Genomic DNA, 250387 nt, shown 5'->3' on the forward strand with positions numbered 1-250387 from the left:
CCACAAATTAACAAATGTCCTCTGTTGCTGTTTAAATTGGAAGTGACACGATAGAAAAGATAAATACAGTTTTAAGAGTTACGATAATGTTTTGTGTTGTTTATATTTTCCAGTGTCTGTAAATAATTTATAATAGTACTACGCTGTATGCAGATCCTGTGTAGTAAAAACTACTTTACAAATCGTCTTGATAATGATTAAACTTGTGAAGGATATTGTAATTAAAGACGCCTTCATCCATGCAGTTCTTTGATGGTCATGGCTTTTATACACTGATGTGATAGAAGTCACTGGATACCTACTAAGATCGTGTCGCACCTACTTTCACAGCATACTACAGCAACTCAACGTCGTATTTGTTCAACAAGTTGTTGGAAGCCCCCGATAGAAATAGTGAGCCCTACTGCCTCTATAGCTGTCCATAATTGCGAAAGTGTTGCCGGAGCAGGATTCTGTGTACGAACTGACCTCTCTATTATGTCGCATAAATGTTACATGGGATTCATGTCGGGCAATCTGGGTGGCCAAATCATTCGCTCAAATGGTCCTGAATGTTTTTTAAACCAATCGCGAACATTTGCGGCCCGGTGGAATTTTCATGTAGCTGAACATAAATATTTACAGTCAATGATCGGTTCAGTTACATCAGAGGACCCACTCCATTCCGTGTGAACACAGCCCACACCATTACGGAGCCAGCATCAGCTTGCACAGCGCCTTGTTGACAAACTGAGCCCATGCTTTCGTGGGGTCTGCGCCACACTCCAACCCGATCATCATCTCTTACCAACTGAAATCGGACTCATCTGATCAGGCCACGGTTTTCCAGTCGTCTAGAGTCCAAACGATACGGTCGTAAGCCCAGGAGAGGCGCTACAGGCGATGTCGTGCTGTTAACAAAGGCACTCGCGCCTGTTGTCTTCTGCTGTAGCGCATTAACGCCAAATTTCGCCCCACTGTCCTAAGGGATACGTTCGTCATACGTCCCACATTGATTTCCGCGGTTGTTTCATGTAGTGTTGCTTGTCTGTTATCACTCACAACACTATGCAAATGCAGCTGCACTCAGTCGTTAAGTGAAACCCGTTGGCCACTGCGTTGTATGTGGTGAGAGGTAATAGCTGAAATTTGGTACACACTGCACTCTCTTGACGCTGCCGCCCGGTGTCGCCGAGCGGTTCTAGGCGCTACAGTCTGGAACCGCTCGACCGCTACGCTCGCAGGTTCGAATCCTGCTTCGGCCATGGATGTGTGTGATATCCTTAGGTTAGTTAGGTTCAAATAGTTCTAAGTTCTAGGGGACTGATGACCTCAGATGACAAGTCCCACAGTGCTCAGAGCCATTTGAACCATTTGAACTCTTGACGCTGTGGGTCCTGAATATTGAATTTCCTAACGACTTCCGAAATGTAATGTCCCACGCGTCTAGCTCCAACTACTAATCTACGTTCAAAGTCTATTGATTCTCATCGTGTGGCCATGATCATCTCGGAAATCTTTTCACATGGATCACCTGAGCACAAATGATAGCTCCGCCAATCAGTATCACCTAATTGTATACAGCGGGTGTCTCTCCTGAGAGTCGTCAGTCGCGTTTTCTCTGCTGTTTCGGCAGATATTTAGAATTTCGATTTTGTCAGGCCAAACAGATGCTGCTTATCACGTATTTCAAGCTACGCCCAACGTCAACAGAATGCATCAGTTTGATTCAAACAAAATGATTTTACACTACTGGCCATTAAAATTGCTACACCACGAAGATGACATGCTACAGACGCGAAATTTAACCGACAAGAAGAAGATGCTGTGATATGCAAATGATTAGCTTTTCAGAGCATTCACGCAAGGTTGGCGCCGGTGGCGACACCTACAACGTGCTGACATGATGAAAGTTTCCAACAGATTTCTCATACACAAACAGCAGTGGACGGCGTTGCCTGGTGAAACGTTGTTGTGATGCCTCGTGTAATGAGGAGAAATGCGTACCATCACGTTTCCGACTTTGATAAGGTCGGATTGTAGCCGATCGCGATAGCGGTTTATCATATCGCGACATTGCTGCTCGCGTTGGTCGAGATCCAATGACTGTTAGCAGAATTTGGAATCAGTGGGTTCAGGAGGGTAATACGGAACACCGTGCTGGATCCCAACGGCCTCGTATCACTAGCAGTCGAGATGGCAGGCATCTTATCCGCATGGCTGTAACGGACCGTGCAGCAACGTCTCGATCCCTGAGTCAACAGATGGGGACGTTTGCAGGACAACAACCGAACTGCACGAACAGTTCGACGATGTTTGGACCAGCATGGACTATCAGCTCGGAGACCATGGCTGCGGTTACCCTTGAAGCTGCATCACAGACAGGAGCGGCTAAGATGGTGTACTCAACGACAAACCTGGGTGGACGAGTGGCAAAACGTCATAATTTCGGATGAATCCAGGTTCTGTTTACAGCATCATGAGGGTCACATCCGCGTTTGGCGACATCGCAGTGAACACACATTGGAAGCGTGTATTTGTCATCGGCATACTGGCGTATCACCCGGCGTGATGGTATGGGGTGCCATTGGTTGCACGTCTCGGTCACCTCTTGTTCGCATTGATGGCACTTTGAACGGTGGACGTTACATTTCAGATGTGTTACGACCCGTGGCTCTACCCTTCATTCGATCCCTGCGCGAAACCCTACATTTCAGCAGGATAATGCACGACCGCATGTTGTAGGTCCTGTACGGGCCTTTCTGGATACAGAAAATGTTCGGCTGATGCCCTGGCCAGCACATTCTCCAGATCTCTCACCAATTGAAAACGTCTGGTCAATGGTGGCCGAGCAACTGGCTCGTCACAATACGCCAGTCACTAGTCTTGATGAACTGTGGTATCGTGTTGAAGCTGCATGGGAAGCTGTACCTGTACACGCCATTCAAGCTCTGTTTGACTCAATACCCAGGTGTATCAAGCCCGTTATTATGGCCAGAGGTGGTTGTTCTGGGTACTGATTTCTCAGGATCTATGCACCCAAATTGCGTGAAAATGTAATTACATGTCAGTTCTAGTATAATATATTTCTCCAATGAATACCCGTTTATCATCTGCATTTCTTCTTGGTGTAGCAATTTTAATGGCCAGTAGTGTACTCGCCCATTCGATAGTGTGCTACCAGGTTAGTCTAGTGCCATTTTATTTTATCGATATGTATTAACAGGACCGGTAAAACACCACGAATAGCCGGTACTCCAGTAGCGACTGAGCATCACGCTTCTCCATGGCGACAGAAGTCTGCGCGAGTCAGAGCGGTGCCATCGCTGCAGGACTACTCGTTATTCCTCTTGTTTTACTGTCCCTATTAATGTACATCCGCAAAACGAATATCGCACTAGACTAATTTGGGCCCGCTCAGTCGAATGGGCACGTAAAGTTCCGCTTTGAAAATCATGTTGTTTGTAACGGAAACAAACCGACCTTTTCCGTTGTCTCTGGTCGTCGCATGGTGAGCATTATTTCTTCGGGCTGACTTCACTTACGCGGTGTAAAAACAAAATTGCAAATATCCCCCGATACACCAGAGAAAATGTGCCTGGCGACTCTTAGGAGGTACACCCTATATACACTGACAGGAAAACACACAACGCAACACCAAACCAAATAAATAAATTAAAAATGGTAGGCATGGTTCAACATCTGAAACGTCCGCCCCCGGTAGCTGAGTGGTCAGCGCGACAGACTGTCAATCCTAAGGGCCCGGGTTCGATTCCCGGCTGGGTCGAAGATTTTCTCTGCTCAGGGACTGGGTGTTGTGTTGTCCTAACCATCATCATTTCATCCCCATCGACGCGAAAGTCGCCGAAGTGGCGTCAAATCGAAAGACTTGCACCAGGTGAACGGTCTACCCGACGGGAGGCCCTCGTCACACGACATTTCATTTCAACATCTGAAACATGATGTCTATTCAGATTTCGTGCCAGTCATATAAGAGTAGCACCACTGCTGTTGTTATTGTCTTCAGTCCAGAAACTGGTTTGATGCAGCTCTCCATGCTGCCATATCCTGTGCAAGCTACATCTCCGAGTAACTATTGAAACCTACATCCTTCTGAATCTGCTCAATGTATTCATCCCTTAGTCTCCCTCTACGATTTTTACCCTCCTCACTCCCGTACAATAATGAATCTGTGATCCCTTGATGCCTCAGGAAGTGTCCTTCCAAGCGATCCCTTCTTCTAGTCAAGTTGCGCCACAAATTCCTCTTCTCCCCCATTCTATTCAGTACCTCCTCATTAGTGATCTACCCATCTGATCTTCAGCATTCTCCTGTAGCACCACATTTCGAAAGCTTCTATTCTCTTCTTGGGTAAACTATTTATCGTCCATGTTTCACGTCCATATATGGTTAAACTCCATACAAATACTTTCAGAAACGGTCTTCCTGACAAATCTATACTCTATGTTGACAAATTTCTCTTCTTCAGAAAAGCTTTCCTTGCCATTGCCTCTCTACTTCGACCGTCATCACTTATTTTGCTCCCCAAATGGCAAAACTCCGATACTAGTTTAAGTGTCTCATTTCCTAATCTAATTCCCTCAGCATCACCTGATTTAATACTACTACATTCCATTATCCTCGTTTTGTTTTTGTTGATGTTCACCTCATATCCTCCTTTCAAGACACTGTCCATTCCGTTCAGCTGTTTTTCCCAGTCCTTTGCTGTCTCTGACAGATTTACATTGTCATCGGCAAACCCCCAAGGTTACTCTTTCTTCTCCATAGATTGTAATTCCTACTCCGAATTTTGCTTTTGTTTCCTTCACTGCTTGCTCAATATACAAATTGAACAATATCGGGCAGAGGCTACAACCCTGTCTCACTCCCTTCCCAACCACTGCTTCTCTTTCATACCCCTCGACTCTTATAACTGCCATCTGGTTTCTGTTCAAATTATAAATAGCCTTTCGCTCTCTGTATTTAACCCCTCTCACCTTCAGAATATGAAAGAGAGTATTCCAGTCAGCATTGTCAAAAGGTTTCTTTAAGTCTACAAATGCTAGAATAGTAGGTGTGGCTTTCCTTAATCTTTCTTCTAAGATAAGTCGTAGGGTCAGTATTGCCTCAAGTGTTCCAACATTTCTACAGAATCCAAACTGATCTGCCCCGAGGTCGGCTTCTACCAGTTTTTCCATTCGCTTCTACCAGTTTGTCCATTCGTCTGTACAGAATTCGTGTCAATATTTTGCAGCTGTGACTTATTAAACTGATTGTACGGTAATTTTCACACCTGTCAACACCTACTTTCTTGGGGATTGGAAACATTATATTCTTCTTGAAGTCTGAGGGTATTTCGCCTCTCATACATCTTGCTCACCAGATGGTAGAGTTTTGTCAGGGCTGGCTCTCCCAAGGCCGTCAGTAATTCTAATAAAATGTTGTCTAATCCTGTGGCGTTGTTTCGACTGAGCTCTTTCAGTGCTCTGTCAAATTCTTCACGCAGTATCATATCTCCCATTTCATCTTCACCTACATCCTCTTCCATTTCCACAATATTGCCCTCATGTACACCGCCCCTGTTTAGACCCTCTATATACTCCTTCCACCTTTCCGTTTTTCATTCTTTGCTTAGAACCGGTTTCCCATATGAGTTCTTGATATTCATACACGTAGTCCTCTTTTCTCCAAAGTCTCTTTGATTTCCCTGTAGGCAGTATCTATCTCACCCCTAGTGATATATGGCTCTACATCCTTACATTTGTCCTCTAGCCATCCCTGCTTAGCCATTTTCCACTTCCTGTCGATCTCGTTTTTGAGACGTTTGTATTCCTTTGCACCTACTTCATTTAATGCGTGTTTATATTTTCTCCTTTCATCAATTAAATTCCATCTCTCTTCTGTTACCCAAGGTTTTGTACCAGCCCTCGTATTTTTACCTACTTGATCCTCTGCTGCCTTCACTATTTCATCTCTCAAAGCTACCCAGTCTTCTTCTATTGTATTTCTTTCTTCCGTTCTCGTCAATCGTTCCCTAACGCTCTCTCTGGAATTCTCTACGATCTCTGGTTCTTTCAGTTTATCCATGTCTCATCTCCTTAAAATTTCACCTTTTTGCAGTTTCTTCTGTTTTAATCTACAGCTCATAACCAATAAATTGTGGTCAGAGTCCACATCTGCCCCTGGATATGTCTTACAATTTAAAACATGGTTCTTAAATCTCTGTCTAACCATTACGTAATGTATCTGAAATCTTCCAGTGTCCTTAGGCCTCTTTCATGATTCTTAAACCAAGTATAAGCTATCATTAAGTTGTGCTCTGTGCAGAATTCTACCAGGTGGCTTCCTCTTTCATTCCTTACCCCAATTCCATATTCACCCACTACGTTTCCTTCTCTTCCTTTTCCTACTATCGAATTCCAGTCCCCCATGACAAATTTATTTTATCGCATCATAGATTTCTTCAATCTCTTCATCATCTGTGGAGCTAGTTGGAATATAAACTTGTACTAGTGTGGTAGGCATGGGCTTCGTATCTATTTTGGCCACAATAATACGTTCACTATGCTATTCGTAGTAACTTACCCGCGCTCCTATTTTTTTATTCATTATTAAACTTACTCCTGCATTACCCTATTCGATTTTGTATTTATAACCCTGTTTTCACCTGACCAAAAATCTTGTTCCTCCTGCCACTAAACATCAGTAATTCCCACTATATCTAACTTTAACCTATCCATTTCCTTTTTTTACATTTTCTAACCTACTTGCCCGATTAAGGGATCTGACATTCCATGCTCCGATCCGTAGAACGCCAGTTTTGATTCTCCTCGCCACTATGATGACGCAAATCAGGTTGTTTTAAATATACGCTGTAACGGTCGTGAGTGTTGTTTACCTTTCAGATTGGACGTGGTGAGTTGATGTTAGTCAGAATGCCTTTAAGGTGGCAAAGACGCCATTAGTAGACGAGGTCGTGTAATAGAGCTACGAAAAGCTGGATTTTCCTTCATCGATATTGCACAAAGGCTTGGCAGGAATCTAGCCACTGTACATGATTGCTGGCAGCAGTGTTCTCAGGAATGTATGGTCTCAAGAAGGCCGGGCTCCAGACGGCCACGTGGCACTACCGAGAGCGAAGACCGTTGTGTGCGGTGTATGAGTGTTGCGCATCTGCATCAGCAATTTGGGCATCAGTTGGCACTATAGTGACGCTACGACCTGTTACAAATCGGTTACTTGAAGGACAGCTCCGAGCCAGATGCCCTGCAGCGTGCTTTCCACTGACACAAAACCACCAGCATATACGACTTCAGTGGTGTCCAGCGAGAGCGGAGGTATGTTGTTTTCTGATGAAAGCTGGTGCTGCCTCGGTGCCAGTGATGGCCGTGTGTTGGGTAGAAAGAGGCCAGTTGAGAGAGTGCGACCAACCTATCTGTGAGCTATAGCCTGAGGTGCGACTTCGTATGCCGGCAGGAGCACTAACGTGGTTATCCCACGCACCCTGATTGTAAATTTGTGTGTCAGTCTGGAAATTTGACTTCTGTGTTGCCATTCATAAACAAATTCCAGGGTGTCTTTTCCAACAGGATAACGCTCGCCCATACACCGGTGCTGCTTTTCAGAGTCTCGACATGTTGCCTTCATCCTGACCCACAACTTCTTCGCCCGCATCTCGTGGTCGTGCGGTAGCGTTCTCGCTTCCCACGCCCGGGTTCCCGGGTTCGATTCCCGGCGGGGTCAGGGATTTTCTCTGCCTCGTGATGGCTGGGTGTTGTGTGCTGTCCTTAGGTTAGTTAGGTTTAAGTAGTTCTAAGTTCTAGGGGACTTATGACCACAGCAGTTGAGTCCCATAGTGCTCAGAGCCATTTGAACCATTTGAACCACAACTTCTTCACTTTTGAAGGCCAGACATACCAACAATTAAAGGGAACAGCCATGGGTACCAGGATGGCCCCCTCGTACGCCAACCTATTCATGGGTCGCTTAGAGGAAGCCTTCTTGGTTACCCAGGTCTGCCAACCCAAAGTTTGGTACAGATTTATTGATGACATCTTCATGATCTGGACTCACAGTGAAGAAGAACTCCAGAATTTCCTCTCCAACCTCAACTCCTTTGCTTCCATCAGATTCACCTGGTCCTACTCCAAATCCCATGCCACTTTCCTTGACGTTGACCTCCACCTGTCCAATGGCCAACTTCACACGTCCGTCCACATCAAACCCACCAACAAGCAACAGTACCTCCATTATGACAGCTGCCACCCATTCCACATCAAACGGTCCCTTCCCTACAGCCTAGGTCTTCGTGGCAAACGAATCTGCTCCAGTCCGGAATCCCTGAAACATTACACCAACAACCTGACGACAGCTTTCGCATCCCGCAACTACCCTCCCGGCCTGGTACAGAAGCAAATAACCAGAGCCACTTCCTCATCCCCTCAAACCCAGAATCCCCCACAGAAGAACCACAAAAGTGCCCCACTTGTGACAGGATACTTTCCGGGACTGGACCAGACTCTGAATGTGGCTCTCCAGCAGGGATACGACTTCCTCAAATCCTGCCCTGATATGAGATCCATCCTTCATGAAATCCTCCCCACTCCGCCAAGAGTGTCTTTCCGCCGTCCACCTAACCTTCGTAACCTGTTAGTTCATCCCTATGAAATCCCCAAACCACCTTCCCTACCCTCTGGCTCCTATCCTTGTAACCGCCCCCGGTGCAAAACCTGTCCCATGCACCCTCCCACCACCACCTACTCCAGTCCTGTAACCCGGAAGGTGTACACGATCAAAGGCAGAGCCACGTGTGAAAGCACCCACGTGATTTACCAACTGACCTGCCTACACTGTGATGCATTCTATGTGGGAATGACCAGCAACAAACTGTCCATTCGCATGAATGGACACAGGCAGACAGTGTTTGTTGGTAATGAGGATCACCCTGTGGCTAAACATGCCTTGGTGCACAGCCAGCACATCTTGGCACAGTGTTACACCGTCCAGGTTATCTGGATACTTCCCACCAACACCAACCTATCCGAACTCCGGAGATGGGAACTTGCCCTTCAGTATATCCTCTCTTCTCGTTATCCGCCAGGCCTCAATCTCCGCTAATTTCAAGTTGCCGCCACTCATACCTCACCTGTCTTTCAACAACTTCTTTGCCTCTACTCTTCCACCTCGACTGACATCTCTGCCCAAACTCTTTGTCTTTAAATATGTCTGCTTGTGTCTGTATGTGTGGATGGATATGTGTGTGTGTGCGAGTGTATACCTGTCCTTTTTTTCCCCCTAAGGTAAGTCTTTCCGCTCCCGGGATTGGAATGACTCCTTATCCTCTCCCTTAAAACCCACATCCTTTCGTCTTTCCCTCTCCTTCCCCTCTTTCCTGATGAGGCAACAGTTTGTTGCGAAAGCTTGAATTTTGTGTGTATATTTGTGTTTGTTTGTGTGTCTATCGACCTGCCAGCGCTTTTGTTTGGTAAGTCTCATCATCTTTCTTTTTAGATATATTTTTCCACGTGGAATGTTTCCCTCTGTTATATTCATATCATAATTTGAACCCAACAATGACGTTTATTATTGTCACTGTTACATTTCGAAGTCTTTTCTGTCGTCTTATTTCCTCCTTCTGTTTTTGCCAGTAGTTTCCCTTTGTATTCACCTTCTCTTTTTTACCGTACTCCACTATACAATTTTATCCCGCCGATATATACTCAACAATACGTAATAATACGTAACCCACTTCCAAAAAAAACAATACGTAATAATACGTAACCCACTTCCAAAAAAAAAAAAAAATAAATAAATAAATAAATAATTTTCTTCCGCTACTGCTAAAATCCACCGTTTCGAGTTCACAAACATTTCCTTTCAGCTATTAAACAACCTTTTCGGCTAGTTTTAATAACTTTTGCTTTATTTCGATTTCCGTTTTTTCACATCACCGATCATTTTTAGCCGCTTCCCACAGGTTTTAACGTCATTTTTCTCCACCAGACAATTGTTAGCCTCATTTCCATAATCTGCCACCACCATACCACTACTTTTAATACATCCTCACGTAGTTTTTTCGAAATTTTCCCGAATTTCTCCACCCTTTAACGTGTTTTGGCGGCAACACAACCACCTAACTTTTATGCACACCGTTATCTACCTACACCATTTCACCACAGGATCAACATAACCCAGCTCCAACCAACCCCTTTTCGCCTCTTTTCACACCAGATCTCCATTTGCTTTCTACTTCACCCTTATCTCTCCCCACATATTTTTATATTCATTTTCATTTCAGCCTCATGTTACACTTTCGACCTTCTAGTACCATGTCACCCGCACAACACCCCCACAACGACCCCATTAAGTTTTATTTACATTCCCTCCGCAGACATGCCTTCGCCCTAGCCAGATTACGCTCCCATATTCTATTTTCTCAGGCTTGTCTCACATTTGGCATTACCCCCAAAGGCCTCACACTTAAAGTTCCCATCTCTGGCTGCAACCCTTCCTTCCATCAGTCCCTATACCAGTTCCAAACTGAACAATCCATTGCCCTCACCCACCTAATCCTTCACCTACACATCAACTCAGCCAATGAACACACCCGTCAACTCCTATCCTTAATAAAAGTCCTTAATCTTTCCTCTCCCACAGCCACACCGGCTGTTCAGAGCATCCTCCTACAGGCCAACCGTAAATTAGAACAGCATGCCACCCTCCACCTCAAAAAACTATCCAATCTCCTGGTTTCCCACCTCCGGAAAGGCAACTCACTCACCCTTCACAACCTTTCCAGCAAACCTCAACCTCCTCTCATTGCACACAAACCCAGTCTCTCCCATCTACTCAATCTCCCACTTCCAGCTCCACTCCCTCCAAAACCTCAAAATTCCTTTCAACACAATCTGGAACCACAACACCCTAATTCAGTAGTTAACCTTTCCTCCAAACCTCTCTCCCAATCCGAAACCTCTGTTCTATCCAAAGGCCTCACCTTCAGCCCCACTCCCAGATTCAACCAAACGGCCCTCGTCAAAGATTTACTGTCCTACACCCGTACTCTCTGCTGGAAATATCACTTTGCCACGAAGAAAAATGATCCTAATCCTACTCCTAATGTTCCAACTCCCCAAGACACCATCCAAATTGAACCCTGCCTGGAACAGTTCCGTCCTCCGTCACAGCGGGACCCACCTCCTCTTCCTCAAAATCACCCTCTCCAAACCTTCCAGGAATTTCTGACTTCCAGCCTTGCATCTCAATCCTTCTTAAAAAACCTTAATCCTACACCCAACATCACCACTGCTGAAGCCCAGGCTATCCGTGATCTGAAGGCTGACCGATCCATCGTCATTCTTCCGGCGGACAAGGGTTCCACGACCGTGGTACTTGATCGTCGGGAGTATGTGGCTGAGGGACTGCGTCAGCTTTCAGACAACACCACATACAAAGTTTGCCAAGGTAACCCCATTCCCGATGTCCAGGCGGAGCTTCAAGGAATCCTCAGAACCTTAGGCCCCCTGCAAAACCTTTCACCTGACTCCATCAACCTCCTGACCCCACCGACACCCCGCACCCCAACCTTCTACCTTCTTCCAAAAATCCACAAACCCAATCATCCCGGCCGCCCCATTGTAGCTGGTTACCAAGCCCCCACAGAACGTATCTCTGCCTACGTAGATCAACACCTTCAACCCATTACATGCAGTCTCCCATCCTTCATCAAAGACACCAACCACTTCCTTGAACGCCTGGAATCCTTACCCAATCTGTTACCCCCGGAAACCATCCTTGTTACCATTGATGCCACTTCCTTATACACAAATATTCCGCACGTCCAGGGCCTCGCTGCGATGGAGCATTTCCTTTCACGCCGATCACCTGCCACCCTACCTAAAACCTCTTTCCTCATTACCTTAGCCAGCTTCATCCTGACCCACAACTTCTTCACTTTTGAAGGCCAGACATACCAACAATTAAAGGGAACAGCCATGGGTACCAGGATGGCCCCCTCGTACGCCAACCTATTCATGGGTCGCTTAGAGGAAGCCTTCTTGGTTACCCAGGTCTGCCAACCCAAAGTTTGGTACAGATTTATTGATGACATCTTCATGATCTGGACTCACAGTGAAGAAGAACTCCAGAATTTCCTCTCCAACCTCAACTCCTTTGCTTCCATCAGATTCACCTGGTCCTACTCCAAATCCCATGCCACTTTCCTTGACGTTGACCTCCACCTGTCCAATGGCCAACTTCACACGTCCGTCCACATCAAACCCACCAACAAGCAACAGTACCTCCATTATGACAGCTGCCACCCATTCCACATCAAACGGTCCCGTCCCTACAGCCTAGGTCTTCGTGGCAAACGAATCTGCTCCAGTCCGGAATCCCTGAAACATTACACCAACAACCTGACGACAGCTTTCGCATCCCGCAACTACCCTCCCGGCCTGGTACAGAAGCAAATAACCAGAGCCACTTCCTCATCCCCTCAAACCCAGAATCCCCCACAGAAGAACCACAAAAGTGCCCCACTTGTGACAGGATACTTTCCGGGACTGGACCAGACTCTGAATGTGGCTCTCCAGCAGGGATACGACTTCCTCAAATCCTGCCCTGATATGAGATCCATCCTTCATGAAATCCTCCCCACTCCGCCAAGAGTGTCTTTCCGCCGTCCACCTAACCTTCGTAACCTGTTAGTTCATCCCTATGAAATCCCCAAACCACCTTCCCTACCCTCTGGCTCCTATCCTTGTAACCGCCCCCGGTGCAAAACCTGTCCCATGCACCCTCCCACCACCACCTACTCCAGTCCTGTAACCCGGAAGGTGTACACGATCAAAGGCAGAGCCACGTGTGAAAGCACCCACGTGATTTACCAACTGACCTGCCTACACTGTGATGCATTCTATGTGGGAATGACCAGCAACAAACTGTCCATTCGCATGAATGGACACAGGCAGACAGTGTTTGTTGGTAATGAGGATCACCCTGTGGCTAAACATGCCTTGGTGCACAGCCAGCACATCTTGGCACAGTGTTACACCGTCCAGGTTATCTGGATACTTCCCACCAACACCAACCTATCCGAACTCCGGAGATGGGAACTTGCCCTTCAGTATATCCTCTCTTCTCGTTATCCGCCAGGCCTCAATCTCCGCTAATTTCAAGTTGCCGCCACTCATACCTCACCTGTCTTTCAACAACTTCTTTGCCTCTACTCTTCCACCTCGACTGACATCTCTGCCCAAACTCTTTGTCTTTAAATATGTCTGCTTGTGTCTGTATGTGTGGATGGATATGTGTGTGTGTGCGAGTGTATACCTGTCCTTTTTTTCCCCCTAAGGTAAGTCTTTCCGCTCCCGGGATTGGAATGACTCCTTATCCTCTCCCTTAAAACCCACATCCTTTCGTCTTTCCCTCTCCTTCCCCTCTTTCCTGATGAGGCAACAGTTTGTTGCGAAAGCTTGAATTTTGTGTGTATATTTGTGTTTGTTTGTGTGTCTATCGACCTGCAGCGCTTTTGTTTGGTAAGTCTCATCATCTTTCTTTTTAGATATATTTTTCCACGTGGAATGTTTCCCTCTGTTATATTCATATCATAATTTGAACCCAACAATGACGTTTATTATTGTCACTGTTACATTTCGAAGTCTTTTCTGTCGTCTTATTTCCTCCTTCTGTTTTTGCCAGTAGTTTCCCTTTGTATTCACCTTCTCTTTTTTACCGTACTCCACTATACAATTTTATCCCGCCGATATATACTCAACAATACGTAATAATACGTAACCCACTTCCAAAAAAAACAATACGTAATAATACGTAACCCACTTCCAAAAAAAAAAAAAAAAAAAATAAATAAATAAATAATTTTCTTCCGCTACTGCTAAAATCCACCGTTTCGAGTTCACAAACATTTCCTTTCAGCTATTAAACAACCTTTTCGGCTAGTTTTAATAACTTTTGCTTTATTTCGATTTCCGTTTTTTCACATCACCGATCATTTTTAGCCGCTTCCCACAGGTTTTAACGTCATTTTTCTCCACCAGACAATTGTTAGCCTCATTTCCATAATCTGCCACCACCATACCACTACTTTTAATACATCCTCACGTAGTTTTTTCGAAATTTTCCCGAATTTCTCCACCCTTTAACGTGTTTTGGCGGCAACACAACCACCTAACTTTTATGCACACCGTTATCTACCTACACCATTTCACCACAGGATCAACATAACCCAGCTCCAACCAACCCCTTTTCGCCTCTTTTCACACCAGATCTCCATTTGCTTTCTACTTCACCCTTATCTCTCCCCACATATTTTTATATTCATTTTCATTTCAGCCTCATGTTACACTTTCGACCTTCTAGTACCATGTCACCCGCACAACACCCCCACAACGACCCCATTAAGTTTTATTTACATTCCCTCCGCAGACATGCCTTCGCCCTAGCCAGATTACGCTCCCATATTCTATTTTCTCAGGCTTGTCTCACATTTGGCATTACCCCCAAAGGCCTCACACTTAAAGTTCCCATCTCTGGCTGCAACCCTTCCTTCCATCAGTCCCTATACCAGTTCCAAACTGAACAATCCATTGCCCTCACCCACCTAATCCTTCACCTACACATCAACTCAGCCAATGAACACACCCGTCAACTCCTATCCTTAATAAAAGTCCTTAATCTTTCCTCTCCCACAGCCACACCGGCTGTTCAGAGCATCCTCCTACAGGCCAACCGTAAATTAGAACAGCATGCCACCCTCCACCTCAAAAAACTATCCAATCTCCTGGTTTCCCACCTCCGGAAAGGCAACTCACTCACCCTTCACAACCTTTCCAGCAAACCTCAACCTCCTCTCATTGCACACAAACCCAGTCTCTCCCATCTACTCAATCTCCCACTTCCAGCTCCACTCCCTCCAAAACCTCAAAATTCCTTTCAACACAATCTGGAACCACAACACCCTAATTCAGTAGTTAACCTTTCCTCCAAACCTCTCTCCCAATCCGAAACCTCTGTTCTATCCAAAGGCCTCACCTTCAGCCCCACTCCCAGATTCAACCAAACGGCCCTCGTCAAAGATTTACTGTCCTACACCCGTACTCTCTGCTGGAAATATCACTTTGCCACGAAGAAAAATGATCCTAATCCTACTCCTAATGTTCCAACTCCCCAAGACACCATCCAAATTGAACCCTGCCTGGAACAGTTCCGTCCTCCGTCACAGCGGGACCCACCTCCTCTTCCTCAAAATCACCCTCTCCAAACCTTCCAGGAATTTCTGACTTCCAGCCTTGCATCTCAATCCTTCTTAAAAAACCTTAATCCTACACCCAACATCACCACTGCTGAAGCCCAGGCTATCCGTGATCTGAAGGCTGACCGATCCATCGTCATTCTTCCGGCGGACAAGGGTTCCACGACCGTGGTACTTGATCGTCGGGAGTATGTGGCTGAGGGACTGCGTCAGCTTTCAGACAACACCACATACAAAGTTTGCCAAGGTAACCCCATTCCCGATGTCCAGGCGGAGCTTCAAGGAATCCTCAGAACCTTAGGCCCCCTGCAAAACCTTTCACCTGACTCCATCAACCTCCTGACCCCACCGACACCCCGCACCCCAACCTTCTACCTTCTTCCAAAAATCCACAAACCCAATCATCCCGGCCGCCCCATTGTAGCTGGTTACCAAGCCCCCACAGAACGTATCTCTGCCTACGTAGATCAACACCTTCAACCCATTACATGCAGTCTCCCATCCTTCATCAAAGACACCAACCACTTCCTTGAACGCCTGGAATCCTTACCCAATCTGTTACCCCCGGAAACCATCCTTGTTACCATTGATGCCACTTCCTTATACACAAATATTCCGCACGTCCAGGGCCTCGCTGCGATGGAGCATTTCCTTTCACGCCGATCACCTGCCACCCTACCTAAAACCTCTTTCCTCATTACCTTAGCCAGCTTCATCCTGACCCACAACTTCTTCACTTTTGAAGGCCAGACATACCAACAATTAAAGGGAACAGCCATGGGTACCAGGATGGCCCCCTCGTACGCCAACCTATTCATGGGTCGCTTAGAGGAAGCCTTCTTGGTTACCCAGGTCTGCCAACCCAAAGTTTGGTACAGATTTATTGATGACATCTTCATGATCTGGACTCACAGTGAAGAAGAACTCCAGAATTTCCTCTCCAACCTCAACTCCTTTGCTTCCATCAGATTCACCTGGTCCTACTCCAAATCCCATGCCACTTTCCTTGACGTTGACCTCCACCTGTCCAATGGCCAACTTCACACGTCCGTCCACATCAAACCCACCAACAAGCAACAGTACCTCCATTATGACAGCTGCCACCCATTCCACATCAAACGGTCCCGTCCCTACAGCCTAGGTCTTCGTGGCAAACGAATCTGCTCCAGTCCGGAATCCCTGAAACATTACACCAACAACCTGACGACAGCTTTCGCATCCCGCAACTACCCTCCCGGCCTGGTACAGAAGCAAATAACCAGAGCCACTTCCTCATCCCCTCAAACCCAGAATCCCCCACAGAAGAACCACAAAAGTGCCCCACTTGTGACAGGATACTTTCCGGGACTGGACCAGACTCTGAATGTGGCTCTCCAGCAGGGATACGACTTCCTCAAATCCTGCCCTGATATGAGATCCATCCTTCATGAAATCCTCCCCACTCCGCCAAGAGTGTCTTTCCGCCGTCCACCTAACCTTCGTAACCTGTTAGTTCATCCCTATGAAATCCCCAAACCACCTTCCCTACCCTCTGGCTCCTATCCTTGTAACCGCCCCCGGTGCAAAACCTGTCCCATGCACCCTCCCACCACCACCTACTCCAGTCCTGTAACCCGGAAGGTGTACACGATCAAAGGCAGAGCCACGTGTGAAAGCACCCACGTGATTTACCAACTGACCTGCCTACACTGTGATGCATTCTATGTGGGAATGACCAGCAACAAACTGTCCATTCGCATGAATGGACACAGGCAGACAGTGTTTGTTGGTAATGAGGATCACCCTGTGGCTAAACATGCCTTGGTGCACAGCCAGCACATCTTGGCACAGTGTTACACCGTCCGGGTTATCTGGATACTTCCCACCAACACCAACCTATCCGAACTCCGGAGATGGGAACTTGCCCTTCAGTATATCCTCTCTTCTCGTTATCCGCCAGGCCTCAATCTCCGCTAATTTCAAGTTGCCGCCACTCATACCTCACCTGTCTTTCAACAACTTCTTTGCCTCTACTCTTCCACCTCGACTGACATCTCTGCCCAAACTCTTTGTCTTTAAATATGTCTGCTTGTGTCTGTATGTGTGGATGGATATGTGTGTGTGTGCGAGTGTATACCTGTCCTTTTTTCCCCCTAAGGTAAGTCTTTCCGCTCCCGGGATTGGAATGACTCCTTATCCTCTCCCTTAAAACCCACATCCTTTCGTCTTTCCCTCTCCTTCCCCTCTTTCCTGATGAGGCAACAGTTTGTTGCGAAAGCTTGAATTTTGTGTGTATATTTGTGTTTGTTTGTGTGTCTATCGACCTGCCAGCGCTTTTGTTTGGTAAGTCTCATCATCTTTCTTTTTAGATATATTTTTCCACGTGGAATGTTTCCCTCTGTTATATTCATATCATAATTTGAACCCAACAATGACGTTTATTATTGTCACTGTTACATTTCGAAGTCTTTTCTGTCGTCTTATTTCCTCCTTCTGTTTTTGCCAGTAGTTTCCCTTTGTATTCACCTTCTCTTTTTTACCGTACTCCACTATACAATTTTATCCCGCCGATATATACTCAACAATACGTAATAATACGTAACCCACTTCCAAAAAAAAACAATACGTAATAATACGTAACCCACTTCCAAAAAAAAAAAAAAAAAAAAAAAATTTTCTTCCGCTACTGCTAAAATCCACCGTTTCGAGTTCACAAACATTTCCTTTCAGCTATTAAACAACCTTTTCGGCTAGTTTTAATAACTTTTGCTTTATTTCGATTTCCGTTTTTTCACATCACCAATCATTTTTAGCCGCTTCCCACAGGTTTTAACGTCATTTTTCTCCACCAGACAATTGTTAGCCTCATTTCCATAATCTGCCACCACCATACCACTACTTTTAATACATCCTCACGTAGTTTTTTCGAAATTTTCCCGAATTTCTCCACCCTTTAACGTGTTTTGGCGGCAACACAACCACCTAACTTTTATGCACACCGTTATCTACCTACACCATTTCACCACAGGATCAACATAACCCAGCTCCAACCAACCCCTTTTCGCCTCTTTTCACACCAGATCTCCATTTGCTTTCTACTTCACCCTTATCTCTCCCCACATATTTTTATATTCATTTTCATTTCAGCCTCATGTTACACTTTCGACCTTCTAGTACCATGTCACCCGCACAACACCCCCACAACGACCCCATTAAGTTTTATTTACATTCCCTCCGCAGACATGCCTTCGCCCTAGCCAGATTACGCTCCCATATTCTATTTTCTCAGGCTTGTCTCACATTTGGCATTACCCCCAAAGGCCTCACACTTAAAGTTCCCATCTCTGGCTGCAACCCTTCCTTCCATCAGTCCCTATACCAGTTCCAAACTGAACAATCCATTGCCCTCACCCACCTAATCCTTCACCTACACATCAACTCAGCCAATGAACACACCCGTCAACTCCTATCCTTAATAAAAGTCCTTAATCTTTCCTCTCCCACAGCCACACCGGCTGTTCAGAGCATCCTCCTACAGGCCAACCGTAAATTAGAACAGCATGCCACCCTCCACCTCAAAAAACTATCCAATCTCCTGGTTTCCCACCTCCGGAAAGGCAACTCACTCACCCTTCACAACCTTTCCAGCAAACCTCAACCTCCTCTCATTGCACACAAACCCAGTCTCTCCCATCTACTCAATCTCCCACTTCCAGCTCCACTCCCTCCAAAACCTCAAAATTCCTTTCAACACAATCTGGAACCACAACACCCTAATTCAGTAGTTAACCTTTCCTCCAAACCTCTCTCCCAATCCGAAACCTCTGTTCTATCCAAAGGCCTCACCTTCAGCCCCACTCCCAGATTCAACCAAACAGCCCTCGTCAAAGATTTACTGTCCTACACCCGTACTCTCTGCTGGAAATATCACTTTGCCACGAAGAAAAATGATCCTAATCCTACTCCTACTGTTCCAACTCCCCAAGACACCATCCAAATTGAACCCTGCCTGGAACAGTTCCGTCCTCCGTCACAGCGGGACCCACCTCCTCTTCCTCAAAATCACCCTCTCCAAACCTTCCAGGAATTTCTGACTTCCAGCCTTGCATCTCAATCCTTCTTAAAAAACCTTAATCCTACACCCAACATCACCACTGCTGAAGCCCAGGCTATCCGTGATCTGAAGGCTGACCGATCCATCGTCATTCTTCCGGCGGACAAGGGTTCCACGACCGTGGTACTTGATCGTCGGGAGTATGTGGCTGAGGGACTGCGTCAGCTTTCAGACAACACCACATACAAAGTTTGCCAAGGTAACCCCATTCCCGATGTCCAGGCGGAGCTTCAAGGAATCCTCAGAACCTTAGGCCCCCTGCAAAACCTTTCACCTGACTCCATCAACCTCCTGACCCCACCGACACCCCGCACCCCAACCTTCTACCTTCTTCCAAAAATCCACAAACCCAATCATCCCGGCCGCCCCATTGTAGCTGGTTACCAAGCCCCCACAGAACGTATCTCTGCCTACGTAGATCAACACCTTCAACCCATTACATGCAGTCTCCCATCCTTCATCAAAGACACCAACCACTTCCTTGAACGCCTGGAATCCTTACCCAATCTGTTACCCCCGGAAACCATCCTTGTTACCATTGATGCCACTTCCTTATACACAAATATTCCGCACGTCCAGGGCCTCGCTGCGATGGAGCATTTCCTTTCACGCCGATCACCTGCCACCCTACCTAAAACCTCTTTCCTCATTACCTTAGCCAGCTTCATCCTGACCCACAACTTCTTCACTTTTGAAGGCCAGACATACCAACAATTAAAGGGAACAGCCATGGGTACCAGGATGGCCCCCTCGTACGCCAACCTATTCATGGGTCGCTTAGAGGAAGCCTTCTTGGTTACCCAGGTCTGCCAACCCAAAGTTTGGTACAGATTTATTGATGACATCTTCATGATCTGGACTCACAGTGAAGAAGAACTCCAGAATTTCCTCTCCAACCTCAACTCCTTTGCTTCCATCAGATTCACCTGGTCCTACTCCAAATCCCATGCCACTTTCCTTGACGTTGACCTCCACCTGTCCAATGGCCAACTTCACACGTCCGTCCACATCAAACCCACCAACAAGCAACAGTACCTCCATTATGACAGCTGCCACCCATTCCACATCAAACGGTCCCTTCCCTACAGCCTAGGTCTTCGTGGCAAACGAATCTGCTCCAGTCCGGAATCCCTGAAACATTACACCAACAACCTGACGACAGCTTTCGCATCCCGCAACTACCCTCCCGGCCTGGTACAGAAGCAAATAACCAGAGCCACTTCCTCATCCCCTCAAACCCAGAATCCCCCACAGAAGAACCACAAAAGTGCCCCACTTGTGACAGGATACTTTCCGGGACTGGACCAGACTCTGAATGTGGCTCTCCAGCAGGGATACGACTTCCTCAAATCCTGCCCTGATATGAGATCCATCCTTCATGAAATCCTCCCCACTCCGCCAAGAGTGTCTTTCCGCCGTCCACCTAACCTTCGTAACCTGTTAGTTCATCCCTATGAAATCCCCAAACCACCTTCCCTACCCTCTGGCTCCTATCCTTGTAACCGCCCCCGGTGCAAAACCTGTCCCATGCACCCTCCCACCACCACCTACTCCAGTCCTGTAACCCGGAAGGTGTACACGATCAAAGGCAGAGCCACGTGTGAAAGCACCCACGTGATTTACCAACTGACCTGCCTACACTGTGATGCATTCTATGTGGGAATGACCAGCAACAAACTGTCCATTCGCATGAATGGACACAGGCAGACAGTGTTTGTTGGTAATGAGGATCACCCTGTGGCTAAACATGCCTTGGTGCACAGCCAGCACATCTTGGCACAGTGTTACACCGTCCGGGTTATCTGGATACTTCCCACCAACACCAACCTATCCGAACTCCGGAGATGGGAACTTGCCCTTCAGTATATCCTCTCTTCTCGTTATCCGCCAGGCCTCAATCTCCGCTAATTTCAAGTTGCCGCCACTCATACCTCACCTGTCTTTCAACAACTTCTTTGCCTCTACTCTTCCACCTCGACTGACATCTCTGCCCAAACTCTTTGTCTTTAAATATGTCTGCTTGTGTCTGTATGTGTGGATGGATATGTGTGTGTGTGCGAGTGTATACCTGTCCTTTTTTCCCCCTAAGGTAAGTCTTTCCGCTCCCGGGATTGGAATGACTCCTTATCCTCTCCCTTAAAACCCACATCCTTTCGTCTTTCCCTCTCCTTCCCCTCTTTCCTGATGAGGCAACAGTTTGTTGCGAAAGCTTGAATTTTGTGTGTATATTTGTGTTTGTTTGTGTGTCTATCGACCTGCCAGCGCTTTTGTTTGGTAAGTCTCATCATCTTTCTTTTTATATATATAATGTGTGTGTGAAACTCAAACTTACATACTGACAAAAACTGACGCAACCAGAAGGTGTGGAAATAATGAAATGGTACTTCGAAAATTTAGAGGCTATGTCTTATTATTTTAGTAATTACAAATCGAGTTACATTTGCAAATAACTTGGCAATATGAGTCCACTCACTGATCTGACGTTGCACCTCCTGTAGCCTGGATGCATGCACTAACTCCCTTGGGAAGGGTGTCACAAAGTGACCGTGTCCCCTCCTGAGAAAAACTCTTTTTTCAGCTGGTCCTTGATGTACTGGATACTGGCTGTGGGATGGAGCTGACGTCTGAGCTGGTCCCACACATCTTCTATCGATAACAAATCTGGGGATCTTACTGGTCACAGGAGTACCCCCCCCCCCTCCACACACACACAACACAGAGATATATCCATATTATGGGCCAGCTCAGTCCTGTTGAAAAATGATAGCACAATATTGTCGTGTGAGAGCTAACACATTAGCGCACAAGATGTCCATTACATACCATTGTGCCATCAGAGATTCATGAGTTACAGAAAGTCGTGACCTCAGTCAATCGCTCCCCATACCATGACACCAAGAGTAACACCATTGTGCCTCTCCAAAACACAGGAAAAATTGAACCTCTGCCCAGACTGCCGCCATACTCACTGACGACGGTCATCCGGACTAGTGCAGAACCGAGATTCATCACTGTACACAATGCGATGCCACTCATCAGCAGACCGACCAATAGGGAGGCTTGGAGGTGGTCAAGTGGGGGTGGAACCGCGGCCAGCTGCCGGGAGTGGACACACCGTCCGCTCTCTTCTGCTGGCAGCTTCCAACCAGTCAGACGCCATTTGCCTTTCCGTAAGTAAACACCATGCCGGCAAGCTCTTGATTTGAATACGGAAGCATTGTGTACAACACTGTATCACATCCACTACCAGATGAGTCAGCAAGAGAAGAGAATCACATAAAATATTTAATTCCACAAAAAAAAAAGAAAGAAATTAATGGGACAGCTGTGGGACTACAGGCTTTTGGACAGGGTAAAGTAAAACTACGACAATACCAGTAAAAGCACCGTTCCAAAACAAATATTAACCCCAAAAATAAAGCATACAAAATTTTCAGCAATTTAAACCAACAACAGCAAAACAACTGATATTGTAAATTTCTCCTGAACCTAATAGCTCAACTGAAAGCGGCAATACCAGTAATTGTCCCTCAAAAACCAGTACTGCTAATTTCACCTGACGTACACACATAAAAAAAAAAATTTGTATCACCTAGGTTCCGAGAGTTCCGTAACCTGTACAGAAAATTGGAAGAGAGATCAACATAGACATCACTTCTGCCCTTTTTACTGATCATGAAAACCACACATTTCATGTTGTACCACCATACAGCGAGACCTTCAGAGGTGGTGGTCCCGATTGCTGTACACACCGGTACCTCTAATACCCAGCAGCACGTCCTCTTGCATTGATGCATGCCTGTATTCATCATGGTATACTATCCACAAGTTTATCAAGGCACTGTTGGTCCAGATTGTCCCACTCATCAACGACGATTTGGCGTATATCTCTCAGTGTGATTGGTGGGTCACGACGTACATAAACAGCCATTTTCAATCTATCCCAGGCATGTTCGATATGGGTAATGTCTGTAGAACGTGCTGGCCACTCTAGTCGCGAGATGTAATTAACCTGAAGTAAGTCTTTCACAAGCTGTGTACAATGGGGGCGCGAATTGTCCTTCATAAAGACGAATGCCTCCCCGATATGCTGCTAACATGGTTGCACTATCGATTGGAGGATGGCATTCATGTATCGTACAGCTGTTATGGCGCCTTCCATGACCACCAGCGGCATATGTCGGCCCCACATAATGCCACCCCAAAACAGCAGGGAACCTCCATCTTGCTGCACTTGCTGGACAGTGTGTCTAAAGTTTTCACCTGACCAGGTTGCCTTCAAATACGTCTCCGACGATTGTCTGTCTGAAGGCATATACGACACGCATCGGTGAAGAGAACGTGATTCCAATCCTGAGCAGTCCATTCAGCAGGTTGTTCGGCCCATCTGTACCATGCTGCATGGTGTCATGATTGCAAAGGTGGACCTCGCCATGAACGTCGGGAGTGAAGTTGCACATCATGCAGCCTATTGCACACAGTTTGAGTCGTAACACGACGTCCTGTGGCTGCACGAAAAGCATTAATCAACATGGTGGCATTGCTCTCAGGGTTCCTCCTAGCCATAATCCGTAGGTAGCGATTATCCACTGCAGTAGTGGCCCTTGGGCAGCCTGAGCGAGGCATGTCATCGACAGTTTCTGTCTCTCTGTATATCCACCATGCTTTGGTTCACTTCGAGATGCCTCGACACTTCCCGACTGATCGACTGTCAGACGCCCTCCATCTAATAGGCGCGGCTCATGCATGGTTGTTTACATCTTTGGGCGGATTTAGTGACATCTCTGAACAGTCAAAGGGACTGTGTCTGTCAACGTCTATCTTCAAGAGTTCTGGGAACCAGGGTGATGCAAAACTTTTTTTGATGTGTGTATGCAACTTGAATGAAGACTGTGATACTGAATATCATAGCAGTCTTATCATCAAATTGTTATCCAAACCTTCACTTACCCTAGGTGGGTAAAATGCAGCCCGCATTACAACAAAACGAAACTCACCCCACAGCTAATATCAGAAACGCAGCATAACCAACGATGGTAAACAAATATTAACTATCAATCACAATCCAACACAGTTACCAAGCACTAACTATAAACACTCGGAAATTCACAAAAACTTGAGGCAATGGGTTGTGAGCAGGTGTTGGGCAGGGTCGGATAAGGATAATGTGTATGATCAGTGGGTAGCAGAATACCATGGGAGGGGTGCGAAGGTTAGTGGGTAGGACTTTTCTCATTTTAGGGTACGATGAGAGGTAGTCGAAACCTTTTCGGAAAATGTTGTTCAGTTGCTCCAGTCCTGGGTAGTACTTCGTCATGAGGGGAATGCTCCTTTGTGCCCAGATGGTGGGACTTCAGGAGGTAGTGTGTTAGTAGAGAGATATGGCATCGGAGATCTATTTTTGTGCTAGGTTGAGAGGATAATTATGGCTATGAAGGCCTCAGTTAATACCTTGGTATATTTTGAGGGGGTCTACTCTTCACTGCAGATGTGATAGCCATGGGTAGCTAGGCTGCATGAGAGGTACTTCTTGGTATGGAACGGGTGGCAGCTGTCGAAGTGGAGGTATTGCTGATGGTTTGTAGGTCTGATATGGACACAGATACTGATGTAGTTGTCTTTGAGGTGGAGGTCAGCATCGACGAAGGTGGCTTGTTGGGTTGAGGAGAACCAGGTGAAGTAAATGGATGAGAAGGTGTGTAAGTTCTGGAGGAATTTGGGTAGGGGGTACTCATCCTCAATTCGGGTCACAAAGACGTCATCAATGAATCTGAATCAAGTAAGGGGTTTGGAGTTATGGGTGGTTAGAAAGGATTCCTCTAGATGGTCCATCAATAGGTTAGCATTGATGGTGCCATGCTGGTGTCCACAGCCATGCCCCCAAAGGAGAAGTAATTGTGGGTAAGGATATAGTTGGTCATGGTGACTATGGTGAAGATGGTATATTTGGAATTCGTTGGGTGTTGGGAATTCGTTGGGTGTTGGGAATTCATTGGGTGTTGGGAATTCATTGGGTGTTGGGAATTCATTGGGTGTAATTTGATGGTAAGGCCATTTGGGTGGATTCCATGAGCCAAGTGACAACTCAAGAACAGTATGTGGAACTGGGTTTTGGCTAGAGATACTGAAACTTTTCTATATTGTTGGTGTAGCATCTCGCGTCCCACATTACTCCCGGTGGTATCATTAATCCTAGACCTTCAAATTGATCCTTCTTCCTGTGTCAGTCTCGCATATTTTCATGTATTATTTTCCATACCTTCCTATGCCACATGAACTTTTATCTCACCCTACCAACCCCTCCCACCTCCGACTCTTTCTCTTCTGTATTCCAGTTCGCAAATACTAACTTCATCTAATCTGCAATCGTCTTCCCCACTTGTCCTTCCACAGACCTGCAACCCACTTTATAATCTTTTCATTCATTTTTTCTTCGATTTCATAATGTCTTCAATTTGGTTTCAGTTGGTTTCTGCCTTTCACTAATGGCCAATCCCTCATATTCCATCGTTTCCCCATAAGTCACCTGATTCAACCTTTTCGTGATTTTTCCCATTTGTTTTGATGTATTTTTGCGTTCTTTGTGATGTATTTCCATGTTACTTACTTTTTTTTACACGTTTTTCTCCTCCACCATGAATCCTTGCTCCTTTCAAAAACAATATTGGTACTATCCACTAGATGCATTGTGGAGGCCTGCTTGGCACATTTAGCATGGAATACTTGATCTCAGTGTAGTGCCTGTATTCCGTTAATGTTTCATAATGTCAAAGTAAAACGTGTGTGTGTGTGTGTGTGTGTGTGTGTGTGTGTGTGTGTCTCAATGGAAGAATGGATCTACACTGAATTGGATATAAAATAATGTACTTTCAACTGATTTGCAATTTTGATGGTCTGGGCTTAGAAATGTTTTGATAAACACATATAATGGAAATATTTTATTGAATGTGCAAACATCACAGACAATTATTTACTGACAATAAACTAGCTTATGAGCCTGAAGCCAAGAAATTTAGCTCCACCAAATTGAGCCTTATAATGCATACATTAGGGATTTTATTACTTTCCAAAAAATAATATTGTATACATTTTGTACTGACAAAGCCTAAGATACATCTGTTACAATTGTTGTTCATTATGTACAAATGGTATTGGTGACATTGGAGACCATTTCTACCAATATATGCAAGAAAGCAAAGAATGAAACAGACATTAAATTATACATATACCTCAATTAATTAGATGACAAAGAATGTGAACTTGGTATAATAATTAAGAAGAATTTAATCTCTGATAATGGACAAGGCAGGAGGGTATTCCTTTAAGAGAAATGAAATAAATACAGGCAAGCTACATTACATACTTCAAGAAATTAAACACAGAAGCAAACTTATAAATAACAGTTCATTTTCATATTTATGCTTGATAATGTGAGTAAATAAAAATCTACATGAAAAATCTCTAAGTACTTTGGTTTCTTTGCTTTAATTGTGTATATCATTACATATAAATACTCCAAAACATAAAAAATTACTGCTAAGCCATCTGCACTCAATGTCATGTGTGTTTGTTTGCTACCTGAATTTGTAATTGAGCTGTTTACTTCAGAAACCCACAAAGTGCACTTTGTGAAACTTTTGCGAAACCACAGAAAACATTCTATTGTTGACAACAAGACACTGTTTGCCTTCAAAAAATTTGGAGACAATACTTATTTGACTTCAAAAAATTTGGAGTCAATACTGACTGAGTAGATACTCCTTATAACTAAAGTATAGTAATTATTTATTAATTTTAAAAATATAATTACTTCAGTTAACGGGTTTCTGCAGGGTTTCTGCAATATAGCAATTGTCTTCCTGAAAAATAAAATGTTTTGAATGCTAAATGACTAACTTTGGCGTTGTGTTCCGTTTTGAAATGGAAAAAAATGAAAAGTTATTAACAATCCTTAGAGGTTTCAGCACAGATAAAATGTCAAAACACAATTTGACACTTTTTCACACAGAATATAAATTTATATGTTTAAAATACTACTAATTTTTTAAACATGCAAGTAACTCACAGTAACCATGGTAATCACAAGTGATGCTGGTATTAGTGTCCTATGAAAGGCAACAGGACTTTTATACCCTTGTAAAGAACTGCATTGTTTATTTCAAAGACCCATCAACTGAAGTTTTTCACAAAATGGTGTTTGAATGGAATGGACATCTCTCCACAAACTCTTTGCCTTTACATATGTCTGCTTGTGTCTCTATATGTGCGGACGGATATGTGTGTGTGTGTGTGCGCGAACTAGTGTATACCTGTCCCTTTTGCCCCCAAGGTAAGTCTTTCTGCTCCCGGGATTGGAATGAGTCCTTACCCTCTCCCTTAAAACCCACATCCTTTCATCTTTCCCTCTCCTTCCCTCTTTCCTGATGAAGCAACTGTGGGTTGCGAAAGCTTGAAATTTGTGTGTGTGTTTGTGTTTGTTATTACCTCTATCAAGGTACCAACACTTTCATTGGTAAGTTACAGAATCTTTGTTATTAGATATATTTTTCCCACGTGGTATGTTTCCCTCCAAACGAGAAAGCGCTGGTTGATAGAAACAATAAGAAACACACAAACACACGCACAAATTTCAAGCTTTCACAACCCAAGGTTGCTTCATCAGGAAAGAGGGAAGGAGAGGGAAAGACGAAAAGATGTGGGTTTTAAGTGGGGTTTAAGGCTTCTATGTGGGAATGACCTGCCTACACTATGAAGCCTACACTGTGAAGCACTGAAGCATCTGCATATAATGGTGGTAATGATGAATAACTTTCTTTATCAAACTTTAGCTAGAAGGCACTAAAAGCTCAGCAATTAAGGATATATTTTGAGAAGCAAATAAAAAAATTCCCCTAATCCAGACAAATGATTGCTAAAAAATATGTACTTGCATATGTAAAGACTCAAAAACGTTAAACGGAATGTAGACCTTGGGCTGCAAATGGCTTGTCTAACACATCCTTCATGAAATCCTCCCCACTCCACCAAGAGTGTCTTTCCACCGTCCACCTAACCTTCGTAACCTCTTGGTTCATCCCTATGAAATCCCCAAACCAACTTCCCTACCCTCTGGCTCCTACCCTTGTAACCGCCCCTGGTGTAAGACCTGTCCCATGCACCCTCCCATCACCACCTACTCCAGTCCTGTAACCCAGAAAGTGTACACGATGAAAGGCAGAGCCACGTGTGAAAGCACCCACATGATTTACCAACTGACATGCCTACACAGTGAAGCCTTCTATGTGGGAATGACCAGCAACAAACTGTTCATTCGCATGAACGGACACAGGCAGACAGTGTTTGTTGGTAATGAGGATCACCCTGTGGCTAACATGCTTGGTGCACGGCCAGCACATCTTGGCACAGTGTTACACTGTCCGGGTTATCTGGATACTTCCCACTGACACCAGCCTATCAGAACTCCAGAGATGGGAACTTTCCCTCAGTATATTCTCTCTTCCCATTACCCACCATGCCTCAACCTCCGCTAATTTCAAGTTGCCGCCGCTCGTACCTCACCTGTCATTCAACATCTTTGCCTCTGTACTTCTGCCTCGACTGACATCTCTGCCCAACCTCTTTGCATTTACATATGTCTGCCTCTATATATATATATATATATATATATATATATATATATATATATATATATATATATATATATATATATATATATATAAGATGATGTGACTTACCGAACGAAAGCGCTGGCAGGTCGATAGACACACAAACACACACACAAAATTCAAGCTTTCGCAACAAACTGTTGCCTCATCAGGAAAGAGGGAAGGAGAGGGAAAGACGAAAGGATGTGGGTTTTAGGGGAGAGGGTAAGGAGTCATTCCAATCCCGGGAGCGGAAAGACTTACCTTAGGGGGGGAAAAAGGACGGGTATACACTCGCGCACACACACACACATATCCATCCACACATATACAGATACAAGCAGACATCTCACAAGCTTATATATATATATATATATATATATGTGTGTGTGTGTGTGTGTGTGTGTGTGTGTGTGTGTGTGTGTGTGTGTGTGTGTGTGTACGAGCGTATACCTGATACCTGTCCTTTTTTCCCCCTAAGGTAAGTCTTCCCGCTCCCGTGATTGGAATGACTCCTTACCCTCTCCCTTAAAACCCACATCCTTTCGTCTTTCCCTCTCCTTCCCTCTTTCCTGATGAAGCAACCTTGGGTTGTGAAAGCTTGAAATTTGTGTGTGTGTTTATGTGTTTTTTATTGTCTCTATCAACATACCAACACTTTCATTTGGTAAGTTGCAGTATCTTTGTTTTTATATATATATTTTTCTCACGTGGAATGTTTCCCTGTATTTATAAATCAGTATTAAGGATTTGTTATAAAATTACAAACAATGTAATGAAGAATACATGAGTGGCAAATTTACATACTGCCTAGAATGAACATGTATTCACACAATGTCGTGTACATGGAAGTGGAGTCAATACAAGGAGGTTACTTTGTGCCAGGAAGGACTCAAAAAGGGAAGTGTCCAATCATCTCAGAGTGAGACAAAGCGATGTTGTTCGGACATGGAGGAGATATAGAGAGAGGAACTGTTGATGACATGCCTCACTCTGGCTGCCCAAGGGCTACTACTGAAGTGGATGACCACTACCTACAGATTGTGGCTCGGAGGAAACCTGACAGCAATGCCACCATGTTGAATAATGCTTTTCATGCAGCCACAGGACGCCATGTTACAACTCAAACTGTGCACAATAGGCTGCATGATGCACAACTTTACTCCTGACGTCCATGGTGAGGTCCATCTTTGCAACCATGACACCATGTAGTGCGGTACAGATAGGCCCAATAACATGCCAAATGGACTGCTCAGGATTGGCCTAACGTCCTCTTCACCGATGAATGTCGCATATGCCTTCAACCAGACAATCGTCGGAGATGTGTTTGGAGGCAACCTGGTCTCACTGAATGTTCCCCGCTGTTTGGAGGTGGCATTATGTGGGGTGCCATAATGGCTGTATGATACATGAATGCCATCCACCAACTGATAGTGCAACCATATCGGCAACATATTGCTGAGGAATTCATCTTCATGGATGACAATTCGAGCCCCAATTGTGCACATCTTGTGAATGACTTCCTTCAGGATAACGACATCACTCAACCGGAGTGGCCAGCATGTTCTCCAGATATGAACCATATCGAACATGCTTGGGATAGATTGAAAAGGGCTGCTTATGGATGACATGACCCACCAACCACTCTGAGGGATCTACGCCAAATCACTGTTAAGGAGTGGGACTATCTGGATTGACAGTGCCTCGATGAACTTGTGGATAGTATACCACGATGAATACAGGCATGCATAAATGCAAGAGGACGTGCTACTGAGGATTAGAGGTACCAGTGTGTACAGTAATCTGGACCACCACCTCTGAAGGTCTCGCTGTATGGTGGTACAATATGCAATGTGTGGTTTTCATGAACAATAAAAAGGGCGGAAATGATGTTTATGTTGACCTCTATTCCAATTTTCTGTTCAGGTTCCGGAACTCTCGGAATCAAGGTGATGCAAAACTGTGTGTGTGTGTGTGTGTGTGTGTGTGTGTGTGTTTTTTTGTTTTTTTTTCATGATCACCTCATATATTGGCAGTTTGGAATCGAGTTTGGGTTCTTGGCTCTCAAACTGTAGGATCTGCATCAGTTTATCACAATTTCATAATGAGTCAAAGTTTTGCGCTAATATTTCACAGTTCTTTTTTTCGGTTTGTCTCCATTGTTCAACCTGTACTGTCTCTGGAAGCATAAGCTTGGTGGTCTATATATATAAAGTATTAACACCTTGTGAAGCCATTTCCACATTTGTTTTTATCAAGGTATTTCTGCAAATAAAAAAATTAATTGTTGTAGTATATTTTTATATGCAAAGGGTCCAATGCTCTGTATGAAAGATAAATTTAGAAGTAAGATATTATAAAATGTTGTTACAAAGACATTTCATTGGTGTTATGAGGAAAAGGACAAGTTTCTAACAAAGTACATTAATTCTGCCCTGTGATCTGAAGTATTTTGCTATATTTTGTTTATAAACCCTTCAAATAACTGTATATAGACTAAGATGTTTTCTTTTGATCATAGGGCATTACCAATCAATGATATTTCACTTATTACAGACATTTATAAATGTGCATGCTCACGTTTTCGCAACGTAAAGACTGTTGCATAAAATTTTGGGCCTGCAGCCGCATAAATGCAACTTCTTCTTCTTCTTCTTCTTCTTCTTCTTCTTCTTCTTCTTCTTCTTATAATATTTTGGCTGTATACTGTCCAGCCATCTTCAGAATGAGCTGAGGTGATTAACACTCCAGCACTTGCTCCATCCTTTTAAACTCGAGGACCGAACCACTGCGTATGTAGCCAAAGATACACAAGGTGCCAGAGATGTTGATAGGTGGCAAAGAGGTGCAACATATGCATGGAAATTAAACCTATGGCTGCACGGTCGATCCACATGGTGACATCATCATGGAGAGCTGCTCCGTTGTGACTTCTTTGTGATTTAATTACAGAAATTGCCGGATTCCATGATTTGTACAAGCTGAAGCCACTATCTCTATTAATTAAATTCATTGCCAACTTCTTTCACTTCTTTCACTAATGAGTCCCAGAAAGGTAAAGTCGAGGCTAATATTTCGACGTTGTATGCCATAGAGCACCCAGTGTCAATATAGTGCTCCGCCACCCCAGATTTATTAAATTGTAAGAGACGGGTGTACCTGCAGTGCTCTATGCATCTCTCCTGGACTGTATGTGTCTTCTGTCTGATGTATGCACAGAGCACCACAGGTACACCCGTCCCTTACAACCTGATAAATCTGCGATGGCGGGGAAGCATATTGACAATGGGCACTACGGTGTACGATAATGTCGAAATTTTATCCTTGACTTCATCTTTCTGGGGCTCAGTAGTGATAGAAGAAACTGAAATTCGGTTGGCAATGAATTTAATTAATAAAGATAGTGGCTTCAGCTTGGACAAATCACGGAATCTGGCAATTTCTGTAATTATATCACAAAGACGTCACGACAGTGCAGCTCTCCGTGACACATCGGTATCACTGTGTGGATCAAATGCACAGCCATAGATTTAATTTCCATGCACGTGTTACACCTCTTTGCCACCTATCAATGTCTCTGGCACCTTGTGTATCTTCAGCCACATATGCATTGGTTCCGTTCTCGAGTTTAAAAGAATGGAGCAAGTGCTGGAGCATTAGTCACCTGGGCTCACTCTGAAGATGGCTGGACAGTAACCAGCTGAAATATTAGAAGAAGAAGGTCAATTTATGTGGCAGCACACCTGAAATTTTATGGAACAGATTTATAAATATTGGTATACACACATTCTCATGAAATACAGTTCTACTGTCATGCTAAAATGATGAAATCACTGTTATCCGCACCATCCTTTTGCTTATCCCATAAATGTTATATAATATTTGGTAATAATTTGAGAGTGACATAACAGGTAAAATGTCAGACTTTGAAATTGTTTTTGAAAATTTGTGAGAAAGAACACAGAAAAATGAAATTTTTTTCTTAACCTCATTTGAATGAAGTGGTGATGCTAAGGAAGTCAAAATGCTGTACATCACATAATGAAGAACCATTTAATATTAATTTGTTATACTACAAAACCTGTAGGAATAACCAGTTTTATTATTTTGCATACAAATTTTTCTCACTTTTCATACTTTCAAAATATTTGGAGTGCTTTTTTAATAAAACTGGTTATAGTGAGATAAATGCACTACCTGATCTTGGATCATATGAAGTCCACGATACCACAGTGAAGACGTAAAAAGCAAAAACCCCCTACTACAAAGCTAAGCAAAAATGTTTGAATGGCAATGTTTACAAATACTAATATATTTATGATGATGATTATGGACTTCTGAAAATATATAGAATATTAATTGTATGTTACTTATGAAATGTATGTCCCAACAATTATTTTGCATAAACAGATCAATATATGACAGTAATTTCTTTGCTACATGTTGTTAGAGGAAGGACTTTGTTCTTTTGGGCAGTTGGTTGTACAAGTCAGAAGTGCGAGGGTGGAGAATGAGTTGTGTGTGTTTTATTAATTTGTATGGTAAGTGAAATGACTGAAAATACATTTGTAATTCTGCAGAAAGTCTACCACATTTCACGTTGTTATTGAAGTAGTAACACAATGATCCTCTAGACAACTGTATAAAGATGAACCACAGAAAGGAAGAGAACAATGAGCCATAAACATACAACAATGAAGAGCAACAAGAAAGATGAGTATTTTTATTTTTAATAGAACTGATTATTTAAATTTGACTGTCCCTGGCACTCACTTCAGTGTGTCACTATCTCAGTGTGGCGAGTGCTGTGAAAATGTGACCAGCTGCCCAAATTACTAACTTAGTTCAAATATCACTAAGTTAAACATTGAGCAACAACAGGGTGGGGACAGTCAGAAGAAGACAAACAAGTACACGCTTGTGATGAGAATTTTCAAGGTGAAGGAGGGCTGCCATCATGCTAGTGCAACCCTGCAATGTCTGTTTTTATCATGAGGTAAGGAAATTGATCAAAAGGCTTCAAAACTGCTCTTATCTCATCGAGAAGGGGGGCAAAAGGTCCCGAGAAGGCTGCATTAAATCTGTTTCACTGTACACACCAGCTATTCTCATCAATTAAAGTGAAATAACATGTTATGAGTGGGTTGCTGCCAAAGTGAAGACACCAGACCTTTTATGAATATAAATGAAGTTTGTTTTTCTGTAGAAAGTTTAAAATAACTACGTAATTGTAAAAATGTGGCTTTTATAAGATGACAAGGTGATGAGAAAATTATTGCTTCCTCTGTTTTTATGATGAATATCATCTCAGCATGTGTAACTCATCAACTCTAAAATATTAAAAACATCTCATTTTATGTCTGCCCTATAATCCCTGCCTGGAAATTTATTTCCAATCCTAGCCTTTTCTTTTCATGCCTTTTACAAAAATATTAACAAATACAATACACTGAACATTATTTTTGTTTATTTCAAACAATGGAAAATCCAGGATGTGAGAATCTTTTTGTTGTGCCTATCTGCGACTCAGCCCCTCTGCTATATGGTGAGTAGCAACTTTCCTTCTCATAGTATTACTTCGGTTTATTTTGCATGAAATTAACAGAAAAATTATAATTTAGTATATGCAGGGCTGTGCCCCTGTATATTCAGACACCACACCCACGGATGTGCTTCGTGGGTGAGGGATAGCGCCTGTTTTACCTCGGGAGAGTGACTGTCAACAGAAGATACACAGGGCTATTTATTGCCAAGCCTCCTGTGGCCATCACAGTGTCTAGGGCACAAATCATGCAGATACATGGTGTACAGGTTGTGGCAAACAGCGTTGTATCCATGCAGTCATGTGACTCCGAACCTGTGTTCCTCCGCTACAGGTACTTAGGTCACTGCTCAGCCCTTTATGGCAAGTTGCACTCTGGGTTCCAGACTGACTGCCAGTCACCCTCAGATCTACTCTTTGGAGCATAATGCCTGCCGCTGCTGCTACCCGTCAGAGAGTACCATCTCATGCCACCACTGGGATCAGCAGCCGCTGGACATCTGTCAGCCACTCCCACACCTGGAGCTGCATCTTGATAGCTCATGAGCTCACAGCCTAGTGGCAAAGTGGCGCTGACCATCAACTGAACCTCCTGATTCATCACCAATTCTGACAGTTGTGGACTTCCTCATAGTGGGCAACCACCCCACACCATCAAGATGGACTTTTCAGTTATATTCAAGTGTGGACTTTCATTCTCTGAAGCTTTACCGAGTTTGGTTTAAGGTTAACAAACAAAGAGTATTATACCAACATGCGAAATCAGTCACTGTCAATCACACCACTCAGCTGACATTATAACAAACAATAAAAAGGGAATGTCTGCAAAGGGTCTCAAAACCAACACTTTGATTACTATACTGTACTTTTTCCACTATCCCAACCACTGTCTGGAAACTACTCTAAGGTAAGTGGTTCATGCCTCCCGCCTCACCTGACCTACATCAAAAATACCATTTCCTCCCAATGCTTGGCCATCTGGAACTCCCACTTCTCTCACTTTCCTTTATGTCCATACCCTGCATGTGCCACAAATCTGGATGAAAACAAGATGACGTGTAGGCACAAAGCCACCTGAATAAGGATGCACTTTGTTGGTACGTAAATTGATTTCTATAAGAAATCAAGATGACTTTAGATAATCATATTATTGTCTCCATATTTTGGATTTCAATATTTGGTTCATCAGCTCAGATATATCAGCTGGAACAGTAATCCTATAGACCAAATCATTGGGTTCCCCATCTAGGTAGCCACAGAGAAATGTGTGCTATGTAGGTGTGTTGGTGAGCTGCTGGGGTTGGCACATGCCTACCAGCTGTATTTTTAGCTCCTGAGTGAGCCCTTTCACCTTTTGAATAGCATATTTGCATTTGCTGTACAGTCCTTGCAAGCATCTGTTTCTTCAAGTTACTAGCAATGAAGTTGTTACTGAGGAATTAATTTGAGTGGATGCAAAGGTGAATAATTTTGATGCCTGTTCTTTGAATATTAATGAATATAAGCCTACTCAAAGTGAATCATATGCTAATGTTGTTGTTGTTGTCGTCATTGTGGGGGTTGTGATGCATAAGATAATGAGTAGAATATTGATAATGTACCTGTACCCATGCATGTATGTAGTGGTGATAATGATGTAAATGATGAATTAGTTAAAGAAATGAGAGTTGATAATGGTAATGGAAGTACTGTTAATTAAATTTGCCCTGAGGGAGAAGCAAAACCATGTTTTTATGGGAGTGACTGGGTGGAGAAAAAGAAAGCAGATGATAACATCATTGACTGGGTGTCATATGCAAAGATCCATAATATGTTAATTCCTGAGGAATGAGAGAAGCAAAAAAATTTATAAAAGATAGAAACATTGAGGACTTAAATGGTCAGCAGACGTTGATGGGATATTTAACGATTTATTTAAGGGAGCTAGAGAAATTGAGCACGGGAGTGTTTATAAAGATGTGTATGTTATGGAAAGGAGTAGCATGGAGAAGACTGATGCAAATTTGTTGGAAGAAACTGAGTTAAATAGGATGATGGGAAATAAGAGACTTATGCATTCTGTTCACATCTGACAGAAAACTGCAGAAGGGAGAACTGATCTCTAAGTACCCACTGCCATACAAAATGAGGTGGCTTGCAGAGTATGGATGTATATGTACATGTAGACTGTGCTGCCATCTGCAGCACGTTTGTGAGACATGATTATTGTAATGGACTCTGTGAATAAAGCTGGATGTGCTGAAATTATCATGTTTGAATTTATTTAAACAGAAGTAACAACATTTTTGTCCCAAAATCTGGGAGTATATGAAGAATAACTGCCACAACAGGTTAAAGAGACTTCTGTGTCAACAGTGAACATTTTGAGTTACTTAAATCTCTAAACACAATCGCTGTGGCACCATGTTCAGCTTAAGTATGTAAGTCACAGCGTTGATATATTGCACTTACATGGAAATTACTGATTAATTGTTTTTGTTTATGGTGTTATGTGGTACATGCATGTTAGTGGCGATATATTATATCACAGAACAAATGGGACTCCTGATACTATTAAAAGCAGTGCCATCTGTTAGTAAACAGTGAACATTCCTAAGAGGTTCAAATGGTGAATATCGGACAACAAAACCAACATCAATCACTTGTTATGTGAGTGACAAGGATAGATGCACCCCCATGGGAGTAACAAAAACCACAAGCCATGGTGGACATAGCCATGATTCTCCTGACACTGGGATGCAAACGAAGAACTCTAAACTCAAATGCAAAGTATTTCATGAGCAAGATAAACACGTTTGTCGTTTCGCCACCAGCAGTGGAAACTGGATACTGTTCAGCACCACCTGCGGGAAATCCTAGAAGTGCTGAACACACTCAATGACTCAATACAGATTTGCTTGATGACACTGAAAATGAGACTGACACAGAAGTTTGCAAAGACTATACAGACAAATGCAAATATTCTACTTAAAAGGCAAAAGGGCTTTTACAAGCAGCTCCTTCAGCGGATAAAAATAAACCTCGGCAGTTCACCAACACTCTATGTAGGCAACAATTTGCCTACCACGAAATTGCATCCGTACTCAGGTGAAACAGAGGCATGGCTTCAGTTCTGAGAGCAGCTCACAACTTCCACAGACTAAAATCTGATGGTATCCATCGTGATCAAGCACATATTCCTTCATGGATATCTTTATGGAGAGCCCAACGAGTTGGTCAATGGGATTGTCATTACAGGTGGCACACATGAGCTAACATAGCACATTTTGAAATCCAAATATGGTGATAAGAAAAGATTATCGAAAGTCACTTACACTGAGATCCATAAGTTGATCTTAGCACTATGAGTACTAGGAGAAGATGTGGAGCCATATGGGAGAGTGCTCACTCCCAAACTGCTACGTTCATTCCCAGAAGAAATTTGCAGACACTGGCTTATCCACACGTAATGGCAAAAGATCCATTACCCATACACAAAGACAAAAGATCCAAGAATAAAATCTTATATACCTTATGGAGTTCATAAGTGAAGAGGTGGAGGGCACCATCACTGTACCCAAGTCAGCTACCTTAAATGTGAAGGATAAAATGAACAGTGACAAGAAGAAGAAGAAATTACACAGTTCAGATAAATTTTGCATGTACAGTGAAGAACGGAGTATTGGGTCCAAGACTGCTGAAAGGTTGTAAGCTTACAGGCTGTAACAAATATCATGAGAACATGAATTTCTGCTTCCTATGCCTTAGATGTCACCACAACAAAAATCAGTGACTCAAACAGGGAAAGGAATCCTGTGCAAAATTTAAGGGTTAGCATCACTCTTCCATATGAGATAACTATCTCAAAGCAGTGAACAAGATTGATAAGACAACTTCCAACTTCACATACTTGCAAATTGCTCATGCGAGTATCAGAGGACCAACTAGGAGTAGTAAAATGACACGTGCCATCCCAGACATATGGAATCAGATGAGTTTTATCAACCATTCACTGGTCAAATCTCTTCAACTCAGTGTCACTGGAACCCAAACTCTGGAGATAACAACAAAAGAGACATCTTACACTTCATCCCTTTCAAAGAGGAAGGTTCATTTTGATGTGATGGGATACTCCACCAGTGCCTGCTTATCAGCCACAGCTTTCAAAAGCAGCAGTAAATTCACATATCAACAGCTAATACCACAAGATTTATGAGACATGGTTCTGAGGGATGGTACATGTCTGACAGATCCAAGAGGAAACACTGAAGGTTTTCCTACTGAAGTGCTGCTCAGAGCTGGTAACTATTGGAAATTTGTGCCTTTGAAACAGTCAGTTAAAGTATCGCCTTCATTGGTTCTTCTTCCCACAATCTTCAAGTATGTTGTTAGTTATAAACGCAACTGGTACTGCAGTTAACCAGGCAAACATCAACTTCTTGAAGGTAGCTTCAATGAGATGCCTGATGAGTCAGTACACTGCTTTTGAGACTTTGAGACAATTGGCATAATAGTGCATCAAGTGCAAGCACTGACACCCATGCAAAACCCTGTGTCGCAAGAGTTCTGAAAGTCATACAATATGGAGAATGGCTGCAGAGTTGTATGCCTGCTTCAGTAGAAGGACATGCTTTTCTCTGGGAACTGCCAATCTGTTGAAGCATGGCTTCACTTCCTACAAAATAAGTTGCAGGTGGAAGTTGCACAGAAAAACTATACTACAGGAAACATATTTTACCTGCCACACCATACAGTGAGGAAACACACCAGTGGAAGTGTCAAATATAGGCTCATATTTGACGTGCCATCACATGAACGAATTCCATCTTTGATTGAGACCTAGAAACAGAACCACATTTAATGCCAGACATCCTTGCAATCTTGCTGCGATCCCACAAATTTCAGTGGTACTAATGTGCGACGTGGGCCAAGCCTTGGAAGAAGAGAACAGAGATCTCTTTGGGTTCTTACAGTAATGTTTCTAACAAACTAAGAATGATACCTGTACCACCAAGAATGAAGCCTGAAACACCATGACTGATGTATCACTCCAAATACTTATCCTCTGGACTTTTGCAAAGTCTGTTTCTTTTGTCAGCAGCCATTAGAGAGCTAACAGCACTAAATAATGATTAACATCCGTTAGTGTCATTACTCACAGATATTTCTACATTCAAGGGCAATTTTGTAATTCGTGTGACAGATGGTGATGAGACAAACTGTTTACCACAAGCTGACAGCATTGTTTCTGAAAATAAGCCTTCCACTTTCTAAAGGGGCGACCAGTTCACAAGGCCTGAAGGTAATACGGCAGCCCAAGACACTGGAACCAAGCCTGCAACACAAATCTTGGGTATCAACTGGAATAGATGAAGATGAAATTGGAGATACGATACTGCGTGAAGAGTTTGACAGAGCACTGAAAGACCTTAGTCAAAACAAGGCCCCGGAAGTAGACAACATTCGATTAGAACTACTGATAGACTTGAGAGAGCTAGCCATGACTAAACTCTACCTTCTGGTGAGCAAGATGTATTAGACAGGCAACATACCCTTAGACTTCAAGAAGAATATAATAATTCCAGTCCCAAAAAAAGCAAGTGTCAACAGGTGTGAAAATTATTGAACTATCAGCTTCATAAGTCACGGCTGCAAAATACTAACACAAATTCTTTACAGACGAATGGAAAAACTGGTAGAAGCCAATCTCTGGGACGGACAGTTTGGATTCCATAGACATGCTGGAACGTGTGAGGCAATACTAACCCTATGACTTGTCATAGAAGATAGATTAAGGAAAGACAAACCTACATTTCTAGCATTTGTAGACTTAGAGAAAGTTTTTGACAATGTTGACTGTTGACTGCAATACCCTCTTTCAAATTCTGAAGGTGGCAGGGATAAAATACAGGGAGCAAAAGGCTATTTACAATTTGTACAGAAACCAGATGGCAGTTATAAGAGTCGAGGGGCATGAAGAGAAGCAGTGGTTGGAAAGGGAGTGAGACAGGGTTGTTGCGTATCTCCAATGTTATTCAATCTGTATATTGAGCAAGCAATAAAGGAAACAAAAGAAAATTTGGAGTAGGAATTAAAATCCATGGACAAGAAATAAAAGCTTTGAGATTTGCTGACAACATTGTAATTTCTGTCAGAGACAGCAAAAGACCTGGAAGAACAGCTGAACGGAATGGGCAGTGTCTTGAAAGGAGGATATAAGATGTTGTGGATTGGCAGGAGAGTCAACACAGTGTTAATAGAGGAAGCCGAAAGGCACGCGTTTTAGCTCACGCAGGCTGGCGTGAGGCCTGGAACAGGACAAGGAAATTAGAATTTAGAACAAACGGACGTAGCTGGTGGAATACTTAACTTTAATCCATTAATGGTGAACGTCGCTCTTGACGGTACATTATTTACAATATCAATAGTAACTGGTAATGGTGCCTTGCTAGGTCGTAGCAAATGACGTAGCTGAAGACTATGCTAACTATCGTCTCGGCAAATGAAAGAGAATTTTTTCAGTGAACCACCGCTAGCAAAGTCGGTTTTACAACTGGGACAAGTGCTAGGAAGTGTCTCTAGACCTGAGATGTGGCGGCGCTCGGTCTGCAATCACTGATAGTGGCGACACGCGGGTCCGACGTATACTAATGGACCACAGCCGATTTAAAGGCTACCACCTAGCAAGTGTGGTGTCTGGTGGTGACACCACATTCCTCCCCCGCAAATCGGCGGACGGTTGTGGGATAAGGCTTCCGCCCGCCGTGGGGAGGACCCCATGTTGACGTATGCGACGAGGTGGGGAGCCTAACAACAGGCGAGGCTGTGCCACCCGCACCCTGCCATTCGGACCGCGGGGAGCTAGGAAACGCTGGAAAACCTGCTCCAGGGTGCACGCCAACATGCGGTGTACGCGCCCGCAGAGAGACAGGAGGGGCCGAAGGGTCGACCTCCATCAGGTCGGGGCACCCGACGGGCAAAGACGCCATATGGTCCGGAGTGGGCAAGAGTTCCATGTCGGAGGACAACTGGTCACGGTAAGCGATTGGCGACGCGTGACCCAGGGAGGCACCTGGCAGCTGCAGTGAAGTGTCCACTGCAGGCGTCGCCAGTGGGAGAACAGGCGGCGGTGGTGGTGCGTCGCCATGGGGCAAAATTGAAGGCAGCGTCGGTAACACCTGGGGCTGGGGCAAGCCAGTAGATGGGTCCCCAGGGCACTGACCGGACGGCACCATCGCTGAAAGCAGACGGCGAGCGGCAGATCCCATGAGACGACAGAGGCGCAGCTGGTTGAGATGCCAGCGCACCTCACCAGAGGCCCCCAAAACCAGATACATAGTGCGTCCGAGGCAGCGAAGAATGCGCCCTGCGAGCCAACGCCGTGAACCTCGGTAGTGATGACAGAAGACAACGTCACCTGGGGCAAAAGCAGGTGTCTGCCGCTGCACAGGAACCTGATGCAGCGGATGTATCAAAGACATCAAGGTTCGATGATGACGACCATGGAGCAACTCAGCTGGCGAGCGACCATCTCGGGGCTGAGAGCGATACGAGGACAAAAAGAGCAATAACGCGTCCTCCCGAGAATGCGACTCTTTTAACTTCAACATCTGTGACTTGAAAGTTCTGACCAATCGTTCAGCGGCACCGTTTGACTGTGGAGAAAACGGCGCAGACGTCAGATGTTGAATACCATTGGCCTTGCAGAGTGACTGAAATTCTGCGGACATGAATTGTGGGCCATTGTCGGAAACAATAGTCTTTGGAAGACCTTCAATGCAAAAGATAGCAGATAACGCTTGGATGGTGGCAGATGACGTCGTGGAAGACATCTGTACAACAAAAGGAAAATTCCAGAATGGACCAGCAAAATCGATGTGTAAACGTTGCCAAGGGGAAGTGGCTTTTGGCCATGCAAAGAATTTCCACAGTGGGGCTGATCGTTGTTCGGTGCACACCATGCAAGAAGAGCACATATTCGTAATTGCGGCATTGATTCTGAACCAAGTACAGTGCTGACGAGCAAGTTGTTTCGTTCTCACTATACCCCAATGTCCTTGGTGGAGAAGCTGTAAGATAGAGGACTGTAACGAACGTGGGACCACGACCCTGTACTGATCATTATCAGAACGCAACAGCAAAACACCATGTCGAACAAAAAGTCTCCCCTTGTGAGCAAAAAATCGGCGAACCAACGGATCCCCGATCCGTGACTTTGACAAGGGCCATTGCGTAGCAACAAAACGCAGAACGGTAGCAAGGACAGGGTCGGCAGCTGTGGCTGTAGCTACACGACAAAAATAAATTGTAAAGGATTCGACCACATCATCGGTTGCCGAATCAATGAACATGCAAGCAAGTTCGGAGGAATCGAATGCTCTATCCTCAGCAACAGGCAAACGGGACAACGCATCAGTGTTTCCGTGCTTAGCAGTGGACCGATACAAGATATCGTAGCGGTACTGCGAGAGGAAAATAGACCAGCGAATGAATTTCTGCACTGTACGTGGAGGTACAGGCTTGTTCGGATGAAAAAGCGATGTCAAAGGTTTGTGGTCTGTGATGATGGTAAAGTGACGACCATACAACAAATCATGAAACTTTGTAACACCAAATACGAGAGCCAATGCTTCTTTCTCGATCTGTGAATAATTTCTTTGGGCAGACGAGAGCAATTTGGACGCAAAGGCAATAGGGCGATCGTGCAATCCATCATTGTGCGCAAGCACAGCACTGATCCCGAAATCCGATGCATCCACCATCAACAAAAGGGGCTTCTGGGCATTGAATGGCGTAAGGCAAGTATTGGAAAGCAACGCCGATTTCAACTGGCGAAAGACGCGTTCGCATTCCGTCGTCCAGACGAACGGAACACCTTTACGGCATAAGCGATGAAGCGGAGCTGAAATGGAAGAGGCGTGTGGGATATATTTATGATAATAGTTGATTTTTCCCAGCTCACTCTGTAGCTGCTTCAAATTCTGTGGCGAAGGCAAGTCTTGTATGGCACGGAGGTGCTCAGGACTGCGATGTATGCCTTGGGCATTGAGTACATGTCCTAGGTAGGGCAAGTCACGAGCAAAAAATACACATTTGTCCTTCCGCAAGAGAAGACCATTTTGTCGCAAGACCTGAAATAATGTTCTGAGATTGGCTAAATGTTCTTCTTCCGTCTTTCCGGAGATCACAATATCGTCCAGATAGTTTGCTGCAGTAGGGACCGACGCACAAACAGTTTGTAGATATTGCTGAAACAATGCAGGGGTGGATGCACACCCGAATGGCAGTCGTTTGAATCGATACAAACCAAGATGCGTGTTAACCACCAAAACGCGCTGGGAGTCTTCGTCCACTGGTATTTGCAAGTACGCATCGGCTAGGTCCAACTTCGAAAAATATTTACCTGGGCACAGTTTGTCAAAAAGATCTTCCGGGCGGGGTAAAGGAAAAGTTGCAATCACTAGTTGTGGATTCACTGTTGTCTTGAAGTCCATACAAAGTCTCAATTTTCCGGAAGGTTTTGGCAAAATTACTAAGGGTAATGTCCAGAGAGAAGCCTGCACACGTTCAATTACACCTTGTGATTCCAAATCGTGTAATGTTTTTGCGACCTCATCACGCAATGCGTGGGGAACATTGCGCACTCTGAAAAATTTTGGTTGCGCGTTTACTTTCATTTCCAAATGTCCTTTATACACTCCTGGAAATGGAAAAAAGAACACATTGACACCGGTGTGTCAGACCCACCATACTTGCTCCGGACACTGCGAGAGGGCTGTACAAGCAATGATCACACGCACGGCACAGCGGACACACCAGGAACCGCGGTGTTGGCCGTCGAATGGCGCTAGCTGCGCAGCATTTGTGCACCGCCGCCGTCAGTATCAGCCAGTTTACCGTGGCATACGGAGCTCCATCGCAGTCTTTAACACTGGTAGCATGCCGCGACAGCGCGGACGTGAACCGTATGTGCAGTTGACGGACTTTGAGCGAGGGCGTATAGTGGGCATGCGGGAGGCCGGGTGGACGTACCGCCGAATTGCTCAACACGTGGGGGCGTGAGGTCTCCACAGTACATCGATGTTGTCGCCAGTGGTCGGCGGAAGGTGAACGTGCCCGTCGACCTGGGACCGGACCGCAGCGACGCACGGATGCACGCCAAGACCGTAGGATTCTACGCAGTGCCGTAGGGGACCGCACCGCCACTTCCCAGCAAATTAGGGACACTGTTGCTCCTGGGGTATCGGCGAGGACCATTCGCAACTGTCTCCATGAAGCTGGGCTACGGTCCCGCACACCGTTAGGCCGTCTTCCGCTCACGCCCCAACATCGTGCAGCCCACCTCCAGTGGTGTCGCGACAGGCGTGAATGGAGGGACGAATGGAGACGTGTCGTCTTCAGCGATGAGAGTCGCTGCTGCCTTGGTGCCAATGATGGTCGTATGCGTGTTTGGCGCCGTGCAGGTGAGCGCCACAATCAGGACTGCATACGACCGAGGCACACAGGGCCAACACCCGGCATCATGGTGTGGGGAGCGATCTCCTACACTGGCCGTACACCACTGGTGATCGTCGAGGGGACACTGAATAGTGCACGGTACATCCAAACCATCATCGAACCCATCGTTCTACCATTCCTAGACCGGCAAGGGAACTTGCTGTTCCAACAGGACAATGCACGTCCGCATGTATCCCGTGCCACCCAACGTGCTCTAGAATGTGTAAGTCAACTACCCTGGCCAGCAAGATCTCCGGATCTGTCCCCCATTGAGCATGTTTGGGACTGGATGAAGCGTCGTCTCACGCGGTCTGCACGTCCAGCACGAACGCTGGTCCAACTGAGGCGCCAGGTGGAAATGGCATGGCAAGCCGTTCCACAGGACTACATCCAGCATCTCTACGATCGTCTCCATGGGAGAATAGCAGCCTGCATTGCTGCGAAAGGTGGATATACACTGTACTAGTGCCGACATTGTGCATGCTCTGTTGCCTGTGTCTATGTGCCTGTGGTTCTGTCAGTGTGATCATGTGATGTATCTGACCCCAGGAATGTGTCAATAAAGTTTCCCCTTCCTGGGACAATGAATTCACGGTGTTCTTATTTCAATTTCCAGGAGTGTAGTTCTTAGCACAACCAGGGCCCGGTGCAAAAATGTCTGCAAATTCTTTACATAGACGAGAAACACTGTCTGAAGGCACAGTCTGGTTCACTGATAGGACCCGATTCACTATAGACACGTTAAACAACTGAAATAAATCGAAACCAAACAAGTTCACTGCAGAAGAAGAACGAAGGACGTAAAATGACACAAGTTTTGTTTGTCCATTGTATGTTGCAAGAAGGCTGCACTGTCCTAACACAGGGATATCTTGACCGGAATAGCTAGTTAACTTAACATTTGCGGCACGCAACGGAGGTGTGCCCAGCTGTTTGTACGTGTCTTGATTGATCAGTGAAACTGCAGCTCCAGTATTGAGCTGGAATGGTATCACTTTGCCGTTATTGTCCAAGTCCACAAAAAGTTTATTGTCCTGCTGACGACAAGAGCGACTGTCTTGTGCAACGTGAACTGACACTGGTACAAAATCACTTGCGACTTGACGGGAGTTCCGGCGATGTCGACACACACTATTTGTGGGACGAACACAGTCACTGTTAGAGAGAGTGGCACTGGGCGGAGTGGAATGAACTACATGAATTTCCATGGGCAGTTTCACGAGCCTGAGTATCCTTGGTTCGAATTCGGCGCGAAGCAAAGGGCCTGGAATGGTTGTGAGTGTCCGATATGAGCTTTTTCTGGCAAACACTCTGAACATGTCCTTTTTTATTACAGAAAAAGCAAATAGCCTGGCGTGACGGGCAATTCTCACGCGAATGTCTAGTAGCACACCGCGGGCATGATTTTAGCACTGCATTTGGTTGCCTGCGCGGCACACGTTGCTGAGAGCCTGGCAGCAGCTGCGCAGCCGGGCGCAAGGGCTGTTTACTGTTTCGTGCAGCTCGCCCAGCGGGCCGGTTAACCTGACACACGGCTGGTGAAGTTTCAAATGATTCCTGAGCAAAGTCAAGTGTGTCCTGCCCATCCAATATGTCCATCACTTGTTGAAGGGGGGGGGTTGACTAGTTTCAAAATCTGTTCCCTTATACGAACATCAGAAACGTTCTGTGCAATTGCATCACGTACCATAGTATCTGAATAAGGGAGTTACATTGACACTCAAAAGCACAATCCCTAGTAAGGCCTTGCAAGGTTGCAACCCACTCCCGATTAGTCTGACCTGCCGTACATTTTGTATGAAAAAAGGTATACCTTTTCGCAACTACATTGACTGATTCTTTGAAATATGCATCTAATGCAGACAAAATTTCGTCATAGGACAGAGTTGCTATGTCGCGTTGGGGAAATAATTTGACTATCACACGGTACGTGGTCACCCCTACGGAGGACAACAAAAAAGGCTGCCGCTCGTTACCTTGAATTCTGTAGGCAGCGAGATGGAACCCAAATTGGCGTGACCACTCCGTCCAGCTTTCCAGTGCAGCATCGAAAGGTCGAAAAGTTGGTGCAACTGCGTGTTGTGGCTGCGTTAGCGGTGGAGCGGCGGCTGCCGCATTGTTTTGCATTGCACGTTGACCCTGGACGAGCTGTCCAAGGACATCCAGTAAGCCCTGCGTCTGCTGATTCCGTAAGCGATAAAATTCGGACAGTACATCTGGAGATTGTGGCGAAGACATTACACAAGTAAATCAGGGCAATATCGATAAGAACGCGGATTGGCCTCGTCGCCAATGTTGTGGGTTGGCAGGAGAGCCAACACCGTGTTAATAGAGGAAGCCGAAAGGCACGCGTTTTAGCTCACGCAGGCTGGCGTGAGGTCTGGAACAGGACAAGGAAATTAGAATTTAGAAAAAACGGACGTAGCTGGTGGAATACTTAACTTTAATCCATTAATGGTGAACGTCGCTCTTGACGGTACATTATTTACAATATCAATAGTAACTGGTAATGGCGCCTTGCTAGGTCGTAGCAAATGACGTAGCTGAAGGCTATGCTATCGTCTCGGCAAATGAAAGTGTATTTTGTCAATGAACCATCGTTAGAAAAGTCAGTTGTACAACTGGGACGAGTGCTAGGAAGTGTCTCTAGACCTGCCGTGTGGCGGCGCTCGGTCTGCAATCACTGATAGTGGCGACACGCAGGTCCGACTTATACTAACGGCCTGCGGCCGATTTAAATGCTACCACCTAGCAAATGTGGTGTCTGCCGGTGACACCACATAAGATGAACATCAACACAAGCAAAATGAAGATAGTGTAATGTAGTCTAATTAAATCAGTTGATGCTGAGGGGAATTAGATTAGGAAATGAGACACTTAAAGTAGTAGACGAGTTTTGCTATTTGGGGAGCAAAATAACTGAAGACAATCTAAGTAGGGAGGATATAATATGTAGACTGGTTATGGCAAGGGAAGTTTTTCTGAAGAAGAGAAATTTGTTAACATCGAGTATAGATTTAAGTGTCAGGAAGCCTTTTCTGAACGTATTCGTATGGAGTGTAGCCATGTATGGAAGTTAATCACGGACGATAAGTAGTGTAGACAAGAAGAGAATAGAAAATTTCAAAATGTGGTGCTACAGAAGAGTAATGAAGATTAGATGGTTAGATCATGTAACTAATGAGGAGGTACTGAATAGAAATGGGGAGAAGATGAATTTGTAGCACAACTTGACTAGAAGAAGGGATCGCTTGGTAGAACACATTCCGAGGCATCAAGGGATCATAAATTTAGCATTGGAGGGAATTGCAGAGGGTAAAAATCATAGAGGGAGACCAAGTCATGAATACAGTAAACAGATTCAGAAGGATGTAGGCTGAAGTAGTTACTCTGAGATGAAGAAGCTAGCACAGGATAGAGTAGCATGGAGAGCTGCATCAAACCAGTCTGTGGACTGAAGACGACAACAACAAAGACAACAACAACAACAACAACAACAACAACAACATCAGCAGCAGCAACAACTGTAGATGATGATCTCCACTGACTACCAAAAGAAAGTGAAGTCCTGACTGACAAACTGGCTAATAAGAGAGATGTTCTTAGAGTAGCAGCTCAGTTTTAGAATCCTCTTAGAAGGTTTGTTCAGCAACAATCCCATTGGGTGTAAACAGACTAAGAAATATGGCTGAGGGTATTGTGTGAGAGGAATTTTTGCCCGCAGACCTTGCATGTAGCTTTGCACTCTTGGATTTCAAAACTTTTACCACTTGTCATCATTGCAGATTCCCAGGTGGAATGGTATGACAGGCACAAGCACGTCTTCAGGTGTGTGTGTGTGTGTGTGTGTGTGTGTGTGTGTGTGTGTGTGTGTGTGTGTGTTTTGCAATGCATCTGAAAGAGCTTGTGATGCCGCTTTTTATAAACGGATCATTACAGAAATTGGTTACACAGCGCTTATTGTTTGCGGCAAGAACAGACTGGCATCTATCAAGAAGGTGACTGAACTAGGTTGGAATTACTTGCTACACTGGTCGGCTAACGACTCCTTTGCTACTTTTGTCAGGAAACAGGGTTTGATACCGACAGAGATACTTTATGGAGTGACTCAAAGAATCATCTTAGAGTTGGTAAGAAATGATTCAAACAAATGGATAACTTTCATTTGCAGTCAGGAGACAGAAATACTGAGCTACAGTGCAACCAGTCACTGGAGGCACTGTCCTCTGAGTCAAAATCCTGCAGTTCACCCCACACAGGCTCGAAGCAAACCATCTAGTGAAACTTGACATCTGGTGGCATCATCCATCATGGCTCTCAGAAGACAAGCAGTCATGGCCAATGGACATCTCAGCTCCTCCTAAATTAACACCATAAGTCAAACATGAACATATGTCACTCTGATCACACTCACTGAACCATTATTCAACAACGCAAAGTTGAGTTCATACAGGTGAAAAAATATATAACTGCCTCTCTATTCCAATTTATTGATATTACAAAGGACAAGATTAGAAGTACTGGCAGTTTGAGTGCTCTGGAATTACGAAATGCCTGTATATATTGGATCAGAGGAGTTTGAGGGCAACTACTTACTGCCAAACTATCTTCATTGCATAAGGGGGAAACAGTTACCAAAAGCACCAAAGACTGTTCGATACAGCCCTTTCCTGTCTGATGGTGTGATTTGGCTTGGTAGCCTGCAATGTGGTGACATGTGCAACTCACAGAAACATCCCATCATCCTGGACAGTCCCATCATTTTGCAGAACTTCCGATCAAACATACCCATATAAGACTGCATCATCTCAGCACATGCATTGTGTTAGGAGAACTGTGTGAAAAATTTTGAATTTTACAAGGTCGACAATACAGGGTGGTCCATTGATCGTGACCAGGCCAAATATCTCACGAAAAAACGAAAAAAATACAAAGAACGAAACGTCTAGCTTAAAGGGGGAAACCAGGTGGCGCTATGGTTGGCCCGCTAGATGGTGCTGCCGTAGGTCAAACGATATCAACTACGTTTTTTTTTTTTTTTTTTTTTTAATAGGAACCCCCATTTTTTATTACATATTCGTTTAGTACGTAAAGAAATACGAATGTTATAGTTGGACCACTTTTTCCGCTTTGTGATTGATGGCACTGTAAGAGTCACAAACATATGGCTCTCAATTTTTGACAAACAGCTGGTAACAGGTCACGTTTTTAAATTAAAATAAAATGCAGAACGTAGGTACATTTGAACATTTTATTTCAGTTGTTCCAACGTGATACATGTACCTTTGGGAACTTATCATTTCTGAGAATGCATGCTGTTACAGCGTGATTACCTGTAAATACCACATTAATGCAATAAATGCTCAAAATGATGTCCATCAACCTCAATGCATTTGGCAATATGTGTAATGACATTCCTCTCAACAGCGAGTAGTTCGCCTTCTGTAATGTTCGCACATGCATTGACAATGCACTGATGCATGTTGTCAGGTGTTGGTGGTGGATTACGATAGCAAATATCCTTCAACTTTCCCCACAGGAAGAAATCCAGGGACGTCAGATTCGGTGAACGTGCGGGCCATGGTATGGTGCTTCAACGACCAATCGACCTGTCATGAAGTATGTTATTCAATACCACATCAGCCGCACGCGAGCTATGTGGAGGACATCCATCACGTTGGAAGTACATCAACATTCTGTCATGCAGTGAAACATCCTGTAGTAACATCGGTAGAACATTACGTAGGAAATCAGCATACATTGCACCATTTAGATTGTCATTGATAAAATGGGGTCCAATTATCCTCCTTCCCTTAATGCCGCCCCATACATTAACCCACCAAGGTCGCTGATGTTCCACTTGTCTCAGCCATTGTGGATTTTCCATTGCCCAATAGTGCATATTATGCCGGTTTACGTTACCGCTGTTGATGAATGACACTTCGTCGCTAAATAGAATGCGTGCAAGAAATCTGTCATCGTCCCGTGATTTCTCTTGTGCCCAGTGGCAGAACTGTACATGACATTCAAAGTTGTCGCCATACAATTCCTGGTGCATAGAAATATGGTACAGGTGTAATCGATGTTGATGTAGCATTCTCAACACCGACGTTTTTGAGATTCCCGATTGTCGCACAATTTGTCTGCTATTGATGAGCGAATTAGCCACGACAGCAGCTAAAACACCTACTTGGGCATCATCATTTTTTGCAGGTCGTGGTTGATGTTTCACATGTGGGTGAACACTTCCTGTTTCTTTAAATAACTTAACTATCTGGCGAATGGTCCAGACACTTGGATAATGTCATCCAGGATACCGAGCAGCATACATAGCACACGTCCGTTGGGCTTTTTGATCACAATAACACGTATCGACCTTTTCTGCAATTGGTAAATGGTTCATTTTAACACGGGTAATGTATCACGAAGCAAATACCGACCACACTGACGGAATGTTATGTGATACCATGTACTTATATGTTTGTGACTATTACAGTGCCATCTATCACAAAGCAAAAAAAAGTGGTCCAACTAAAACATCCATATTTCTTTACGTACTACACGAATATGTAATAAAAAATGGGGGTTCCTATTTTAAAAAATGCAGTTGATATCCATTTGACCTATGGCAGCGCCATCTAGCGGGCCAACCATCTGGTTTCCCCCTTCAAGCTAGACAAGTTTTGTTCTTTATTGTTTTTTCGTTTGATGCTTATTTCGTGAGATATTTGGCCCGGTCACTATCAATGGACCACACTGTATATTAGTAGAGTTTCTGACTCCTGATTACTCTGTTTGATAACACACATTCTCCAATACGAAATAGAGGCACCACTACCACTGGACAGAGTTCAACCAACAAGAACCTTCACAGTAAGAGGCAGTGATTTTATTGGACTACTGAATGTTAAAATTGGATACCAAACCAAGAAGCCCTACATGGTGCTATTGAACAAAGCACATGCAATTTATTTTGAGCTTGTCACTGATACATCCACTGATAAGATTTCTAACAGCCACGCAAAATTTTGCAGAGCACAGAAGCCTACCACTTAGTGTTTATTTCAAACAATCTCTAACATTCCATGCAGCAAACACAGACCTGTCAGATCTCTTCAAAACAATCCAGCACACTGAAATGCAGTACTACTGTGCCTCCACGTTATCATCTGGAAGTACATAGCACCTAAGGCAGCTCGGTGAAGTGTCTAGTAAGAACATATGATAGATTCCATCAACTGTTACTGTGGGAAGGTGCTCAGTCACTCCCAGGAGGATGAAGAGAGCCTACAGAGCATTTTGATAAAAATAGAAGCAGCAATAAATTCAAGACCACACTCATGGTGAGAATGATACTGCACTGATGCCAGCCTACTTCCTAGACGGTGGCAAACTGGTAGCTATTCAATGAGGACCAGAACCAATAACTAAGATGGATCTTGCAGAGAAGTTCCAACTAAGCCAGAAGATCACAGAGGACATTTGTCAAAGATGGAAAAAAATACCTCCTGCTACTAAAAAGCTACCACAAGATGAAGGGATATCCCTAAAGAAGAAAAACCAATGATAAAGTTGTGCTACAGGAGGAGGATATCGAACCACGACATTTATGGGAGAGAGCAATGCTGGAAGAGGTGTGGGGTGGTAGGGACAACAAAGTAAGATGCATCATTCTCTGGCATGTGGAGGGAACGAAAATCTGTTGACTGGTCCAGCTGTTCATCCCTCCCTCCCCCCCCCCCTCCTCCTCTTGAAATAGACTAGGGCGGGAAAGATGTTGGAAAGTAACATATTTACACCATCTCCTAGCATCTTATATGAACCTGTAGACATGCTGCCCTCTGCAGTACATGTGTACGATGTGGTAACTGAAATGGATACAGTGAACATGGCTGTGTGTACTGAAATTATTGTGTTTGAATTCCACTGAATAACAGTAATTGGAAACAGAGGGTACATATTGTAAAAATTCAGCCTATTGTTACCGTGGAAGTGGAAAACCTTGCACTTTTTGAATCTGGTTCTAGTTTGTCAGCTGTACCCTTATTCCTGTAAATTAATATTTAGAGTTACTTATTTCACTGCACTAGATCTAATAGGTTAAGGGCCAAAATGTATTCAGAATAGGCATTCTGATATACAGAAAACAAAGTTGTCAGAATACTCCTGAGAAAGAATATGTATAAACATTATTAGAATGAACCGGTTGTGCAGGAGTTTCGTTAATTGAATATTGTCCTTACTATAAAATTACTGCAGCACAAATGCCACAGATAGAATCATCCGTAGGTTATAACAACTATGCTACATGGAAATTTGCTATGGAAGCATATTTACACTCTAATGATCATGGGACATAATGGATGGCATGCTGCAGTCCAACAAGCAAAATTACACAAATAAGGACCTCAAGGCAAGATTGAAGTTAATATTACTGTTTAATTCAGTACACTACACTGGGATGACAAAAGCCATCAGATAGTGACACACACATATACAGATTGTGGTAGTATTGCATACACAACGTATAAAAGGCCAGTGAATTGGTGGAGCTGTCATTTTTACTAAGGTGAGTCATGTGAAAATGTTTTCAGTGAGATTATGGCCACATGCCTGGATTATAGTTAGGGAATTCAATATTCCAAGATCCACAGTGTCAAGATGGAATACCGAATTTCAGGCATTAACTGTCACCATGGGCAATGCAGTAGCCGATGACCTTCAGTTAATGACAGAGCAGCAGCATTTACGGACAGCTGTCAGTGTTAACAGACAAGCAACATTGCATGAAACAACAACAGACACCTATGTGGAAACATATCCATTAGGACAGTGCAACAAAATTTGGCAGTAATGGGCTAGGGCAGCAGACAACTGAAATGAGTGCCTTTGCTTACAGCACGACAGTACTCTGCAAGATTTCGTATGGCACAGAAAGCTTTAGTACCTAAACAGAAAAAATGTCATTATTGATGCATATGGTAACAGTAAAGGCAGACTGCAAGGAATGCTTTGAAATCTGTACACCAGGGAAACAGATCAGACTAGCCTTTACGTCTAGTAAAAGCAGAACAATGGAAGTCTTGCAGATAATGCATACAAATGTTGCAGACCAATAGTGTGTCAGTGTATGGAACAACACTAATGTTTTCTTACATTTGTAGATGACTAATCAACATACAGACCTTTGTGTTTTTTTTTTTTTTTTTTTTTTTTTTTTTTTTTTGGGGGGGGTTAAGTGAGTGATACATCTGAGGACTTCCTGGTATTGAAAGAGAAATGGTGAAGAATACTTCCCAGTATTGAAAGAAAATGGTAAAGAACACTAAAACTGTCAGATCTGATAATGCGACAGAGTATAAAATCAAAAATTCAAGAAACTTTGAAGGAAATGGGAATCAGATAAAAAAACAGCCATCTGGTACAGCAAGCGAGCAAATACAACTATTGTTGAAAAAGCAAGAAGTATTTTAACCGATGTGGGCAGTGGTGGATTTACTAGCAGGCTGAGTAGGATGGAGCCTAGGGTGACACATTTTAGAAGTGGAAAATTTGGGGCAAAATTTTTTTTTTATGTTTTACAAAAAGTAAAAAGATTCATATTTATATACCTAAATGTTATTAGGTCCACACAAACAATTCAACATGTCATATGTTTCACCAATTAGATAAATGTTTCTATAATTTGTGTAATCACATTTGGTTGCAGTGTGGGAACAAGTGACAAGATCTTTCGCTAAGTGTGTGTGGCTGAATTGACTGCACAAGCATGTCGCAGCCACCACGGGAGCTGAAGTGGGGTCGTGCTGCTGTAAGCATATGCCGTGTGGTGGCAACAAGTTTGAGTGAGACAGATATAGTGTGGCGATACTTCAAAAACAAAAAAGCCACCTTGATTTATTGCATCCTGTAATTTCTAATACAACTGGCCACAATTACTTGACAATTTGCACAGTGGATGCTGGAAACACCCTTACCCTCACATTAAAGATGTTGAGAGGAGAAGAGTGGTAAGGGAAGCAGGGTCTGATGCTTGCAACAGTGCTAGCACTATTATCCTTAACAATGTTTACAGTACCATTTCAAGTCTATGATCGGCTTAACAGTGGTAGCACTTCAAGGCAAATTAATGTCTTTCAATCGCTGCCAAATTTCTCTGCTTGTGCTTTTGGGACCACACAATATGTATGAATATTTCTGTGACACATATTTCTGGTTGTGTGCTGTAACTTTTCAAAGTGTTTTGTAGATTGTATGAATAATTTCATAACATAACATCACCAGAGCATACAAATTTATTGTAGGCAACTAATCATAATGTATTACAATAAATCATCCGTAACTAATCAGTAACACACAATTTACCTTGATAAATAGCTGCTTCAGAAGCTACCCAAAGAAACTGATTTTTTTGTTATATCATACTTAAATAAATTTCTTGTACTTATGTTAGGTAATGATCCAATGACTGAAATCTGAACAAAGGATACTGCTAATTACATACGAGAAATAAAACTTCCAAAGTAATCTTTTATATTTCAGTTCTTGGCTAAAAAATGTTATAATGAGTGATTCGAGAAAATGACTTTGTGGAGCGGAGTGTAAAAAGAAGGCAAAAAAGGAAAAAGAGGAACAAGAAGATATTATATGTAAAACAATAAAAACCAACAGTTTTTTTAAAAGAGGAAGTAGTGTTGAAAGACCAGGAACTTCAATAACATGCACTGCCACTATACAATCTGGAAAAGATTAAACTGATATGAACTCTGTAGCCCAATAACAAGTCACCTGTTAAACAATCTATTTTTGAATAAATGGATATTTATGCTTTTGATGAAGAGGTGGTAGAGGACTCATCAGTAAGTGTAACAACTGAAGATGCGTCTCAGAATCAGATGTTAAGTAATGACCAAGCGCAAACAATTCTTAGTTTTGAAGTTGGAAGAGAGATTGATGGCTGACTCGACAATTTACTGCATGGCCAAACTGATGAAGAAATTACTTATTGGAAAATTGTTCAGAAGATGGTTGTTGGCATAGTGAAGCGACTCTGTTCAATAGACCTTGTTTTCAGAGGAGGCAGGTGTACCAGTTTCTTTGGATCTTCAGTGCACTTCTGTAGGCTATTGTGAAGATTCAAAGGATTACCAACTCAAGAATCCTATGAATAAAAAGATACTGAAGTAGAGACATATTATTCCTTCAGAATTATAAAAATGAAATAAAAAAGTGTCATCAAGAAAGTACAACCACTTTATTAGTTTTGCCAAATTTAAGAAGGCACAACAGGTGTTTAACACACAAATCCTGATTGTGCAGCACCAAAATACAAAGCATGACTAGTAGTCAAGAGATATTCAGAAATGAAGGGACTGACCACAGAGAAACATTTGTGCCAGTTGTAAAATATGCATACCTGAGCAGTAAAAGAAGCTTTATCAAACATAATTTAAGTAGCATGGTAGATCAGGACTAATAAGTGAGATAGAGACTAATGTCAGTATGGAACCTATTTGGATTTTCTGTGACAACATTGGAGCTATAAACTTAGCCAAAAATGACACTACTAGTGCCAGAAACATACACAACAATATAAAGCACCATTTTATATGAGATCACGTAAGGTAAGGAAAACTAATGGAGACTACTTACACACAGAAGAGATTTTGGCTGATCTACTACACAATTTAGTTTTTCTTATTCCTGCAAATTAGTATTCATAGTTACTTGTTACTTATTTCACTATGCTACTTCCAACAGAAATAAAGATTAATGAAAAGTGTTTTGCTATTATTTGAGACGGATGTCTTACAGGAGTGTGCGTGTAACATTTCTGCAAAGAACAGAATTCAATAATTCGATGCTGTCTGGGTCAGGAAAAAGATTAAATTTAAAGAGGAATTAACAGGAGCTGAAATGATGGCACACCTACAAAGAGATCGCGATGTTATGGGCGTTAGGATAGTATATAAATGTGTTTTATTATATGATTTACATTGTTGGAATTGAGAGAAATGTCAGAGTTTCACCTAAATGAGGCCGAAGAACAGAGAGTAACTTGAATATGGTTTGCATTAAGAATGTGTGTATATCTATATCATGAACGGAAAAAAATTTGGAGAATTGGGGGTGGGGGGTGTTCCATTACTAATGTGTACGTGTGGTAAAATGTATCAAAATGATACTAATGAGCTAGTGTGGCAAGAGGAATGGTGAGATTTGTCGTGTAAGATTTAATAATGATTTGGTCTTTAGTTAAGAGGAGTATACTGTTGAATTACAGGCATCCAGCTCAATATGAAAATCTAATATAATGTGATTTTCTCAATTCAGAGTTGTGATTAGTTCTGGGATTAAAGTAAATTTTGTTGTTCATTTATTGGGGCTCAGCCAGGAATGAATTAATTTATTTGTTTAATGTTAATGTATGCAGTATCCTAAGCACGGTGGAATGCAAGTTACTAATTATTACAATTCAGATGCAGTAGGTTAAAGTATTTATATTTGGGATGTTCTGGGAATTTGTAGTTTATTTAAATTTAGAAGTTGCCTTCTGTCTTGTCTTGATGAATCTCTTGAGAACTAACTACAATGGACACATGGTGACCAGGGAAGGGTTGAAATAGCCTGATCACTGAGTGGTCATGGATGTCACTCATTGGGATTGCTTATTTGAGTATTTGATAAGATTGGTTTGGGTGACAAGAGCTTGCACAAAATGCCGATGGCTGTACATACAGGCGAATGGATCACAATCCGAATGGATCACAATCACCACACAAATTCAGTGAAGTGTTGCATTTAAGCTCTTGTGGAATGACTAATCTAAATTTTTTTCTTGAAGAGTGAAATGCTGTCAGTTAAAACAAGCCTCGTGGGCAGGTATAAAATTCAAATTTATTTGTTTGTTTGTTTATTGTACTTTGAAACATTTTTATACAGGACATACAATGGTGATGCACAAACATACAATCAATATTAGACAATTTATAGCATGATGTGATGGTTTGATGACATGAGGTAATGTGATGAGAATGTACAAACATAATTTTACACCATTACATATTATTTTAGTTCCATTTCTTTCTAACACATATACAAAACACGTGCCTGGTTGGCATAATTAAAGTAGAGCGTACAATTTGCTTATTTTTATATGGTAAACATAAAACTATTTTACACATCTTTTACATTAAGGTTTACTTCTTGTACAAAATTCATTCCTGCAAATGATTTCATACTTCTTTTTACAACTATGGGTCAAAAATTCAGACCCTGTGAAAAAGCAATGATCAAGCAGAAAGGTTTTAAGAGTCTTATTAAGCAAAGGCAGAGACTTCCTGTTCCTTATCTCTGGTGGCAGGCTGTTGTATAGTTGGATGCCTTGGTTAAATGGTGAGTTTTTGAAGGTGGAGGTATGCATATTTTGAACATAGAGTTTTGTTATTTGCTTTGTACCTTGATCATGAACATTCGCATTTTTGATGAAGTTAGTAATATTACTTTTTACAAACTTACACATTTCTAATATGTAGAGACTGCCAAGAGGAAGAATGAATGAAATTTTGAGGAGAGATTTGCAGCTGTCAGTTGGCTCTGCCCTGTTCATTACTATCACTGCTATCTTCTGGATGAGGAGAACATATTTGATATCTGTGGAGTCTCCCCAGAATATGATACCATACTTCATTACACTGTGAAATTGTACATAGTAAGCAGTGTGGGCAGTCTCAGCACTCGTGCAATATGTAAGGACATGTAAGGCGTAGCACACTTCGTTCACCTAACTATTTATTTTGCTGATGTGTTTCCCACTAAGTTGTCCTGGATCCAAGGACCTAAGAAGTCCTGCTTTTGATGTGGGGGATATTATGAGGCCATATAGTTCCATGTCGGGCATAAATTTCTTGATTCTCAGGTAGAAGTTTAGGAAGCTGGTTTTCTTTGTATTGACTATCAGATTATTTCTGTCAAACCAACTGCCCAGCTCATCTGCACTTTTAGATATGGCCTCTTGCACCTCATGGTCATTTCTACAGGGAGGATACTGGTGTCATCTGCAAAGAGTGTATTAGTAGTGGCACTGATGTTCAACTGTAAGTTGTTCATGTAAAGAAGGAACAGAATTGGTCCAAGTTTTGAACCTTTGAGCACAACTTGTCAATGCTGGCATAGAGTAGTAAGTTTCAATATGTCCACGACCATTGTGTGTTACTGCTACTTTTTGATTCCTGTTTGACACATATGATCTGAACCAGTTCAGAGGAATGCCTCTGATGTCAAATGATTGCAGTTTGTCAAGTACAATATTGTGGTCTATGACATCAAATGCCTTTGTAAAATCTGGAAAGATCCCAACTGCTTTTTATTTTTGTCTAGAGCATTTAAGGAGGAGTGTATTTACTAATATATACGTGTTGTTGTGGATATATGTTTCCTGAAGCCATTTGGGCAGCAGTTTTGGTTCTTTTCCAGAAAGTTTATTAATCTTTGATAGATTAGTCCCTCCAGAAGCTTACCATACACAGGTAACAATGATATAGGTCAGTCGTTTTTGACATTTTTTCTCATCTTTCTTAAAGATATGGACAACTCTCGCAACTTTCAACAAGCATGAAACGTACGTATCATCAGCAATGAGTTGTACACATTAGAGATGGAGACAGATATTTTATTTATGCATTTTTAGGAGAATGTCTGGAATGTCATTGATTCCAGATGATAGTTTGCTTTTAAGGCTCTTTGTACTTAATATCATTTTGTCAGCAGTAGTTTCCCGAAGAATACAGAGTTTATGGAAGTTTTTATTTTACTTTGTCTATTGGGTGTATTTTAAGGCCCGAAACAGATTTTATTCTTAAAAATTTATTTTAATGCATAATTACAACATGCTTGTCTAGGTTAGATGTATATGTGTATTATGTTTAAGTATGTCATGAGTTTATATATACACATAGGTTTACAACTTATTAGTCATGTTGTTTCATTCGCCACAAAAATTTATCACACTAGAATGGGCACAAGTACTATGCTACAAACTGAATGGTAACAACAAAATCTGATGCTATTTCAAATAAACAGTTAAGCGCAATATGAAGTGGGTATAAACTGGAATGCAGGGTGAGAGGCAGTGGTGAGTGTTTGGCAGCTTCTAGCACGTATGCGACCAAGTGAGGCATATGAGGAATGCAGGTAAGCCATTAGTTGGACACTGGAAAATGAGTCTCTCCCAAGTCTGTTGTGTGAGTGTGCTTGGCTGAAGGTTGGGCACAAAACACACACACACACACACACACACACACACACACACACACACACGGCACAGATATGAGGTCATAGCCACATTAATCATGACTAAGATGATTGTTAAGAAAGTTAAAATTATTTTTCATCGCAATTAGATTACAAAATTAATAACAACTAAACCATTGGAGCAATCTTATGATAAGATGCATCATTTGAAAGCTGATGGTGTCAGTAAATACAACAATTGGTTACTTTTTGTATCAAGCTGTGTATAAAGAATGACAGATGAGTTTATTAAAAACTGATGTGCAAATATGCCAATACTATGACTACTCCACAGTTACACATAGTATGATGGCAGCACAGGTTTCCCAGATTCATACCTAATATTTGTAGTGCCTGACAAACCACAATTCGTTATTTAGAAGTATTTATAATTTTACATAAAGTTTTGTTATGTGGCTGACTGGATTTAAACATGCTACATGAACTTTACTAATAATGTTTAACACTGTGTTATTGTAAAGGAGGTAGCAAAATTGACACACTAATTTTCGCCGGCTTCCCATATCATGAAAGTACGTGTAATTAGCTTTAAATTGTGACTGTATTCATTATTTAAGGGTCTCATTTGGATTCTGTTGTGGTCGACATCTTAAGAGTCATCTAAGGGCGAGCTCTTTTGATTTTCTTTGTGCTTCTGTGGACTTCTCACTGAACTTGCATTATTTGATTCTGTTTTTAGTGTTTTGTATGACTACGCAAACTTTTAACTTTGGTTACGTAATTTGAGGCAGCTGTGAACCGTAATTAATTGTTGCACCTGGTACTTACATGTGTGTGTGATAGACTTGTTGCATATTTTCACAATAGGTATTCAGGATAATGAGCTTTAGTTTAACTCACGACATACTGGGGAACCCTATGTTCTGACCTTGAATGTTTGCTGTTGATTTTTATAAATTAGTGTGCAGTTAAATGAACTTTGTCGTATGTGTTCCTATATTCAGTACTCTGCTTATTATTAAGCAATTTATATGAGGTCACAGATGTGTGAAGAGTATCTGTTGTTGTTGTTGTTGTTGTTGTTGTGGTCTTCAGTCCAGAGACTGGTTTGATGCAGCTCTCTATGCTACTCTATCCTGTGCTAGCTTCTTCATCTCCCAGTACCTATTGCAACCTACATCCTTCTGTATCTGTTTAGTGATTCATCTCTTGGTCTCCCTCTATGATTTTTACCCTCCACACTGCCCTCCAATGATTTGTGATCCCTTGATGCCTCAGAACATGTCCAACCAACCGGTCCCTTCTTCTGGTCAAGTTGTGCCAAAAACTCCTCTTCTCCCCAATTCTATTCAATACCTCCTCATTAGTTATGTGATCTACCCATCTAATCTTCAGCATTCTTCTGTAGCACCGCAATTCGAAAGCTTCTATTCTCATTTTGTCCAAACTATTTATCGTCCAAGTTTCACTTCCATACATGGCTATATTCCATACAAATACTTTCAGAAACTACTTCCCGACACGTAAACCTATACTCAATGTTAACAAATTTCTCTTCTTCAGAAACGCTTTCCTTGCCATTGCCAGTCTACATTTTATATCTTCTCTACTTCGACCATCATCAGTTATTTTGCTCCGCAAATAGCAAAACTCATCTACTACTTTAAGTGTCATTTCCTAATCCAATTCCCTCAGCGTCACCCGACTTAATTAAACTACATTCCATTATCCTCGTTATGCTTTTGTGGATGTTCATCTTATATGCTCCTTTCAAGACACTGTCCATTCCGTTCAACTGCTCTTCCAAGTCCTTTGCTGTCTCTGACAGAATTACAATGTCATCGGCAAACCTCAGAGTTTTTATTTCTTCTCCATGGATTTTAATACCTACTCCAAATTTTTCTTTTGTTTCCTTTACTGCTTGCTCAATATACAGGTTGAATAAAATCAGGGAGAGGCTACAACCCTGTCTCACTCCCTTCCCAACCACTGCTTCCCTTTCATGCCTCTCGACTCTTATAACTGTCGCCTGGTTTCTGTACAAATTGTAAATAGCCTTTTGCTCCCTGTATTTTATCCCTGCCACCTTTAGAATTTGAAAGAGAGTGTTCCAGTCAACATTGTCAAAAGCTTTCTGTAAGTCTAAAAATGCTAGAAAAATAGGTTTGCCTTTCCTTAATCTTTCTTCTAAGTTAAGTCGCAAGGTCAGTATTGCCTCACGTGTTCCAGTATCTCTACGGAATCTAAACTGATCATCCCCGGGGTTGGCTTCTACCAGTTTTTCCATTCGTCTGTAAAGAATTCGTGTTAGTATTTTGCAGCTGTGATTTATTAAACTGATAGTTTGGTAATTTTCACATCTGTCAACACCTGCTTTCTTTGGGATTGGAATTATTATATTCTTCTTGTAGTCTGAGGGTATTTTGCCTGTCTCATACATCTTGCTCACCAGATGGTAGAGTTTTGTCAGGACTGGCTCTCCCAAGGCTGTTAGTAGTTCTAATGGAATGTTGTCTACACCTGGGGCCTTGTTTCAACTCAGGTCTTTCAGTGGTCTGTCAAACTCTTCACGCAGTATCGTATCTTCCAATTCATCTTCATCTACATCCTTTTCCATTTCCATAATATTGTCCTCAAGTACATCGCCCTTGTATCGACCCTCTATATATTCCTTCCACCTTTCTGCTTTCCCTTCTTTGCTTAGAACTGGGTTTCCATCTGAGCTCTTGATATTCATACAAATGGTTCTCTTTTCTCCAAAGGTCTCTTTAATTTTCCTGTAGGCAGTATCTATCTTACCTCTAGTTAGATAAGCCTCTACATCCTTACATTTGTCCTCTAGCCATCCCTGCTTATCCATTTTGCACTTCCTGTCGACCTCATTTTTGAGGCGTTTGTATTCCTTTTTGCCTGCTTCATTTACTGCATTTTTATATTTTCTCCTTTCATCAATTAAATTCAATATTTCTTCTGTCACCCAAGGATTTCTACTAGCCTTCGTCTTTTTACCTACTTGATCCTCTGCTGCCTTCACTACTTCATCCTTCAAAGCTACCCATTTTTCTTCTACTGTATTTCTTTCCCCCATTCCTGTCAATTGTTCCCTTATGCTCTCCCTGAAACTCTGTAGAACCTCTGCTTTAGTCAGTTTATCCAGGTCCCATCTCCTTAAATTCCCACCTTTTTGGAGTTTCTTCAATTTTAATCTACAGTTCATAGCCAATAGATTGTGGTCAGAGTCCACATCTGCCCCTGGAAATGTCTTACAATTTAAAACCTGGTTCCTAAATCTTCCTTCACTACCTGAATAATTTCTTTTATCTCATCATACATTTCACCAATTTCTTCATCATCTGCAGAGCTAGTTGGCATATAAACTTGTACTACCGTAGTTGGCGTGGGCTTCGTGTCTATTTTGGCCACAATAATGCGTTCACTATGCTCTTTGTAGTAGATTACCCGCACTACTATTTTTTTTATTCAGTATTAAACATACTCCTGCAGTACCCATATTTGATTTTGTATTTATAACCCTGTATTCACCTGACCAAAAGTCTTGTTCCTCCTGCCATCAAACTTCACTAATTCCCACTACATCTAACTTTAACCCATCCATTTCCCTTTCTAATTTTTTTTTCCTACCTGCCTGATTAAGGGATCTGACATTCCACGCTCCGATCTGTAGAACGCCAGTTTTGTTTCTCCTGATAACAACGTCCTCTTGAATAGTCCCCGCCCGGAGATCCAAATGGGGGACTATTTTACCTCCGGAATAATTTACTCAAGAGGATGCCATCATCATTTAACCATACAGTAAAGCTGCATGCCCTCGGGAAAAATTACGGCTGTAGTTTCCCCTTGCTTTCAGCCGTTCGCAGAACCAGCACAGCAAGGCCGTTTTGGTTAGTGTTACAAGGCCAGGTCAGTCAATCATCCAGACTGTTGCCCCTGCAAGAGTATCTAGCAAACATATATTAGATTAAAACTATAACTACCTGGTTTCATCAATATCATTAATCTTTCTCACTAAAATGGTTTGAGGATTAATTCAATATTAAATGTATGGCCATTAAAGTGACAGTGTGCAACCAAGCCCTGTAATACCACAACAAGTTCATGCATTGCACACACCAATAACAGCCAATAAAACAGCCAGTGAATTTGTAATTTATATAAAATTCTAAACATAATGATTGAAAAAGCAACACTTGACAGACACAAAATGAATAAACCAGGTAATAAAATCGAAAGTATATAGAATGTTGAGAAAAGTGAGACACCTATTGCTCCCAACAAGGCTTTGTACTTAGACTCAACAACAATGAAATTGGTGAAATTGGCGAAATCAAGAATTTCTGAGATCTTCAATGAAAATGTCCTAAGTCTCACTGACCAGATAGGATGTAGGTGAGCCTAGGTTAACCAGAGTTACTTTGCGTCAACAGTCCTATGGAACATCTGGAACTGAGGAGTTCATCCAGATGATACAGTAGTAGTAAAAAAGTGTTAAGCTAAAACCTAAACCATTTCTCAGTGAGGCCATAAGGGAAGGTGCACTGCCCTTGCCTCAAATACATCTTATTGACTCTCAAACATGTGCACAGGCAGTGGACCAATTAATGGAAGTCATGAATTCCTTCCAGAAGTTCCTCTCCTTTCTTTTACCACTTGCCTCACTTCTGCACTCGCAGAACTGTAAACACAAAGATCTTCTGTAGTTGGATGGTGTTGGCAGAGAGAGATGTAAATGAAGATAACTATTTTTTAGACTTATTTGGCAGCTTCAAGGACATTCAAATCAGAACATCTTGACATATCTGCATTTTTTTACTAGTTAGTATTAGTACCCATGTCATGTAATATAATGCATTGTGTCAGTTAAGTAACTTGATATTTCATATCAAGTCATATAACATGGCACTTGCCATGTCATCCAACATGGCATTGTCATGTCATGCAATATGACAACATTTCATTAAAGTCTAGGGTGACTGCATCCCAACTCTGGGATTCTTCCTACTATAGATGCAAACCCCCCCCCCCCCCCAGTCTTGGATACTTGCTATTGTACATGCATACCACTCTCCAGAAGGACACAAATGTGTGCGTATTTGTTCTTACAATCCTTGTGATACACATAAGAGGGGGTGGGGTAGATTTGGGGCAGAAATTGTCCCCTCTGACAGGGAGGGGGGGGGGGGGAATCAATTGCCTGCCCCTCATCCAGAAACTACACCCAGAAATTTTATCTTCCCAGAAAAATTTTATCTATTACATGTATGCTATTCAGCCATATTGCCATATATATTGATTATTAGGGCTGGAGAATCTTCTGGATTTTGGGTACAAGATGAAGGGACTTGGGCTTATAAACTGCTGGATGCAAGTGTGCCAACACCTTGCAGCTAAGAGAGCTCACTGTGCTGAAGGGAAGTATCATTAATGTGTAAAAGACGAATGTGACAAGATGTTTTGATTTAAATCTCTCTGAAGCTGTCCGGGTAAGTTGAGAAGCTAGTTCCCTTCTTTTACATCCCTAACTCAGGAGATACATACACCTTCTTTGTGCTGTCACAGGAGCATTTTTCATTCTGGTTCCCAACTTTTACTCTACCATAATTTTGACACTAGACCACCAGTGTTGCATGTAGATTTTTATTGACTCATGTGATGCTGGATCCAAAAGGGGTTTGCTTATTGTCTTTTGAACCATGTTGCTTGTATCGTGAAAACACGTAAAGCTTAAAAAACTTTGGAAGACCATTAATTACAGCTATTTGTCTACCTTCTTACAAAATTTGAACTGATTCACTCATATTTGAAACACAGAATTGGTACACATAAACAAATAAATACATAAATATAAAAAATTTAAAAAATACAAAGAAGTTTTTTTTGCATATAAAATCCAAATGAAGGTGGAATTTTGAAAGCTATTTTCAATTTTATCATAAGAATACATTTTTTATTTATCTGATTCACTTTAAACCATTTCTGTGTATTCAATTCACATAAGAACAAATTTTACATGCTACATACATTTAGCTCGACTTTAAACCATCGTATCTTGAAAATGGATAAAAAAGATTACTGGATTTTAAAAAAATTCATCTTGACTTTATCCATTTACCTACCCTCATGCAAAGTTTGAACTGATCTGTAGAAGTTTAAAATACAAAGGTGGTGTGCTTCACAAGACCTCCCAGAAAAATGTTTCTTGGACATTTTTGCACTTAAAATCCAAATGGTGCACATACAATTAGACCATTAACTGGGCTATAATTTCAGCCCAATTAAAATCTTTTGCAAAATAAATCGATTCACACAATTTGCCTGGGAGTCAACTCCGGTTCGTCAGTCCAACCAGGCTTGACCCCCACACGGACAGGCTGGTCGGATCCGATGCAGAGGTTCAGTTTTCTCCTATACTGCTCTAGCCACTCACTCAGTGCAGGAAGTTGAGCCAGCCAGGAACGCTACTAGCCAGCTGTGCTCTGCCTATTGTATTGGACGAACTGCATTTATTGTGTAAGTGACCTTGGCTTGCTACGTGTATTCCGGGTCATATCCAGCCCAACCGTACCAGTAATTTTATTAATCTTACTGTGCATCTTTTTCACAGTTGTTATACGAACATGGCTTGGAAACAACAGTTACATGCACCTGAGGCAGTTCTACCTGTGTTATGCCGCCAGGAGGATCCTTCAGACCAAGAGGTCGGTGACACCGACTTGGAAGAGTCGGTCTCAGAATCTGACGATGGAAGTCCTCTCAACAGTGATATAGAAGATGTTTTCAACTGTGATTATGAGGGTAAGAAGTACAGGAGAGGAGAAGAAGAAGGAATAGACAACAGAAATTTTGAGTTATGTAGGGACGAGCAAACAATCTGGACCGACAAGCCTCTGTGTTCAAAATATTCACAAACCACTTCTTCAAATGCGATTACTCACCTGCCTGGACCTAACGGGAAGGTGTGAGGGATTACAGATGCAGAAACATTATTTTCACTTTTTATCACTGATGAAACGATAGGGAAAATCGTTAGTAATACTAATAATGAAATATAAGGCACAAAGCTGAAATACAGTGGCTTCAGTAATTCATTTTTACATCCAACAGACGTAACTGAAATAAAAGCTTTTACTGATCTCTTGTTTATGAGCAGTGTCTTGAAAGATTCTGGCTTATGTCAAGATGGTAAGTTTTCCAAGATGTATGGACCACCAATCTTTCACTGTGGTATGTCGCAGAAATGATTTACATTCCCTCAGCTGCTGACAGGTGTTGTTGATATACCTCGATACAAGGTATATCAACAACACCTGTTGGCTGCTGAGGGTTTCAATTAATTAGGTTTCAATTAATTATAATTTATTCTAGAGAAGCTGCACAGTTGTCAACGATATCTGTTCTTTTGAGAACAGTTACTATCTTCATATAGATTTACATTCCTCCTACAAAATTTGAGATTTGATGATGAAAGGTACTAGGGAGTTGGAAAGGCTAGAGATAAATTTGCTGCCTTTCGGGAGAAATGTTACATTTTGTAAGTCATTGTTTGCAGTATTATAGCCCATTGGAGTATTTGACGGTAGCTGAAACATTACCGAGTTTTCGCTGTTCGTGTCACTTTAAAATATTCATACCATCGAAACCTAATGAATATGGTCTGGAAATAGTTTCATTGTGTGACACCAGAATGTTCTATTTCATTTAAGGCATCCCATATATTGCAAAAGAGCAAACAAGGAACAAGGACAATTTATCCACACTAACTCAGTATGTTCTTAGACTTACAGACTCACTGACAGGGAGCAATCGCAACTGATAACTGGTTCACTTCAAATGAGCTGGCAGAGAAACTGTCTGAGCGGAAACTTATGTTAGTTGGTACACTATGTAAAAGTAAGCATGAAATACCACTATCCATGTTGTCACCGGCCCCAACTGGAACCGCACAGTTCATCTATTAAGACAAGAAATTGTTGGTTTCTTTAACACCTGCAAAGAATAAAAAAGTTATCCTAATGTCAACCATGCACCACAGTGGAACAATAAGTAATGAATCAAGCAAACCAGAGACTGTTGAATTCTATAACCTAACAAAAGATGGAGTGGACATGTTGGACAAACTTGCAAAGACAAGACTACCAAACAAAATATTATTTAAATGTAATATGAACCAAGATTTATTCCCAGTGCATGCACAGGCCATATTCCTGAAAAAATCTTGTGTTGGGTTTGACCATATCCCTCATGGAAAAAAGAATGCTCACCACACGTATTTCGAGAGCTCTTTGTATGACAGTTGCCAAGGTCTTGGGAAAAGATGAGGATCAATCCACTACTACACACAATCAGAGTTTGCAGACGAAACAAAAAAGATGTAACTCGTGTGATCCTTCGAAAGACAGAAAGGAAAATGAATCTTGTATCAAATGCAATTCATGCGTATGTGGTGAGCGTAAAAGCATATTGTGTATTAGGTGTGTGACTGATGATTCTATTGAGGGAACAGGTATATGATATGCCTTCTATTTCTTGAAAAATTTCTTTTTTACTTTATATTATATTGTGTTCTGTCAGAAAAGACAGGGATTGTGTTTCATTTTGTGTACGTTCTTTGATTTGGATTTGATGGCCACTAAGAGTTAATGGTTATGTGTTATGTCTACAAAAAGGATTTTCGTCACGTAGCATACTATTAATGAACTATATTCTTCAATAATAATACTTACTGTATACCTATATGCACAAAAACCTTATCGATGGGGGAGCGGGTCAGATCCGACCCGACCGTACCATAAATTTCGTCTCCAATCACTGTACTATTGAGGGTTAATATGCTCTAGTATGGATACAGTAACCATATGTTCAAATGGCTATACAAATAGCCTATTGCCTAGGCTGAATGATGAACTTTTTACTCAAACTTCTTAGCTCAAATGGGAACCGAGCAACAAGATCCCCAAACTGTGATTTTGTGCATGTCTGTTTCAGACATATTTGTTACAGTGCCTCTGCACTGTAATGATTAAGCACCTTCTGGATCCTCCATTCCATCTGCAATCCAATTGACAAACTGAGCACATGGTGCACACATATAAGGAGAACACGAGAAAAGCTGTCAGTCACACAACCACTAAAAAAAGTGCTAACCAATTTTTTGAATACTTAAGAGTGTCACACTGCAGGGCTCCAAGAGCCCCTCAGTGCTGTGCCACGGATAGTAGCCTCAGAACTTGTTATAATTCCTGCAACCAATGTCATCAGTTCTGGTTTCCCAGCACAATAGCAAGTACCACAATGGAGCTCCAGTTTGAGCCAAGAACATAGTCATCACCCAGCCTATGTTGAAGCCATCATCACCCAGCTTCACAGCCGCCACCTGTTCACACTGTAGATGATGTTGAATCCACCACTGCTGCTATCTCCTTTACGCAGGAACAGACATAAATTGGGCTCCTCCTGCCAGTACACACTCAACTTTGGTGGCAGATGCTGCCCATATAGGGACGATCACTGCGAACTTCAGATCAGCTGTTATCAGGAGCTTCTCTGAATATGATGACCGCCCACCATCCATGTAACATCGACCTATGACTGCTTAAGGACTCTGATTTGGAAAGAGGTATTCCGCTTGATGACTGGAGACCAAGCTGCCACAGATGGCAGCCATGTGCGTGTGAGATGTGCTTGGTTGAGTAAATGAATGTGTGAGAGTTTCCTTTTCAGAACAAGGCTTTCGCCAACAGCTATTGTTAAGTGTCTCTCCATTGTGCCTGTCTGCAACTCAACATGTCATCTTTATGGTGAGTAGAAATGTATCCTTTCCTTATATGTTAATACAATGAATTTGTGAAGAACAGGTTCTTTTCATTCAGTTCCTGTATGGTGTGAATGTGTATTTTTGTTGTACATTTATCACTGAACTGATTGCCCAGTAGTGTGACGACAACTTTTCCTGTCTTGCTGTCCTGAAGTCATCACCATTGATGGGTGAAGGTGATAATCATTTACTGTTTTATTTATAATTCTGTATTATTTATTAATATGTTGCATAGCAAATTGCACCTGAACATACATGTAAATATACATAATCACCATGAAGACATACTCCACATCCAGAGTGAGCTTACTGATGTATTGATCCATGGAACACACAAAAATAAATAAATTAGAGCTTTCCACCTGCCCAGCTGGCTCTGTTTTCTTACATTCTCTTTCCCGTACACAGAACTATTTTTCTTATTTCCCTGATGTACCTTAATGTATCTTCAGGCGTTTTTACAGCTCAGTCAGATTGCAGCAGTCACTATCCCTCCCCCCTTTTCTTGATGAATAATGACCTATCTTCATATACATAGTGTGTTTTAACTACAGTAATTCTTTTATTTCTCTTCTCTATAAATGTCATTCTTGAAGGATATTTCTGTTTTGCCATGATTCATTTAAATTTACCTAAAGTGAAAAACTGAACTACATACCAGCTACAGTTCAACTTTCTTAAGTATGTTGAGCAAAGAAATTAGAACTTCAGTTCAGAAGGAACATCCAAGAGGGGAAAGTTGCTCTCCATCAGCCATCAGGTTTTGTTGGAAGAAATTCAAGTACTGTGGTAGAAGACAAGTGCCTGAATGAGAGAAAATGGTTCTATTAAGGGAGTTCCCATACTCAGTAAACAGCTGAGAACTCACTCCCATAAAATAGTCGAAAGACCTAAATTTTAATTAACTCTGAAAATGTGCCAGTAGAGTGGAACTTAAACATAAATGAGTTCAAAATATGTACTGATAGTGGTGTGACACAGGCAAATCTTCACAAACATAGTGTTTCACATTTCAAATACATGTTTCAACCTCTTACTGTTCAACATGATTGCACAAACAATGCAGCTTATTCGCTCTGGCATTTTATCACCATATAATAGCAAGTGATTTTTCCCTTCCCATTACACTTTTTTGTGCAGTCTTAAAGAGCTCACTGTATTTTCTATACATTTCTGGAATTGTTCCCACAATGAATAACCAATTATAGGAAGCAATGCTACACGACCAATCTTGGCCCATATAAACAGGTACTCATCTGCATTTAATTTTTTCTTCTTTCTTGTACTCAACACAAATGGCATACTAGGAACAAGTGTCCCATAAGGCTGTTTAGCCAAAAGTCCTGTTGTCTCTGCTATACTCCATGTCTTCCATGTCAGAATATTTGCATCTGGGAAGGCTTCAATGCCACCATAATCTGCATGGTTGCCCCATACAACAGCAAGCGTGATCCATGTACTACCTACAAACACTGCTTGTACATCACATGTAAAGTTCAAATGCAGTCCACGAAACACATTTGGACCTCCAATTAATTTTTGTTTATTGAACTGTCCAGCCAAATCAATATCAATAGCCTTCAAACTGCAATACACAGGAACGCTGCACCGCCAGCGACGACGCCATGCACGTCGCCTAGGCATTGCTGTGGCACATTAACACAACATATATATATATGGTTTTTTTTTCCAGATGTTGGGGGGGGGGGGGAGGGGGGGGATGTGAGGAAAAGTATTACTGAAAGAACTAATATGACAAAATAGTCTAAGACAAATGTATTGTGTTGGTGCATAAGTTTTTAACATTTTTCCTTAAGTTTAGTAAACACGTAGCAGAGACATAAGTCATCAATACTACATTCTCCTTCGCCAATTACAACAGTCTTTTCAATTCTGAAACTGTAGAAAGCAAGTGATTTTGAGGTCAAGAACTCCTTGAGCCACATTCTGAAAGGGAAGTGCCTTGAAGGTTGTTCGACAGAGTAGGAAAGCAGAAAATCTGAGGACGCAAGGTCAAGTGAGTAAGGTGGGTGTGAAACGACTTCCAATCCAACCACTGTATAGCGTTTTTTGTCAGTCCACCAAAATGTGGGCAGATGTTATCATAAAGTAGCATCACTTCACGCTATCTTCCTGGTTGTTGTTCTTGGATTGTGTCTGCAAGACATCTCAGTTGTTGACAGTAAGTATCAGCAGTGATGGTTACACCTTGGGAAGCAATTCATAGCACACCACACTGTCACTGTTCCACCAGACACCTAACATTGTCTTTCGTGGACATGCACATGTCTTTATAAAGGGAATTGCTGCTTTGTTTGGGCTCAACCATTCCTTTCTTTTCTTCATGAGCCAACTAACGAGCAAGCAGCAATGCACATATGACCACCAGCTGATTTTTGTGATTTTGGCTTAGAGCACGTGGTACCTATACATATGGTTTTTGAACCTTTTCCATTGCATGCAAATGTTGTGCAATGTTGAAATGATCACAGCTCATCACATTTGCCAGTTCTCGAGTACACTGATGGGGATCAATGTGAATTAATGTGTTTAAACTATCTTCATCAAATCCTGGAGGCAGTGGAGGATACAGAAAAACCTCAAGGAGGGGGTGCTAAACATATCTTGAGCTACCTTTACTTTTACCATGATAAAAAAGTCATTATTAGGAGATTTATGCATCAATAGTTTCCCCATACATAACTTGTATTATGAGTTAGGTATGGGAAACTAGTGTTACTTTATTGGTAAAAATATTGTTACAGCCTCGTTGCACTTGCTACAACTAGGACTTTTTACTTACTCATTCTTCAGTCTTAATATTTCTGCTTCTGAATGCAACGTAGCTTCCTACTCGGTGAATATTCCATATTTATAATGCTATGTATCAAAGGTTCTCCGACAAGAAACAGTAGAATATTCGCGACTCGTCTCAAACAAATACCAGACAGAATACTGTATTGAGATCACTAGAATGACCACAACTTTTCTCATTGGTATGTGTTAGCTATCTATATGCCAGACAGAAACTTATAAAATATGATGTCACGGACACAAGTGCTACATAGGAAAGTACAGCTACTCAATAACTCTATTCAGTCGAGTCGACTGACAAAAGAAACGAATGAATAGCATGTGGGCTGACTGGCAGGGGTGGCACAGGTGGCCCTGCAAGGTGGGCTTGCGTATCCCGTGCGCCCCCATATGCATCCGCCACTGCCTGGAGGTCTTCCTAAATGTGGAGAGTCACTAATGTCAGAACAATACTCCTTAAACTGGAGAAACCAATTGCTTGATGTGCTTGATCCAATGACATTATCCCCATATATGGAGCAAATGTTTCTGGCTGCCTCTGCTGCTGTCACACCTCTACTGAACTCAAACAGAAGAATACGTCTCTCCACATGGCACTCCATTTTCTAACATCCACAACTCCACTTACTATCGCCAAATGACAAAATGTAAACTCAAATAGCAACAGTGAACTACAAACAAAAAAAATTACAATCAATAAATAAACCTATAGCAACTGGAATATCAAAATGAAAAAAAAAAAAAAGTGCTATGAAGTTGAGCAACAACCTAATAATTTAGTAAAGGATCAAAAGTATGTTAATCTTAATTTGTTACGAAATCCTTCCAAAAGGATGAAGGTCATTATATTGCTACACATATCTTTTCATGAAATTTCCATCACTAACTTCCCCCACCCCAATAGGAAGAAATGACGATCATAATAAAGTAAGAGACATCAGAGATCACACGGAAAGGTTCAGGTGTTCATCTTTCCTGTGTGCTATTAGAGACTGATATGGATGAGAAATAGTCAAAGTGGTTCTCTAAACCCTCAACTAAACATTAAAGTGTGAAATGCAGAGTTAGTCACATAGATCTACATCACTGACAGTGTTATTAAAATAAAAATTAATTGATACCAGAGTTTTTTTTGAATGATACTGACTTCCACATTTTAATTAGGCCAATGACATTAATTTGTACTGTACTTTTGTATGGAAACTAAAATGTACTCATTCTATTTTTTTTTTCCTCTCTTTCTATAATCACATAATATGTGGCACAAAATAAGTGTCTGCATTTGAAGATGATGCACACCAACTAATGTCTAGTGATTTAAACAATTGTATATCGTTTCTATTAATAAGCCTAAACTGCTGATATTAGGGAGAACATAGAGAAAATTAATTTACTTTGCTGTATCACACACAGGCATATTGTTCATAGCTGGAGAATAAGTCTCACAAGTACAGACAGTGTGGAATATAAATAAAAATTTTGAGCTATGTGCTAACGTTAACTTTGTTCCAAAAGATATTATACTGTCAAAGGCAGTTACATTACAACTCATCTCTGAATTTATACGAATGTGTATGCTGACTTCTTAAAGGAAGGGATGCCCAAAATTGTGCACGTTCATGAAACAGTCCAAATGCAGCATGTGGTTCAAGACTTATATTAAAATATTCAACCTCATGGGATGCAACATTCTCCCATTCATCTCTGAACCTCTTTTGAGCATTTGGGTTCCTGGAATAAAATCAAAACAAATAGTTTTATAATTAAACCTTTAAAATGGCATTTTAAATATTTAACATTGTTATATTTACAAATATTAAAATGCTTTAAAACAATGCATTGAAACAAACATCCTTACATATTTCATATTGCTGCTTATTATTTCCAGCTCAATCACAATATGTTTTACACTTAATATATTCAATCCTGTTTCAAGTTAAGATTCTCTTACTAATGCAATTCAGAAAAAATATGTAAGTGACGTACACACAACCAAAAGAATAAAGACAAATACACACTGCAAAGCAGAGATATTGAACAGAGGACAGGCACATCAGTAAGGTATTCTTTATGTGCCTTCAATACACTTCAAGTCATAGTCTTTACTTATTCAATTATAAGATTTACACAAACTATTTCATAATTAAATAATTTTGGAAAAATAGATGTACTAAAAGGAAAACCACAGAGTTCACTTTTTCATCGTGAACTGAAAACTTTTGGTCAGTGACTGTGCCTTTAACTGAATGCTTAATAATATTTAACACAACTATGTATTTGAGAAGGCACTCATCAGATGAACTAACTTTAATTTAGATTTGTGTGGTTGCTGTTTCACGCACTTTACCTTACACCGTTATTGCAGTGTGTTATGTACTACAATAATCCTAACCCAGCCAGAGAATTTGAGTTCAAAACAAAATACAGAATCCATTTGGTGATTCTGAAGGACAAGGGTGATTTTAAGTAGCATAACAAACAGTTTCATTTGTTTGATCCATACAAAGTTGCAAGTAATTTGAATTGAGGAAGGATTGTGGATTCCAAACACAACTGTTACCCAGTATCATTCTAATGATTTATCAGATTTCTACAAAACAATCTCTAATGATTTTATTTGAATCTTTAAAGCTCGTGGAATTTACAGGTGCCTCGTGTTGTCACGACCCATTGATATCACAGAGTACACACACATTTGACGACCCCTAATTTATTTAGCACCAGTAGCTTAGCACGAGATTTTGGTCATGTAGAAAAGTGATGACCCTGGATTTATATCTGAAATGAAACTGCATTATGAGAACTTTTAGAACATAAAGGCAGTTTATCTGTTCCACGCTATATGCTTTCACAGACCTCACTTGATTAAGCTTCATGGTTCAGTACCTTAAGTACCTGATTTTAAGAAACTAGTTTAGCTTTAGGTTCTTTTTACACTATTTCGGTACATATCTGGTAGCACTATTCAAAATGACCTCTGTTGGTCATTAGATATTAAGGGTGATTAAGGCAACATTGTACGTTCTTTCACGCAATTACATTAAGCCTGTCATACTAATTTGACCCTTTTCTGGTCAATAATGCTTAGAATTTCATATAATAACTTTACGCGCTTATCCAAGCGTAGTCTTCAAATACTATCACTGACCCCGAGTAATTGAAAAATGAGTTATTCATCCCCCATATTTTTAGCCTGTTTCTAGCCATTGGTATTTTATCTGTCCCGCGTGCAGGCGTTTTGACCATCTGTGGAATAGTTTCAGCCTATCCAAGTTCTACAGTTCTATAAAATCATCCTCAAGCTAGGACATTATAGACACACACACACACACACACACACACACACACACACACACACACACACACACACACCACAAACTAACTTCCTGCGCCTTTTGCCTGGTCATCGGATCACTTTCCTAACACATTTTGTGCCAATCACATGGAAGAAGACAATTTCTTAATTTACGCATGTGCTTTCCTTTCTGACTCTCTCACAGGCTAGCTGCCGGTGCCACCTCAGTTTACCTGAGAGCCTGTGGCCCACTGAACACTGGCTGGAGTGAGGAAGCACACTTCTGACATTTGAGCTAAGTACAGCTATTTACATGGTACACATATAAAATGTAAAATAAACGGTATGAGTCTTTTGCCCTTTTGAGCATTCTGTTTTAATATTGGACCATGCCTCTTTAGGTAGTTAGTAGTTTTAGTGTGTTCCAAAGAAGGCATGGCTATCTGCACCGAAACCTAGGTCAACATCCAGTTTCAATTCGCAAACGAGGCGGATTCTTTATAGTCATGAAACTGCAGTAGACACAGCTCCGTCACTTGTGTGAACAAATAAGTGACATAGTCCTTTCTTATATTATTTCTAGAACACAGGCTAAGTGCCTGAAAATTATCAAGGCTAATGCTCTTGTGCTTTTATAGTAACATGGACTTCGTCGAGGTGGGATAGCTTGCATGCCTCAATAGATAGCTGTACTTAGATGCAGCCACAATCAAGAGGTATCTTCGAAGAGGCTCCTGAAGAGGGGCAGCAGCCTTTTCAGTAGCTGCAGGGGCAACAGTACTAGCTGCAGGGCAATTGTCTGGATAACTGACTGATCTGGCCTTGTAACATCAACCAAAATGGCCTTGCTGGTACTGCAAATGGCTGAAAACAAGGGGAAACTACAGCTGTAATTTTTACTGAGGACATGCGACTCTACAGCATGGTTAAATGATTATGGTGTCCTCTTGGTTAAAATATTCCGAAGGTAAAATAGTCCGCCATTTGGATCTCCAGGCAGGAACTACTCAGGAGAATGTCATTATCAGGAGAAAAAAAAAAAACTGGCATTCTAACGAACGGAGGGTGTAATGTTAGGTCTCTTTACTGGGCAGGTACGATAGAAAATTTAAAAAGTTTGAAGTTGGGTATAGTAGAACTCAGTGAAGTTCAGTGGCAGGAGGAACTGGACTTCTGGTCAAGTGAATATAGGGTTATAAATACAAATTCAAATAGAGGTAATGCAGGAATGGGTTTAAAAATGGGTAAGAAAATAGGAATGCGGGTAGGCTACTATGAACGACATGGTGAACATATTACTGTACCCAAGATGGACACAAAGTCCCCATATATCACAGTAGTACAAGTTTATATGCAAACTAACTCTGCAGATGAAGAGATTGAAGAAATGTGTAATGAGATAAAGAAATTATTCAGGTAGTTAAAGGAGATGAAAATTTAATTGTGATGGGAGCCTGGAATTCGATAGCAGGAAAAGGAAGAGTAGGCAAAATAGAGGGTGAATATGGAATGGGGGAAAGGAATGAAAGAGGAAGCCATCTGGTAGAATTTTGCACACAGCATAATTCAATCACCCCTAACACTTTGTTTAAGAATCGTGAAAGAAGACTGTACCCGTGAAAGAGACCTGGAGCCACTGGAAAGTTTCAGATTGATTATATAATGTTTAGACAGAGATTTCAGAAGCAGATTTTAAATTATAAGATATTTCCAGTGGCAGATGTGGACACTGACCATAATTTATTGGTTATGAACTGTATAAACTGCTAAAAGGTAGGAATTTAAGGAGATGAGACCTGGACAAGTAGAAAGAACCAAAGGTTGCTGAGAGTTTCAGAGGGAGCATTCGGCAACAGATAAACTAGAACAGGGGAAATGAATACAGTAGAAGATGACTGAGTAGCTTTCAGAGATGAAGTAGTGAAGGCAGCAGATGATCAAGTAGGTAAAAGACAAGGCCTATAAGCAATCCTTGATTAATACAGGAGATATTGAGTTTAACTGATGAAAAGAGGAAATTTAAAAATGAAGCAGGCAAAAGGAATAAAAAAGTTTAAAAAATGAGACTGACAGGAAGTGCAAAATGGCTAAGCAGGAATGGCTAGAGGACAGCTATGGCAAAAGTTTTCCATCTGGTGTGAAAGATTTACGGGACAGGTGAAATACTCTCATACTTTAAGAAGAATGTAATAATTCTGATTCTAAAGAAAGCATTTGCTGACACTTGTGAAGATTATTCACCTATCAGTTTAATAAGTCATGGTTCCACAATACTAACACGAAATCTTTACAGGGAAGATCAGTTTGGATTCTGGAGAAATGTACGAACACTCAAGGCAGTACTGACCCTACAACCTATCTTAGAAGATAGATTAAGGAAAGAAGAAAACACATTTGCAGCATCTGTAGACTTAGAGAAAGCTTTTGACAATGTTGAATGGAATACTCTCTTTGAAATTCTGAAGGTAACAGGGATAAAATACAGGGAGCAAAAGGATATTTACAACTTGTACAGAAACCAGACAACAGTCATAAGAGTTGAGGGGCATGAAAGGGAGGCAGTTGTTCAGAAGGGCGTGAGACAGGGTTGTAGCCTATCCCAAATGTTATTCAATCTGTACATGGAGACACCAGTAAACGAAATTAAAGAAAAAAATTGGAGAAGGAATTAAAATTCGTGGATTAGAAATAAAAACTGAGTTTTGGAGATGACATTATAATCCTGACAGCAAAGAGCTTTGGAGGGAGGGAAACAACACAACACAACACAACCCATCATAATTTTAAAGGACGTTTCTGGTTACCATCCATTCATAGTTTCTCTGACGCTACAGCACACAGTTACTATTCTCTGAAATTAGTCACTCAAGTAACATCTACTACAAATTATCAGTTGCTTTTTGCAGTATGATAAGCACTGACAATACAAATAAATATTAATTAATATTTATTGTGCTTTCGTAAGGCATGTCTGCTGGTAGTACCTTTCTTTTTCTTCCAATTTCACAGTAATGTGGATTCCAACTAATGTTTTCAATTTAGCAATGACGAAACACGAAGAACGTGGTTTCCAGCCGAAACCACCTACTTCTCCTGAGGATGTACATATGTGTCATTTGTTAGCTGATTTCCTTGACATTCATTTGAATGATATCGACATTTTGTTTGAAATTGTGGTTACGTTACAAGATTTACGAAATAACTGTGATGATTCCATGAATTGTGGTTAGGACATCATCAGCTTTGCCAGTAACAGTTCTGAAGAAGAATACTTTCAAGCCTAAAAGAAACATACTGCAACAGTTTTTAGTGACAAAGAAAAGGCAGTGAAATAATATTTAAACAAAGAACAGAACAAACACTTGAAGTTACGCACTGTGCAAAGGCATTTTCATTTCGTAAAATCGGGGAGTGAACTATAAAAATGGAAGAATGAATTACATGAAGTAAGAAGTATGCGTCAAACGGAAACCCAAAACCATTTGAATGAAAAACTGTTCGAAAGATTTAGAACTGCTTGTGAGAGGCTGTGCACCGTTACTGATGGAGATCTAAAAGGCTGGGCCCTCTGAATTGCATCTGACATGATCATAGCTAATTTCCAGGCTTCATCGACCTAGCTACGCAGGTTCAAGAAATCTTACAGAATAGGAAGTCACAAAATTATCAAGTTTATGTCACGTAAACGTGTAGAGCAGCTGCCAGTAAGTCAGTGATATAGAGAAATTCATAGCTGAAGTAAAGACGAAACTTGCTGTTATCCCCGAAACTGCTGTTTAGAACGCTGATCAGTCAGGTTTCATGAAAGAACTGTGTGCACACTGCAGTTTATCATTTAAGGACGAAAAAAAGACAGAATCGGTTGCCCAATCAATGAATGCAATGACACATTCATATACAATAATGCTGTTTCCACATCTGTGTATCTGTCTTCAAGAACCAAAAGGCCAATTATGACCAAATATCAAAAATGGACTGTTAAGTTGCAAAAACCTTCAACCACGTTTCAAAATCTGGAAAAATATAAAAGAATAATTTTCATCATTTTGTTTGAAACGTATTACTACAAGATGTAGAAACTAATTCATTGATTTTGTTTGATTCATGATCTGGACATAACGATGCATCTGTTTTTGTTGAGGACAATAAAAAATCTGTAGATTTACTGTGGATACCGCCTGGAACTACTAGTGCGATTCAACCTCTCGATAAAGAATTTTTTCAACAGTGGAAAGTATTCTTCAGGAAATTACCCAACAACCATTTCCGATACCTCTCTCTCATGTCAGGTTTATCAGTGGAATAGTATTCTTAAGCTCCAGTCCTTTGTGGATTACCAGTTTTCTTCGCCACACCTTACAAATTTGATCAAGTATGCCTGGCAAGCAGCGCAATATGCACAATAATGACCAGAACCATTTCTGACTCCATCCCAGTTCTGTTTAAATAAAACTAGTGGTTACTGTGAAGTGTCTGACTGCATCAATTTTTTCCTTTTTCCGGTGTGCCTGTTGCAAGAAAAATGTTTGTTTTTGTCATTCAATAGATACTATTCAATAGACACTTCACATTTTTGCGATTACTAAAGGGAATAAACAAAGAACTGCTTGAATGATAGTCAAATGTACAATACTCAAACATTACTATAAGTAATGACCTACAGGAATTGTTATAAAATGTAGTACTGCAAGACACATTTCATTTCTACAAATTACAAGTCCTCATTGATGGAAGCCGTCTGTGACATCAAACATTCCCACGATTTTATTTTAGCCACTTTTATTAAAATTACATGTACAAGAATTGAACTGGTGATATGAAGTTATTCAAAAAAATGTTTGTATAGATTAAGCCAGGTTTTCACTGGAGCAAACAAGCTAACAAACAAGATCAAAAGAGAATTCAGTCTGGTTTACCCGATAGGCGTCTTGCAGGTCTTTCAACTGAAAGCCACTGCAGCTACTTACATGTCCCTAACCTTCCCCAGTTACCTAATCGGAAAATGGAGACCTGCAGTTTAACAAGGCATCTGAACCACATGTCTCTTACGGCCACTCCAACATCTGTGGGAAGTGAATGCTCGGTTAAAAATCATAGTGAAAAAGTTGTGGTCTGGACGGGATTTGATCCCGTGCTCTCTGGATCACGACGCGGGTGCTTTGCCACTAAGCCACCATTGTTAAAAAAGAATATGGCCATCAGACCTTACATGTGTAGTGGAAACGCTAGCTGTGTCACCTCTTGAGATGATACTTGACATCTGTAATTAGTGTTCAGTTTATAAATTTCCTGTCAATTGTAATGAGATGCCAGGGAAAAATGGCAGCCGACATAGAAGGAAAATTTTGGACCAGTTCTACGGAGAGATGGAGATGAAATTCCGTGTGAAGCGCACGACCTCCAGGCATGTCACGCTTCCATACAAATTGAGACACTTAAATTCTGCCTTCCCTGCGCCATTTTATGTACTCCGTCAAGAACTGTGCACTCACGATGCAAAATAATCCTCATTGAAAAACAAAGTTTTGCACTGTGGCTCTAACAAGAGAGAGTTGTATCCTGCATGCCGAATATTAGCTCCATAAACTAAAAACCAATAACATAGTATTCATGTTCACTACCTCATGTTCTCTTCAGTTCCCTATAGTATAAACTATTCAACCCATATACAAGCGAATGGTAGTGAATTTTCTGCAAATGCTCACTCTTACATGTTCGCTTCCATTCGCTCCATTGTAAACCACACTACAGGTGCTTAAAATTGGTGTCTGAACTCCCGATGTTTCCGCTATGCAGCGCTGCACGAGTGATTCACCGAGTCGCTTGCTACGTGGGCAGGGCTATAAAAAACGCTGTTATAAGCTGTTCTATGCATGGAAAAAATTTGAAACTTCAACATCTTTTACAAAATACGTGCAGTGCCTCTTAGCAGCTAAAATTTTGTTGGTGCATTTCTTTTGTTGCCTTCTTCCACTGTAAAAATTTCTTCCACTGTAAAAATTTCCCCTGTGAGACATTAAGGGATCACCAATTTGGTATTGGTGGCAAGTGTTGGTGGTAAAAATCATAGAGGGAGACCAAGAGATGAATGCAGTAAGCAGATTCAGAAGGATCTAGGTTGCAATAGTTACTGCTTGCACATGATAGAGATGGATGGAGAGCTGCATCAAATCAGTCTTTTTACTGAAGACTACACCAACGAACAACATGAGTTGGGGAAAGACACTCTTTCTATATAGGGAAGTTAATGATACATTTTGAAAAAAGGGTAGCAATAGCAGTTTGAAATTCAGAGACCAGATGGGAGCCAAAACTAAGCGAAGAAGGTAAAGCTGGAAGGTGGATAGAATAAATAAAAGAACTAGGCAAGGGAAATGAATTTTAAGACAGTGTTATAAAAAGGAAAGAGGGAGTAGACAAAGATGAGGTGGGTGATATGATACTGCAAGAATCTTACAATGCACTGAAAGACTAAAGTCAAAACAAGGCCCCAAAGTAGACAACATTTCTTCAGAATTATTTAAATCCTTGGGAAAGCCAGATATGGAACACTATTCCACCCAGTGTGCAAAATATACACTGCCAAGCTGCAACTTTATGGCCATCTGCTGAACAGCATGTTGGTACATCTTTGAAACACAATACAGCAATGATTCTGCACTGCACATATCAGGTGATCCTGTTGTCTAAGACACCAATTTCAGTTCATTATCATGCTCTTCAAACCACTGTAGCACAATTCTGCCCTTGGACAATGATATCATCACCTGGGAAGACATCAAGCATGAAAGGATGCTGGTGGTCACAAATAATGTTCAACTGTCACAGTGTCTTTGATTACTACCACAGATTCCATGGAAGCTCAGATGAATGCCCCCATTAGTATAATACTGCCAACATTGGCCTGTATCTGTGGTGTGGTGCATGTTTCAAGCAGCTCTTCACCTGGATGATGGCATATCCAGTCATGATCATTGACTAAGATAACAAGAAACATTGTTCATCTAATGAAACAACATGTTCCCATAGATCTACAGACCCGTCGCTATGATCCTGTTCCCACCACAGTCATAACTGATGACGTCACTGGGGCAACATGGGAACAAATACACATCAGCTGCAGAGCTCCATGTTCAACAATGACAACAGAACAGTGCGCTCTGAAAAACTTTTGCTCTGTTGTCAGATCTGCCACAATTGCTGCCTGTAGTACTGGAAAGAGTGGTCAATCCTCTTAACTTCATGTGCTGCAATGAGGCATAGATGTCCAACAACTTACAGCTACATCAAGGTTTAATCACCTTGCAAGCATTCTCCATAAATGCAAACAAAAGTAACACATGCATAGGTGACCAGTTTCACCATATCTAAGCTTCTCATTTCCACATGCCAGGTCACAAAATGTTACCCTTTATCAAAGTTGTTTTTCTCCATTTATAGGAAATGGATGATCTTCGGAGGAATAGGAAACTGGCATGGACCAACCTCAAGCACAATCTGTTTGGATTCTGGACAAATGTAGGCACAACTGATGCAATACTGACCCTACAATTTACCTTAGAAAGCAAATGAAAGAAAGACACATCTATGTTTATAGCAACTGTAGACTTATAGAAAACTTGACAACACTGATTGGAATATGTTTGAAATTCAGAAGATAGCAGGTATGAAATACAGACAGCGGTAGGTTATCTACAACTTGTCCAGAAACAGACAGCAATTACATAAGTCTAAAGAAGTGAAAGGGAAGCAGTAGTTGAGAAGGATGTGAGACAGAGTTGTAGCCTCTCCCCATTGTTATTTTTTCTGCACACTGAGCAAGCAGTGAAGGAAACCAAGCAGAAAATTTGAAAGGGGATTGAAGTTGAGGAAGAACAAACACAAACCTTGAGGCTTGCCAATGGTATTGTAATTGTGTCAGAGACAGCAGAGGACTTCAAATGAATGGAATGGATAGTGTCTATGGAAGACATCACTAGGTGAACATCAAATAAAGCAAAACAAGGGTAATGGAATGTAGTGTCATTAAATCAGGCAATGCTGAGGGGATCAGATTAGGAAACGAGAAATTCGGAACAGTAAATAAGTTTTTGTGTTTGGGCAGCAAAATAGCTGATTATGGCCAAATGTAGATAATATAATATAGACTGGCATTAGCAAGGAAGGCATTTTTGACAAACACATGTTTGTTAACACTGAATACAAATAAATGTTAGGAAGTCTTTTTTGAAGATATTTGTACTGAGTGTAACCAAGTACAGAAGTGATATTTGGACGATAAACAGTTTAGACAAGAAGAGAATAAAAGCTTTTGAAATGTGGTATTCTGGAACAATGCTGAAGATAAGATGGGCAGACTGAATAACTAATGGGGAAGTACTGAATGAAATTGAGGAGAAAATAAATTTATGGCACAACCTGACTGACAGAAGGTATCTGTTGATTGGACAAATCCCCAAATCCTGAGATCTCAAGGAATTGTCGATTTGGCAATGAAGGGTAGTGTTAGTAGTAAAAATTGTAGAGGGGGACCAAAGATTGAGTATCATAAGCAGGGTAAATTGGATGCAAGTTGCAGTAGTTAGATACAAAAGAAGAGACTTGAACAGGATAGACTAGCATCAAGACCTACATCAAAGCAGTCTTTGGATTGAAGACTGCAATAACAGTACAACTCCAGATCTGGGCATTTAGCATGCCTGACTGACACCCAGAGTCTCATGTTAGAGTCCCAGTACTGGAAAGAATTTTTCCACATAGGACTAATTTGAAAGCTGTGACCTCAGTCGAATGAGGAGATATTGATTTTTTTTCCACACTCACACCACCTCTTATAGTCACTTTACCTTACAAACAAAAAAAAAAAAAAAAGAAATCTAATAGAACCAAGAAAAATTAAGAGACAGCTAAAGATTAAAACTGATCCATAATAATAATAATAATTTGCTGTATTAACAAAATAATTTCTATTTTTTATTTCATGTGATTATTTACTACATGTATGCATCGAAGTAGATAAACTTCTTGTAAGTTGATACTGAATTGGGGGGGGGGGGGGGGGGGTGGCAGTGTATATTAACACAAAGTGAACTAACAAACTTACATAGATGAAGGTTTCTCGGTTCTCCAGCCAGGTGGTAGCGTTGATATCTCGCGACGTTTCGGGAAGTGTCATACTACCCATCTTCGCCAGAAGATGGGTAGTATGACACTTCCCAAAACGTCGCGAGATATCAACATTATCACCCGGCTGGAGACCCAAGAAATCTTCATCAATAGTTTATGCCGGGAAAGCCTACAGTCACAACAAACTACATAGTTCAACATCACACTCAAGTCAGGTTTTTAAAACAAATCATTGAGCTAGTAACATGCCAAATATATTCAACCAGTTACACACACACACACACAGAGAGAGAGAGAGAGAGAGAGAGAGAGAGAGAGAGAGAGAGGAGAATAAGCCAGAACATTCTTATATACTTCAATGAATTTGTCAACTAAATTACTCATACTTTTACAGTGTTCACTGCAACTTCTATTGTGGGAGACAAGTCTCCGATACAGTTAGTCACCTCCTAGCGGATAACAGTGTAACCACACAACTGTCATGCATGATATATAACAGCATCCTTTAGAAAGATCTCTATAGCTGGGAGACTGGCATTTTTAAGAAATCATACCACCGACAGTGGGCCATCTTACAGAAACAAGCTGTACCACACCACATACTATACCACACAAACTCATTTCCTACAGTTTGTGAAACATCAGAGGTATTCTGTGTGAAAGGCAATCTGAGTCAAGAAACACCTTTTAATAAGTGTGGCAGAATCGAATAAAATCTCAACAAGTAATATTTTACAAGCAGTTCACTGTATTTTAGTATCCTCATTTGCAATATTTCTGGATCCAATTGTATTTTGTGTGTTCTTTGCAGGTTATGAATGGCAGGCACTATTACAGAAATTATGACATGTTTGAAGGCTGTGGGTAGTGCTATCTATAGGGTTCTAAAATAATTCAGAGAGGTTTTCATGATGTTGACTTTGCCCTCTCTTAAACTGTTTCACTTTAATTTGCTGCTCATTCCAAAAATTTATATTTGATCAATTATATGTAATAAACAATGACAAGAAATAAAAACAATATGTTATTTTCAGAGGAAAATAACTGTTTGCTCCTTTTTTGCTTGCTGCCATTCCTTGGGAGTTTTAGTTCGTTTCCAATTTCTTAAGGTAAAAAGCTGTAGACGCTTAGACCAAATGTACTGTATCTCAAAACAAAACAGGGTGAGCCTTGTAATGCTTGTAATGTTGCTATGCTTTCAATAAATAAAGATTAACAGAGGAGTATCAGTAGTTGTCAATGCCTGTATATTCAATCAAATAACTGAGATACAACGGAACCATCCAACAGGTCTAAAATAATTATCAGCTAAATTTGTTGGCCCCGTAAGTGTGATTTAAGCACTAGCTATTGGCTAGTACCCTTAACACCAGAAAAAAAGGTACATAGAATCTTTCTGTTCAAAGGCCAATCACACCAATTTAAAGTATTACTCTTCAGTTCCAATATTTTGGTGTCAAGTGTTCATATTGGTATCCAGCTTAACATTGAGGCCTGATTTTATTAAGAAGTTTATAATGTAAGTAGATACCATATTCACTGTACAAAATTCTTGGGAACAGCAATACAACTTGCACAAAGTATTATTGCACTGATTCAGAGCTGAAAGGATTACCATTAGTAAATTGGAAAAGTTTAAATTTTTACAGCATATCCATTCAGAGCCAGAGAGAATAAGGACCATAAAAGAATTTCCAGAACCACTAAATAAAGAACGGTTTACATCTTTGCTAGGTGTGATGGGTTTCACATAGTCTTAATACACTATTGTTTACATAAAGTACATCTTGGCATATTTATCGTGAAGCAAAAATATACCAAGATGCACTGAAAGATTTATGAAAATTTAGAAAACTCAAGTATTTACAATACCTTCAACTGGGTTTTGATTTCAATATGGTTACCTGTGTATCTTTATTTGTATTCTGGTGGGGAATGTTCTAAGGTAATACAAATAGCAACTGTCATTGTTTTTATAGTATGATTCTAGGACTATTGAGTTAACACTTTGGGTCCAAAGTTGTAACACAAACTTATGCTAAAACCCCTATCTCTAAATTAATGAAAACTTTGAACTTTCTTTCTTAAAGTGGCTGTGCGATATCTTACTCTTCAATTAACATACACTACCATAAAGTGATTTCCTTATGACATTGTTTTTGAAAAGATTTGGTCAAGGGTACATCCACAGAATTTTTGAGCAGCTAACATGATTCTTTAAATAACTTACAGGAATGCAGCTGGGAAACATCACTGACAATACCAACTACAGGCAAAACCTATTTCTGAGGTACAAATTAATTGAGATAACTGTACATTGCAGCTTATAAATGATGTGTGTGGAGCTGTACAGACCAGGATTGATGCACCCCCACCCAACAATGGTTTAAACTGTCATGCACTGTGATCTCTTATTTCATTTGTATTTTGAAAATGGTCATGTTTCACTCGTCAGTAATTGGTATTGTTGTTGATGTTACATAGCTGCAGCCACCTAAGTTATCTGGACATTCAACACACCTGGAGCAGTACACTACAAATTCTGGCAAATGCAATTCCTTCTAAAATCATAAAAAGGCTTTGGATATTTGTGTAGAGCAAAACTAATAATTGGAAGAAGATGGGAATTCATTATAATAGGAACATCAACAAAAGTAAAACACAGATAGTGGAGTGCAGTCTAATTGAACTGGATGATGCTGAGGGCATTAGATGAGGAAATGAGGTACTGAAAGGAGCAGGTGTAGTTTGATATTTGGGCAGCAAAATACAATATATATGTGAATGATCCATACCCCTCAAATAACCCATGGATCCTAATTTTAAGGGAGGAAGGAAAAAGAAATACTGACTTCAATTTGTGGTTTAGTTACAAAAATTATTCCACCTCATTGATTCTTTTCATCATGGCTTTCATCACCACCACTAGCAGAAGAATCTTTGTCATCACCTTCTTCCAACAGACCGTCATCTTCATTTCCAACTGGTGAATTTGTGATACCACATTTTTTTGAAGGATTTTTCCACTAGTGGTAGCAGTACGGGGTCCCATGCACATTTCACTCACTCACAAATCTGGGACAAATACAGCAACTGGATTTTTCCATCAGTGTGAACTTGGCGTTTCCATCGGCCACACACTGCGTACATCGCTTTTGAGGTACAGCTCTGGATGGCTGATTTATACACACATCTAAAGGTTGCAGGTCAGATGTTAGGCCTCCAGGGATGACGACTAAGCCAATTTTCCCTTTTTGCAACTTCTCTCGCACTTCCTCAGTTGTATGTCCGCGGAAGCTGTCCGGGACCAAAATGTTACGTAAATTCAGTAATGCACCATGGTGACACTGATGAACATGTGCCACTCAGTCAACCATAAGGTCACTGTCCATCCACTCTGTTGGATTCACTCTCACTAAGCTGATATTTTCAGAATATTATTCTTTTTAAATATCACGTAAAGAGGTAGCATTGGTCCATCACCAGTTACACACATCATCACAGTACACCTTGGCTTCTCACTGCCGCCAGTGCACATCATGACGCAGGAGTGCTCTTTCCTGTTCTCGAAGTTGTTGAGTGCCATCTGAAAATAGACTGGCATTTGATCTGTGTTACCAATTTACGATAATGTACAGGAATATTTACAATGAAAATATATCACATAGCAATGAAAATTCACTACTTTGTCCTCTTAATCACCTGGAACCCATTGAGCGGTGGTAGTTTTCCTCTGGAAGCTTAATCCATTTTGACTGAAAAACCTTGATAGCCAGCCCCAGCTTGTTATGAAACTGGTGATGACTAGTTCTTTTACATGGCACATTTCACTAGTTGCTGCACATCCATATTGTCACTTCTCATCCACATATTCACAGAGCCTTTTTTTGAGGTCCAGATGCTTTGCTTTTTGACCGCTAAATGCCAGGCTATTACAATTCATTTCCTGAAGCCACGTTTGGTTTTTTCGCCAGGTGCGAATACAGCCGTTGCTCACATCATACTTTCTTCACACAGCATGGTTTCCAATGTACTCTTGCCTCAGCAATGACTAAGGTTTGTTTTTTTTAGTTGTGTACAAGCAATAATGAGAAATTGTAGCGGTAATTAATAAGTTAACATGTGGTTAACTCTTCGTTTCTAATGTACTATTGACATTTCACCGACTGAGGCTGCAACAATGCTACTATTGGAGACAGAGCAGTAACATCCTTATTACAATTATCTGAATACTCCAGTTTATCATCTTTAAATTCAGGAAAAAGTATGTGTCGATTATTCGTGTATTTACGGTAAGTGATGATGACAGAAGTTGAAGGGGATATAAAATGCAGGATGACAACAGCAAGAAAAGCTTATCTGAAATTGAGAATAATGTTGAGATCAAATAAAAATGGAAGTATTTTTGTTGCATGAAGCCTTTTATGGAATGTCCTTTTACTGAAACAACAACAACAACAGCAGCAGCAAGACCCATTAAAAATCGAGTACAGGTAAAAATTCTTGACTGCATCAGTAGCTCCATCAACAGCCAAGCAACATAGTTCTTGTTTAATAGTTTCACTCCAAAAATCTTAAAAGCACACACACTGAGAGTTACGAACCAATTAGTGAAAATGCTATCAAATAAGAATAAACAAAAAATTAACACCAAATGCAACTGGATTCTGTTCAACATCTAAGATTAAATGGAGGTATGAATTTGAAGTGTAATACATTTGTTAAGTACCTAAAACGTAAGTTCTGTAGTTAAATATTATCCAAAAAGGAATCACTAGGCACATTTGTGCTACACTTTCAATGGAATCACACCACCATGTGTTTAAAAACATAATGCTGTCTCTGAAGTTATCTATGAAGTCAAGCTTTTTACAAAACAAATCAGAATTACTGAAGAAGAGCAATCAAAAATGGTTCAAATGGCTCTGAGCACTATGGGACTTAACATCTATGGTCATCAGTCCCCTAGAACTTAGAACTACTTAAACCTAACTAACCTAAGGACATCACACGCATCCATGCCCGAGGCAGGATTCGAACCTGCGACCATAGCGGTCACGCGGTTCCAGACTGAAGCGCCTAGAACCGCACGGCCACACCGGCCGGCCCCAAGAGCAATCACTTATCATTCACATGGTACAAGAAATAAAGACAAATTTATTCTTCCTACTTACTAATTAGGATTAAATGCTCCATTTCCCAATATACGCACATGAAACTAGGCTTCAAACCAAAAGGAAAGAACATTCTTAACACAAAGCTAACTCCACTGTGAAAATGGTGCTAGTCAGTAAACTAATGTAGGGGTGTTACCACTCAGTGGAAGAGTTCATGAACAATCAACTGATAACTTAAGCAACATGTGACTTACCTGTAAGTCTTCCTGAGTAAATATAGTTGAATATTCACAGTAAATATATTAACAACACAATACTGCTGCTTCTCATTATCTGTTCATTTATTTCATTGACATTTTATTCAACATTTCTGACTTGTTTCTTTTACTATAAAATGATTACAAGATGTATGAAAATTAAGATTTATTTGTTTAACAACAATTTAAAGTAAAAGAAACAGAAATAATGTACATTACACAACTAATAATTAAAATAGCAGATTAGCAAGTTGTAGCCTCTTTGTTTTGCTTACCCAAAAGAAGCAAAATCAGTCCACAGATTTGTAATTATATCCACCATTTTATTGTCATTCTCATTTCTGTATCTGTCATCCATTGAGAATATATATTGAAGCTCATCACCATGACAAGCACCTGCAGAAACAAACATACATGACTGCATAGTCAGCCACTACAATAGAAAATGAAACAAGCCATCTGCACTTTCTAAAGAGTACTTACCAAAATCTAGTGAATCTTTTCCTGGGTGGCCACAAAAGCTTCTGGTTCCTCTATATGAGAAAACATAGTAGTAGATTGGTTCAGAATTAATGAGTGAGTGGAGTCTCACTGTTTCATCCACATTCCACAGAAATAATCCATCAGTGTACATCTGTTAGGATCAGAAAAGCATATCTTTCCATAATACAAGGTTCAATCGATAGCAATGATTACTGACCACACATTAATTCTCATATTTAAAATAAGTGTTAAAATTAAAATACTAGAAAATAAATTTTTTTTTTGAGGTGACAATCTTGAAGCAATTATCAGTTGTGCTCTATATTAATATCAAAATCTCCATTTTTTTTAATTTACAGTCAGGTGGAACTAAGTATTAAAAAGCAATGTTAACACTTCTCATGTGCATATATTTCTGTATTTTGGGTGTAAGGAAAGACTATATGCATTGAATGGTAAAAGAAATGCAGAAATGTGTGCTCTCACTCCAAGACTTGACAGCATTGAGGGGAAACTAATTATAGTAGAAAAAAGTTTCCTCAGAATAAGCTGGTATTAAAAATAATTCATAGAATGTTCATGTGTTAGTAATGGTGTCATGAGCTAGCACAGAAAATGGAGTGAACATTTTGGTCAAGAAATGACCAATGTTTCAGTTTTAAGATGAAAACTGTATGTACAAAAATTTTCAAATGTATTCACACCATTAGCACTGAAATGCTTTTAATAATCACTCATTTTGAAATTAAAAAATAAAAAAATAAAGTAAAATAAAAAGGTAAGGGAGGAAGATCAAGATGTAATATCTAGTCCATAATGGGTTCATTCTCACACTATATGTTTCTTTGAATTCTTAAGGAGAATTAGCGAATATCAGTTTTTTGTTGGTGAACAAGTACAACTGTTTGTAACAGCTTACATGTCCATCATGTTCTTATAGAGAAAAAGCCACATAGCTACTGGTATCAAAGAATAAATTAAGGATTCTAGGAAACAGCAGTTCTGAAAAGAGTTCAGGGATTAGGAGGGAACAACAGAGTGAGAATATGAATTTGAGTCAGTTCAGAAAGCATATGTGGATAGCCTAATAGTTGATGGGACTTATCAGAAGCAGAAAGATGATCTGAAAGTCTGTAAATATGTCCCCATGTGCCTTGCTGACAAGTGGTTAAGATTCTGATCGCAAAACAGCTTCACTGATTGAAAAGCATTCAGCTTCACACAGTGTAGCTTCAAAATCATTTCCATAATATTAATAGCACCTAAGGTTCAATAGATCAATAAGACTGAATATGATATCTTATGTTTCCAATGGTAAGCTATCATAGATGTGTTTTCATTTTGCTGTAAGCCTCGATAGAGTTCCTGACTTTGTCTATAAGACATTCAGATGTCTTGTGTATTCAGCTCTGGCTGCTTGTCAGTATATGAAAAGGATAGTTCTTGCTCACCATATGGTGGAGATGCTGAGTCGCACAAAGGCACAACAAAAAGACTGTTGGAAAGTTAGCTTTCGTCCAACAAGGCCTTTGCCAAAAGTAGACAACATACACACATGCGCACGCACACACATGCAAACACAACTAACACACACATGGCCAGAGAGAGTCCCTGGCATCTTTTGGTAAGCCTTCGCGAAAAGAGCTATTAAAAAATTTATTTAAACTCTGTAAGAATGTACTATATTTATCTTCCAAATTAGGTTCACTATATAACTACAATTGATGGTCTTTCAACAGTTGTGTAAATACACCAATTATATGCCTTAAGACCCATCAGCAACAGTTGCAATAATAGCTTATACTCTAACAAGAGAAGTAAAAATACATGTTGCTGTGCAGGAGCTTTGCAACATTCTTGTTGAGAAAATCATAAATGAAAGTTTTTGTAATGGTGTCGCATTTGCTTTTCACTTTACTGTTTTTATTTTACTATTGCAGTTTTGGAATTTGTGCCATTTTGAAGCTTAAGATTTTTTTGTCAAAACCTTACACTTCAAAAGCGGCACATGTGCCAAAATTGCCCAAATAAAACAAAAACAGTAACAGCTAAAAGCAAATATGATATTTAAAATATATATATAGAAACTGTGGACCCATATTACAATAAAATAAAGTAAACTACATAAAGAAGTTGGAATGTATGCTGTACGATCTCTTCTGTAGAATTTGCTAAAATTAAAGCCATGGGACTGCCCAGATTATAAGCTTTTTACCAAAAATTTAGTTTTATACTTATTGTTACACTAGGGTGTGTGTGTGTGTGTGTAATTAGAAACTACAATTGTTTCAAGTTTGTTCAGGAAGGTCCTTAAGATACAACTAGGGTATTTGTGAATCTGTACAAACAATGCAGCATAGTAGTCTTGAATTTCTATACCAACTCTTCAGTTGTCTGTTGATGGTGTTTATATGACTGAGTTAAATAGTAACCTTCAAGGCAACAAGACAATATTTATACATTTACCAGAATTCCAAAAATATGTCATTACTGGTCTCAATTAACTGTAGTCTCAGTCCCCTGGTTCAGGAACCCAATTAATGATGTTGATGTTGGTGAGTATTAAGTGATGAGTATATTGGTTTCAGGGAGAGCAGGAGGGAACAATTGGCAGGAATGGGGGAAAGAAATACAGTAGAAGAAGAATGGGTAGCTCTGAGGTATGAAGTAGTGAAGGCAGCAGAGGATCAAGTAGGTAAAAAGACGAGGGCTAGTAGAACTCCTTGGGTAACAGAAGAAATATTGAACTTAATTGACGAAAGGAGAAAATATAAAAATGCAGTAAATGAAGCAGGCAAAAAGGAATACAGATGTCTCAAAAATGAGATCGACAGGAAGTGCAAAATGGCTAAGCAGGGATGGCTAGAGGACAAATGTAAGGATGTAGAGGCTTATCTCACTAGGAGTAAGATAGATATTGCCTACAGGAAAATTAGAGAGACGTTTGGAGAAAAGAGAACCACTTGTACGAATATCAAGAGCTCAGATGGAAACCCAGTTCTAAGCAAAGAAGGGAAAGCAGAAAGGTGGAAGGAGTCTATAGAGGGTCTATACAAGGGCAATGTACTTGAGGACAATATTATGGAAATGGAAGAGGATGTAGATGAAGATGAAATGGAAGATACAATACTGCGTGAAGAGTTAGACAGAGCACTGAAAGACCTGAGTCGAAACAAGGGCCCAGGAGTAGACAACATTCCATTAGAACTACTAACAGCCTTGGGAGAGCCAGTCCTGACAAAACTCTACCATCTGGTGAGCAAGATGTATGAGACAGGCGAAATACCCTCAGACTTCAAGAAGAATATAATAATTCCAATACCAAAGAAAGCAGGTGTTGACAGATATGAAAATTACCAAACTATCAGTTTAATAAGTCACAGCTGCAAAATACTAACGGGAATTCTTTACAGACAAATGGAAAAACTGATAGAAGCCGACCTCGGGGAAGATCAGTTTGGATTCCGCAGAAATGTTGGAACACGTGAGGCAATACTGACCTTGCGACTTAACTTAGAAGAAAGATTAAGGAAAGGCAAACCTACGTTTCTAGCATTTGTAGACTTACAGAAAGCTTTTGACAATGTTGACTGGAATACTCTCTTTCAAATTCTCAAGGTGGCAGGGGTAAAATATAGAGAGCAATTTACAATTTGTACAGAAACCAGATGGCAGTTGTAAGAGTCGAGGGGTATGAAAGGAAAGCAGTGGTTGGGAAGGGAGTGAGACAGGGTTGTAGCCTCTCCCCGATATTATTCAATCTGTATATTGAGCAAACAATAAAGGAAACAAAAGAAAAATTCGGAGTAGCTATTAAAATCCATGGAGAAGAAATAAAAACTTTGAGGTTCGCCGATGACATTGTAATTCTATCAGAGACAGCAAAGGACTTGGAAGAGCAGTTGAACGGAATGGACAATGTCTTGAAAGGAGGATATAAGATGAACATCAACAAAAGCAAAACGAGGATAATGGAATGTAGTCGAATTAAGTCGGGTGATGCCGAGGGAATTAGATTAGGAAATGAGACACAAAGTAGTAAAGGATTTTTGCTATTTGGGGAGCAAAATAACTGATGATGGTCGAAGTAGAGAGGATATAAAATGTAGACTGGCAATGGCAAGGAAAGCGTTTCTGACGAAGAGAAATTTGTTAACATCAATTATAGATTTAAGTGTTAGGAAGTCGTTTCTGAAAGAATTTGTATGGAGTGTAGCCATGTATGGAAGTGAAACAAGGACGATAAATAGTTTGGACAAGAAGAGAATAGAAGCTTTCGAAATGAGGTGCTACAGAAGAATGCTGAAGATTAGATGGGTAGATCACATAACTAATGATGAAGCATTGAGTAGAATTGAGGAGAAGAGGAGTATGTGGCACAACTTGACAAAAAGAAGGGACCGGTTAGTAGGACATGTTCTGAGGCATCAAGGGCTCACAAATTTAGCATTGGAGGGCAGCGTAGAGGGTAAAAATCGTAGAGGGAGACCAAGAGATGAATACACTAAAACAGATTCAGAAGGATGTGGGTTGCAGTAAGTACTGGGAGATGGAAAAGCTTGCACAGGATAGGGGAGCATGGAGAGCTGTATCAAACCAGTCTCAGGACTGAAGACCACCACACAACAACAACAACAACAACAACAACAACATATTGGGCTATGGCATAAGGATGTAAACAATGTGACATGCAGGTTTGGGTCAGTCTGGGGAGCATGCATAATAGCTGAAGTGGTTGAGGTGACCCCTCGTGATAAGTAGTAAATCCAGGACCGAGTCTTGATCTGGCACAAATTTTCACGTTACTAACAGACAGTACATCTACACCTAATACAGCTGATTTCAAAGAATTTGCAGTCAATGAAAATTTTTGAATTAATTTGAGTTACATATTCTTACGTTCTTCACTGCTGGAATGGCTGCAACTTTTTCCTTTCTGATTATTCTGAATGAGACCAATTCAGATGTGCTCAACTCAAAAAATTGATGTCAGAAGTTCAATGCAATGTACGCACCATGAAAAATCTCCTGACTCTACAAAAGGAAAGAGCTCCCTACAAGCCTTACCTTAAACTACTACATCACAGTATGGCAACTATGAAACACTTAAAGCAGACACACACACACACACACACACACACACACACACAATGTAAATCAAATCGTTTGCATGTTCCTCCAGCATCTTCAAAATCTTGTGTATTTATCAAAAACTGCAAACATTTTAAAAGCTATAAAAAGAGGGAAAGGGGACTCTAAAGACACATTCAATGCAGTGACATAGTAGGGTGTTTACATTAAAAGTCACTATATCTGCAACCAAATCTCAAGAGTATTTTGTATCAGATTCCTCCATCTGGAGTGTTTGCTCATGATTTAATATCCACGAGATATATGTTGCAGTGTTCTAAAGAACAAACTGAAAGTGTTAACTTTTAGATATTTTAAAGATACGAGTAAGTCTGAATTTGCATCTGAGACATATAAGATTTCTTTTCAGGTAATGGCAGGAAATAACATCAGCGTAAATTATTAAGAGTTTAATTTCACTGAGGGACTCAATATTTTATATAACAAGGCTTACAGAGCACCTTACGACTACCAGAAATGCAGCACAAAGGAAATATAAATAGCACTCAACCTTCGACAACTGTCACACCTACAAGTAACTATACAACTGAGTCTGTGAGAAATTCAAAACTCCGGTATTCTCACTTGTTAGCTGAGGACTTTCACAGGTCTGCTGTCCTGTGGAAAAAAGCTATGGGGTTTAGGAATATGCCAAACCAAATCTACAGCCGAATGTCTAGTTCCTATTGAGGATCTGAGTAAGTATTATCCCATGCCAACATCCTTACTTGTCTAATGCATAAGGATGCTAACCACCAATTCCCTTAAGGGCTCTGTTTCACACAAACGGGAAAAGAAGTTCCTACAGTGTACAATATTTAATAAAGTAAGGAAATCAACTGCAAGATTCGTTCAGCTGTCTTAAGACACAGTACTACAGAGCAAATTATCAAATTCATTGTTAATCCATTGCCCAAAATTACTTGTGTCTTTGACTACTCTGAGCTCCAGTACCTTACCAACAGCCTGGGATCACGGACTTTTAGAATCATTACTTCAAAAGGGATCTACCAAATAATCCTGCAACTGTAAGCCCATTTGGATTTTAACAGCATTATCTTGGGCTTTAGAATGCATAGTTCATTATCAGCTTACTAATTACTTAACTTCAAATAAAATCCCAGCACAATGACAACCATTATAAATGCAATGAACAAATTTAAACTAGCTAGATACTTACAAGAAGTGACTTTCTTGCTAACTGGAATTTTTCATTTCTTCAACACGAGTGTCTCAAACTTCAGCCCACTCTTCATTGATACTAATTTGTGATCAGAGTGTGTATCTGTTGCTGGGTACACTTTACAGTCCAATATCTAATTTCAGAACCTTTGATGATGATGTAATCCAGCTGGAATCTTCCTGTATCTCCAAGTGTTTTCCACATGAACCTCCCTACTTTGTGAACGGTGCTTTCACTATTACTAACTGAAATTAACTGCAAAATTCAATTCATCTTTCTTCTCCCCCACTCTTACTACCATATTCTCCAATAACTCTTTCTTCCATTCATTTCCATACAGCATGTATATCTGAACTAATGTTTGTGCTGGTTTGGTGTCGATTTTGACAAGAACAACCTTATCGCCGAGCTTTTCACAGTAACTCATTCTCTGCTCTACCTTCCCATTCATGACAAATCTTACTCCCATTACACAATTTTCTACTGTTTATGATACTACCCTATATTCACCCGACTAGAAATTCTTATCGCATTTCATTTCACTTCACTAACTCCCCCCCTGTCCCCCCATATCTAGATTGAGCCTTTGCCTCTTAATTTTCAGAGTTTCTAGCTTCCCTAAAATGTTCAAACTTCTGATATTCCACACACTGACTCACAGTATGTTTCTGTTACACGTTTCCGTGCTCCACACACTGATCCGCCTTAGGTGAGTGGTCGCCTAACCCTTATTTCACACATTAGCCTTTTGTCAGTTATTAAGTGTTTTTCTCATGGTCATCTCCTCCTTGACAGTCCCTTCCAGAGATAAAAATGGAGGACTAATCCTGAATCTCTTGCAACTGAAAGATCATCATGGCACTCTCTCAATTACAGGTTACAGGTTGTGCAGAAACACACTGTGTGTGTCTTTAATGTGGTTTTCATTGCCTTCTGCATACTCATACCATCGATCATCGTGGGTCTTTACATCTTTTAGGGGCAGTTTCCAATCCAAAGGAAAGAAGTTGTCCTGAAACTCTTGTCTGACCCTCTTCAATAAGGCCATTGGCAGAATGAGGGTAATTCCTTACTCCAGTAGCCTTCGGACACCATTGCTGATTATTCTTACTCAAACTTTAAGCTGCAGCTGGGTGCACACTTGGCGTCCATGATGTTTCAATTACTAGTCAAAGATGCTACCTCTAGACCACTTAGACATCATTATATGATTACATTACAGAATTCAATGAGAAATCAATGAGAAGCTACACCTTGTAATAACCCCATGAGGGCATTTGTAATTACTTGGTTAAAGACAAATGTCGAGTGGCCTCCAGCTGCAATATTAATATTTTTCCTGAAACATTCACAAAAAATTGTCTCTACTTGTTTAGGAACAAATGAAGACACTTCGCAAATGTACCTTTACTCCCTTGCCTTCATGTCATGGTATTGGCTGTAAGTAATTAACTGTACTCATGCTCAGCTGTTTGTTAACACTGTGTGTAGGTTGTGCACCAACTCTCAATAAATCAAGTGTTAGACAAATAGATTTTATCATTTATAACAAATCAGCTTCCATAATCAATTTTTAAAGTTTTTCAAGTCTTAGGACCAGCAGAGATCGAAACCAGTCAGGATAGTTCTTGCTTTGAAGAATCCTGCATCAAAGAGACAAGAGATAAAGGTTTAAATAATCTGTAGGAAAGGCCCATGCCATCATGAAGAATAAGAATCCAGCATCAGTCAGCTTCATTACAGCCCAATAACCCACAGATTTCAATGGGCCTTGGCAGACTGATGTGGGACCAGATTCAGGTCATTAGGCCTTTGTTTTCAAAAAAGAAGATAATCGTAATGTGTATTTTGTCTTATTATCATTCATGAAGTCTCTTCCTGAACTCCATATTGACAATGTGTTATATAATACGAGTCATTAAAACATTCAAAACACAAATTTCTATACCACACATATTGAACAGAAGAGGCATATGTACTTTTCTTCTGCCTAGTAGTCACAAGAAAAGAAAACTACATTATGTTCAAGGAAAAATATCTGTGTGTAATTAGTTAAGGGTAAGAGACTGCTAGAATGATAATATGAAACCAATAACATTATGATTATCTATAACTGCATACTGTAGTGTTCTTGCTTGTATTATTGTATTGTCCTGCACTTAATGCACAGGTAAAGTTAATCTTCAGTTTTATTAAATATTTTTAATTATTCACTCATGACAGTAAAACATTCACACATGACAACTGCTGATTTTTTTTGAAAAAACTGACTTCATGACCTAAACTCTTTATGGACACCTTCAGAGAAAACTACTTAAGTTCCTTGTAGTATCACTTTACCCAAAGAGGAAAACTCTTCTGGAGTAATTTGCTGTGTTACATATTATCCTCATATATGGTTATAGTACTTGCTGCATTAACTGACAGTCTTTATGTGCTGAGTTGTCTCTGTCATTGCACTATTTGTCCTATAATAGCCAATGCCAATATATGATTCAAGGACACACAGCTGCCACACTGCTTTGAACCTGGCCAGTTTATTCATGTGCCATACTTCAAGGTGTCAGAAGTGCACTGCATATCGGAGGCTGCTAGCCAGCTAGCTGACTGCACATGGGGTGCACACAAGATTCTTTTCTTTTATTAGGTGAATCTCCATCCAGTCCAGATAATGATAGCTGTAGGGCACTGTGAGGAGTCAGTATAAGATCCAAATGAAAACTGAAAGCACTGAGATATTTGAGAAAAATTTAAGCATATACCAAAAAGAAAGGTTAACATTAAATGAAGGTGCTGTATTTGTGATGGTAAGCAAACTCAAATCCACCAAGATAGAAATTGAAACTACATGCAAAACTGTCCGAGCAAGACTCAGTATTGAGGGTGGCGATAAACACACAATCGGAGCCTTCTATCGACCACCACACTCACCTCCAGATGTAACTGGAAACTTTAGAGAATACTCCAAGTTCACAAGTATGTAAGTTCCCCAATCAAACTGTCATCATGGGATGGGGACTGTAATCAATCGACAATCAAGTGGAAAAATTACAGTACTTTTGAATACATTATGGGAGAGGCAGTGATCAATGTCTTACAAATATTTACTATTAGAAATAGTATTGATCACAATTTATTTATCAAGGTGACCAGTTTCGACCACTACTGTGGTCATCTTTAGACCATTGAGTAGGAACCTCTTTCTGTTCGAGAATCACTACACTAGTGATTCTCGAACAAAAAGAGGTTCCTACTCAATGGTCTAAAGATGACCACAGTAGTGGTCGAAACCAGTCACCTTGATCAATAAATCATGATCAAGACTGTTTTTAATGGTAAATATTTGGAAAAATTACAGTTTTGTAAGTGATGGACATGACAAAAACTCCTGTGCAACAATTACTAAATGCTTTTTCTGAGAAATACCTGGACCAGATAGTTTGTAATTCCACTCATTATAGAAGTATATTGGATCTAATAGCAACGTACAGACTTGGCCTCTTTGCTGCTGTCCACAAAGAAACTGGTATTAGTTACCATGACAGGTGCAGCAACCACGACTGCCAAAGTAGAAAGGACCACTAAAACAAGTAGGAAAATTCATACATTTCATAAACTAGATAAAGAAGCAGTGGCAACATACCTCAATTAGGAACTTGAAACTTTTTTTTCTCTCAGGAAAGGACCACACAGATGAACTATGGCTCAAGTTTAATAGAGTAGTTGACTATGTACTGGATAGATATGCACCTAGTAGAAGAGTTCATGATGGGAAGGACCGTCCAAGGTATACAGGCATTGTACAGAAACTTCTAAAGAAACAGACCACTGCATAATACTTGTAAAACAAAGCATAGGACTATAGACAGGGAGATGTTGAATGAAACGAGTTTGGCTATCAAGGGTGCAGTGTTTGAAGCATTCAACAATTAAGATAGCGGATAATTAGCGCAGGATCTCTCGCAAAACCCAAAGAAATTCTGGTCGTACATAAAGACTATTAGTGGTGCCAAAGTGTCCAGACACTTGTGTCATGACAAAGACTGAAATTTAAGGTAGCAGAGAAAAAGCAGAACAACTGAACTCTGTTTTCAAATGTATCTTTACAAAAGAAAATCCAGGGGTATTGCCCCAATTTAATTCCCACATTACTGCAGATTTAGGGTCAGAGGTGAGGAGAAACAGCTGAAATCGCAAAATTTAACAAAGATTCAGAGCCCAATGGAATCCCTATTCCAGACCAAATTTGTGACCGAGGTAGGCCCTCTTTTATCCATAATGTAGCATAGCTTCCTTGAACAAAAAACTGTAGTTGGAAGAAAGCACAGGTCACACCCATCTACAAAAAGGGTAGCAGAAGTGATCCATAAAACTACTGTCCAATATCCTTGACATCCATTTGCTTTAGAACCTTACAACATATTCTGAGCTCAAAAGTGATGAGATATCTCATAAAGAATGACTTCCTCCATGCCAACCAACACGCATTCTGGAAACGTCAATCATATGAAACTCAACTTGCTCACTTCTTATTTGGCATCCTGAAAGCCATGGATCAAAAAAGTAAGATAGATGGAGTATTTCTCAGTTTCCAAAAAGTACTACACATATACTTGTTATAAGAAGTATGAATGTATGTGGCATGAAGCAAAATTTGTGAATGGATTGAGGGTTTCTTTGTAGGGAGGACACAGCATAGTATCTTGTACGGAGAGTCAACAACAGTCAACAAATCGGCTGTGTCGCAGGCATGTGTGTTGGGATCCTTGCTATTCATGTTGTGCATTAATGACCTAGCAGACACTTTAATAGTAATCTCAGAGTTTTTACAGATTTAGTTACCTACAATGAAATACTGCCTGAAAAAAAGCTGCACAAATATGCAGTCAGATCTTGATGAGATTTCAGTGTGGTGCAAACTGGCAATTTGCTTTAAATGTTCAGAAATATAAAATTGTGCACTTTTAAAAAGAAAAAAAGGACACAGTATCTCATGATTACAGATTCAATGGAGTCACTACTGGAATCTGCCAACTCAAATAGCTGGGTGTAACATTTTGTATGGATATGAAAATAGAATGAGCACATTCTCTCAGTTGTAGGTAAAGCAGGTGGCAGACTTCTGTTTACTGGTAAAATACCAGGGACATGTAGTTAGTTCACAAAAGAGATTGCCTACAGATTATTCATGCAAGCCATCCTATGATATTGCTCAACTGTGTGGATCCTGTACCAAATAGGACTAATAAGGAATACTGAACGTATCTACATCTACATCTACATGGATACTCTGCAAATCACATTTAAGTGCCTGGCAGAGGGTCCATCGAACCACCTTCACAATTCTCTATTATTCCAATCTCGTATAGCAAGCGGAAAGAATGAACACCTGTATCTTTCTGTACGAGCTCCGATTTCCCTTATTTTATCGTGGTGATCATTCCTCGCTGTGTAGGTCAGTGTCAACAAAATATTTTTGCATTCGGAGGAGAAAGTTGGCGATTGGAATTTCATGAGAAGATTCCATCGCAAATAAAAATGCCTTTCTTTTAATGATTTCCAGCCCAAATTCTGTATAATTTCTGTGACACTCTCTCCCATATTTCGTGATAATACAAAACATGCTGCCTTTCTTTGAACTTTTTCAATGTACTCCATCAGTCGTATCTGTTAAGGATCCCACACCGCGCAGCAGTATTCCGAAAGAGGACAGACAAGCATAGTGTTGGCAGTCTCCTTAGTAGGTCTGTTATATTTTCTAAGTGTCCTGCCAGTACAGAGAAAGACAGCATTAATGGTCATGGGTTTGTTTAACCTACGTGAGAGTGTGACAAATATTATAATAATAACCCAGTCCGGGGCAGAGAAAATCCCCAACCTGGCCGGCAATTGAACCCGGGATTCCGTGATACAGAGGTAGCAATGCTGGCCACTAGACCACAAGATACGGACGTGACAAATATACTCAAGAGACTGAACTGGCACACAGTCGAAGATAGATGCAAACTATTCTGAGAAAGCATACTTAAAAAGTTTCAGAAACAGCTTTAAAAGATGAACCTAGGAATACACTACAACCATCTAGACATCACTACTGCGAGGACAATGTTACATTAACTACAGTGCACACAGAGCCATTTAAACAGTAATTCTTCCATGCTCCCTACGTGAATGGAACAGGAGAACCCCTAACAACAAGAACAATGGGAAGTAGCCTTTGCCATGTGCTTCACAGTGGTTTGTGGAGTTTGGATGTAGATACAGATGTAGAGCTTGTCAACAGGATATTCACGAGCATGTCATTGCTCCTGTGGAACATGGGAATTTCATGGTGTTGGAGGCTGTGGAGTCCTGAGTGCACTAAGCACCAATAGACACAATACTATTGTGATACTGGAGAACCCAGAAGGCATGTTGAAACTTGACACTGGCATATAACAACCAAAGTTCAGAATAATTAATTTATAAAAATATCACAGCAAAATACATGTTTAAGTGCAGTGCAGTTTAAACAACATACTGCATTTCCAGGAGACTGGACAACATAGCAAATAAGCCGTCATCAAGGGTATGCTCTGCGAAAATGATCAAACCTACTGATTAATGTTTGGTGAGGAAAATGTGTGTTGTTACTGGTGGAATGTAGTATCTTCCGCAGAATCAATATTTTCCACAGCAAAAGATGGTCCAGTACTGTGAGATGATGATTGGTTTGGTTTGTGGGGTGTTCAAATGCGCGGTCATCAGTGCCCGTACAAAGTCCCAATTTTTACACAGTCCAATTTTTACACAATCTAAATTAGCCACGGTCATGAATGATGATGATGAAAAAACAAACACCTAGTCCCCAGGCAGAGAAAAATCCCCAACTCTGTCAGGAATTGAACCCGGGACCCCGTGATGTACAGGCAGCAATGCTAGCCACTAGACCTTCTAGGATTGTCGTGCTTTTCTGATGTTTTAAATAAGTATTTTGTTGTAAATCTGCATTTGATGTTTTATGAACATGGTAGCAGATGTGCACGATTGGGAAAGGTTTTCAGACAATGTGATAGTTGCAGCCAATTTTGACAGCAGCTTGAGGTTATAGAAGTGCCAAAGATGACACAACAGCAAGAGAAGATGGCAAATTGGAAAACTCACTGCTGAAGAAACTTGGGGAACCTAGAGAGTAACAGTAAGAACTATTTTAGTGTGTGGCAACATCTTTGAGGACATAAATGGTGAGCTTATCAAGTACGGTGTTCACCCAGTGGGAAACTTATCTGCCTAGACCTAAATTTCGTAACATTGTGTGGGAAGTATCTTATGGTACATAAGGCCATCTAGGCAAATTAGATGAAACAAAAACTCATGTTCCTTTGTTAGACAAGCTGATTGACGACAGCTGCCTTTCTTTCCTAAAGGTTACACTTATATTAGATGGTACAACTTATCTGTTGAATAAGAGAACACTGAACAAAAACTCTGTGTAAATTATAATCCAGGAATAACAGGATGCGATGATGAAACTGTTGCTACTGCAAAATGAAGATTAACGAACAATGACATAGGCACAACTAAACTTCACATGAAGCAGATACCTCAGAAACATGTTGTTATAAAAGCAATGAACATATAAACTGCTTTTCATGTGGCAAAGTACATCACTTATCAAAACAGTATACAATATGGTTAGTTTGTTTTAAATGTAAGAAAATGAGCAGTTTATAAAATGTGTGTACTAATGTAGCCAAAAGCAAAGACTGCTGTGTTGGAAATTGGTGTAATGTAAGTGGGAAGTTCAAGAAATTGTAACTGCACAGACACTTCAAAAATTGGGAAGAAAGTTTTAATGATGAGATGCACCAATTTTTCTGTAGATATAAACAAACTGGACTGTGACAAATGGTAGTTTGACAGTGGTGCGGCACATCACAGAACAAATCAACAGAATTTGTGCACTACATATGAACCACTTGAAAGTCCAAGCAACATTGGTGCTGCCAACAACAGTCTACAAATTGAAGCATTTGGTGCAATTCAAATTGATGTACAGGTATTCCATGAACAGGGTGATATTTTGAAGATTTTTTGTTTTGCCCAGAAGGATCCTTTCACTTTTTTTTGTTAGCAAAGCTGCACAAGAAGAAAATCAGATAACTGGAAATGATGGCAAATCATTAGTAATTTTCAAAAACAATATTGCAAATACTGTTGCTACATCCAGTGGGGAAAATGTAGTTTATCATTTGGCTGTGAAGGTTGTTCATCAAGAAAAGTCTTACATTGTTGTTGAAACTTAGGGCACCTTACAGAGATGGTACAAAAAGATGGGTCATCAAAATAAACCCTTTGTGGCCAGTTTTTGAAGGATCTTGTTGTAGAGACAACAACTGATGGTAAATATTGTTAGCTGGCATTTGGTAAAAAGAGTGCAGAAAGTCAATAAATCCAGAGATGTAGTTCATGCAGATGTTTGTGGAGGGACACACACACACACACACACACACACACACACACACTTGTGCACCTGAGTGTGTGCATGCATGTGTGCACTCACCTGTACGTGCGCCCATGAGTAGCTTTAAGTGACGAAAGGGTTAGAAATGTTTTGTATGACACTAAGGTTCAACTTGAGGGCAACTTGGAAGCAAGAAATGAAGACAACGGAAGCCTGAAGTTACAAGAATGGTGAATTTTGAAGAAACCATCGTGGTAATGTGAAGATTCAGCCCAGTGAACAAGAATGGTGCTTCTTTGTGAGACATCAATGAATTATACAGAAGCAGTGCATTCAGAAAATTCTAAAGAATGGAAGACAGCAATGGAGGAGAAATGAGTGTTCTGAAGAAAAATAAAACACGGGAACTAGCTTAGAAAACTAAGTGATTGAAAATCAATGAGTTTTTGCTAAAAAATTAAATGAAAATAATAAAGTGGTTCAGTATAAGGCTTGATTGGTGACAAAAGGATATACTCAACATTTTGGAATGTATTATGTTGACACTTTTAGCCCTGTAGCAATATCTGAGATAATGAAGGATCTGTTGACTGTTGCAATTCAACATGATTGGTGTATAAGGCCATCTGATGTAAGGACAGCATTTGTCAATGACTTTTTGAAGTAGGAAATGCACAGTATTGACCAGAGAGCTTTGATGATGGTAAAGGATGTGACTGTAAATCACTGAAGTGTCTGCATGGTATAATGCAAGCCTCAAAATGCTCATATGAATGTCTTGAAAATTTTCTTACGGAATGTAATTCACAGAAGATCTGTTCAAATCAATGTATGTGAGCTGTTCACATCAATGCATGTTCTATGGTGACAACCTGGTACTGTCGTTTTATATTGACAATGGATTGGCTATGAGCTTTAGTGATGCAAGACATAAGTTTATTGAACAGTTAGATATATTTTCAGATTAGGGTAGAAAAAGTTTATTATTTCCTGGCCTTAAAAATCAAAAAAATTGACAACTGTACTCAAGTAACTCAATCTACACATGTGAAGAGAATTTTAGAGAAATGCCGGTAAACCTTCTGTGAATAGGATCTGTTGCAAAGAAATAATAAATGGAAAGGTCAAGTCCTATTTTACTGCATAAATGGCAAACATGTAGTACGTGATGATCTTTTTTCATTCCATCATTTTGTGTGAGTTCAGTGAGAAAAAGTTTCAGAAAGTTTTGAAGCTGTGTGTAAAGTGTGTTAGAAGTTGCTAGGTACTTTCATTTGCAACCACTGTTGGATAAAGTCCAGGCATTTACACACTGTCAATTGCACCGCCTCAAGGCAAACTCTGAGTTTCTAACTGTAATACTCGTCTTATTGTGTTAAGCTTTTAACATAAGATAATACCTCTTAATAAGTAGATTATGCTAGTATTTTGAACTTTAAATTCGGTCAATTAACTATGAAAAATACTAAAAATCAAATTTCTGTTGCCCATGGAAGCTGTCAGATAAGCAAACTGCAACTGGATGTGGTTGCCAGATTTGGAATAACTGGTTACAAGTGAAACTCCCCATCGCACCCCTCTCAGATTTAGTGGTAAGGTGGCTCATTGGATATCTCTTCAAAAATTGAACACAGATCAAGCACAATAACAGGAAGAATGTGTACTGAACTGTGGAAAAAAAGAAGCAAATTAGAAATACTGAATATCCACGATCAATATGTGCAACATCAAGTTACTTTTAGTGACAGTGGCATATGTGGTTGTGTGATCATGATTTCTGTGAGAGGTCTATTCAGTATCTCATCTGCTCTCACTATTCATCAAACTTACTTGCAACAGTAATATATTCTTACCACATGACTCATAGTCTATAACCAATGTACAGTATGACAATTGCCAAGCCCACAGAAGAAGAACAGACATTTCAACAATCGGACGGACATTTCACACGTGTGTGTGTGTGTGTGTGTGTGTGTGTGTGTGTAAACGCGCGTGCAATATTTAAGCTTATAGTGACACTGATTACAGTGGAGACAGAAACACAAGGCAAATAACAGGTGGCATTCTACTGAAGTTTTGCGAAGATCTAATTATGTAGTAAATAGCAGCTCGTTGTTCAATGGAGGCAGAATAATTTGCTGCAAGTGAAGCTGTCAAATCACTTTTGTGGTTGCGAAGTTACAGATCATGAAGGAACTTGTTGGTATACCATCTGCTTCACCATACATGTAAAACACTGTGGAAGAGTGTGAAAGTATCAGTGTTTAATAATCTTCAAAGGTTGTCAGTTGCTATTATACAAAGTTCTTGACCTGACTTCAGAGTGGTGGTGTTAACACTTTTATACTTTTGACATATTCTTAGAGGATTGTTTTAAATGTATGTTTCATTCTCAAATGACATTTTTTTTCTTTAACAAGCATGAGTATATGACTGAATGGTGTTTATTTTGGCACCAAATACATCCACGAGTCATTTCATTTCACAGTGTATCTTTGGCAGTTTGAGGTTGGATGTGTTCTCTGGGATTAGGATGCTTAACAGGACAGATGACCACTGATGCTACCCAGTTCACTCACATATGGTTAATAGTACAGCCTATTAATGAGACAACTACATACCGAGGGAGTAATATCTTCAAAAAAGGATTAGTTAGCTAAGATGCAGGAAGGGTTTATAAAACAGAATGCTATTTCTCTTCTTACTGTTCTCCTCCTGTACCACACATCCTACTGAAAATGTGTAGGCAGAGATGAAACCAACTATGCGAGAACACTGACTTCACTCTATGCCAAGGATCAGCATTGAGCTATGGAGTGTCAACTTAGCTTCCCAGGATGAGGTGGCAGAAAATGGACACCCCTCCTTGAAGTATGCTGATCATCACTAAAAGAGATATCTGAAAGGGGTGCTCCACTGAAGTAATGGTGGAAATTTGTATTGTTGCCTTTACATGATTGGTACTGTTATATTGTAAAGAAAGTGGTATCAGTAAGTAACATTCAAAAATACATGGATAGGTTGTGGCTGAGCAAAGGATTCAGGCAAAAACATCAATATGTAAGATTTGTATTGATTGTATTGTTTATCAAAGCATCTAATCAATCTACAATAATATTTTAAATTTTTATTTAGCATAAAATAAGAGTGTTAGAACTTTAGTAGTGGCAACTATTTATTTACAGCTCGTACAAAATAGATACGTGTTTCAAAGTTTTACTGACCTTCAAAGTAGTTACCAGCATTGTGTATAGACCATTGCCAGCGATTCGGAAGTTGTAGGATACTATTGGCAGTGCCAGTTGTGTTGACAGTTCGAGTGGCACGGTCTATTGTCCAATGAATTTGTGGCAGTTCTGAAGCGAATGCCGTGAAGTGTTTCCTTCAGTTTAGAAATCGAGCTGAACTCACGAGGGCTTAAGTCAGGGGAGTGCAGTAGGTGGTTTAGCACTTAGTGGCCCCATCAGTTAAACAAATCAGTAACAGCTTACACTGTACGTGCTTGAGCATTGTCCTGCAAAATGATGGTCAGGTCCTGCAGATAGTGTCATCACTTCGGACTCTAAGCTGGTCATAGGTTGTGTTCCAAACTTGTGAGTTCAACTCAATTTCTAAACTGAAGGAAACACTTCACAGCATTCACTTCAGAACTGTTACAAATTCATCAGGCAATAGACCGCACCGCTTGAACTGTCAACACAACTGGCACTGCTAAGAGTATCCTACAACTTCCACATCACTGGCAATAGGTTATACACAATGCTGGTGACTACTTTCAAGGTCAGTAAAACTTTGAACACATATCTATTTTGTATGAGCTGCAAATAAATATTTGCCACTATTAAACTTCCAACCCTTGTATTTTTTTCATATTTATGTTTTTATGCACAAATGTTAAAGAATTTAAAGAATTATTTATGATCCATAAGACTGCTGTTATTTATTTTAATTCAGTACACTGGTGCAGAAGCAAAAATAATTAATGGGTATGGTGATGATTAAGGTGGCTGTTGTGCTTGTTGAGGATATTGTGTTTGTAACCAGGGATGACAGGACGCAAGGACAGCCAATGATATGAGGAAACAAATTAAGATGAAATTCATTTGACTAATGCATAATCTAGATTCACACAGAAAGTGATGATATGCATAATATTAGTTTAGTTTTGTTTTAGGGCACAAAAAAATTACGGTCAGAGGTGCCCATGTCAGAATCTTGAAACATTAACACAAAAAAGGAGTTAAAAACAACTACATGTTAAGCCCAAATGATGGGAGGAAAGAGCTAAGAACAAGGACTTCCTCTTGGAGGAAGGTCCATAAAATACACTGTAGAGCAATGGAGGTACTGAACTGAAGACTAAATGTCCTTCGCCATATTGTTATGATGGGTAAAGAGTAAAACATGGGCAACAGCCCATGCATTGTTCACTACAATAGTCGATAACTCATATGACAGACAGGCACTAGAACATAAGTGGTTACAAAAAGGGCATTCGGTCAGAAAATGGTGAACTGTCTAAGGTTTATGACAATGAGCACGAAGTGGTGGGGGATCACTACTTAACAAATGATGATGGCTAAAATGACAATATGCAACCTAGCTGAAATGATCTCCTCATGGTGAAAAGGTCGAGAGGAAGTCAGCCAAGCTGTTGGGAGAGGTTTAGTTCCCCAGAGCTTGTTCTCATGAAGGGGAGACCAGTGGTGATGCCAAAGTGACACCACCTGCTGTCAGACAGCAACTGGAGATCATTGGAAGGAATGGAAGAACCGGTGGGCTGAGGTAGGAGGACTGCAGCCTTGACAGCAATGGCAGCAGCCTAATTTCCCATCAGACCGATGTGAACAGGAACCCACACAAACATCACAGTTCACGGTTTGGGTTGCCAAAGCTACGAGGTAGTCAACTGCAGAACAGCATGCTCAGAATCCACATTGTGCAGTGATTAGTAATTTGCAAGACTCAAGCCATCATACCAGCCGGGCTTGAATCATTCTTTCCATTACCTTGCAAACACAGCTGGTGAGAGAAATGGGGCGGTAGCTAGAAGGAAGATATTTGTCCTTACCAGGCTTAGGTATGCGTATGACAGAGGTTTCATGCCAACATCTTGGAAACATGCCATCTGCCCAGATGCAACTGTATGTGTGGAGGAGAAAGTGCTTGTGCATAAGAGAAAGGTGCTGCAACATCTGAATGTGAACAGTGTCTGACTCTGGTGTGGAAGATCAGTATGAAGTGAGAGCATGGTCTAGCTACCTCACAGTAAAGGCAGCATTGCAGCAGTTACATTTCTGAGAGGAGAACGGTATCACCCGAGCCGCCGCCACTCGTTCCTAATGGAAGAAGGCAGGGTAATAGTGGGCAGATCTTTAAATTTCCACAAAATAGCAGCCTAAGATGTTGGAGATATCAATTGGGTCCACAACTACACCATCCACTACAGTCAACCCAGAAATTGGGGAATGGAACTTGTTCCTAGAGAGCCATTGGAGGTTGGTCCACATGACAGAAGAGGGAGTGGAACTGTTGAGAACTAGTAAATGAAATCTAGATAGCTTTTTTGCTGTCCCAGAGAATGTGACAACACTGCACACACAACTGTTTATTACAAACACAATTCATCGTCACAGGATGATGGTTAAATATGCACACTTGTCGCTACGTCGAACTTTCGTGGTGATCATTGGGCAACGTCTTCCATGTTATCTGCAACATAAATAAACTTTCTCCCCACAGTATTTCTGAAAACCCAAAAACAAACTTAAAGAACATAATAATAATAATAACTGTTCATACAATTATTTGTATAAGTCTTGGTCGATTTAATGAGGGGTGGGACAGGCCTAAGTCTTGTGACACCACACAGTCTTTGATGACTCACTGCCACAGGGCACAAAGGTTGAAGAATCCTGTTCCACGAGATCTACAGAAGCATTGGCTTTCTCACAAAGGCGGCCTGCAGATTCCAGGGCATAAAAATGGATGGCAGTGTGCACTAGTGAAACAGAGGTTGACTGTGTGAGGGTATCACATGGCAGTATCATTGAAGAGGATCACCAAGTCAACGAAGGAAAAGACCGTTTGCCTTTGATTTCTTGGAGCCTTTGCAGTTGGCAGACGAAGGCTCAGATGTTTGACTGGAGGGACATAAAAAGTCTTCATGCGAGTATTCCTTCTGTCCTTTCTAGCCTGCCAGTTGCATAGCAGGTGATTTTGCTGCCAGAGGCAAAAATGTGGTGACTTGTTGCACAGCTGGAGGAGGAGGAGGATATGGGCAATTTTACAACCATCCTGCTGAATTTGAGGGGCCGAGCCTGTGTGGTTGTATCCTTCATGGTGCAAGGTGTAGCGAGAACATTACTGTAAGTGGCAGATGGTAAAACACAGGCCTTCTGACTTCCCAACAACTTTTGAGTGACAGAGTAAGAGCTCTTTGTCTTTAAATACGTCTGCTTGTGAGATGTCTGCTTGTGTCTGTATATGTGTGGATGGATATACGTGTGTGTGCGCGCGCGAGTGTATACCCCGTCCTTTTTTCCCCCTAAGGTAAGTCTTTCCGCTCCCGGGATTGGAATGACTCCTTACCCTCCCCCTTAAAACTCACATCCTTTCGTCTTTCCCTCTCCTTCCCTCTTTCCTGATGAGGCAACAGTTTGTTGCGAAAGCTTGAATTTTGTGTGTATGTTTGTGTTTGTTTGTGTGTCTGTCGACCTGCCAGGCCTTTCATTTGGTAAGTCACATAAAAAAAAAAGACATATTCAAAGAGGTCTTAACGGGTTCGAAGCAAGTTTTGCAAAGATAGGTAGAGGAAGGAAGTTCCCATTGACACAGATTGTGAAATTGAGCATGCTGAGCTAAGGAACATGTTCCGCCTCTAGGTAGTGAACTTTCGCCTTGGACACTGTTGGGCAGTGGCCATTCACTGGGGTGGACAGCTGATTGATGGGACACCAATATAGATGATTGTGCAAAATTTATAGCAGAGCTGTCATATGGTATGACAGCTTTCACAGGTGGCTTTGCATCTTATTGGCTAGAATACACCTGTGATGGGGTTGGCATATATGTGTGTGTGTGTGTGTGGGGGGGGGGGGGGGCAGCAGATTTTGTACTTGGCTCTCATGGTAGTGAGACATGGACATTTAATACAAAAACCATTCTTAAAATTAAGGTTGTGATGAACGCAATGTAAAAAAGCAAGAAAAGAATTAATAGGAGAGACAGAGGAACAACTAAATTCACCAGGAAAAATAGTGGAGTGGAAGATACAAACATGACTGCAATGAAAATGAAATATAGTTGGGCTGGACATTTAGCCAGGCGAACAATTGGTAGACATACCAAGGACATTCTTTGCTAGATTCCAATAGGTAAGATAAGACAAGGATGAAAATGAATAACTAATGGAAGGTGTGTGGAGGTCATTAGATAACACGTAGGAGCAACAAGGATTCAATATCTGAAGACTATAATATATTGAGAAGACTGAGGTCAGACGTTCACCACATTTTATGCCTCACAACATACTTACTGAAATTGATGTTGTAGCACATTTCAGTTACAAATCCACAGTCACTGAGCATTTTGGATTACTCCAGCCTGAAAATCAGGTGGAACATACCCTATGTACTCAAGAAAGAAATTTTCTTGACCACATCAACAAATTCAAGGTTTCAGCAATCTTCTTCTGTTCTTTCAAAATTCATAAGCCATCTTAATTTTATCTGACTGCTTACTGATTCTGTTCTTTTCTGATATAACTTACAGAACTCTCAGACACTTTCCGTTTTGTAAGTATCTGTATTACTCTCACTTCACATTTCACTCTTATACAATGGTTACTCAGCCACAAAAGCTTAAATCTCAATAGCAACTGTTTGGCATACCAAAATTATCACTTATTCTAATTTTTGATGGAGTACAGAAATACGAAAATTTACATGCAGAGTGAAAATCTCATTCTGGAAACATCCCCCAGGCTGTGGCTAAGCCATGTCTCCGCAGTATCCTTTCTTTCAGGAGTGCTAGTTCTGCAAGGTTCGCAGGAGAGCTTCTGTAAAGTTTGGAAGGTAGGAGACGAGATACTGGCAGAAGTAAAGCTGTGAGTACCGGGCGTGAGTCGTGCTTCGGTAGCTCAGATGGCAGAGCACTTGCCCGCGAAAGGCAAAGGTCCCGAGTTCGAGTCTCGGTCGGGCACACAGTTTTAATCTGCCAGGAAGTTTTACATGTTTCTGTTTGTATATTTCTAAAAAATGGAATATCTGAGGTTAATGCTAACAGCAAGTGAACTCTGATTCACAACTACACGATTTAATAGTAAATTCATGTGCAGGCAGCTTAAATTGCAGGTACAAACAAATATCTGTAGTACCATGCGATATCGTATAATCTTCAGGATTGTGAGTAACAAACTGTCTCTTTTGAGACCCTGATGAGTGAAAGGAAAGCTTTCAAATATTGACATGTAAATATTTGTATTGCATAATAAGTGAAAATATATTCTCAAAGGTGCACAAAACCACCAGGTTATCTCCAATTGAACACTGTTCAAAAGAATTAGAGAAATACATGTATAAATGTCAGGTATGTTAAATCTACTTTGATACAGGTGTTACCTGTGATCTTATGGCATGGCTTGAGATCTTCACTTTCAATATAGACAACAATTTATTGGCTATGTTATGCATTACAGTGTCAGGTGACTCCTCAGAAGGAAGAGAGTACCAATGCCGCAGTGTTTTCTAGTGAGGTACACAGATGGTAGTTGTCATTTATGGGCATTGTATTCAACCAAGCTCACGCAGTGAAACATCTTAATACAGTGCAAGTTGTGCAAAGGCAGTCTGTGTGATCCAAAAAGGATGGACTTTTAGTCAGGTTACTGCATATGCTCATGTCTCTCCAAGCATCATCCATAGCTTGTGGGCACAATATACAGAGACAGGTCAGTACACAAGGTGAATTTGACGAAGTCATTGCTGCATTACGACTCCACATGAAGACCAATATCTGGCCATCACTAAATTTCAGCATCATATGGATACCACCAGAGCACTTCAAGATGATCTCCGAAGGGCCACTGCAGCCATCGTGTCTGATCAGACTGCAATGAACAGGTTACAAGAAAGGACCTTACGGCCTGAATGTCCTGTTCGAGTACCTCGCTTAACAGACATCATCTTGCAGCTCACCTTGATTTGCACTGTTCCCATGTCAACCAACAACTTCATCACTACCGAAACATATTGTTCACAAACAAGTCCTTGTATCCTTTCATGCCAGGTGATGGCCGTGTACACATGTGGAGATGCACGATGAGTGGTATCTGCCAAATGTTGTACAGAAAACTGACAGATTTTCAAGGTTCTTTGATGTTGTTGGGTGGCTCCAGTGTTGACTGCCATACAGATCTTGTCATCATCCATGGTTGCCTTACAGCCAGGCAATACATCAACAGATCCTGTTGGACCATGTGGTGGCTGCTTCATACAGCAGTGGCGCTGAATTCCTTCTAATGCTAGGGCCCACACTGTGGGCATCAGCAGGGATGTTTTGCAGAGCCTGGACATTTTAGTAATGGAATGGCTGACAGTGAGCCCAACCTAAACCCATTGTGCATACGTGGGAGATCCTTGAAAGACGTGTTCATCATCACTCTGTTCTGCCACGGACACACCAAAAACTGTCCTGAGCTCTGACTGAAGAATGGGAACAGATAATGTAGAGTGTTCTCTATAGGCCTATATGGAGCACGCCACATAAGTGTCAGGCAGTGATAAACTCTCACAGAGGGCATACACATTATTGGAGCTCTCAAAGTCCAATGAAAAGTATCTAGGATGATGAGATGAATAATTGTTGCACATCAGTTTTGTTAGCTGCTAGACATTTTAGTTCTTTTTACATAAGCAATCGAAGATGTAATGATGTTTTGTTGTAATATTAATTTGTGGAAGATAAAGGTACAATATAATAACATACCCAGTCCTCTATTATTGCTCAATGAAGTATGGGAGATTCCGAAAGTCATGTTCCCCTAATTCATTTGAGCAGTGAATTTAGGGTTATTTTACTCCTTAACATCTGTCAGTAAGAAGTGCAAATGCTGATGTTGTAGAACAGATAAACACTATTTTGTCCAGTTCCTACTTTAGCTTATTTTAGTGATTACTGAATATTACGAACACACAGAAAACCCCAAATGCACAACAATAAAAGACTGCAAGGAAGAAATGAAAAAACAAAATAACAGGCTTACATCAGCTAAGGCAGAAACTGAAACACTGGAAACTGGGAGCTTCCCAAAGTAATATGCCTTGAGTTTCTCCGTAACATATTCTGCATGTACTGAACTTTGTCCATAATGCAAGGAAAGTGGTGCTACTTTCCCAAAGTCTTTGGTGATATCATTCAAGAGATCTACATTTTTAAAAATAGCTGCAAAAGAAAAACAAATAAACAATTCAGACAGAATCACAAATGAATATTAACTATATTTGAGACACGATTGTTAGTTACCAGCGACTATTTTGACTCAAATGAATACTTTAGTGGTTTAAGTTTTTAACAGTTATAAAATTAATAAAGGAAAAAAAAGGAATCACTTCTAAAAGTTTTATAAAATTGCCTTACTGTTCATGAATTGGTAATATTCTGCAGTGAAAGTTTTACTGTCTTACCACAAGTATATGATGGTAGGCTTCAGTTAATTCCCTTTTTCAGATTCTTCTATGCCACACCAAAGCAATTAGAAGGCATGCCTGCAGTGACTTCTATTATAGATGTTAGCGGAGCAAAAGGGTAGTATAACAAAACTGGAGAGTCAGTTATGACACAATGAAAAATAAAGGACAGTTTAATGCAGGCTGAGAACTGTGAGTTAAGTATAATATGTGTAAATTGTGAACTGAGTCAAGAGAGAGCGATGATTAAGTGCACCTCCGAATGGGAGGGGAATCGTTTCAAGAATTTCAATTCCAACTGAATTATTCTGGAAATGAATGTTGAACTCAAATGAAGCGAAATGTAATATTATGAGAAGGAAAGTTGCCCCTCACCATATAGCGGAGATGCTGAGTTGCAGATAGGCACAACAAAAAGATTTTCACACTTAAAGCTTTCGGCCAATGGCCTTTATCAAGGCAACTGAAACCACACTGCAAGCTGCAGCACCAGTGCATGATGGGATTGGTGACTGGGTGGGGGGAAAGGAGAAGGCTGGGGTGGGGAGGAGGAGGAATAGTATGGTGGGGATGGAGGACAGTGAAGTGCTGCACGTTCGGCGGCGGGCAGTAGAGAGGTGAGGAGGAGGGGCAGGAGGGGGGGGGAGGGGGAGGGAGATAGCAGAAAAGAAAAGAAATAGAGAGAAATAAATTTTAAAAAATTACAATTTCGTCTCCTTTGAAGGCATTGCCTACAAACAAATCTGAGATATGGCTATCGGCACCCGAATGGCACCATCCTATGATAACCTATTCATGGGCCATCAAGTGGAACCCTTTACCCCTCACCTGGTTCATATTCACTTAAGACACCTTTGCTATCGGGATCGAAGGTAAGGAGACCCTCTCCACATTCCTCCAGAACCTCAACAACTTCTCCCCCATTTGTTTCACCTGGTCCTACTCAACCCAACAAGTCCCCTTCTTAGATGTTGACCTCCACCTCTAAGATGGCTGCATCAGTACATCCGTCCATATCAAACCTACTAATCACCAGTAATACCTCCACTTTGACAGCTGCCACCCATTCAAATACCAAGAAGTCCCTTCCTTACAGCCTAGCCACCCGTGGTCCTCACATCTTCAGTGATGAGCAGTCCATATCAAAATGTGCTGAGGGTCTCACTGAAACCTCAATGACCATAATTATCCTCCCAACGTTGTACAAAACAAATCTCCCATGCCTTATCTTTCCATACATCCTCCCATACATCCTCCCACCACCACCTACTCCAGCCCGGTCACTAATGTCACCTATCCCATCAAAGCCAGGGCTACCAGTGAAACCAGTCATGTGGTCTACAAGCTAAGCTGCAACCATTGTGCTGCATTCTATGTAGGCATGTCAGCCAACAAGCTGAATGGCCATTGACAAACTGTGGCCAAGAAACAAGTGGACCACCCTGTTGCTTAACACGCTGCCGAACATTATGTCCTTCATTTCAAAGACTGCTTCACAGCCTGTGCCATATGGATCCTTCCTATCAACACCAGCTTTTCTGAACTGCGCAGATGGGAACTTTCCCTGGAATACAACCTATGTTCCCATAACCCCCCTAGCCTCAAACCTCATGAGTCACTGTCCTCACCCATCCAGCGCCTTCCCTGCTCCCATTCCAGTTCCACACAACCGTCATTCCACCACCACACCCACTTTTTTTTTAAAAAATTTATTTATTTTATCTTATTTTATATAATTATTTATTTCTCTCCTTTTCTGCTACTCCCCCCCCCACCCCCCATACCTCCCCTGTCCGCCATCCCCACCATACTATCTCTCCCCCTCCCCACACCAGCCGCCTCCTTTCCCCCCACCCAGTCACCACTTCCATCCATCATGAATCGCTGCTGCTGCTCACAGTGTGGTTTTACTTGCCCGGTACTGCAGTCGTGTGTGAGAGTTTCATTTAAGCGCGCATGCGCATTTGTGTGTGTGTGTGTGTGTGGGGGGGGGGGGGGGGGGGGGGGGCACTTATGTGTGTCTATTGCTGTCAAAGGCCATTCACCGAAAGCTTTAAGTGTGAAAATCTTTTGTTGTGCCTATCTGCAACTCAGCATCTGGTGCATGGCAACTTTCCTTCTCATAATATTGTTACATTCCATCCTGGATTTTCCATTGTTTGAAGGGAAATGTATGTAACTTGTGATTTGTTCAAACAGAATTTATAATTAGAAAGGAATAATGATGGTATTTCTCTTGTAACTGTATGCCCTCCAAGGCTGTCTGCTCCAATAATAGTGCAATAATTGCTTTTTCCTTGAGATTTTAAGTTTCTGTCAATGTACACTAATCACTGATATAATTCCTGTTCGTATCAGAGCTACTTTTATACTGTGCAGTATGCTGTCTAACCAAGGACACTATCAGCAGTAAGCTGCCCAAGACACTACCACAGCAAGCAAATACATTGACACAGATCTTTTCCCACACTTACTGCCATCTCACTTGCAGTACAATAATAAGCAAAACTCAAAAGATAAGTGTAACAGTTTCTTTCCATATTTCATACCTTCAGCTTTGTTACCTCCTTCATGAGATGTAATTCCCACAATCCAAGGTATAGAGATCTCTATATTTCTTTCTTGCAGTGTTTCAAGAGGATCTTCACATAGAAATGCACTATTTGACTCCATTTCTACAACTGGTTTAAAAGCTGTGCCTTCTTCAGCACCCCATTCCTGGTTAAAAATAAAACATCTGGTACAATATTTGCAAAAGGTATTACACAATGTTGTTGATCATTCGTGATTAACTTGTGTAACATTAAAATGCTTTGATAACATCTGGAAGTTTACAGGTTGTGGTAACTTTTGATTGTTGCCATCCCAAGTTAAATCTTTAGATGATGCAAGACAAATATTATTATTATATTGGTTTGAAGACATTGGCATGACTAGTAGAGCCCTCGCATATGATCTAAATGCTTGACGAGACTAAAGACTTTCCTCATAATAAATTTTCTTTGGAGAAGATGACATGGATACATATTAGAGACCTTAAAGACAAGCTGGCAATGAGGATACTGACCACTTATGAATATATTAAAACGGATAGTAAAATCACACATGGAAGTGTGCATGTCTACAAGCACATTAATGCTCTTTCTTCCTCACACACAAATAAAACTATAATATAGTCATGACATATAACAGTAAATAAAACAAGAATTAGCTGAAAAGAGTACTGTAAGTGTGGCTGGCTAACTGCTAATAAAAACAGTAAACAAATCAGCCACTATAAGAACAAGTACATGTTGGTTAACAATTCTATACATGAATGTTAAAAGTTCTCAAATATAAATCTGAGTCCTAGTGTAAAAACATATATTCAAAGAGAAATGAACACAAAGTAAAAATTGTACAACTGTGATTCAGATAATCACAACTGACTTAGTTACTGACTATAAGATGATGAACTAGCCACTGAGATACATTAGAAACCCATAACCGATAATTTGGGCAACACACAAAACCTTAAGTCTTTTCCACACTCGTCTCAATGTTATTTACAACAATGGACACATAGTTATCCAAAAACTGCTACCCCATTGTCAGAAAATAAAATACAATGACGTAAAATGAGCTGCACTGACAGTAGAACAACATAATGTGTGAGTAGTTAGGTATACCACTTAAGTGATTTCAAGAAAATCTCAAGAGAGCTTTAATGCGTCTGTGATTTATCGGTGTGTTGTGACACAGCACACGAGATGGCGACAGTCATGTGGTTAGCATTCAAGCCCCATAATTGGTGGATCATTGAATCAAGTCATGCTCTCTTCTTCTCTCTTTAACACCAGTTGTATTATTCCATACACATTATGGTTGAAAGGTGATATGATGAAAAGACATGTATTTGCATGAACTTTTACTGAATTTCTAGTATTATTTTGTTTGTTGCTAATTTTTACTATCACAACAAATATTATAATTATGGACAAGTAAGCCTTCAAAAACACACAGTTTTATTGAAAACATATGCCTATCGTGGCTTCCGAAATCCCTGCAATTGGGTAAGTGCTGGGAACTGTTTTGCACCTCAGTGCTTCGATACGCAGACATAGGTTTCAAGAAGAAGGGACTGGTTTGTAAAGTCCAACTTAAACACTAGAAGAAGAGAAGAAGTCGTGTGACTAGGGTCTCCCGTTGGGTAGACCATTCGCCGGGTGAAAGTCTTTCGATTTGACGCCACTTCGGCGACTTTCGTGAACAACTTAAACACTGTAAAATAACTTTACTCAATAATACAATGAGTTACAATACAGCAGAATATGAGGGTAATGTACGAACAACTGTCAGAAGTGTTTTCAACATTACAAGTTATAGGATGATGTTTCTCATATAGATACAGAAAATGAAACAAAATGGCAACTACTACAACATTGAATGAACACAATTTTCCCCCCATGCACAAGGAATCCTTGGAGTTTCTGGGGAAAAACGAAGCTCATTGACATTTTGAAAAATTTCTATTTCTTCTGACATTTTGGGTGCAAACCATGTTTAATATATTTCCATAAATATTGGTGCTGAATATTGGCACTTTATGACTGAAAATATTTTAATAGCATCTTCATGAAAAGCAATTTCTCATTCATTTTCAATCAAATACAAACAAGTTTGAAGGCACTTGATAAAGTTTTTAACTTACCTTTAGAAATAAAAGCTGCATAATATCTGTTGTAGTAATAAAATATAGTAAACAGCCAAATAACAATGGAATTTCAATAAAAGTTCTTGCAAATACATGTGTCTTTCCATCACATTACATTTAAAATGTAGTATGTATGTGTGGCATCGATATAATATAAACATCGACGCCCCAATGACGACACTCTCTCTCTCTCTCTCTCTCTCTCTCTCTCTCTCTCTCTCTCTCTCTCCCTCTCCCTCACCCCCCCCCCCCCCTCCCTCCACTCACGAGTTCTTTGGACAAAATGTTTGAGAGGATGCAGTCTGTTTATGTGACTTCTTGTATATACATGTGTAGATGCTTGTACTTAAATATACATCTGTATCAAAATATAAAGTGGAAGTGTTTGTTTTTGGGATAGTGGCCCTCCACATTCCCACAGTGGTGACCCCACTATGCCACTATGAATTTTGAGTACATTTCATGTCTCCCGCACTAGTTCATTGTGCTACAAGTGATTGTTCGCCGCCATGATTTCTCCACACAACACTTTCCTCATGGACTTGGAAGCTCAAACCAACTGTCACTGTGTGCAGTCTAACTCAGATGAAATTCAGAACAAAATTTCTTGCGATTGTAATCCGAACGCACAGGTTAAGTTGCATCTGCAGCTGGACATTTGTTCACAGCATGCTCCCACAACCGTTATTGTGGTGCCATGTGCAAGGCTGCCATTCTGCAACAAGTAACATGTTTCAATCAGCCATCCTCTGATCCTGTTCTGACTCCCACAAATACTAGCCTAGGACACATAATCATTAATAGTGCACCACAGGCATTTCCCAGGACTACTTCACAGGTGGTTGACCATAATAGCACAAAAAACTTTCCCGCTATTGTGTGTCGCGGACTTCAATTCACGTCACGCACGTTCACAATCCACCCTCCCTCTATCACCCCTGCCCCCACAGAGGGTTATGGTTCCTGCTGTAAACCCGTTTGCTGTTTCCACAGCACCGGCTGTGCCTGCCGCGATGGCTTTCCGCTTTTTCTCCGAAGTTAGGCATTTCATCGTAACGCCCCTGGCCGGCATATGTTTTAGGGACCCCGGCTCCTGCTGGCCTTCCATCTATTTGTTCCACAGTACCAACCATGCCTGCCGTGACAGCCTTCAGCGACTTAACAGATATGCTCAGTGATTGCACACATGGCAATTGTGACAAACGTTTTTTTGGACCTATACCCCCCTCCGTCGTTACTTTAGTTTTCTCCATGGGCCGCCTGTGCTGTTAGCTGCAGGTATACTACAGCCGTCTGACAGTAATTAGTCATTGCCTATTTACCTTGCTACCAAACACGATGGTTCATTTTGCATGTGTGGGGACTACAGGCATTTAAATGTGAGGACCATAATATACAATTACTCAGTACCGAACATCAATGATTTCACCCACATTTTATCGGATGCTTCCATCTTCAGTGTAATTGACTGTAAACGCACCTGCCACCAGATACCCGTGCACCGGAGGATATACCCCAAGACTGCAATTATCACACTGCTAGGTTTGTTCCAGTACCATCACATGCAGTTTGGCCTTAAAAAGGCTGCCCAGATGCAGCAATGATTTATTGACTCCATCCTACGAAAGTTCAAGTCTTGTTTAACGTACCTGGATGACATATTCGTTTTCAGTAAGACAGCCGAGGAACACGAGCATCACTTATCCATGGTACTGAAGACCTTAAGTGTTGAACGGTGTACAAGTCAACAAAGGTAAGTTACAATTATGGCAGATGTCTAACCTTCCTCGGCTACACAATATCTGTGGATGGTATACAACCTCCAAAAGTTCACGTGCAGGCAATCTCATCTATGTAACTCCTTTTTGACTTACAAAGAACTGCGCTGATTCCTCGGCACCATCAACTACTGTCCCTCATCGGCTGCAGTACAAGCTCCTCTCATAGATGCACTGTCAGGCAAGCAAACCTCAGGACTCCAACCCATCCGTTGGACCGACCACATGATCTAAGCCTTCGGGGTAATAAAGGTTTCCCTGGCCTGGGCTGCAACACTCGCCCACCTGGACCCCTTGGCTGAACTATTCATTGCTTCAGACACTATTGACACAGCAGTGGGAGCTGTCCAACAACACTCCAGCGACAACATCTCACCCCTGCACTTATTCTATAAAAAACTATCTGCCACACAGAAGAAATACTCCGCCTTCGAGAGATAGCTCCTGTCCATCTAAGAGGCTGTTAAACATTTCTGCCCTGATGTTGAAGGATGCTGTTCTGTATCCTCACAGACCACAAACCACTAGTGGATGCCTTCTGAAACTCTCCGAAGATCCGCCCCCACGTTTTTTCCTCCATTTTGACTTGGTGTCTCAGTTTATGACAGATGTCCGCTATATCAAGGGTGCAGATAATGCCACTGCCAAGTTTTTCTCATGCATTAATGCAGTGTCCAACATCACTGACTTGTCTAATCTAGCCACTCTTCAGGCAACAGACGAGAGCACCCAAGCACTCCTTGTGAACCCAACCACCTTGCTCATGTTCACCAAGGCACTATTCTCCAGCCTTGCCACAGAGGTCTGGTGCGATTCTTCGACTGGGGTCTTACGTCCAGTGTTACTGGCTCCCTTATGAATAAAGTTTTTCAATGCCTTATACAACCTCACGCACCTGGGCATTCGTGCCTCTATCCGGCTAATTACCAAGCACTTTATCTGGAAAGATATCAAAACAGACTGCCGGACATGGGATCACAATTGTACCCCTGCCAGCACAACAAAGTCTGCCGCCAATTTGAGGGGATGCAGTCTGTTTATGTGACTTCTTCTATATACACATGTAGATGCCTGTACTTAACTATACATCTGTATCGAAATATAAAGTGGAAGTGTGATTTCGGGATAGTAACCCATCGAATTCCCACATATTAAATTATATGACTAATGTTGAAAACAATATAAATAAAAAAAGATTAGCAGGACTCGATCCAGTGATCCACCCAGTATGGGCTTGAATGCTAGGTACATGACTGCCACCAGCTCGTGTTCCGAGTCACAAAGCACAATTATGTCAATGATGTCTACAACTTCTCTTGTAATTTTCACCATATCACTTACATAGTATGCCTTACTACTTGCTCATTACATTGCCCTAATGTAATATTAACAGTGTACAAAGTTTGAAATAAATCTGTGATCTGAATGTTGTGACCTCCCTTTGCCAGTCACTTTGAAGCCCCTTCCTTCCCTCCGTGTGACTGATGCTGTTTACCATGGGAAAAACGTAGGCTTCACCAGCCTTAGTAGTTTTCCATTTTTACCTGCAGCCAAAGATTCTTCTTCTGACACATAATTCTCCTCCTCAACAGAGAGGTAATAGCACTCAAGACAATAGCATGGGGTAATAAAATACCTTACTCGCATGCACCCCTTTCCGTTGTGTCAGCTTGCTCATTTCCCAGGGTTCCTACATGTTCCAGAGCCCAGCAGAATTATACTCCTCTCTCTTGATGTGGTATATGAGGTGTGCTTTGTGGTATGGATCACATTGTCTGCTGGGTACACTTGCTGAATGGTCTGTAGAGCATGTAGAGCAGGCAAGAAGACTATTCTGTAGATTTTATCTCATCAGTTCCAGAGACTAAGATTGCATAGGGCTCTGCATCAAAGACTGTAAACCTGTTTGGGATTCTCATCCAAGAAAGACATTACCAGGGGAAACTAGTGAGCAATGACAGTATAGCCTTGCTTGGACTCATCAGTGTAAATAAATGTTAAATAACACTGCTCATCTAAAAAAGGTATATTTAAAAATAAAAGCTTGTGTGTGGGATCTCTTCTATTTTTCAAATTTAAAAATAGTCTTGGCCTCACTACTGACCAGGGCTGATTATTGTTCCAACAATTTGTAACAACATTTAGGCTTACCACACCAATCTCTGCGTCACTCCTTTGCTCTAAACCCAGACGATCTTTTGCTTTTCTGCAAATTACATGTATTTGTTCTGCAGATGGTCACACAACAAGATTAAAGGCCAGAGACTGAGGGATTGAGTAGACATTACATGCATGTCACACAATGGTTGGAGGTGGTTCCCCATTCTCAGCATCAAAGCTCGGTACAACACCTGTCTTGGCAGCTCCTATCACCGATCTAAGGCTGTCATGGTGAAAGAAGTCCGAAGTCTTTAAATATGATGATCATACAGAATTATATACAGTGTATTGTAGTCCAGCGATGATCGAACAAAAGCTCTGTAAAATAACATATGGGAGGATCTGTCTGCCCTCCACTATCTACTACTAAGGCACTTTAAGATGTTTGGAGCTTTTAAAGGTCTTGCTTTGCGAAGCTTCAAGTGTGGCAACCAGCTGAGTTTCTTTTCAAAAACGAAGACCAAGACCTTGACTGATTCCTTAAAACTAAGAGCTGTGTCCTCCAGTCACAGTATGCATTGATTAAAAACATTTTATTTGTTGTGAAGCTATCACACAACTGTCTCATGAATCGTTACTGTGAATGTTATGTACCATTTGTAAATGTGTAGTATATTTACCAAAACACATATTGGGAATACATTGTCCCACTATCATGTGCTTAAAGCTTCTATGCTATAAGACATTGTCAAAGTAAAAGCCAGCAGCATACAACCATAGTCAAACATAAAACTCTTCCTAGAGCATCTCTTGTTGGCATGTTATACCCTCTTAAGACCTGAAATGTTCTAGGAAGAGTTTTACGTTTGACAATGCACATGTGTGGCTTTTGCTCTTGACAGTGCCTAACATCATATAAGTTTTGAGCACTTGATAATGGGATAATGTAGTCTCTAAACATGTTGTAAATAATCATACATTTGACAACTGGTGCATGAAGCTCTTAGTATGGATGATGTACATGACTAAATCACACTTAACATTTATCAAGGGGGAAAAGGAAACACATCTAGGGGGAAAAAGGAAGCACATGATTTTAGTACACAATTCTAGTCATCTTAATGTTAGTTCCACTTGTTGAGCTATCACTTCAAGACAACACGATAAGCAAAAGATTGTAAAATCATTCAGGCATGGCACAGGGCTCCTGAGGGGAGGGAATTACTCCTGAGAGAGTAACATTTATCATGCTCTCCTGAGGAAGAACATTCTCCTTGGTTTGTCAGAATGGAAGGGCACTGCAAACTCAATCTAAAGGAAGGTTCCTGAAAGGAAGAATCATATTATAAATGGAAGCTACCCTGGAAGCCTTATTCATAAAACTGTTGAATGATGCTATGTCTCTATGTAATATCATAGGCCTTTGCAAAATCACCAAACACTCCTATCAAGTAATGCCTATGCAAGAAACCTCGTCTCTATGTAATATCATTGGCCTTTGCAAAATCACCAAACACTCCTATCAAGCAATGCCTATGCAAGAAACCTCTTATCACTGCCTAAAGGGGTATTAGATTGTCAGGTGTAGCTGGTACCTACAAAAAAACACAAAAGATGACAGAGAATTTCTAAAACCCACTAAGTAGCAGCTCTCAAACCCACTGAATCCAGTCTGTTTGATAAATACATCAAACAGAACAGCACACTGCCAAATAATTTGACAAACATATGAAACTTGGGAAATTGTTTAATTGTCTATGGGAGCCCTAACTCATTAGCCTGCACATAGATCTCTCTGTATATTGAAACAGTATTTACCTCTATCATATTAAATCAACAGTGTACTTCTGTGTAAACCTGTCAACTGAAGAACAGCTGAAATACATTCACGATATTTTCTCAAAATATTTTTTATAAAATTACAGCTTTCATCATAATCTTGAATTCTATATGCAGTCTGCTTAGAAAATCATTAAACATGCACTACTTCATTCTAATAATACAAGATAAAGATTATTGCCACCAGAAACATGACAATTCTGGAATGAATCTGCACTGCTTTAGTTAATCTAAAACAGTACAGAATATATCTAAAAAGAAAGATGATGAGACTTACCAAACAAAAGCGCTGGCATGTCGATAGACACACAAACAAACACAAATATACACACAAAATTCAAGCTTTCGCAACAAACTGTTGCCTCATCAGGAAAGAGGGAAGGAGAGGGAAAGACGAAAGGATGTGGGTTTTAAGGGAGAGGGTAAGGAGTCATTCCAATCCCGGGAGCGGAAAGACTTACCTTAGGGGGAAAAAAGGACAGGTATACACTCGCACACACACACATATCCATCCACACATACAGACACAAGCAGACATATTTAAAGACAAAGAGTTTGGGCAGAGATGTCAGTCGAGGTGGAAGAGTAGAGGCAAAGAAGTTGTTGAGAGACAGGTGAGGTATGAGTGGCGGCAACTTGAAATTAGCGGAGATTGAGGCCTGGCGGATAACGAGAAGAGAGGATATACTGAAGGGCAAGTTCCCATCTCCGGAGTTCGGATAGGTTGGTGTTGATGAGGCAACAGTTTGTTGCGAAAGCTTGAATTTTGTGTGTATATTTGTGTTTGTTTGTGTGTCTATCGACATGCCAGCGCTTTTGTTTGGTAAGTCTCATCATCTTTCTTTTTAGATATATTTTTTCCACGTGGAATGTTTCCCTCTGTTATATTCATAACAGTACAGAATATGTTTAAAATGATAATTCCAATGTAATGGAGATTGTTTTCAATAATAAAGCATTTCAAAATGTTTGCATACCATGCTGGAACCATAGTAAAATCCCCAAGGTATCTGCCTGTTCCATGTATGCTTCTTACTCGACAGTCATTTTATGAACTCTGCTAGCTTTAAGTATACATTAATTGCTCCTACAGTTTCTTATCCAGAGACTGGACTAAATGTTTCACAATAGTTAATGAATCCACATTGACTGCAGCCTTGAACAACTAGTCAAGCTTAACAACAATAGAATTCCACATCATATTTTCCTTTTTATGAGTATGGGGTGGGGGATATAGTTTTTGGGTTCATCTACCTCTGATAACAAATATTTAATCAAATTATTATATGTCACACTTTCACCCAGTTTTGAAGTTAAGACCGTGTTTGTTTCAGATCCACTTCCTTCAGGTGTATCTCCTACTTTATTGCCAGTTCTCATTCATCACATCAATTTTCTAAAAAATCTCTGCTCAGCACATTAAATGAAGATGTGTGTTGATCAGATACTGACCGACTTTCTCTTGTCTAAATACCGTCTGGGATTTTGTAGTAATTTCTAACTCAGAAGCAATTTCTTTGCACTGAATTATATGTCTAAGTTTCTATCTAGAGGTGAAAAATTATTAACATTTCCAATAGAACCAATGAAAGTTGCTTGTTGTCCTTTTACATTCCACTTTTTACAACACTTTTTTTGAACAAAGAATGGAAAATCCAGGATGGAATGTAACAATATTATGAAAAGGAAAGTTGCTACTCACCATATGGTGGAGATTCTGACAAGGGAACCTCCCCATCGCATCCCCCTCAGATTTAGTTATAAGTTAGCACAGTGGATAGGCCTTGAAAAACTGAACACAGATCAATCGAGAAAACAGGAAGAAGTTGTGAGGAACTATGAAAAAAATAAGCAAAATATACAAACTGAGTAGTCCATGTGCAAGATAAGTAACTGTAAGGACAGCGTAGTCTTAGGAGCGCTGTGGTCCTGCGGTTAGCGTGAGCAGCTGTGGAACGAGAGGTCCTTGTTTCAAGTCTTCCCTCGAGTGAAAAATTTACTTCTATTTTTTCGCAAAGTTATGATCTGTCCGTTCGTTCATTGACGTCTCTGTTCACTGTAATAAGTTTAGTGTCTGTGTTTTGCGACCGCACCGCAAAACCGTGCGATTAGTGGACGAAAGGACATGCCTCTCCAATGGGAACCGATAACATTTGATAGCAAGGTCATAGGTCAACCGATTCCTCCACAGAAAAACACGTCTGATATACTCTATACGACACTGGTGACGGCATGTGCGTCACATAATTGTCTGAAAATAAAAAATTAAAATTTTCACTCGAGGGATGATTTGAACGAAGGACCTTGCTCTCAGCAGCTGCTCACTCTAACCACGAGACCATGGCGCTCCTGAACTCCCATTCTCCTTGATGTTGCCTATCTACCCAGTTTGTATATTTTGCTTATATTTTTCATAGTTCCACACAACTTCTCCCTGTTTTCTCGATAGATCTGTGTTCAGTTTTTCAAGGCCTATCCACTGTGCCAACTTATAACTAAATCTGAGGGGGGTGCGATGGGGAGGTTCCCTTGTGAGTAACATTTCCACTATATGGTGAGTAGCAACTTTCCTTTTCATAATATTGTTGCCTTTTTTGAACATGTGCATGCCATTTGGTCCAAAATACCAATTTCTATGGAATCTTTTCATAAAGATTGCTTGCCCCTGTTTGACACTTCAAAATCTAACTATCATATATGTTATATCACTTTGTAACTGGTCTAATTTGGCACTGTCATTCAACAGCATTACAAAAGTAAAAGAAGATACTGAAACACATTCCTTGCAGTAATTACAAGTGAAAAGAATGTTATACAGAAAACATGCTAATTTCAGCATATAAACATTCATTTATATCAAAATTAATACAGTTAACAGTCCATCTGAATGACATATTTAGTCTCAGATTATAAAAATAAAAAACAGCATTACAGAAATAAGTATTTCAGGTTTTAGAACACCTTTCATTACTGAAACAATTTATTTTTTGTATGGTAATTTGGAAACACTATTATACAAAAATAAACACTGCATTCCACACATCACCACCCATTTTCTCCTTACCAATCCTTTCTTCCACTGATCTGCACAGACTTAGCAGTAACAAGTTGCATTTGCTTTGAAGTAGGTAGAACCTCTGCTCTTTTTTGAAACAGTCTCTCTCAAAATCTCCACTGAATCAACTAGGTATAAATTTTTACCTATTTCTATTTTTATACAGGTCTCCAGTTTATCTTTATCACGTACATGTAACTTTTTGTCCGGGAGCAAAAACAAATAACAAACAAAAAAGGTAGCAAACAAATGTTTAACTTGAATGAAATTTTCTCTCTGCAGTAGAGTGTACACTGATATGGAACTTCCTGGCAGATTAAAACTGCGTGCCGGACAGACTCAAAACTTGGGACCATTGCCAAACACTGGTAAATACTCTCCCAACTGAGTAACCCAAGCATGACTCATGACCCATCTTCACAGCTTTACTTCTGCCAGCACATCTCCTACCATCCGAACTTCACATAAGCTCTCCTGCAAAACTTGCAAGACTAGCATACCTGAAGAAGGAATATTGTGGAGACATGGTTTAGCCACAGCCTGGGGGACCTTTCCAGGATGAAATTTTCACTCTGCAGTGAAGTGTGCACTGGTATGAAACTATGGGCAGGATAGAGACTTGAACTTGGGACTTTTGCCTTTTACAGGCAAGTGCTCTACCAAATGAGCTACCCTCACAGCATTACTTCCACTAGTACGTCATCTCCTACCTTCCAAACTTCACAGCAGCTCTCCTGCAAACTCTACAGGGTGCAACAAAAAGTTATATGCAGTCAGCGCTGTGAATTCTGCAGTGTAGTTGGCCTGACAGCATGATAATGTGAAACTGCAAAGAGAAAGGCTGCCTTGAGTCTGTGCTCTGCTGTTTAAAGTTGGTTCTACTGGCCACTCATCAAGGTAAATGCTGCCTCTGGGTTACACTTTTTCCAAGCAAGCCAAAAAATGTAGCTGTCAAAAACTATTTTATTCAACTTCAGTTTTGCCAACTAACATTAAAAATAGGAACCATGGATGTATGCAATAATTTCATTTACATGATCAGGTGTATGGTTTTATAACAGAGTGTTATAAATCAATGTGGAATAACTTATTTTGGAGTTTGCTCCTTGTCTCTCCATTTCACTGTATAATAAAGTCGCACTTTACACTAGTTATTTTTGTAGATATCCAACAGGATTTTCTCAGTCATTCTGAATTTTCGTATTACATATTTTTATCTTCATTGTCAGCCTATCATTGGAATAAAATAAATTTTTGTAATATTTTATACCTACCCATTGCTTATCTTGGATGTAATCATGTGATGATACAATTTCAGCTTGTTGAATAAAAAGGTAACCTCTATTTTCATTTGAATAATATCAAAAGATTACATGCGTTACTGAAATTTGGGCACTGGTGGCCATCAAAATAATCTAAACAGTTAGTTATCAATCATTTGAGATACAATTGGTTTTGTATTCTTCCCCTGTGACATGTTTAATGCTCACCAAATCAATTACATAAGAAAGTAGAAATTTTAGAATTTTTCCCCTTCTTCAATAAATTTCTGTTAACACTGAAGGCTGTTGCTAGATCACATGTTTACTAGGCTTCACTTTAGGTTCATCCCAATCCAAACATACCCTGGAAGTGACACACAACTTCATTTATTGTCCAACTGAAAACAGCTTTTACATTTTTCACATACAAGTTAAAGAATGGCCTCACTTTAAGAACTGGATGGAGCTTTCCTTCAACTATTGCCATAAAGTAGCACTGCCCTTGAAATGTAGAGAGTAGAGTTATTACACACAATCTATAATGACTAAATTTAATATCAAAACCAAACTGGGGGGGGAAAAAAGGGTAAATGGACCAGTTTTACTCCACAGTGCTGCACTGGGCATTAACCTAATGGAGGTGACAGACCCTTTGCCTTTATCCAGCCTTTTAACTCACTTATCTAGCCAGGTACACAGAAGTTGAACAACAATATAGGAAAAAAAAAAAGCAACCCAAGGTGAAGCCTATATGTGAGTATTGTGTAGGAAACCTGTTATTAAACACAGCTCCTACTTGTTTCAGAACTGATAAATACAGGTCCCGTATGATTCCTGCAAAATATGGATAAGTTCAGGTAACAATTACAGAGATGTGGATAACAATCATGCACCTTTCTCTCCAAAGTAGACCACAAAGGTTTAATATTATTGAATTCTGGTGACCGTTGTGATCAGGGGAGATGCAAAAATTCATTCTCATGCTCAGAACAGCGGTCCTGGATAATGGAAGCTGTGCAGACAGGGGCTTTGAACAAAGCACCAACATTTCAAAACAAACATTGTCCCATGGGTTGGACCTGATCAGACAGTATTATCACATAATCCACGGCGGTAATGTGACCTTGCAGAGTAACGGCTTCCCAAATCATTGCTGAACTATCACTTTTCACTCTTTTTGTTTGATTTTGGTTCTTATTATTTTATATTTTATGCTTTTGTAATTTTAGCTTTTTGGTTAAGATGCCAATATCCAGAAGCTGGAAAAAAATTTCAAACAAGACTCATCTGACCAAATGATCTCCTTCCATTTCTGCATAGTCCAGGTTTTATGGTGTTGGCAAGCAATTGCATCACTGATGAGTGGTTTTTGGAATTCAGCTTTCCCTGCAATTCCGTGCTTGTGGAGCTCCCTTCATGTTGTTTTGGTGCCGACAGGGTTTGCGAGTTCGACATTCAGTTCTGATAACTCAACACACACTTGCATTCACATCGTGACTTGCAGATGACATTTTTCCGCATTCCTTGTACACAGTATTAATCTTCAATACAATGCCTCTCGAAACACCAATCATTTTGGCTCCCTTTGTTATGGAGCACCCACAATTCTCCCATGTTTGAATTCACTTAGCTCCAACACAATATAATCACAGCTACTTGTAACACTGTTCTGACCATGTCTGACATTTGCAACAAACTGAGAATATTGCACAGGCGCTGTTTGCGGTCAAATACAACAGTGCAACCTGCAGGCTTCACTGACACCAGCATTTATGTTCTAGCATGCCTTTTTATGGTGTTTTCATATTTTTATCCAACATTTTAAGTGACACTTATAGTTTAATGTGGACACAATGTGCAACTTGGCATTTTTTATGCATTGTCAAATTGTTCCATAGATGAAAGAATGCTAAGCAACAGAAAAAAATTCTGTGCTCAGTTCGAGATCAAACCTTAGACCTTTGGATTTATAATGCAACAATTCCCCATAGAACCACCATGGAACCACATAAATCATCATCAGACTTTACACTGTTTAACTTCTTTTGTCTAATTCACAGACATCTCAGTTATTGTGAGGGGCATTCACTCTTGGCAGATTTGCAGTGAAACAATGGAAGACATATTAGCCTCTGTAACATAGCAGTTCTTAGGTTTGTTAATTGGAATTAACATCTTGAAAAAACAGTCCAAGATGTTAACTCTGGCCTTATAATACCATTTTTGATGAACTTCCGGTTGTGGATGAACAAAATAACAAACCTCCATCAAGTGCTGCTGTCACTAAAGACACATTCCTACTAGCAGTGGACATATATAAAAAATTTCACAACAAACATGAATGTCATTGATGTTTTATCAAAGCTCTGAAATTAATTCCTCTCCATTATAATACATTATGAATTATATGATATGAACTTCAACTACTGCTGTAAAAAAAAAGAATAGTTGCAAACCATTCTCAACACAAAGGATAAAATGATTAGTGGACCTAAATTAAAAATTGGAATGTTGATATGGAGGTCAGCATTCAGAAACTTGCCAACAAGTGCTTGATCTCTGGGAACACTGACAGTAATAGATGCATTACCTTAAAAATTTTGCCTTCTCTTCATCTTCAGCAATCCTTAATGCATACAGTGTATCCTGAACTACGCTCTGCCGTAGTTATTATTCAACAGATGTTTAAACAGGTATGCAAGTTCCGAGTGCTTGCTGATTTTTATGCATCCAACTAGCTAGTTTAAAACTTCTGAACAGTACCTGTGTATGTTGCCAGATAGTTTCAACTGGCACACTTTAACCGTAGCATGCATAAAACTACACCTTCGAAATGACAATGTGATTCACTGGGTTATAAGATATTTTTGAAATTAAAAACCATATTTACAATTTGTTTTATTTGTGGTTCAAGTTCAAAGTAATTTTAACCACAAATTTTGAGTTGTTTTGCTTGCAACCATGAAGAGACATTATATTAGCTTCTAATGTTTTAATGACAGTCTGGCTTGGCAATCAATAAACTACAATAATGCACCATTCCACTTTATTTCTACAAATGGTTTAAAAGCTGGGCCTACTTCAGCACCACCTTCCAGATAAAATCAAAACCAACAGAAAAAAGCTCCTATCAGAGCACAAACCCTATCCTGTTTAAAAAAAAAACTCTCACTGAAACGTGGGCTACATCTACCTCATTCCACCCTCATCATCACCACTAAAAAAATTCCAACAATTTTGGCATGGGAACATACTCGCGCTCTTTTTAATGTGCATCTTACCTCTCTCTCACACAAGCTCCACCAATTGTAAGCTGCTCACACCCACTAGTCCACTGCTATAAGTTGCTCATACCCTTCTGCTCTCAGTCATTGTCATATACCCTCTCCATCATCCACTTCCATTTTCTCTGTTTCTTTATTCCTTCCACCCTGGCACTCTTTTCGCACTACTGTTCTGTCACTGTCAACAATGTTCCACTGCCACTGTGTCCCTATCTTTCTCTCACATGGCCAGTGTCTCCTTGGCTCTTTCTAGAACACAACCACTGTCTATAATCTTCCAGTATTTATTAGCTTTCTGTCTCTTTTCCACTGCCAATGTCTCCTTCTCTATTGGCACAAAGAAACATTTATACGTTTGTGTGCCAAAATTTTTAAAGCTGCCGAAGAAGGTAGAATGAGGCAGCTGGTAGCCCAGTTTTCAGTCAGAGTCTTTTGAACAGGAGCTTATATTTTTTCAGAGAAAATTCTGCACTGGCTGTATGAATGATTTTTATTAAATCTGCGACCAGTTTCGCACCACTTATCGGTGAATCCTCAGGCAATCTGTGCAAAAAATAATATAATAAGAGTTCATATAAACTATTTGGTCCCCCAATTCTGAGGTGTAAATTAAACTTTTAAATAGCCAGTTTTTTTAATGAAACAAGAAAGTACTCAGATATGCTATTTATAACATAGTAACATTGAACATTGGCCTGTAGCCACTCCCCACCATTCACATCCAATATACCATCATCTGGTGAAAGTGGTAGTTAAAATTTAGAAACCTTTCTTAAAAATTTAAGGAGCACATCAGCGAAACAGGCTCAAAATCAGCCGTAGGTGCGCATTTGCGGGAAACGGGTCACCATATCACCGGTATCCAAAACAACATGCAGGTGTTACACTTTGAAAGTAAGGGCAACACTCTCAGTGTTTTGGAAAAGATTGAAATCTTCCGAGTTCTGAAGAAATCCCCTCGCTCCTCACTTAATGCCCAGACCGATATTAGGCACAAGGGTCTTTTAGAAAATGTTTGTGAATACTTTCTTATTCCATTCAAGAAACTGGCTATTTAAAAGTTTAATTTACACCTAAGAATTGGGGGGGGGGGGGGATCAAACAGTTCATATGAGCTCTTATTATATTATTTTTTGTACAGATTGCCCGAGGATGCACTGATAAGTGGTGCGAAACTGGTCACAGATTTAATAAAAATCATTCATACAGCCAGTGCAGAATTTTCTTTGAAAAATGTCAAAGCTTGGATGTGGTTGTCCGCCCTACAGAACATGTCAGGAGCTTATATGCCTTTTTTTATCTCCGATAGCGGTGTTTTTCTGCTGTTTCACTTCTCTGCCCTATCACAACAGAGCATGTCACCCATATGAAAAGAACTTTATGGTTCAGTAAACTTTTGATAGCTTATTACATGAAATTGAAATAACTCAAAACTAATTTTACACCTCAGAATGAATTTCAAGTCCACAAAAATTTTGCATGTGCCTCAGTAGTACGTGGGATTCCCGCAACCCTTCTGATGATAAATGAGACACTTTATAGCATATCCCTCCATATTATGACACTTTATAGGCTATATTTTCCCCTCACAACAGATTTTATGTGTGTGTGTGTGTGTGTGTGTGTGTGTGTGTGTGTGTGTTTTTACATGAGCAGGTACGGTAACTTTGAACTTCTGTATCTAGGAAACGGATAAAGCTATCAAGAAATGTTCAAGGTTGTTCAACATCAGGATCTCTAGGAATATATTACAGAAATTACAGCCATTTCCTGTGCATAGCTGTCTTGGAATCTGGGGCTCAGTTTTTGTACCCAAAAACCATGTTTTTTGGGGCGTTTCTCAATAACAGATAGACATTTTTGAAAACAGGAAGATGGCATTTCTCGATAAATGCCTATATAATACAATGTTCAAATCTGAGCAATTTGCTGCAGTTATTTATTATTTAGATTTTGCCTCACACCGGATTTTACATGCTTATTTTGCATGTATGTGTAAAGTAACTTCGAATCTCTGTATATTGAAAACAGTAAAGATGCCAATAAAAATTTCGGCTATTTGCTGTACATAGCCATTTTTGATTCCACAGCTCGGTTTTGGTATGAAAAAATGATTTTTTTTTTTGCTGGGGGGGGGTCTAAGCAAACATCCATGAACTAACGATGCCTCCAAAAACCCCTTAAGGTCCTTCATAGACCACATCAAATGCGAAAAGAACTAACCTATTTGTTTCATTTCCTTAAGCAGCAGGAAGTGTGTAATGTTCATACTTTGACCCTGTACTGTAGTACAGTGACACTAAGACGATCATTCTGTTGACTATACAACTGGTTCCTAGTCCAAGGGTTATCCAAAACACTTTAACCTTGAACTATGAATAGAATCCAAGGCACGAGTGAGGAAGAATCCCATTTTCATGCACTGCGTTTTGGAACATATTAGGTAGTGTATCCTGTTGCATGCGTACCAACAGCTGGTACAATATTTGATATGGGCATTACACAGTGCTAATTATTTATGGATACTCTGTAGTATTAACAAGTTTTGACAGCACCTGAAAGTTTACAGATTAAAATAACCAGTGCAAGTATATATCAATGTGCTGACATGATACAAGCACAACAAAATATATTGTGACAACAATATAGAGTCCATGTCCTCATGAAAATATCAAAGAATATATAGCCCAAAGTTCTAAGACTTGAAATGACATCTGCGTGTATACACATGCTGCTTCATTCGGAAGAACAAGGCTCCCTATAATTAACACACACAGTTCACTCTAATAAACCCAAATACCACTCACTCTTTATTACAAAGATCTAAAATAATGTGTGTCCTTACCAGAAACTGTCTATCGGCTTCAATAATAATTCTCCCTTCTTTTTTCCTAAGACACTGCACAAGTTCAGCAGCTGATGTCCAAGAGCAGCCAACCAAGGACCCCAGTTTATTGGCATACAGTGTGGGTTCCCGAGATGAAGCCCATGGACATAAAGCAGTGCCACTCTGAGAAATAGCAGCATGAAAGAGACCTTGCAGTAATAAAAAAAAAAGAACTACATGTTATGCAACTGTAAACAAATAAATATACAAGGGAATATACTAAACTGACTAATAAAGATGTTCTAATACTTGACACCACTAACTATAAACAAAGCAACTAAATGTAAAGTTGTCACTAACACCCAGCTTATACAAAATAAATTTACGATGGCAGGATTATCAGAGGATGCACATTTCCTGATTAGACCTTGTGCTACAGTGTGCACAGAGAAATCAACTCTGACAAACTTTTATCGCCACACCTTTCAGTACGACTAATACTGAAAAGGAGTTCTTTTTAGAATTTCTAACACACAAGTCATCAGAAGTTTACATGAGCCCAAAAGTTACACTGTGAATGCATAAGAATAAATTAATTAATGGTAAAGTTCCATCCTAAGTGTTGTACCTGCTTCTAAAACTATTAGTTAAACAATGGAAAGTTCAGGATGGACTAATGACATATTCTGTACTGCTATTATAACTGTGAGTCATTCATTCATAAGAATATACAAATGTACATATTTATAGGTGTGCACTGTGGTATTTAAGAGCTGATACTTCTCTATGTTTCTTATGGCTGGTGGAAGGGACAACTTGCAACCTGCGACAGGCACTGTACATGCTATTAGAGGACATCAAACAAGAAGATGGGTTGTTGCAGAAAAGCTTCTAGAAGGCTCACATATAACTGTTATAGAATAATAAGCATACAGAAACACTATTGCGATTACATTTGTTTATAGTTTATGTTTGGTATTAAGAAAAAATTTAAATATTACATTAAATCAAAATGGAAAATCCAAGATCGAATGTAATAATATTATGAAAAGGAAATTGCTACTCACCATATAGTGGAGATGCTGAGTCACTGATAGCCACAACAAAAAGACTGTCACAAATAAAGCTTTTGGCCAGTGAGGCCTTTGTTAAAAATAGACCCGCACGCACGCACACTCTCTCTCTCTCTCTCTCTCTCTCTCTCTCTCTCTCTCTCTCTGGAACCATTTTCTGACAACTCAAACATGTGATGTTTTAAAGATAAGTGTGAGAGAAAATATTTACTGTGCAACACATGTCTGTGTGTGCGCGCGCGCGCGCGTGCGCGCGCGCGCGTGTGCGCGCAGGATTGACGTTTGTCATGGGAGGACAGGAGCTGCGTCAGACGATCGGCCCCGACGAGTGTTTGCTGGTCGCGCCTTTGAAGCTGTATTAAAAGGACAAGGAGTGTTTATGTAATATTCTGTGGTTTATGGTACTGTGATAACTGTTAAAGAGACAGATGAAGCATGGATTGAATAGACTTTTACTTACTTCATGTACGGGACTCGCTAGACGCAAGACATGTTAATAATTTGTCGTCGTTCTTAAACCAACCATGATATAAATGTATATTAACAGAGTATGATGTTTGATGACTCAGTTGGCTTAACAGAGTTTAAATGTTTATACAAGAAATGGTAAAGTGGTTTCCTGTTGAAGTGAAAATATACCATGATTGAACTGAAAGTTTTCTACAAGTACCCAATTATTTCAAAAGTGGAGTCTTTCAAATTCCTACAACCAGTGATAGTCTTCGGAGAAGAAGCTTCTGGAGATCGACGTATCTGATTACCCAGAGAAGAGGATCGGCTAGACCTGTCACGTAAGTCAACTGATTAGAGATATGTGTGAATTGTGAATGCAATCCAGTTTCGCACTGCTCCTCGTGTCGTCAAAACATTAGAATGTGGCGACCTAAGTGACAGGACTCGAAGAAAACGGGAATTTTAAGATGGAAATGGGAAGAAGATATTCTGAGTTGCCATAGCAACCAGGCTTAACAAGATAAGAGAACTGTTTTGAGTAATTGGGTTGAGTCCAAGAAACTAAATGGAAGAAAGTTGTAAATGCAACACAATAAAAGACTTAAGAAAGTAATAGCGTCAACGAAATGGAGAGCAGACTTCAAAATTTTAGACTAAGAAGAGTTCCGCCGAGAATACTTGAACTAAGAGGATTTGGTGTGGAGAGTACACAGCTCTCACACACATCGTAACCGACACTGACAGTAACAATCCTTACATCCGATGATGCCGGCGCCAGTGCTGCTCACAGGGGCTGACTCCACATCCGCTCGCTGACGCTGATTATGAAACCAACATCCAACGATGCCGGTGCCAGTGCCATTCACCAGCACTGAATACACATCCGCTCACCTACGCAGATAGAACTCTATGCCGGGTAAGTGTGAAACAAAGTTGAAGGAACTGTTGAAATAGACTATATTGTAGTCATTATGAGTCGAGTAGAATTTTTTTTTAATGCTCACAAGGTCTAAAATGTGTAAAGTTATGGATCAAGAATAGCAACTAGGAGAAACTTCAGAATCAGTCAAGGCTATTAAAGTGAGTAGTGAAACGCCTGACTGGTCTAAAGTAGTGAATTTAATCAAAGCTCAAAACGCCCAAATTACTACTTTAAGTAAAAATTTAGAAGCACAGAGTGCAGTTGTAAATGTTCAAAGTCTTAAGTTAGATTCAGTAAATACTCAGTTGAATGCTAAGTTGGATGACCAGAAGGCAGATTCAGCAACTCCAAGTGAAAAGCTCAATGCATAGAGTGCTAATTTAAGTAGAGAAATAGACACAGTGAATACTCAAGTAAATAATCAATTGGACGGTCAGAATAAAACTTTAGGATTGTTAAGCGCAAAAGTAGATGAACAAAATAAGGAATTTAGCCAGTTGCATGAAGGCATGGGAAATTTAAAGACTGAATTTGACATTTTAACCACTAAAGTGGAAAATTTTAAAACAGATTTGAAAGGTGAATTAACTAGTTCTTTAAGTACTCATGTCAATCAGCTGTTCACTGGCTAATCAGACACAGAGTAACAAATTCCAAGATTTAGCAAAGAAGTTAGAATTCGATATTGAAGATAAATGTAATAGTGTAGAGTCTGAATTAAGTAAAAAATTAGGATCATCTCAGAGTGTATGTAATGTTACATTTGATGCTATAAAACGAGGATTACACACTTTAAAGGAAAGTGTTGAGAAGCAGGACAAACTAATTCCTATATTCCAATTGCAAATTGCGGGCATTAACACTCGAGATGATAACGTGGAAAGAAATTTTAAATAAAAACTAGCCACTTCAGACATAATAAATATCAATAATCTGGAGGAACAGGTACAAGAGATGCTAGAATAGTTGCTGCAAGAGTAACCTCCGACAACGTGTCTCATATTTTATCTTCTGAACTTAGTAACACTAAGAGAGATGTAGATGAACTTTGGAAAGAATTAAAACTTATACAGGACAAAATGGAAAATAGGGTGACTTCTCCTAACAAAGTATTAACTAGTGAAGTAATGACAGATTTACAATGGGAATCAAATTCAGGGTTATCTAGGGAGTTTCCTAAGTTTAAGCCAGATGGGGAAGTACACCCTACTCACTTTTTTTTAAAGGTTCAATCAAGCCTTGCCCAAGACTTGGAAAGATTAAAAAAGGATTGAATTTGCAGTGGAGTATCTTTTAGGAGAATCCTCAGAGTGGAGTACAGTAAGCATCGAAAACTTTTCGTCTTGGGCAGACTTCCATAAGAAGTTTAAGGAGAAGTGTTGGTCAGCAAGTGCCCAAGAAAAACTAGGTAATATCTGATTTGTGGGACCCAAAGTATTACAACAGTACGTGGGGTACAATGCAAAAGTATTTCAACTGGCATTTAACTAGAGCGAAGTATTTAGATAAGCCCATGGAGGAAGAAGGGTTGGTCCGAATTTTAATAAGACACTTACACATCTATGCTAAGATAGATATATTATGTAGTGGGTGGAAAACCATAGAAGAATTATTGTCCTTTGTAGACACACCTGATGCCTTAAACATGGACTGCAAAGAGAAGTGCTGGTTTGCACTTGCTAAAGTGAAGTTAATATCAGATCCATGGGATCCAGGCAGAGTCACATATGTCTCCCAGGGACGTTAACATTCTGTGTTAATGGGCACAGTAACAACTGTCTGATCCCTAGTTGTTCCCGGTGTTTCTTCTGTCATAAAAGTTTCCTGCAACGAATTCCCCCTACTTACACTATCCTATTATCCCCCAATTACAGTTTAATAGAGAAACATAGCAGTGAGGAACTGATTACGTCAACCAAAACTGCTTTTGGTATGCAGCCTCTTTGACGACACAAGGAGCAGTGCGAAACTGGACTGCGTACACAATTCACATCCTTCTCTCTTCTCTTCTCTCTCTCTCTCACTCTCTCTCTCAGATGACTTGTGACGTGTCTAGCTGATCCTCTTCTCTGGTTAATCAGCTACATCAAAAGCTTCTTCTCCAAAAACTTGGTATGTAGCCTCTTCCTCGGTTATTCCAGCGGTGCCCCTGCCTATCTTCATGACTCGTCTCATGTTATCCCAACTTATTTTGACTTGCTAGGTGGTGACAGGAGATGGGAATGGGTGCGCAAATTACCCCTGACGTAAGATAGACCAAATTTGCCTAGCCAGCCAGTCTCCCCCACCATCCACCTATAGTTAAATCTTATTTTTGCCTAGCCAGCCAGTCTCTCCCGCCATCCACGTATAGTTAGGTCTTATTTTTTCCTAAGCTATTCTTTAAAGGTAATCTCTTCTCCAGTTTGCCTTGCAAACCAGTGTGTAGAGGTCTAAATGGAATCAATGTCATTAATGGAGTATGTTCTATTGATATGAGATGTCATTATAAGGACTCTAAAAATGAATTTCTTGAAAGCTGTCTGGTAAACCCTTATTTGCCACATGTTTCTGGGTACTTAGGGAGAACCACAGCTAGCACATAACTTTTAAAATAATTAAAGAATTCACGAGATTACTAGTTTCATAATGAAGGTAAAGTGTTCAAGTAAAAGTTAAAATTTATAATTTTTGGAGCGTATTCATTTTGATAAACTGAAACTGATATTAAGTTAACACAAGATACAATATTGTGTGAATAACTAAATAACGATAACATGGTACATAATTTGATACTTAATACAGAATATTTTTTACCTTTTATGAGGTGTAATGTAGATGGGAGGGTTTGTATCGATTTTCAAAGGGGTGGGAAGTGTAGGTACAAGCATGACTAACACTAAACACACATCACACCTTTCAAACGACCCTCGCAAACAAGTGTGACTGATTCTTCACCGTTTGCTGTTCCATAGGGGTTGCTAAGATTTTCTTTGGGGACCTTAGGGGTGAAGGTGAGAATGTCCGTTCTGTAGGAGGCGATTAACACCATACCTCCTCTGGCTTCTCACTCAAGTACCAGTTAGGTACGGATCCTGGGGAAGGGGGCTGGGAAGGGTTATATATGGGACTCTCTAGAGGCGAGACATGTTAATAATTTGTGATGGTTATTAAACCAACCATGATATAAATGTATATTAATAGAGTCTAATGTTTGATGACTCAGTTGGCTTAACAGAGTTTAAATGTTTATACAAGAAATGGTAAAGTGGTTTCCTGTTGAAGTGAAAATATACCATGATTGAACTGAAAGTTTTCTACAACTACCCAATTATTTCAAAAGTGGAGTCTTTTAAATTCCTATAACCAGCAACAGTTTTTGGAGAAGAAGCTTTTGATGTAGCTGATTAACCAGAGAAGAGGATCAGCTAGACACGTCACAAGTCATCTGATAGAGAGAGAGAGAGAGAGAGAGAGAGAGAGAGAGAGAGAGAAGAGAGAAGGATGTGAATTGTGTACGCAGTCCAGTTTCGCACTGCTCCTTGTGTCGTCAAAATGTTAAAACACCTGCGCGCACACGCACGCACACACGCACGACTGCAGTCTCAGGCAACTGAAGCCACACTGCGAGCAGCAGCACCTTTGCATGACGTGAGTAGCAACTGGGTGGGGGTAAGAAGCTGGCTCCCCCTCCCCACCCCAGCCTTCTCCTTACCTGCACCCAGTCACCACTCCCATAATGCACTGGTGCTGCTGCTTGTAGTGTGGCTTCAGTTGCCTGAGGCCGCAGGGCCGCAGTCGTGTGTGTGTGTGTGTGTGTGTGTGTGTGTGTGTGTGTGTGTGTTTTCCTTTTTTTTTTTTTTTTTTTTTTTTTGACGAAGGCCTTACTGCCTGAAAGCTTTATTTGTGGCAGACTTTTTGTTGTGCCTATCTCCAATTCAGCATCTCTTCTACATGGTGAGTAGCAAGTTGTATTTGTGTGTACTGACATGAGAAGTTATTTTCTCCACCAGAAAAGCTCCACACAATGTAATTAAAAATGTTACGAGTAAGGTAGGAGAAATTCTGCATCAGAATTTGAAGTGACAGAAATTATTTTTTGTGTGTATGTAATTGGAGACTTAACAGTTACTGGTGGTGGTATGCGTGTAACAATCAGGATAATCAAGAGCTGATGTTGACAAAATCAGTTCTCAAACAATGAGGACATCAACAGGAAAATGTCGTTTGATACACAGAAGTGCCCAGGTTGCGCAACTGTATCTTTTATCATGTTGTTGGACAAAAACCCAAACTAACTTCCCAGAAAATTAAAGACAAATAAACAAAACTATTTCTCTAGGTGCTGTCTAACTTTCAGTACATGGGTACCTCAAATACAATTATCTTATAGTCATTAAAGAAAATATTCATGCATTAAAACTTTCAGTCAGATGGGTGAAAGCCTGGGTTTTATCACTGGAAGTGGACCACAAATCTAAGGTACTCACAGTGTTTGTAACAATGCTTGGAGGATAGAACAGACTTTCAAGTCAAACATTTTATCTTCCTTGCAAACTGAATGTGATAGAGTAAAGCCACTGCAATATTTATTTGTTCACTATATTCAAGGCAGCATTGTTCACTTTTCTGTGCCAGAAGTTCACATGCACTGCATATTGACAATGACTGCTGTAATTACAAACTAAACCAACACAATGTTTTAGCACTAGTAAAAGAAGCTTTCATCAGTTTATAATGAGAGCAATGGCACAGATATGATGCTGATAACCAAGAAATAAATTCAGATACTGAACATTGCTATTGTTTCTGAAACAACAATACTCCTTTCACTCACAAGAAGATCTTTTGAGAACTGAACTGGAAGGTATTTTTTCTTACCTCTATTTAGATTTGTTAAATCTGTCACAATTCCATGTATTGATTATTGTGATACTGCAATGCATATATGTACATATGTATGTATGTACCTTTACTCAGTGATGATAGCATGTGGTAGTGGACACTTGCACCACCAGCATCTTGACCAAATATCGTAACAGTGTTACTGTCACCACCAAAGTATTCAATATTCTGCTGGATCCACTTTAATGCTGCAACTTGGTCTTTTAGCCCATAATTTCCGGGTGATGCACTGTCTCCTGTGCTGAAGAAACCTGTAATGAAACAAGGTTTTAAAAGTAATAAAAATCTGCTTTACTGGATGTTTTCCATTTTCTGTTCCTGTAAAAATTGTATAAAAAAGTATACAAATGTAAGTGGAAAATTCTCTTAGACGGCATTAAGGATGATACAATTTTCTATACATCTGATTATACAATAGTCAGACACAGATTAATATTCAAAATGAGTTATGACTGAGATAGAACTATAAAAGGATCCAACTTTCCTTCATGCCTCAAGTTTATTCGCTTCAAACAGAAAGAAAACAAAGAGGAAAATGAACGATTTCATGAGGAAACCACATCATTTTGATGCAGATGTCATACATGATGCACCAATTTTTACTCACTTCCACACTTTTCATCAGCCTGTGGTTGGTGAATACCACAGTGCAGAAGAAGAGGGGGTGGGGGTGGAGGTGACTGTGCATAGTGATCAAGTTAAATTTTTATAAGTTGAGCTCAGAGAAAAAAAGAAAAACACTAGGAGGAGAAAGAGTGTATTGGGGAGGTAGAGAGGGTTACTCTACATGAAAATCTAGGTTTGAAAACTGAACCATAAGGGTTTTGGTATATACCTTATCTCAAAACTTCCTACATAAAAAAGGCGGTGTTTAAATTGCACCTACGAATTTTCATCAACATGTTGACATTTTATGTCGTCATGATTAATGCATAGACTGGAATAGTAGGTATCTTGTCTTCTAGAGCCACATATTCTCCCAGCAAGTATTGTAATTACTGTCTCTAAGAACTTTTTTCACCCAAACTTTCTATAGTACTAGCCCCTGGAACAAAATAAGAGGAAGCAAGTAGTTTATGTACATTTCATTCAAATTGTAGGAGACACAATGGATGAATTCTATGATTATAGATAGGGAAGTACTAATTCCATGGTATGAACTTTGCCCCAACATCAGTCCTTTTGAATTTTATCTTTGAAGCCATCTAGACAACTGGTATATGTACTAGACACACCTAACACACAAGCAATATCAGAATGTTAAGGCAACTTGCAAAAGCATTTGACACTATCCGGGAGTATTTAAAAGTCACAATAGTACGTAGTCTAACAAGTCTATTGCAAGGCTCTCCGCAGCTGAGAGAGTAAATGCCAAGGTGTAACCATCGCCCACCAACAGTAACCTGCTCCTGGTATCTACTCGGCCACCATGTAGAGTCGGAGAGGGCGACCAGCAGAGACTTCCACAGTGTGGTTGCGAAGGCACAATGGAAGATACTGCAGCAGAGTATGAAAAATGGCTGATGATGAAATAACAGAAGTGACAATGGAACAAATTCACCACCACTTTGCCAATAGATACACGATCAAAATTATCAGTTGTAATTGTACGTATAAATGAGTATTAGCTGTAATCCATATCAAAATTAATAACATACAGATCCACTGAGCTACATTTACAAATGAGGTATCAGGCAATTGGTAAGGAGTCAGTTTTCATCACTAATAACAGTTCTGCACAGTTCAATGGCCAAGTACAAGGATTTCAATTGGACACTACTTCGGCGACTTGCATGTCCCTAACTCACCTCAGTTATCCAACTGTGGAAAGGGGACCTACAGTTTAATGTGGATCCAAATAATATGTCATTTTAGGTGACTCCTCACATCACTGATATGTAAAGGCTGGGTTAAAACACAGATTGAAAAATCTGAAATGCAACTGGGATTTGATCCTGCGACCTCCCAGCTTCCAGGTACCTACATGTTTATCGCTAGGCCACCAGCCCTGAGTTATCATCCCTGAGCATTTAGTATCAGATACACATACACAATCGATGATATACTTTAATTTAAATAATCATGATCAGATGAATTTGCAAGAATGGTGAGCCCATCACATCTACACATTTCATGAACACAGTATCATGTACACCTGTCCAAACCTTGCTCCCAACGTATCATATGTTGGGATTTAAGATTTATTTATTGGTTAATTGATGATTTATTTATTTGGCCATCAATAAAGATTCTTATCGTTCAAACATGATGCAAACATTAGTGGAAGGAGTGCATAGACACACTTCACATAAGCAGCCCATATTAATTCCTAGTTAATTATTTAATCAATTTTTGTTTTGTTTTATGTGACACACACATGTGACATAACTTGTGATTTTATAGACATTAATGAACCAATAGACTTAGAAAGAACTGTGAACTCAGCAAATGGTGAGGGAAGAGAGGTGCTCATCTCGACATATTGATTGTACACTGAAGAGCCAAAGACGCTGGTACACCTACCTAATATCATGTAGTGCCCCCACGAGCACACGGAAGTACCGCAACATGATGTGTCATGGACTCGACTAATGACTGAAGTAGTGCTGGAGTGAACAGACACCATGAATCCTGCACGGCTGTTCATAAATCCATAAGGGTATGAGCAGGTGGAGATTTCTTCTGAACAGCACATTGCAAGGCATCCCAGATAAGCTTGATAATGCTCACATCTGGGGAGTCTGGTGGCCAGTGAAAGTGTTTAAACTCAGAAGAGTATTCCTGGAGCCAACTCTGTACCAATTGTGGGCATGTGGGGTGTCGCATTGTCCTGCTGGAATTGTCCAAGTCCGTCAGAATGCACACTGGACATGAATGGATGCAGGTGATCAGACAGGATGCTTATGTGTGTGTCACCTGTCAGAGTTGTATCTTGACGAATCAGGGGTCACTCCAACTGCACATGCCCCACACCATTACTGAGCCTCCACCAGCTTGAACAGTCCCCTGCTGACATGCAGGGTTCCTGGATTCACATCCATCGCTTGATACAATTTGAACCAAGACTAATCTGTCCAGGCAACATGTTACTAATCATCAACAGTCCAATGTCGGTGTTGATGGGCCCAAGCGAGGCAAAAAGTGTTGTGTCATGCAATCATCAAGCGTAGACGAGTGGGCATTTGGCTCCAAAAGCCCATATCGATGATGTTCTGTTGAATGGTTCACACACTGACACTTGTTGATGGTCCAGCACTGAAATCTGCAGCAATGTGTGGAAGGATTGCACTTCTGTCACATTGATCGAGTTTCTTCAGTCTTCATTGGTCCCGTTCTTGCAGGATCTTTTTCCGGCCACAGCGATGCCGGAGATGTTATGTTTTACCATGTTCCTGATATTCACGGTATACTCGTGAAATGGTCATATGGGAAAATCCCCACTTCATTGCAACCTCGGAGATGTTGTGTCTCATCGCTCATGCGCCGACTATAACACCATGTTCAAATTCACTTAAATCTTGATAACCTGCCATTGTAGCACCAGTAACTGATCCAACAACTGCGCCAGACTTGTCTTATATACATGCTGCTGACCGCAGCGCCAAATTCTGCCTGTTTACATGTCTCTATATTTGAATAAGCATGCCTATACCAGTTTCTTTGGCGCTTCAGTGTATATGTACAGCATAAAAAATTTGAATTGCAGCCAATTTTATTAAACTCAGCAGGTATATTGTAGTTTGGCTTGGAAGGGGCAAGGAGGGGGGGGGGGGGGGGGGCTTGGGTGAGGGTATTGTAAGACTGTATCAGCATGCTCTTGGTCTGTATCAGTCAGTCACGCATGGATGCAAGAGGTCAGTTGGTATAAAAGTTAAAGTGATTGTTTTTGGGTAATGAAACGGGTGCACAAGTTTATACTTGTGGGTGTTGGACCTGAGCACCTCAGGACTGTTAATAATTTAGCAGTTTTTCACACTTGTTTCTGGCATGTAATATAGTAACATATTCACGTAAATTTGAAGTATGTTGAACTACATTTTCATGACTTAGCTACAGGATTTTTACAAATTTTTGGTGCTTCATTACTATGTATCTGTATACCTTTTTGATAAATAAATACATATTGGAGTCTGGAAGTACACGTTCTACAAATATGCAAACTTAACACCACAGACAATGTTTTATCGATTTATCCATTCATTTCAACAAATTTCTGTGTGTTATTCATTATTGTGTTGATGAAGATATAAAATAAATCATTTATGTTACCCGATCACACATTCTTTCAGTTGGCTACCATTGTTAATCCTTCAAGATTGCACCATTCATTTAATAGTTCGCTAACTTGCCCAATACACATTTGTTTGAGCACTTGATGTTTTGTAAAACCTTTTCCATTTTTAGTGAGTAAAGCTTCAGCACATGTAAGTAAGGTGTGCAACTCAGCCTTACAACATAAGAAATGAGCTACCATCACTCTGGTTTTTACACTGGCTTGATCTGCTTATACCAGTAACCAGACCTGCTACTTTGTCTTAGGCAGCCACATAGGGAAGTGATATGTGAGGACATTACAATGTGCATGAGCGTACACAAGAGGAGGATATTTTTGATACTGTTGATCAGCTTCTGACCTGACAATTTTGAAGTGTGTTCTTTCACTAATATAAGTAGCAGCCATATTTTCCAGCCCTGGCTTTAAGGATAAGTGGCATGCTCCATAACGAATTTCCACAGCTCAGCCACTTGCTTCATAGTATTTGCTGACACCAGGCTTCTTATCTTATAGTGGACACCAAAAGTTGCCAATGCAATGTAAACTTGCATCAGCAAGGTTCTTTTTAGGTGGGCTCCTGACAGCAATGGAGCAGATGCAGCTCAGTCCTCCTCTGTACTTGAGGTCTACCGTATTTACTCGAATCCAAGCCGCACCTGAAAAATGAGACTCGAAATAAAGGGGGAAAAAAATCCCGAATCTAAGCCGCACCTGAAATTTGAGACTCGAAATTCAAGGGGAGAAAAAAAGTTTTAGGCCGCACCTCCAAATCGAAACAAAGTTGGTCCATTGTAATATGAGACACAATTTAGTCGAATGAAAGACAATACAGCTACAGTAGTTTGGTTCGAGTCGTAAGCTTAGCAGTTAAGCTTTACCAGGTAGCCATTGCTATGCGTCAGACGCTCCGTCCGTATTTATACGAGTACCATTCCTTTTTCACGTGCTTCGTCTGGTTTGAATCGATTGCTTATTTTGCTTTGATCTGATAAGTGCCGTTTTCTTTGTTATAGGTGTTTACGTCACTCTAAGCTGAAAATGCATTACTGTACTGTGTCATGCATTGTTTGTCGCATTCTGATAGTGCGTGTTTACGGCCTGTCGCTGCTCGCGGCATGGCTTGCTTTTGTGCGCGCTACCGCCGCTTACAATAATAATAAAAAAAAAAGGTGAGGAATCATCTCATTAGCGAAACAATGGCAAGAGACTGCTATTTGTTGTTACTAACACTGCTGCTTTCTTTGATAATGATCAACAAGAACCAAATAATAGACTGCGTATGATACATGTTCTGAACGAGAGTTAGGCGAAAATTTTTCTCCGTGTGAAAATCTTTGCGGCCGCTTCTTTAGTACATCAAATTCTGCACAGAAATTAGTCATCTTAGATTTAAAAATCTAGTCAGTTGCCGTGCTTCATTTCTGACTGTATCACTATCAGGCATAAGAATAATACGAATATAAACATGACACGATACGTATATTCTTCCGCGTTTGCTGTTGTCTCACTCTAGTTTCGTAGTTTATTAGGCAGATAGGATTTAAATGAGATAGCAGCAAACACGAAAGAATGCATGGCAAAATGTTTATATTCGTATTATTCTTATGGTGAAGAGAATACTGCATTTGATTCACATTTCATCAGGTTCCTACTGGCAACAGTCTTGCCAGTCGGATTTTCGTAGTACATTGAACTTCTGCTACATTCGAAGATGAACAATACGGAATTTATATTTACTTCGTTGGATAATGTATGAAAATGCAGTGGTCGAAACTCGGGGAGGAGAAAAAAAAGCTGGACTTCCACCTTTTTTTTTTAATTTATTTACTGACGCAGAGGTCTTCAACACCGGGTACCATCAGCTCACAATACGTTTCCTAGACAGCCTTCCAAACATACTTATCCAACTCTGTGATTGCCTCTACATTCAGCTCCACAGACTAATACCTCCAGAGCCTCTTTGCCTGTGTCAGTACCACAATGAATGCAACACTGTGATTGTGAAGTTGTGACAATTCATACGGAGGCAGTGTAACAATCGCACCGAGGAAACAGCATGATGGCAGTCTGGTTTCAGTACAGATCAAAAGTGAGAGTGCAGCACTGTATATGTCACCTTTGCACACCTTTTTGTTGTTTTTATTATTATCACCCCGAATTTGAATAGCAAATTATGGAAGAAAGCTATTAACAGAGAAGGTTTCAACACAGCAGACAGAACAGCACTAGTTGCAGAAAGTAGAACAGCTGTGTGTGGATACCAAAGAATTGCACACATAAACAGGCCTCATAAAGGAATATGCAAAAATACAAACAATCCTGATCCTCCTGTGTGAAAGCATTAACATGTTCATGGAAGATATTAAGGCAACAGTGGCAGCAGCACCAGTGATAGCACACTGGGATGACAAACAACTCATGAATGTGACCTGACTTCAGCTGACTGGCAAAGCTCACACATCAGAAGCAACTACGGCACATGCAAAAAAATGAACAGTATTACTACGAAGCCTGGGGAGGGGAGAGAGGAGTTCTACTGCAACCAAAAAAGTGAAAGCAAAGACCTGTGGCCTTACAAATGAGACTAACACCAGTTGAGCAATCATTCATGAGGCAAACCACCGAGTGCTGGATCCCTTTCTGAAGGGATTATCCACAGCAGTTTCGTACAGTCAGAGTGGAGCCTTACAAGGGGCAATAATCTCAGTTACAACATTGGCGGAGATTGATGAGGCAACCTAACTTATGGAGCTTGTAAGGATTTTCCACATAGAAGTAATATTTTAACACTGCTTCCTCCGACTGGCATTTTTCTATATAATGAGAGGGTATTCTGTATGACTGTAATTACCTCCTGGACTTGTATACCTGTATACGGATTGGTAATTGCAATCAAATGGCATAACCAATCTGTGTACAAATATACCAGTGGAAAAATTTGAATCGCAGGCATCCAAGAAATGATAGATCTCTGCAATTTCGTTACAGCACAAAATTATTAATTCAATAATAATAGAAACTCCCAACTGGAAGGTGAAACCAAGATTTGCAGTACTGACAGCAGCTTGGCAATATTTTTTTACAATACATCAGACTTTTTTTTTGCCACAGATCCCTAACAAAGAAAATTATCTATTATTTTAGATACATGGGTGACACGCTTGCCCTTATAGATGGAGATGAGCATGACATCCAACATATCAATCAAGTACTAAATAAACTACATCCTAAAACCCACTTCACCATGTAAACAGAGAGAAACAAATCAAATAATTCTCTGCACCTCACAATCACTAACAACAATATGTTACACATTTTTGAAATTTACAGAAAGCACAGAACAACTGACAACATGATACATGCCAATTCATGCCACCCAAAGGCACACAAGCACGCATAATTTCTAGCTGTGATCAACAGAATACAAAATCTACTATTGAACAAGCTGCCATTCAAAAAGGACTTGATACGTTACAATGAACAGCACAACAAAATGGCTTCAACTCTGACATAGTAATGCAAACATACAAAAGAAAAAGTTTACCTATGCAACCAAAAATTCAGAAGGATAAAAAATTGTCCAGAGAAACACTGAAAAACACAAAACCAACCTACATACCTATAAAATATTTAGGTACAATGATCAAACAAATTAAATGAACTAATGAAGAACACAAGTGTCCAGTTCGCATGTACAACCAACAATAATATATGGTAAAGACTTCACTCAGGAAAAACAAGCACACGAGTATTAGCAAAAATAATCCTCTTACATTCTTCAATCACCAAAATAATGGTAACCACAACTCAGAATGAATGGAATTAGCAACAAAAATTTTACACATATTACCTTAAGATTTAACAATGAATGTACTTGAAGAGACAGAAATCTGCATACATGATACAAACACCCCGATGACATTTGAAATGAACGAATGGATTTAAACAAACATTACACAGAAAATTTTACTGAATTCCTAACCAAAGATAATAGATAGACACAAACAACTGACCAAGCCACAAAACTGCTTATAGAATACGAGTCCTAAACCTACTCCACATTTTAACACAGTACAGGGTGACAGTGACCCCTGATGACATAGGGACATAAGTACCAAATTTGTACACCTGGAAACATGATTAACCAACATTATAATAAAATTAAAAATGTTATGTAAATTTTGCTGGTGGTCTGTAATGGATGCATCACAATAAATACATCATTAAACTACTATAGCAGCAATCTGGATTTTATTACATACTGTCTCTAAGAATTACCTTCTCCAAAGTAGGCCCATTGGATCTTAAACCTCTACAACATATTGTTTTTGCTAGAACTCTTAGGGAGTAATTATGAGCTAGACAGGATGCAAGACTTTGTAGGACAGAGCATTTCCAATAGAGGTGTCACTACCCTGAGGTGCCCCAGTCACAAGCCTATGAAGTATTGGGCGAGATATGATAGGAACATGAAATAAATTCATGGAGACTTCAGACAGGGATAACTGCTGACACTATTGTGCGGAGAGAGAGAGAGAGAAAGTGTCACCTATGATGTAGGAGTAGGTGGACTATGCAATATTTTACGATAAATCATGACAAGCTTCCTTCCCTTGAAAGAATCTCAACCTGTTTATAGAGATCTCTCCACACCAGAACACACACTCACAAGTTATCAGAAAGGAAAAGAAACTGAGAACAAATACAAAAAAAAAAAATTGCCCATAATTATCTATTGGTTGGTTGGGTGATTTGGGGAAGGGGAACAAACAGCGAGGTTATAGATCTCATCGGATTAGGGGAGGATGGGGAATGAAGTTGGTTGTGCCATTTCAAAGGAACCATCCCAACATTTGCCTGAAGCAATTTAGGGAAATCATGGAAAACCTGAATCAGGATGGCCGGACACAGGTTTGAACCAGCGTCCTCCTGAATGCGAGTTCAGTGTGCTAACAGAATTGTCTACTCTTCATCAAAATATAGAGTATTTTAAAAGTACAGTGGGCTAGTTGAACAGCATAGTGTTATGTCTAAGAGAGCACTGGCATAAACACACAAACACAACACAGTGCTGTCATCACATGACTGTGCAAGTTATTAATGTACCATCACCTTCGAATGTCGAAGTGGCACACATTTTAACACTAGAGAAGATCTGATCACAATTAGGGTCAATAAACATTTTGAACTGGGAATTGATGAAGTACCAAAGCTAGGCATCCATTACAAATTAAACCTTCTGTGCATGTACTGCTCATCTAGTGGCAATGTAGACTCTTTATTCAACAAGTTAAGTGGGGTCGTGGAAAGTCTCAGGCCTCAAAATTAAAATAATAGTATGCAGAGACATGAACATAAACACAATTGTTGAAGATGAAATTAGTAACGCTATGAGGATATAGAAAAAACTTTGGTGTAAATGTTAAACCACATACTTGCAGATACTGACAGGGAGAGCATAAAGTATTTTATAGAGATGTTTGCTCTCTGATCTTTACTAACAGATAATAAGAATATGTAAAAACCACAAAATTGAAGACCTACAACAAGTTCTTCTCTCAATGTAAATTACACACTATTTCTAGGATAATGGAAAATCAAACCTGGGATGATGTGTATATGGAAAATAATATACGTGCTAATGTCTCTAAATTCTTTATTATGTTTAATTTTTGAGGAGACATTTCCAAGAGTAATCACTTCAACAGCAATACTTATGAAAAACAGATGGATAACTGTGGCTATTCAAACGTCCTCTGACACACTTCAATGCCTCAGTTCTTTAAGAAAGCACTACACTAACCCATAGTTCATAAATTACGGTCACAATTACAGAAAGATACAGAGGAGGGTACTGCTTGCTGCAAACAACATTCGATGACAAAATAATACATAATGCTGAAAATTAACGGAAAGTAGTATGGTATGTCATAAAACACAAAACTGGAAAAAGAACGTAAGTGTAACAACATACAGATCGAATCGGAAGTAGAGAAATTTTCATTTTCAGAATCTGCCAATTCCTAAGGCTTTTCTAATTCTCTGGTATGGCAGAGAAGTTGCAACAAAATAATCCGAATGTGTAGCACCCGCAATGAATAATGCAGAAAGCAAAATGATGTTTCCCCACAACAGAACTTGAAGTCAGGAAGATAATGAGCAAAAATAGGAAGTCAGTAGGCATAAATAAGGTTCCAGTCTCTGTTCTGAAGACACAGATAGACAACATACAAAAACACAGATAGACAACATACAAAACCTATTAGCAAACATAATAAATGACTCCTTTCAATTCAAATTTTTTATATAAATAACATGCCCTCTAGTATTACAGGTAATTCTAAAATATTTCTGTTTGCTGTTGACACTAGCTTGGTAGTACAGGATGTTGTGTGTAACATTGGCTCTTTTTAAATAGTGCAGTTCATGATAATTTCATGGCTTGTAGAAAATAAACTAATGCTAAATTACAGTAAGACTCAGTTTTTAGAGTTTCTAACACACAATTCAACAAAACCTGACTTTTTAATTTCACAGAATGGGCATATGATTAGTGAAACTGAACAGTTCAAATTTCTAGGTGTTCAGATAGATAGTGAACTGTCATGGAAAGCCCACAGTCATGATCTCATTCAAAGACTTAGCACTGCCATTTTGAACTATTCTAATGCTACCTGAAGTAAGTGATCATTCGACACAAGAATTAGTCTACTTTGCTTATTTTTATTCACTTGTGTCATATGGTATTATTTTTGGGGTAACTCTTCCCATTCTCAAAGGATATTTTTGGCTCAGAAATGAGGAGTTCGGGCAGTAAGTGGTGTAAGTTGTGTACATTCGTGAGCCTCTTGTCAACCACTGTTCACTTGTCTGGGTATTCTGACAATGGCCTCTCAATATACATATTCTTTACTGTTGTTTCTTGTTAACAATATCAGCTTATTTCCAAGAATCAGCAACTTTCAATCATTTAATACTACGCAGAAATCCAATCTGCATTTGGATCGCACTTGATTGATTGAGAGGGGTTATGCGACCAAACGGCAAGGTCATCAGTCCCGCAAATCCGAAGTTAGTCACAGAAGAAAGAGGGTCCGCTAAAAGTGGATGGATAGAATCAAGGGAGTCAAATTATAAAATAATAAACATTAAACACACACAGTAAAAGGCATAAAAGGTGAGACCAAATCTAAAAACTGGAAGAAAGAGGCAGTCATAAGGTCGAACACCGAGAAGACGGATGGATCGCACTTCCTTAACTCTTGTGCAGAAGAGTGTGCAGTATACTGCTGCAACCATTTTCAATAAGCTACCACAAGAGTTCGAAAATCTCAGCAGTGATCCATGCACTTTCAAATCAAAACTGAAGAGTTTTCTCATGGGTCACTCCTCCTATTCTGCCAATTCCTATGTAATATTGTTGACTGTATTTAGTTAAACTTATGGCTTGACTTTTTTTTGGGTTCATAAACATTTTATCTTATCTGTTATTACTTCTATCTTGTAATTTCATGTACTGACATGTTCCATGACCCTTGAGATTTGCTCCTCAATTTGGTCCTATGGAACTGTGTTTGTAAGTAAGTAAGTAAATAAATGAAAGAAGTTTGTATGAGTCATGCCCATGTTGTTACCTGCATGGTAGACATTTCATATTGGTGTCTGACCACACGGCATTGACAAGGCTTCTCCATTTGAAAGAATCCACTAGCAGTCTCACAAGATGTTGAATTTGAATCCAAAGTACTACACATCCAAGGAAGAAATGTGCTAATGCAGATGGGCCAAGTCAAACAGTACAGGCATGACGATTTAGCCAATAAATAGTAGGTGGTACAGAATAGTGATCCTGACTGTCAGCAGTGTGCTTCACTGTATACCAACAACCACAATTGTGGATAACTACTGGCAGTGGACCCAGGAAAAGAATGTGGAACAGTTTGCAAGGAATGAATTGATCACAAAATTGAGTACGCTACTAAAAAAGTTTACATTAGAAAACAGTGCACGTCATTCAAGCTGTGACGGTCGTACAAAGTAGTAGTGTAGGGTAGGACAAGAAAGGAAATGCTGAGTCATTACGTAAACCACAAGTGCAAAAACTGAGATGAGCTGCTGGCATTGTAGTAGCCAGTCATGAATCTAAAATCCACAAAAGTAAGGGGCTCTTGCTATATAAAGTGGTATATGGACAACAAATGCCCTTCCTCTGTGTATTTTAGAAATCTTCATCAGCAGAAACTATTTCTTCAGTACATGCCTTTACCAAAGAATTGGAAGTCGTCTGGAAGAAAGTTAACAGTGCTAACAACAGGAGGGCAAGAGGGTGGCTGTACTGCCCACTATAGGCTCCCGCAACTGCCTTATCATTCATCCCTCATAGTCACACATTTAAAAATGAATACATTACAGGCCTAAAAGGAACCATGTTATCAGGTTAGAGGACTTACAACCGTCATGATCGAGTATGGTTACCACTGATGGTGCTCAATACATACTGAGGTGACATAAGTCATGGGACAGTGATATGCACATATGCAGATGCCATAGTATCGCATACACTAGGTATGAAAGACCAGTGTATTGGCAGAGCTGTCATCTGTATTCAGGTGATTCATGTGAAAAAGTTCCTAATGTGACTATGTCCACAGAATGGGAATCAACAGATTTTGAACATGGAATGGTTGTTGGAGCCAGATGTATGGGACATATCATTTCAAAATTGTTAGGGAATTCAATATTCCGAGATCCACAGCATCAAGAGTGCACCGAGAATACCAAATTTCAGGAATAACCTCTAACCATGGACAACACAGTGGCCAATGGCCTTCACTTATCGACCAAGACCAGAAGCATATGTGTACAATTGTCAGTGCTAAGAGACAAGCAACACTGCATGAAATAATTGCTGAAATCAATGTGGGATGTATGATGAATGTATCCATTAAAACTGTGTGGCAAAATCTGGCATTTATGGGCTACAGCAGAAGACTACCATTGCGAGTGCCTTTGCGAATAGCGTAACATCGCCTGCAGCGCCTCTCCAAAGCTCGAGATCATATCAGTTGCGTGTTAGATGTCTGGAAAACCATGGCTGGCCAGATGAGTCCCACTTTTCAGTTTGTAAGAGCTGATGGTAGTGTTCAAGTGTGGTGCAGACACCATGAAGCCATGGATCCAAGTTGTCAAAACGGCACTGGACAATCTGGTGGTGGCTCCATAATGGTGTGGGCTGTGCTTAATGGAATGGATTGGGTCTTTTGTCTAACTGAACCAACTGAGACCATTTGCAGCCATTCATGGACTTCATGTTCCCTAATGATGATGGAATTTTTGTGGATGACAACGTGCCATATCACCGGATCACAATATTTGTGATTGGTCTGAAGAACATTCTGAACAATTCAAGTGAATTATTTGGACACCCAGACCACTCTACATGAATCTAATCCAACATTAATGGAACATCAACGAGAGGTCAGGTCTTGCATAAAACCCTGTGCTGGCAACACTTTCACAATTATGGATAGGTATAGAGGCAGCATGGATCAATATTACTGCAGGGGACTTTGAATGACATGCTGAGTACATGCCACATCAAGTTGCTGCACTAGATCAGACAAAAGGAGGACCATATCAAAAGGTACTCCACAACCTTTGTCATGTCATTGTATTAGCTTATAAATTGTTGTATTATTGGTGCAGTGCCATAACATTTCAGAGATAAAAAAAAAAAAACCACACACACACACACACACACACACACACACACACACACACACACACACACACACTTTGTTAGCATGATGCCTAATTTAGTGGCCCTTGTCATTTCATTTTCAACACCATATAATGAGAGCACAGGCAAGCTTAATGTCTTATCAATTTGGAAGTTAGCTCGGGAGTATCTGCTCCACACAGTCTAAGACAAGTATGTGCACTCTTTGCTGACCTGCACGCCTTGTTCACATACACGACAACAGCACTCCTAGCACATTAAGTCAAAACTATAGCACCCGTGACTTTAATGGTTTCGGGTAACACATTGATATGAATGGCACCCCTTTCCCATCAACAAATTATGTTCCAAAACAAGCATTTTTGAGAGTACTTTTGTGTATGTTCACCACATCTTCAGATGTTTGCATTTATTTACAAGTCATTAACATTGTCTCTTTACTTATGATGTTTTACAATAACTGTCTTAAAAATGTCCATTGTATAATTCTGCAACATCATTAATAAAGAAATAATGTTCACAACACAAATGAATGTAAAAAGATGGCATGACAGGCATCTTGAAATGTCATGGAGGAAAAATAAATGAGTGAACTGACAACAGATAATTAGTTTGTTCAACAAATTATAGCCCCTGTTAATCAAATTGGCACAGTTTGCAAGTATTCAGTAATTTTCATGCCATTGTTGCCTACTAGCAACATTTGCAATGTATCAATGTGTAGTGCAGATGTAGGCTGCATGCAGTAAATAACAAATGTGCATTTTAAGCACCGTTCCAGAGGTGGAAATACTTCTCGCCCCAGCCCTTCCAGGTAGTAAGTTTTCTCCCACTCTACGCACACACATTAGCACAAGGGTCATAGCTACACTGTTAGACTGGAAACATGTTTCTCTTTGTTGTTCAAATCCAGGATTGGTGAAATGGCATTGTGTATGCATGGAATAAGCAAACCTTTCACTGGTTTTTGTCATGAGCCGCAAGCCTGAAGCAAGCCAAGTGTCGGCAAAAATACACAAAAATATGTCCCTGGTGCAGTACAATGCAAGGGCCTCACACTCGCACTCTCTGAACCTCTTTGCTGGGCTGAACTGAAACCAATAGCAGCCAGATTGCCCACAGAGGTCTAACAATCCTTCCTGCAACTGCTACAGCAGTGCAAACTGTTATTTAATAAACCTCACACCACTCACACCAAAAGGAAAGACCGTGAAATTTATGACTGTACAACAGTTCTTGCAAGTTTGCTAAAATGATTAACCCCATCAATCTTTAACTGTAACTCCCCAGTCTAACTAGTACCATCCACATATGAGTATTGCCCTTCAGCGGTGCCCTGGAAGCACTGATACTGATATTGTCATTAAACTTTTGCCAATACAAATACTTCAACTTGTTCACATTGATATAAAACATTTTTATCAATTAAAAAATATTATCTGACCTTCTGAGCAACTGTCCCACAATTCCAGCATTGTACAATAAGTATTTTGATATTACCAAAAATTACATTTATTATTGTTTTTTAGCTAGAGTGGTAAACTTTAAACAAAATGTAACTAAAATAAAATTAAATCTGACATATTTACCAAATGGTCCCAAGCGATAATTGATACTGACAAACACTACTCCACGGTCCATCAGAAATTCGGGACCATAATAATTTGAGGTTCCTGCTCCTGATGACCAACTTCCTCCATGTATCCACACCATAACAGGTAACTTTGATTCATGTTCCTGGACTGAAATCTTTGAAACAGAACATTGAATAATCAACATTAAATTGCAGCTCATATATTAAGTGTAAAAACACTTTAAATGTGAAAAAGAATTATTTATCAACTGAATGTCTGTGAAAGAAACAATTCTTAGTTGCTCAGAAACTATTTACTGATTCTAATGTGCCACGATGAATATGGGTGTAATTTAAAGGAGTGTATGTATGTTAGTGCCAAATGAAGTAACAACTGCTGTGTATTATGCAAGAATGAGGAAAGGGCTCTTAGTATTAGATGACTGACATGGGGGAACACAGGAAACCTCAACAGTTATTATCTTTTGGGATAAAACATGTGCTCTCTGCTCTGTTCTGTGGTCACTGTCCATCGAAAGATCCCATGTCATGTGCATAGCACACTAGTTCTGGTCGATGGCGTCCTTTGCTTTAAGCAAGGTATCACTTTTCATTTCATTGGCTACATCTCGTATATATTGAAAAATAGTTCTTGGAGAATGTTAAATCTCTTGTGTAATCACTGTGGTGTACTCAGCACCAATGCTAATTAATGCTTATTGAAGATTACAAACTGCTCTCCACTGACAATGCTGAAGGGCCGTCGTCGATACAACACACATCAGCACGCACTTTTCACTCATTGTGTCTTTATCGCTCTTCAGAACTATGGTGAATGTCAAATGTATGATAATTTTGCAGTTATGTTTTGTATGCTCACATTGTTTCCCCCTTGTATATGAGTGCTGATTCATACCACACTTTTTTCATATAGAATGTAACTCACAGGACCACAAGTATCCCCTACAGCCATATCTGGAACCAAAAATAGCATTTACATACATTTGTTCTGTCACATAAAGCACCTATACCTTTTTCTTAGCTCTTTAACATAATGAATGATTTTTATTTAGTTATTTATTTATTTTGAAACTAGAGACCAAGAAAACAGCAGAAACACTTAATATTTAAAGTTTATTAGACTCACAATGACACCAAGTCAAAATCTGGTGGACAGTTCTTTCAGTAAATAAGAAATATTCAAACTGTTTGATGAAACTGAAGGAACACTTTTCTAATTCTGTTCCCAAAAATTATTTTTTTAACTGCAACACATGTTGGTATCCCTGAACCATAGTCCACGACAGCTTTTTAGGTTTATGTGCAACTGAAGCTCATATTACATGGTGAGAGACAGAAATGCATCAGTTTTTACATCTGCAATCCTCCACTGTTCAGAAACTAAAAGAGGTATGAATATAAAATTTAAGCACTTCTTTCAAATGGTTGTAAGGGACACCTCATTCTGTGTGTCATTTCATGTCAAAATTCCCAATAAAATTAAACAGCTACTGGCTAGAAATTATCCGTCTGGGACTACTTCAGTCTGCTAACATTCACAGGATGTCCTCCTACACCATGACAGCTCTGTACCAAAAGGCACTCTAGTGTGTAAGAGTCTCACACGTGCAGCAGAAACTCACAGGATTGTTGTGCTTTATGTCAGTCACTGGCTCCTCATCCCATTGCATCTCATGGCTGTGAATATCAAACAATGTGGCTACAAGTGAGTCTGAAGGCTGAGATTATTGGCTCTAAAATTAAGCAACTTTTACTCTGAGTTTTTGCCAATTGATGTTTGTTTTAAGAAGGATGATTGTGTAAATGAAAGATGTTTATGTTAATGAGTTTGTTAACAAGAGCAATGTGCTGCAAGTGCCACATACATCTTACACACCAGAAGGAAGAGTTTTGTCATGGTTGACTTTCCCTAGACGATCAGTAGTTCTCCGGAATGTCCTCCCCTCCCAGGGCCTTACGCCCAAACCTCCAGATGTCGGACACTCAGATCTGGACCAAACATTGTATGCTGATAGACTATCAACCACAACTCAAATTTAGTTGGTACTATGTGCTGTCTTCCAAAAGAACAGGCGTAAACGTTAATTAAAAGTAACACCAGAACTACCAGAGCATGTGAAAAGCATTTCTGCAAGATATCTGGTTTCCATACAGGAGATGGTAGAGCGCTAGATCGCCATCCGCAGATCAAATCCTACAAACAACTTTTTTTTCCTTTACTGCATTATGTGTGAAAGTGTTATGTGGCACAACATTTTCCTGACATGTAAAAAGGCATTTTGGAGTTTGTAGAAATGTTCTTTTGGCAAACAGACATGACTTATGATGAAGCAGCTAGAGCATTTGTAGTTTCACAGAATAAACAGAAACAGTGAGACAAAAGAATAAAGAAACAGTTGCATCACAAGTGTGGAAGTAGTAGTAGTAGTAGTAGTAGTAGTAGTAAATAGTAGCACCACCACCACCACTACTACTACTACTACTACTACTACTACTACTTCGACACATGTGATGCAATTGTTTCTGTATTTTTCTGTTCTGTGAAATTACGAAGGTACTCTATAGATTTACTACTTTCAAATAAATGAATCAAAAACAGACTGCCAAGAGGACATTGTTGTAAACTCGAAACAGCCCTTTTACATGTCAGGAAAATGTTGTTCGATGTAACACTTTCACACACAATACAGTGGGGAAAAAACTAATTTGCCCTCATTGGGATTTGAACCCCAGTCCCATAAAATAAAAACAGACAAAATGAACCCCCGAATTTTTTGTACAACAATCTACCGCACTACCAACTCACGCATGAAAACACACAATTTGGCTCGCAGATATGCTTTTTGTGTGCTCTGGTAGTTTTGGTGTTACTATTCTTCAACCTTTATGCCCATTCTGCTTGACGACAGCACATAATACAAACTAAATCGGAGTTTTGGTTGATACTCTATCGACATACAATGTATGGTCCAGATCTGAGTGTCTGATATCTGGAGGTTTGGATGTTAGGTCTTTCAGTGCAGTCTAATTCTTCTTGTATAATACTGCCTTGAAGTTCACCTTCCTTGTACAGATCCACTATGTACTCCTTCCACCTTTCAGCTTTCCCTTCTTTGCTTACGACGAGTTTTCCATCTAAACTCATTATAATCATACAGCTGCTTCCCTTTTCTTAAGGTAGTATCTATACTATTCCTAGTGAAATATGCTTCTAAATCATTACATTTGTCCTATAGCCTCTCCTGTTTAGCCCTTTCGTACTTCCTGGCAATCTCATGTTTTAGATGTTTGTATTCCCTTTTGTCTGTTTCATTTGCTGCACTTTTGAATATTCTCTATTCATCAGTTAAATTCAATATCTCCTGTGTTATCCAAGGATTTCTACTAGGCCTTGCCTTTCTACTTACCTGATCCCCAGCCGCCTATACTATTTCATCTCTCAAAGCTAACCATTCATTATCTACTGTACTCATTTCCCCTGTTCTAATCAACCATTGCCTAATGCTCTATGTGAAACTCTCAAAAACCTCTGGCTCTTTCCACTTATCCAGGTCCAATCTCCTTAATTTCCTATCTTTTTGCAATTTCTTTACTTTTAATCTACAGTTCACAACCAACAAATTGTGATCAGAGCACACATCTGTGCCTGGAAATGTCTTGCAATTTAAAACCTGGGTCCAAAATCTGACTTACCATCATATAATCAATCTGAAACCTTCCAGTGTCTCCAGGTCTCTCCCACATATATAACCTTGTTTCATGATTCTTAAACCAAGTGTTAGCATTGATTAAATTATTTCTGTGTAAAATTCAGACAGTTTCCTCTTTCATTCCTTTCCCCCCGTCCATATACACCTACTATTTTTCTTCCTCTTTCTTTTTCTACTTTCAAATTCCAGTTCCCGATTATAACTAAATTTTCTTCTCCCTTATCTATTTAAAAATTTATTTTATGTTATCATGTATTTCTTCAATCTCTTCATTTGCAGAGCTAGTTGGCATATAAACTTTTAGTAATGCACTTCTTGGCTTCGTGTCTATCTTGGCTACTATAATGTGTTCAATATGATTTCATAGTAGCTTACCTGCATTCATATATTCTTTCTGACTATTAAACCTACTCCAGCATTACCTCTTTTTTATTTTGGACTTATAAGTGTTATTCACCTAACCAGAGGTCCTATTCCTCCTGCCACTGAATTAATTCCCACTACACCTAACTTCAACCTATCTATTTCCATTTTTAAAATTTTCTAATATTCCATGCTCCGATCTGTAGAATGCCAGTTTTGTTTTCCCTAAGGACATATTCCTAGTAGTTTCCACCCGGAGGTCCGAATGGGTCAATACTATACCTCCAGAATATTTTACCACAGAGGCTGTCATTATCATTTAAACACTCAGTGGAGCCACATCCCCTTGGTAAAAATTATAGCCATTCACAGTACCAGTACAGCAAGGCTGTTTTGGTTGATGCCAGATGGCTAGATAAATGAATCATCCAGACTGTCCCCCCTTCAACTACTGCAATGGCCACTGCCTCTCTTCAGAAACCACACATTTGTTTGGCCTCTCAACAGAAATTCCTCAATTGTGATTGCATCTGATGTACAGCTATTTGTATCGCTTAGGCACACAAGTCACCCCACCGATGACAAGGTCCATCGTTCACAGGTGGACTTCCATGGTAAGGTTTGAAAATTAGATTCACTTACTTACACTAATGCAGGCCACATACTACTAGCTTAGTGTTTTCATGGAATATTACTTCATCCACAAAGGAATTCAGCCATAACCAGACTGTCTTCTGCTAATACTGTGTGTGTAAACTGACTCGCCATCTTCAGAGTGACTCATTAAGACTGACAGCAAACTGCTCCCACCCACCTTACTTTCTGGTAGGGTAAGCCAATTGCACAAGTAAATGCAGAAGATCATAATGGAAGAAATTTCACATAGGTGGCAGAGATATATGCTACCAAGCGCAAATCCTTTCAACCAAAGGGTGCTTTAGGTTGAAATAGGTTTGTCATGTGATTAATTAAATCATAACGATGCTTTCAATCTTGATAAAATGTGCAACCAGCATTTGGAGTCATTAAGTCTCATAGACAACAGTTCATGAGAATTTGACTCATCCTTTTACAGAGGGTGTATAGCTCTGCTGTATGTGTGATATTTCTTCCACTATGACCTTCTCTGTACAGATGTGCAACTGGCTGCCCAATTCACATTGCTCAAGTTGTGAAAGACTTAAAGATAATTGTGTTGTATTACACAGCATGCCTTGCTACAGCCAATTTGTGGTTGCATACATGCAACAATATGTTGTAGAGAGTGTATGAGAGGACTGCTTTGACAATTGCTCCTGCCTCTGATGAAATGGGACACCTGTGATAGAATGAGCAGAATGTACTGAGTGGGTCTCTGGCTCAAGTCCTTCACCTATACTTGGGCGTTGCAATTAGGAGTTGCATAATGTAACCAGTCACCCTCCTCTAATGTTACCCTTTTTTTATAGAGATAACCAATACCATTTATACTACCGATTCTTGCATAGGTTAAAATTACCTCAGCTGTTTCACTAAAAGAATTCATATGATTTTGTATATGATGTATTATATTTCAGGCTAAAATGTATAAAAAGGAAATTAATGCGTTACAATCGCTATGCACTAACATTTAAAATTACTGTTCTTTTAAGAATAATTGAAGTTACAAAATCTCTGGCGTACTTAAAATTCATGTTATTAAATTTGTTTCTTGATTTATTTATGAAATAATGATATAATTTGGTAAAGATTCTTCTCCCGTCAAGAAAGTTTGTAAACTCTTTTGCTTTGTAAACTCTTTGGAAATTGTGAGTACCACAGAATGTACATAGTAGTTGGCATGCCTCAGATGGTAGTAAACATTTTTATAAGTTTGTCAACAACAATGTAAGTTTTGGTGTGATAGAAGTGAAAATTGTAAAGTCAGTGTGAGGCAAATCAACAGTTATTTCACCTCCAGGCACCTGTTAAATCAAATTTTCAGCAACAACTACAACAACAACAACAACCAGATAATCAAGATAAGTTAAAAAGTTCTTCTTTTGTAATCTTACTTCCCTTAAAGTTTTCAAAATTTGTGCAAAGAATGAGAATTTTAATAGTGATGTGTGGGAGGGTAAGATTACAATAGGGACAGACCGGAATGTTTATCAAGTTTGATTAGTGGTGAAATAAAATTCTGGGAGATATGAAAAAGATTCCCTGGGAAAGACATTACTCATTTCAGAGAAAGATTGGTGGCAGTCTAAGCCTCAGTGATGGATGTGGGACAGCTGTACCAGTCTTGTCCGATAAGCGATCAGAAATGAGGTCTATAAATTCATTTTCAACTTGCCAGCGGGTCCTACTACATTAGCTCTGAATTAACATCTATCTGTGCTTTGAGACCTGACTCGCCAGTCTCTGCCACTTTACATTTAACCAAGAACTTATTACGTGAGTCTATTGTCAGGTACAAGTATGACAAATTATCTGTACACAATATAAATTGAAACCCCCTGTCTGTATGTGAAGACTAATCTCAGAAATTACTGTAGGGATTTTGATACGGTTTTCACTATCAACTAGGCTGATACATGAAGAAGATTTACACACACACACACACACACACACACACACACACACACACACACACACACACACACACACACTCTTGACAAGTTACCACACCTGCGTTGACAGTACAAAAATACAGAACATGAAAGTGACATGTATTCTCTGAATAGTGGTTAAATATTGAAATAAATTTACATGTGTCTTCGAAAAATTACAGAAATGAATGATACATTACAACTTGTTATTAGCCTGTAAACTCCCCCGTGCCCACGCCCCCCTCCCCCCCTCTACCACTCCCCACTGCTGCCAGCAAGATCCCTGCCCCAGCAAAGCCCCTCTCAACACTGCCATCATGTCCTCCATTCCTACGCTTTCATTCTCTGTGTCAATTCCCCTGCCATATTGCTGTTCACTGCCATTCTCAGTTTTTCCATTGGACAAATGGTGGCACACTCAAAGAATTCAGATGTGGAACCCTATGCCACAACTGATTCTGTCACCCCAGTGAAGCTGACAGTGATGCATTACCCTGGCCAAGTGCTTCAGCTCATCAATCAATCGGACACCATGCAGACGAGGCAGTCAAGAACCACCCATTCATAGAGCCTAGCCAGTCAGCTGCAGCTGACCCCCCCCCCCCCCCCCATTGTTACAAATTGGGCGGGTGGGTGGAGGGGTGAGTGGGGATAATTTATCTAACTGGGATCCACATCCAAGCAACACAGGCATGTACGGCAGGCTGCCGCCTCTGTGGCCACTGGTAACACCACTGTGGGAGATTGCAAGAGAACAGTGGTGATGGGTCTCAGATCGGGAAAACATGTAGAGGGGCCCTAATCACAACCACCCTGCCCTTGCTCCAGGAATAAACCAAAACCTTACATCTGAAAATAAAAACCAGTTTCACGGAGGAAATGTGCTAATATTAAAGACAAGGAATCTGCAACACTATATTTCATATGAAGGGCCAAAAGAAGGGGACATTCCACCAATACATAGGATACAATCAGTCTGGCTCCACAACCACACCTAAGGGGTGGTTTGTTATGCAAGAGGAAACAATGAGTGAGCTTGGTATGACCAATGCTTAGATGGCATAAGACAATGGACTCCTTGAGAGGAGCAGAAGGAAGAGCACCAAACTGCAGTAGACTCCTTGATTGTACAGTTTACTATTGTGAGCAGTAGTGCACCAGATGTCATTCCACTTTTGGGGAAAGAGAGATTTGACGTAGATCTGCATAACTGCAGCTGGAATCATCAAAGGGGAACTGGTGGGGGGGGGGGGGGGGAGTAAGTATCTGCTCCTCTAGCCAAACACTCAGCCAGTTCATTCCCTGGGATGCCCACATGACTTGGGACCCACAGAAAGTCAACTGAGCAGGTGGCGCGGTCAAGGGCAGGGAGAAGGTCACGGATAGCAGAGACCAAAGGATGATGAGAGAAACAGGCTGTTCATTGAGTCAGAATATATTAAAACAATGAGAAGGAAGGCATGAGAAACAAAATGGAGGGACCTGTTGATGGTTAGTAGCTCTGCTGTGAATACGCTGCATGATCCCGGCAATAAATGGTGTTCTAAGCCAGTACAAGATATGAAAGAGTATCCTGTCCTATCACCTTAGAACCGTCAACATAGAAGATGGTGGCACCATGGAACTCTACAAGGATGGAACATGCATGAAAGACACTGGGAAACCAGAGGGGTGACAAAGACCATCGGACCCTGAAATAGGTCGATACTAATCCATAGTCTACACCAGGGCTTCCCAACGTATGGTCCGCGGACCCCTTAGGGGTCTGCCAGCTCTTTCTAGGGGGTCCGCAGCCACCTTTCACCAAATCGTGTAAAATAATGAGTAAAATTATTGAATAAAAATGTGAAAATAAAATTCATCACTATTTTTTTTTTCGTGTGAAAAACATGCGTACTTTTACTTCATGTCATATTCTCAAGCAGCCTTTGCGGTTCCTAAGTGAGAACGCATACACAGTTTAGTGGCGGAGAATGCATCTTCTCTGATTGACTGTTTCGCAACAATACGGGGGTCGTTTGTGCGCCGGCTCAAGGCGCTAGATGCGCTGAAACGTTTTACGCATGCGCGGAGTGAGCTTTGTCGACCAATCACAGCGCTCGCTGGCACGTTTGCGGCCCCAGGCATCACGAAATGTTAAACTTGCTTTGTCAGTGCACTACCTATTTCATAAGTCGATTTTTGACCAGTTTATTACTTTCAACATGGATCGATGCCTGAAGTCAGGATCATTGAAGAAGGGTGCAGTTTCTCCATCGCCTTCACAACAAGGGAAGTTTCCAGTTGAAATTAATGAGGAGGGAGGATGACCAAAGTAAGAACAATCACAAGAAGCTCCACAGCTGGATTTATTATGTGAAAATGCTGCAAGTACTCCATTGGTTGCAATATCCTGTGGAAGTGGAATAACCAAGAAGCGCTAAGTGCAACGAAAGCTATTTAGAAATGGGCTTTATGGAGACAAAGGAGGGTAAAGCTTAGTGTGTAATTTATGCATGAGTCCTTCCGAACAGTTCAATGGTTCCAGTTAAATTGCAGCAGCATTTTGAAGGCACTCACCCGAATGTCCAGGCTGAAGACATCGATTTTTTCAAAAGGAAGAGTGCTGAACTAGCTGCTTCTCAGCATTGCATGAAAACTCATACAAAAACAATTAATGAAAATACATTAAAGCTTCTTTCTTGGTTAGTTATCGAGCAGCAAAAACAGGCAAAGCTCATACCATTGCAGAAAATCTCATAAAGCTGTGTGTTAATGATACTTTTTCTTGCATGCTAGACGTAAAGGCAGTAAAGCTTGTATCTTCGGTGCCATTATCAAACAATACTGTCAGACACATTGTTGACGTGTCAAATGATGTGAAAGACACTTGTTTCTCCCATCCAACACAATTCATTTTCTCTGCAGATAGATGAATCCACTGATGTTGCAGGATTAGTGATTTTATTGGCTTTTGTCCATTATGAATATTCTGGACGTTTTGAGGAGGACCTCTTATTGTGCAGACCACTACCTGCAAACACAACAGGTGCTGAAATATTCCATCTATTGGATGATTTTTTTAAGGACTAACAAAGTTTCATGGTCTAATTGCTTAGATGTGTGCATGGATGGTGCAAAAGCTATGACGGGTCCTACAGTCGGAGCAATAACGAAAATAAAAGAAAACTCGAAGAATTGCAGCAGTAGTCATTGTGCTTTCCACAAACATGCTTTAGCTACAAAACAAATGCCTGTTTCGTTCAAGAAAGTTTTACACGAATCCATTCAAATCATTAACTACATAAAATCAAGGCCGTTGAAGTCAATAATTTTCACAATACTGTGTGAAGATATGGGAAGCCTTCATCGTTCCCTGCTTCTCCACACAGAAGTGAGGTGGCTCTCACGTGGAAATGCACTCTCTCGGTTGTACGAATTAAGATTGGAAGTCTTAGCTTTCCTTTTGGAGCATAACACCAAATTAGCAGACCTTATTAATGACAAAAATTGGCGTATACTTGCCTATTTGTCAGGTATTTTCTCCAAAATGAACGAAATGAATATTTCACTCCAAGGGCAAAGTGAAACAAAGATCACTGCTATCGACAAAGTTAGAGCATTCAAGAGGAAAATCAATTTTTGGGCAGAGGGTGTTGAGGAGGGGGAGGTCGAGTGTTTTCCTCTTGAAAGAGTTTTTGAAAAACAAAACATTGGCGCTTAGGAAGAATTTGTTTCATCAAATCCTGGAACATCTCCGAAGCTTTATGTCATTGTTGGAGCATTATTTCCCAACAGCTAAAGGTGAGAAGCTGCAGAAATACAAATGGGTGGTCAACCCATTCACTGTATCCAAAACGCCAAACATTCTATCATCAAGTGAATGAGTTGATAAAATTGTCACAGACCCTACCTTGAAATCAAGTTTTGACATTGATGGTTACTCACACTTTTGGATCCGTTTGGATAACAAGAAATATTACCCCCTTGTTGAAAAGTCAAAACATGTACTTCTTCCGTTTGCCACAACATACATGTGTGAATCTCGATACTCGATCTATGCTGCCCACAAAACTAAGTACCGAAGCAGTCTAGATGCAGAACCAGACATCTGTCTCCATTTGTCAAGAATTGAACCCAACTTTTCAAAATTGGGTCAGCAGAAGCACCCTCAACTCTCATATTAGGATTCCATTATTATTCCTACAGACTCATCTATAGTAAAGAAGAAAGCATTTTTCCTCATAGAAGCTCAGTGAACGTACCTGAACTATAACTCTGAAGGTATTTTGTTTCTGTCTTCTATCACTTACAAAATAATTATTAACTGAATTCTGTTGGCATTGATATTTTTGTTACGAAAATTAAAATGATCTCTAAAGCTAATTTCTTTTCTTTATAATATATTCCGTTCTCTCAGTTAAAAATATGGCCTGCCTATACTTCAATTACAATTACTTGCTATTACTCTGACACTATATTGTGGCAATTGGCTGCGAGCGTAAACAAATGAGGACTTCTCACGTGCCACCTTATAAAAGGTAAACCTCCTCTGCCACAATTGTTTCCTTTGAGAAAAAAGTCTCACGTTCTTCTTATATAGAGTGTGGCTCTGAGCACTAGGCAACTTCTGTGGTCATCAGTCTATATAGAGAGTGTTTGTTTTCCTAATTTGTTCACAGTCGAGGCTGACTGCCACAATATAGTGTCCAAGTAGTAGTTGAAGTTGTCAGCTGTGGCTAAACTGTTGCCACACCGCCTGCTAGCTGCCGGCTATGGACTGACAGCGCTGCCGTTCAGTAGATACGCAAAGACGTAAAAATAACTAGACTTTCCGAGCTGTTTTTCTTTGGATTTCACGAAAAACTACACACATACACGATTGTTACGAAATATGCATGCTCCTTACACAACAGTAGCCAAACAGTGGAAGTGAACAGACCACAAGCAGCAGCTTGTCAACAGCGAACAGTTTGGATGTGACGTTGATTGCTCTTGGAGGATGACAGCTCCAACGTGTGAAATGTCAATCACCAAGTAATTTTAATCAGGCTATGGTGTGTTGAACAAAGGTAGTAAATCCACTAGTAAGTGTGTGAATACAGTGGGAATTCAAATTGGATCGTTAATTTCAAGTTGTTTTCATTCATCTCTAAACCAAAGACTATTGATACTTCGGGGGGGAAGAGGTCATTGGGAACATGACACTTGCATTAAGAAGCTTTCAGTTCCCATGGGCTTCGCTCTGAAATTTAAAGTTACTGTGCTCTTGACTGACTGGGGGTCTGCCTTGGATTTTCAACTGAAGAAGGGATCCGCCAGCTGAAAAGGTCGGGAAGCCCTGGTCTAGACAGCATCCAAGGGTTGGGGAGGGGGGGGGGGGGAGATGTTGGAGGGAAGACATGGGGTGCATTCCAGTGAGTGGAGATGGAGATCCCAACAGAGGGATGTGAGACATCCCAACTGGCAATCCCACCCATGGGTACTTATCAGGAGAGAAACATCCCTTATTTGCAAAGAGGACAGGGTATATGGGATGGTCAGAGAATTTGCAAATGGAGATTGCATAAAAAACCAGGAGCTGGCTCCATCGTATTTGTAGAGGGAAAATCCCCACTTCTGCCAGGAGACTGTCAACAGGACTAGTGGGAAAGGCACCAATAGCCAGACACACCCCACAATGGTGAACAGGGTCAATTACAGTGAAACCCCACGTTTACCCTTTTCAAGGGACTTCAAAAAATTGGTGTAAAATGCAGGAAAATGTAAAATGTGGGAAATAATGTTTTAAGCTGTAAAAGTTACTTATAAGATACCCCCTTGCACTCTATGTATGATGTATGTACATGACAGGCATCAAAAGACTTGTCAGGGACTTTATTATCTAATAAAGGATTATTATCTATTAAAGGTTTATTATCTAATAAAAACCACTGATGTAACAGGAATTGATAACCATCTGGGAAGTGGAAATCTTTGACTTAATTTCAAATGTCATAATCAATGTTTCTGGAAAGCCTGCAGCTGCCATTCATTATTTAAATAATGAAATATTGCACTAGTTACATATTTTGTCATGCTTAATAATGTGTTTCGAGAATTTTTTCTCATCATCAAGTGCAAATATGTAAATAGGTATTTTGTATGGTGTTTGAATATGTGTTTTTCTGTTCTCTTTCACTGTACTCGTCTTTTTGAGGTTATCAGGTACTGTGACTCATCAGTTATGTAGAAAACCGTACACGCACATGCACACTATCACTCACATTGTTTGTTCATATAACATTACAAAAAATACATACGTAAATACTACACTTGACAATGAGAATAAATTGTTGAAACACTTTTTGCTCAGCATGAATAAAATATGTAACCGGCGCTGTGTTTACACTAAAACATTTGAGCAACACAAAATGAATGACGGTTTCAACTAGCGCTCCACATGGCCATACGCCAAAACACGCTAAATATGGTCCAACAAAGATGTCATGGTGATCACAACAATCATGAAACTGCATTTTCACAGTAGAAACAGTTTGGAAATGGTTGTGAATGGTCATGATATCTTACAAACAAACCTAGTTACTCCCATCAGCCAGCACGCCATGTAGAGCTTGGCAGCAGCGGGAGATTCGGCACGAATTGTTACAACTTTTACTCATTTACCCATTCAAATCCACTGAATAGAGTGCCCTGATCTCAAGAAACTTAACCACTTAATATTTGTAAACACTACTGGATGGCCAACATTATGCCAGCATCATATTTTCTGCACAAACATTTTTTTTGTAATTCGTAAATCGTGGGAAAATTATAAATATCTTGACGCAAGATCAGGTGCAAATTAACATTGTGGGCATAGGAAATTTGACGGGACCGATAAAAAATGTCATAAATGGCAGGAAAACATTAATTCCAGGAACGTAAAAACAGTGTTATACTGTATTTTTAGAGTGGAATGAGCTGCTGAGCTGTAAACCTGACTACCATAATCTAGTCTGGCAAGACCAGAGCATGGTAAATATGGAGAAGAGTAGCACAGACTGCTCGACAAGATGTGTGGGCCAGAAGGCAGATAGCATTAAGCTTCCACATGCACATAATCTTCAGGTGGGGAATATGGGGCAGCCACATCAGCTTTTTATCAGAAATAAGGCCCAAGAAATGGAACTGTGCTACATCAAGGAGGTAGTTGCCTAAATAAAGTTCTGGATAAGTGTGTACTGCAGGTCACAACAAAAATGCATAACCTGCATTTTGGAGGGAGAAAACTGAAGCCAAAGGAACAGCCCGTGCAGAGGCCCACCAGATGGCAGTTTGGAGCTGGCGCCCAGCCGATGCTACTGAGTGGGAGCTGCACCAGATGCAAAAATTGTCGACATACAATGCCCAGGTAACCACAAGCCCAACAGATGTTACAAGTCCATTGATGGCTATGAGGAAGGATGGGACACACAACAAAGGACCCTGGGGGATACCGTTTGTGAGCTAACATCCCAAAGATGTTTGGGCTCACATGCGGTTCCTCTTCGTCAAAATGTCTTGGCTCCAACTTATTTAGGGGTTGAACTGCAAGTGTCACATACACACACCCTAAATTAGACACTTGTGACCCTTTGGTTAAATTGTCTGGCTGATGGCAAGGGTGTGAAATACAAAGTTAACATAACATATAATAAAAGTAATAATAATATCTGGAACTAAATTAATTACCCATAAATGATGTAGGCCACACAGTTGCGATTTGGTTAGAATAATGTTTATTCATAAAGCAAACTAGTAGTGCAAGTGGTTGTATTTAGAGTTACTATTACACTTGAGCACATATCCATTTTACACAGTTTGATCATTCGCAATCTCATCACGAAATACAAGTCTAATATTCCACCTCGTTATCTTCTTGAAAAGTTAGAGTTCACACCAGGCGCATGGCTGCTCATCACTCAGAGCCTAAGTCCCACGATACCACACAATGCGAAATTTTCCAGGTCATTTCACTTCTTAGCTACCTGAAGACTGACCATCTGCTTTCGCGTCTCAGTCCAAACTGTACCCTTTTGTGTCTCGACCAGAACTGTCCGCTTTCGCATCTGCCCCAGCATTCCCTCTGCCTGTCCCTGGCTGCGTTTTCCACACACTGAATATCCTCGCTCAACTGACTAGGGCAAGTCCCATTCCTGAAGCCATCCATCTGATTGGCTACAGCTTATTCTACATTATTTTACATTTTAACATGTTTGAATAATCAAAGCTTGACCACTTTCACGTTCTAAATAAAGTGACAATAATATCCATTACATAATAAATGTTTAATTCTTTTACATATAACCAATACAATTCCCTTCTTAGCTTTGAATGCCACGGCCAGTAACCTTGCACCCATGTGCTTTCTGATAAAAGAACAAAAGTAACTATTATGCACTAAACTTTACAACAAATATTTGATTACGTAATGATTGAATAAGGTGTCATGCTGTCATCATTCAATGTGCTTTGTGCGGAGGAAATGACAATCTGATGCTTAACTGAAAATACTGATAATTTAAATTTACTACATTTTTAAACAAATAAAGTTACAGAGTTGATATTTACAACATTTTACAAAACTTGTTAATTTTGCTTCAACAGGAAATCCTAAACTATTATAGATATGATCAATATTCAAGTTTTATTGGGTTCACCATGAACATTTATGGAGGATGGTGGATTAAAATTACTGTGGCTTGATCCCCTGCATTACTACAGAATTAAATAGTTTCCATAAATGATTCCCTTTATAGCTGATCTTAGGTCTGCCATATTTAACACTGCTACGTCTCCTCGGCCACCAATATCTTCTACTGGGTTTCCCTATGACGTAGGTTCTCGTCTGTCTCATTCACACACTACAGCGCTTAGGCCTCAATAGACAATAGACGCCTGTGAGTTTCCCCATCTCGTGGTGAATCTGCACCTTTTGTGGCATACGGTCCTGGACGACAGGGTTCGTTTCACAATCCCTGGAGGTTGACTTTTTCGGCCATATACTTAAATGAGAGGGCAATGCTCGTTAACTCACATGTCCTCCTAAATCCAAGGGGTGCTGAGTGAAGTGCTTGTAGGATTAAAACTCATGGATAAAAATCTGAAGGGGGCTGTGAAAGTCCCAGTCATGGAGGGTAATCAAAATGTGATGGCATCAAGCCATGTTGTATGCCTTACGTAGGTCAAAGAAGACCAAGACAAGGTGCCAGCTGTTAGTAAAAGCCTGTCAGATTAGTGTTCCCAATCTGAGTAAATGGCCAGTAGGGTATCATTCTTCCTGGAAGCCACACTGATCCAGAGACAAAAGGTTATGAGATTTGAGAATCCAACATAATTGGAAGCTAACCATCCTCTCAAGCAGTTTATAAAGTATGTTTGCCAGGCTAATCAAGCAGTAGCTGTCAAGAGACACTGGGTTCTTCCCGGGTTCAAGGACAGGGATAATTATATGGTCTTGTCATTATGACGGGAAAGCACCTGTGAGCCAAATGTGGTTGAACACCCTGCCTCTGGGTAACATCCAATGTTTGATCATCTGGCTGTGGATGTAATCTGGGCCTGGGACTGTATCACGTGAATAGATACGAGCCTGCAAGAATTCTCATTCACTGAAGAGTTCATTATAAAGCTCAGCGTGGCGAGGGTTGAAACAGAGGAGGTTCTGTTCAGCTCGGCATTTCTGCTGGAGAAAGGTAGTGGGATAGGAAGAGGACGCCGATGCTGTCACAAAGTGTACAGTGATGAGTTCTGCAAAGACCAAAGGGTCAGCACACAGAGCACTGTCACTGTCAAAGCTTGAACCAAACCTGCGACAAAGAGGCATACGTCCCCAGGGAGGAAACAGCGCTCCCAGTATTCCTTTCTACTCTGCTTAATAAAGTAATGAGCCTTAGCACGGAGACATTTGAAAGTGAGGAGGGTGGTATGTGAATGGTGTCATTTAAACCGCTGCAGCGACCGTTGGCAGTCCTCCACAGCAACTGCTTGGTCCTGGGTCCACCACGGTATCTGTCAATGAAGTGGGGGACCTGTGCATAAGGGGACAACAGTGCCAGCAGCATGAAGAACAGTGGTAGATATTTCCTGCACGACTGCATCAATGCAATTCAAGAGAGGCAGGGGAATGATAGAATCATCGGAAAGTGGTCACTGTCACAAAGATCATCATAGGATGACAATGTAGGGAAGCCACGAGATCTGGGGAGGAGATCATGAGATCGGTAGTGGTAAAGGTGCCATGAACAGCACTAAAAGTGTGTAGGGGAACCATCATTGAAAAGATACAAATCAATGTCTCTCGTAAGTTGGTCAATTAGGAGACCCCTACCCATCAAAGTGACACTCTCCCCCATAGGGGGTGGTGTGCACTGAAGTCCCAAAGGAGGAGGAGAAATGGGGGCAGGACTTGCTGTATTATAGCAGACAGTTCAACATAAGGAAGTGGTCTACCTGGAGGGAGATAAGACATTGCAAACGGTGATTGCTGGAGTCATTTGTACTCTAACCATTATTGCTTCCAGGTTGCTATGAAGGGGGATCCAGTCACTAATGACATTAGAGTGAATCAAAGCACAGACCCCTCCAGATGCTACCCAGTGGACAGCATGGTTCCAACAGAATGCCCGATAACCATGAAACGTTGGAGAGTGGTCATCATGGAAGTGCGTTTCTTGAAAAGCAAGACAGAATGCAGAATGGGAGGAAACAAGACATTGTATTTCTGGTAGGTGACAATAGTAGCCATTGCAATTCCACTGGATTATTGTGTGGCAAGAGTCCAGGTTAGACAGAAAGAAGCCGAGAGGAGGTCTTGTCACTCAGTCAGTGGTTGTCACCAACAAGGATGGGGTGACATCCATAAATAATATGGTAGACTCAGGTCGCGAGGGGGAAGATGGCCACTCTGGGGACACCACCACGGGGTTGGGGGTTGAGGTGTGGGGGGGTCAGGATTGTCCTGGGACTTATGTTTTCTCCTCCTCCTATTTTGAAGGTGGAGGAGGGCAGGGCACTGAGGGAGTACAGATTTCTGCAAGATCCAGAACCGAAAGAAAGCGGGTGGCCTTTGAGTGCACAGATGGTGGGTCTCGTGGCCAAGTTGTTGTTGTTGTAGGCTCCTGGTATGAGAGACGCAAGAAGCCAGGGAGACGTGTCCGGGTCGGGTGGGGTGGGGTGGGGGGGGGGGGGGCACCACCGGCAGGTAATGAGGAAGAGGGCTCTTCTTCAGCCGGGGAGGGGAAAAGCTCCCGAAGGAGAGGTCATGGGAACTGTAGGGGAGAGGGAGAAAAGAGAAGAGAACAGGGCTGGGGTAAGGAAGAGGTACGGGCAGGGGAAAACAATGTAACACAAGCAAAAGTTGAAGAAAGTGACACAGGATTGAGTATCTCATATTTTTTATGAGCCTTAGCATAAGACAGGCGATCCAGGGACTTCTACTCTTATATCTTCTTTTCGGTCTTGTTAGTTGCGTAATCTGGCAAGCAATGGAAGTGGCAGTCATGGCAACTGACACACACAGAGGAGGCGGAACACAAGGGCTTCCCTCATGGAGTGGGTATCCACAGTCACCACACAGAGGGTCCACTGTGCAGCAAGAAGACATACCCCCAAAACCCAAGCGCCGAAGGCACCTCACAGATGGTGGGAAATAAGGCTTCACGTCACAACCTTGAGACCTTCTCTGGGAGGATATTGCCCTTGAAAGTCAGAATGAAGGCACTGGTATCAGTGTGGTTGTCTTTGCGATCCTTCTACACATGTCGAACAAAGTGAACATCATATCGTTCCAGATAAGTCCACAGTTCCTCATCAGTTTGCATGATGAGGTCCCTGTGAAATATTACTCCCTGGACCACTTTCAGGGCTTGGTGAGGGGTAATATACACTGGGACATTGCCAAGATAATAATAAGTATGAAGAGCTGCAGATTGCGTGGCAAAAGGAGCTTTGTTCAACTGGGAGCCCAACCACACCTTACTCAGAGACTCCACTTCACCAAACTTGCCCTCGATATTCTCCACAAAAACGCATGGTTCTGTTGCAGTGAATGTGTCACTATGAGTCCTAGTACAGATAAGGTACAGGGGAAAGTGTTTCATTCCAACACGGTGAGCCTGGCCCTCCTCCCAGGGTGTAGCCAGGGAACGGAAGGCTACTAGGTCATATGAAGCATTCAATGATCATTCACCATTTGTTTAGACAGCTGTTTGAGAATGGCCAGATTTTTGTAGCTTGATACGCTTCATGCACCAAGTATCCACCCTGATATCACCCACTCCAATAAGGGCTCTACCCATGGGTGCCATCCAGTCACAGCAAGGGCCACCCGGCACAGTGACTGTTGCCGGGAGTTCCGATGCTCCTCAGGTATCAGTAGTGTGATCCCTGTCTCATCAGGGAGCTCAGTCAGATGGGTACATAGAAGCTCCACCACATGGGCTGGCTACAGGTGCTGGTGACCTAATAGGTGGAGGGGAACTATGGCGGGGAAGGAAGAGGGGGGAGAGGAATCCACACCATAGACACAAGGGAGGGAGTTCTTTCCCAAATGGCTCGCACTAAAAACAGAAAATTTAGAAGTGGAGATCAAACCTCAAGTGGGTACCTAAACACAAAAAAGGATAGAAGAGAACAGGCAGGACGAACAAAATTCCAGGTAATACAGGGAACCAGGCAGATAACCAAGTCGACATAAATCAGAACACCAAGAGAGGGGAAGGAGAGGACAGCGGGGAAAGAGCAAGGATAGGGATGGAGGGGCAGTGTCAAGGAAATGGAGACAAGGAAGGAAAAATGGGCTGCAATAACTCGGGGCCCCATGTACGCCACGCATGAACTCATGAAAAGAGCCATGAGCTACCTGATGGGAACAAGAGAAGTGAAGGTTTACTCAAAACTCACAGGGGAAGAAGAGAAGAGAAGGTGTTACTCAAAACTCACAAACGATGACAAATTCCTGAAAGGTTTAGTCTGGGGGGAAAAGGAAGCAACCACCATGCGACTATTCTCAAACTTGTCACACTTGGGCAACTACAGCAGAAAAGAGAGTAGCCAACACAGCACGATGTAAAAGCAGCACCCTGATTTCTAATGTACGCAACCCTCAACATTGGACTCGTACTCGTTCTGTTTCTAACCGCACTCAGGAAAAAGAAGGTTGCTTTTGGTTTGTAGATCTGGACTGAGCATTATGTTTGTGCCAGTACGTGGCATGGGAGCCTTTTTTTGTGGACCAGGCAAAACCTTCAATTTTATGAGAGAGACTGCTCATCACTGCAGCCCTTCTGTGGCCCATCTCTGAATGCGAAGAGATATTTTGGTGTGGTAGGGATGGTACCTATCACACTGGAGGTACTGTTAGTGACTGGTGGGTTTGATGTCGTTATTTCTGAGGAACAAATGGGGTAGATTTCCATGAGACAGCTTGTTAAGCCAAAGAGTTAACAGTTAATACAAAACTTGTGCAATGTACCCACCACTAAATATTGTATTTCGATGTGATGAGACTACAGGCAGAAACACACCAGTTCTTTATTTGTGGCTCACAAACTGCCTCTCAGCAAAATGATACAACACAAAGGAGACAAGGAAACTACTACTTAATGCTTTTATTGCTCTGAGTAAGTCAGGAGTGTTAAGTTTCAATGACATTTTTATACTCCTATGGTCTTAGATAATAATTCTGACTCTCAAATTAATCCACAAATTATCTGTCACTGATTTATTTCCAGCAGTGTAACTAAAGCCTACACATTATCCTGGCTGACACAAGGGTGACCTGTTTGAGAAAGAGCTGCTGACCATCTACATAAACCACTGAAAGCCTTTACTCATCATGACAAGCTTCTGTACATTGACACAGCCACTCTGATGGAGCAGTTATACCGAAAGGAAGTGGACACACTCAGGATGTATACATTTAAACAGCTACTACAAAAAGACCATAGTTATGCAATTTTAAGTCATCAGCTCCTAAGAAACATGTCTTCTCATAACTGGGAGGGGGACACCATTTCTTACAAGATATTGTGTTTACCCAATTAATGTATCATAAATTATAGAAATATTATTTCTGTTCAAGACTGTCTGAAGACAGCACTGACAGCATGATGGCTCAAACATTAATATTTATTTAACTCCACAATCTAATTTATGCACAACACTAATAGTCCAGTTACCAGCACCAGATTTTTTTTTTTTAACATGCCCTTTCTTTTAGTAACACAACACTGTCACTAACAATGTTCATGTTAATAAGAGAGATTTTTGTTACCTGAGGAGTAAATAGATTTAAAAATAAACAGTCTTCACTGCCAGTGACACTTCCTATTTTGAGACTCCACTGTAAACATTGTTCACCATCTTCAATGGTATCTTTCACTCCGGTCCAAGATTCTGGCAGCTGTGGATCCTGTTCACAAAACATACATGATTAATACCAATGAAGACAAACAAAATAATCAATTATTTTGCAAGATTAAGAAATACTAAATAATTTAAGCGTTTTCTAAGTTAATAGTGGGCTTTTGTGTGTTCTGCTAGGTTATTATTTCCCTTTTACGCACAATTTTTATACAGTGGAGGGTGGGGGAGGATGAAGAATAAGGAGATGTCTTCACCATGTTGTTTATGCGTTCAAATAGCAGCAAATGTAATTACAAGATTCAGTTCAGTTTGTTTTGTTTTGGGGCACAAAAACAACAAGTGTCATATGTGCCCATGTCAAAACTGTATAACACGAAGACAGAAAGGAGTTAGTCAATGACTATACATTAGTCCCAACTGATTTAAGAGAAGACAGCTAAAAACATGAACGTGGAGAAAGGGCTAAAAAGTACACCATACAGAAACAGAGGTCCAAAATTAATTGGCCTTCACCATATTGCTTTGGCAGATAAAAAGCAAAACGTGGTCGACAGCCTGCATGTCATTTGCTAAGATGGCCTACAACTCTGAAGGAAAACCTAAGTAGAAACGCAAACAGTTAAAAGATGGGCATTCCCTCAGGAATTGGCAGACAGTTAAAACTTGGGTGCAATGTGTATGAAGTGGTGGGGTAGCACCATTTAGCAAATGATGATGGCTAAAAAGGCAGTGCCCAATATGCAGACTAGTTAAAATGACCTCCCGGTGGACGGGCCAAAAGGAGGTCATCCTAGCTGCTGGGAGAGGTTTAATAAGGCAGAGCTTATTACCATGAAGGAAGGACCATTGACAATGCCAAAGGGACACCACCTCCTGACAGACGGCAACACAGATATCATTGGAGGGAATATAGGTACTCGTGGGCTGAGGTTCGAGGACTGTAGCCTTGGCAGCAGTGTCAGCAGCCTCGTTTCCTGGCAGACCAACATGACTAGGAACCAACATAAACAGCACAGTGGCTCTGTCAAGAGTGATCAAGTGGCAGTTTTCCCAGACCTGTTGCAATAAGGGATGGGCAGTGTACGGCGCACAGAAGCTATGAAAGGTGTTGAGAGTGTCTGAGCAGATGACACAATTGAAAAGTCTGTGTCACTGGATGTACTCCGTGGCCTGATACAGGGCGAAGAGCCAGGTTGCGAATACTGAGCAGTGTACTGAAAGCCGATATCGAAAGACACGGGTGCCAATGATGAAGGTACACCTGACCCCATGGTCAGTCCGAGAAAAGAACAGAATAGAACAGGAAGGGTGAGCAGGGTAAGAGGGAATATTGATGGCATATGAAACTAGGGGCTGGGACCATCAAATCAAAAGGGAGGGATCCCAGCATCAACCAGAAGACTTCTGCCAGGACTAATGCAAAACGCACCGGTGGCTGAACGGATACCACGAGGGTGAACCTGGTCCAAGAGAAGCAATGTGTAGGGTGCAGCTGATCCATAAAACTGACAGTATTAGTCAAGGCAGGACAGAACCAACACCTGGTGAGGGCGGAGAAATGTCAAACGAGCTGCACCCCAACAGATGTGGCAACGAAGCAAAGGACACCAAATTTATGAAAATAGCCAACCTTCAGATGATGGATATGGGGCAACCAAGTAAGCGTGTTGTCGAAAAGAAGACAGAAGAAACGGAACTGGGGGACCACAATCAGGCACTGGGCATTGAGGTAGAGCTCCAGATCAGGATGGGCTGTAGTACAGCATCTTTGACTTAAGGGGAGCGAACTGAAAACTGTGTGAGAATGTCCACGTGGAAGCACACCAGACACCACCCTGGAGCTGCTGTTCTACAGAGTATGCTGTTCTACCGAGTATGAGCTAGCCCAAATACAGAAATCATCCACTTACAGAGCAGGGGTGACCAACAATCTGGCAGAGGCCACAAACCCACTAATTAGAAAAAGTAAGACAATACTGAAACCTGTGGAACACCATTACCCTGGGTCCAGGGAGAGCTGAGATGAGTGCCAGCACCAACTCTAAATAACCAGTGGGATAGGAACTGGTAAATAAAAATTGGGAGGGGGCCCTGGAGACACCACTCATGGAGTGTAAGGATGATGTGATGGTGCCAAGCTGTATCATAGGCTGTAGGAAGAGTGAAGAAAACTGCGACAAGATGGTGACACTGACCTAGGCCTGCCAAACTGCAATTTCCACCTGAAGCAGAGACTGACCCTCCCGAAAGCTATACTGGCAAGGAAATAAAAGGTTCCAAGGTTCAAGGACCCAACTGAGCCGACAAGCCACCATCTGTTTCAATAACTTAAAAGAACATTAGTCAGGCTGGTGGGCAGGTAACCATCAAGGGATGACAGATCCTTGGCAGGCTTTAAGGACAGAAATTGCAATCCTGTTTCTCCACTGACAGGGGAATATGCCTTTGAGCCAAATAAACACCTGGAAGAAATATTGGTGTTGGAGGACTGGGGTGTTGAAGCAATTGGTTATGGATGGAATCAGGGCCAAGAGCTGAATCATGGGAAGAAGAGAGTACCAGAAGCTCCCATTCAGTAAAAGGTTCATTATAGGATTCCACCTGCCACCTGACAAGGGTAAAACTAAAACGGACAGCTTCAGCCCACTGTTTCTGGAGGAAAAAGGTAGCTGGAATGGAGACTAACGCAGATGCCATCTCAAAATGGGTCGTGAGGCATTCTGCGATAAATGATGGATCTGTACAAAGGCCACCTGAAATGGCAAGGCCTGGAATGGATGACTGCAGCCGACAACCTTAGAGGGTAAAGAGTGTAGCCCACAACCCTGATGAAGCGACAGAAGAACCTAGAGAGGAGAAAGTGTTCCCAACACACCTGTTGCTCTGTTTGATTAAGTTATGGGCTGTGACACAAATATGTTTAAAGGTAATGAGACCAGCAGAGGATGGGTACCACTTACGACGTTGCAAGGCATAACAACGATCATGGATAGCAGTGGCAATAGCCATGCTCCATCACAGAACTGGCCAATGGTGAACGAGACCAGCAAGCAGGAAATGGCAACCCTGGCCGCATGGATTATCGTAATGGACAGATCACGGATGACTTCGTCAATGCAACCTGATGAAGGTGGAAATATGACCTGGGAGGTCTACAGAGGCCAATAAGTGTGATGGAAATCCCAGCAGGATAACCTGGTCTTTAGGAGGTGGCAAGGGAATGAGAGAATAAACAGAAAGTGGTCACCATCACAGAAGTCAACGTTTTATGACCGACATAAGGAAGGAAGAGGGGAGGGGAGGAGAGTGAAAGATCAATAGCAGAGAAAGTGCCATATGTAATACTAAATGAGTAAGGAAACCATCATTAAAAAGGTTGTGGTCCGCAAAAAACTGGTCAACGAGGAGCCCCCAACTAGATGAAGAAGCACTGCCCCACAAAGGGTGATGGGCTTTAAAATTCCCAAGGAGGAGGAAGGGAGGGGGGAGTCACTGAAGGATGGCAGTTAGGGCAGCACATGTAGACAGCCTCTCGGGAGGGAGACAGAGATGGCAAACTGTGACAACAGAGTCCAAGTGGAACAAAACAGCAACTGCTTCCAATGTGGTATGAAGTGGGATCCACGTACTATCAATATCTGTATGGACCAATATACAGACACCACCAGAAGCCCTCACAAGCCTGACAGTTCTGACAGAAAGCACAAAACCCATGAAGGGACGGTGATTGAGCATCAGTAAAATGAGATTCCTTGAGGACAACACAAGCTGCCGAGTAAAAGGCAATAAGGAACTGCAACTCTAGTAGGTGACCAGTACTAGTTATTGCAGTTCCATTGAATGATCAAGGAGCTGGTATCCAAATGAGTGCAAATGGATTGGAGCCAATCACACTGCCTGGTCACCATGCTTCGCCAATGACGATGGGGTGACAGCCATAAAAAAATGTGAGACTCAGGTTGCAAGGGGGGAGATAGTTGGTTGGTTGGTTTAAAAGAGGGGTGAAGGGACGAAACTACAAGGTCATCGGTCCCTTGTTTCTAATAAAACAATGCCACAAGTGTGAGAATAAAACAGACAAGACATATAATACAAAATGGAAAGAAAGGAAAAACCACAAGAACAGAGGAAAGGCAACGAACCCTAAAAGGAACAAAAGAGGACAAAAAAACAACAGACATGCTAGAAACAGATTGGTTGGTTGAGGTTTAAGGGACCAAACAGCAAGGTCATCAGTCCCTTGTTTCAAATATGCGCCATTCCGCTAATGGGACAACTCAGTAAAGTCAGAACAATAAAACTGAAAAAGGGAAAAAACGTAAAAAGGCAGTCATGTTGTCATTGGTAAAAAACAAAATGAGGGAAGTCGGCAAGAGAACGAACCCAACACTATGCTGAAGCAGCATAGGCAAGACCACCTGTGACTTAAAAGGTACAACTGCTATAATGTAGAAAGTACGTATGGGAATAGAAAGACTAGCCAAGCCTTAAAAAAAAAAAAAAAAAAAAAAAAAAAAAAAAAAAAAAAAAAAAAAAAAAAAAACCCAGGGTAAAACCGAGTAAAAGGGGAAGAAAAGAGGAATTCGGTCAGGGAGGTGAATCAGGAATCTCCGAACACTGCTTACAGTGGGAGACACCCAAACACTCACCGCCCCACCCCAACACCAGAGAGAGATTAAAAACCTTAAAACTGAGAATAAAAACCACTTTCCCGGAGGAAACCGAGAACCAGAGAGACCATCCGGGAATCGTCAGCCAACATCAAAGGTAAAGTGTGGGGGAGCCTGTACTTAGCACGCAGAGCCAAAAGAAGGGGGCATTCAACCAAAATGTGGGCTACTGACTGAAAGGCTCCACAACCACATAGTAGGGGTGGCTCATCACGTAAAAGAAAACCATGGGTCAACCGAGTATGGCCAATGCGGAGACGACACAGTGTGGTCGAATCCTTTCGGGAGATGCGAAAGGAAGAACGCCACGGGCCTGGCGTCACCTTAATTGCACGAAGTTTATTAGACAGGGGAGTAGCCTCCCAAGAATTGGCCCATGACTGTGCGAAGTGGGATTTGATGTGAAGCCGTAAATCCGCTGCAGGAGGGGCTACAGAAAACGGGGGGTAAGTAACTGTGCCCCCAGCCAAACGATCAGTGAGCTCATTACCCGGGATACCCACATGGCCAGGGACCCAAAGGAAGTCAATAGAACAAGCAGCACGGTGAATATCAGCGAGATGGTCATGGATGGCAGAGACCAAGGGATGGCGCGAAAAACACCGGTCAATAGCAAGAAGGCCACTCATCGAGTCCGTGCATAACAAAACGCGGTTGTGTTGGGAGTGTTTAATAAACGTAAGGGCCTGGGAAATTGCCATCAATTCCGCAGTAAACACCCCACATGTAAGTGGCAGCAGATGACTTTCCGTTCCAACAGAGGACGTGAAGGCATACCCAACACGATCAGCAGATTTAGAGCCATCAGTGTAGAAAACAACAGCATCCCGAAACTCCCACAAAATTTGGCGGAACACCACCGGGGGGATGGAATCTTTCGGACCGCGGCGGAGATCCATCCGAAGTCGAGGCCGAGGAACTAACCATGGAGGGGTGGAGGGGAGGGAGCGAGGAAGACAGGACAAAGAAGGAAGCTGAAAATCACGGCAAAGAGATGCAAGGCGCAGCCCAACCGGTAAACCCGCCCGAGGGCGGGAGTCGGGTGGGCGACGTCCATGGTCTGGGAACAGGATAGAATAGGAAGGATGAGTGGGAGAGGAAAGGACAGTAAGTGCATAAGACACCAGAAGCTGGGACCGCCGAACAGAAAGGGGGGGGGGGGGGGGGATCCCAGCTTCAACCAGGAGACTATCAACAGGGCTATTAGGGAAGGCACCGGTGGCTAAACGGATACCACGATGGTGGATTGGATCCAGCACGTGCAGTGTGGAAGGAGCAGCTGAACCATAAACTTGACAACCATAGTCCAAGCGAGACAGAACTAGAGCACGATAAAGACGGAGGAGGAGGGAACGGTCCGCACCCCAAGACGAGTGGGCAAGGAAGCGAAGGACATTGAGTTTACGGAAACATCCTACCTTCAGGAGTCTGATATGGGGCAGCCAAGTGAGCTTGTTGTCGAAAAGAAGACCCAGGAAACGAAACTGTGGGACCACAGGCAATAGTTGTGCAGCGAGATAGAGCTCTGGATCAGGGTGGATCGTAGTACGGCGACAGTAGTGGACCACTCGCGATTTTAAAGGAGAGAATTGAAACCCGTGTGAGAGGGTCCATGCAGAGGCACGCCGTATAGCTACCTTGAGCTGCCGCTCTGCAGATGCCATCGAGGAGGAACTAACCCAAATGCAGAAATCATCCACATACAGGGCAGGGGCGACCAAGGGACCGACAGAGGCCACAAGTCCATCGATGGCAATGAGGAAAAGAAGGACACTCAAGACAGAACCCTGTGGGATGCCCGTCTCCTGGGTCCGTGGAGAACTAAAAGCAATACCAACTCGAACTCTGAATGACCGATGGATCAGGAACTGGCGGATAAAAATCGGGAGTGGGCCCCGAAGACCCCACTGATGAAGGGTAAGTAAGATGTGATGGCGCCAGGCCGTGTCATAGGCCTTGCGAAGGTCAAAAAACACTGCAACCAAATGGCAGCGCTGGGAAAAAGCCTGCCGAACTGCGGATTCCAAGCGAAGTAAATGATCGATTGAAGACCGTCCCTCTCGAAAGCCACACTGGTAAGGCGACAATAGATCCCGAGATTCGAGGACCCAATTGAGCCGACGGGCTACCATCCGTTCAAGTAACTTACAAACAACATTGGTCAAACTAATTGGCCGATAGCTGTCAACAGATAGGGGGTTCTTACCAGGCTTAAGGACAGGAACCACAATGCTATCCCTCCACTGAGAAGGGAAGTCACCCTGAAGCCAGATACGGTTAAACACCCGAAGAAGATGCTGCCGTTGTGGAGCACTGAGATGTTGAAGCAGTTGGTTATGAATGGAATCTGGGCCAGGGGCCGTATCATGAGAAGATAGAGCAGAAAGAAATTCCCATTCAGTAAAAGGTTCGTTGTAAGATTCTGACTCACAAGGGGTGAAACATAAGGTGGAAGCTTCAGCCAGCTGTTTTTGATGAAGGAAAGCAGCTGGATAGGAGGCTGACACTGACGCTGACGCCACTGCAAAATGGGTCGCAAGATGTTCTGCAAGAACTAATGGGTCCGTACAAATGCCATCTGGGAGGTGAAGGCCTGGGAGGGTGGACTGCCGATGGCAACCTTGGAGAGAACGAAGTGTAGCCCATACCCGTGACAGAGGGACAGCAGAACCAAGGGAAGAAACGAATCGTTCCCAACATAACCGCTTACCCTGTTTGATTAAATAACGGGCATTAGCACGGAGGCGTTTAAAGGTAGTAAGGCTGGCGATGGATGGGTGCCTCTTAAAGTGTTGCAAAGCTCGACGGCGATCACGGATGGCAATGGCAATGGCCGTACTCCACCACGGGACTTGCCGGCGACGAAATGGTCCAGATGAGCGCGGGACAGCAAGGTTAGCAGCGCGAACAATCGTGTCAGACACGTCACGTAGGACGTCATCAATACAACCCGACAAGGAGGGAGAAAACTCGACCTGTGCAGTGTATAGAGGCCAATCGGTGTGGTGGAAAGACCAACGAGGTAACCTGTCCATCGGGGAGCGGGAAGGGAGCGTGATAATCAACGGGAAATGGTCACTATCACAAAGGTCGTCGTGTGGCGACCAGTGTAATGAAGGGAGGAGAGAGGGAGAAGAAAGAGAAAGATCAATGGCAGAAAAGGTACCATGACCGGCACTCAAATGAGTAGGGGAGCCATCATTAAGAAGCCACAGGTCGTGGTCTGCAATAAATTGGTCTATAAGAAGACCTCGTCTAGATGGAAAGGCACTGCCCCACAAAGGATGATGAGCATTAAAATCCCCAAGGAGGAGGAAGGGAGGAGGAAGTTGCTGAAGAAGGGTGGTTGAGGCAGCAGGTGTAAGAGTCCTGTCAGGAGGGAGATAAAGATTGCAAACTGTGACTGCAGAGTCTAAGTGGACCCTAACAGCAACCGCTTCCAATGTAGTTTGGAGAGGAATCCACGTGCTAGCAATGTCTGTACGGACCAACGTACAAACGCCACCAGAAGCCCGCAAGGGTCCGACCCGATTTCGACAGAAAACACGGAACCCACGGAGGGTCGGCGAGTGAGCATCAGTAAAATGAGATTCCTGGAGAACCACACAAGCTGCAGAGTAGGACGAAAGAAGGGATTTCAATTCTGGAAGGTGACGATAGTATCCATTACAATTCCATTGGAGAACCACAGAACGATGGTTTAAATGGGGGCTGAACACGCTAAATCCAGTCATACCGCCGGGTCCCCACCCGTCACCGACAAGGAGGGGGCGACATCCATGAACGACAGGTCAGAATCCGGTTGTGAAGTCGGGGAAGGGACCTCCAGTGACACCAGAGGCTTTTTGTCCCGGGACTTATGTTTCTTCTTCTTTTCAGGCTGAGATCGAGGAGGGCTGTGTGGCAGAAAGGAGCCAGCTGCAGCAAGATCAGGAACAGAAAGAGACCGGGCGACCTGGGGGCCGACAGACTGCGGCTCTCGTGGTCGCCGCGCGGCAGCAGACCTTTGACCTGGAAGGTGCCGGGAAGGGGCATCCCGGGAGAGGCACCCTTGACCGGCAGACGCCGAAGGAGTGGGACACTTCTCCGGCTGGGGAGGGGGAGCAGCGCCCATAGGAGAAGGTGTGGGAGCCGCAGGGGAGGGGGGGAGGAGAGGGGTCCGGGATGGGGGTAAGGAAGGGGGAGGAAGGGGTGAAGATGTAACCAAGGCGTAACTAGATGTCATGGACACAGGGTGCAGTCGTGCATATTTCTTACGGGCCTCTGTGTAGCTTAAACGATCGAGGGACTTATACTCATGTATCTTTTTTTCTTTCTTATATACTGGGCAATCTGGTGAATGTGGAGAATGACTACCATGACAATTTACACATACAGGAGGGGGAACACAGGGACTCCCCTCATGGAGTGGACGTCCACAGTCACCACAGAGAGGGTCCTGGGAACAGCGAGAAGACATGTGGCCAAAACGCAAGCACTTAAAACACCTCATAGGAGGTGGGATGTACGGCTTCACATCACAGCGATAGACCATAATCTTAACTTTCTCAGGAAGGGTATCCCCTTCAAAGGCCAGGATAAAGGCACCAGTATCAATACGATTATCTTTAGGACCCTTCTGAACATGCCGAACAAAGTGAACACCCCGCCGTCCGAGATTGTCCCGAAGTTCCTCATCAGTTTGAAGGATGAGGTCCCTGTGAAAAATCACACCTTGTACCATATTTAGAGACTGATGAGGGGTAATGGACACAGGAATTGTGCCAAGATGGGTACAGGCACGAAGGGCCGCAGATTGGGCAGCTGAAGCAGTTTTTATCAGCAACGAACCCGACCGCATCTTGCTCAGGGAGTCCACTTCGCCAAACTTGTCTTCAATGTGTTCCACAAAGAATAAAGGTTTGACACTGGTGAAAGTATCTCCACCAGTCCTGGTGCAAACTAGATAACGGGGGAAAGGTTTTGCCCCTAGATGACGGGCCTGACCCTCTTCCCAGGGGGTAGCCATGGAAGGGAAGGCCGAAGGGGCACGAGAAGCAGCACTTGAGGAATCAGTTCCACGCAGAGAGACGGCCGCAGAAGAACGGCCAGAGTTTTGGACCCGTATGCGTTTCATCTGCATAGCGTCCGCCCTGATACCACCCACTCCGATCAGGGGCTCTCCTCACGGGCGCCACCCAGCCACAGCAAGGGCAGTCTGGCACAGCGGCCATTGCCGGGAGTTCCGATGCTCCAGGATGACGAGCAACCACTCCAAGGCATGCATGAGGAGGTCACAGCTCAGGTATCAGAAGTGTGATCCCTGTGTGTTCAGGGGGCTCAACCAAAAGGGTACATAGCGACCCCACCACACGGGCTGGCTACCGCGCTTGCTATGCACCCTAGCATCAGACAACGACGTGAAAGAAAAGGTGGAATGTACTAGGAGGGCACACGTCGGAGACACTAGGTAAGGTGCTCTTCCCCAAATGGCTCACACTACGGAGGAGAAATTTTGTAATGGAGGTCAAACCCCAGAGGGGGAACAAGGAATGCCAAAAGGAGGAGATGATTACGCAACAAAGCCGGAGTGTAAAACCAACAGAACCAGGAGGATAGCAGGGGCCAACATAAGCAAGGACACCAATAGAGGGAGAGGAGAGGGCGAGGGGAAAGGAGCATGGAGGGGAAAGGAGGGGAAGGGAAAGGAGCTAGAAACAGAAGAGAGTAAAACAAGAAAGCAGATTACAGTGGCTGCCCAACCACGAGAATAAAAAGGAGAAGCCAGAAACTCTGCAACACATTAAAACCTCCATCCTAAAAGCACTAGGGTGGAGGACACAGAGGGAGACAGGACATGCACTAAAACCTACATAGAAGTATAAAACTCACTCTCACAGATAAAACGTAAAACTAAAGCTGCTGCTGAGACATTGTCGCCCAACACCGAAGGTAGGCAGCTGGGAATGTTAAAAGTCCGCCAAAGAGTGGCTAAAAGTGGGCAGTCCAGCAAGCAGTGGATGACTGTCATTTGAGAGTCACAGTGACACAGAGGTGGGTCCTCGCGACGGAGTAGGTGACCATTGGTTAGCCATGTAGGGCCAATGCAGAGCCGGCAGATGACAACTGATTCCCTGCATGAGGACCACATGGAAGACTTCCACACATTCATCGTCTCCTTAATGATACACAGCTTCTTCTGCGTAATGTTATGCCATTCCATCTCCCAAAGACTGAAAACCCTGCAGCGTAAGACAGAACACAGATCAGCTTCGGAGATGCCCATCTACAGAAGCAGTTTCTGCATCGCCTATTTGGCCAGCATGTCGGCAAGTTCGTTGCCTGGGATTCCGACATGTCCAGGAGTCCACACAAACACCACTAAAAAGGTGGGACCGTTCCAGGGAATACATGGACTTCTGGACGGATGCTACCAGAGGATGGCGAAGGTAGCACTGGTCGATAACTTGTAGGCTGCTCAGTGCATCAGTACACAGCAGAAATGACGTGCCAGGGCATGAGCGGATGCGATCAAGAGCATAAGATACGGCCGCCAGCTCTGCAGTGAAAACACTGCAGCCATCCGGCAAAGAGTGCTGTTCAATATGTCCTCTATGAACATATGCAAAGCCTATGTGACTATCAGCCATCGAGCCGTCGGTGTAAAACACTGCAGAGCCCCAGAACACATCAAGAGGAAGTGAGAGCAGCGAGCCGCAAGGTTAACAGAGTCCTTAGGGCCACGTGAAAGGTCCAGACAAACCTGCGGCTGAAGTGTACACCATGGAGGCATACGTGATCAGACTGCAAGTAGAGGTGGTAAAGGGAAGGACTCCAGTTTCGAGAGATGGGCCACCCGCGAACAGCAATCATTAGCCCTGATCTGGGCTGCCGACACAGGAGAGGGACTGCTGCAGGCGGGAAAAGGAGATGGTAATTTGGATGATCAAGAGAACTACAAATGTGTGCAACATAACTGGTGAGCATGTGTGCATGTCTGATCTGCAATGGAGGGACCCCAGCCTCCACCAGTACACTGATCACAGGAGTGGTCCTAAAAGCTCCTGTCACTAGTCGAACCCCGCACTGGTGCACATGGTTGAGTAAACGAAACACAGAGTGCTGCCGAACCATAAACCACATTCCCATAGTCAGTTCAAGTCAATAGAGCGTCAAAAACCAGTCATAAGAATCGTCATGTCTCCACTACTGTGAGTGGATCATCATGTAGGTAAAGTTCTGGGTGCGGATGAACAGTATGATGCCGACAGAAGTGTATGACACACGACTTTGCGGCTGAAATCTGGAAACCATGGGCTAGAGCCCTTGAAAGCGCCTTGTGGATGGCTCCCTGTAGGTGATGCTCAGCAACACCAGTACTGTAGCAGCAATATGAAATGCAGAAGTCGTCTGCATAGGTTGGTTGGTTTGGGGGGATTAAAGGGACCAGACTGCGACGGTCATCGGTCCCTTTTTCTAAAAAAATTAAAACCACCCAAAGAGAATAAAAAAGAACAGCAGGAAAGACGTCAGACGACATAGGACAATAAATACTCCTACAGAGATCAGACAAAACAAATTAAAATCACACAGAGTGTGACGGTGGTTGGCCAACCATAGAGATAAAAAGGAAAAGCCAACCACCGAGAACACATTAAAAACTCAGTGAAAATCGTAGGCCAATGGCCAGAATCAACACAAAAGAACAGAACAAACACTCACAGTAAACGATAAAAACCCCCTGCCCGAATAAAACGTAAAACTAAGCCAGCCATAACAGGGTCATCAGATAAAAGGGCAGGGAGCGTATCAGGCAGCGCAAATGTCTGCCTGACCACAGCTAAAAGGGGGCAGGCCAACAAAATGTGGGCCACTGTCAAAGCCGCCCCGCAGCGACATTGAGGAGGGTCCTCCCGGCGTAGTAAATAACTGTGTGTCAGCCGGGAGTGGCCAATGCGGAGCCGACAAAGGATGACTGAGTCCCTGCGGTCGGCTCGCATGGATGACCGCCACACAGTCGTCGTCTCCTTAATGGCACGGAGTTTATTAGGCGGAGGACTGGCCACAAATCAGTCTCTGGGAGGCCAACATCCAGAGATGGTTTACTCGTGGCCTCTTTCGCCAGGCAGTCAACATGTTCATTGCCCGGGATACCGACATGACCGGGGGTCCACACAAAGACCACAGAGCGGCCGCAATGGGCAAGAGTATGCAGGGACTCTTGGATAGCCATCACCAGACGAGAACGAGGGAAACACTGGTCGAGAGCTCGTAAACCGCTCAGGGAATCACTACAGATAACAATGGACTCACCTGAGCAGGAGCGGATATACTCTAGGGCACGACAGATAGCGACCAGCTCAGCAGTGTAAACGCTGCAGCCATCCTGCAAGGAACGTTGTTCCGAATGGTCCCCTAGAATGAGCACATACCCGACACGACCAGCAACCATCGAACCGTCAGTGTAAACAATGCCAGAGCACTGATACATGGCCAGGATGGAATAAAAGCGGCGGCGGAAGGCCTCTGGAGGGACTGAGTCCTTCGGGCCCTGTACCAAGTCGAGCCGAAGGCAAGGGCGAGGAACACACCATGGGGGTGTATGCAAAGTGGCCCGGAAAGGAGGTGGAACAGTGAAAACCCGAAGCCCGGAGAGAAGCTCTTTGACGCGGACCGCGATTGTACAACCAGACCGGGGCCGACATTCTGGCAGATGGACGACCGATCGCGGGAACAGGAGACGATAGTTTGGATGCCCGGGCAAGCTCAAAACATGGGCAGGATAAGGGGCCAGCAAACGTTGGCCCGTAACCGCAGGGGAGGGACACCTGCCTCCACTAGTATGCTGTCCACTGGGCTGGTGCGGAAAGCACCAGTGGCAAGCCGTATGCCGCTGTGTAGGATTGGGTCCAGTACCCGCAGCGCAGATGGGGATGCTGAGCCATAAGCCAGGCTCCCATAATCCATACGAGACTGAATTAACGCCTGGTAGAGCCGTATCAGGGTAGATCGGTCGGCGACCCAGCGGGTGTGGCTCAAGCATCTCAGAGCATTTAGATGCCGCCAACATGCCTGTTCAAGCTGCCGAATCTGAGGCAGCCAAGTCAGCCGGGCATCAAAAACTACACCCAAAAACCTGTGGGTCTCCACCACAGCAAGGAGTTCGTCGGCAAGATAAAGCCGCGGATCAGGATGGACTGTTCGGCGCCTTGCGGATAGCGCCCTGTAGCTGACGTTCAACAGCTGCAATGCCAGTAGAGCTGTAGTAAAGGCAGAAGTCGTCAGCATACAGGGAAGCGGAGACAGAATTTCCCACGGCCGCAGCGAGCCCGTTAATGGCTATTAAAAACAGGCAGACACTTAAAACAGAACCCTGTGGCACACCGTTCTCCTGGACGTGGGAGGAACTATACGAGGCCGCGACTTGCACGCGGAAGGTACGATATGACAGAAAATTGCAGATAAAAATCGGCAGAGGACCCCGAAGACCCCATCCATGAAGCGTAGAAAGGATGTGACGACGCCATGTCGTATCGTATGCCTTCCGCATGTCGAAAAAGACAGCGACCAGGTGCTGACGGCGGGCAAAGGCAGTACGGATGGCCGACCCCAGGCTCACCAGATTGTCGGTGGCGGAGCGGCCTTTACGGAACCCACCCTGAACGGAGCCAGAAGGCCCAGAGACTCCAGTACCCAATTCAAGCGCCGGCTTACAATCCGTTCAAGCAACTTGCAAAGAACGTTGGTGAGGCTAATGGGACGGTAGCTGTCCACCTCCAGAGGGTTCTTTCCAGGTTTCAAAACGGGGATGACAATGCCTTCCCGCCATAGCGACGGAAACTCCCCCTCGACCCAAAGACGGTTGTAAAGATCGAGGAGGCGCTGCTGGCAGTCCACTGAAAGGTGTTTCAGCGTCTGACAGTGGATGCTATCTGGCCCAGGAGCGGTATCAGGGCAAGTGTCTAGGGCACTGCGAAATTCCCACTCACTGAATGGAGCATTGTAATATTCTGGGTGGTGGGTGCGAAACGAAAGGCTCCAACGTTCCATCTGCTCTTTAATGGAGCGGAAGGCCAAGGGGTAATTGGCAGAAGCGGAATTCAGAGCAAAATGCTCTGCCAAGCTGTTGGCAATTTCGCCGGAGTCTGTACAAACTGCTCCATTCAGTGAGAGCGCAGGGACGCTGACAGGGGTCAGATAGCCATAGATGCGTCGGATCTTGGCCCAGACCTGCAATGGAGAGACATGGAGGCCAATGGTGGACACATACCACTCCCAGCACTCCTGCTTGCTTTGGCGGATAAGGCGGCGGGCCCGTGCACGCAGCCATTTGAAGGTGATGAGGTGTTCAATGCAGGGATGTCGCTTGTGACGCTGTAGCGCCCGCCGGCGATCTTTAATCGCTGCAGCGATATCAGGCGACCACCAAGGCACAGTCCGCCGCCGAGGGGACCCAGAGGAACGGGGAATGGCAGACTCGGCGGCAGTAACGATGCCGGTGGTGACCGATTGAACCACTGCATCAATGTCATCATTAGAGAGAGGCTCAATAGCGGCAGTGGAGGAGAACAAGTCCCAGTCAGCCTTATTCATAGCCCATCTGCTATGGCGCCCAGAAGAGTGACGCTATGGTAGTGACAGAAAGATCGGAAAGTGGTCACTACCACACAGGTCGTCATGCACACTCCATTGGACAGACGGTAAGAGGCTAGGGCTACAGATTGAAAGGTCAATGGCGGAGTATGTGCCATGCGCCTCACTGAAGTGTGTGAAGGCACCATCATTTAAAATCGAGAGATCGAGCTGCGACAATAAATGCTCAACGGTGGCGCCTCGACCTGTTGCCACTGACCCACCCCACAGAGGGTTATGGGCATTGAAGTCGCCCAATAGCAAGAAAGGTGACTGCAATCGGGCTATCAGCGCAGCCAGGACATGCTGCGAGACATCACCATCCGGTGGAAGGTAAAGACTGCAGACGGTAACAGCCTGTGGTGTCCACACCCGAACAGCGACAGCCTCTAAAGGTGTTTGGAGAGGGACAGACTCGCTGTGCAGAGTGTGAAGGACACAGACGCAGACGCCACCAGACACCCTTTCATATGCTGCCCGGTTCTTATAATAACCCCGATAGCCACGGAGGGCGGGGGTTCGCATTGCTGGAAACCAAATTTCCTGAAGAGCAATGCAGAAGAAAGGGTGAAGGCTGATAAGTTGGCGGAGCTCAGCAAGATGGTGGAAGAAACCGCTGCAATTCCACTGGAGGATGGTATTGTCCATTGTGGAGAAAGGCGTGACGGGATTGGGAAGGCAGATTACGCCGCTGGGTCACCTGCCGCATCCAATGGAGTACCCGTGCAAGTGCTATCCATTGCGTCTGAGGGATTGGCGAGATCGAGGTCCTCAGCGGACGCAAGGATCTCCACCTCATCCTCAGATGCAGAGCTTTTAGGTAGCGGTGGAGTAGGTGCCACCGCAGGTGTCTTGGACTTATGGGTCTTCAAAGTCGTTTTCTCTCGCTGTTCCTTTGGTTGTCGTTGGTGAGAGGGCTTATTGGAGTCAGTCTCTGGGACCGAAGAGGATCGCAAAGCCCGTCGACCAGCGACCTGTGGCTTCTTCAGCCACTGGCTGGTGTCTGCTGTGCCGCTGGTAGGAACCTGGGAAGGGAGTGACCCAAGGGATCCCTTCCGAGCGAGAGAAGCCGAAGAAGACTTACGCTTCTCCGGCTTAGAAGTGGGGACTGGTGTCCCCGATGGTTTAGTGGGTGCTGCTCCCGAGGTAGATGCTGTGGGAGCAACAGCGAGAGAAGGGGCCCCCATTGTCAAGCGGGCAGGTGAGGTCCTCTGACTCTGAGAGCTGACTGTATATCTTGCAGCTGAAGGAGCTGGAGCAGGAGTGACAGTGGAGGCATAAGATGACATCATGCGCACAGGATGTAGCCGTTCAAATTTCTGCTTAGCCTCAGTGTAAGTCAGTCGGTCCAGGGTCTTATATTCAATGATTTTGCGTTCTTTCTGTAAGATACTGCAGTCCGGCGAGCAAGGGGAATGAGGCTCTCCACAGTTGACACAGATGGGAGGCGGAGCACATGGAGTATCGGGATGAGATGGGTGTCCACAATCTCGACATGTGAGGCTAGAAGTACAGCGAGAGGACATGTGACCGAACTTCCAGCACTTAAAGCACCGCATCGGGGGAGGGATATAGGGTTTGACGTCACACCGGTAGACCATCACCTTGACCTTCTCTGGTAAGGTATCACCTTCGAAGGCCAAGATGAAGGCACCGGCAGCTACCTGATTGTCCCTCGGACCCCGATGAACACGCCGGACGAAATGTACACCTCGTCGCTCTAAGTTGGCGCGCAGCTCGTCATCGGACTGTAAAAGGAGATCGCGGTGAAAAATAATTCCCTGGACCATATTTAAGCTTTTATGGGGGGTGATAGTAACAGAAACATCCCCCAACTTCGTACAAGCGAGCAAGGCTCGTGACTGGGCAGAGGATGACGTTTTTATTAAGACTGACCCTGACCGCATCTTGGACAAGCCCTCCACCTCCCTGAACTTGTCCTCTAAATGTTCGACACAGAACTGAGGCTTCACAGACACAAACGATTCCCCGTCAGCTCTGGTACAGATGAGATACCGGGGCGAATACCTGTCGCTCTCATTCATAGCCTTTCGTTCCTCCCATGGTGTGGCGAGGGAGGGGAACGATTTGGGGTCATAAACGTTACCTTTAAAATGGGCCCTCGAACGCTTAGAGACTGCTGGTGGCTGGCCACCAGCAAGAGAAGATGTGCCACGCTTCATTGCGTGTCATCCACCCTGATGCCACCTACTCCGACCAAGGGCCCTCCCCACGGGCGCCACCCAGCCACAGCAAAGGCCACCTGGCAGGATGGCCATTGCCAGGAGTCCCGATGCCCCAGGGAGATGGGCATCTACCCTTGGCATACGTGGGGAGTTAACGGCGCAGGCATCAGTAGAGCGATCCCTGTGTTGTCAGGGGGCTACAACCAACAGGGTACATGGCGGCCCCACCACAACGGACTGGCTATCATGCTGGATGTTAGGTGACATATGGTCCATGGTCGCCGTCAGTGCAGAAAGTGGCCCTGCACATTGCTTGGCAGAAAGTGCACGCAGGAGCGTATCCATGCCCAAGAGATGTAGAGCGGGCAGGACTGCAACGCAATGACGAATAAGCTGGCGAAAGTTCTCAACGCAAGATGGACACAATGCACTAAGTAAGGCGCCCTTCCCCAATCGGCTCGCTCTTCGGAAAAATTTTGAGATATGGAGGTCAAACCCGACAGGGGACCATCACATAAGGCCGAAACGTTTGAGACTCCTTTTAGTCGCCTCTTACGACAGGCAGGAATACCGCGGGCCTATTCTTACCCCCGAACCCGCAGGGGGGAGTCGTCTGCATACAGAGAAGGTGCGACAGAGGGCCTGACAGCTGCTGCTAGACTGTTAATGGCCACTAAAAATAGAGAGACACTCAATAGAGAGCCCTGCGAGGCTCCATTCCCCTGGATATGGATGGAACTGTGTGAGGCACAAATCTGGACATGGAAAGTATGGAGCGACAGGAAGTTTTGGATAAAAATTGGGAGTGGGCCCCGGTGACCCCACTCATACAATGTGGCTAGGATACGATGTCGTCAGGTCATGTCATATGATTTACGTAAGTAAAAAAAGACGGCAACAAGGTGTTGTCATCTGGAAAAGACTATTCGGACAGCAGACTTGAGTGACCCTGGCGGAAGCCACCCTGACATGGAGCCAGTAAACCACGTGACTCCAGGACCCAACCCAACCCCCGACATATCATTCATACATTCCAGCAGCTTACAAATAATATTGGTGAGTTTTTTTGTTTGGGGTTTAAGGGCGCTCAACTACTGAGGTCATTAGTGCCCAGTCACAATTGTTAGAGAACATAGAATCTAGTAAAACTCAAGGGGGGGGAGGGGGGGGGTGAACCAGAAAGTTCTTACAAAGATGCAGATAAAATAAATGAAGGAGTTAGATGTCTTTGGACAAGCCAGTCAAAGTAATGAAACGAAGAACACGAGCAGCTGCTCGAGCGTCATCAGCTAAAATATCCGGTAAAGTAGATGGCAGAGACAGGACAACACGAGATTGACTAAAATGGGGACACGACAATAAAACATGGCACACTGTTAATGCATGAACACAAGGGCACTGCGAGGCTGGGTCACCGGAGAGCAGGTAGCGGTGGCTAAACCGGCAATGCCCAATCCGCAACCTGGTCAGAAGGACCTCTTCTCACCGAGATGGTCGGGAGGAGGTTGTCCAAGCAGTTGGGAACAGTTTTACTGCCCGGAGCTTGTTTCCTTGAAGTGAGGACCAAGTATCCCACCACAAGGACACAAGCCTCTTACAAACAACCCCACTAACGTCAGATGACGGGACACAATGGGAGGCTGGCCGAGGCAAGAGGACTGCAGCCTTGGCTGCAGCATCAGCAGCCTCATTCCCAGGCACTCCTACATGGCCGGGAACCCACAGAAAGCTGACAGGAGAGCCACCCTCAGCGAAAGAATGGAGGGACTGCTGGATCCGTTGCACCAAGGGATGGACCGGATATGGAGCTCCAAGGCTCTGAAGAGCACTGAGTGAATCAGAGCAGAGTACATACGATGAATGGCGGTGGCGGCGGGCATACTGAACGGCCTGATGGAGAGCAAAAAGCTCGGCCGTAAAGCTGGAACACTGGTCGAGGAGCCGGTATTTAAAGGTGACGGCCCTGACGACAAAGGCACAGCCGACACCATCATCAGTTTTGGAGCCATCAGTGTAAATAAAGGTGTGACTGGCAAGTCGCGCACGATGTTCGACAAACCGTGAGCAATACACTGCAGCCGGAGTACCCTCCTTCGAGAGCGAGCTGAGGTCGAGATAAACATGAACCGGAGCCTGGAGCCACGGTGGTGTCGGGTTCTCACCCTCTCTGAAGGTGGTAGGGAGGGCAAAATCCAATTGTCGAAGGAGGCGACGAAAGCGGACTCCAGGGGGCAGCAGAGCAGACACATACAACCCATACTGATGGTCGCGAGAATCGGCGAAGAAGGACTGATAAGAGGGGTGGTCGGGCATTGACAACAGCCGGCAGGCATACCGACAAAGCAGTACGTCGCGCCGGTAGGTCAATGGTAATTCGGCAGCTTCAGCATAAAGACTCTCGACGGGACTAGTGTAGAATGCTCCGGTCGCAAGACGTAGCCCCAAATGGTGGATGGAGCTGAGACGGCGTAAGAGGGATGGCCGAGCAGACGAGTAGACGAGGCTCCCATAATCCAGCTTTGATCAGACTATGGACCGATACAAGCGAAGCAGGACAGTGCGATCCGCTCCCCAAGATAAACCACTAAGAACTCTGAGGACATTAAGCAAACGTGTACAACGGGCAGCCAAATAAGAGACGTGCGGAGACCAACAAAGTTTCCTGTCCAGTGTGAGCCCTAGAAACTTAGTTGTTTCCACGAATGGGAGAACAACGGGACCGATATGTAAGGATGGCGGAAGGAATGCTTTATATCGCCAAAAGTTGATGCAAACCATCTTCTCTTCAGAGAACCGGAAGCCATTTGCCACACTCCATGAGTATAGGCTGTCTAGACAACGCTGAAGGCAGCGCTCCAGGAGGCATGTTCTCTGGGCACTGCAATAGATCGCAAAGTCATCGACAAAAAGAGAGCCTGAGACATTAGGTGGAATGCAATCCATAATTGGATTGATCGCTATGGCAAAAAGTGCTACGCTCAAGACGGAGCCCTGAGGCACTCCATTCTCCTGGAGGAAGACGTCGGACAATACGGAACACACACGTACCCTAAACTTTCGATCCGTTAAAAAGGAATCAATAAAAAGGGGCAGGCGACCACGTAGACCCCACCTGTGCATAGTGCGGAGGATACCTCCTCTCCAACACGTATCATAAGCCTTCTCCAAATCGAAGAACACGGCTACCGTTTGGCGCCTTCGCAAAAAGTTGTTCATGATGAATGTCGACAAGGTCACAAGGTGGTCAACATCGGAGCGGTGGCGACGAAAGCCGCATTGAACATTGGTAAGTAGCCGTCGAGATTCAAGAATCCAAACTAACCGAGCGTTAACCATGCGCTCCATCACCTTACAGACACAGCTTGTAAGAGAAATGGGGCGGTAACTAGAAGGAAGGTGTCTATCCTTCCCGGGTTTGGGTATAAGAACAACGATGGCGTCACGCCAACGTATGGGGACTTGACCTTCGGTCCAGACGCGATTGTAGGTACGAAGAAGGAAGCTTTTGCCTGCCGGAGAAAGGTGGGCCAGCATCTGAACGTGAATGGCATCTGGCCCCGGAGCAGAGGACCGGGACAGTGCAAGTGCACGTTCGAGTTTCCACATAGTAAAGGGGGCATTATAATTTTCCAGATTCAGCGAGTGGAAGGAAGGTCACCGAGCCTCTTCTGCCTCTTTCCTGGGAAGGAAGGCAGGGTGGTAATGGGCGGAGCTTGAAACCTTCGCGAAAAAGCGGCCGAAGGCGTTGGAGACAGCCACAGGATCAACAAGGACCTCATTACCTGAAGTCAGGCCAGGTACCGAGGAGTGGGCCTTAATGCCCGACAGCCGGTGCAGGCCACCCCAGACGACAGAAGAGGGAGTAAAACTGTTAAAGGAGCTGGTGAAAGAGGCCCAACAAGCTTTTTTACTGTCTTTGATGACTCTATGGCATTGCGCTCGGAGTCGTTTGTATCCAATACAATTCGCCAACGTAGGATGTCGGCGAAAGGTGCGTAAAGACCTCGGAAGCCAGGGTCGGGAACGTTTCCCCGATGGACGCCTGAGAAGAGGATCGCTTCTCAGGCGGCGGAGGGGGAGGAGGAGGAAGGGTGGCCCCTGGGGCAGAGGGGGCAGGGGCCGCGAGGGAGGAGGATTTGGAAGGGAGGGATTTGGGAGGCAGAGGCATAGACCCCGGTTGGGTGAGGAGGTGAAGGGGGGACAGGATAGGGGTGAGGATACTGTGGAAGGAGTGGACACGACTGAGGCAAACGAAGTTGTCAACGTCACGGGATGGAGGCGGTGATACTTCTTCCTGGCCTGAGAATAAGAGAGGCAATCCAAAGTTTTTAATTCTTGAATCTTCTTCTCCATGTGATACGCGGGGCAGTCTAAAGATCTAGGCGAGTGGATACCAGGACAATTGACGCACCAAGGTGGTGGGGTGCATGTATGTTCCTCACGAAGAGGACGTCCACAATCGCCACAAAGGGGCTCAGCCTCACACTGTGACGACATGTGCCCAAAGCGCAAACACCGAAAGCAGCGCATAGGAGGCGGGACGTAAGGTAGCACGTCGCACCGGTAGCCCATCACCTTTACCTTCTCCGGGAGAACGTCCCCCTCGAAGGCGAGGATAAAGGCCCCAGTGTCGATGTGACGGTCTTTGGGGCTGCGCTGGACTCGCCAGACGAAATGCACGCCTCGGCGCTCCAGGTTGGCCCTGAGTTCCTCATCAGATTGCAGCAGGAGGTCCCGATGAGAAATAACCCCCTGCGTCCTATTCAGTGCCAGATGCGGGACAATGGACACTGGGATGTCCCCTAGTCGGTCGCATGCCTGGATCGCTGCCGACTGAGTGGCGGAGGTGGTCTTTATAAGAACGGACCCCGAACGCATTTTACTGAGAGCCTCGATTTCCCCGAAGATGTCCTCAATGTGCTGGACAAAGAGCATGGGCTTGGAGGTGGCGAACGTCCCCCCATCGGTCCGAGAACAGACTAAATAGCGGGGGAAGTACTTCGCCCCAAGCCGGCGGGCCTGTCCTTCCTCCCAGGGAGTGGCCAAGGGGGAAAGGGCAGGATAACCAGAACCAGAGACAGTACCTTTCTTTTTAAAAGACTCGGCCGCAGAGCGACCCGATACATGTTGACGTTTCATCTGCGAAACGTCCGCCCCGATACCACCCACTCCGACCAGGGGCTCTCCCCACGGGCGCCACCCAGCCTCAGCAAGGGCCACCTGGCAGGATGACCATTGCCGGGAGTCCTGATGCCCCAAGGAGACGGGCATCTACTCCTCGGCCGACGTGGGAAGGGTGCAGCTCAGGTATCGGCAGTACGATCCCTGTGTTGTCAGGGGGCTACAACCTAGAGGGTACATGACGACCCCACCACAACGGGCTGGCTACCGTGCTGGATTTCGGGTGCCATGGAAAGTCCATCATGATCGTAGGTGCAGATGGGGACGCACTATGGGCGTAACTTGTGCAACACATCAGGCGTTTAGGCCCAATTTGAGGAATAGTGGGTGTGGTTACAACGCCGTTACAATGCTGAGTGCCAAGGTCTTAGTGCACTGAGGACCAGTGAGACACCACGTAAGGCGTCCTTCCCCAAAAGGCTCGTACTTCTGTAGAATTTTGAAAAATGGAGGTCAAACCCCAAGGGGGACCATCACATGGAAGGCCGAAACGGTTGAAACTCCTTTTAGTTGCCTCTTATGACAGGCAGGAATACCTCGGGCCTATTCTTACCCCGGACCCACAGGGGGAAATATTGGTGAGGCTGATGGGCCAATAGCTATCCACATCAAGCGGGTTTTTACCGGGTTTGAGCACCGGAGCAATGGTGCTCTCCTGCCATTGCAATGGAAAGACGTCATCCATCAGATCTGGTTGTAAATGATGATGAGATGTCGCTTGTAGTCAATTGAGTGATGTTTAATCATCAGGCTGTAGATCCGATCAGGCCCAGGAACTGTGTCGGGGCAATGTGCAAGGGCATTGAGGAGCTCCTACTCTATAAATGGGGCATTATAGGATTCACTGTGGTGTGTAACGAATGAGAGGACTTTTCTTCCAGTCGCCGTTTGAGAGTGGGAAAGGCTGGGGGATAACTCTCCGACGCAGAGGCTCAAGCAAAGTGCTCAGCAATCGCATTTGCATTGGTAGATAACATGCCATTTATGGTAACACCAGGAACACCTGTTGGGGTCTGATACTCGAAAAGATGTTTGATCTTTGCCCACACTTGGGAACGTGAAGTGTGGCACCCAATGGTGGAGACGTATCTCTCGCAACACTCCTGCTTCCATCGTTTGATAAGTTGGCGATCACAGGTACGGAGACATTTAAAGGCTCCAGGGAAGGGTGCCTCTCATGCCGCTGTAGAGCTCGCCGACACTCCTTAATTGCTTTAGCGACTTCCGGCGACCACCAACGGACTGTCTCATGCCTCAGGCACCCTAAAGAGTAAGGGATTGCGTTTTCTGCCACAGAAACAATTGTTGTAGTCACCGGCTCAACTATCACATCGATGTTACCGTATGGGGGGATTCAATGGTGACAGCAAAGGTGAAAGTTTCCCAGTCCGCCTTGTTTAAAGCCCATCTGGGTGGGCATCTGTGGGCCTGATGCTGGGGCAGTGACAGGAAGACGGGGAAATGGTCACTACCACACAGGTCGTCATGTGCTCTCCAGTGGATAGATGGGAGAAGTCCTGGGCTGCAAATGGATAAATCAATGGCTGAGTAACTACCATGAGCCACACTAAAATGCTTGGTGGCCCCAGTATTTAAGAGGCAGAGGCTGAACTGAGACAAGTAAAGTTTCGACATTTTTGTTCCAGCCAGTAAGCACAGCGCCACTCCACAAGAGGTTGTGTGTGCTAAAATCTCCCGAAAGTAGGAAAGGTTTAGGGAGTTTATCAGTCAGTGCAGCTAATACATTCAGGGGTTACTGCACCATCTGGAGGAAAATAGACATTGCAGACAGTTATTTCCTGTGTCATCCTTATTCTGACAGACACAGCTTCAAGAGGGGTTTGAAGTGGCACAGTGTCACAACAGACTGAGTTTAGACATAAATGCAAACTCCACCTAACACTCAATTATAGTTGCTACGGTTCCTGTAATATCCCTTATAGCTGCAGAGAGCTGGGGTCCGCATTGCCGGAAACCAGGTTTCCTGGAGGGCAACGCACACAGCAGGTTTAAGGTTTAACAGCTGCCGTAGCTCAGCCAGGCGGTGGAAAAACCCGCCGCACTTCCACTGGTGGATGATGTCATAGTGAGAGTGGGATGGCATGGGATATTCAATTAGGTAGTTTACGCCTCAGAGTCACCTGCTGCCACTGATTTATTGCCTGAGCAGTCTATATCCATTGTGTCTGAGGGTCCGGTGAGATCTAGGTCCTCAGTGGATGCCAAAATCTCCGCTCCCCATCCCCACATGCAGAGCTTGTAGGTAGCAGTGGTGTGGGTGCCACCACAATTTCCTTGATCTTAAGGATTTTCTTTTTTGATTTCTCTCGCTGATCGTTGGGTTTCCCTGGCTGGGAGAACTTCACTGGCTCAGTCTCTGGGACTGAGGATGAGCGTGAAGCCTTACGACCAGCTGCTTTTGGGCTCTTCAGCCACTGGCGGGTGTCATTTTTCCCACTAGCAGAAATCTGGGAAGGGAGTGACCCAAGGGACTCCTTACTAGTGAGAGAAGCCAAAGAAGACTTAAGCTTCTCCGGCTTAGAAGTGGGGACTGATGTCCCCAATGGTTGTTGGGGGTGGGGGTTGCTCCCGAAGAAGTAGGTGGTGCAGGAGCAACACGGAGGGAAATACCCCCCACCATCAACAGGGCAGGTGTAGTCTTCTGGCTATGAGAAGTGACTGAGGCTGGTGAAGCTGAAGGTGCCAGAGCTGTTGTAGTGGCAGTGTAAGACGATGTCATAAACACAAGGATGCAGGTGTTCAAATTTTCTCTTAGCCTCAGTGTAGTTCAGTTAGTGCAGGGTCTTGTACTCCATGATTTGTCTTTCTTTCTGGAGAATCCTGCAGTCTGGCAAGCAAGGCGAATGATGCTCTCCGCAGTTGACACAGATGGGAGGCGGGCACATGGAGTATTGCGATGTGATGGGCATCCACAATCTCAACATGACTCTGGAAGTACAGTGGGAAGAAGTATGACCGAACTTCAAGCACTTAAAGCACCGCATCGGGGGAGGGATATAGGTCTTTACATCACATCAGTAGACCATCACCTTGACCTTGGGCAATGTATCACCCTCTAAGACCAAGATGAGGGCACCGGTGGCAACCTGATTATACCCCAGACCACGGTGGACACGCCGGACGAAATGTACACCTCGCCGTTCTAAATTGGCGCGCACCTTATCATCAGAATGCAAAAGAAGGTCCCTGTGAAATATGATACCCTGGATCGTATTTAAGCTCTTATGGGGCTTGATGGTTACAGAAACATCCTCCAGCTTGTCACAAGCGAGTGAACTCCCATGACTGTGCAGAGGATGCACAGATCAAGACTGACCCAGATCTCATTTTGGACAAACCCTCCACCTCCCCAAACTTGTCATCCAAATGCTCAACAAAAAAACTGAGGCTTTGTTGTCATGACAGATTCCCCATCAGCTCTCGAACATACAAGGTACTGGGGTGCATAAGATCCACTGCCATCGTTAGCCTGACGTTCCTCACATGGTGTGGCCATGGAGGCAACGATTTGGGGTCATATTTCTGTGCATTGAATTTAGCTCATGAACACTTAGAGACTGCTGATGTTTCACCATCAGCAAGAGAAGATGGACTACGCTTCATTGCATGTCATCCGTCCTGATGCCACCCACTCCGACCAGGGGGCCCTCCCCACGGGTGCCACTCAGCCGCAGCAAAGGCCACCTGGCAGGATGGCCATAGCCGGTACTCCCGATGCCCCAGGGGATGGGCATCTACCCCTTGACATATGTGGGGAGTTAACGGTGCAGGCATCAGCACAGCAATCCCTGTGTGGTCTGGGGGCTACAACCAACAGGGTACATGGCAGCCCCACCACAACAGACTGGCTACCGTGCTGGAAATCAGGTGCAAAGAAGTCCATGGTCATCGTCGATGCAGATAGCGACACTGCATAGTGCTTGGTGGAAAACGCACCCAGGAAGGTGTCCTCGTCCAAGAGATGGAGAAAGGGTGGGAATTCAATGCGACGACGAGAAAGTGGGCTGAAGATCTCAACGCACAGTGGACACAATGCACCATGTAAGGCGCCCTTCCCCAATTGGCTTGCTCTTTGGGAAAATTTTGAAGATTGGAAGTCAAACCCTACAGGGGACCATCACATAAGGCTGAAACATGTGAGACTTCTTTTAGTCACCTCAGTTGTGTGACTGGATTCGTGATTTCCTCTCGGAGAGGTCACAGTTCGTAGTGATAAGACGGTAAATCATCGAGTAGAACAGAAATGATATCCGTCATTCTGCAAGGTAGTGTCATAGGCCCTCTGCTGTTCCTGATTTATATAAATGATCTAGGTGATAATCTGAGCAGCCCCCTTAGACAGATTGCAGATGATGCTGTAATTTACCGTCTAGTAAAATCATTAGATGATCAATTCCAATTACAAAATGATATAGAGAGAATTTCTGTATGGTGCAAAAAGTGGCAATTAGCACAAAGAAAACTGTGGGGTCATCCACATGGGTACTAAAGGAAATCCGATAAATTTTGGGTGTACGATAAATCGCACAAATCTAAGGGTTGCCAATTCGACTAAATACCAAGGAATTACAATTACGAGCAAATTAAATTGGAAAGACCACATAGATAATATTGTGGGGAAGGCGAAACAAGGACTGTACTATGTTGGCAGAACACTTACAAGATGCGACAAACCCACTGAAGAGACAGCCTACATTACACTTGTCTGTCCTCTGCTGGAATATTGCTGCGCAGTATGGGATCCTTACCAGGTAGGATTGACAGAGGATATTGAAAAAGTGCAAAGAAGGGCAACTTGTTTTGTGTTATTGCGCAACAGGGGTGAGAGTGTCACTGATATGACACGCGAGTTGGGGTGGCAGTCACTGAAACAAAGGCGGTTTTCTTTGCAGCAAGATCTATTTATGAAATTTCAATCACCAACTTTCTCTTCTGAATGCATAAATATTTATATTAGAACAAATAAGCCCTCGGTCACAAATATTAAGTCAAAATTGACCAGGTTTCGACGCTATTATGAGCGTCGTCTTCAGAATTAGACTAACTGTTCTAGAACATATTAGGTATATAATACATTTATAAAATTAAAGTTTGTACTGACTGGAAAAAGATGCAGTACTTACAAGTCACATATTAAAAAAGATCTAAGCCAGAAAGGCGACGTCATGAATAGTTGTAAGTAAGATGGCGAGCCGCTAAGGGCTGCTCGTACTTTAGTGAACAAGGGTTGCAACAGACTGTCACCTTGGGGTAGGTGAGTTCTGGTAGCAGGGATCCAGCCTTAGAGACACTGGGGAAGGGGTCCCGAGAGGGAGCCCCACCACTGGCAAGCACTGAAGAAGGGGACTGAAGAAGGGGGGAACTTCTTCGGACAGGGAGTAGGAGTGGCACCCAGAGGTGAGGGCATGTGAACTGCAAGGGAAAGGGAGAGGAGACGAGGACAGGATTGGGGTAAGGAAGAGGTAGGATGGTGAAAGGAGGCAAAAGTAGAAGACATTGACATTGGGTGGAGTCGGTCATATTCTTGACGAGCCTCAGTATAAGAGAGACAATCCAGGGCTTTATACGCTTGTATCTTCTTTTCTTTCTTGTAAGCCATGCAGTCTAGCGAACATTGATAGTGGCGGTCATGAAAATTTACACACACAGGTGGAGTGAGTGAGTGAGTGAGTGAGTGAGGGAGGACGAAAGGCGGAGAGAGGGGGCGCACCGAGGGGCGGGGGGCGGTGCCGGAAGGGGGAGGCACCGGGGGGGAGCAGGCACTGGGGGGGGGGGGAAGAGTGCTTTGGGACGGTACCCTGTCACTGGCAGGCACTGAAGAAGGGGCGTGCTTCTTCAGACAAAGAGGGGGAGTGGGCCCCCAGAGGGATGTGGTTGGAAACTGCAGTAGAGAAACATACAGGGGGATGGGACTGGGGTACGGAAGGGGTGGGAAGGGGGGAGGACGTAACATAGACAAAGGCAGAAGACATTGACACTGGATCAGTCAAATTTCTGATGACCCTCAGTGTAATCCAGGAATTTATATTCTTTTATCTTCTTTTATTTCTCATAAACTGGGTAATCTGGTTCCAACACGGTGGAACACAGTGGCTCCCCTCATGGATCTGGTGTCCACAGTCATCACATAGAGATCTGTCGTACATCGGAAGACATATGCCCGAAACACAATAACTGAAAGCACCTCATGAATGGTGGGACGTACTGCTTCAGATCACAACCTTGACCTCCCCTGACTCAAATACCATAATAAAGGCTGGTATCAGTGCGATTAACCTTTCTGCACACCCTGAACGAAATGAATACCCTGTTGTTTTAGGTTGGCCTGTGGTTCCCAATCAGTTTGAAGGATGAGGTCCCTATGAAAAATGACCCCTGGACGATATTCAGAGACTGGTGTGGTGTAATTGACACTGGGACATCACCAAGATGGTCACAAGCATGAAGAGCTGCAGATTGGACGGCAGAAGTAGTATTGATCAACAGGGAACGTTGCAGCACTGTGCACACCTTTTTGTGCTAAAGACAACCTTAATGTGAAGTCATGAATGTCATTTTTCCTCCTGGTACTGAAATTATGAACCTCATAGTTCCTCTAACTGTAGGGGATTTACAACAAACTTCGTAAGGGAATAAATATACTGTGAAGCAGTATTCAGAATGCCCAACTCCTTAAACAGATGCCTACAAGATGATCATGGGTGAGCACCACATCTTATTCTCACAGCATCTTTTTGAGCCACAGAGACTTTCTTTCTTAAATATGAGTTACCCCAGATCATTATTGCATATGACATTACTGAATGAAAATATACAAAATACTCCAACTTACTGATTTGTCTCTCCCCACGATTTGCAATGATTCTAAGCACAAATGTGGCTGAACTAAGTTGTTCCCAAATTTGTTTTTCCCAATTTAAATTCTCGCCAATATGGACCACTAAGAATTTTGAAGTTTCTACTCCATTTATTATTTACTCAGCATGCATTACAGTGTTACACTTATCACTGGTGTAGTACCTCTAGATGTGCAGAACAGAATATGCTGAGTCTTTTTAAAATTGAGGATGAGACCAATCACAGAAAATCGGCCAATGATACTTTTAAGGAACTTGTTTACCATTTCTTCTGTTTCTGTAAGTATGCTTGGATTGATTACAATACTGGTATCATCTGCAAAAGGAACTAATTCTGCTTGTAATATACTCGACAGAAGATCATTCACACATATGAGGAATAGTAATGGACCTAAGATTGAACCTTGGGGAACCCCATATGCGATTTCTCCCCAGTCTGAATTATGTCATTGGACTATATTGCTTGAATTAGTAAGTAAAACTTTCTGCAATGTTTTGATTAGATACAACACTATCCATGAGTTTGCTATACCATCAATCCCATAAAATCTCTATTTATCAATGAGAATACTGTGATTGATACAGTCAAATGCCTTAGACAGATCAGAGAAAATACCAACTGGTGCAATTTTATTATTTAATGTTTGCAAAATCTGTTTAGTAAAATGAAAATAGCCTTCTCAGTACAGCCCAAACTGTGATTTGCTAAGGATACTATGGTTGCTAAGGTGAGATACTATTCTAGAACCCATCACATTCTCAAAAATTTTGGAGAAGGTCAGCAGTGAAACAGGTCGGTAATTACTGACAACTGTCATCACCTTTCTTAAAGAGGGGTTGTCAGGGTGCAAATTATCTATTTCATAACTTAGGGGATTTAGTAATTCATGCTGCAACATATACCTACAGGAGGCATAGTCAGCCTTCATGATCTTTGACGTTCGACTCTTGTTTGTAATTGGGACTTAATATGCACTGTAACATATAAACTAATGCCTCTCAGCTTTTGGCATGATCAATGTGTAATATCTGGGGAGGGGAGGGGGGAGCATCCCAGCCTCACACCCCCATATGCAAGTGTGCAAATACTGCAGCATGTGTGGTAGCCTGGTCTCCATGTTAAAACACTGTGTTAAAATTGCAGCCAGCATCTAGTTAGATCTTGCCAATGTTGACATGCAGTGTTATGTAGCTGTTGCTAGGCCACTATTTTAACACAGATTTTTAACATGGGGGCCAGGCTGCTGCATACAATACAGCATTTGCACTCTTGCATATGGGGGGGGGGGTCCTATACCCCCTTGATACTGCACATTTATCTTGCCAAAAGCCAAGAGATGCTAATTTACTAAATTATGTTACATATTAAGTCCCAATTACAAACAAGAGTCATACTTCAAAAATCATCACGACTTCATGAGTATTTCAACACGTGTAGACTTAGACCTAATGTTCCCAAAACAGAAGAACCTCTATAATAATTAGCAAATATCAGCCCATGATTCGGTCTTCTTGGCATAGTCTAACAATGAAAAGACAAAATACCTTGGTATCACATTAGGCAGAATGCTGATATACCGTCAACACCTTTCCAAGACAGGTGCAAACACGAGTGACGCTGGTGACGAAACAAGCAAATAATACATGGGGAGCACATACATCAGTTCTCCATGGAGCATCCCTTGCGCTGGTATAATCTGCTGTAGGATATTACGCAACAGTTTGCTGCACAGTGCCCATGTGAAGAACATATGAATGCAGCTATGAGAACCATTAATGACACAATCAGATCCACACTGACATGCTGGCTACTAATACTATCAAATACCTGTCCCACTCAGCTAGGCCAAAAGGTGGCTCTTTACAACCTTTGAGCAAGTTTCTACAAAATGAATCAATTCCTCTTCATGAAGATTTACTCAAACTGCCTTCGAAATACCTCAAAATCAGAAGACCATCATATGAATAATCTCAACTGGATTCCTGAAAGGAAATGTGAGAGGCAGGCTACAAAAATTCAAAACCTCAAACTTATCGACGGTCCAGCTGATAAAGTTTCAAGCTTTCATCATCCTAGGGAGGTTAGGGTACAGCTCAACAGATACCGAATGTGCATATACAACATGTTCAAGGAGAGCTTTTGCACGGACAGTATGAGTGATTGTGATGATATTCAGCCAAGGGCCACATTGTAAATGATTAGCCTAATAGATGTTTCAATCGTGTACATGAAGCACCTGATAAGGCTCTCAAATGAAATGAGTCTTCCAGTAATCATGTGTAGCCGGGCAACTGAATGTTTATATGTTGTATAGAGCTGTGTACATGCACTTTTCATTGTAAAAATGTTTACAGTTATAACTGATTAATATGATGATAAAAATACTGAGTGAAATGAAGATTTGAGAGGGAATTCAGAGCAAGTGATTAAATTACTCTCAACATTCTCTGAAGTATTTGAAAGATTGATGAAACAACAAATCAAATGCTTACAAAGCCACAAGGTGCTAAATATTAATTAGTATGGCTTTCAAACAAGTACATGTACAGAAACGGTAATAATGGACTACACAAATGAAATAATTAGAAACACAGGAAACAATAATAATGTGTACAAGTTAATTTAGACCTGTCTAGGGCTTTTGATGCCTTTTTTTATGGTTTTAGGGCACAAAACTGCTACAGTCATTAGTGTCCGGTCTGTGGCTTAGGAAAAGGTAAAAAAAAAAAAAAAAAACTGGAAATCAGCAGCAATGGGAGCGAAACTCAAAAAGTGGGGAAACTAAAAAACAGAAGGAAATCTTAGAGAACCACTATATAAAGGGAGGTTGTTTTCCCCAAAAAAGAGCTTCAAATGACCAACGTCATCTCACTGACACTGATAAACTTGAGGACGCGATTGGCTGAGCGTGTCATCATCAGCTAAAATGGAAGATATATCAGGCAACACTGTAGACGGGTGTGTAGCGGAGTAAAATAGGGACACTGAAGTAAAAGGTGTCTCATTGTCATTGTCCACAGTTAGCAGTTGGGACAAAACGGGGCAGGATCGCCACTTAAAAGATATCGATGGCTAAAAAGACAGTGCCCTATCCGAAGTCCAGTTAAAATTACTTCCTCCCGACGACAAGTTCGGGAGGAAGAAGTCCAAGCACATGGAAGAACTTTCACATCTCGCAATTTATTATTGGGAAGTGTAGACCAATATGTGTGCCATAAAAGAGCAACGCGATGACATAAAACACTCTGTAGGTTGGTGAAGGGAACCATGCGAACAGCAGGCTGAAGAAGAGAGACAGCAGCCTTGGCCACTATATCGGCTAACTTGTTTCCACAGATACCAATGTATCCTGGGATCCAGAGGAATGCCACAGAGATGTCCCCCAAGAGGAGCAAGTGGAGGCAGTCCTGAATCCGGCAGACCAGAGGGTGGACAGGGTAAGGAGCTTGGAGACTGTGGAGACAGCTGAGCCAATCTGAGCAAATAATATACTGTATCCGCTGATGGCGACACATGTATTGGACAGCCTGGATTACAGCATAAAGCTCCGCAGTAAAAACTGAACACTGGTCGGGAAGCCAAAATCGATGTGGGGTGTTGCCAACAATATAGGAACTCCCAACACCAAATGATGTTTTTGAGCCATCAGTGTAAATAAATGTGGCATCCTTCATTTGGGTGCATAGAGCAGCAAATAAACAAGAGAAGGGGCACCATCCTTGGGAAGCTGACAAAGATCATGGAGCAGGCAGGTCCAGGGGCGCAGCCAAGGCGCTGCTGTACCCCCAGTTGTCAAGAAAGTTTTAGGTAAGTGGAAGGAAAAAGAACATAGTAGTTGACAGAAGCGGACTCCTGGTGGTAGTAGAGAGGAAGGGCGGCCTGCAAACCCTAAATCCAAGGAGGCGTAGAAAAAAAGGTCAGGGACCAGATTTGCAGGCATGGAAGACAGATGGCTAGCATAACTCAGAAGGACAGCTCGCCGATTGTACAGCGGAGGTTCAGCAGTCTCATCATAAAGGCTTTCCACAGGGCTGGTTTAAAAACCTCCAGACGCTAAACGCAATCCACGGTGCTGGACAGAATCGAGGCGCCGAAGACTAGACAGATGAGCAGAGGCATAAACTATGCTTCCATAGTCCAATTTCAAGCACACTAAGGCGCGATACAGGTGGAGAAGGACCACTCGGTCCACTCCCCAGGAGATACCATTCAGAACACGGAGGGTGTTGACAGATCGCAAGCAGTGAGCCCAAAGATATGAAATGTGAGAGGACCAGCACAGCTTTCTGTCAAACATAAGACCCAAGAATTTAGCAATGTGTGAACGGAAGGTTGACAGGGCCTAGATGTAGGGAAGGCGAAAGAAACTCCGTACAATGCCAAAATTGACAGAAACGATCTTACTGGGAGAAAAGCGGAAGCCGGTTTTGATGCTGCAAGAGTGGAGGTGATCGAGACATCCTTGAAGATGTCGTTCAAGAAGACTGGTCCATTGAGAGCTATAGTAGATCGCAAAATCGTCCACAAAGAGGGAGCTCGAGACATCGGGAAGGAGACAATCCATAATTGGATTTATTGGATTTATGGCTATAGCAAACAGTACAACACTTATCACGGAGCCCTGGGTACCCGGTTTTCTTGGGAGAAAGTACGGGAGACAGTAGTGTTCACTCACACTTTAAATGTGCACTCTGCCATAAATTCACAAATAAAAAGGGGCACCGTATGCTCTCTCCAGATCAAAAAATATTGCTACTGTTTGGCGTTTCCTGAGAAAATTGTTCATGATATAAAAAGTAGAGAGCAACAAGATGGTCAACTGCAGAATGATGCTTTCAGAAACCGCATTGCGCAGGTGTTAAAAGGCTTTGGGACTCCGGCCACCTGTCTAAACAGCAATTCACCATACACTCCAAAATCTTACATACACTACTCGTGAAATAAATGGGGCGATAGCTAGAGGGGAGATGTTTGTCCTTTCCAGGTTTCAGAACAGGAACGACAATAGCGTCCCGCCATCTTCTGGGAAAAGTTCCACCGGTCCAAATTCGATTATAAAGGCAAAGGAGGTAACACAGACTATGGTGTGATAAATGCAGCAACATTTGGATGTTGGTACCATCCGGTCCTTAGGCGGAAGAGCAAGAAGAAAAGGGTGCATGTTGGAGTTCCCGCATGGAGAAAACAGTATTATAGCTTTCGCTGTTTTGAGAGGAGAGAGCAATAGATCGCACTTCCACTGCACGTTTCCTCGGGAGAAAGGCTGGTGGGTAATTTGGAGAGCTCGAAATCTCCGCAAACTGTTGACCCAATGAGTTAAAAATTTCAACTGGGTCCACTAAGGTATGATGCGCGACAGTGAGCCCAGAGATCGGGGAGAAACTAGGCGTGCCAGACAACCGTCGAATTCAACTCCAAACGTCTGAGGAGGGAGTGAAGATGTTAAAAGAGCTAGTAAAGAAGTCCCAGCCTCTTGCTATCACGGATGATGTGACAGCATCGTGCACGTAACTGCTTGTAGTGGATACAGTTGGCCAAAGTAGGATGATGGCGGAAAATGCGAAAAGCATGTCGCCGCTCACGTATTGCATCATGGCATGCCTCGTTCCACCAAGGAACTGAGGGGGGGGAGGGGGGGAGGGTGCCGGGGCAAATTGGAGGTGCAAGGTATTGAACATTCCGCAGCTGTAAGAATAACTTCTGTAACATGAGTGACCTGATCATCAGTGTTGGGAAACTGACGGTCATCGAATGTCGCTAGAGACAAAAGAAGTGTTCAATCGGCTTGGGCAAACTTCCAGCATCTTGGGCGCAGAGATGGCAGTTGTGGCTGCAATCGAAGGACACATGGAAAATGGTCACTAGAGTATGTATCAGCAAGAGCCAACCATTCAAGGTGCCGAGCTAGCTGAACAGACTGAAAGGTCCAAATGAGAGAAATTTGTCATGGAGGCAGACAAAAATGTTGCTTTCCCAGTGTTGAGGCAAGCAAGATCCGCTAGGTGGAAGATGTCAATCAATAGGGAGCCTTGCAGACAAGGATGTGGAGATTCCTAAAGTGGATGGTGGCCACTGAAGTCCACAACCAGCAAATAGGGAGGCGGGAGCTGACCAAGGAGATGAAGGAGATCAGCTCTTGCCATCAGGGTGGACGATGGAATGTATACGGTACAAAGAGAGAAGGTGATCCAGAAAGGGAAAGATGGACAGCAACAACTTCGAAGGAACTGTTTAAGGGGATTGAGTGATGATGGACAGCATCATGAAGAAGAATCGTACGTCCCCCATGTGCTGGAGTGCCAACAACAGAGGGAAGATCAAACCGGACTGACTGAAATTGAGAGAAAACAAAGCAATCGTGGGGACACAGCTTCGTTTCCTGAAGACAGAAGATGACCGGTGAGTAGGATCATAAGAGGATCGACAACTCATTCCAATTGGCTCTAATGCCGCGGATATTCCAATGTATAATTGACATAGGGTGGACAGAAAAGGGTAGTATCCTACCACGGTTGCTCTCAACTCTATGATTGCTGAGAGCGATGGGCGACAGCGTGGAACAGCATTCAGCCAAAGGCAGAAGATCCTGATCCATAGGTTGTTCAGGGGCAGCTCCTGCCACCAGCAGTGCGCTTTGGCGACACAGAAGATTGTCGAGGGCAGTTACCGCCAGGTGGCACTGTAGATGAGACACGCCGTGGCAGAGAAGGAGAGGAACTTTGTTTCTTATGAGCCTTCTTGGAAACAGGACATGGAGATGAGGGAGGAATCCATGGCTGTGAAGTCAGCGTACATAAAAAATCTTCGCGAGTAGGCTCTCTTTTGGAAGTCCGGGTGTCTGATTTTGGGGCTCGTGATTTAGCAGAATCCGATGAAGGGTTGAGCCATAGAGTTAGCAGGTGATAGTCGGGAGGTTGAATGGGCGATCTTCGCTGGTCGATCTGACGACCGTGGCACTAAAGGTGAGATCACAAGTCTGCATGGCTGCCTCCTTAGTAGGCCGAGGAGATGCAAGGACAGTGCTATATTTACCTGCTGGAGGCATAGTGGGCTTTCGACTGGCAAATAAATTACAAGCAGCAAGTGTAGACACCTTTTCCTTCACTCTTATTTCCTGAATAAGCGGTTCATCTCTAGAGGAAGCAGCATGGTCACCCATACAGTTGATGTAACGAGGGGTGGAGGCGGACAAGCACCCTCATGGGCATCCTTGCCACACACAACGCATTTTGCCAGATTGGAACACGACTGGCTGGTATGATTAAACCGCTGACACCGATAGCAACACTTAGGGTTGGGAATGTAAGGGTGAACTGAAATTATCTCATAGCCCGCTTTAATGTTCGATGGAAATTGAACTCTGTCAAATGTCAAGAAGATAGTACAGGTTGGTACCAAGTCCTTGTCAACCCTTTACACGACTTGGTATACAGCCATTACACCCTGGTCAGACAGGTAGTTTTGAATTTCCTCATTGGACAATCCGTTGAGTGAGCATGTATAAACCACCCCGCGTCATGAATTTAAAGTGCTGTGCAGATCCACCCAGACAGGGAAAGTGTGTAGCAGTGTAGTACACAGCAATTTTCGTGCCTGGAGGGCAATGATTGTTTCTAACAACAAGATGCCATTTTGTAATCGGGAACAAGACTTTACAGGCCCCACAGTTGCTTCGTCACCTTTCTGAATAATAAAAGATTTGACTGTGGAGAAGTCTTGACCATAGTCAGACAGAGAAACAACAAGGAACTTTGGTACTGATGGAAGAATTGTCCGTGGTTGAGACACATTTAGCTTTTGCTTGTGGGCAGAAGTTGTAGACGTGTAGGAAACCATTGCATGAGTATCACCATGATTACCGGCATCTCTGATGGCGCACTCCTTCCTTGTGGGAGCCTTCTCTGAGGGCACTCCCGCCTTAGGTGATTGTTCACACCTCAGATCACACCTCCCAAGAAACAGACGGAAGGACCAATCGGCACGCTCGGAAGGTACCAGCTCAGGTAATTGCCCCTCCCTGGGTCTGGCCATTACCAGGGGGTACGTATATGTCCTACCTCTCTACCCGGGACGGGTAATTATGCGTTTCCCCACCACCGGCTATGCGTGGGAACACGTGGGTCGGCCTCCTTCAGACACGCTCCAGGAGGAAAGAAAGAGAAAGGGAAGAACAAAGAAAGGAAAATAAGAGAAGTCTCAAATGCCACAGCGGAGAAGAGGATAAAGAGAAGAGGCAAGGAAAAGAGAAGGACAAAGGGAGGACAGACTGTTCAGCATAGAGAGCAAAGATAGACTGTCCAAAAGTTATAAGTGTCGGTCTCCGGACGTGGGCACAAAACATACTCCCATAGGGGGAGAAGGAGAAAGGAAGAGGTGGAGGGGGAGGGGGGGGGGGAAGAATGTGGAAAAGTAAGGTATGCAGCCCGGAAAGGAAGGGAGCCGCACTAGCTCTGGGTTCCGTGCTCGCCATGCACGTACCCACAAAAGTGTTGTGGACCCGCTGGGAGGGGGGAGGGGCGCTTTTGATGCTGTTGATCATGAAACTATTCTAGATAATCATGAAGCAGTGGGAATAGAAGTTGACAGAAGACAAGTGATTTCAGTCATATTTGCAAAATACATCATAGGTTGTGGAACTCATATTAGCTAATCCTAATCATAATAGGAACAATCATTCAAGGCAAAAAAAACTTTGTATTGACACATGCTTTATTCTGTACGATTTCTGAGACACTATGTATTTAATGTACACTACTATTTATTTTCTGTTTTATTCAATACACTGTCAGGTTTACACATGCATAAGAGTTAGCAAACATTATAATATGCATTTTACGAAGTGTCAATAGAAAAATATATATTTTTAACACATTCACCTTTAAGTACAGAGTGCACATGAAGTTCGGGAACAGATTCAATAATTTATTGCACAAGAACCAAACATTGTACAGACAAATGTCTATTTGAAGAGAAACCCTGAAATGTTTTTTTTCTTTTTTTTTTTTCATCTCTCTTCATATTTACCGCCACAGCATAGGTTGGTAATTTGCTGATAGTCAGCACTAGTCGCAAACATAACGAGTTCAGGTGTGGAGCGAGCTTTCTGTGTGTTGGAGTTCGACAAAAACAACTGTGCTACAGCTGTTCAACGGACATTTAGAACCAAGTACGCTAAGAAGCCACCAACAAGGAAGGCCATTTACCACTGGCACAACAAATTCCTCAAAGGTAATGTTTTTGTGCCTTCTCACATCAAAAACTGTATGGGCCATTCTTCTTCACTGAGAGCACTGTTACTGGAAATTCCTATTAGGGCATGTTGCAGCAATGGCTGATGCCTCAAGTGCAATTGGACTCTCTGCTCATATTTCAGCAGGATGAGGCTCCACCCCATTTTCATCGTGAAGTTCATGGGTACCTGAACACGGAGTTGCCGCATTGATGGATTGGCCATGCTACAGAAGGGGACAGCTGTAGCATGAAATGGCCTTCCCGATCACCAGATCTCATGCCATGTGACTTTTTTCTGTGGGGACACATTGAAGATTTGGTGTATTTACCACCTCTACCACGTGATGTAGCAGAGCTCCGAGAGAGAATAGGGGAAGCGACTGCCACAGTCGACGATGCCATGATGGGACAGGTATGGCAAGAATTCAATTACCGTATTGACATCTGCCGGGTCACTCATGGTTCGCATACTGAATTTTTGTTTAAAAAAAAAAAAACTTCACAATTTCTCTTCAAAATGCAATATGTATGACACCTGTACAATGTTTAGTTCTTGTGCAATAAATAATTGAAAGTGTTCCCAGACTTTATGTACACCCTGTATTATTGTGCACATAACATTACAGCTGTTGTACAGCTCACAACGAACATTTGAATATTCCGTCAACTTCAATGCATCTGTGCACTCTTGGGAGAATCTGTTCTGTTGCCTGTCAAAGTGTGTCTGCATGTTCTCTAATGGGGGCAGCAATATCCATGCTGCAACCATCCATATATCTTGTGTATTCGTCTTTCATTTGTACACCTCATACTTTAGCCAACCTCATAAAAAAATCTAATGATGTAAGGTGTAGTGAACTCTGTAGCCTGTCAATATTACTACCATGACCAATCCATTGATTAGGGCAAGCGCGACTAAGATGATCCCTCATAAGCCTGGTAAAATGAAAAGGACCTCCATTATACTGGGAGTAAATTGCAATCTGCGTGGCCGAAGGAACATCCTCATTGTGTTCAACAAACAAATTTTCCGAAAAAAATGCAGGTAATTCTGTCCTGTAAGACACTTATGTGCATACCACTAGCCCAAAAACAAATGTACATTAAATGTGTTCTGTCTCTAACCATTCAGGATAGGATATATGTCCATATTAAGTGTTTTTCTTCGAACAAGCATTCCTGTCATGTCCCCGAGTACCGAATATTCTAGGAGGGAAACCGCATATAAATGACACTCAGGCAGCAGAAACTGCAGCCAGGATCATGTTGTTTGCAGATTACAACAGTGTAATAGTGAATCATGTTGCAGACTCACTGTCTATGATAACTGATGAAGTCCTTAAACCCTTGCAGTAATGGTTCAATTCCAACTGGCTGACCCTTGCTGTGAAGAAAACAAATTACATTCAATCTGGGGAAAAAAGTCTCCAATTTGTACTGGGCAGGAATGAGTTAGAATATGATACACAAAACTTTTAGGAACATATGTCGATCACAAACTGGAAAGACCATGAAACAAAACTCTCCCAGAAGTTCAGTTCAACATGTTCTGCTCTAAGAATAATTTCAGAACTACACTCCTCAGAAAGCACTACAATGATTTACTTTCATTTCCTCCAGTCCCCATAGCTTATGGAATAGTTTTTTGTGATAAAACTTATGGTCAATTAAGTGAAGTTTTTACATTACAGCAAAAGTCTATTCAAGTCTTATCACACAGCACTAGAATAGGTCACTGCAAGCCCTTATTTAAGGAGTTGTGTGCACTTACAATACCCTTCACATACATAAATGTGTTGATAATAAGATCTAAGACTGGAGGCCTGAAAACTAAAAGTAATTACCCTATAGACTTGGCCACTGTTTCTATGTTTCGATACAGTGTATCAATACGTGGAACTGTTTCAGTGTTTCGGAACGGCTACGGTTCACTGTTTCGAAACAGTGGTGTTTCATTCCACCCCTGTCTCGGATAACTGGGCCACATTCGGTCTCGAGCCAGACACAGAAACTGTATCATTGTTTCAAAATAAGGCTGTTTCAGTCCACCTGTGCTTGGAACGGACTAATTGTATCGAAACAGTGATGTTTCATTCCGCTCTGTGTCGGACGAGATTCGGGCTCGGCACAGGTACTGAAACACATTTAACATACCACTTCATGAAACACTTTCAAGAGTGTCAAAATCTTTGTGACAAACAATAGCATGAAGCTTAAGATATCCGAAAATAAAGCTTCGTTTCTAGCTGACTGTCATATTCCGAAATGGCGTAATATCTGCTTTATAAACACTAACCAAGCAATAAAACAACGCATACTATTCACTTTCAAAATAATAAATATGTGAAAATCATTCAGTTAAATTACACTTTTTGATAACATACGCTTCTCTGTTCATGTACAGTAATCATATTAAGAAACGTAAGTAAGCCTATAACATTTTGAATAAAAAAAGGCGTAGAGTGACAGTTATTAGACATATACATAAATCTGATGTAGGTATAATTGCAAGCAATCTGTTTGACATATCACTGATAGTGTAATGGCGAACGGGAAGGACTAGGAAGCATGGTGAATTTATAGTAACGGTTCGAAACACCTTGAAAGACAAAATTTTTTTCTGTTATATTTTGTTATTTATTCGAATTATTTGCCGTTATTTGTGAGTCTATAGTCACTGTGCCTATTATCCTCAATGATTCCCTTTGTGTGCATGGAAATTAGCAGGATGGGTATATTACCCATACTAACGGAATGCGGGAATCCCAGTAGCATATCCGTTGTTTCTGCAGTTTGCTCCCACCTCCAGTTCCGTTCGTGGTGGTTCTTCTGTCTTCAGCTATGGCTGTCCTCAGCCAATTGAAAAGTATGAAAGCCACACGACACGAAAGCAGTGCATTTGCTGCAGGAAATACGAAACTGCCAAGACGCCTAAGCGATAATTTCATACTTTCTGGGATATGATTAGCGCTCTCGCAACTCATTTGTGTTTATGTGGACATACTTATACAGTAGACATTCAAGATGATAAAATGTGTAGGTTTATTAGATTACAAAACACAAACTGTTTCACTGTTTCGAAACAGCGTATCGAAACATTACATTGTACTGTTTCATTTGTTTCGAAACAGTTACGTGTTTCAGTTTGCCCATCTCTATTACCCTAGTTATAACCATCACTACTGTGGGTCCACCCACGTAGTGCAAGCAAGAGCAGCTCATACTCAAAGGCATGCAAGCCACTTCTGTGTCATTCTTTATAATACATTGCCAATATACATAAAGAGGTTGGAGAAGAAAACAGCTTTTAGGGGCTTTTACACACTGCACAAGAAGTGCTTCTACATTGTAAGTGAATGTGTCACCCTACAGAAATATAGGTCGTTATCTGTTGTTTTACTTTTTAACCTGTTAACAGATGTACCATCTATGCTGTGTTATTCTCCGCTCAAGAATGTTCCTGTTGTTAGTTTCTGGTCTTCTAAGTTTCAGACCCCAGAGAAGGGAATCAGGTGCAAGAATAGTTATGATGGGTGCAGTGTTCACAGGTGTTCATGAATTTATATTTTTTGGCATTGTATTACAATGGGTTCATGTGTTTATATTTTCTAGAAGTTTCATATAGCAAAGTTTGATTTTCTAGTTATAACAACGATTACACTTCTTGTGTATGATGTAAGCTGCTTGTAGTCTAGCTACATGTGCTTTTCTTTCCAAATCATACACCAAAGGAAGTAGCTAAACCATTGTTAATGCACTGGTCTCAAGATTCAGGAGATGCAATGTTCGTAACCTGTCCAATCATCCTGAATTGGGTTGTACTAGGTTGCTGATGTGAATACTGGCATGGTTCCTTTGATAAGCCTTTGGCCAACTTCATACTATTTCTGTAATGCATCTGACATGCCCTATACTGTTGTGCCAAATGATCAGAGAACATATAAATAAATAAAATAAGCAAGCCTGAAAATAGTTTATAATGAGACAAAAAGTAATCCATCGACAACAAGCATTGAAAAGAAAATGACAAAAATTAAGAACACAATAATAGAACTGACTAATGAGTTTCTGTATCTACGACACTTTAATAAGTGGGACATGCCGTAAAAGAAAAACAGAAAGGTAAATATTGTATGGAGTGCTACCAGCAAACTAAAAAGTGTTTTCAAAACCATACACCTTATGTGTCTGAAACAAATTTGCAATCAGCACATATTGCTAGTTTTGACTTACAGTCATACGACATGGCATGTCAATGATAAAACTGTTACTGATACAATGATAGCGTTATCTTAAAGAAGCAAGACTGTTTCTTTGATTTGTATATCTTCCATTCTTTAGATGCTTTGGCGTTTGTGTTTATTCTGTGTGTGTATCATTGCCTGCTGTTAGGTGTAAGCTGTAGGCCTAATACATTACAATAAACTCTGCATAAACAGGCTTATTTTGCATGATTCATTTAATGCACCTGATCACAAAACCACTCAAAATCTGTGGTTTGGTGACTGGGTAATGGAAATGAGCATGCTGGGAATTGGTACAAGAGGCTGGACAACAAATGAACCTGATATGAGACTAAAGAATACAAGACTCAGTTGTGGCTATTATAAAAATGAAATGGAGTTTGAAGGAGCATGTAAATTAATGGGGCTAAAGTTACAATGGGCCACCCACATGTAGCTAGACTCAAAGAAATAAGAAAACACGCCTCAACAAAACTGAAAACTAGTAAATGACATAGCACATTAAGAATGTAACACATGAAAAAATCCAGAGACGGTCTTTTTCTAGAAGTGGACGACATCCTGCTGATATTGAAGACAAAAAAGATTATGGCAAAGATGATTACAATGTGTTTCAAAAATACTTGTCAGTCACTTTTTTTTTCATGGGATCTCTAGAGTGAATGCTTTAATGAAATGACCAATATTTCCATCTCCCAGGACAATTGTTAAACACATGCTGACATGGCATCTTACTTGACACTGGCTGTTCAGATGGAACAGCTATAATTTTGCTACAGCATTTAGATGTGCGAAGTTATAATTTCAGTTCTATATCTAGGCCACTATATTCACTAAAAATTTAGTCCCTCGCATACCTGGTATGATGATAAACATTGACTTACATACCACAACACACCTAATTTACTATGTGAATTTTGAGCCCACATCTGGCATCTACTTCAATATTTGAAACTAATGTTGGCATGGCACGGTGCGATATTCATTGCTGTAAGTCTCCATTACAAATAATAACGCTCACATATTATATGGGCACATGACAGATGTGATCCAGGTTACTGGAATAGCACGAAGTGCAGCAGATTCTCAAGTTAGTAGTTTCTGTCTAACGATTTTCTAAAATTCAGATCAACTCTCTTTCAAGTGTACTACACATTGGCAAGTTTCCACTATAAATAAGATCGCCAATGTCACTAACGACAGTTATTAACGCAGTTCAAAGGAAAAAAATATCTTTCACATGCGTATTTCTGAAAGATGTCCCACACGATGGGGCCTATTAAAAACTTTGTGTAACTGAATTTATGATCATATCTTCAAATATATTCCGGGATTTTCTTGTAGGGGCCTATTAACAAATTTCGTCACAGCGCCAGTGCTGAAACACCAACAGAAACTGTACCTGAAAAATTTTACATCAATTATGTCACCGACTTACAGCTAGACTTCACGTTTTTTTTTTTCCGAGGTTATGATTTTGTTTAGATTTATGTCAGAACCATTATATACTCGCCTTAAACCTGTACTGACCAAGCGGTGGGGCGGCATAACGCATTCCATGAAAACCAGCGTACTGTTTTCCATTTTTCGTTGAATATATACGGCCCCTCACATGTCCGGAATTTGTGTACACTTCTACCGCCGTGGTCGCAGACAGAAGCACACACATCACCTGCAAACTTAGTACTACATCAAACATCGCGCTCTCTTGGCAGAATTCGTCTGCACACTGTACACGCTGATACAAGCTTATCAACTACCGGCCGTTTGCACTTCCCCTTTCATGGTTGACAAGTAGAGAAACTTGGTATAGAGGTTGGCACACTGATAGATTGTAGTCAATCGTACCACTACAGCACACTTCACATAATAGAGGCGGCTTCCAGGATCAGTCTTGTGCAGTAGGTACGTCTAGAATATAATATGATTTGGCGTGCATAGTAGTTTTTAGATTCAAAGGAATAAGACGTTATATAACAAATCATCTCGATTGGATTTACATAAGCAAGAAGCAGAAAGGTATTGTGGTTTTTCATTTTGTTTAAAACCGTTCTTTTTTCCCGCGTTCTGCCTGTATCAGCTGTTCACCCTTCGATGATAATCGCTCGAGTAGAGCGCTCTGCATACAGTAGCGTACCGTGGCAACTTATGTAAGAATTTCATTTATAGTGTAGAACAGAATATGAAGTAAAAGTAGTTCGCTTTCGTTGTTTTCGGCACAATGTGATGTATAATTCCTGCAGGGTTTTGTTAAAATTAGTGCGCGAATTGTCTGCTAAATTTATTATGTCATGTATATATTTATATTTTTTATTTATTCGTATAGATGTAGGGAGAGAGAATTTCAATAGTATTCATACCTATAAAATAACTCAGACATCATAATTAAATCATAGTTAGGTGAATAGCAAACAATACAATATTAACGTAACATAAAATGGATAAGATGAAAACATGAATAATCACTCTCTGATGATCACATCAAGTGCAGTCCAGCTGCGTTTCGAGTGTTGTTCAATTGAGAGCGTATACTTATCGCTAACATGGAATCATGTTTAAAAAATGAAGAAATCCGTCACAGTAATTACCAAAGCTACATCGTTCGCCTGTCCAAAGAGTGGATAGACTGCGTGCGAAAGCGAAGAGCACCCTTCAGTCCTACCAAAAATGAAGACAGATAACGTTGCAATTAATTTAATCTTTCGTCGATTTTCTTTTGAAAACAGTACATACGGGGCTGTCGTATAAACACAATCTGATTTGAGAACTTAACATTTCGTACTATTGACATTAGGGAATATAAATAGGAAAGTGGATCGCATTGTGTAACAAGCCATTTGTCAAAATTTTTAGGAATTAGAATATCCTTATTTGTGAGTGATAATTACGACGTTACTGTAAACATAGAAGCTTTTTCGGTGTTTCTATTTTTTTTGGCTCGCGGAATATTTGTGTAAGATTTGTAACCAGTCTACTTGCTGGTAATGTATCACAATTTCAGCTTTGCTACAACAATGTCCAGAGATTTCACATCAGGGCGCCAACGTGAGCTCCCAACGGACAAAAGGGAGGCGAGAGAGGCCTTGTACTACGCAGCTTCTGCGGTAAGTCCAGATATATTGCCCTGTACCACCGTGAAATAAAAAGAAGTGCAAATACTTCTTAACATGTATTGTATGACACATTGCAGGTAATGGCTGACATTCCAGTATTGATGGAAGAGATGGCTGATAGTGTGAACGCAGTGAACAGAAAAATGTATGCTGTCAACGAGCTTTTGCGAGCAGTTTCCCAACATTATGTGCAACCTAATGGGAGTCAAAATACAAAACCCTAGATAATTGACAGAAGATTCTATATTTTAATTTTGTTGCTTGGCAACCAATTTCTGTGTATCGAATTCTAAGAGTAATTAAAGAAAGTGCTGTAAATCATTTTTTTCTTTTCGCATTATTCGACATTTTATTAACATGTATAGCCCAGGAGTGCTAGTAGGCAACTGGTTTGAAAAGCGCAGTTGCTACAGTCAAAAGAGCTTTCAGCATAAATCTGTATATGCCACAGATTATTGTGCCCCACCAAAGCCCACTGAAGATGATTTAATGGGTGACATAAAGACACAGGAAAATGTGTGTAAAGCAAAAAGTGATAGTCATAGTCTAAAAGGAATCTCCTTTTTCTCATTTTGGCATTACAAAATTTTCAGAGTGATCGAGTATTGCCCACACTTGATGGTTACAAAAATAATTTCTCATCAAGCTATGACCTGCATTACAGAATACATCCAAAAGGGCTTTGTGGACCTAGGTTAAGAACTTTCAACACACAGTCTAAGGCATGGCTTCCGGATCAAGATTTTGCTTTAAACTATGTAAGTTATTTCTCAATAAGTACTTTGAAAATAAACCCTGCAAATATTTATTAGACTTAAGTCTCTACTGAACAAAATAGTGATGGGTATTTTCTTTGATAGGGTAATGTAACAGAATTTGGGCTTCGGGCTTACAAGAATGAACTCAAACGTTTACACGAATGCCGTGAGCGTTATCTTTCAACTGAATATCGTGATACATATGTACAGTACTCACGGGAGTTTTATGTTAAAGTAAAATAAACAACACTGAAGCAATATAACTAGCACACATCAGTTTTCTCCTTAATGGAGTGTGAGAAACAAAATTTGAGCCAGTATATAATTTTAGACCAACGGGCTTGTAGCTGTACAAAATAATCTAAATGTTACCGTTGAGAGAAAATTAAATCTACCACGTATTAGTGAGTAAAATAATAAACTAGATTATTGATTTTATGCATGAGCAGTAGTTCTATTTGCCATACGTGCATTCTCACCACTCTACTGCACAGTATACAAATAAGTAGATGACAAACGGAAGACCATTAGAACAATAACTTTATTGATCATTTACACAGCTCTTTGCATGTGTACATAAAAATTGCACATAATATTAAATTTGTGAACAGTTTGCTCCCTTGCAGGTGCATCTTGGAAGCAATTAGCAATGTATCCATGCTTTTAATTATGGTTGTACAAATAGAAAACATGCTTAGTGGAAGTCTTGTTGGAAAACACACTGACAGCTCTCAAGTAAATCTCTGTATTATGTTACCAAATGGTTCAAATGGCTCTGAGCACTATGGGACTCAACTGCTGTAGTCATTAGTCCCCTAGAACTTAGAACTACTTAAACCTAACTAACCTAAGGACATCACACACATCCATGCCCAAGGCAGGATTCGAACCTGCGACCGTAGCAGTCGCACGGTTCCGGACTGCGCGCGTAGAACCGCGAGACCACCGCGGCCGGCTATTATGTTACCAGCTTTGAACTACAAGAATATAGGGTCACAAAACATCAGCTTGGCATATGTTTCTACAAAACATCATGTTGTGTGTGGATGTAATAGTGAGCAATAAGGTATTGAAAATTAGATTTGCCCACACAGTATTCTAAATAACACAAGTTACAGGGACCGATGACCATAGCAGTCTGGTCCCTTTAATCCCACAAACCAACCAACACAAGTTACCTATGTGTCATTCTTTTCAAAAGTTTCTTGCATTTGACGACAATAGAGAAATGTACGAATAAGCTGCGCCATGACTTCCATCTTATACATCGAACTTTTTATTTTGTTTATAGCTGAAATTTCAAATAATTTGTCTCAAAATAAATGTAGTGAGGTATCTTGAACTGAATGACCTCAATGCCAACCAGCAAGGATTCCTAAAAAAACTGATCATGTGAAATTGAACTCGTACTTTTCCCAAGTGACATACTAAAAGCTTTGGGTCAAGGCAATCAAGTAGATGCAAAATTTCTTGATTTCATAAAAGCATTTTACTCTGTACCACACCTTTACTTGTTGAAAGTACAATCGTATGGGGTATCAAGTGAAATTTTTGATGGGATTGAGGATTTTCTGGCAGCGAGGATGCAGCATGTAATCTCGGATGGAGAGTCATCATCAGATGTACAAGTAATTTTAGGTGTGCCCCAGGGAATTGTGTTGGGGCCCTTGCTGTTCATGTTTTATTTTAAATGACCTTGCAAGTCCGCCCCTATAGCTGAATGGTCATCGTGACGGACTGCTGTCCTGAGGGGCCTGGGTTCGATTCCCGGCTGGGTCGGGGATTTTCTCCACTCAGGGACTGGGTGTTGTGTTGTCTTCATCCTCATTTGATCCCCAACCGGCACACAAGTCGCCCAATGTGGCATCGAATGTAATAAGACCTGCACCGAGGCAGCCGGACCTGCCCCGTAAGGGGCCTCCCAGCCAATGACGTCACTCATTTCCATTTCATGACCTTGCAGACAATATCAATAGTAGCCTCAGACTTTTTGCAGATTATATAGTTACCTATAATAAAGTACTATCTGAAATAAGCTGCATAAATATTCAGTCAGATGTCGATAAGATTTCGAAGTGATGCAAAGACTGGCAGTTTGCTTTTAATGTTCAGAAACATAAAATTGTACACTTCATAAAACAAACAAAAGATGTAGTATCCTATGACTATGATATCAATGAGTCACTGTTGGAATGAGTCCACTTGTACAAATACCTTGGTGTAACTCTTTGTAGGGATATGAAATGATCACATGGGCTCAGTTGCGGGCAAAGCAGGTGGTAGACTGTGGTTTATTGGTAGAATACTGGCAAAGTGCAATTAGTCTACAAATCATTCATGTGACCAGTTCTAGAATATTGCTCCAGTGTGTGGGACCTTTACCAAATAGGAATAATGGTATATTGAATTATATAGAGAAGGGCAGCACATGGTCAGAGATTTGTTTGATCCCTGGGAGTGTGTCACAGAAATACTGAAGAATCTGAACTGGCAGATGCTTGTAGATAGATGTAAAATGTCCTGAGAAAGTCTTAACAAAGTTCAGTTTCAAGAGCCCCCCCCCCCCCCCCCCCCCACACACACACACAGAGAGAGAGAGAGAGAGAGTCAATCATTCTCTCTGAGCTCCATATGTGAATCGAATGGGAAGAAACCCTAATAGCTGGAACAGTGGGACATACCCTCTTGAAGTAATCATGGTAAAAGTATGAAAAAGTGCCCAAGTCATGAACATTGGCAGAAAATCAATATTATTGTGAGATGCTTGTAGCGTGCTATCAAATATAATTTTGCATGAGAATTTAAGTTTACCAGACAACACTGTAAGATTAATGAGCAAGCAGTTTAAGTAACATGATTTACTTATTGTGCTGAAAAATTCTTGAGCACACCTGGTGTAGTCTTCACTTGAAATTTAAACATCTTGACACATGAAAAATGTATACCTGACAAGGTCTCAAACCTGCAATCCTGCCTTTCTAGTCCAGCATGATTTGCAAGAGTGTTTCTGTGAAGTTCAGAAATTAGAGGGTGGGTCGTGTCTGGAGCGTGCAGTTAGTGAGAGCACTACCAGCAAACGGAAAAGTTCAAGATTCAAGTCCCAATACAACACAAACTTTTAATCTGCCAAGAAATTTCATACCAGTGCACAGTCTGCTGGAGAGTCAAAGATTCATTTAGGAGCTTACATGTTGAATAATAGCATCAGGCAGTGTGCAGAAGGAAGGGAATGACTGTTCTCTTCAACTTCCCTAGACAGGAACAGCAGACAACAGTTCTTAAAGTTTACAAAACAACAATACTTAGTGGTACTGCATTTCTTTCGACCTCTTATTTGTCCATTACAGTGAGTATTATTTTTTATTAAATTCTGTAGTGGAAATGTTAGTTAGATACTGGTAATTGGTCTGTGCCTCACCAGGCTGTGAAGAATAATGTTGTAACTAATGTTTGTCTGACATTCCTTACAAAAACAGTTTTGATGGCCTCAGTGATAAAGTGCCTTAAAACAAGGTGCATCAAGGTAACTCCAGAATAACAGTGCTTACTAATGAAGAAACACAAAAGCATCCTGATGTTCCAAGAGCTCTACAAGATGATCACATGATTTCGATATTATCAGAAACTGCAGTTCTCGGTGTTAGCGACGGACGTGGCCTGTCTTCTCACTTAAATCATGAAACTGCTGTGAATACAGTGGGACTCATCAATCTGGGTACTTTGTGTAAGTCTGGGTACTTTGGTTGCTGAATTTGGTAAACTCAGGCTAACTTCCATGATTTTATTGTCTTCTTTGGTGGCTCGAATGACATTTACAAATATGAATATGAGAAAATATGCAAACACTTTAAAAATGTGTCAATTATAGATGTAAATGGTGAGCAGTTGATTCCATTCGACATGTGGGTTACATTTAAATAGACTAAAGGAGAACCTGCTTGCTGATCTAACAAAGATGATGTAACTTACCAAACGAAAGCGTTGGTATGTTGATAGATGTCTCCATCAACATACCAACGCTTTCGTTTGGTAAGTTACATCATCTTTGTTTTTAGATACATTACCAACACAGCCCCTCAACAGATGTTTCTATACCTTCCTTATCAGTCCCATAGGAATTCACCAGCACCTCCTTTTCCAGAGTAGACCACTGATGAACTAGATCAGAAAAAAAAATAGTTAACCGAAAAAAAAACACCCAAACAAAAACTAGAAACTACAATTAAGGGAATGTACCAAAAATGAGACACCCCTCAGGAGATCCACAACTCTTTTGTGGACACGTGCGTGGTGAGCATGGGACCCCGAGCTAGTGCAGCTTTTTTTCCCTTCCAGACCCTCCTTTTCCTAATCCCTCCCCATCCCCGATCCTCCCCCCCCTTCCCCATGCCCCTTCCCTTCCCCTTCCCTCTATCCCTCTCTCTGGAAGTACGTTTTGTGCCTACGCCCAGAGATGGAAGCTTGTGACTGTAGGACTAGTTTTTCTTCTTTGCTCTCTCTACTGGAAAGTCTCTGTCCTCCCATTGTCCTCCTCTTTTCCTTGCCTCTTCTCTTTACAATCCTCTCCACTGCGGTGTTTGAGACCCCTCTTATTTCCTTTTCTTTGTTCCTTCCTTTCTCTGTCTTTCTGCCCTGTGCGTGTCTGAAGTCCAACCCACATGTAGCCGGTGACAGGGTAAAGCGAAATTGCCGACCCTGGGTAGACAGGTAGGACACGTATGTACCCCCTGGTAAAGGCCAGGCCCAGGAAGGAGTGATTACCCGAGCTGGTACCTTTCGAAGGTGCCATTTGGTCCCTCCATCCGTTTCTCGGGAGGTGTGACCTGAGGTGTGGACAATTATCTAAGTAGGGAGTGCCCTCAGAGAAGGCCCCCATGAGGAAGGAGCGTTCCATCGGAGATGCCGGTAATCATTAGGGGTACTTTTGCAATGGTTTCCTCTATGTCTACAACTTCAGCCCACAAGCAAAAGCTAAATGAGTCTCTGCCACGGACAATTCTTCTATCAGCACCAAAGTTCCTAGTTGTTTCTCTGTCTGACTAAGGTCAAGAATTCTCCACAGTCAACTCTTTCATTATTCAGAAAGGTGACGAAGCAACTGTGGGTCCTGTAAAGTCTTGTTCCCAATTACGAAATGGCACCTTGTTGTTAGAAACAATCAGTGACCTCCAGGCACGAAAATTGCTGTGAATTACACTGCTACACACCTTCCCTGTCTGGGTGGAACTGCATCGCACTTTAAATTCTGCACACAGGGTGGTTTATACACACTCACTCGATGGCTGTCCATCGAGGACATTCAAAACTGCCTGTCTGACCAGGGCTTAACAGCTGTACATAGAGTCCAGAAAAGGGTTGACAAATACTTGATACCGACCCATACTCTCTTCTTGATGTTTGACAGGGTTCAACTTCCATCGAACATTAAAGCGGGATATGTCGCTCACCTCTACATCCCCAACCCTACGCGTTGCTGTCGGTGTCGGCAGTTTAATCATACCAGCCAGTCGTGTTCCAATACAGCCAAATGAGTTTCATGTGGCAGGGATACCCATAAGGGTGATTGCCCACCCCGATCCCCTCATTGCATCACGTGTGTGGGCATCTACGCTGCTTCGTCTCAAGATTACCCTATTTTCAAAGATGAACGAATTATGCAGGAAATCCAAGCGAAGGAAAATTTGTCTACATTTTCTGCTCGTAAGTTATTCGCCAGTAGAAAGCCCACTGTGCTCCTGGCGGGTAAATATAGCGCTGTCCTTGCATCTCCTCGGTCTTCTAAGGAGGTAGCCAAGCAAACTTGCGATCTCACTTTTAGCACCACGGTCGTCAGATAGACCCTCCCAAAGATCGCGCGTTCAACCTCCCCATAATCACTAAAGCTCACCCCTCATCAGCTCCTGCTGAATCACAGGCCCCAAAATTGGACACCCAGACTTCCAAAAAAGAACCCACTCGCGAAGATTTTTTACATACCCCGACCTCACAACCATTGATTCCTTCCTCATCTCAACATTCTGCTTCCAAGAAGGCTCACACAAAACATAGTTTCTCTCCTTCTCTGCCACTGTGTTTTTCCTCTACAGGTCACCCAGCGGTAGCCGCCCTCAGCCATCTTCCATGTCATCGAGATGCACCACTGGCACCAATGAAACAGCAAACAGCTGGAGCTGCCCCAGAACAACCTATGATGTTCCAGTGCGTCGGCTGCCGGCTTCAGCTGTCATTGAATTGACGGCAACCGTGATGAGTTTTTTTTCCCTTTTCTGTCCGCCCTGTGTCAGTTATCCATTGGAATATCCGCAGAATTCGCTCCCATCGGGATGAATTGTTGATCCTCTTACAATCCTACTCACTGGTCGTCCTCCGTCTTCAGGAAACAAAGCTACATTCCCATGATTGCTTTGTCTTCACTCATTTCCTGTTGATCTCTCCTCTGTTGATGGCACTCCAACACACAGCAGACTTACAATTCTTCTCCATGATACTGTCCATTATCATCCAGTCACCTTACACAGTTCCTTCCAAGCTGTCGCTGTACATCTTTTCCTTTCTGGCTACACCTCTCTTTGTACTGTATGCATTCCATCGTCCACACCAATTGCAAGAGCTGATCTCCTTCACTTCCGTGGTCAGCTCCTGCCCCCCTGTTTGCTGCTTGGGGACTTCAATGTCCACCATCTGCCTTGAGGATCTCCGTGTCCTTGTCCGCGAGGCTCCCTATTGATTGACCTCTTCCCTCAAGCAGATCTTGTTTGCCTCAACACTGAGGAATCTACATTTTTGGTTGCCTCCACGTCAACCTTCTGCTCATTTGGACCTTTTGGTGAGTACTGTTCAGCTAGCTTGGCGCTTTGAATGGTTCACTCTTGCTGATACACACTCGACTGACCATTTTCCATGTGTCCTTCGATTACAACCACAACTGCTATATATGCGCCCAAGACGCTGGCAGTTTTCCCAAGCCAATTGGACACTTTTCTCCTCTATAGTGACATTTGATGACCATCACTTTTCTAGCAACAACGATCAGGTCAATCATGTTGCAGAAGTTATTCTTACAGCTGCAGAACGTTCAATACCTCATACCACCCATTTGCACTGGCACCCACCAGTTCCTTGGTGGAACGAGGCGTGCCGTGATGCAATACGCAAGCAGAGATGTGCTCTTCGCATTTTCCGCCACCATCGTACATTAGCCAACTGTATCTGCTACAAGCATGTGCACGACTTCTATAAGCAGTCACGTACACAATGCCATCACATCATGCGTGATAGGAAGAAGGCAAGCTGGGACTTCTTTACCAGATCCTTTACCACCCTCACTCCCTCATCTGTAGTTTGGAGTCAAACTCAACAGTTATCTGGCACGTCTAGTTTCTCCCCGATCTCTGGGCTCATTGTCGCGCATGATACCTTATTGGACCCAGTCGCAATTTCTAACTCACTGGGTCAACACTTTGCTGAGATTTCGAGCTCTCCAAATTACCCGCCAGCCTTTCTCCTGAAGAAACGAACAGTGGAAGTGCTACCTCTTGCTTTCTCCTCTCAAAATAGCAAAAGCTATAATATTGTTTTCTTTATGGGGGAACTCCAACATGCACTCTCTTCGTCTCACTCTTCCGTCCCAGGACCAGATGGCATCCATGTCCAAATGTTACTGCATTTATTGTGTTACCTCCTTCACCTTTATAATTGAATTTTGACTGACAGTACCTTTCCCAGAAAATGGTGGGAAGCTACCATCATTCCTATTCCTACACCTGGAAAGGACAAACATCTCCCCTGTAGCTATCGCCCCATCTCTCTCACGAGTAGTGTATGTAAGCTTTGGAGCATATAGTGAATTGCCGTTCAGGCTGGTGGCTGGAGTCCCGAAACCTTTTAACACCTGCCCAATGCAGTTTCCGAAAGCATCGTTCAGCAGTTGACCATCTTGTTGCTCTCTCAACTTATATCATGAACAACGATTCTCAGGAAGCACCAAACAGCAACAATATTTTTTGATCTGGAGAGAGCATACAATACCTATTGGAGGACAGGCATCCTCTTCACAATGTTCTCTTGGGGCTTGCGAGGTTGGCTCCCTCTTTTTCTTCGTGAATTTATGACACAGCGCACATTTAAGGTGCAGGTGAACACTACTCTCTCCTGTACTTTCTCCCAGGAAATGGGGTGCTCCGTGCTAAGTATTGTACTGTTTGCCATCGCCATAAATCCAGTTATGGGTTGTCTCTTTCCTAATGTCTCGGGCTCCCTCTTTGTCAATTTTGCGAACTACTACAACTCTCAACAGACCAGCTTTCTTGAACGACGTCTTCAAGGATGTCTCAATCGCCTCCACACCTGGAGCATCGAAACTGGCTTCTGCTTTTCTCCCAATAAACCGTCTGTGTAAATTTTTGGCATCGTACAGAGTTTCCTCCGCCTTTCCTACATCTAGGTCCTGTCAATCACAGACATCGCCAAATTCTTGGGACTTATGTTCAACAGAAAACTGTGCTGGTCTTCCCATGTTTCATATCTTTCAGCTCGCTGTCTGCGATCCCCCAACACCCTCCGTGTTATGAGTGGTACCTCCTGGGGAGTGGACAGAGTGGTTCTTCTTTGCCTATATTGCACCTTATGCACTCGAAATTGGACTATGGAAGCATAGTTTACTCCTCTGAACGACCGTATATTCTTCGGTGTCTCGACTCTGTCCACCACCATGGACTGTGTTTACCATCTGGAGCTTTTTACACCAGCCCCATGGAGAGCCACTATGCTAAGACTGCTGAACCTCCGTTGTCCAATCGGCAAGCTGTCCTTTTGAGTCATTATGCTAGCCATCTGTCTACCATGCCTGCTAATCCGGCCCATGACCTTTTTTTCGACGCCTCCTTGGATTTAGGGTTTGCAGGCCGCCCTTCCTCTCTACTACCACCGGGAGTCCACTTCTGTCAACTACTATGTTCTCATTCCTTCCACTTTCTTGACAACTGGGGGTACAGCACCGCCTTGGCTCTGCCCCAGGATGTGCCTGCTCCATGACCTTTGTCAGCTTCCCAAGGATGGTACCCCTTTTCTCGTTTATTGTCAGGCATTTGCTGCTCTATGCACACAAATGAAGGATGCCACATTTATTTACACAGACGGCTCAAAAACATCATTTGGTGTTAGGAGTTCCTGTATTGTTGGCGACACCCCTCATCGTTTTCGGCTTCCTGACAAGTGTTCGGTTTTTACTGCAGAGCTTTATGCTGTAATCCAGGCAGTCCAATACATCCGTCTCCATAAGCGGCTACATTATGTTGTATGCTCGGATTTGCTCAGCTCTGTCCTCAGCCTCCAAGCTCTTTATCCTGTCCACCCTCTGGTCTGCCGGATTCAGGGCTGCCTCCACTTGCTCGGCTTCTCTGTGGCATTCCTCTGGATCCCAGGGCATGTTGCTATCCACAGAAACAAGGCAGCCGATATAGCGGCCAAGGCTGCAGTCTCTCTTCCTCGGTCCGATGTTCACATGGTTCCCTTAGCTGATCTACAGAGTGTTTTATGTCATTGTCTTGCTCTTTCATGGCTCGCACATTGGTCTACACGTCCCAATAATAAATTACGGGACGTGAAACTTCTTCCGTCTGCTTGGACCTCTTCCTCCTGGCCTCATCGTCGGCAGGAGTTAATAGTAACTAGATTCCTTATAGGGCACTGTCTTTTTAGCCATCAACATCTTTTAAATGCAAATCCTCCCCCCTCTGTCCCCACTGCTCCCAACCGTGCATGGTGAGACACCTTTTACTACATTTCCCCTATTTTAATCTGCTATGCGCCCGTTTACAGATGTCGCGTGATACATCTTCCCTTTTAGCAAATGACACGCACTCAGCCGATTGCATCCTCGAGTTTATCAGTGTCAGTGAGATGACATCACTCATTTGAAGCTCTTTTTTTGGGGGGGGGGGGCGGGGGGGGGGGGGGTAAAACAACCCCCCTTCAGTTGTAGGTTTCTAAGATTTCCTTCCGTTTTTAGTTTCCCTCCTTTTTGAGTTTCGCTCCCACTGCTGTTGATGTAACATTTGGTGTTTCACCTTTCCCTAAGCCACAGAATGGGTGCTTATGACCGTTGCAGTTTTGTGACCAAAAAAAAAGAGAGAGAGAGAGAGAGAGAGAGAGTGAGAGACAATTCTACTTCACATTCAGGTGCATTTGCTCGGGGTGAACAAAATGAATTACAGTACTGGCTTGAACAAATTAATTGATTGTAGCATACTCTGTATTAACAAACACTGGTTCCATAGTTCAGACATAGAATTAAACAATGGAAACTCCGAGTTGGAATATCAGTGATGTAAGGATAAGATAGATTGCGACTTACCATAAAGATAACACATTAAGTTGCAGACAAGCACAACAAAAGATGCTTATGTATTAGCTTTTGGCCAAAGCCTTCATCACAGAAGGAAATGCACATTATGATCATTCACACAAGCGAGCACACATCCAGCAGCTCAGACCATCTCTGACTTTTTGGTCAAAGCTGCTGAAGATGGAGGTCTTGTGTGCATGAGGTGTGCTTGCTTGTGTGAATGAAGGTGTGTGTGCATTTCCTTCTTTTCTGGCAAAGGCTGTGACTGAAAGCTAATGTGTTAAATGTCTTTTAATTATGCGTGTTTGCAACTTAGTGTCATCTTTATGGTAACTAGCAGTCTATGTCTTCCTTACATTGCCAAATATAGAATTGTGTAAAGACACAAATGAATTAAGGCACTAGCTGCCAGTAGGCACTGATTAAATCAATGGGGAAAATTGAAAATTTATGCCATATTGAACCTGGGTCTCCCGCTTACTAGGAAGATGCACTGACTACTGTGCCATCCAGATACTGTGGTCATCGCAACTGCCCAGACTACCATAGCACATCTCCCATCAGACTCAAATTCTCATCTTGTCCACATTTTGATACAGTGCCCCTTGCCAATTATCCTCATTACTTGTGGTATTATACCGATTCCCGTAAGAGTTTGAGTGCTGTGTGCATCTGCATCAAAGTAATAAATTGATCACTTCAGAGTAGATGCACACCACATTGGAACCCACGGAAATTGGCAAAACGCCGCAATTAATGGTGGTAATGGGCAAGGGGCTATACATCAGTAGTGTGTGCATAAGCTGAGAATTTGAGGCTGATGAAAGACAACTTAGGGTAGTCTGTGCAGCTGTGATGACCACAGTATCTGGATGGCACAGCAGTCAGTGCATCTGCGTAGTAAGTAGGAGAAGTGAGACATTAATGATAAACAGTTCAGACAAGTAGAGAATAGAAGCTTATGAAATGTGGTGCTACAGAAGTATGCTGAAAATTTGATGGGTAATCACATAACTATTGAGAAGGTATTAAACAGAATTGGGTGACAAGAAAATTGTGGCACAAATTGACTAAAAGAAGGGATCGTTAGATAGGACACATACTGAGACTTCAAGGGATCACCAGTTTAGTATTTGAGGAAAGTGTGGGGGCTAAAAATCGTAGAGGGAGACAAAGAGATGAATACAGTAGCAGATTCAAAACGATACAGGTTGCAGTAGTTATTTGGAGATGATGAGGCTTGCACAGGCTAGAGGAGAATGGAGAGTTGTATAAAACCAGTCTTCAGACTGAAGGCCATTACAGCAACATCGTATTTCCATTGCTATTTTTATTTACTGTTCTGTACTTTACAAATCTTGTTGTTCATTTAAAAAGTGACTTCCTTATTTTTAGACAAAGTCCTGCATGATCAGATAGCTTCAATTTAACCACACTACATTCTGTATAGTCTACATGCTTATTGGTCATTATGTTGTCTAAACATGCCTTGTGGGTCATTCATTGATGCAGTAGAGATTAAGTGAATTTATCGTATTTATTGCAACATGTCCTTTCTTTTTTTTCCTTTATGTTTGTATTAATGTCACTGACACTGAAACATTTGCGATGTTTGTATCTTGAAACTTACGGTATTAGCTAGCTAGCTTGTTAGTTAATCACATGTTCCATGGATCATTTTGCTCGATAGATCATAATGATGTGGAACGAGTAATTTTACATTCACATCGCAAATTAATTTGTACATATGATTCCATCTGAACATTGCTAAGTGGTTTTTCTTATATATAATATATGAAGATAAGGAAAACTTCTACCTCAAGCAAAAAATATAACTACCTTTTCAAGGTCTAAAATTACTCTCCACAATATTAGCAAAACAATTAACGAGCTTGATAATTCTAAAACAGTTGACTATTATGGAATGTAACTTAGTGATAAAGAACGTAGCAAATGAAATTAAAATGCAATTGCTCTATATAGCCAACAGAATTGTGGCCAACGGTGTTTTTCCTGAAGCTCTTAAAATCAGTTTTACCCTCCCAGTGTTAAAAGAAAGGAGAAAGACACCTTCCTAATAATTATAGAACAATCTCAATTGTATCAAAAAGAACAGAGAGCTGTACATAAACAAATGTGACTATTTTGAAAATAACAAGTTACTAAATGTAAACCAGTTTGGCATTGGACCAAATCTGTTGACAGTTTTAGCAATAGGAAATCTGTAAGATATTATATGTGAGGGTGTTGAAAAGACATACTGCATGTGCTACAAATATAGTAGATTTGAGCAGGTCTTCAACTCAGTGCCATACAAGAATATATTAATAAAATTAGCACAGTATATTTTGAACCTGTCTGTCTTACAGACTACAGTTAGCATATCCAAATAATCAGGCATCACAAATGTTTGAAAATAAAACATGGACACCACAGGGGTCAGTTCTTGGACCCTTTCTCTTCATTGTTGTATATAAATGATTGTTACCGTGGGAGAATATGCTGTACGTTGACAATGTCACACTAATAGTACGTGAAAAATTACTAAGTATACAAAATTGCGGTAGAGAAATATCAAGATGACTAATCCCTGGTGTGTAGCCAACCACCAGTCCATTAACAAAACAAAAGCAGAACAACTTTATTTCAGTTCAGAAGAATGAAGTCTGAGAATAAGCATGTGAAATTGATTGTACTTGTGTTTGATAAAAGACTGTCATGGGATGAACACACAAATTTCTTAATCAGCAAATTAGCAACAGTTTTTATTTTTGTTACATAAATTAACACAAAATGTCAGCATGAGTTTGCTAATTTACTCTTATTGTGCACTCTTCCACTCACACCTGCATTATGCAATACTGTCCTGGGGAAATGTAGCAGAGTCAGCTTACATTTTTCAATGGTAAAAGAAAGCTATTAGGTATATTCTAGCTCTGTGTCCCAGAGAGACTTGCAGAAATCGTTCAGAACACTTAACATATATAACAATCTCTGGGCTTTACGTCTATAGGTGTTTAATTTATGCTAAAGAAGATATAAATAAACTTAGACTGAGAATTTTTTTTATTTGTACAACACGAGAAATAGCCACATGATATATTTACCGTGCTCAAGACTAGCTCACACACAGTAGCCATAAACACACGAGCCTTAAATTCTTCAACAAATTGCCAAAAACAGCTCACTTGACTTCCTTGCACTGGTTTAAGAAAGTATTAGAAACTTTACTAAAGAGCGAGAATTTTACAAAGTTGAAGAATTCCTGGAGAGTGATTGTCAAGAATTGTGCTTCAGGTAGCTGTATGTTTCAGTAATCGTCAAACAGTTACAATTGTAGGAAGCCTCGTCTTGCACTAGAAGAGGCTGGCAGAGCAGAGATTCGTGGTATGTTACTAGTTGATTGAAGAAAGCAAAGAGGCCCATCAGCCACTATCTGACACAAAGACACACTGTGTATTGTAGCAAAATCTTTATCCTTTAGAAGAGAAGTGTAAAGTTATAGGCAAAAGTAATTTAATAACAATTAAATCTTTGAATCAGAAAATGCCAACTTCCAAACCTGATTATTAGTGAGCCACTGTAGAGATGTTAGTAACTCCCTTTGCCCATCCTCTTGACTGTAATGAGCTATGAAGGGGAAAAAGAAACCTCTTTGAAAGATGGAATATCCAGTATGGAATAACGACGTATTATGAAAAGAATAAATTGCTACTAATCATATAGTGGAGAAGTTGAACCACAGAAAGGCATAACAAAAAGGCTGCTAAAAAAGTTAACTTTCAGCGATAGGCCTTCTTTTAAAAGAGACAAGACCACCATCTCTGGTCGCAAAGAGCTGCAAGTGTTTCCTCTTCAAGATCTATCATCTCTCTCTCTCTCTCTCTCTCTCTCTCTCTCCCCCCCTCCCCTCCCTCCTGCACTGCTCTTGCCAAATTGATAATTCCTTGTTGCTTTAGAATGTGTCCTTTCAACCAATACCTTCTTTTATTCAATTTGCACCATAAATTTCTTGTCTCAAATTCTATTTAGTACCTCCTCATTAGTTGCAGCCTGTCCATCAAATGCTGAGTCAGCGGCAGTCATCCGTAGTAATCATTTCAAAAGCCTCTGACCTCTTCTTATCTGTATTGTTTATCACCCACTTTTCACTTTTATACAATTCTACACTCTATAAAATTGCCTTCACAAAAGTTTATACCAGTTACTTATATTCGATTTTAACAAATTTCTCTTTTTCACTGTTATCTACAACTCAGTCCCTCATTTCCTAATCCAGTTTCTTCGGCATGGACTAATTTAATTTACCTTTGTTAATATTAATCTGACAACCAAAGATGATCTTGCTCAAGATCAGATTGTACTAGTCTTTCCACTCTTCTGTAAATCATATGAGTCAGTATTTTACAATAGTGATTTATTAAACTTATGATTCTGTAATATTCCCTCCAGTCTTCTTTGGAATCATTGTATTTATCTTTAAAGTCCAAAGGTATTTTCTTTTCCTGTTCTATATCATCAACTTCATGTTTGCTCCCTTTGTGTAGTCCTGTCCCTTTCAGCCTCCCCTTTCCTCTCTCTTTTTTTCTTCTTTCTTTCTCCTCTAACTGTTCACACTTTGTCACTTTATACTTCCTATCTATTTTTTGATATCTGCTTGCCTTTTTGCCTGCTTCACTTGCTCTGGTTTAACACTTTCTCATTTAGTCAATTAAAATATATAACTCAAAAGTTTCATCTCGCCTTCATCTGAATTATACAATATTGCAGTGCCTGTGTTATTCTGATGACGATGCAGTTCAGTGGCCACAGCTGTTACGAAACACCCCCTGAGGAAGGAGCTATTAGTTCTGAAAGAGTCACATTTATACATACTACACACTTCGTCCCCCCCACACTAAGTACTGCCCAGCAATTCTGTCTCGTAATTTATTAGTTTCCTTAATTAAATTTTGCTTTCGATAAAGTTCAATACGTCAAGTGTAATCCAATGCTCTACCGATCCTTCTCTCTCTATCTTTACTGTTTTCGCTATAGCATCTGTGATCTGCCCCTTTCAGTTAATAGTTGCTTAACGTTCCCTGTGAAACTCTCAACAAACGTCTGGTTCTCTCAACTTATCCAAGACCTTTCTGAAATTTCTTCAGTTCTAATCTGTAGGTGCCGAGTAAATTATGGTCAACATCCACAACTGGCCCCAGAAATATTTCACAGTTTAGAATCTGGTTTAAACATCTTTGCCTTAACATTATACATTTTATCTAAAATCTTTCACAATTCTTAAATTGCTGGTTAGGAATTATTGAACTGAGCTCTATGCAGAATTTTACCAGGTGGAATCCTGTTTCACTCAATCCATATTCTGTCATTTTTAATTCTCTTCATGTTCCTACTATCAAATTCTAGTTCCCTGTCTCCCTTTCTACCATACATTCTTTCAATGTCTTCATAATGTTTGTATCTAGTAGGCACATAAACTTGTACCACTGTGGTGTTAGCTTAGTGCCTCACTGTGCCAATGCATTTACTATGTTGTTCATTGTAGCTCATCCACATTCCTTCATTTTTCTTCATTATTAGAGTTCTTCTGCATAGCATCTAATTGACTTTGTGTTGAAACCCTGTTCTCACTCGACCAGATGTCCTGTTCTTTCTCCCTGCACTAATTCCCGCTTCATCCAACATACACATTTATATTTAACCCACACAATTAAGGGCTCTAACATACCACAATACAATCCTGAGTCCCTTTTGTTTGGAGAAACTATATCTATACTCCCTGCACACGAAAATGTGCAGCATGGCAGAGAGTAGTTTTCATGGTACCACCGATTAGGACTTCTTCCCATTCCATTTGCATATGGAGCATGGGAAGAATGATTGTGTAAATGGCTCTGTAAGCACTGTAATTAATCTTGTCTTTGTAGTCTCTTCAACAGCAATACTTATGGAGTTACAGTATATTCTTAAGTACCTCATTTAACACATTTCACTGTAAGCCCAGGCCATCAGGTGTAAGACTATGCTGTCCACAAATATGTAAGAAACTGAAACTTATAGGATAAGTAAATCTATCAGGAATAAGACAACGTAGGCAAATAAATTTCTCAAAAAACTTGGATTAGTAGGGAATTAAACTGGCCATGTCTGATGCCTTTTCCTTGCGAGTTGAATGGTTTTCATAAATCAAAATAATACTGCATGTTTGTCTATGAGGCTATTGCATTCACCAACAGCAGATTTGTCGAAATCATATTTAATGTTGCATCAGTGCTCTGTGCATCATTCTGAAATTACCAACGAACCACTGTAACTACTACCTCATTTACATACATACAATAAACAGAAATATTATCCCATTCATCTACCTACTGAGATTCTGTCATCAAAAGGGCTACTGAAATTAGAATGTGTAAGAACTAGTTTAACAAAGGCAGTGACTACGACCTTAGTGGTGCATGAAAATGGGCACTTTATGCTGAAAGATAACAAAGAAATCAGCAGAATAATCTACCATCTAATGAAATCAGCATTGCTACCAATGGTTTTCAGTCACAGACATCAGCACTATCTCTGGTAGCATATGGAAGATCCACAACTCTGTGAAGTCTCCATGAAATAATTCGGCGAACATAAGTAGCTAACAGCTTATTGATGTACCTCCAAACAATGATGGAGGAAGTCGTCAAGAAGTCAGGGCAAATCTGATGCAGCTACAACACAAGAATGCCATGAAAAATCATGTTCTCATATGATCAGTTTTTGTTCAAATCGGTTCCAAAGTCGGTAAAGAATTTCTATTGAATGCATATTTCACATTCTTTCATTTCCACTTGAGGTAAGGACTACTACTACTACTACTGTGTAATTCTGTAGGCTCAAAATTATTGTTTAAATAGCAAAAGAAATCTAGTACAAGATGTGACATAGTTCATGGTGCATCAAATGACAAACCATGGGGGGCACATGGGAAATATTCTCAAGCCCGTAATTTCCTCTTTGCTGTGATCAATACACACTATAAGTATTGAGTTTAGCACAATCTTTTACTCATGCCAATAACTTGGTACCTCTCAATGAAATGACCAGATTTTTCTCATATGTTTGGATTTGCAAGGCTACCAGATTGCATGTAAGCATTGCATTTTCTGGAAGATAAGGCAATGCCTCTGTAAGAGGCTCAGCTGCTTCTTTTCCTCAAGACTCAAAGTGACATAGAATCATGACATAAGAAGTGTGTTTACATCCCCAAGGTCTTAAGAGGCATGCTTTACCCTACCCTTAGCACTAAGAAACAAGCAACAGCTGCATGAGCACATGGCTTACTAGCAATAACATGTATTATACCTACAATGAGCAGTCAAATGAAAATGAGACAGATGAAAAAAATAAACTTTATTATTTCCAAAGCAATCACCATAACCGTTAATACATTTATCCCATTGTGTGACGCAAGACAGTCCATGCCTACACAGAAAAATATTTGCACTTGCCCTGTGGAACCATGATTTTAACCAGGCATGCACCTCTTCATCCAAAACAGGTATACGCTCATGGGTGTCTCTTTTTTCCAGGGTGCCATAAATGTGGAAATAGCATGAGGAGAGAACGGGACTGTGCGGAGGATGTGTAATGGCTTCCCAGTATAGCCGAAACAACCTCGGCAATGTGCTGGCAAGGTTCTTTCAACTATGCTGTATACGTTCTTCTGGGAAGTTCTTACACATTCTCCATACAGTCTCAGTCTCTCTCCATGCGACTACCATGTTTTTGGTGTCTTGAAAAAAGATATTCATGGCCGTCGATTTCCTTCAAATGAATAGCTGCCGTCTAGCTACAATCATGGTTGTATAGCAACCACAAACTTTTTTCAATGAAGGCAGTGGTCATCTTGTCTCACAGTGGGATAACGTATTAACCCTAGGACTCACTCTGGGGTCATAGGTGACCCCAATCATCTTTACTATGGATAAAATAATATTTCTATTTCTTGTAAAAATCCAGAATTTTATGACTTTTACCACACAGTATTGTAGTTCTCTCACAAAAATTTTTAGAGCGCTTGACGCAACATTTAAGTCAATAATTAACAAAAAACTACTGTTGGGGTCAATTATGACCCCAGATAGATTATATGTAACATTCGTAGAATGTATAGATAATCAACTAACAATCTCTTTCTTAGGTATTTTGAGTTGTTAACACTGAATTCAGGTGTTATTCAGGTGTTACTCAGAACTAACCTCAAACTGGAAGTTCGTTTGTACGTTTGTTGTTGCAGTGTAATTTCAGCATGGATGGAATACGTTTTGCTCCTGGCTATAGTGTAGAACAAGCTACGGAAGACTTATTTCGTAGCAGTAGTGATTCAGGAGGTAGTGACGCCGAAGACACAGGTAGACCAAAGTGATGAAATTTGTTTACATGAATTAGAAGAAAATGATATTCTTGCTGAAAATGATGACAGTGGAGAAGATGAAAGTGCAGTACCGGTAAGCAGGGATCGGGTTAGAATTATGTTTCCTGTTGAGTTGTTCATCACATTTTCTGTAAATTTTAAGCCATTGTGAAACATTTATGAGTGAAACAAATTATGACTTAGAATAATATTGTAACTTCTGATATGTAATTACTCTGTCATATGTAATTTAGTTCTACTACGTACATACCTGTTAAAAAAGCTGTGAAATGTGTCTAAATAATAAATAAAATGTAAACAAACAGTATTAAACGACAGTACGTTGTTCTCTGAATGATTAGTACACACAGTCAATTATATATTGATTGGGGTCATGTATGACCCCAGATGGAGTACTAAGGAAATTTTAGCAGAGTGAGTCCTAGGGTTAATGGTTATCATGATTACTATTGAAACAATCAACAGTTTACTTATGTTTTCCCCACCTCTTCTATTTGACTGCCCCTTATATTTGCCCCTTCAGATACATGTCACTGCTCATCACAGATCTCATCCAAGAATAGACCAATTGAGGATTTACTTTTGTCAGGTGACTTTTAAACACGGGTGAAGTGCTGCCCCAGCCTTACAGATGCTGCTTTAGGGCAAGTTGTAAACTACTTAAGTTCTATCATAATCCTCTGAGTAGAGACAGCAGCATCTGAATGAAGACTGTAATGCTTGTTAAGGCAAATTTGTCACTACAATTAGATAGTTGTGACAATAGTGTTAACATCCAGGAGTGGGTAGATGACACGATAAAAGGTAGATGTTAGCCACAAAGCCTTATATGCATTCGCACTGAAATTAATGCAGACTAGTTTGGAACAATATGGTAAATGACAGACAAGGAATTGGCACTGCCAACATTCAGACTCCATCCATCTAGCATCATTCAGGCGGCATGGATCAAAATTTTCAAAGATTTTCAAAATTATATTAGTTACTATATAAAACTAAAGACTAAACTGCTCCCGGCGATCACCTGAAGTATGGGAATCTATGTGGAAAATTTCTGGGAGGCTACAAAAACATCCACATCTTAACTGTGATTAAAAATTGGAGCAGATTTCCCTCCAATGGTGGTAGCCCAACCAGTTTTAAGTTACTAGCACAATAGAACAAAGATACACGCCTTATTTTCACTGTGAAACTGTAGACACGAACATATTTGCTTACTCTGAGTTAACCCCAACTTACGGATGGGAAGCAATTTCACCACCCCTCCAAAACCCAGGGAATACTGTAGTAAGCTGTTTCGCAGCAAGCTTTTGTAAAGTTGCCCTAATACCTGCTGTGGGAAAAGCTTCAAGATAACCAAGTCACTGGCTCGCATGGCTTCTCAAGAGCAAAATCTGTTTAATTACTCTCAGAAGCATGTTAGAAACACATTTAAGACATACCACTCAACACAAATAGTATGTCCGTTCACCATTCAGGGGCTCACTAGACAGAGAGGTTACATTTACTCCTTCCATTATACATTTATTTTTACATTCTGAGATAGAATTCTGACCAGTAATTACTTTCAGATACCAAAATGTGTAGTACAGCCAATTCGCACACTTCCTAACCTTCATTTGCCAAGGAATGACTCTGTACATAAAAACAAAGTAAAGATGCATCTTTATCTTTTACACTCAAGGTGCATTGGTTTCTTGTAAAAGTATGCTTATTTCTCGACAAGTTCTTAATGCTGGATGAATCCAATACTGCCACAGGCATGGTTAACACATGGTTTCTGTTCAGTAAAAATGTTACTTTTTTGTCAGAATACATTTAGCAACAGTATCAGTTGAAGACGAAGTTTAAAAAAAGTCCGTGACTGTGTTTGGCACTTACTTTATAAATGTCAGTGTAGATCACATATGCTATACAATTCACAATAAGTGGTTTTGATTCACTACACATAGGTATGTAACACATGCTGGTATGGTTTGGAGGCCAACAATTGTTATGTACCTACGTATATGGTTAGTCTGATGTTGATACTTATATCAGAATACTTTTAATAGTGTGTATAGCTGTTAATCGCGTAACTTTTTTTACGTAATCATACATTTTCTGTATAATTAACCCTCGGCCAGTTGAATTTACTTTTGTCTGGTTAGTGTTCTTCTTCTTCTTCTATTTGTAACGTCTGATGATAGAACTAAGCCAGAACTGTGAATTGTATAGCATATGTGACAAATACAGACATTTACAAATATGTAACAACTGACTTGTGAAGGCACACAGCTCTTGCGAAAGATGTGATCATACTGCTCTATCTGATGTCCAACAATTAAGAACATGCATTTTATTAATATATCCATGGCTAAAATGCTTCAACTGAATCATGAACATGAAAGCATTCATTCAAAATCTTAAGCAGTAGAATGAGTTTGGAAACACTTCTTCCATAAAACTGTCAAGTGAAAAACCACTGCATTAACTTGTTCAGATCAAAATAATTGCATTAGTGTGTCCACTGTTCCTGTGGCAACAAAAGATGGGAACAGAAAAATAAACAAACAAACAAAACAATAGTGGCAATTTAATGCATAAAATGTTTCTTGGACTGTATCTTTCTATATCTGCCATCTTCTCTCATTACATTAACTAAGCTCTTCAGCTTTAGCACTTCTTAGTTTAGTCTCTTCTACACTTAACTTTGGTATCTCAGTCCTTCCACACGACATGACCTTCAACCTTAGTGTGACAGACCTTAACATTTTTATTTCTTTGACAACAATTCTGTCAATTCTTCATTCTATAACATCACGCATATTTCTTTTCTGCCATGATTAGAATGTTGAGTGTTGGATACTTTACGTACTGAACTACTACTCATGTTGTCCGCCCCTGGTAGCTAAGTGGTCAGCGCGACAGACTGTCAATCCTAAGGGCCCGGGTTCAATTCCCGGCTGGGTCGGAGATTTTCTCCGCTCAGGGATTGGGTGTTGTGTTGTCCTAATCATCATCATTTCATCCCCATCGACACGCAAGTCGCCGAAGTGGCGTCAAATCGAAAGACTTGCACCAGGCAAGCAGTCTACACGACGGGAGGCCCTCGTCACACGACATTATAATTATACTACTCATGTTGATCAAAATTTACCTTCTTATACCTCTTAATATCATACATACCGCAGTCGTGAAATTAGCAAAGATTTTGAAATTCAAGTCAAAACTGTCTTCACAAATTATTGCCAAATGTACAAATGGCAAGAAATAAATATAACAGGTGAGCTACTGATACGAGATACTGTTTTAGCATTATGTTATCACACAATACACAATAACTGAACCATTACA

The 250387-nt window shown here is 41.8% G+C and overlaps 1 protein-coding gene and 1 long non-coding RNA gene across 4 annotated transcripts; one reads left to right on the plus strand and one right to left on the minus strand.

The window, feature by feature from the left end:
* Positions 1-74074: 74074 nt before the first annotated feature.
* On the minus strand, positions 74075-226235 carry LOC126252805 (venom carboxylesterase-6-like). Of its 2 annotated transcripts, none has more exons than XM_049953742.1 (10): positions 225947-226079; positions 181323-181460; positions 160400-160559; positions 144861-145046; positions 137482-137672; positions 119175-119343; positions 116202-116380; positions 91182-91332; positions 90974-91094; positions 74075-74634 (listed from the first exon to the last, which is right to left on the minus strand). In XM_049953742.1, exons 1-10 carry the CDS (start codon positions 225998-226000, stop codon positions 74445-74447), a joined length of 1539 nt encoding a protein of 512 aa, XP_049809699.1. In that variant the 5' UTR covers positions 226001-226079; the 3' UTR covers positions 74075-74444. The 2 variants fall into 2 exon arrangements, with proteins under 2 accessions (XP_049809699.1, XP_049809698.1); XM_049953741.1 differs by having other exon boundaries at positions 74078-74634; positions 225930-226235.
* On the plus strand, positions 226222-227850 carry LOC126252806 (uncharacterized). Of its 2 annotated transcripts, none has more exons than XR_007545855.1 (3): positions 226222-226321; positions 227418-227520; positions 227607-227850. It is a non-coding gene; the product is annotated as an uncharacterized LOC126252806 (long non-coding RNA). The 2 variants fall into 2 exon arrangements; XR_007545856.1 differs by lacking the exon at positions 226222-226321 and adding an exon at positions 226480-226566.
* Positions 227851-250387: the final 22537 nt, after the last annotated feature.

Source organism: Schistocerca nitens, chromosome 4, assembly GCF_023898315.1.
Source record: "Schistocerca nitens isolate TAMUIC-IGC-003100 chromosome 4, iqSchNite1.1, whole genome shotgun sequence".
NCBI lineage: Eukaryota > Metazoa > Arthropoda > Insecta > Orthoptera > Acrididae > Schistocerca > Schistocerca nitens.

Bases quoted from the DNA above. Each gene is read 5' to 3' on its own strand.
- LOC126252805 (XM_049953741.1), bottom strand. From the start codon at position 226,115: ATGTTTGATGTAGTACTAAGTTTGCAGGTGATGTGTGTGCTTCTGTCT. The intron at 145,047-160,399 runs GTAAATATGTCA...GTTTCATTACAG, and splicing joins TTATCGCTTGGGACCATTTG to GTTTCTTCAGCACAGGAGAC. The intron at 91,095-91,181 runs GTAAGTACTCTT...TTGTTTCTGCAG, and splicing joins AAAAGATTCACTAGATTTTG to GTGCTTGTCATGGTGATGAG.